The sequence below is a fragment of the Myxocyprinus asiaticus genome, chromosome 46 (genome assembly GCF_019703515.2).
Source record: "Myxocyprinus asiaticus isolate MX2 ecotype Aquarium Trade chromosome 46, UBuf_Myxa_2, whole genome shotgun sequence".
In the NCBI taxonomy this organism is placed as follows: domain Eukaryota; kingdom Metazoa; phylum Chordata; class Actinopteri; order Cypriniformes; family Catostomidae; genus Myxocyprinus; species Myxocyprinus asiaticus.
Window position 1 is genome coordinate 6981839 of NC_059389.1, and position 288358 is coordinate 7270196.

At 38.4% G+C, this 288358-nt stretch overlaps 7 protein-coding genes and 1 pseudogene across 9 annotated transcripts in view; 6 read left to right on the forward strand and 2 right to left on the reverse strand.

Moving 5' to 3' along the window:
• Positions 1-21536: 21536 nt before the first annotated feature.
• Positions 21537-39672, reverse strand: saal1 (serum amyloid A-like 1). Of its 3 annotated transcripts, none has more exons than XM_051689160.1 (5): positions 39163-39672; positions 30614-30810; positions 30058-30159; positions 25478-25639; positions 21537-21854 (listed from the first exon to the last, which is right to left on the reverse strand). In XM_051689160.1, the coding sequence occupies exons 2-5, from the start codon at positions 30737-30739 to the stop codon at positions 21765-21767; spliced, it is 480 nt and encodes a 159-aa protein (XP_051545120.1). In that variant the 5' UTR covers positions 30740-30810; positions 39163-39672; the 3' UTR covers positions 21537-21764. The 3 variants fall into 3 exon arrangements, with proteins under 3 accessions (XP_051545120.1, XP_051545121.1, XP_051545119.1); XM_051689161.1 differs by lacking the exon at positions 39163-39672 and adding an exon at positions 35910-35996; XM_051689159.1 differs by lacking the exon at positions 39163-39672 and adding an exon at positions 31385-31418.
• LOC127435678 (mucin-2-like) lies at positions 36931-94202 on the forward strand. The gene is made up of 46 exons (XM_051689315.1): positions 36931-37053; positions 40377-40626; positions 40817-40931; positions 43523-43613; positions 43787-43908; positions 44075-44288; positions 46823-46948; positions 47110-47224; positions 47608-47746; positions 47901-48014; positions 48747-48813; positions 48952-49089; positions 50969-51133; positions 51455-51549; positions 51723-51849; positions 52349-52604; positions 54843-54895; positions 55568-55668; positions 55785-55936; positions 56522-56660; positions 56813-56917; positions 57609-57788; positions 63642-63881; positions 63992-64148; positions 64285-64413; positions 64591-64738; positions 64863-64906; positions 65029-73020; positions 73163-73332; positions 73547-73721; positions 74179-74426; positions 74521-74704; positions 75132-75324; positions 75436-75611; positions 78525-78594; positions 79239-79339; positions 79512-79543; positions 82229-82406; positions 82504-82608; positions 82708-82748; positions 84192-84314; positions 84420-84518; positions 84806-84934; positions 92077-92116; positions 93510-93633; positions 93767-94202. The coding sequence occupies exons 1-46, from the start codon at positions 36978-36980 to the stop codon at positions 93984-93986; spliced, it is 14058 nt and encodes a 4685-aa protein (XP_051545275.1). The 5' UTR covers positions 36931-36977; the 3' UTR covers positions 93987-94202.
• A 3079-nt stretch (positions 94203-97281) lies between these two features.
• On the forward strand, positions 97282-136514 carry LOC127435679 (mucin-2-like). The gene is made up of 49 exons (XM_051689316.1): positions 97282-97306; positions 97415-97667; positions 98074-98188; positions 98581-98662; positions 100381-100457; positions 100711-100921; positions 101156-101281; positions 101417-101534; positions 101626-101764; positions 101859-101966; positions 102253-102319; positions 103265-103399; positions 103666-103836; positions 104961-105055; positions 105198-105327; positions 105419-105668; positions 105769-105809; positions 105924-106027; positions 106202-106353; positions 106452-106590; positions 106774-106881; positions 106980-107153; positions 107233-107472; positions 108275-108431; positions 108631-108759; positions 114027-114101; positions 116640-120125; positions 120303-120427; positions 120738-120900; positions 121581-121816; positions 122066-122249; positions 123794-123971; positions 124244-124428; positions 126096-126165; positions 126311-126441; positions 126537-126568; positions 126804-126948; positions 127319-127411; positions 130539-130579; positions 132704-132823; positions 132937-133035; positions 133130-133249; positions 133404-133502; positions 133606-133725; positions 134324-134422; positions 134527-134646; positions 135124-135163; positions 135363-135480; positions 135983-136514. The coding sequence occupies exons 1-49, from the start codon at positions 97282-97284 to the stop codon at positions 136155-136157; spliced, it is 9600 nt and encodes a 3199-aa protein (XP_051545276.1). The 3' UTR covers positions 136158-136514.
• Positions 136515-142356: 5842 nt separating this feature from the next.
• LOC127435680 (mucin-2-like) lies at positions 142357-199165 on the forward strand. The gene is made up of 47 exons (XM_051689317.1): positions 142357-142396; positions 142715-142976; positions 143345-143459; positions 144840-144927; positions 146004-146086; positions 146238-146448; positions 148111-148236; positions 148363-148480; positions 148572-148710; positions 148811-148918; positions 149754-149820; positions 150602-150736; positions 151227-151397; positions 151661-151755; positions 151869-151998; positions 152101-152350; positions 152461-152501; positions 152589-152692; positions 154070-154218; positions 154393-154531; positions 154783-154890; positions 157813-157992; positions 158094-158333; positions 162908-163064; positions 163241-163366; positions 163603-173765; positions 180706-180799; positions 180951-181186; positions 181408-181591; positions 181906-182083; positions 182810-182991; positions 183230-183299; positions 183446-183576; positions 183668-183699; positions 183939-184083; positions 186734-186826; positions 187523-187563; positions 190574-190693; positions 195486-195584; positions 195678-195797; positions 195952-196050; positions 196154-196273; positions 196879-196977; positions 197082-197201; positions 197679-197718; positions 197917-198034; positions 198541-199165. The coding sequence occupies exons 1-47, from the start codon at positions 142357-142359 to the stop codon at positions 198713-198715; spliced, it is 16041 nt and encodes a 5346-aa protein (XP_051545277.1). The 3' UTR covers positions 198716-199165.
• Positions 199166-213722: 14557 nt separating this feature from the next.
• On the forward strand, positions 213723-247180 carry LOC127435594 (mucin-2-like). The gene is made up of 47 exons (XM_051689158.1): positions 213723-213822; positions 213945-214010; positions 214305-214340; positions 214498-214762; positions 215367-215481; positions 217378-217465; positions 218119-218201; positions 218371-218581; positions 219336-219461; positions 219606-219723; positions 220004-220142; positions 220226-220333; positions 220528-220597; positions 220966-221100; positions 221402-221566; positions 221900-221994; positions 222083-222212; positions 222305-222554; positions 222649-222689; positions 224137-224240; positions 224395-224546; positions 225103-225241; positions 226004-226111; positions 226264-226446; positions 226545-226784; positions 226871-227027; positions 227403-227528; positions 227707-229554; positions 233680-233750; positions 234525-237597; positions 237764-238060; positions 238195-238430; positions 238574-238757; positions 239063-239234; positions 240885-241069; positions 241909-241978; positions 242134-242264; positions 242358-242389; positions 242909-243056; positions 243759-243854; positions 244074-244114; positions 244253-244372; positions 244521-244619; positions 244721-244840; positions 245143-245182; positions 246024-246141; positions 246697-247180. Exons 1-47 carry the CDS (start codon positions 213729-213731, stop codon positions 246857-246859), a joined length of 10788 nt encoding a protein of 3595 aa, XP_051545118.1. The 5' UTR covers positions 213723-213728; the 3' UTR covers positions 246860-247180.
• A 2149-nt stretch (positions 247181-249329) lies between these two features.
• On the forward strand, positions 249330-282889 carry LOC127435681 (mucin-2-like). The gene is made up of 47 exons (XM_051689319.1): positions 249330-249423; positions 250554-250818; positions 251467-251578; positions 253997-254084; positions 254552-254634; positions 254907-255117; positions 255374-255499; positions 255735-255852; positions 258937-259075; positions 259224-259331; positions 260015-260084; positions 260283-260417; positions 260717-260884; positions 261105-261199; positions 261299-261428; positions 261657-261903; positions 262006-262046; positions 262178-262281; positions 262704-262855; positions 263047-263185; positions 263289-263399; positions 263567-263746; positions 263835-264074; positions 264298-264454; positions 264598-264729; positions 265089-265373; positions 265695-265889; positions 266217-267684; positions 267930-268659; positions 268918-269662; positions 270234-270394; positions 270853-271354; positions 271812-272050; positions 272236-272419; positions 273153-274326; positions 274551-275023; positions 275301-277016; positions 277221-277369; positions 277591-277765; positions 278128-278220; positions 278402-278442; positions 279009-279125; positions 279313-279411; positions 279510-279629; positions 280180-280219; positions 280757-280877; positions 282487-282889. Exons 1-47 carry the CDS (start codon positions 249330-249332, stop codon positions 282671-282673), a joined length of 12459 nt encoding a protein of 4152 aa, XP_051545279.1. The 3' UTR covers positions 282674-282889.
• LOC127435682 (Fanconi anemia group I protein-like) overlaps positions 282784-288358 on the forward strand; it is a 5576-nt pseudogene continuing 1 nt past the window's right edge.
• polg (polymerase (DNA directed), gamma) overlaps positions 288218-288358 on the reverse strand; it is a 13197-nt gene continuing 13056 nt past the window's right edge. Inside the window, exon 23 of the mRNA XM_051690073.1 lies at positions 288218-288358. This exon is cut by the window's right edge and continues 166 nt beyond it. The gene's annotated coding sequence lies outside the window, so the exon portion shown is untranslated.

The window sequence follows — 288358 nt, forward strand, 5'->3', positions numbered from 1 at the left end:
GTGTTTGTCTGGAGTCATTACACCGACACATACACCACAAACACACACAACAGTGCTTCCGTAATAAAATGATGAAGAAAGGAGCTCTTAACGCTATTTGATGTACAAAACAAGCCCAGATGGGACTTGTAATAGAAATCAAGTATGTTTCAGCCTAAGTTAGGCCCATTTTAATTACCACAGAAGCACACCAACTATCACCATGCAGAATGAGATGTTTTTGTATGCAAGAGCTTTTCATGTGGTTCAAAGTGGCGCTGTTAATAAAGCATTATATTGTTACTTATTGCTTTGTTTTCTTACCTAAGTTGAAAAAAATTAATTTTGACAGAAAAATAAGTATATATAGTGTCAGATTTCATCACTTTTAAAATCTGCGATTAATCGCGATTAACTAAAAAAAATTATGCGATTAATCGCAATTAAAAATGTTATCAACTGACAGAACTAATTTTTACATTTATAAAATTACATCAACCTTCATGTTGATAATCAACCTACCATGTCCTTACATCTACATACTGTAAGGTCGCATGGTTGTCAATGTTTGAGATGTGTGCACAGTGTGTAAACTAAGGAACGCTTGGAAAACCCACCTGGCAGAAGGTAAACAAACTCCTATCAACAGGACAGGCCTATGGAAGGGGCGGGGAGGGGGCCGAGGGCTGGCAGATCAAAGCCAGGCATTGAGAGGGGACAGTGATAATGTACAGTAACTGAGCTGATTAGAACACCACAGCCCCATGTACCTTTGAACAATCTTTTGGTCTTTGACATGTGAGCCATGAGGACTAAGGAACTGTTAGATTCAAAGAGGGAATGTTACATAAAAGGGAATTGGGTAATTTGCTTAACATTTTTTTATGCATGATGTTTATGTTTTATTTAAGAAAAAAAATGCATTTTGTTAAACTGCATTGCAGTCATTTTGCAAATGTTCTGGATCTAAAGTTATATCTAACCAAAATCTAGTTTTAAAAATAATTTAAGGGTTGGGAACCGAAAACTGGTTCTAGTAGGAACCGGAATCATTAAGAAGAACTGGAATCGAAATGGGAATATTTAAATTTTTTACAATTCCCATACCTAATAATAATACACAGAAATTAAATTATAACACTTTACAAATAGATATACAGTTGTGCTCAAAAGTTTGCATACCCTGGCAGAAATTGTGAAATTTTGGCATTGTGTTTATGAAAAGTCTTTTATTTAAGGATAGTGATCATATGAAGCCATTTATTATCACATAGTTGTTTGGCTCCTCTTTAAATCATAATGATAACAGAAATCACCAAAATGGCCCTGATCAAAAGTTTACATACCCTTGAATGTTTGGCCTTGTTACAGACACACAAGGTGACACACACAGGTTTAAATGTCAATTAAATGTTAATATCCCACACCTGTGGCTTTTTAAATTGCAATTAGTGTCTGTGTGTAAACAGTCAATGAGTTTGTTAGCTCTCATGTGGATGCACTGAGCAGGCTAGATACTGAGCCATGGGAGCAGAAAAGAACTCTCAAAAGACCTGCGTAACAAGGTAATGGTACTTTATAAAGATGGAAAAGGATATAAAAAGATATCCAAAGCCTTGAAAATGCCAGTCAGTACTGTTCAATCACTTATTAAGAAGTGGAAAATTCAGGGATCTCTTGATACCAAGCCAAGGTCAGGTAGACCAAGAAAGATTTCAGCCACAACTGCCAGAATAATTGTTTGGGATACAAAGAAAAACCCACAGGTAACCTCAGGAGAAATACAGGCTGCTCTGGAAAAAGACAGTGTGGTTGTTTCAAGGAGCACAATACGACGATACTTGAACAAAAATGAGCTGCATGGTCGAGTTGCCAGAAAGAAGCCTTTACTGCACCAATGCCACAAAAAAGCCCGGTTACAATATGCCAGACACCTTGACACGCCTCACAGCTTCTGGCATACTGTAATTTGGAGTGACGAGACCAAAATAGAGCTTTATGGTCACAACCATACATGCTATGTTTGGAGAGGGATCAACAAGGCCTATAGTGAAAAGAATACCATCCCCACTGTGAAGCATGGTGGTGGCTCACTGATGTTTTGGGGGTGTGTGAGCTCTAAAGTCACGGGGAATCTTGTGAAAATTGATGGCAAGATGAATGCAGCATGTTATCAGAAAATACTGGCAGACAATTTGCATTCTTCTGCGCGAAAGCTGCACATGGGATGCTCTTGGACTTTCCAACATGACAATGACCCTAAGCACAAGGCCAAGTTGACCCTCCAGTGGGTACAGCAGAAAAAGTTGAAGGTTCTGGAGTGGCCATCACAGTCTCTTGACCTTAATATCGTCAAGCCACTCTGGGGATATCTCAAACGTGCGGTTCATGTAAGATGACCAAAGACTTTGCATGACCTGGAGGCATTTTGCCAAGACGAATGGGCAGCTATACCACCTGCAAGAATTTGGGGCCTCATAGACAACTATTACAAAAGACTGCATGTTGTCAATGATGCTAAAGAGGGTAATACACAGTATTAAGAACTAAGGGTATGCAGACTTTTGAACAGGGGTCATTTCGTTTTTTTCTTTGTTGCTATGTTTTGTTTTATGCTTGTGCCATTCTGTTATAACCTACAGTTGAATATGAAGCCCATAAGAAATTAAAGAAATGTGTTTTGCCTGTTCACTCATGTTTTCTTTAAAAATGGTACATATATTACCAATTCTCCAAGGGTATGCAAACTTTTGAGCACAACTGTATATAATAATACGAATTATATTGTAACAAATTTCTTGGTTTTTGCGGAAAAGGAGAAAGCGGGAGACGGCAAATCTTTTAAGCCATCCGCAAGCTCCAAGAAGACCTCCAGATTGTCTAGGGGTCCCATTATGACTAGCGGAACCTGGGGCAGAGCGGTCACGGGGTCCGGGGTCACGGTGGCTGCACCCTCCTGCTGCAGCAAGCTCCGGAACATCTGCCGGTCCTCCGCTTGGGGCTGGAGGAGCACAATGATTTTCGTCACAGATAGCATTTATTAACATTATTTTCTACATATAGCCTGCTAATATATTTTTAACATTAAAAGTTTGTGACAAGGTCTCTGACTTTCTTGTGAAGGAGGATAACAATCCACGTTAGCTTTTATTTTCAAACTTTCCAGCTTTGCACCACAGTTTGCTTTTCAGCACAACATGAATGTATGCACACACAATCACTCTGCTGCATGCATCTCTCTCTCTCACTGGGTGTTTGACCACTTCCACTTCCATCCACTCAAACAGCTCGATGTAAGCTTCAGGGTAATCTTGCAGTCCCATCTTAGCGAGTGTGGCCGTAGTCGCGGTGGAAGACCCCTTCTGGGGTACTAAGCTCCGTAACAACTGCTGGTCCTCTGCTTGAGCCTGGACCAGCGCCTGGAACTGCTGCTCCTGTTCCATTCATAGCTCAAGCAGGGCGTATGTTGAGCCTGGTGGATGCTGGCGAGTGTCTTAATCAGCTCGGCGAAGGGTAAGGGGTCCATGATGGTGTAAACTTCCTCCAAAATCCTGGGTATCGGCACCACTGTGACAAGGTCTCTGACTTTCTTGTGAAGGAGGAAGTGGGAGCCGGATAACAATCCACATAAGCTTTTATATTCACACATTCCAGCTTTGCACCACAGTTTGTTTTTCAGCACAGCTTGAATGTTTGCACACACAATCACTCTGCTGTGTGCATCTCTCTCTCTCCTCTCTGGTGGTCTGGACACCCTTTTTATCCTTCTCCAGTTCACACTGTAACACAGAGCAGCTGTTTGAGATAATTTCCCACAGGTGTCAATCCTTACCATTCTTCCTCTCCCGGCCTCGCTCTCCACAGACGTCGCTTGGTCATGCCCACATCACCACAAAGTTGTACGTTAACATTAGTAAAGGCATCATCATGAACAAATAATGAACAAACGTAAATCAATACATTTATTATTAATCAAAATTAATATGCTTAATGCTGTAAAAATGATAGTTCATTGATAATTCATGAAACCTAATGCTAAAATCAACTAATGTTAACACATAAAACCATATTGTGAAAACATTGAAGGCAGTCATCCATATACATTAACACCTGCTCATGTTTGATTTATGTCCATTGACCAAATATTGATTACTAGGGTTAATAATTTGAGTATGTGTGTTTGAATGCCAGTGTATTGAGCTTCAGAATAATGCTTTCCTTATAGCCATCTCTGACTTTAATTAGGGCAAGGTGACAATGTTTGTGACTGAAACATATAAGCCATATGAAGAGCTGGTCAGGTGAGGTGAAACAGGTGCGTATTTGTGCAGAACTGGCCGAGAGTTTTAGTGGTCCATGCTGAAGATGCCTGAATCTTATATTTTTGGGTAGATTGGTTAGATTTTGTGAATTTATGTAAGAATCGATATTTAAACATTAGGATGAGTCAGTCTCTCTCTCTCTCTCTCTCTCTCTCTCTCTCTCTCTCTCTCTCTCTCTCTCTCTCTCTCTCTCCCCTCCCTTGCCTGCTCACACACAAAGATAGCTCAGTGTTAATTAAAGGCAGGGTTGGCTTACATTATGCAGGCTCTGGTTCTTTTGTGCTGTTTGTTCTGAAGAGGCTCTTAGCGGGAATGAAGAGTAAATGTAAAATGGTACACACTCATCTTATTACAGACCACAATTGCAAGAGGTCTAGAAACACAATGAGAACAAAATATTGTGATATTACTTATAGTGCAGTCACATTACAGGATGCTATGCACATTCAAACAAGCTAGAAGTAGTTGTTTGTAAATAAATGATGCAGATTAAGAACAGATTTGTGGGAAAAGGTTTGGAATTCAATGAAGGACAGATCATCACAATCTGGCTTAGAGAACATGCCCATCCTAGATAGACCCCTTACTCATAACCCGTCCCTGTTCTGCTCATTTCAATTAGAGGATTTACACATGCACGCACGTTTACACACTATCTATATAGGTACATACCAAATTCTACTGTTTTTATATAAAGCTAACTATAATTACTATAAACTTACCCTAATCTACACCGTAAACCTAACAGAAAACTTTTTATATTTATTATAATGTTGAAAATCATTATTTATGTATGGATTGTTTTTCCAAATGAGGAATTTCCAAAACATCCACAACAGCAGGTTTTGTCCGATTTATCTCACTTCTGGGTACAAACTTACCACAAACCCCAAACTATAGCTAAGTACACACACACAGAGTGAGAAATGAGCTAGAAGATCCCCTAAATCTCAGTGATGATACCAGTCCCACATGAGGACACATAATAAACCACTTACACACATACACAGATGCATTACTGAAGTGTTACAAACAGTATTGCATTACATTTCCTATGAATTTCAGTTTCATAACAAATTTCCATTAAATTAAACTGTTATCTTTAATAAAACTAAATTAATAAAACGTAAAATTTCAAAGGTTTTTAAATAACCTTTTCTTAAAGATTACTTAATTCAATTGGATGAAAATTTGAATATGTAAAATGTAAAAATAAATAAATAAATAAATAAATAAATAAAATAAAATTCATAGTATCTACACTGAAATGTTTTTTTTTTTAAGGTGGGGAGAATAGGGCACAAACTAACACTTTTTGTTTTTTTCAAGTTTTATGAATCCCAAGTAAATGCACTTGGGATTCAAAGTATTTATTTATTTATTTATTTATATTTTTTTCAAATTAATACAACACTTGTCTGCAAATATGTGGTCTGGTTTCATGAATACAGTGTATACTTTTTTTTCATTATCTAGCTAGAAAGAAGTGAAGTGAAATGTTACAATGTGCCCCATAGGTAGGGGACATTGTAACATGACAGCTTAAAATCCCCCTCTAACAACTGTAACTGATCTAATTAAAATTCATAAAAGATAAACCAAATGTTATGTCAATAAAACCCACTTATAAAAACTGCCATATAAAATATGGCTTAATTTGGACACTTAACAGTAAACACACAATAAATCCAGAGAATAGGCCAAAAATAAGCAAGCAAATAGATGAATACAACACACACACACACACACACACACACACACACACACACACACACACACACACACACACACACACACACATAAAGGGGACTTAGGAGTTACATAGTTGACTGCATGGAATCGCAAATAGTTTGTTCTAATAGGGGCACGTTGTAACAGTGTTACCGCCTGCACAACTGGGATTTAAAACTGAGTCACTTATGTTGGCTAGCTATGCATTAAATGATTATTCAAGATGCTAGATAACAGACTAGATATTAAAATAAAACCAAGTTTGCTTCGTTTTAAATAAGCACTAAAAACAGAGATGGAAATTAACTTTCATGTCAAATTGTACTTTTGCTACATGGCGATATCTTCATTTCACTTCACTTCACTTTTATTGTCACACAACCATATAAACAAGTGCAATAGTGGGTGAAATTCTTGGGTGCAGTTCCGAGCAACATAGCAGTCATGACAGTGATGAGACATAGATGAGACATATACCAATTTACAATAAAAAGATTTACACATCACAATTTACATATCTAATATACACATAATTACACACAACACAATATACAAATAATAATATACAGTATACAGTATACAATACACACAATATAGAAGACACATTATACAATAGAAATAGTATATATAGTATATAAAATATACAGTAGGTTGTATTGTACTGTATTGACATTCAGGCTGTCGGTGGATAGTCAGTTGCCAGTGTGTTGTTAAGAGAGAATATAATTTAAGACAGTCCAGTGTGAGATAATAAGATTAATAAAGTGCAGTGCTGATCTATATTGATCATGAGAGATCAAGAGTTCTTCTAAGGCTTTTCGAAATTGACAAAAAAATAAAACAATTCTCTATGCACAATTTATATAGCAAGGGTTAAACAAATGAAGTTTTGCCATACCAGTTTGTGTGGAAACTCTTAAACCATGTGTGTTACAACTAAGCCCACATTAGTTTGTCCCCCTCTCTCCCTTAAATGGTTTCATGAAATTGAAACATTTGAGAAATTGAGGTATTTTTGTATACAAGCTCAATTATATTGAGTAAATCCAACTAGATCTAATCATGTTTATTCTACTTAATTAAAATGTGCACACGAGGCTTCAAATAGTTATTCTAAAGTAAACTCTATAAGTGCAACATTATAGTATCTGCTCTTCTATACCGAAAACATTCATTAAAAGAGAGTTACTTGTTAAGATAAACAAGCGCCACTCACATACATTTTTTTTTTTTTTTGAGAATGAAAATGTAAACAACTAGTTGCTACTGCTATTGTAATTAATGATATTAGTGTGTAATATGGACACTGTATTGCTACATGTACATGAATACTTCCAGTATATGTGCAATCCAGCTGTTACTAAGTTGGCTGAACAGGTCTGCTTTGTCAATGTTGATTCTACTGAGAACTGGAAACACAGCATCTGTTCAATGCAAAAATACGCTTTGCATTATAAATAAGTTCCTCAGGCCACTGTATAGTGCGAACAATAGCAAAATAAGGTCTGGATTATAAAACAGGAATATTCAGAATATAAAAAATTTGTTTAAGCATAAACAATTTATGGATCTGCAAGTACAGTGAGGGCAGTCATAGATGCAGTACACTTTACCAGTCAAAAGTTTGGACACACTTGACTGTATTTATGTTTCTCATGATCATACATTTTTTTTTATCTAAAGGCTTATGCTTAAATGCTTGAAATAAGTTTTGTGCACAAATCTAAACTATATCTGCATTACAATATACAATACTGTTTAAAAAAAACAAAAAACATCCCAGTTGGATATCTCAAGAAGTTAGACAAATGAACCTACATCTTATATATGAAGAACATGAAATATAAGATTGTTTCGCTTTGTTTCACATTTTTGGTTACTAAATTATATGTTATTTCATAGTTTTAACTTTAATATTATTAATTGTGGAAAATTGTCCAAACTCTTGACTGAGTGCACTTCACCTTTCAAACATTCACACATGCACAGTCATTCATACGCAAGCAAATGAAATGTGTTTTCCTTGTTAAGCTGATTATTTAATGAGCATCGAGTCATTTGAGGTGCAAGTCATTCATATGGTATGCACACAAAATGGTCATTTTAAGGTCTCTACTTCTCACAGAGCAAACACAAAACATATGCTATCAGCTGACATGGACTACAGCATACATACAATCATATAAATGCCTGTACTACATACACAGACACACCCGCAAACAACCCCTAGCTATATAAGCGCAGTAAATTTAGTCTATGTACACCAATCAGCCACAACATTAAAACCACCTGCCTAATATTGTGCAGGCAAAACAGCGCCAAACCGCATCTCAGAATTGCATTCTCATGAGATGACTTTGTCAGTTTGAACCAGTCTGGCCATTCTCTGCTTACCTCTCCCATCAACAAGGCATCTCTGTCCACAGAACTGCTGCTCACTAGATGTTTTTTGATTTTCGCACCATTCTGGGTAAATTCTAGAGACTGTTGTTTAACTGTTGTAAAAATTCCAGGAGATCAGCAGTTACAGAAATACTCAGACCAGCCCATCTGGCACCAACAATCATGCCACTGTCCAAATCACTGAGATCACATTTTCCCCATTCTGATGGTTGATATGAACATTAATTGAAGCTCCTGACCCATATCTGCATGATTTTATGCACTACAGCCACACGATTGGCTGATTAGATAATCGCATGGATGATTGTTGGTGCCAGACGGGCTGGTTTGAGTATTTCTGAAACTGCTGATCTCCTGGAATATTCACACACAACAGTCACACACAACCATTTTTAAATCTGAACGTGAACAGAAATGAGATTTCAGAACTTCTGCGAAGGGCGCAATTATCAGTGAATAAAATTTTTTTTTTTTCCTGTTCCTTACACATATTGATCATATGGCTTCAGAAGACCTGGAATACTTTTAATTAGGGCTGTCAATATCATTAAAATGCATTACATTATTGTGGCAGACGAGTAAAGCTTTGATAAGACAATAAAAAAACTGGCTTTAGAAGGCAATAAATATATTGTTCACGTCCATGTTATTGGACATAAGCCTATCATTGGCATACAGTTCAAGACCATTTTTTCATCTTGTGTTGTTGCTAGTGTCAAGCAAACCTGAGTGTGGTTTGTTCCCTGCACTGCTCCGCATTGCCTACAGCTGGAGTTTCGCTTACTGCCCCCTACTGAAAACAGGTGGTACTTCAAGCTTGAATTACTCAGATGGTAGGAATATTCCATATTACCATCCGGGGACATGATCGAGTAATTTTTTAAAGGCTACTCCATTAAATCAACAGCTCTACTTTTAATTGTGTTTTGTTAGTTTTTTTTTTTTTTTTTTTTTTTGTCCTTATTTGGGCTCGTCAAATGTGGTCTCTTCTAACTGTCCATTTGTGAAACACATCTGGCACAATTAATTAACATTTCTTCTTTATGTTTTATGGCATAAATAACAGCATCCAAGTTTGATATGAAATGAGGATGAGTTTAGTTTTTGGGTGGCCTTCGAAATCATCAAATATGAGATGGCATCACAGGGAAATTCTAAGAAAACAAGAAGAGGAAAGTTTCATTGTTCCGCTGTTGACAGGAGAGATAAACAAGCTAAAGAAGGCTCTGATGAGAGGCGGCTATAAGGACCTCAGTGAGCTTTGACTGCACAAGCAGCTGGAAGAACAAGTGAAAAGCGAGACGCACGTGCCAGAGAGCACAATACCGACATGTGGTAACGTGTGTCATGTGACTGCCGACCACTCCAAAGTCCCTCTTCATGTTAAATGACATGTGCATTCCTACCTGATTCAATTGTCTATGCCGCATATGGATTTGTGGGGTAATCAATTAAGAAGATGTCACTGAATTTATACGAACTCTGAGTTCGATGGTACCACTCAATAACCACACGGTTCTGAATGGGTTCTTTTGGTCTAGAGATGCTTATGGAATCTATTAGTAATGATCATCAGTGATGCATGCATTTATGCTAGACATACCATGACCCCAAAAAGTATTTGGACACTGGAACGAAAGTGAATATTCAAGCCTGATCTCTTGAAAATTATGCGAATGTTGTGACATTTTTGCTAAATTATATTACATGGTTCATTACATGTATCGAGGCAGTTCTGAGATGGAATGTCCACTGTGTGGCACTAAAAGTGTGTTACATTTTTCATAAACAGATTTAAATAAACAAAACCTACCTCCCTACCCTAAACCTTAAACCAACCCTAACAGACAGAGTCATAAAAAGCAAATGTGAGATAATGAATGCAATTGCTGAAGCAACCACATCAATTTGAGGTGCTTCTATGACACTTTTGGCTCACTTTTCGACTCGCATGCTCTTCAGGACTCGTGCCCCGGTCCTTCATCACAAGTGCAACACTATCAGTTGAGCTATTGTGCAATTTGTTTGCTTCAAATAAGCTTGTAAATGTAGTCGGTTATGTAATGCAAATGTTAAAATACAAGTCATGCGCTATAGTAAAAGTGTTTTGATCTCAACAAGCACTGTGTGAGGAATAGGGCAAAATTTCATACTTTAAAAAAAACCGATGACATTGAGAAACTGAAAACTTAGGCCATGTCCACACTAATACATTTTCATTTGAAAACTAAATTTCTCTACGTTTTGCCTTTCCGTCCACACTGAAATGTTTTTGACAGTGAAAATTTAGCTTTTCAAATGCTTTTCCAAGGGGATACATTTGAAAATGCCGTCTTCTCTTTGTAGTGTGGACAGGGAAACTTGATATATTTGAAAACGTTGACATATTAGTTGTCATGTCATCAAATCAAATCACTTTTATTGTCACACAACCATATACACAAGTCCAATAGTGTGTGAAATTCTTGGGTGCAGTTCCGAGCAACATAGTAGTCGTGACAGTGATGATACATATACCAGTTTACAATAAACATCAGATTTACACAACACAATTTAAAATCTAATATACACATAATTACACACAACACAATATACAAATAATAACATACACTGTACAGTATACAATACACACAATACAATAAAAAAGTATATATAGTATATATAGAATGTACAGTAGGTTGTATTGTACTGTATTGACATTCAGGCTGTCAGTTGATAGTAAGTTGTTAAGAGAGAATATAATATAATAATAATATAATTCATGACAGTCCGGTGTGAGATATAAGAGTAAGAGTAATAAAGTGCAGTGCTGATGTATTTGATCGTGAGAGATCAAGAGTTCAAAAGTCTGATTGCTTGGGGGAAGAAACTGTCATGAAGTTGGCTGGTGCGGGTCCTGATGCTGCGATACCGCCTGCCTGATGGTAGCAGTGAGAACAGCCCATGGCTCGGGTGGCTGGAGTCTCTGATGATCCTCCGAGCTTTTTTCACACACCGCCTGGTATATATGTCCTGGAGGGAGGGAAGCTCACCTCCGATGATGTGTCTGTCAGTTCGCACCACCCTTTGCAGTGCTTTACGGTTGTGGGTGGTGCTATTGCTGTACCAGGCGGAGATACAGCCAGTCAGGATGCTCTCTACAGTGCAGGTGTAGAACCGTGTGAGGATGTTCATTCCAAACTTCCTCAGCTGTCTCAGGAAGAAGAGGCGCTGATGAGCCTTCTTCACAACGGCTTCAGTGTGGATGGACCACGTGAGTTCCTCAGTGATGTGGACACCCAGGAACTTGAAGCTGCTGACTCTCTCCACTGGTGCTCCATTGATGGTGATGGGACTGTGTTCTCTGTCTTTTCTTCTGAAGTCCACCACAAGCTCCTTTGTCTTACTGACGTTGAGGGAGAGGTTGTGCTCCTGACACCAGTGTGTCAGAGTGTGCACCTCCTCTCTGTAGGCTGTTTCATCATTGTCAGTGATCAGACCTTCCACCGTCGTGTCATCAGCAAACTTAATGATGGCATTGGAGCTATGTGTTGCCACACAGTCATGTGTGTACAGAGAATACAAGAGTGGGCTGAGAACACAGCCCTGTAGGGCTCCAGTGTTGAGGGTCAGTGATGAGGAGATGTTGCTGCCTATTCTAACCACCTGGCATCTGCTTGACAGGAAGTCCAGGATCCAGCTGCACAGCAAGCTGTTTAAGCCCAGAGCCCGGAGTTTCTCATCAAGCTTGGAGGGCACTATGATGTTGAATGCTGAGCTGCAGTCTACAAACAGCATTCTCACATAAGTGTTCTTTTTTTCCAGGTGGGAGAGAGCAGTGTGTATTGTAGATGCAATGGCATCATCAGTTTTAGTGGTTGTTGCGGAAAGCAAACTGCAATGGGTCTAGTGAAAGAGGCAGCACAGAGCAGATGAAATCTCTGATTAGTTTCTCAAAGCATTTGCTGATGATGAGGGTCAGAGCAACAGGACGCCAGTCATTTAAGCAAGAGATTTTGGATTGCTTTGGAACAGGCACAATGGTGGATGTTTTGAAGCATGTGGGGACTACAGACAAAGAGAGGGAAAGATTGAAAATGTCCATAAAAACACCAGCCAGTTGGTTCGCGCACGCTCTGATGACGCGGCCAGGAATGCCATCTGGTCCTGCGGCTTTGTGGATATTCACCCGTCGGAAGGATCGGGTTACATCCGCTACAGAGACGGAGAGTGAACTAACCACTGTAGCTTCGGCCGCGAGAGCTCTCTCCGCGAGGGCGGTGTTATTTCCCTCAAAACGAGCATAAAAATTATTTAGCTCATCCGGGAGTGAGGCAGCGGGGTTCATGGTGGAGTTTTTATTCCCTTTAAAGTCCGTGATGATATTAATTCCCTGCCACATGCTTCTAGAGTTGGTGGTGTTAAACTGTCCTTCAATCTTGTTCCTGTACTGGCGTTTTGCTGTTCTGCTGTTCTGGCTTGTTTATGCTCCTCCGCATTCCCGGAATTAAAAGTGGAGGTCCGCACATAAAGTGCCGCGCGAACATCGCTATTGATCCATGGCTTCTGGTTCAGATAGATCCATATTGTTTTGGTCGGAACAATGTCCTCTACGCACTTTCTGATGAAACACGTTACGCTTTCAGCGTAAAGCTCGATGTCGTCATCAGGGGCAGACCGGAACATCTCCCAGTCCGTGTGATCAAAACAGTCTTGTAGTGTAGAGTCTGATTGGTCCGACCAGCACTGGAACGTTCTGAGGGCGGGTGCTTCCTGTTTCAGTTTCTGCCTGTAAGCGGGCAGAAGCAGAACGGAAGAGTGGCCCGATTTGCCAAATGGTGGGCAGGGGAGGGATTTGTAGCCATCCCGGTCCCCTCGTGTGTTGATACTAATGTGTCGGTGGTATTTTGGTGCGACTGATTTGAAACTGCCTTTGTTAAAGTCCCCGGTCACAATGAACGCAGCCTCAGGGTGCGTGGTTTCCTGTTTGCTTATAATCCCGTACAGTTCCTTGAGTGCCCGGTCTGTGTCGGCTTGTGGCGGGATGTACACAGCAGTGATAATGACCACTGTGAATTCCTTCGGTAGCCAGAATAGTCGACACAGAAGCATGAGAAATTCCAGATCAGGAGAGCAGAAAGACTTGTTAGAATGTATGTTCCTCTGATCACACCAGGATTTGTTGATCATAAAACATAGACCACCACCTCTGCTTTTACCTGAGTGGTCTTTCGCTCTGTCCGCTCGGTGCACGGAGAACCCCGCGGGTTCAATGGCTGAGTCTGGAATCTCCGCAGACATCCAAGTTTCTGTAAGGCAGATAATGCAGCAGTCCCTCATCTCTCGTTGGAAGGAGATCCGCGCTTTCAGCTTTCAGAGCTTGTTATCCAGAGACTGAACATTTGCCAGTAGAATACTGGGTAGCGGGGGTCGATTTGCGCAGCGTCTTACTCTGATGAGCACGCCGGCTCTGTTTTCCCTTTTCCTCCTGCGTTTCCGCGGCTGGGCAGCCCAGATGAAGGGTTCCGCTGCCGTGTTTGTAAACAGCGGGTCGGCATTGAGGAATTTGAAGTCCGGTTTACGGTGTGTGATTGCTGAACCAATGTCCAAAAGTGTTTGTCTGTCGTAGACAATAAGGCAGACAACATCCAAGACAAAAAACATAAGAATTGTAAACAAAACAAACAATGCACTACCATGTTGTGTCTGAGCTCACAACGCAGCAGCCATACTCTGCACCATCTTTGAGTTTGATATGCAGTCATGTGATCCAATTAACCCAAAACAATCAAGATGGCAGCCCGTGTTGTAACGGTGTTGTTGTGCCTGCTATTCACTTTGATAGAAGCACTGTTAAAGATAAATGTTATTTTGTTCAACCTTAAAATTGCATTCCTTCAGAAGTAGGAAACCTTTCTGGCGACGGAACACAAGCACAATTGCGTTTCAAACCGTACATGGAACGGTGATTTTTCGCTTGCACCATAAAGGGTTTTCTAAGAGTTTTCCTTAATTTCAGTGTGGACAAGAAACTTTTGTAAAACGAATGAAAACGAAAATGCTGTTTTCAAATGTATCTGAATTAATGTGGACATAGCCTAAGTTTTCAAACAAAAATGGATTAGTCTTAATTTTGAAAATGTTGTCTGTTTTTTCATTTAAAACTTTTTTTGTCAGCAGCCATATCACCCTGTAGCTCAAGACTGGTTGCCCACTGAATCTAAGCAGGGTTTAGCCTGGTCAGTACCTGGATGGGAAACCTCCTAAGAAAAACTACAGTTGTTTCTGGAAGAGGTATTAGGGAGGCCAGCAGGGGGTGCTCACCTGTCCGTTGGATGAGACTTTTAACCAAGGTCCTGACTCTATGTGGTCATTCAAAATCCCAGGACTCTTCTCGAAAACAGTAGGGGTGTAACACTGATGTCCTGGCCAAATTCCCCTCATTGGCCTATATCAATCATTCAATACATGAATGAATCCCCATACATGAATTGGCTCTATCACTCCACTCTCTCCTCTCCACCAATATCTGGTGTGTGGTGAGCATACTAGCGCACTATGGCTGCTGTCGCATCATCCAGGTGGGTGCTGCACACTGGTGGTGGTTGAGAAGAGTCCCCTGTTCATTGTGTAAAGCACGTTGAGTGTAGTGTCAAAAACACGCTATATAAATGTAACATTCATTCATTAATTTTTTGTGTAATGTTTTGCTTGAAGAGTGCCATCTTTCTTTAAAACAAAATGCTATGGCTTTTTCAGGATAAGAATGAGTAAAAAGTTGTTAATTTTTTTTAATTTTTTTATTTTATTTTTTATTACAGAACAAGAACACTTACAACAAAATATACATACAATGATCACAATGAACTCATTGATACAATTATAGTAGCAGCAAAAAGTAAAATTATAAAGAAAGAAAAAACAATAACAAATAATAATAATTAACCAAATAAAACCAGGGGATAACTTAAAATGAATTAACAAAAGAAAAGGTTTCAAGTATTATATACATTCGTTTTGCCTTTTTATTTCTTGTATCTTTTAGAGTCTCAATATAATGCATCAGTTCAGTTTTAAATGGTATGATGTTAGGTTTATTGTTTGCCCATTTTTGTTTGTGTATATGGTATTTTCCATATATAATTAACAGATTTATCACCAAATTTTGTTCCAAACTCTTATTCTTAAATAATAAAAATATATCTTTACCAGTTAGTCGAATCTTTAATTTTGTGTGTTTAAGTATTAAATATTCAATATCAATCCAAAAAAGTTGGGTAAACACACATTCAAAGAATAAGTGTTTTATGGATTCTTCCTCTAAGTTACAAAAAACACATGTAGTCTCCGTGTCTCTAAAAAATCTTGAGACTACTTGTCTCAATGGGTAAATTAAATGAATAATTTTATATGTGACTTCTTTAATTTTATTGGTGAGACAGTATTTACTAGGTAACTTCCAGACCTTTTCCATTCAATCTGATTATACAATGAATTCCAGTATGGTTTGCATTTAGGTAACGATGTATTTCTGCATATTGTTTTTATAAAAAAGTTGTTAAATTGTTTTATCTAAAATCTCCACACCATCTGAGTATTATATACAGAAATACACTCAGAGGATATATCACCCGATAAGAGTTGAATAAGGCCACCAGGAATGGCATCAAAAACTATTGCAAACTCTTTAGCAGTCACTGGAATCTTATAGTAATTAAGGAATTCACAATAATTAAAAAGTTGTCCATTACTCTTAAATAACTGTCTCACCAGTACAATACCGTTATCGTACCAGTTTCTAAAAAATAAAGATTTGTTTTTAAACACAATATTCTTGTTATTCCATATTACAGATTTGTGTGGAGAGAAGTTATGTTTATAAATGAGCATCCATAACAAAAAATCCTGTCTATGAAAACAAGATAGCTTTATCGGAACCTTGTTTACATCAAAATTACATCTAAAATTTTTTTTAGCAACTTTCCAAAAATCAGGTCAGGGATAATGTTCCATATTTTGTCTTTAAAGCATAAATAATTCTTTATCCATTTATTCTTAAATACACAATTAGCAGTATTAAAATCAAGTACATTCAGACCACCTTCTTCAATTGGATTGCATAGAATCGTCTTTTTTAAATAGTGCGGTCTGTTCTTCCAGATGAAATTAAACAAAACAGTATCTACTTCTTTTATAACTGATTGTGGAACGTCTAATGCAAGAGCTGTATAAACCAAGCGCGATAACCCTTCAGTTTTAGATAATAATATTCTACCTTTCAATGATAGATCTCTCATTAACCATGAATTTAATTTTTGTTTAATTTTCCCAATAATTGGTGTAAAATTCAAATTATTTCTCTCCTTCTGATCTTTACAGATCTTGATACCTAAATAATCTACCACCTCCTTCGCTGGTATACCATGTATGTTATCAAGGTTACAAGTTCTCAAAGGAAACAAAACACATTTTTTGATGTTTAAAAATAAACCAGATACAGATGATTTATTCTGTATGAAGACAATCAATAGCTTTTTATATTTCAATATCATTTAGCAAAAAAAGGGTAGTATCGTCCGCTAATTGGGAGCATTTTCTTTCTTTCTTCAAAAGTGTAATACCGCAAAATTTATCTCTTTTAATATGTATGGCCATAGTTTGTGTTACAAGTAAAAAAAGAAAGGGTGAGATTGGGCAGCCCTGTCGTTTGCCTCTATTGATTTTAAACCTTGATGTTGTTCCATATGCCAACTTAATTGAACTGTTACAGTCATTATATAATGTTCGAATAGCTCGTTTAAAGAATTCTCCAAAACCAAAAAAATTTAAGGTCTCCAACATGAAATTATGATCAATAGTATCAAATGCTTTAAAAAAATCAACAAACAAAACAAAACTATTATCTGTAATAAAATCGTTGTAATCAATTAAATCCAAAATGAGCCTTATATTATTACAAATGTGTCGACCTTTCATAAATCCCGACTGACATTCATCAATAATGGGATCAATTCAATCCTTTAGTCTTTCAGCAAATATACTTGCGAAAATTTTTGCATCATTATTAATCAATGTAATTGGGTGCCAATTTTCTAAAAGTAATACATTTTTATTGGGCTTTGGTAATAAAGTTATCAAACCTTGTCTCAGTGAACTTGGTAAATAACCGTATTGTATAGCCTCTCTAAATACAGCTAACAAAAAAGGTGACAACTCGTTTTGGAAATATTTATAAAATTCATTAATTAAACCATCATCCCCGGGTGACTTATTGTCTTTAAGTTTGTTAATACAATGAAGTACTTCATTTAGAGATATCTCTTGGTCACACATTTTCATAGAAGACTCACTTATCTTTTAGCATCCTCTTTAATAGAATCTAAGAATGACTGTGCATTACTCAATTTGTCGTCATAAGAATACAATTTCTCATAAAACTTTGCCACATATCTTGATATTTCCATAATATTTTCTGTTAACTGTCCATTAATATTCAGTTTGACCATAGATGTGAGTTCTACATTTCTTTTTTCCATATTAAAAAATTATTTTGTACTTTTTTCTCCTTCCTCTAACCATTTCTTCCTTGATCTAATAAAGGCACCCTTTGCTTTATATTCATATATTTTATCTAAATCTAATTGTAATTGTAATAATGTATTTTTCCCTTCTTGATCTAAATTGCAATTTCCAGAGAGATTTATTATTTCACATATAATTTTTTCTTCATTTTTTTTTTCTGTGTTTTGCCATTTCTTTTCCTCTCCTTATGGCTAAAGCTCTTATTTTATATTTCATTAATTCCCAATTTAAACCGAAAGAATTTGTTGAATGTGCCTCATTCCAACAGTCTATAATAATATTTTTAACATCCTCTCTGAACTGCTCATCTTTTAATATGTTTTGGTTCATATTCCAGTACGTAATTGTTTTTACATCACTGGATTTTGTTGTACCTAGTGAGAGAAAAATGCCTTTGTGATCTGTAAGAACAGACGGCTCTATAGAGACTTCTTTAACAAAATTCACTAAATACCTTGAAATTAACCAATAATCTATACGTGACTGTTGTGTAAGGTTCCTTTTACACCATGTAAATTGAATTTTATCTGGATACTTACGTATGTCTCCATATATCAATTAAGTCAAAAGTAGAACATAAATTATTCAATTCTGGAAGAACAGACCTGACATTTGGACGAGGAGGAAAACAATCCTTTTCAGAATCCCATATTGTATTAAAATCTCCTCCAATTACTAATTTTGCATTGCTAAACTTTTCTATTATTTTTTGAATCTGATCTTCGAAATGTAAAAAAAAAAAAGCTTTATTTTGCGTGGTAAAGTTTGTTGCATAGACATTTCCCAAAATAAAAATTTTAGCATTCTTTTCTATTACCAATATCACCCATCGACCTGAGTCATGCAATTTAGTTTGAATTATTTTCCCCTTAAATGTACCTTTTGAAACTGCAACACCAGCTGATCGATTATTCCTATATGACATCCATAAATCATCCCCCCACTGACTTCCAAAAATTATAATCTGACAAAGAAGCATGTGTTTCTTGAATATAATAAAAGTCACATTTAAATTTCTTGCAAAATAAAAATACTGCTTTCCTTTTCAGCAAATCACGGATTCCCCTGACATTTATAGAACAAACTGACAAAGATACCAATGTGCTGTATTAACAATACCTTATCAAAAGTGAAACAAAATATGTTCCCATCACCTCAATAATGTAACTACAACCCAGACTGACCTTAATAATACTTACCTTAAGATCTTTAAGAACTCTGATGTACAACGTATGAACATTTTGGATATATTTCAATAATATCTATAAGAGCATTTCTGTCCTCAACGTAGTCCATTCCACGTAATGACTGTACTTGTTAAAGACACATAGTCCACTAAAGTTTAACCACATGCATTTCTTATTCAAGATACTGTATTTGCACACAATTGTATTCAATATTTAGGCATATATCTCTTTTCCATCAATGAAGGCTCATACACCGATGAAGTAAGCCTTCTTTCCTACCTGCCGAGCAGCCTCCACTTTTGGCCACAGTTGTTTACGTATGGCTTTGTCCATAGTTGTTAAATCCTCTCCAAATCGTATCTCCTTTGTCTTCAGATAGGTACTCGTTTTCGCAGCTTTCCAAAGCATATCACGTGAGGATCTGGACACAAACTGGATGATGACGGTTCTCGCTTTCACGGCATTTCCTTCAAGTTTTCTTCCAAGCAGGTGTACGATATCTACATCTTGTTGAAGTTTGCTGGTAAGTTCTGGAAGAACTGCACAACAAATATCCACCACTCGTGCCTTTATGTCTTCGCCTGCCTGTTCCACTAGTCCATACATTCTCAGATTCCATCTTCTTTTGTAACGTTCTACCTCATTGAGCCTGGCTTCAATCTCCGACATTTTCTTACCATGTGCACCGCTGACCTCATGATTTATCTTCATCTCCTTCTTTACATTTTTCATGTCTTCTTTGACGTCTTTTACTTCATTGAAGAGGAATTCTGTCATTTTCTTCAGAGCTTCAGTGCTCACCGTATTTGCCCTTAAGAGTTCCTCTAATCCGTTGACTCTCTCATTTATGCATCGCACGCTGTTTTCTTGAATTTCAGACAAGGAAGGTTCATGTTTACCTTTCTTCGGATCAGGAGTGCTGGGGGTCGAATCCGGTAATGTAGAAAATGAAGTGTTATGCACCGAATATGAGTGCAATGCTTGAATGTCAGTGCCGCAAATGTGTACTTCATCATCTTTGCTTTTCATCTTTGTTAGCGGCTTTGTTAGGCTTTTTTCTTTGGTTTTACTTTCCCTCTCTTTCCGTTTTTCCACCATGGAAGCTTATTGGGTTACACATCGGCGAGTTGTAAAGTTGAATAAAAAGTTACAACACCTGATTAACTTTATGGTCAGTTATAAGACCTTACATCTAGATATCTGTGACTGGCCAATTTATTAAACAAAAAGAACAATTTAAAGTGAAGGAACAAACTTTTATCCTCAGCTTCTCAAAACAACCTCCTCACCGGTCGCCATCTTGCGCGCCTCCAAAAAAAGTTTGATCAAAAAAAAAAAAAAATAAAAAAAGTTGTTAATTTAGCATTGTAGTTGTATGTGAGCCATGTGATTGTCTTTATGCCATTTTAGGTCATGTTTTGCTTTTTGAGATCAGGAGTTCTTGGCATCAGTGAGAAGATGATTGACAGCTGACAATCATCTATTATTTACCCTTTTGCTTCTACATGAGCAGCTCTGCTTACAACTAATCCAGTCCTATGTCACCTCCCATTAGGTAAGCATTCACTCACAAATGCATTGGTTTGGATCTAACAGCCCCTACTGCTTCCTCAGCCTAGGGGTTTGTCTCTCAAATCAGCCCCAGATCAAGGCTAAACATAGACCAACATGTCCATCAAAAGTCTTTATACACCAGAGTCTCGGTAGAGAACATCAGTGAGGTTTACACTTGGCCTTTTCTGGCCATTTTATCTCAAGATTCTTGTAAAAAGAGCAACATAAGCCAGCAGCTTGAAATCACGCAAACAGGGCTAAAAGTAGTCTCCCGGCTGATTTCCATTCAGTCGCAGTCGAGATCTCCTCTCAGCCTGTGCATCTCTCAGGTCCTCCTCCTACTCGCTACATTTCCATAAGAATGTGGCATTCTCTGCATATCAATCCGAACTCTTAATTAAAAAGCTGCTATATTCCTGTTGGCGTCACGCAGAGGGAAGTGCACAGTACTCACTTTTTCCTGACGGCACAAGGCATTTGGAAAGCAAATGAGGCAGGTGATCACAGCATGGATGAGGCGCGTGTTTAAGAGTGGCGAACTTCAGTAAACACTCAAGTGTAGACAGCTGAATGTGCATTAAAAAACCGTCAGCTTACATTCGCGATCACGAGAGTGCTTTAGTGATGGAAGTTATTTAGAAAATAAGTAGAAAGGCTATAAAAGCTTTACGTGACCTTTTGGTAATTAGTGAGATGTTTTCATGTGAAGCTTAATGGAAATTTACGCCATAGGATAACGTAAATAAAGACAACTCTCTGGAAAAATGACAAAAGATGACTACATACAAAACAGGTTATTATTAATAAGAAATGTCAGCGTTTACACACACAAAGATAATACAACAATTCAATAAACAAATATTTGTCTCAGAGTATGTACAATAAAAACTACATTTTCTGTCTTTTTTTAAACAGTGGTTTTTAAAGTTCAGAAGGAGAATCTAATCTCCAAAACCTAATTGATTTAAGAGGGTGAACAGATTAATTGAGGAACAGTTCAGTTCATTGCATTCAGTTTAGTTCAGCTTCACATATTGGACGAAATGGAAATGTCCTTCTTTATAATGTCTGCCAGTTTAGGTTCCACTTCAGACAACAGGCCGACCAGGTGCTGCACCTGTAGAAAGGGTTGGGGAGTAACGGAATACATGTAATGGGATTACGTATTTAAAATACAAAATATAAGTAACTGTATTCCACTACAGTTACAGTTTAAATCATTGGTAATTAGAATACAGTTACATTAAAAAAGTATTTTGATTACTGAAGAGATTACTTTGCATTTTATTGTCATTTGTTTCATTTAATATTTAGTCCTTTCAGATGGAAAACATTTATACATATAAATGATGCGATCTATAGTGCATTTGAACAGCGGTGAAACACTTTCTTATGATGTGTTACATTCATACGAGCAGACAGAGAAGTAAGTCTGAAGTAAGTTTGGAGCAGAAGAAATAGAAATAAACCTTGTGTAAATTGTCAGCTTTACGCTAAGTTCAAACGCTATTTCTATCCATTTTACAAGCACGTTACCAGGCACGATTATTTTTTTTATCAAGAAAATTCAAGTTGGATTATAATTTCTTTTTTTCTAGAAAGACCTTTGATATTAGGGCAAAATCATATTCTTGATCATTTCTGTATTGTTTTCCTGTCAAAATCAATTTGATTTATCTTTTTTAAGAAAAAACACTGCATAAGATAAGATATTTAGGTTTTTCAGAGAATGTATTTTTAACATGTGTATTTTGTCTTACTGTTCTGGCAGAGTTTTTATAGTCAAAACAAGTGAAAAAATCTACCAGTGCTTAAGAAGTAATCCAAAGTATTTACAATATGTTACAAATTACATTTTACAGCATGTATTCTGTAATCTGTATTTGAATACATTTCAAAAGTAACCCTCCCAACCCTGCCTGTAGATGAGAAAAGAAGGTAGTTGTGATCACTCAGGGCCTGCAGAGGTTACCGCGAGAATGACAGATAAAGATATAAAGCGGAAAAGCAAGAGAAAGGAATATACTGCTGAGTTGTGCAGGTTGCTAACAGCAGAAACACAGCTCCTTTCTGTCAAATGTCCTTCCTTGACTAATGATGATAATATGTCCTGAGGATTAATGGAATATTAAACAAATGCAATTATATTTTTAAATATTTAATATACTTTTTTCTTCGAATTTTTCTTCGAATTTTTAAATGTATTAATATTGTTTATTTTTATTTAGTGATATTTTGTTAACTCGATACTGGGCAATATAGTTAAAATCTAAGTATTTTTCAACCTTTTGATGATATTTGATATATATATATATATATATAGGCTGTGGAAAAACAGACTCTTTGCATTTGATTCCTAATAATCCTAACATTAGGAAAGAGTGGCTGACGTTTAATTTGAATGAAGTCCTGGATCACATCAGTAAGACAGTGTTTGTTTTTTTTGCTTCATTTTACTGTGAATTATTTTTCAAACAAGACACATTTCTACGCAGGCTTTGCAGAGAGACTTAAAAAAAAATTCTCCCCTTTTCTCCCCAATTTGGAATACCCAATTCCCAATGCGCTCTAAGTCCTCGTGGTGATGTAGTGACTCGCCTCAATCCGGGTGGCGGAGGACGAATGTCAGTTGCCTCCGCGTTTGAGAAGTCAATCCACACATCTTATCATGTGGCTTGTTGAGCGCGTTACCACAGAGACGTAACGCGTGTGGAGGCCCACACTGTTCTCAGTGGCATCCACGCACAACTCACCACATGCCCCACCGAAAGCGAGAACCACATTATAGCGACCACGAGGAGGTTAACCCAACGTGACTCTTGGGTTAGATATGTTAGAGTATTTGAAAGTTTACACCAAATTTTCCAAGCTTAATATTAGACAGGGCTGAATTGATAGTCGACGTTATCGACAATGTCAACAATACAAAATTGTAGACAAAATTTTTTGTTCTCGAATAGTCATTTGATCACATTTAACGTAACTTGAGTTCAAATTCAACTTTAATGATGCGTGTGAGAGCAGCACTGCAGTTCGCGCCTGACTGAGGAGAGAAAGAACACACAGCTCACAGTCCAGATGCACTCTAAACTTTCACAGCTTCAGGTGATGTAGATTGCAAAGTATGAGGGGATTATAATTCAAAAATACAAAATAAGTAAATACAGAAGCTCTCGTTGTGGAATAAGTGGAGCCGGAGCTCTTTAAAGGAAACACCCCGGCGTTACATCTTAAATGCAGTTATACTGAATGCATTATAACTTTATAAAAGTTCGCGTAATATGGAAGCAGATCATGTAAATAACTACAAACTCCGAAACTGGCATTTCTCTGTGCAGTCAGAGCCTCTTCTATAAGTTGCGTGAAGTATCCCGATCTAAGGGGGAGAGACTGAAACTGCACCCGGCTGAGGCACACTGTCACTGGGACGCTCGTCTCTCGAGCCTGCACGCTTAATGCAGCTAGATTATAACGTGATGGCTCGCGACTTACTGAATCATAATATATGTGTCACTATGAATTTCTTATCGTGAAGAAAATTAGCAATATGCAGCTTTATTAATAAGAGAGAGTTTGTTTTTTTGTGAGTTAAAGATGGATTGAAGTGAACAGAAAGGTGAGAGAGGGTAGTCTTCGCCCCATTACACACCGAAACAAAATACGTTTTTAATTTGTTTTTGTTTTGGCTTATTATCCAATATAAATATCTAAAACTCCTTTAAAACAACATACATTTTCTTTAGCAGCTATACTGCAGAATATTTTCAAAACAATTCTACAAGTGTAAAGGCAGGGTGTTGACACTTATTTTATATGCAAAGATGTTACCCAATCATAGCAGTGGGTGTTTACACTTAAGTCTTAAAGGGGATACGACCCAAAAATGGAGCTTTTTAATCAGAGGGCCAAAAACAGGATAGAAAATGAACAATTATTTCTAAATTCGGAATATTTTTGATTAAAAAAATCTTACTAACATTATAAGTGGACCTCAGTGAACATAAATATATATATATATATATAAAAATAGCAATGCATGACACATTTAAAATACTCATGATAGCTTTTGACAACTCTATAACCTATAGCTAATAACACTTTGACATCAACACCATAGAAATCTATTTGGAACTGCTAGAACGGAAGTTAAGAGACAAAATTTTCAAGATGGCTGCGCGCTAGTTTCTCTGGCGCATAAGGTGAATATAATGGCTAAAAAAAAAAGGATGACATTTATCAATCAAAGGAACCATAATTTCAACCAAACAACCACTGTTGCAAAGTAGTTTAAAAATGCTTAAATATAAGAACTAAAACAGTAAAAATATTGTTAAAAATAGTGAAAGATTTGCAACAAAATTAATATTATTATTAAATTATGTATAATATATAATAATAATAATGATAATAATAATAATATTAATATTATTAAAGAATATAAATACATTTTATTTATATGCACCAATATAAATGCATAATAAAAATATTTACCCAAATATATTTTACCAAAACATTTTATAGTTCACCAGCAAAATTCTAGTGAATATATTAATACATTTTATTTGTAATGCGCTTCTTCTCATACCCAAAGCGCTACAATACAGAGTAAAAAAAAACCAACACCAGAACATAAAATATATACATGTAAAAAAATAAATAACAAAAAATAACAAAAGAGAAGTTTAGAGTTAATAATATACTGCAAATATATTTCCTGCCCAGCCCAACTTCCATTCTCACCTTAGCCAGGTCCATTATCAGAACTGAAAGGAAGTCAGCTGTGGTTTCGATTAAAGCTTTGAGCTGTACATCTGTTTCCTCCTCCTCGTCCTTCCCTTCCTCTTTGTGACTCCTTTCCGATTCCGGGTTTCCACCTGTCCTCTGACAGTACTCGACATAAAACTGCAGAATATGAAGGATGTTTACCACTTATTCTACACCTTTTAGAAACACACAGGATTCAGGATTAGATATTTTTGTAGCTTAACCTTTTCAACTCTGGGGCATTTTTGGGCTGCTGCATGCACTTTTTCACACTCAAATTTAAAAGCTCACCATTCATACATACTGTGGACGAATTGCCAAAAATTGGTGTCATTTTTTCACAACCCCAAATAATAAAAAAAGACTAATATTTTTGTCCTAACTTTGTAAGCATGTATTTCTGGTTCTGTTCACTCCATCTCCCTCCAAAAAGTATTTTATTTTATTCCACAAGATGGCAGCAAGTACTAGAATTTTTTCTCTATTACTTTCCATCACAAAATGCAGATCTGAATATGTAGGTGGCGCTCAAACGCATTTCAGCCCTCACAGATGTGCTCGTCCATAGACATTCAGTTTAATTTTCAGTTCATGCAAATCCCCCATTGTTTCATCAAATATCTCGGCCTCTGAGTGGACTAGAATATCAGTCTAGGTGTCATTAGAAAGGGGAGATCCTCCCCTTTGTGATCATTTATAACATTTTATAATCAATAGTCAATAACATATATGTCCGATGATTTGTTTACCATACTTTTATTGCTGGACCGCATATTTTGTTCTGGACATCTAAGATATAACCTTGGATTATTCATACAAGCAAGCTCACAGACAAGTAAAAAACTGAAAACTGCCTAAGGTAAGAGCAGATGTAAAGTTTTTTGGCTACTTGAGGCATACAGCAGCAATAATTGGAACATAAAACAGATGTTTGTACTTGATGTCTGACATAAATCATGTTTCACTTTGTGATTCTTTTGAAAATCTTTCAAACTGCGGTATTAGGGCAACAATAAACTGTACAGTCACATTCTTGAGAATGAAAGTTTCATTTGATATATGATTTGTCTATGTATGTGCTATTTGAAAGACATTTATGTTCAAATAAATATTTCTACCACATGACCTCTAGGTGGCGCAGATCTGCGATGCGAATATTTTCAGGCCATATTTTGTTATTTTATGGAACATAAATGCATAAGTAATTGTGGTTGTCTATGAAAAGTTCAGATTCTAAGCTTTCAAATGATACCGCATATGCCTCACTTATGAATTCAGAGACTTTATCATTTTAAACGTAAACTTTTTTCACAACATAGTGCCCCCTTTTGGGTTTGGATTAGGAGTTGAGGAGGTTAAACTGTAAAAAGTCTAAAATGATCTAACCTTTAAAATTAGTTTTGTGTGTGTAACCTATGTATTCAGGTTAATTAATATTTTTGACTTGAATCAAACCACATGAAGGCATTTTTTTGGGCACATTGTTTGTGTAGTTTCAATAGCTGGTCTTTTAGTATTCAGTTATTAGTAGTTATGAGTATTCAGTTCAGAAAGTTACAGTATGTTTACACAGAACATTTAACTTTTATTTTAAAAGCTCAAGTACATTTTGACTTCTTAAAATAATACCCCTTAACAATTTGTCAAGGTATAGTGTATATGTTCTTATGTGAACCATACAGATTTCTGACTGAAGGCTGGAGTGTAACACAGACAGCAGGGCGGGCGCTGGAGCCCAAAGAGCTTTTTGTTCATGCAGGATGAGAGGAGTGTCGTCCGACTGACATAAATCCTCACATACAGCCTTACATACAAACACCCACACTGCATGACCACATGCTCCATCTGAAACTGCAGAGACAGAGTATGAAAATAAAAACAGAAAACAATGACATCAAAATGTAAAAAATGTGCTTCTCAGAAAGAAAAGCAGAAGCAGACCTTCTAGTTGAGAGAAAAGCAAAGTATAGAAAAGAGTAGGCAAAAGTATATTTGAAGAGCAAAGGTCTCTCTCCTACTCTTCAAAAATGTAAACAGCATTTCAACAACTGGAGGAAAATGTTGACAGCCAAGGATTATGAGCATATTTAAGGGATTGTGGGTGTGTTTACATTTTGCAAGACCGACATCTGAATGAACGCAAATGAAAAGTTCAGAAGGAATATAGCTTTTATTTTTGTATCTGAGGAATATTTTCATTATGTTTAGGCCACAAAAAAATTAGATTAAACAAATCTTTTTAATATAAATCTATTATTTCTGTATATATATTTTGTTCCTAAAGCTCAACTGGTAGAGCATGGGGCTAGCAACGCCAAGGCCATGGGTTCGCTCCCCAAGGAACACATGTACAGATAAAAAGGGTCTGAATATTTCTATCTGATACAAATATCAGATGTAATCAGAATTGATATAATACAAATATATATATATATATATATATATATATATACACTACCGGTCAAAAGTTTTGAAACACTTGACTGAAATGTTTCTCATGATCTTAAAAATCTTTTGATCTGAAGGCGTATGCATAAATGTTTGAAATTAGTTTTGTAGAGAAAAATATATTTGTGCCACCATATTAATTTATTTAATTACAAAACTAAAATTTAATAAAAAATAAAAAAAGGTTTTGAAATTGATGACTTGGACCAAATAATAAAGAAAAGCAGCCAATAAGTGCCCAACATAGATGGGAACTCCAAGAGTACATGTCTGCAAATTCTAGGCAAAGGGTGACTACTTTGAAGATGCTAAAATATAACACAATTTTGATTTATTTTGGATTTTGTTTAGTCACAACATAATTCCCATAGTTCCATTTATGTTATTCCATAGTTTTGATGACTTTACTATTATTCTAAATGTAAAAAAAAAAAATAAAAAAAATAAAATAAAAAAAAATAATTATATATATATATATATATATATATATATATATATATATATATATATATATATATAAAATAAAGAATGAATAAGTTTTTCAAAACTTTTGACCGGTAGTATATATATATATATATATATATATATATATATATATATATATATATATATATATAGATATATATGTTCATCAACTCCTCATACTCATCAAAGAGCTTATCCTCCAGCTCCCCAACCTTAAACAGTAAATCCACTAGATAGATAGCCTGAGAAAACCACACAATACTGCAAGTCATACACAGAGGCATTCCGAGAATGTGTGCTGTGAGTTTTGAAACAAGGTTTTGTCAGCACTCAACTGCAGGTTTCTAAGAATGAAGGTGGATTGTTGTCCCCAAGCAACAAAAGTAATACAGCACTGAGATATGTAGAGAATATATTCAACAAATTATAATAAATGACAAAGATATGTAGTCTTCAGTTATAACTGAATAGTCCTTTTAAAGGAATAGTTTCCCAAAAATGAATATTCTCACTTTCATGCCATCCCAGATGTGTATGACTTTCTTTCTCCTGCTGAACACAAAGATTTTTAGAAGAATATCTCAGCTCTGTAGGTCCTTACAATGCAAGTCAACAGGTTCCAAAACTTTGAAGCTTAAAAAGCACATAAAAGCAGCATAAAAGTAATCCATATGACTCCAGTGGTTTAATCCATATCTTCAGAAGCGATATGACAGGTGTGGGTGAGAAAGAGATCAATATTGAAGTCTTTTTTTTTTTTTACTATAAATTCTCCTCCCCGCCCAGTAGGTGGCGATATGCAAAAAGCATGCGAATCACCAAAAAACAAGTAGAATCTGAGAGTGATAGTGGATATTTATAGTAAGTAAAAGACTTAAATATTGATCTGTTTCTCACCCACACCTATCATATCTCTTCTGAAGATATAGATTAAAGCACTGGAGTCGTATGGATTACTTTAATGCTGTTTTTATGTGCTTTTTTGAGCTTCAAAATTTTGGAACCTGCTGACTTGCATTGTATGGACCTACAGAGCTGAAATATTCTTCTGAAAATCTTTGTGTCCAGCAGAAGAAAGACATACACATCTGGGATGGCATGAGGGTGAGTAAACGTAAATGTGAGTAAAATAAAAATAAAAAACACACCCATTTCAATAGAATTGTATGAATATTATTTCATAATTCAAGCTTTACAGGGTTAATCAACAATGAGAGAGAGAGGGAGAAAGATGTTCTGTATGTGTTTGTATCAAACCCTAGGTCAGAGTTCTGGCTGAGAGATGCACACGTGGCACAGAAACAAACCATATTACCCAGAATTCCAACACAAATTTACTGAAACAGAAGCTCTGACTAATTACATGATGACATTATGAAAGCCAAGAGAGATCTAAGATATAAAAATGGACACATCCTAGACACAAAATGCACGAAGATGTCAAAAACCAAAGAATTAAATATAATTATAAGCACGAGCATTTAAACGTTCAGTACAAAACCATCCATTTTCCAACCACAATGCAGTTACAATGACTTAAATTCTCAAGTGTATTGCTTAATGGGGAAGTGGCAGGTGTTTCTACACTCATTATGATGTAATCTAGGAGCAGGGGTTTGAATCTATGCAGTGTTTCAGTTTACCTTATCCATAGCCATGTCCCATACTTTATACAGGTCCTCTTCCAGCTCATCCAACAACTCAACTAAAGCATCACTATGTCCGAATTCTTGATCTGTCATCATCTAAAAGACAAAGAATACATTTATCAGACTGAAGCTGAAATGTATGTAAGACTATTAGGAAATTTTATCTGCTAGTGGGGTGTAGAAATTTCAAATAATTATTTACATATTATTTATTACATTTAATATGAAATAATATTACTTACAGAGTTAAAGATTTAAAATAATTTACAGTAAAATACTCTATAAAAATATATTAAATTGAATATATATTATATTTTAATTGTATTCAATTTATTAACACAATACTACATATTTTAACTAACATCATATGAAAAATATTATGTATCAAAAATTAACATTTTTTATTTGATCTTAAAATATCTTGTATTATTTTTAATACATAATACAAAAAAAAAAAAGAAGGTTTGTATAAATCATGTATTTATGCGACAACAAGAAATTAAAAACTTCAGACATTCTAAATAAGATGGACACTGTGGTTATGGTACACCTGAATAAGGAGGGTCAGGGTGTTGAAGAGCCAGTGTTTGCTGTACATCGTCTCCCCGATGGCATCTGCCTCTTCACCAGCCTCAGCTTCTACTTCCTCAGGTGGAGGATACGGGTTCTGGTCCATCTCTGGTGAGCCTGTGGCAAAGGATCCACAACTGTCTCTATCCACCTCCTTGGAGCAACTGTCTTTTCTCTCTGATAAACAAATAATTATTGAAATCATGACATGAATGCATGCACAAACCATTAATGCATGGTCATGGTTTTTGCATGCTTTTATGTTACGCATTGGTGATTTGTGCATACAAAAACCTCTACGACATGACATTCATGCATGCATGCATGCATATACATCTAATACATGCCAGAGGTTTTTGCATGCGTTCATTATTGTCATGTCTTTGAGGGTTTTGAATGCATTTAAGGTAACCCATAAATGCATGCAAAAACTTCTAATGTGTGCAATAAATGCAGCCATTAACCTTTAAGTAATATATAAATGCATGCTAAACCTCTTATTCATTAAGTAAATGCATGCACTTTTGCTGTAAATAACACATGTAATGTTTTTTGTGTTTTTGAATGTGAGCTTATTAAAACAGTCAATACCAAAAAATATCAGTGGGTGTATGATTAAAGCTCGACAGGTTTTTCCAGTTGATATTATGTACATAAATAGACTGTTTCAAATATGGCAAATATGTTGTTTTGTAATAAGATAAACATAAACCACAGAATCAGAGGAGCACGTTGGCATAACCTGACTTACCCATTATTAACGACCTTCAGCAAGCAGTCTAAACAATGCTAAAGTGTTCTGAAGTATTAAGCCAGTGAGGGGTTCCCACACTTCCGCTCCCTGTAGTACAAAGCATGATTGGCAAATATAGAATAATAATATAGGTGAAATTCCAATTGAAAGTGATAATGTACCTTCACTAATAGTCTTGTAAAAGGGCTCTTCGTGAAAAAAATAAAAATAAATGTTTTCTTGTTTTCAAAACTGCCATTTGGAAAATGTCTTATATGGTTAAATGGGTGTTGCTGGTGGCCCGAAAGTTTTCACTACTTTTTCGCCTATTTTGATTTTCCATTGTGTATTTTCAATTAAATGGAAATTCAATTAGCTATTGCTGAGGCATAACATTGCACGTGGTACTTTTTGTTTTACTTTTCTCAGCGCTGGTTGCAATGGACCAATCAAAGTTCTTTGTGATTAATGGATAAGTATCTTTGTGAATATTGTATAGAGATTGCGGCACGGATTTGTATTTGTATGTCAGATATCAAATCTTGAAATAATTAGATTTAAAATATTATATTTTTAGTGTACAAACGTCTTCACTGAAAAAAAAAAAAAAATTCTAAGATTTGAATGCGGCTCCATGGAGGATTCGGTATTTTGAGCCTCCATGCGCCCCCTGGAGGAAGCCTATTGTAGTGTCACACCTGTCTCTTCTCTCTACCTGAGTCTAGTGACCGCTGCTGATCATACACACACAAATTTCAATGCGGATATAATCTTTAACATGTATTGTTTAGATATTTATTATATTGATTTAAAATTATTCAATATTTACCACGCTGTTTAACCAGTATAATTATATAGGCTACGCTACACAGATAAACTGGAAACACCTGTCGAGCTTTACACAAGTAATCCTGTCGAACATAAGCTAAAATGTTTTTGGATCGAGTGTAATGACCACTGTTTTTCATAAGCGTAAAAATTGTCAGAACATTAAAATATCCATAAAGTCACAGCAAACGAAGAGTGTTTTTAGAGATTGCACTAAAAAAATAGACAGGAGTTCCAAACAATGAACCATGTCATGAATAAATTATGCAAATTCGGGATTATTTTACTGTTTAATCTTTTACTGTTTGCTGCTTCTATTTATGCTGCTGTTTTGTTTTTCGATTATACGTTCATTTATTTGTCGTAGAGATTATTTAAAGCTAATCTTTACTTGTTTGTTTGATTATTTGTCAACATTAATGTGGATTGTGTAAAATATCGAGATCTATGTGCGATTGTAAGCTGTTTTTTGTTTTGTTTTGTTTTTTTGCGTGCGTGCGTGCAGCACATTGTGACCCCGCATTCAAATAAAAGTTAAAGAATAGTTCTCTTTTGTCATCTCGTGTTCAAGATCCACCTATGGGAAGGGCATACACACCTGACTGGCTTGACAGAGAGGAGTGCATGTCCAGTGCCGCTGTAAGGCCCCACCCTGACCTGAGGGCATGAAAGGACCTGTACGCGCTACTTTCCTCAGTTGACATTCGCTTCTCGCGACCTCTATGTGGAATACTCACAGCTCGAATGGTTTTCACATTTGGCTCAACAGTCTATAGAAGGACACATCTTTGGATTAGCCTTCGCCAGGCATGACTGCCAAAGGAGTTCTGGTTGGTCTGCTGTTTTATTCAGCCTGCAAGCCACCCATGCTTGCTGTCCTTCATGTTTCTTTACAGCTGCCCGCCTTTCCTCGTTGCCATTTTCCCTGCATCTCGGTCTAACCGCATGTTATTTGGTGGATTATTACTCAAGAGTTTTTCTGTAACATGGCTCATCCCAAACCCTCATCAAATGCTTGCGCCGGTAACCAGCAGTTGCGAGCATGCCCTGCTGTCTGCGGAGCGCTTATCGCAGCAAGACATTCCTATCCTTTCTGCGTTGTGTGCATGGGATTCAAACATGCGGAGGAGGCTCTCTCCTTCCCTGAAAATTGTAGCCATTTTATGTCCTTGCCAAGGAAACTCCTGCACCATAGGCTCAAAGAAGCTGCTACCCAAGGCAGCAAACTTGAGCATGACGACTCGGACAGGGAAATGGTGATGACTTTGCAACTCTGGGGCCCCCCCAGACTTTGCCTTCTCTCAGATGGGCTGACCAAACTGAGGCTTCTTTACCTGAAGAATCTTCTTTACCTGAAGGATGATGATAACTCTGTGCTGGAGGACGAGGAGGTCATCCTGTCGGATGACAGTCACCGCATGTGTTACCGCATGCCATCCTCCTCGAGGTGTGTGAGCTAGCGGCCGCTTGGCTCAAAATCGATTGGCCGGCCCTTCAAAATTCCACCGATTAGAAGAGGGATGTTTATGAGAGAAAACAGTTGGGGTCACTGCCCGGCCCTAGAAAACAGCTCCTGCGTCCTTCCTGCATGCACTAAGCACTACTGGAGTGACCTGCTTGACCTTAAGCACAGTCTCTCGTGTTTGGAGGTGAAGGATATGGCCGCGCTCAGTATGGGTGACCACCCCCCCCCACCATCGAACTGTCAATAGCCAGACACCTTAACCCCTCACAAGAGGTTTGCTTGCCCCCCTAAGCCCAGCCTTCCTAACAAGACGGACCGCTTCTCTGCCTCCATTTTTCAAGGCTTGTACAGAGTCTCGGCTCTCGCCGCTTGAGCTCTGAATATTCCCTCCCTTCTTTCAGCCTTTATCTTCTCATGGAAGATATGGGTAAACATTTAGAGAAGGGCTCTCCTTCCCTTACTTTGCTGCTGCCGTGTCTAAGAAAACCCCCAACCCAACCCTGTCTGACTCCAAAAGAAAGTGGCCTGTCTGATGTACAAGTTCGGGAAGTTTTGAGTCCAGGTTCCTGGGTTACCAGCCCCATGGACGCGAGTTTGGATTTCCTCACCACTTGAACTGGCATAGCAGCAGTTCAAGTGCGTCCCTGTGCGAGTCATATCTCCCAGCGCTTGGTTCAAGGAGTGTTCATGCTGGAAAAAGACTCAGTGTCAAGCACACAAGCAGAGTCACCACACAGTTTGCAAAACACCATTCCCACACTCCCATAAAGGCTTCGGCCAATGTGTGTGTGAAAATAAAGATTCAAAAGAATCGAGAAAATCAGCTGAGTGAAAAATTCGCAGCAGCCCCACATGCCACCCCTGGAACATGAGAGGCTGAATGCTTTATGTCCTGTGCATGCACTCCACATGTATTTGCGTAGGACTGAAAATATCAGAAAGATCGACCAGCTCTTTGTCTCATGGGCTCCCCCCCCCCCACACGGGTAAACCTATATCAAAACAATGCCTTTCCATTGGCTTGTGGAAGCAATATCTATAGCATATATCTCTAAGGGGCTCCAGCCCACCTTAGGCCTTAGGGCCCACTCCACGAGAGACATTGCTCCTTCCTTGGCCCTGTTTCAGGGAGTCTCTCTGCAAGATATTTTTTCATCTGCATGTTGGGCTTCCCGCACACCTTTTTTAGGTACTGCCGATTTGAATGTCACCAGAACCTCAGTAGCACATGCGGTTTTGGGTGTGGGATCTTCATAATGGGTTCATCAATAACCCTTTCCCCCTCTCACTGTGTTCGTGTCACCCCATAAGTTTCACATCAAGCACTCTGCACGGCCTCTTCTCCCTTCTTTGTAATTCATTTGGGTTATAGAGCCTGCTAATATTAAATAGGATGTGTCAGGCACCACCTTTAATTAGGAGACCATCCTTTTTGGCTGACAGCATCTCCCTTTGAGTGTGTAGGGCAATCGGGGAGTTGTCCATATCTTCCCATAGGTGGATCTTGAACACAAGATGATGAATGATAGGTTACCTGTTCTGTAACCCCAGTTCTCGGAAACATAGAGTAGAGAGATCCAACAAGCTTGACCCACTTGCTTCATGAGAAACGAATATGCTCACTGAGGAAAGTAGCATGTACAGGTCCTTTTATTCCCTCAGGTAAGGGCTGGGCCTTACAGCGGCATTGGACACACGCTCCTGTCTGTCAAGCCAGACTTGGTGCAATTGGATGTTTCTTCAGAGGTCAGGTGCATATGCCCTTCCCATAGGTGGATCTTTCCACTTGATGTTTCAGAGAACTGGGGTTACAGAATAGGTAACCTATCGTTTTGTTGCGTTGTGAAACTTTCATTCAGTGCAAGTTGAACGAAAAACTCAGGCGCATAGGAGTTATGGCCTATTAATTGGTTTTGGACCTCAAGTGGATAAGAAGCATCGAAGTTATGAATGCTGCTCATGACAATCCCCATTTCGAGATTGAAGTTCAACCCATTAAATATGGTAACCCTGATGTTCTTTCTCTTTCTCAGGTTGGGTACAACAGGGCTAAAGGCACTCCTTAAGGAAAATTTGCTTTTTTCTGGTCAAAATGTTTTATCAAGATGGAAACATTTTATTTTTATTAATTAATGATGATGCAACATCATTTAATATTGATCAATCATTATTATTTTAAAAGAAATAATAACAGAAGGTTATTTTCATTAAAATTATTTAACCCTTATGCACTGTTCTGCCATTTCTTACCAAAATCAATTTTGTTTCTTCAATAAAAGTGGTTTCCTTTATCTGACGGGTAAGAGACTTGGTGACTTTTCGTCCATTTGATATCTGAACACAAACAAAGAAATTGGAGTTGATTCGATCAGTCTAAATGGTAGGAATAAAAGTGACACTTGTACTGTTCCTGGTCAAAAGTGACTGCCATAGGAAATGAATTGAATTTTTTTTTTTCATTATTTATTATATACAATCTAAAAAACAGCCACAATGCAGAAAAACCACACACAGACATGAAGGGGTGAGACTACCAAACATCAAGAGTGCAAAACACAAACACACACACACACACACACACACAACCTCAAACTAAATTGTAAACTTTGACAAAGGTAGTCTTTGATAATGTTTAAATATATATCTAAATGCATAACTTGTGACAAAATCTAGAAATCATCTTCTCTTCAACCAGGGATGAATAAGTAGCTCTCTGCATCTAGTGTTCATACTTGTAATTTCATCTGGTTTGTATTTTTTTTAAATGGACATCACATTTTCATTCCTGAGACTTTAAGCTTTCAAACGGTATATATTTTATGAGGATTTGTTCAGTATTTTGAGAAAATATTCATAAGAAAATTAAAAAAGTCAATTTTCAAGCTCAAGGTCATTTTCAAGCTCAAGACCACCTTTTGAACAGGAACCGCTGGAATGTGATTTAATGATGAACAATGCATAAGGGGTAAAAAATAATTTAAAAAACCTAGGAAACAATTTCCACACAGAAATTGCAAGTAAACAGACCATATGTTCTTTCAAGTAAAGGCTACACACAATTCTTGGTGTCTTTAATTATACATTTTTAAGTAAAGTTTACTTTACAATACTGTGTTTCAAGTACATTTTATTCACTTTTGTTTGTACATTTTACTTAAGCAATGTATCACTGAATTAAGCCATGTTTCTGAAAGTGTACCAACTTTTCAATGAGTCATGTAGGGTGGGGAAAGAAGTGAATGAGCAAATTTAAAAGGGCATATAAACAAAATCAAGCATTACTGGAGCTCTAACTGTAGAATTCTCTCTCCTCCCAACATGGAGTGGAGGACATCTGCAGTTTGTATACTACTGCTTGCTCTTATATGTGACATCCAGGTTAATGCAAAGAGGGGTAAGTGTTATCTTTCACCTAACCACCTCGTTGAATTTAAATGACTGTTGAAGAGGGTAACTATATCCTGTATTTGTTTAAAAATAAAAAAATAAAAAAAATAAAAATAATAAAACATTTATTAGCACCTGATCAAATCTGTGCAAATATTCTCTGTATCTATATAGTTATTACTTTACGCATTAGATAAAGTTAACAATGAGAAATGACTTAAAAGGGAAAGTTCACCTGAAATTGAACATTTTGTCATTTATTCACTCTTGTGTTGTTACAAATCTAAATGACTTTTCTTCCAGATTAACACAGGGAGATGCTTTGCAGAATGTTAACCTCAGACACCATTCACTTTCATTGTAAGGGAACTAGATGCATTGAAAGTGGACAGTGACTGATACACATTCTGCCTAACATCTCCTTTCGTGTTCCATGGTAGAAAGAATATCATATGGGTTTGGAACGACATGAGGGTGAGTAAGTGATGATGTAATTTTTTATCTCTTTGAAGACACTGAATCTATATGTAATAATTAAATTGTTTTATTTTCATTAGGTTTCCCCTTTTTATTTTTTACATTATGGTAATTGAGAGATCTTGACAAAAAATATACCTATTGATAGCTTTTAAAAATATTTAAGATTCCATTACATAAGATTCTATATTTCAAAACGGTTTAAAATTCAAAATGTTATAGCAATAGTTTTATTCCAGATTTTGGGTATTAAATGATCATGCCTTTCCCCAAAAAGGATGTCAGTTAAGTAAAATAAGTAAAATTTTCTTCATAAAAATGATCAATTTAAACCTGAATATATCTTGTCACTTGGCATGATGTTGGAAAATTATACATCGGATGGACAAAGAGAACTTTATTATTATTAGCAGCAGCAGTAATATTAGTAGTAGTATAAGCATCTGTAGAGTCTGTAGATTAAACGGGAACTAGCTGACTGTTACTGACAGTTGTGCAGATCATAGTTTCAACACCGATTAACCTGATATTATCTACATCACTGATGGCTTGCTTTTAGAGGTTACTAAACAGTTTGTGGAAGTTGTGAAAAGTGAAAAAAAAAAAAAAAAAAAAAAGGCAGTTTATTTCCTTTCATGGTTTCACTGGAATTTAGCTTGATAACATTTTCTATAACTCATCATGGCTCATCTTTCTGGTCAGTGCCTGCCACGGTAAGCAGCCTGTAGGTGCTTCATATGCAATGATGCCCTAATGAACTCATAAAAATTCTGTTTTGTGTTGGTTTATTAGATTAGGATAGGATTAGGATACAAAGTCAGTGGTATGTCTTCCAAATTTTGTTAGGACAAATGTAAATTTAAGCAAATGTGATGGCCATGTCTTGTTATTAAAAAGCATAAACATATTCTTTACATATGATGGAGCAAATATAGCAACTCTAGATACAGTGACCCCAAAAAGTATTTGGACACTTTAGCCACAGTTAAAAATGTATGAATGTCTTTGAATTAAATAATTAAATATCAAACAAAGTTGCAAATTATATTTTATTTTCTAATGCAATGAAATGTATACATTTTAATTGTGACTTAAATGTCAAAATTAGGGCTGTCAGTGGGTAAAAAATGTACATGGCATGCCGATTAATGAATTGAATGAATAGCAATGAATCACATATATAATGTTTTGCTGAGAAAGGCCCCCAAATAAAGATAATTAAGTATAAATTATACATAATAATTGAAATAATTATACATATAATATTTATGGCCTATAATAAATATAATAGTGCTCTCAGTCAATTAAAATTTTTAATCGCAATTAATCGCATACATTTTTGTAGTTAATCGCAATTAAACGCAGATTTTGATAATGCTGAGATTTGACACTATATATACTTTTTCTGTCAAAATTAATTTATTTCCATCTTAAGAAAGAAAACAATATATGTAGCAATATAATACTTTATTAACCTTTTCCAAACAAAGCTTTCCAAAGTATAAAGATAGAAATGCACTAAAATAGCACTAATTCAAGTAACATTAAATGTTTCCCAAAGTGCGAGTTTAATTGAAAGAACTAGTCTTCCCATAGGTTGCAAATTCATTGCAATGGTCATAAAATTTCTTAAACTCACATCCTCCACAATATTAATCTGCCGGTAGGTATCCTGTGGCTATCTGCTTTCCTACAGCAATCGTGAAGTCGTGTTCATGATTCGCATCAGAACATCAACACCAGGTCAAGCTTTGCTTTGAACTCCACATTAAAGCGCTTGCAGACAAAAACATCTCATTCTGAATTTTAGTGATAGTAAAGACTTGGTTTGCTTCTGTGGCAATTAAAATGTGCCTTACTAAGGCTAAAAAATACAAGTCTGTTACATACTTGCTTTTTTGTACATCAAATGGTGCTAAAAATTCCTTTCTCCATCATTTTATCACTGAGAGGGAAGCACTGTGGTGTGTGATTGTGGTGTGTCCATCAGTGTAATGACATCGGGCGGACACATTACAAAGGTTCTGCCCTCCCAACCAGTATTTATGCTGTATTAACGGTGCATTAAATGTGTTAATCGTGATTAAGAATAATTATAAATTGATAATTCTGACAGCTCTAAAATATAATAATTCAGATATTCAGACTGAAATATATTGCACAGTTGTAAAGAGTAGACAATACAAAAAGTGGCTTTAGAAGTCAATAGATTGTTTGTTTTATTCCCATATAACTGAACATAATCCTACAGCTGAAATCAAACCATTTTGCACTGAGTTCGTCAATCTGGCCTACTCTCACAGGACATGTTCTTGCGTTCCGTCTGTGTTAGACATTTTGGAGCATCTCACTGGTTTTCAGCATCATAAATGTTGCGTTTCAGGACGCTGTGTCAAGTTAAAAGTAGTTGAAACTTTGAAAATCGTGTTTCAAGATCCCTGCAACACAGCTGTCAAGAATGCATCCTGTATGACCAGCTCTCATTCTGTGGCGGTGCTGCTTTTGAGGTTTTTGAGGCACTTAACTGCCCCCTACTGAAACGCTCGTAAAAACACATTTGCTTCAAGCTTGAATTGCTTCAATGGTATGAAAATGCATACTTATATTACAAAATGTACATTTAGGTCAAGGGGCATGATTATTTGCATACATTTTTTTAATAATTAATTGCATAAAATTAATGCGTTAAATCATCAACCATAGTCCAAATATGTTCTGAGACCACTATATGTGTTAGGACAACCTAAAACCTTAAGCAAAGCTGTAAATAGCATACTTCATACTTATATTGGTGTACATTTGCAAAGTATTATTTTATTTTTTTTAGCTTTGTATTTTCTGTTTTCCTACTAGCTAGTAACCATGTAAGCAACATCTGCAGCATGTGGGGCAACTTTCACTTCAGCACGTTTGATGGGGACTCTTACCAGTTCCAAGGCATGTGCGAGTATAACCTGGTGTCTGACTGCCAAATTCACCAGTTCTCAGTTCACGTGAAGAGAAAAGAACAGACCAGCGACCCAAATATCAGCAGAGTGGTGGTTACCATCAATGACATTTCTGTCGAAATGACTGCAAACCAGGTCATGATCAACGAACAAATGTAAGATTCTGGTGAAGATTTTGATAATTGTAGTCTAATTAATTTGATTGCTTGAATAACTTGACCTCAAGGCAGCAGTGAACCACCTTTTTTGGTACTTAAAAAAATCTGCTGGGATGTAACAAAAGAAAATGTTCTGCAAATTGTTGTTCAATCTTTAATTTAATTTTGTTTTTATTTTCTCATTCAGTGTAACATTACCCATCCATGTATCTGGGATCCTTGTGGAAGAGAATGCAATTTACACCAAACTCTATTCCAAACAGGGCATCAGTGTCATATGGAACAGAGAGGATGCAATCATGGTGAGGTTATAGAGCCCAATCCAGTCTATTTCCGGTTCAAGTGAAAATACCATTCATATATTCATAGAGGATTTGATAATTAAAAATATCTTATAAACCTTTAAAGACAGACCGACTGTGAGCTCTTTTTGTCTGATTTGCAAATACTTTTTTGTTTCAAATCAATGTTTTTGTAATGTTGTGATTCCCTTGGAGCTGGTTGGTTTGGTTCATGGCTTAGAATCTAGATACTTTATGAAATCCCTATGAAAGAAATGAATGGGAAAAATACTTTCGGAAACCAAGGTGCCAGAAATGTGGGCGGACACTGTTGCGCTTTCTTGTTTGGCTCATTATAGGATGTCTGTAAAACCTTGAAGACCCATGAAATGACTCTTAATATTTTCCTGATAAACAGGAAGTAGGGGCGTGGTATATCGAAGGACTCATCCTTTTTTAATAGCCAATAGGCTTTAGTTAATTCACAGCCATGAACTTTGATTTGCTACTTGTTATTGCTAGTCAGTTGAAGGTGGTATTTGTGGGAGAGACATTCCCATTCTAGAGAGCATTTTATTGGACACAAATGTGTAGAGTGCAAAATGAGTCATCGATATTTTTGGTACATTTTCCCAGAAGAGAAAGACTGAAATGTAATCTTGTCAACTTTTAGGAGTACAACATCAAATTGCCTCAAAGCTAACAGACATGGATTAAAAAGCAGAAACCCACATTTTCTTCATGACTTACCTACACTAGACCATACATTTTCCTTAGCACTACAGCCCTCTATATTGTGAGTAAATCACTCGTAAATGCATTTAAATTACATGCTATGCAACTAAAATATGTGTTATTAGCCACTGGCTAGTAAATATTCAGATTTCACCCGCCAGTGACTGAGCTGTCTAGTGGCGTAGCACCGAGATCCTTTTACTGAATAAATAGCTGGATTCATCCTAGTGTATTACTGCGTGTTGTCTCGTGAGTGTGCATTCTGAAGGAAAATTACCTTATCTGGCTGCAGTGGGTTATGGATCGCGGTGTCACCATCGTTTTAGTTGAGTGTAAAATGCCATAACTACATACACATTGCATTAAACATCGTCAACTCTGGTTTTGGTTAAACTTTTTCACAGACTGTTTTCACAACATGCTCCGTTTTACAGCATTGATACAGACCAGTAACGTGTCTGTTGGTGGTCTGTTAGAAGGCAAAAGTGTTGCAAAACTCCAGAGCTTGTAGGTTTGAATTTGAGAACTTGTAAAAATGTCCTGGTTACTTTCGTAACCTCCATTCCCTGATGGAGGGAACGAGACATTGTGTCGATGTAGTGACACTACGGTTCAGCCTTGGGAGCCCCAAACACCTCTGATCTTTGAGAAAAGGCCAATAGGAATTGGGGAGTGGAATTTGCATGCCACTCTCCTGGACATACGGGTATAAAAGGAGCTGGCTTGCAACCACTCATTCAGGTTTTGTGCTGAGGAGCCGAGACAAGGTCCCAACCATTTCAGCGGGTAGTTCAGTGTTGTGGCAGGAGGGACATAACGTCTCATTCCCTCCATCAGGGAACGGAGGTTACGAAAGTAACCAGGATGGGCAGACCATTGTGTGCCTCGTAGCCAGCGCACCCGGCCATCATGTAACCTCCCCCAATGCTCTTGCGAGCATCGTATGGTCCCCTGCACCTCGGGGACAAGTCGACTGCCCAAAAAATGGGGACCGGCTGCCCCAGCCATGGCCTCTTCTCTTTCTTCTCCCCAAAAGGAAAAATCATTCAGCTGGGGGCCACATAGCATCCGCATCGGGGGGGGGTGTCACTCCCAAGGGGAAGACACCAAGGAGACCGCACCCTTCCCGAGGGGGAGGAAATGATGTGGAAATATGTCACATGGTCTCACCGAGTCTTGTCGGCAGTGTCTCATGTGGGGAAGTCCCCGTGGTAGGCCCTACACAGGGGTAGAGGAGCTCTATAAACAAATTCTAATGAAGTAATTCAGTGGAATAAAATGTCGTTTTATTATATACATTATACATTGTATATAATTTATACAGTGTACGTATATATTCCATAAATACCATATACCATAAATACTCTGCAGTATGATTCGTTTGAAGGAGGTAGCTTATGACAGAGGAATGTGTGCCAACCATTTCAAAATTATGAAAAAACTTGCATCACTAACTTACAAAGGTTGTAGATAAAGAGTGAATGATTTAGCATATTGTGCAAGCCACTTAAACTTGTCAAGTGTATATTGCTATATAAGGCTATTCTGTGTAACACTCTGAAATTCTGCATTTGTATTATTATTATAAAACACTGCGCATTCCTAACCCCTGTTGAATTTAGGTTTGCAGTGATATTCACCATTGTATGCTAACAAAAATTCCATGGTATTACCATGTTTTTTTTTACTTTTTTTTTTTTTTTTTTAAGTACAATGTGTAAGTACCATTGTATATGAATATGGTATTAATTCTGTACCTGTTCACATTCACAATAATATTGATTCAGTATGCAAATTTCATATCAAGCCAAATGATAAAAGTTTTTTTGAAGATTTAAAAAAATAAAACAACAACAACATTGTGATGTTTATTTTAGGTGGAGCTAGATGCCAAATATTCAAATCGTACTTGTGGACTGTGTGGTGATTTCAATAGTATTCCAGTTTATAATGAGTTTATTCAATCAGGTGAGTTGCTTTCACAGCCATTTCACAGATTTCTATCTATACCATTTTATTTAGAATAATTCCTCAGTTACAGACAATATAAGCGATTGTTCCTTGTTTTCCTGGATCTCCAATAAAATCTCCATCAAGTATCTTGATCAGAGAAATAATCATCTATATCTTATTTAATACAGAAAGAAAAGTTGGTCATATTGAATTTGGGAATATGCACAGAGTTCCCAATCCAAAGCATGTTTGTGAAAACCCTTTTGAAAAAAATGATGAGAAAAATGTGCTGGACCAATGCAAAAAACATGTAAGTCACAGAAACTATCCTTATGGATTTAAAAGTGAATTGTGACATTTTTTACATTAAAATCAAATTGAAAATCACTCCCATTAATCAGCATCTCAGAATTCCAATGTTATTACTTAATGTGGACTTCTGAGGTTAAAGATACACCATATCTGTGTCACGACAGCGGGAATCTTGTGCAGAACATTTGAAGAATGAAGACTGGTCTTCTTGTAATAAGGTTTTGAGTCCTGAGCTGTATGTCAAGGCCTGTATGAATGATTTGTGCTTTCGTGAAACTGGAGACAATAAGTCACTCTGTGCGACTTTTTCTGAATACTCACGCCAGTGCTCTCATGCGGGAGGGACTCCGCCCACTTGGAGAACAGAAAAATTCTGCGGTAAGAAATGCAAGCTGTAGATGTAGAAGTCACAGTAGATGCTTTTATCTTGCTTTTTTCTTCCCCTAAATTGCTTAATAGCTAATCACGTTTATTTGTTGTTGTTAAAGGAATAGTTTATACAAAAATGAAATTTCTGTCATTATTTACTCACCTCATGTTGTTACAAACTTATATTAATTTTCTTTCTTCTAATAAACACCTTATAAAAAGTTCACGGTTATAAAGTATTTGTAAATCATTAGTTAATAGTCAATTGATAATTTATAAATAATTTTTCCTACATTATTATAAGCTATGTACAAATAGTTTGTTATTAATTTATATTCACTGTAGCAAATTATTTATTATTGTATTATTGTAAGTTCATTTATGGGCAGTTTGATAATGTTTTTTTATCCTTAGTAAACAACTTACTAATTTCCTTAGTATTGTCATGCAGACTGATGCTGAAGAGAACAAGTGACGTTGTCACGCCACCAGATGGAACAATCACAGTTATTTGTGGTTACTGAATAGGGCATTTATTGAATAATTTCCAGATATTGCAGGGGCGGATTTGTATCTCAAGTACCAATCCTTGAGGTAAAAAGATTCAAGCACAGTATTTAATGTACAAATGTCTGCAGTATGACAAAAATGTCCTAAGATTTGAATGCTGGCAGCTAAGAATTCAGCTTTCACAATTCAGACCAAGAAGGGCCCCCTTCATGAAGACAACAATTTTTAGCTAAATCATCACTTTGGGAACAAGTTTCAATTAGCTAAATTCGATATTCAATACATAAAAACTTTTATTACTTCAAAGAAAATGCAAATGTTTACGTTTGCAAGGAAAATATAGGATTTTTTCCTAATTTTAATAATAATAATAATAATAATAATATTAAAATAAATATTGCATTTTTACTATGCAGTAGTAATATATTTCAGTCATAAATTCTTCAATTTCACACGCCATTTAAACCAAGCTTTTATTTTGATGGATCACTGTGTCCGTTTATCTTTCTGGATAATGTGTGATTATTACAACGTAACAGGCTGCAATTTAATTAAATAAATAGTCTGGAATGTGCTGTGCGCTTCACATTAAATGAGCATTTTGCTTTCTGTAATCTAACAGAGCGCGCCTAGTCATAATGTAGTGTTTTAGCGGGTCATAAGCTTCACACATAACTTTGAAGTGTGAAGCACAAGATAACTGGATCTTCTTTAATGAAATCACAGGCTGTTATGATTTAATAATCATACTAGGACACATGTACAACACATGGTGACAACGTAGTACTAGCCCGAATGGTCGAAACTCTCACACAGGCCCTGGGCCAGCTGGCTATACTTACCGTTAAACCATGTTAATAAATGTTTAATTAGGCATATATAGCTCTCACTTTAAATTAGGTCATGGAGAATGCTTAGCTAGCAATTAGTCAGTGTTTTATTACAACCTTTATTAAGCGTTTATTGATTTAATATTAAGTGTTCCTAAAATATTATTAAACACGTTAAGCAGGAATATGTATCTAATTTATTACATATTTGGGTGACACTTAAAGTCTACTGAATGTTTGTTGAAACACTGTTTACTAGCTATAGCAAGTCAGTTGCTTAGCTCTTATTTTGCTGTTATACAGTCTATTTAAAGTCTACTGAATATTTGTTGAAACACTGTTTACTAGCTGCAGCAAGTCAGTTGATAAGTCACTTATAGTCAATTGAGTATCTGTAGGGGGACCATCAAAATATCCATATTTGATATCTTTATAAACTATGAATTTATGCTTTCTTAATGTTCTCAGTAATACTTCTTTACCACTGGTTTGCATTAACTAAAATATATAAGTTAGGTATGATTAACAAGTTGTTTACTAAGGATAAAAAAACATTATCAAACAGCCTATAGTATATATTAACTTATTAAACAATTATAAATCATTTTCTACAGTGAATATAAACAAATAACATACTATTTATATGTAGCTTATTAATGTATTAATAATGCATGAACACTGATTTACAAATGATCAATAAACTGTAAACTAATGCTTTACAAATACTTTATAACCATGTACTTATTATAAAGTTTTACCAAAATGTTTTTCAAATATTTTTTCACCACATAATAAGGAAATTTAATTTGTGCCATTAATGTCAGTACAAGTTTCTGAAGAAGTGTAAAAATGTATAGTTTAGATTGTTACAGTATAGTTAATATATATTTGTAATGTAACATTATTATTTGATTATGAATATCTTTTTTATTTAAGAAAAAGTAAAATGAAAAATTGAAATGTATTCTTCTGATGTAACAATATATTGCTAAAATAGCACATTATTTATTTATTTATTAAAATAAAATCAAAATCATATTATTGAGCCCTAATAGAAAACTCTAAATAACTGCAATAATGTAAATGATTATTAGTGAATAATTTAAATGATAAAAGTTGCTCAACTGAATTCATTATTTTAATCAGCTTGTTAACAATTCTGTTCCAAATTGTAAAGAGTCTGTGTGACTTATTTCTTTACAGCTGTGAAATGCCCTTTCAGTATGGTACATTCTGAAAGTGGCTCCCCCTGTATGGACACATGCTCAAGCAAAGTATCTAACACACTGTGTGAGGAACACAACATCGACGGCTGCTTCTGCCCACAAGGTCAGTACCAAATTCATACCATTATTGAATCCTAGTCCCACATATACAGCATTTATTAATGTATGTATTTGATTTTAAATAAAGAACTACACAAAGTAATATGTGGATTAATGCACTGTGTATGTATGTGTGTGTATTTGGATGAATATTATCTGTTGTAGGAACTGTGTTCGATGACATCTCAAACAAGGGCTGCATCCCAGCAGAACAGTGCCTGTGCAAACATGACAAAAACTACAAATCAGGAGACGTCCTCCTTAAGGATGACATGGAATGGTAACACAATACATTTCACTCTTTTCACTCATATTTTCATAATATCTTTTAGAATAGTTTAATTTATGTCGATTCCAACATCTGTCTACCTTTTTTTTTTATTTATTTTTTTTATAGTAGGCTACCCCACCACATTCTTTGAATTCAGACTATTGAGATTTCTGATGCATTCAACACATAGAAGAAAGAAATATAAATTAGATTTTAATTGTGTCTCAAAGACATAAATGAGGCTAAATGGGGGTTCTTACAAGTTAAGATCAACCAACAGACATCATTCATATTACATAGAGTAGCAGAAAAGTACAGTATTTTATTACATTGTGCCTGTAGTCCTGAAGGTGTTTGTTTACTGTGTCTGTTTGTATTTGTATGTAAATCAGCGTATGTGAGGAGGGAGACTGGAATTGTACGATTCTACCCAGCCCTGGCCTGTGTGCTGTAGAGGAAGGATCTCACTTCACCACCTACGACGGGAAAGAATACACTTTCCATGGAGACTGCAACTATGTTCTCTCCAAAGTAGGCAAATGTTAATTACTAATTAAACTCTGTAACTTCTAAAGCATCTGCATTTGAACTTAAGATTTTTTTTGTTTGTATTCATGCTGTTGTTTTACATTGCTCATTATGGAGATCGCCAGCTGCACCTAAACATATTCCACTATTTTTCCAGGACTGTGAAGACTCAAAGTTTATCATATTAGGTCAGATTGTTCCTTGTTTTACTCATGAAACTGACACCTGCTTGAAATCTATAGTGGTGATGCTTGACAACGATAAGAAAAATGTATGTATATGCCAATACATCCACAACAGCAACACGATAATCAGCTAATTATATACAGTACTGTGCAAAAGTTTTAGGCACTTAAGATGTTTCACAAACCATTTGTCTTAAGATGGTCTATTATATCTTCAGCTTTACTGTGTCAATACTAAAGTGTGTTTGCAAATAGAAAAGATTAGAATAGAAGAACAGGGTGCTCTGCAAGAGATGGCATTGCCCCCACAGAGCCTCCCACTGAACATCGTGTCAGTCTGAGATTACATAAAGAGACAGAAGCAATTGAGACAGCCTAAATAGATAGAAGAACTGTGGCGAATTCTCCAAGAAACTTGGAACATCCTATCTGCCAACAACCAAGAAAAACTGTGTCCAGGTGTACCTAGGAGAATTGGTGCTGTTTTAAAGGCAAAGGTGGCCACACCAAATATTGATTTAGTTTTTATGTTTACTGGACTTTGTATGACATTAAGTGATAAATGAAAACTATTTATGTCATTATTTTTGAAGACATCCTCACTATGCAACATTTTTCACAAGTGCCTAAAACTTTTGCACAGTACTTATATATATATATATATATATATATATATATATATATATATATATATATATATATATATATATATATATATATATATATATCAAACAGTGTGCTTGTGAAAAGATTTCGTGCTAAAATGTTCAACAAACTTCTCGACCCACATATAATGCTTCTGTAACTTTCTTCGTCAGCCTCTGCTCATCAAACATGATGGCACGGTACAACACAATGCTGAAATGCAACTTCCTTACAGCACAGGTAGAAGAGAGAGAAAAGAGATTTTCTTTACTCATGCTTAAAAGCCAATGTCCTAAAATTTAATAAATGATTGTTTGTGAAGACCTTGACATTTGTTGTGAAGGGTTTTGCAAAATGCTTTGATTTTTTGTCTCCTAGCTGACTTCAAGGTGTTCATGCCCTCATCATTTCACATCATGCTCCAGACCACATTGGGGCTGCAGGTGCAGGTACAGCTGGTGCCCATTATGCAAGTGTACATCACTATGGATCAAAGCTTCCAGGGCAAGACTTGTGGTGAGAACTCTGTCCTAACCAATCAAGAAACAATATATAAAATAAAGCATTTGGGTTACGTAGCAGGATTCAATGAATCCATCCCCTACTGTAAAATACAGCCTAATCCAGCCTAAGGTGGTTTGCTTTAGTGCCCAAACCCCTCTAAAACCATCAAAACAGAACAGTTTAACCTCCTGAGACCCGAGCAATACTGCTGTGTGCATTTTCCATTTCCCTTTTTGATTTGTAACTAGTAGCAGCTAATAAATAAGCAAAAACAAACAAACAAACAAAAAAATTCTAGAGCAAAAAGTTTTCCTTAAAATTCATGTCCACATATGTGGACAGAGGGACTAAGTTGTGAAATTATAAATAATACCAAGCTATATAAATATCAAATTGTTTATTATTTTTCAGTGAGTGTTGGTAATTAATGCTTTTGAGACATTACAGGCATTACTTCAGAAATCAGCATAATTAATTCTGATTCAAAAAATGGCTAGCATCATCTAATCACTGCCAACCATGATAAAATAAAATATACTGAATCTATGTACAGATTACCATTGTCCCAAGTCTGCCAAGCATTTTGAGTAGTTCAAACATCATCTGCAGCCTGAAACTGAACTTTTGATTGGAGGTTTGTATTGAATGCATTTAGCTGCATAGAGAGCTATAGGATGATCCCTTGCTCCCTATTTAGTGAATGGACTTAACCTCCAGTGTGGTGTCTGTCTGCACTGGTCTCAGAACAGCGTGAAATGCACATTATTTTCATCCTAACTCCATATAAAGCCTCTGAAAGCAACATTTATCAGCATTTGGATGAACCCTTTGATTCTCAATGTGAAAATCAATAGTGAATACAGAAATGCATTTACTAATGTTAATGAATAGAACCATATTGTACAGTGATCAAATATATTATGCAAAATGATCCACAGATGTGTTAATGTTGAAATGCATTCAAAATAACGAATCTGTTTTTTCAACTTTAAAGGGAATACTGTCCCAAAATCCACATATGTGGACATCATGTTTATCGGCACGCTGATGCGTGAAAAATTAATGAATTTTGAAAAAGGCGGCATATCAAATGAAACAAGAGATGCTACTCTTTACACCCAAACAGGTTTCAATTAAAAAACTTAGAGGGGTTTCTTACCATGGGGCCTGGGTAGCTCAGTGGCAAAGACGCTGACTACCACCCCTGGAGTTCGTGAGTTCGAATCCCAGGGCGTGCTCAGTGACTCCAGCCAGGTCTCCTAAGCAACCAAATTGGCCTGGTTGCTAGGGAGGGTAGAGTCAAATGGGGTAACCTCCTCATGGTCGCTATAATGTGGTTCGCTCTTGGTTAGGCGCTTGGTGAGTTGTTCATGGATGCCACGATGGATTGCATGAAGCCTTCACACGTGCTATGTCTCCGCGGCAATGCGCTTAACGAGCCACATGATAAGATGCGTGGGTTGACGGTCTCAGAACAGAGGCAACTGAGATTCATCCTCCGCCACCCGGATTGAGGCGAGTCACTACGCCACCACGAGGGCTTAGTGTGCATTGGGAATTGAGCATTCCAAATTGGGGAGAAAAAAAAATAAAAATGGGGGTGGGGGATTTCTTACCAGAGGCACTTTTGTTGGCTCTGTGCCTGTAGAAGCACTTCACAGAAATCAGCGTCATGCTGTTGTGTCATGTGACTTGGTGCACCAGAAGTTTAACCCTTAAATGACAGTCTAGAGTCTTGTGAGCAGTATTTAGTCAGTTTAAATTCATTTAAATAATGTATTTCATATAGTAAAGCCAATATACAAAATCCACGCATGTGGATGCGTGGTCGCACAAGGTTAAGATGCTTTTTCAAGAGGATCATGATGGCCTAGTTCATGTACTTTTGCAGGTCTTTGTGGAAATTTTAACAAAGTGCTGTCTGATGACCTGAAGACCCCTCAGGGTCTGGTGGAGGGTATAGCGGTTTCCTTTGCAAATGCCTGGAAGGCCCAATCTAACTGCCCTGACCGTACTGAGAGAATGGACGATCCCTGTTCCTACAGCATTGACAGCGGTGAGAAAGATTTAATTCTCAAAGGAAAAAATGGCTGAACAAAGAAAGCAGACCCTTTACAGTATCTAATTTTTGTATTGGTTTATACATACTGTATACAAAAGGTATAATGGTGCACAAATTATTTTTTATTATTATTAAATACAAAAAGGGGTCTGTATAAAGTCCAAGACTGCTGTCGTATCAGCCACAACACACAAACACTAAATTACTTGATGCAACATTAAGTTTCAGTCTATTTTATTTTCATTTGATCAATTCACTTTTGAGTTTATTATCTGATGCTTTTGCTTGTAACACCATATTTTATGATGTCTTTAGAGAACTTTGCTGAGCATTGGTGTTCCAAGATGAAGGACAAGAAGAGCCCCTTTGCCAAATGTCATGCCACTGTCAGTCCGGAAAGCTACTACAAAGTATGGTCTGAAACTAAATCAAATGTAGCATTTTCTTAAATTGTAAGCAGCCTTTCCAAATAAAGAAAAAGGCAATCAATTAAAACTTCAGATATCCCAAATCCAATGCAGTTTACCCCTACACAGACAATGGACATAACTTGAAAAGGTTTACAGCATGTCTGTGCTTTCAGAGATGCAAATACTCTAGCTGTAGCTGTGAGAAGAGTGAAGACTGTATGTGTGCCGTATTTTCCTCATACGCCCGGGACTGTGCGGCTAAAGCAATATTTCTCCAAGGCTGGCGGCAAGCAGTGTGCGGTAAGATGGCTGCAAATGTTTGTTTTGGTAGAAATATCATTGATACTTTAAATTACATTATTTCGCAAGGCACATCATCTAAGCTAGAAGACTTAGGTGCTCTATGTATGCTGCTTACATGATTTACACAAGTAGGAAATGTTCTTAGATCTAACATCTTTTGCTGGTCCTGGAATATTATTAATTTTAACCAATAATTTGCCTCAAATTTTAGCAGTAGGGTCCATCTAAGTGGGGTGTGGATTCATATCAGATTTATGCTTGGGTAAATGTTGTTTTGCTACATGCACTTTTAAAGGGTATCCAAGTCCCAAAATGGCAAAAAACAAAAATAAAAAACAACAGCAGAAAAGTACCATAAAACTAGTCCATACGACTTGTGCGCTGTATTCGAAGTCTTACGAAATTTCCTGAAGATATACAAAATTTTAAAACGTTAATTTAGCATATTTTTGTTAACTATTCCTATAAAACATCTCTTTCTATCTGATACCCATAGAGAAGTACTCAGAGAACTGCCCAGCAACACAGAACTACTACTATCAGCTGCAGAGCTGCCAGCGTACCTGTCTTTCTCTCAGCTCTGAGCGTAAAGGCTGCAACGTTGACTTTGTACCTGTGGATGGATGTGCATGTCCAGATGGACTCTACCAGGATGAGGAAGGACAGTGTGTACCTATGAAAAAATGTCCTTGTTTTCACAATGGGCAGAAAATCCATCCCGGCAGGTCTATTAGCCATAAGGATGAACACTGGTAAGTGGATAATAATGTTAGTGTTTTTCAGTAGTTATAAGAATTTAAAGACCTCATGAAATGGCTTGACTAGTGCAGTTTTGTTTCCTGTGTTGACATACACTCTATGAGCACTTTATTAGGAAGATCTGCACACCTAATTATTCATGCAATATTTAATCATCCAATCGTGTGGCAGCAGTGCAATGCATAAAATTATGCAGATATGGGTCAGAAGCTTCAGTTAATGCTCACATCCACCATCAGATTGTGGAAAAAATGTGACCTCAGCGATTTCGACCGTGGCATGATTGTTGGTGCCAGATGGGCTGATTTGAGTATTTCTGTAACTGCTGATCTCTGGGGATTTTCATGCACAACAGTCTGAAGAGTTGACTCAGAATGGTGCCAAAAGCAAAAAACATCCAGTGAACGGCAGGTCTGTGGACAGTAATGCCTTAATGATTGTAGAGGTAAGCGGAGAATAGCCAGGCTGGTTCGAGCTGATAGAAAGGCTACGGTAACTCAGATAACCACTCTGTACAATTGTAGTGAGCAGAATAGCATCTCAGAATGCACAACACGTCAAACCTTGAGGCGGGTGGGCTACAACAGCAGAAGACCATGTCAAGTACCACTTCTGTCAGCCAAGAACAGAAAGCTGAGGCTGTATGAATCCATGGACCCAACCTTCCTTGTGTCAACAGTCCAGGCTGGTGGTGGTGTAATGGTGTTGGGAATGTTTTCTTGGCACACTTTTAGCCTGTTAATACCAATCAATCATCGCTTAAATGCCACAGCCTGCGTGAATTGTTGCCGACCATGCGCATCCAATCATGGCCACAATTTACCCATCTTCTAATGGCTACTTCCAGCATGATAATGCACCATGTCACAAAGCAAGAGTCATCTCAAACTGGTTTCATGAACATGACAGTGAGTTCACTGTCCTTTTGTGGCCTTCCCAATCAACGGATCGGAATCCAATAGAACACTTTTAGGATGTGGCAGAATGGAAAATTCACAGCTTGAATGTGCAGCTGGCAAATCTGCAGAAATTGCGTGATGCAATAATGTTAACATTGACCAGAATCTCCAAGGAACGTATCCAACATCTTGTAGAATCTATGCCATGAAGAATTGAGGCTGTTTTGAGAGCAAAGGGAGGCCCTACACAGTAATAGTATAGTGTTCCTAATAAAGTGCTCAGTGAGTGTATTTCCTATTGAAACAGGAAGTTTGGGCTGGACATGTCGAAGGGCTTATTTGTATTTTTATACTGTAGAACCAGTAGGCTTTAGTTACATCACAGCCATGAATGATGATTTTTTACTTGCTAGTTGATTGCAGATGGTAGGCTATTAGAGGGAGGGAAATTCTCATTCTAGAGAATTTCTAGAGAATCAAACAAATATTAATATTTGTTTGATTGAAATAATATCGGTGTAGTGCTACAATATTAATATTTGTGGTCCATTTTCCCAGGAGAGACTTTAAATTTGGTTGAGAATATATTTTAAAAGTATATTTTGGCAACTTTTTAGAAGTACACTAGCATATAGATGGTTTCAAAACTCAAATTTTGATTTTCATTGGGTCTTGAAAAGTTAAGCATACCTGCCAACACTCCCAATTTTACCGGGTTTCTCCCGTTTTTCCACCCCTCCTCCTGCTGTACACCCGATTTACAATTTCTCCCGATAAACTCATGATTTTCCACATCCACACTTTACTCATGACAATGTATTAGACCTCCAGGTAGGGTTGCCACCCATCCAGTAAAATAGGCTATGGGATCATCTCTTATTTAAATATGAAATGATGCGTCCAATTTTGAATCAGTAAGGGACGCGGTTTGTCCCATAAGCTGGTCAGATGGCGTCTCGGCGAAATTGTTCCAGAATTTAATTCCGTTAATTTAACATTGATATAAGCTGAACATTTTTTATACGATGGGTAAGAACCGTCTGAAAAGTCCACACATTGTGCTAAAACTGTGGATTTTTTTATTTATTTATTTTTTTAAACAGAAGGTTCAATATAAATGTTCAATGAGATGTAAAAATTACACAGATCCAACAATGTATGAATACATAAAGTCATAAAGACATGAAGTACAGGTGAAAGAAAAATAATAATAAAATAATTAAAAAAATTACTATTTTTCACAATCCGATGTTGGCAGGCATGGTTAAGTTCTGTGCATTTAACAAACTAGGAATTTAAAACCTAAGAATCTGATCTTGTTTCTCTCTCCAGTGTTTGCATAAATGGAAAGTTGAACTGTCGGTCATCGAAAGCTCATCATCTGGGTATGAAAAATTATTTTAGGCTTATTTGGGCATTATTTATTTACCATTGAATGAGGTTAGTGTTGCTATGCATGGGCTACCATGACCAATGCTGGACACAGATCTTACAAGATATCCATAAACAAGCTTACACAGAATGGAGTTATTTTGTCAGAGGTGATGTTTACACAATAAAACTAACCAAGGCTTTTTGATACTTCGTGATCAACAGAGCTATTCTGTTTATAGTCCTTTAAAAGAAAATCTGGTAATTTTGCCACTTTTTATCGATTGATGCATTCAAAGATAGACAGGAAATGAAGGGGTCAGAGAGGTGGGACAAGAATGGGAACATAACCTGACTCAAACCGAGGTCTCACGTTAGCATGACGGCTCAATATGTAGGAGCACTCACACTGACTACAAGGCCACTGCTTCAACAGTTTATTGTCATAAAATTCTGATGAAAATTAGCATTTTTGAGCCATTGGGGTTTTTTTTTCTGGAATATTTATGTTTTTTATTCAAGGGTAAAATAAGTTCTCTTGAAGGGACATTACTGTTTTGTTCTACAACATTACACACAGTCATACATCAAAAGTGAGTTTCGATTCCTGTGGTTATTCAACTATTCTATTTCTAGTGAATGGAAACATGTTTTGAGAGCAGCATCTGTGATGATATCTTTTGCAGGATGTTCCCATCCAAAGGTTTTCTTCAACTGCAGTACAGCAGGCCCAGATGAACATGGACTGGAGTGTGCAGGCACTTGTCTGCAACAGGAAGTTGATTGTGTACGTCCGTAGTTTCTCTATTCCTTTGTCCTGCTGGTGATATTTTTTAATTTTTTGTAAGTGTAAGAGCATTTTGCTTGTATTTGTTAATAATGCTCTTTCTCACCCTCTTCCAGTTCTCGCTGGACTGTGAATCTGGGTGCCAGTGTCCTACTGGTCTACTGGATGATGGCAAAGGTCACTGTGTTAAATCGCATGAATGCCCGTGTCCACACAATGGACAGTTTTATGCAGTAGGGAGTGAAATAACCATGGATTGCAATAAATGGTGTGTACCAATCAAATTCATTGCTAATAATATCTTACGTTAAAGTTACATTACCATATAACCGCTGAGAAGTAAAGAAGTAATTTGCTTTTTATGATCTATTATACTGTGGGTTATTATAGTTTAAAATTTTGTATAGTTTTTATTTCTATTTTTTATTCTTTAAATTTATTTTTATGTTTGTTAGTTTTAGTTTTTCCAGTATATTTAGTGCATATTTTGTTATACATTTCCATGTAAATATGTTTAACAACATTACATTTCTCCAGTCTAATGTTATCACTGCTGTTTTCTATGTGGCATTTTCATGTTCAATAAAGGCAGGTTGTAAAGTTTTACAATTTTAAAATACACTGTGTATTAAAAACTAAAACAAACTAGAATTCATGACTACAATTGATTTTAGAGTCATGGAAAATGTATTTTAGTTCAATTTCAGTTTTTTTTTAACTGTTCATTTTTATTTCATTTAAAGAAAATGCTTTCATTTAGTGTTTGTTTTAACTAACCTTATTAATAATAACACTGGTGTTAAAATCACACACTAGAGTTAAGTCTACTTGCTATATTACTCCATGTTAACAGCACTTGCCAAAAGGGAACATGGTCATGTACAGAGAATAAGTGTCCAGGCATCTGCACTTTATATGGTAGTGGACATTATCAAACTTTTGATCAGCGAAGATTCAGCTTCAGGGGAGACTGCAGTTATTTAGCCATTCAGGTATGTACTTTAAGAGGACCCATTCAACATAACACAACAGCATTTGGTTAGAGACATTTAAATTAAAATAAACCACTTTATTCAGGAGGATGAAATAGTGTATGCTTTTATTGCTGTTGCTGTTTCTAAAGCAACGCTCTCTTGTTTTTCAGGACAAGTGTGGAAATAAAACAGGCAATTTTCACGTGTTCACTGAGAATGTGCCTTGTGGAACAACAGGAACCACATGTTCAAAGGCTGTTGGGATACTTTTGGGGGTAAGGCAGAGTGTTAACATGATTTTACTGTGATAAAATAGCTTACTAACCTTTTCTGTGTAAATTTATATCCAATTTTACAACTTTGTTGCCATGACAACATAAAACAATAAACCCAGTAAAAACAACGATTTATACAACTTTACAGATTAAATAAATCACAAGTTTTAAAAGAAGAGTTAATGTAAGTTCTGCCTTTTAAACCCTCCAAAAATGGTCCCCATTTACTTTTATTGTAAGTGCCTCACTGTAACCTTGATTTTTGCTTTATTTTAAAGAAAAGGAGGGGCAAGTTAAAATTATTTTTGTGGTAATCAACATTATGCCACAAAGGCTGTCGATTGAGCTGAACTTGTTTTGACCCCTGAATATTCCTTTAATGTACGGCAATGTTAATATAAGTGTTGCACATAATGCAGTACAATGACAACACACATAAATGTTTTTTTTTAAGTGTCATTTTTGCACCCCCAGTGTCACAAAACGGAAGTGCAAAATAATTACTGTTTTCAAACAGGTCTCCACATGTTTTTATTAATTTATTTAGTATTATTAGTTTTTGCATTTTTCAAATTTTTGGAAAAAACTGACCTGTGCTGAAAGAGGGGTTTCATGACAATAATATCTATCATGCAATATGTTGGGGTTAGATAAGTTAGTTTTTTCTCTCTAACTTTTATCCCACACACAGAGAACTAGGCTGAAGCTTTCTGAAGGCACTGTAACAGCATCTGATACTGGAAGTGGTCCACAGATCAAGTACAAACAAAGAAAAGTTGGTATGTACCTTGTCATTGATGCTGACATAGGACTGACTGTTTTGTGGGACCGCAAAACCACTGTCCACATCATTCTGCAGCCTCAGTACATGGTGAGTTGAGTTGAGGCATAAGCCACAATTGTTTCCACTGTTGCTTGTACTGTAAACAACCAGTTTTAGCATTCTTTTTGTGAACAAACTTTAAGTCCACACTGACAACTCAACTTGTCTGAAGGTGTTGTTGCAGCATAAGTGTCCTTACAAATCAACAGTAAATTCTCTAGTTCCCTATCTGTCACTCACTCGACGTTGTTTCGATGTAGTGACACAAGGGGTCACTCTTGGGAGCCCGAGACACCTCTGGTCTTTGATAAAATGCCAATGAAAATTGCAGAGTGGTATTTGCATACCACTCCCCCGGACATACGGGTATAAAAGGAGCTGGTATGCAACCACTCATTCAGATTTTCTCTTTGGAGCTGAACGGTTGATGCTCACTTAGTTGAATTCCCACAACTGTTCATTCACCTCTGCTGGATCTGACGGCGCATTTCAGCGGCTTCTCCCCCCTCTGCACTGGTGCACTGCAGAGAACGCCCATGGGCGCTTCGGCAGAAATAAAAGAGTATATTTCTCTAAAAGAGCGGCACACATGGAATGTCTTTTTAAAGCTGCGTCTTTTTAAAGATGCCTTTCCGTTTGTGTGTTATTCCTGGTTGCGCTCATTATCTCTCGCCCTCTGACAGCCACGTTCACTGTCTTTCGTGTCTGGGCGCTGCTCACATGGAGACAGCGTTCATGGATGGGTCATGTACTCATTGCGAGAACATGTCCATGGCAACGATGCGGTTGCGGCTTACCTTCATAAGATAGCAAGCCACCCCAGAGGCTCCCCGCCTCGGTCCTTCTACCCACGAGTATGAGGCCAGCATGGCTAGCACTGGGGGGCGATTTGGGGACCCCAATGGGAACACCTCCGCCGGGTATCCCCCCATGGACCTCCCATTCCCCAGCACGCTCGTCTGCCCCAATCAGGCTTCCAGATGTGTCCGCCGGCTCGTCTCACGGCGAGTTCGACCTCGTATTCGGAGCCCGCAAAGGTGATGAGCTCTCGAGCGCAGCATCGGAGAGCGGGCTCATCCAGTCAGACACGGAAGCATCAGCTGGGCTCCTCCCTTTGGGTGCGGTCGCCCAGTCACAGGCTGACGAGGAGATGACGACATGCTTTCCCGGGCAGCCGCAAGCATTGGGCTACAGTGGAACCCTCCACTCTCCCCTGAACCCTCACGGCTCGATGATTGGCTCCTGGGCTCGTGCCGTCGTTCACAGCTATGCCCTGCCCCCATTCCTTTCTTCCCGGAAGTGCATGAGGAGCTGAACATGTCACCTTTTACTGCCCGGTCCCGATCTTTCAGCTCCCCTGCCCTCACTACCGTCGATGGTGGGGCGGCCAAGGGCTATTCGGTAATCCCCCCAGTGTATAAGGCGCTCGCGGTGCACCTATGCCTGCAGAGCACCGCCACCTGGTGCGGGCACCCAAAGCTCCCCTCCAAGGCCTGTAGGTTTACATCATCCCTGACAGCCAAAGCCTATGGTGCCGCTAGACAAGCCGCCTCCGCCCTGCACGCCATGGCTCTCCTGCAAGTCCACCAATCCAAGGCACTAAAGGAACTGCACGAGGGTAGTTCCGCCCCAGTATTGATGCAGGAGCTGCGCTTGGCTACCGACCTCGCTCTCTGGGTGACGAAGGTCATGGTGCGGTCTCTCGGGCGGGCGATGTCCACCATGGTGATCCAGGAGCACCACCTTTGGCTCAACCTGGGCATGGAGCCCACCGCAGGAAGCAGATGCCGCCCTTCTCATGGCAGCCATGAACCCGCGAAAGGCTTCGAAGCACCCTTGAGACAGGTGACCCAGGGATGATGAAACCCATTGCTCTGGAGCTGGTAAGCAGACCACTCCATCCCCCGGTGGAGGGCTGGGAGGAGAATCTTTTGTTACCTTTGGATTTAATTGCATCGCATGCCCAAGAGGCTGCGGTACCCAAGAGTTCAGCAAGAGTGGTTTCCTTGTTCCCTGGATCACATACCTGGTGTGCACGGCCGTCATCATGACCACCGTCCACCACTCCATTTTGGCAGGTTTGGCGCTCCAGCGGCGGTCTCCCCGCCCCTGAACGCCCAGCTGTGGCACAAATCTGACACTGATGTGACAGTCTCCACAGGACATGAGGACAGGCCTCTTCCTCCCCCGTCCCAGGCTGTTCCAGGGGTGGTCACAAGGAGCCAGGTAAGTACTTCGATGTACCTGAACTCAGCACGGCCATGACACGGTGTGGCACCTCAGGCTCCGTCCCACTGCGAGGCCCACCCGCCAGTACATCCGTCGAGATTTTCCCCTTGGTCCCCCTCGCCCGGAGCTTGGATGCGTGGTTTGCACTTTCCAATCCATCGCGATGGTTGGTCCGGACCGTCTGACTTGGCTATGCGATTCACTTCGCCAGGCATCCGTCCAGGTTCAGTGGCATCCACTTCACCTCGGTGAAGGGCGAGAACGCTGCTACCTTGCGCGCGGAGATCGTTACCCTCCTACGGAAGGACGTGATAGAGCCTGTCCCTCTGGCCGAGATGAAGAATGGGTTTTACAGCCCCTACTTCATTGTAGGGGCTGTAAAATCTTGGACCTACGAGTACTGAACCGGCATTTACACAGACTCCCGTTCAAGATGCTGATGCAAAGACGCATTCTAGCAAGCGTCCGGCATCAAGATTGGTTCACGGCAGTAGACCTGAAGGACGCATACTTCCACGTTTAGATTCTTGACACAGACCCTTCCTGCGGTTTGCATTCGAGGGTCGGGCGTATCAGTACAAGGTCCTCCCTTTCAGTCTTTCCTTGTCTCCTCGTGTCTTCACAAAGGTCGCAGAGGCAGCCCTTGCCCCGCTATGGGAAGTGGGCATTCAAATCCTCAACTATCTTGACGATTGGCTAATCCTAGGGACCTGGTGCTCTCGTACCTCAGCCGATTAGGGCTTCGGGTCAACTGGGAAAAGAGCAGGCTCCTCCCGGTTCAGAGCATCTCTTTTCTCGGCTTGGAGTTGGACTCCAACTGGCCACTCCGCTCAGGTTGATTCATATGAGACCGCTTCAGCACTGGCTTCAGACTCGAGTCCCGAGATGGACATGGCGCCGCGGGACACATCGCGTGGCCATCATGCCAATCTGTCACCACCTCTTCAGCCCTTGGACCGACCTCACGTTTCTACGGGCAGGCATTCCCCTAGAGCAGGTCTCCAGGTGCATCGTGGTTACGACAGATGCCTCCAAAATGGGCAGGGGCACTGTATGCAAAGGGCATGCAGCCACCGGCTCATGGACGGGCCTGTGGCTGCGTTGGCACATCAACTGCCTCGAGTTGCTGGCAATTCTGCTCGCCCTGTGGAAGTTTTGGCCGTTGATCCAGGGCAAATATGTGTTAGTTTGGACAGACAATAGGGCAACGGTAGCATATGTCAACTGTCAAGGTGGTCTGCGCTCCCGTTGTATGTCACAACTCGCCCGCCGTCTCCTCCTCTGTAGTCAGCAGCACCTCAAGTTGCTGCGAGCCACTCACATTCCGGGCGACCTGAACACTGCAGTGGACGCACTGTCACGGCAGGTTACCCTCAGGGGAGAGTGGAGACTCCACCCTCAGGTGGTCCAGCTGATTTGGAGTCAATTCGGGCAGACAAAGGTAGACCTGTTCGCCTCCCAAGAATCCTCCCACTGCCTGATCTGGTATGCCCTGACCGAGGCATCTCTCGGTATAGGTACGCTGGCACACAGTGTGCCTACTTGCACAGACCCTGTGCATGGTCAGGGAGGACGAGGAGCAGGTCATCCTGGTAGCACCCTTCTGACCCATCCAGACGTGGTTGTCAGACCTCATGCTCCTCACGACAGCCCCCCTTGGCGAATTCCCCTGAGGAAGGACCTTCTTTCTCAGGGATGGTGCACTATCTGGCACCCGTGACCAGACCTCTGGAATCTCCATGTCTGGCCCCTGGGTGGGACGTGGAAGACTTAAGCGGCCTACCACCCTCTACGAGGTGCCTGTATGCCTTTAAGTGGCGTCTTTTCGCTAAGTGGTGTTCTTCCCGACGCGAAAACCCCCAGAGATGCGCAGTCAGATTGGTGCTTTCCTTCCTGCAGGAGAGGTTGGAAGGGCGGCTGTCCCCCTCTACCTTAAAGGTGTATGTAGCCGCTATAGCAGCACACCACAACACAGTGGACGGTAAGTCCTTAGGGAAGCAGGACCTCCTGAGAGGCACCAGTAGGTTGAATCCCTTCCGACCACGCCTCGTTCCCTCATGGGACCTCTCTGTAGTTCTTCAGGGTCCCCTTTTGAGCCCTTGCAGTCAGCTGAGCTTAAGGCACTCTCTTTGAAGACCGCCCTCCTGACTGCGCTCACTTCCATCAAGAGGGCAGGAGACCTGCAAGCATTCTCTGTCAGCGAAATGTGCCTGAGTTCGGTCCAGGCTACTCTCACGTGATCCTGAGACCCCGACCATGCTATGTGCCCAAGGTTCCCACAACCCCTTTTAGGGACCAGGTGGTGAACCTGCAAGCGCTGCCCCAGGAGGAGGCAGACCCAGCCCTGACGTTGCTGTGTCTGGTAACACCCAACACCTTGCGAGGTCCTACAATCTCCGGGTGGAACCGGTTTCGTCCCGTGTAGTGGCACACACAAGCAGGTAAGTCCGGGACAGCCGGCCGGGTGTATCACTTGTGCATAGCACCTTTCACCTCCCCTGAGCTGAAGATGTGCACCGTTGACTCCCAGTAGTGTTCACAAACTGTGTTCCCTGGATGATTTCCTCCAAGCTCAGTACACGTGCTAACTAAGCCCTAAACTGGGGTAGGTGCTCCACATGTGGTGGTTCCCTGTAGGTAACCTCATGCGACATATATCTTCCGCTAATTCATTTCTCTGTTGGTAAACTGCGTCTTCCTTGGGCAGAGGCCCCTCTGCCCCAGCCACCATGCTTGTAGAAACTCCTTCCCCACAGGGTAGGACCTACCGTGGGACTTCTCCACATGACATACTTCCGACAAAGCTCGGGCAAGACCATGTGACCTATTTCCACTCAAAATCCCCCCCCCCTTTGGGCGGGGTGTGGTCTCCACGGTGCCTTCCCCTTGGGAGGGATACCCCCCCCGACATAGACCTGGTAGCCCCAGTCAGTTAATTCCTTTTTTTGGGGGGGAGAGGAAAAAAAAATAGGATAAGAGGCCACGACTTGGCTAGCCTGTCTCTATCTTTTGGACAGTCGACTTGTCCCTGAAGGGCCGTTCAACACTCATAACAGCGTTGGGTGAGGTTACGTGTCGGACTGGTGCGCTGGCTACGAGGCACACAGTGGTCTGCCCGTCACACACTGCCAGTTCATGTAACACAGTTGCGGCGTTTCATATAGGGACCCCTAGTGTCACTACATCGACACAACGTCGAGTGAGTGACAGCATAGGGAACTTCCTGGTTATTGTGTAAACTCCGTTCCCTGATGGAGGGAACGAGACGTTGTGTCCCTCCTGCCATAATGCTGAACTACCTGCTGAAATGGCCAGGACCTTGTCTCGGCTCCTCAGCACAAAACCTGAATGAGTGGTTGCATACCAGCTCCTTTTATACCCGTATGTCTGGGGGAGTGGTATGCAAATACCACTCGCCAATTTTCATTGGCCTTTTAGCAAAGACCAGAGGTGTCTTGGGCTCCCAAGAGTGACCCCTAGTGTCACTACATCGACACAACATCTTGTTCCCTCTATCAGGGAACAGAGGTTACGCAAGTAACCAGGACGTTATCCTACTTGTTATCCAACAAGGTCATGTATAGTTTACAGTTATTATAACAGAGAAAGCATTTCATTTGGGGATTCTGAATTTTTCATTTGCTTGAACTAATATGCCTTGTGTTTTCACAGGGAGAGGTTTGTGGCCTTTGTGGAGATTTCAATGGAAATGGAAAAGATGACTTTACTACTCAAGGCAAGTTGCAAACCACAAATAAAATGGAGTTCGTGGACAGCTGGAAATTGTTCAGCACTTGCCCTGATGCAGAACCAGACTTTGACCCATGCCTTGAGACCCCAAATCGAGTTACATGGGCGAAAATACAATGTAGCATCATAAAGGGAGATACTTTCAAAGACTGCCACAACAGGGTACAGTTGGAAGGCCTTTTGATTCTATAACTGAAGTTAAAACCCTGTATAATGTAATATACAAAAGTGCCCCATTATATTTTTAAGAATGGAAATGCATGTTCACACAGGTGGATCCAAACCCATTCTACGAGAACTGTGTGAAGGACACATGTGCATGTGACTCAGGTGGAGATTGTGAGTGCTTCTGCACAGCTGTGGCAGCTTATGCTCAAGCATGCAATGAGGGAGGGGTATGTGTGGACTGGAGAACACCTATGACCTGTCGTAAGCATCTTCTATTCCAGTGCACAGCTGTCAATCTTCCTGTAATCCCTTGTAATGTGATATGGTGAATTCTGTGATGTCATCTTGTTTATTTTGCATGTACATGTTCATACTTATGTCAGTTTTTCCACATCAGCTGTGTACTGTGACTACTACAATGGTCCAGGTGAATGCACATGGCATTATAAACCTTGTCATACACCTTGCTACAAAACCTGTCTCAACCCTGAGGGTATCTGCTATAACACTTTACCTTACCTGGAGGGTGAGTTATCATCCAGTACAGACTGGTTTACATGATCAAATATTGAGTATACTTAGAGGATGTAGATATTTTGTTTCTGGGCCTGTTTTTGCATGGTTGTCAAGTTTGGGTTAATAGTTTTAGGACCACTTAGAAAAATGTAGTAACATACAAATTATATGTGCAATGTTTGTGCAGGATGCTATCCACAATGTCCAAAGGACAAGCCTATTTTTGATGAGAGAAATCATATCTGTGTGGAGGCATGTAATCTTACATGCAATGTTGGTGGAGTCCAGTACAGTCCTGGAGAGGAGATACCAGCTGACAAGCCCTGTCATAAATGGTATGTATCCCTGACATAGTACTAAATCTGTGGGTGGTTATCCCACCCCCCGTAAATAACTGAAAAAGAACTATTATTATTCAGATGATATAATAATATATATAAAAAAACATTCCTTTGACAGCATCTGTGATGAAAATGTCAAACAACACTGTTCTCAAAGACCCGGTAACCAAAAAAGAAAAAACAGGATTTGTTTTTACAACAATTTAAAAGATGTAAATAATCTTTTCCCTATATATTTTAAGGGACTTGATTAACTAAAGTTTATGTTGTTTTGTGTCTAATAGGGTGCTGTTTCTACAATGGAACAGAATATGGTCAAAATTACATCATTTACAATTTTACAGATGACATGGGAATGTGTTACTATGCAATCTGCATAAACAACACTGTAATAAAAACTCAGCAACCCTGCTTAACCTCAACTCCACAGACACCATCCAATTATACAGTATCAACTCAATACACAACTACAGTTAAAACTACAACAAAAACCCCAGTCATTACCACAACAAAATTTGAAACAACAACAGCTTTAACAGAATTTACTATGTCGCCAACAACTAAATTTACTGAATCAACAACAGTGGTAGAATCTACTACACAAACACCCAAACCACCCATCAGTTCCACATCTTTAACTACACTAATTAGTGGTAGTCCAACAACTTCATCAGCGGTTTCTGAGACTACGTCACCATGTGTTATATGTCACTGGTCTGAATGGTTTAATGTGTATAATCCTGCTACAGGAGGAGGGAATGACATTGAGACATATGAACAGATAACAAGAAATGGGAAAGAGATCTGTAAACATCCAGAAGATATTGACTGTAGGGCTGTGGGCAACCCTGACATGAGCTTTGAAGATTTTATCAATAAAACAAAACAAGTTGCCCACTGCAATATTTCATATGGCTTGGTATGTGAGAATAGAAAACAGGTTAACCGTCCCTATAAATGTTTTGACTATAAAATACGGGTTCTCTGCTGTTTTCCTTGTTCTACACCATCAGGAAGTACTTCAACTAAATTTACTGAATCAACAACAGTGGTAGAAGCCACCACCTCAGCACAAACACCCACCAGTACCACGCCTTCAACTACAACAACTAAAATTACTGCAACAACTGGAAAACCTCCTTTTACATCTACACAAACTGGCAGTACTCCAACAATTCCAACAACTAAATTTACTGAATCAACAACAGTGACAGAATCTACAAAATCAACACGAACACCCAAACCACCTACCAGTTCCACACCTTCAACTACAGCAACTAAAATTACAGCAACAACATTAACAACAGGAAAACCTCCTATTTCAACTACACCAACTGGAAGTACTCCAACAATTCCAACAACTAAAATATCTAAATCAACAACAGCAGTAGAATCTACAAAATCAGCACAAACACCCGAACCACCCACCAGTTCTGCATCTTCACCTACCCCAACAGCAATCAATACAACTACTGGAAGGACTACAAATGTTCCAATAAGTATTTTTACTGAAAGTGAAACAACAAAATCTTATAAAACAGATAGCCAAATTGTAGTAACAACTACCTGGAAACCTGGCACTACAACACATTTTGAGGTGACTGAATCAACAACAGTGGTAGAATCTACCACCTCAGCACAAACACCCAAACCACCCACTGGTTCCACGCCTTCACCTACAGCAACTAAAATTACAACAACATTAACAACAGGAAAACCTCCTATTTCAACTACACCAACTGGAAGTACTCCAACTAAATTTACTGAATCAACAACAGTGGTAGAATCCACCACCTCAGCACAAACACCCAAACCACCCATCAGTTCCACACCTTCACCTACACCAACTAAAATTACAACAACAACATTAACAACAGGAAAACCTCCTATTTCAACTACACCAACTGGAAGTACTCCAACAATTCCAACAACTAAAATAACTAAATCAACAACAGCGGTAGAATCCACCACATCAGCACAAACACCCAAACCACCCACCAGTTCCACACCTTCACCTACACCGACAGCAATTACTACAACAACAGGAAAACCTCCTATTTCACCTACACAAACTGGAAGTACTCCAACTAAATTTATTGAATCAACAACAGTGGTAGAATCCACCACCTCAGCACAAACTCCCAAACCACCCATCAGTTCCACACCTTCACCTACACCAACTAAATTTACAACAACAACATTAACAACAGGAAAACCTCCTATTTCAACTACACCAACTGGAAGTACTCCAACAATTCCAACAACTAAAATAACTAAATCAACAACAGCTGTAGAATCTACCACATCAGCACAAACACCCAAACCACCCACCAGTTCCACACCTTCACCTACACCAACAGCAATTACTACAACAACAGGAAAACCTCCTATTTCACCTACACAAACTGGAAGTACTCCAACTAAATTTATTGAATCAACAACAGTGGTAGAATCCACCACCTCAGCACAAACTCCCAAACCACCCATCAGTTCCACACCTTCACCTACACCAACTAAATTTACAACAACAACATTAACAACAGGAAAACCTCCTATTTCATCTACACCAACTGGAAGTACTCCAACAATTCCAACAACTAAAATAACTAAATCAACAACAGCGGTAGAATCCACCACATCAGCACAAACACCCAAACCACCCACCAGTTCCACACCTTCACCTACACCAACAACAATTACTACAACAACAGGAAAACCTCCTATTTCACCTACACAAACTGGAAGTACTCCAACTAAATTTATTGAATCAACAACAGTGGTAGAATCCACCACCTCAGCACAAACTCCCAAACCACCCATCAGTTCCACACCTTCACCTACACCAACTAAAATTACAACAACAACATTAACAACAGGAAAACCTCCTATTTCAACTACACCAACTGGAAGTACTCCAACAATTCCAACAACTAAAATAACTAAATCAACAACAGCGGTAGAATCTACCACATCAGCACAAACACCCAAACCACCCACCAGTTCCACACCTTCACCTACACCAACAGCAATTACTACAACAACAGGAAAACCTCCTATTTCACCTACACAAACTGGAAGTACTCCAACTAAATTTATTGAATCAACAACAGTGGTAGAATCCACCACCTCAGCACAAACTCCCAAACCACCCATCAGTTCCACACCTTCACCTACACCAACTAAATTTACAACAACAACATTAACAACAGGAAAACCTCCTATTTCAACTACACCAACTGGAAGTACTCCAACAATTCCAACAACTAAAATAACTAAATCAACAACAGCTGTAGAATCTACCACATCAGCACAAACACCCAAACCACCCACCAGTTCCACACCTTCACCTACACCAACAGCAATTACTACAACAACAGGAAAACCTCCTATTTCACCTACACAAACTGGAAGTACTCCAACTAAATTTATTGAATCAACAACAGTGGTAGAATCCACCACCTCAGCACAAACTCCCAAACCACCCATCAGTTCCACACCTTCACCTACACCAACTAAAATTACAACAACAACATTAACAACAGGAAAACCTCCTATTTCAACTACACCAACTGGAAGTACTCCAACAATTCCAACAACTAAAATAACTAAATCAACAACAGCGGTAGAATCTACCACATCAGCACAAACACCCAAACCACCCACCAGTTCCACACCTTCACCTACACCAACAGCAATTACTACAACAACAGGAAAACCTCCTATTTCACCTACACAAACTGGAAGTACTCCAACTAAATTTATTGAATCAACAACAGTGGTAGAATCCACCACCTCAGCACAAACTCCCAAACCACCCATCAGTTCCACACCTTCACCTACACCAACTAAATTTACAACAACAACATTAACAACAGGAAAACCTCCTATTTCATCTACACCAACTGGAAGTACTCCAACAATTCCAACAACTAAAATAACTAAATCAACAACAGCGGTAGAATCTACCACATCAGCACAAACACCCAAACCACCCACCAGTTCCACACCTTCACCTACACCAACAGCAATTACTACAACAACAGGAAAACCTCCTATTTCACCTACACAAACTGGAAGTACTCCAACTAAATTTATTGAATCAACAACAGTGGTAGAATCCACCACCTCAGCACAAACTCCCAAACCACCCATCAGTTCCACACCTTCACCTACACCAACTAAATTTACAACAACAACATTAACAACAGGAAAACCTCCTATTTCAACTACACCAACTGGAAGTACTCCAACAATTCCAACAACTAAAATAACTAAATCAACAACAGCGGTAGAATCTACCACATCAGCACAAACACCCAAACCACCCACCAGTTCCACACCTTCACCTACACCAACAGCAATTACTACAACAACAGGAAAACCTCCTATTTCACCTACACAAACTGGAAGTACTCCAACTAAATTTATTGAATCAACAACAGTGGTAGAATCCACCACCTCAGCACAAACTCCCAAACCACCCATCAGTTCCACACCTTCACCTACACCAACTAAATTTACAACAACAACATTAACAACAGGAAAACCTCCTATTTCAACTACACCAACTGGAAGTACTCCAACAATTCCAACAACTAAAATAACTAAATCAACAACAGCTGTAGAATCTACCACATCAGCACAAACACCCAAACCACCCACCAGTTCCACACCTTCACCTACACCAACAGCAATTACTACAACAACAGGAAAACCTCCTATTTCACCTACACAAACTGGAAGTACTCCAACTAAATTTATTGAATCAACAACAGTGGTAGAATCCACCACCTCAGCACAAACTCCCAAACCACCCATCAGTTCCACACCTTCACCTACACCAACTAAATTTACAACAACAACATTAACAACAGGAAAACCTCCTATTTCATCTACACCAACTGGAAGTACTCCAACAATTCCAACAACTAAAATAACTAAATCAACAACAGCTGTAGAATCTACCACATCAGCACAAACACCCAAACCACCCACCAGTTCCACACCTTCACCTACACCAACAGCAATTACTACAACAACAGGAAAACCTCCTATTTCACCTACACAAACTGGAAGTACTCCAACTAAATTTATTGAATCAACAACAGTGGTAGAATCCACCACCTCAGCACAAACTCCCAAACCACCCATCAGTTCCACACCTTCACCTACACCAACTAAATTTACAACAACAACATTAACAACAGGAAAACCTCCTATTTCATCTACACCAACTGGAAGTACTCCAACAATTCCAACAACTAAAATAACTAAATCAACAACAGCTGTAGAATCTACCACATCAGCACAAACACCCAAACCACCCACCAGTTCCACACCTTCACCTACACCAACAGCAATTACTACAACAACAGGAAAACCTCCTATTTCACCTACACAAACTGGAAGTACTCCAACTAAATTTATTGAATCAACAACAGTGGTAGAATCCACCACCTCAGCACAAACTCCCAAACCACCCATCAGTTCCACACCTTCACCTACACCAACTAAAATTACAACAACAGCATTAACAACAGAAAAACCTCCTATTTCAACTACACCAACTGGAAGTACTCCAACAATTCCAACAACTAAAATAACTAAATCAACAACAGCGGTAGAATCTACCACATCAGCACAAACACCCAAACCACCCACCAGTTCCACACCTTCACCTACACCAACAGCAATTACTACAACAACAGGAAAACCTCCTATTTCACCTACACAAACTGGAAGTACTCCAACTAAATTTATTGAATCAACAACAGTGGTAGAATCCACCACCTCAGCACAAACTCCCAAACCACCCATCAGTTCCACACCTTCACCTACACCAACTAAAATTACAACAACAACATTAACAACAGAAAAACCTCCTATTTCAACTACACCAACTGGAAGTACTCCAACAATTCCAACAACTAAAATAACTAAATCAACAACAGCGGTAGAATCTACCACATCAGCACAAACACCCAAACCACCCACCAGTTCCACACCTTCACCTACACCAACAGCAATTACTACAACAACAGGAAAACCTCCTATTTCACCTACACAAACTGGAAGTACTCCAACTAAATTTATTGAATCAACAACAGTGGTAGAATCCACCACCTCAGCACAAACTCCCAAACCACCCATCAGTTCCACATCTTCACCTACACCAACTAAATTTACAACAACAACATTAACAACAGGAAAACCTCCTATTTCATCTACACCAACTGGAAGTACTCCAACAATTCCAACAACTAAAATAACTAAATCAACAACAGCGGTAGAATCTACAAAATCAGCACAAACAGCCGAATCACCCACCAGTTCCGCACCTTCACCAACACCAACAGCAATCAATACAACAACTGGAAGGGCTACAAATGTTCCAATAAGTATTTTTACTGAAAGTGAAACAACAAAATCTTATAAAACAGATAGCCAAATTGTAGTAACAACTACCTGGAAACCTGGCACTACAACACATTTTGAGGTGACTGAATCAACAACAGTGGTAGAATCTACCACCTCAGCACAAACAACCAAAACACCCACTGGTTCCATGCCTTCACCTACAACAACTAAAATTACTGCAACAACTGGAAAACCTCCTATTTCATCTACACCAACTGGAAGTACTCCAACTAAATTTATTGAATCAACAACAGTGGTAGAATCCACCACCTCAGCACAAACTCCCAAACCACCCATCAGTTCCACACCTTCACCTACACCAACTAAATTTACAACAACAACATTAACAACAGGAAAACCTCCTATTTCATCTACACCAACTGGAAGTACTCCAACAATTCCAACAACTAAAATAACTAAATCAACAACAGCTGTAGAATCTACCACATCAGCACAAACACCCAAACCACCCACCAGTTCCACACCTTCACCTACACCAACAGCAATTACTACAACAACAGGAAAACCTCCTATTTCACCTACACAAACTGGAAGTACTCCAACTAAATTTATTGAATCAACAACAGTGGTAGAATCCACCACCTCAGCACAAACTCCCAAACCACCCATCAGTTCCACACCTTCACCTACACCAACTAAATTTACAACAACAACATTAACAACAGGAAAACCTCCTATTTCATCTACACCAACTGGAAGTACTCCAACAATTCCAACAACTAAAATAACTAAATCAACAACAGCTGTAGAATCTACCACATCAGCACAAACACCCAAACCACCCACCAGTTCCACACCTTCACCTACACCAACAGCAATTACTACAACAACAGGAAAACCTCCTATTTCACCTACACAAACTGGAAGTACTCCAACTAAATTTATTGAATCAACAACAGTGGTAGAATCCACCACCTCAGCACAAACTCCCAAACCACCCATCAGTTCCACACCTTCACCTACACCAACTAAATTTACAACAACAACATTAACAACAGGAAAACCTCCTATTTCATCTACACCAACTGGAAGTACTCCAACAATTCCAACAACTAAAATAACTAAATCAACAACAGCTGTAGAATCTACCACATCAGCACAAACACCCAAACCACCCACCAGTTCCACACCTTCACCTACACCAACAGCAATTACTACAACAACAGGAAAACCTCCTATTTCACCTACACAAACTGGAAGTACTCCAACTAAATTTACTGAATCAACAACAATGGTAGAATCCACCACCTCAGCACAAACACCCAAACCACCCATCAGTTCCACACCTTCACCTACACCAACTAAAATTACTACAACAACATTAACAACAGGAAAACCTCCTATTTCAACTACAACAACTGGAAGTACTCCAACAATTCTAACAACTAAAATAACTAAATCAACAACAGCTGTAGAATCTACCACATCAGCACAAACACCCAAACTACCCACAAGTTCCACACCTTCCCCTACACCAACAGCAATTACTACAACAACAGGAAAACCTCCTATTTCATCTACACCAACTGGAAGTACTCCAACTAAATTTACTGAATCAACAACAGCGGTAGAATCTACCACATCAGCAAGGACAACTAAACCACCCACTAGTTCAACAATTTCACCTACACAGACTAAAATGACAACAACAACAACAAGAAAACCACATATTTCATCTACACTAACTGGAAGAACTCCAACAACTTTAACTACTGAGTACCCAACAATAACTGGCAAGACAACCTCTTCCACATCAACATCGGAATTTACCTCTACACCTATGCATTCAACAAATACACCTTGTTTTTGTGTTTTTAATGGAATGCAGTATAAGCCTGGTTAGTACACTTGAATGATATCTCTATCTATTTGCAAGGACAGGTTGTTTCTACAACAATTCTTTTTCATGTCATTTATTTATTTATTTATTTATTATTATTTATATTCATTTGATTTACCTTTTTTTTTTTTTTTTTGTAGGAGAGAAAATATTTGATAAGGTTCACATTGGCTCTGGGATCTGTCTGACCATGATCTGCTCAGAAATCTGTGCAATTCAGAACAGCACAGAGCTATGTCCACCATCAACAACTCCTACACCTACACTTACACCTACTCCACCCTACAACTGCCCGCAATGGGGAAAAAATGTACATCTTAACATACTTTTTTTTTTTTTTTTTTGACTAAATAAAAATGGTATAGTAACATGTTAAAAGTGTATTTCATCTAAAAATGATAAATCCATTAATTTACAATCACACTGTCCCGAGCCCGTATCACTTTTATTTTAAACAGCACTGAATATGACACAAATTTGCATGAACTAGTCTTTAAATTTAGCACTTTCTCCCTTATTACCAGACAAACGAGATGTTCTTCTTGTGTAACTGTACCATGGCGAAGTGCATAAAGGACAATATCATTGAGATTATCCCATATGAATGTCCTCCACTGCAGAACATCACATGTGCTAATGGAAAGAACCCTGTGCTGGTTTATGATAAGCATTCATGCTGCCAGTATTATGCCTGTGACTGTGAGTAAACTGGTCCTCCACCTCCATATTTGATACCAAAATCAATTATATTAATGACATCCTTCTTAGCTAAATGTGCACGATGTAGCATTGTGCTTATGTGCTTGTTTTTACACCATGCCTTAAATAATGTATTTCCTTAATTTCCACCCCTTGAGCATTCAAGCCAATGTCCAAATTTACATAAAATCCTGCTCTCTGCCCCTCATGCCTTCAAATGTCAAATGGTGATATATGTGTACCTAGTATACCTAGCATTGTAGCTTCTGCCAAATTCAAATAGAATAGAATAGAAAAATAGAAATAGAATTCTGCCAAATTTTCTATTCGTATATATGTATATATATATATATATATATATATATATATATATATATATATATATATATATATATATATATATATATATATTCTCATTCTCTCTTTAGGATATATTCTCATTCTCTCCTAATTTTAGGTTTTTGTGAAGGCTGGGGTGATCCACATTACATCACATTTGATGGACTCTTCTACAGTTACCAAGGAAACTGCACTTATATATTAATGGAGGAAATCAAACCTCAATTCCACTTGAAGATCTACATCGATAATGTCTACTGTGACCCTATTGAGCTTGTATCTTGTCCCAGATCCATTATTGTGTCTTATAACAATGAAGTCATTACACTTAAAAATCACAATTTCATAGGAGGTGCAGTCCTAGAGGTGAGACGTTCTGGGCTTGCAAAAAGTTTTTGAATATGATTAATATGTGTTTAGTCAGTAATGTAGTGTATAATGTGTGGTCATCTCCTAAAAGGCTTTGAAGAACAATGTTAAGCTAAGGCTGCCTTTTGCCATTAATGGTATGAGGGTTATAAGTTCAGACCTAGACTTGATCCTGGAGATTCCACAGCTGAATGTTACTGTAACATTTGGAGCCACTGGATTCAGCATCAATCTGCCATTCCAGCATTTTGGAAACAACACACAAGGGCAGTGTGGTAAGTTTACAGTGAGCTCAAATTGTGCGTTCAGAATTGTCTAAAAGGTTTAAGAGATCATTCTAGGTTTTTTTTTTTTTTTTTTTTTTTTTTTTTTTAAAGAGCAGTAGAAAGATTCTAAATTAGACAATTTGGCAGGATCGAGGACCCAGTCAACACTGCACATGGGCGAGATGCAAAGAAGTCACTTGGAGTGAAAATATGAGCAATTACTTTGTAGCCTTTTTGCAAAGCAAGGAATAAACATTTATACATAGTTCAGAACAGTATGGTTGTTTTTTAATGCTTTCTCTTAAGAAGAAAGAAACAAATATCACAGTGCAGTGGTTTTATGTAACATTTTTTTTTACACCATTCTTGCCTGTTCTGTTGAAGGGGTTTGTGCAGGCATTATTCATCCAAATTATTCCAAATAATTCTCTCTAAGGAACATGCAACAACAACAAGGCTGATGACTGTATGCTTCCTGGAGGGATCTTGGTGGACGACTGTGTGACCATGGCTGATTACTGGTTGGCCAAGGGTGTGAACAGTGAAATTTGCACTCCACAAACTGTTGGGCCTGTCCTCAAACAAAAGTCATGTCAAGCCCACCCTGACTGCAAGCTCCTCGAGAGCGAGTGAGTTGATTCTGTGATGTGTATTTACAATAGTTCAGCATAATTTTTGTGGTTAAATGCTTACAAAACTATATACGTCTATCATCTGTTCTTCATTTTCATCTTCCCCAGGTTGTTCCAAGAGTGTCATCCCCATAAGTCCCCAGAACATTTCTTTTTAGGCTGTCAATATGATAGCTGTCATATGAGAAACCCTACTGTAGTGTGTACCAGCCTGCAGAGCTATGCAAGGGCTTGCTCTCAGTTTGGCATCTGCATACACTGGAGAAACTACACTAAACTCTGCAGTAAGTCATTAAAACACATTCTTTCTTTCCAAAGACAAATTTTTATTTATTGTTTCGTGATGAGGAGGAGGGCATGGCCAGACCATGAGAGTGCACGGCCGACACTGTCAACTAATCAGCAGGAGAGAGAGATAAATGGGAGCCAGAGACACCAGTTAGATAGAGAGAGAGAGACACACGAGGCCGCTGTGTGTGCGTGTGCGCGCCTATGTGTATTATGTTATTTTAAGTTAAGTTAATGTCATTAAAGTTTACGTTGACTGTTCTATCGGTTCCTGTCTCCTCCTTGCCCATCCCTTACCCTTTACATTTTTACTAATCATAGGCTTTTTTTTCTCCCAATTTGGAATGCCCACTTTCCACTACTTAGTAAGTCCTCGTGGTGGCGCGGTTACTAACGTCAATCCGGGTGGCGGAGGACAAGTCTCGGATGCCTCTGCTTCTGAGACAGTTAATCCACGCATCTCATCATGTGGCTCGCTATGCATGACACCGCGGAGACTTACAGCATGGGAGGCTCGTGCTACTCTCCGTGATCCACGCACAACTTACCATGTTCCCCAATGAGAGCCAGAACCCCTAGTCAGCTGAGATGCGAGAGCACCAGGTCCCTGTGTGCACACAACACATCCTGAGAGTGAACTAGGATTAGCCAATCGTCGAGATAGTTAAGGATAGTTGCCTACATCTCTTAACGGGGCAAGGGTTGCCTCTGTGACCTTCATGAAGACGCAAGGGGACAAGGACAGGCCAAAAGGGAGGACCTTGTACTGATACGCCTGACCCTCGAATGCAAACCACAGGAAGGGTCTGTGTCGCGGTAGAATCGAGACGTGGAAGTACGCGTCCTTCAGGTCTACCGCCGCGAACCAATCTTGATGCTGGACGCTCGCCAGAATGCGTTTTTGTGTCAGCATCTTGAATGGGAGTCTGTGTAAAGCCCAGTTCAGTACTCGCAGGTCCAAGATTGGCCGCAACCCACCGCCTTGTTTCGGTAAAATGAAGTAGGGGCTGTAAAACTCCTTCTTTATCTCGGCCGGAGGGACAGGGTCTATTGCATCCTTCCTTAGGAGGGTAGCGATCTCCACGCGCAAGGTAGCAGCTTTCTCGCCCTTCACCGAGGTGAAGTGGATGCCGCTGAACCTGGGCGGACGCCTGGCGAAGTGAATCGCGTAGCCGAGTCGGGTGGTCCGGATCAGCCATCGCAACGGATTGGAAAGCGCAAGCCACGCATCCAAGCTCTGGGCGAGGGGGACCAAGGGGACAATCTCGTCGGACGTAACAGCAGGTGGGGCCTCACGGCGGGGCGGAGCCCGAGGTGCCACGCCATGTTGTGGCCGTGCTGAGTTCAGGGACATCGAAGCACTTATCTGGCTCCTCGTGACCACCCCTGGAACAGCCTGGGATGGGGGAGGAAGAGGCCTGTCCTCGTGACCCGTGGAGACTGTCACATCGGGGGCGGATTTGTGCCACAGCTGGGCGCGCAGGGGTGGGGAGACCGCCGCTGGAGCACCAAACCTACAAAGATGAAATGGTGGACGGTGGTCATGATGACGGCCGTGCAGAGCGGGTATGTGACCCAGGGAACAAGGAAACCGCTCTTTTGCTGAACTGTTGGGTACCGCAGCCACTTGGGCATGCGGCGAAATTAAATGAAAAGGCAACAAAAGATTCTCCTCCTGGCCCTCCACCGGGGATAGAGTGGTCTGCTTACCAGCTCCAAGGCAGTGGGTTTCTTCGTCCCTGGGTCGCCTGTCTCAGGGGCGCTTCAAAGCCTTTCGTGGGTTCTTGAAAGTTGGCCGTGAGACGGGTGGCGTCCACGCCGGGGCCGGGCTGAAGGGGCGGGCTGCGGCGGAGCCGGTGCAGTCACCGCAGGGGGACGCCCTTGGCGACGAGCATTCGGGGTGCGGGATCTTGAACCGCTCCGGGGTAGGATGTGCCGGATAGCCTCCGTCTGCTGCTTCACCATCGAGAACTGCTGGGCAAAGTCTTGATGCTGTGCTCGAGAGCTCATCAGCTTCGTGGGCTCCAAACAAGAGGTCGAACTCGCCGTGAGACGAGCCTGCGGACTCATCCAGAAACCTGATCGGGGCAGATGTGCATGCTGGGGAATGGGAGGTCCGTGGGGGATACCCGGCGGAGGTGGTCGCATTGGGATCCCCAAATTGCCCCCAGTGCTAGCCGCGCTAGCTTTTCTTTTCTTTCTTACGAAAGCAAGCCGTGACCGCAATGTTGTCACGGTCATGTTCTCACAATGAGTATAATGCTGTCTCCACGTGGGTCATGCCCAGACATGAAAGACAGCGATCGTGACCATCAGAAGTTGAGAGATAATGACCGCAACCAGGAATAACACACAAACGGAAAGGCATCTTTAAAAAGATGCATCTCTAAAAAGATGTTCCGCGTGTGCCGCTCTTTTAGAGAAATATACTCTTTTAGAAAAATATACTCTCTTATTTCTGCCGTAGTGCCCAGGGGCATTCTCTGCAGTGCACCAGTGCAGAGGAGGGAAAGCCGCTGAAATGCGCCATCAGATCCAGCAGAGGTGAATGAACAGTCAGTTCAGTAAACATTGACCGTTCGGCTCCAAAGAGAAAATCTGAATGAGTGGTTACATAGCAGCTCCTTTTATACCCGGATGTCCGGGGGAGTGATATGCAAATACCACTCGCAAATTTTCATTGGCCTTTTATCAAAGACCAGAGGTGTCTCGGGCTCCCAAGGGTGACCCCTAGTGTCACTATATCGACACAACGGCGAGTGAGTGACAGATAGGGAGCTCACGTTAGCCTACAAATTGACGTCCTGACTGAACATCTCTGTTTCTAGTATGGGTCATGTTTCAAGCTGAATCATATTCCTATAAGATATAGACATTTTTCAAGTGCTACATTTCACTTTCATTTTCAGATATTGAATGTCCAGATGAAAAAGTCTTCAATCCTTGTGGTCCAGCTGAACCACCAACCTGCAACAATGAGTATGTCTTTTAGTCTGCATTAAATCATTTTCAAATAATTTAGAGAATTATACAAAAGATACAGTTTAGTGCTTGTTCAGTGGTGTAAATTGTACAGGGGGTTTACAGTAGTTCCGATGACACCAGAAGTTCAGGTAGGACATATCAAGGAGCTCATCCATTTATTTTAAAATAGCCAATAGGATTTGTTTACATCACAGCCACGAACCTGCTTGCTAGTCAGTTGCATGTGGTATTTGATTGGACAAAAATCTGTGTAGTGCAAGATGAGTCATCAGTATTTTGTTCATTTTCCAAGAAGATAATTACTGTAAATTGTACATTTGTATATCTGCTAAAAGATAATTTTGTCAAAGTTTAAGAGTACGCTAGCACACCCCTGCCAGGTCTCCTAAGCATCCAAATTGGCCCAGTTGCTAATTCCAACCCCAGATTTGTGTCAAATGTTTATTGGAATTAATCTTACATAATATGTTAAAGGAATATTACACTTTAAATACAATATAAGCTTATCCCACTGATATGAATCTGGAATATTCCTTTAATTTCACTTTGAGAATATACATATTTGTAATAAACTGTAAAAAAAAAACAAAAACAAAAAAAAAAACATTAAATTAAATTAAGTAATCTTTGCATTGCAGTCCTGCAGGTATGACCAACATAGTGTCCACCGAGGGCTGCTTTTGCCCTGAAGGGACAATTCTCTTCAGCAAGCAGTCTGGAGTGTGTGTGGACAAATGCGGTGAGAAGCCACTCAGTCAAGTTTGTGTGTGTGTGTGTGTGTGTGTGTTGTGTGTGAGCATTTGTGTGTAGCTCTAAATACTCCGTCTTCCATCTGTCTGTGCAAGACTCATCAGGATTTAAGCCTTAACTGTTTTTGAGAGTGTTTGTCTGATTTTGTTTTTCCCTTGTAGGATGCCTGGACTCCTCAGGGACACCACGTGAGGTGTGGTAGTGTTTAAAACAATTATTTCAACCATTCACTCAATGTTTTTATTAAATTTTATCAAGTACTTCTTTCTTGTGTTATTGATCTTTCCTTCTTTTTACTGGATGATGAAATAAACTTCTAGACTCTGTTCCAAAACCTAGTCAGTTTTTTAAGGCATTATAGGCACGCTCCCAATGCAAAGACTGTTCTAAAAGGTAGGGTATCGGGTAGACCTGCTTTTGGCTTAATTTTAAGGCAGCATCGCATGAATCCTTCACAGAAAAGGCAATCCCAGACTGCATTGCGACGAGCTCAATGGAAAATTCAAGATGGCGGACAAAGCAAGAGAAATGTCAATTATTAAAATACTTCCAGTTCAATTAATACTGAAAAATGTTGATTAAAAAAAATCAGAATGTACTGTTTTACACAATATTTGTGTGTCCTAAATATTTTTATGCTTATTAGAGTATCGCAGTGTTAGCTTAGCAACATGCTAGTACCAAACTTAGAGCACAATTTGTACGACTCCCATCAGTTGCTGCCTATGAAGAGCATTCCAAATCAGTCACTTACGAGGTTCCATTTCAGTAAGAATGTTGCCTTAAAGGGATAGTTCACACAAAAATGAAAATTCAGTCATTGTTTACTCACTCCTGTGTTGTTATAACCCCAAAACTCTCTTTTTCTTAACACAAAGGGAGAAATTGTGAAAAAAAATGTATTCTCAGTGATATCATACAATGGTGACCACCTCTTCAAGCTTCAAAAGGACACAAAAGTATAATTCAGAAGTCTAATAAATTATTCCATGAGACTCATGATTGTTATGAAGGCATACAATAAGGATTGGTGTGAAACAAACCAAAATCAAATGTATTATTTGGAAAAAATTTTCACTGACCGTTATTCTCCTGTGCACGTTCTTGATAGAGCACGAGAGCAACAGTAGTTACATAGCATGCGCGAGATAAGGAGTTCAAGCAAAAACTTGTTTTGTTTTGCTTCAACAGGACCAACAGCAAGATTAACAACAGAAAACACAACATAGCTGCACACAAACCAGAGAACAGAACTTACAAACATGTCTGAAGAGTTTGTAGTGAAAGAATAGATGCATTTTAATGTCCTGCATCTACTGATGCTCTCAAAGAGCTCTAAAGCTTGCATGCAGACTCATGAACATGCACAGGAGAATAACGCTCAGTGAACATTTTTATTCAATAATAAATTTGATTTCGGTTTGTTTCACACCAAACCTTATCATATATTTTCATAGCAATCATTAGTTTTATGGAATTATTAGACTTCTGAATTATACTTTTGTGTCCTTTTGAAGCTTGAAGAGGTGGTCACCATAAACTGCCAGTGTATGACATCACTGAGCACAATTTTTTTACAATTAATCCCTTTGCATTAAGAAAAATAAAGTCATAATGGTTATAAATACACAGGGGTGAGTAAACAATGGCTGAATTTTCATTTTTAGGTGAACTAATCCTTTAAGGCACGGTCACACATACAACCAAATTTCGTGGGCGGAGGTTAAGCGTGTAAAACCAGCAAAAATATCATTGTCAAGCAGCCTCTTTTTAATGCTGCACTTTATACTCTGTGAGACTTAAGTTAAAAAGAAACTCACCACTAAATTGATATCCTTTGTATATTTGTAATATTTAGTGTAACTGTGTACAAAGCACAGTTAAGAAGTCAATGCCAAACCAACCAACTTCCTATTGGTCAACGCTGTGAATTTTGCCTGTCAAAGTTCACCAAACTTGAACTCCATGCGAAGTCCGCAAAGGGAAATTCTTCACTACCAGAAGTCCATCGCATGAAATTCACAATCACGTGGATTCCCATTGAAATGACTGTATTTTACCAGTGGAATTTCGCAGTGCGAAGGTATGTGTGACCAAGCATTTAGGGGTCGTTTACATCGAATCCTTGCACTAAAAAACCTTGGCACAGCGCATAAATTTATCAGGTGTCTCAAAGCACGTTTTTAACGTTTGAACTTCTTTTTAACTTGACACTGCATCTAAATAACATGGTGTGGAGGTGAGGGCGTGGTCAAGCACCCATCTGGGAAGAAAGAAAGTGGTAAGCACATCGACCTGAGATGAACTGTGACTAATTACTGTTTCAGTGTTCACAGTGAGAGTCGGGGGAGATAAAATACGGCCCAGTCCAGAGAGAGAGGGAGAAATACAAACCAGAGACTACGTGTCTGTTACAAGAGTGTTTATGTAGAGTGTTGTGCTGAAAAGCAGATCTGTCTCATCTTTTATGCTGCAAAGCAGTCTTTTGGTTGAGTGTGAAGCTGCAAAGCAATTTTCTATAGTTTTGTTCATAAAACTCGGACTCACGTGGATTGTGAAAACCGGCTCCTGCTTCCTCTTTTGATTCAAATACAAACACACGGCACTCTTACTGACACTGAAAAAACAGCTAGACATGGCGCAACGGTCCATCTAGTGCACCTTGTAAGAAAACAATTGACATACATCATAAAATGCATTTGGTGTGAATGGCCACTTAGAAGGCAGCTGCCTATTTAGGCAGTACACAGTTAGGCAGCCCATTAGGTTTTGACACAGAGCCCATGTATCGTAAATACATTTACACCTAAAGATTTACTAAGGTGAATATTGACCAAACAAGGCTTTCAACTGAGTCTTCTTGACTTTTTTGTGGCAGTTCGATGAGGTTTTCGAGTACAACTGTGAGAAGTGTGTCTGTGAAAGGGCCAGAAAATCTGTGATCTGTAAGCAAAAGCAGTGTCCTGATCCTAACCCTCAGAGCTGTACTGAGCCTGGCTTCATGCTAATCAACACCACCAATCCCTCAGACCCATGCTGCAACAAACAAGTTTGCAGTAAGATTAATTTGTTTACTTTCTTTTTAAAGGGACTTGCATTAGGTTTGTAGCGTCCTTCTCTTAAGTCCCCTCTCTCTGTGTTTTTATGATATAGATTGTGATATCAATATGTGCCCACCTATGGATAAAAAGTGTAACATTGGATATTCTCCAGAGATGAAGTTGTCGGAGGGAAAATGCTGTCCAGAAATCGAATGCGGTATCACTATTTGTCTTCCACACTTGGATCCATTCTTACATATTCTCCAGAATATAATTTCATATTGTTGTTTTTCATATGTCTGTGTTGCATCCGCAGTGCCAAAAAGAGTGTGTGTCCACAAAAAACAAGAATATGAGGTAACTTAAATGGCTCTAAATGTACTATATTATACTAAATGTAGAATTTTCTCACCCCTTACTCTATTAAAAATTGTAATTAAAAAATTTGAAAGTATTTAAAATCAATTTGAATGTAATAATGTTTGTTAAAGTCCCCATGAAATAACTCAACGAGCACAGTTTTCTTACCTGTGATGTATTTCCTGATAAAATAGGAAGTTGAAGTTGGGTTGGGGTGGGACATGTAAAAAATTAGCCAGTAGCCTTTGGTTTATGTCATAGCCATGAACCATGAACCATGGTTTGCTATTGCTAGTCAGACGCAGCTGGTTTAGGGGGAGGGGATGTTCTCATTCTAAAACGCATGTTATTGGACGAGAAACCAGAGCAGCCTATGAGTGCAAGATGAGTCATCAATATTTTTGGTCCATATTTCTGTTAGAGAAAGACTGTAAGGGAACACTTTTTGATAAAGTTGTGTTCATTAGCATTAGTTAACTACATTAATTAATATGAACTAACAATTAACAATTCTTTTACACCACTTATTAATCTTGATTAATGTTGATTTAAAAATATACTAATAGAGTTTAAGAGTTTACTAATGCAAATTAAAAGATGTTAACATAATGCATTATGAACTACTGTAAAATGAACTAAGAATATATCCAAGATTTATAAATGCTGTAAAATATATTCATTATTAGTTTCAAGAAAAAAAAAAGTGTATTTTGAACTTGTTTATTTTAAGTTATTCATCTTTAAAATCTTAATTTTACACATTTTGAAGCAAAATAAGCTTAATTTAGCTAAATTTGATTGCTTAATAAACTAAATGTGTCTAATTTGAGATAGCTGTTAGTATTTATAGTGGCCAAATTGCAAACTGATGCTGTTTTACATGAGATTATGATTGATTTAGGTTTTTTCTTTTTCACATATAAACTTACCTTAAATTTATCTTGGAAAAGTATTTTATTTTAATAGGATATCAAAACCTGAAAGATTTAATTAAAATATTGTATTCACTAATTTATATTTCTGTACTTCTAATAAATTTAATGTGTTTTGTCTTTAGATTAATGATTACAGTATTAGATTTTGATACATAGAAATGACATTATTTTGTTTCTTGAGTGTTTTCAGCTTGTAATGTCAAAAGATAATAAATGGCAGACCAAACTTTATTGTAAAGTGTAACTGATTGTAAATTTTAAATATTTTATACGCGAAAAAGTTAACTTTTAGGATTACACTAGAATGTAGATGACCTCAAAGCTAACAGACAGGGACTAAAAGCCACAAAACTACAATTTTGATTTCTTGGGATCTTGGATGACTTATTAATGAAGTTATTACAATTAAGCTATTATCATTAAGTTCTTCAGACTTTAAATTTAAATAGCACACTCTCAGAGACCCTTCAGCTATTTATGCATCTCTTTCCCCTCATGCCCATAGCTTGGTACCATCATCCCTGATGTTGACTGTCAAGAGTGTACCTGTACATGGGACATGGATCCTATCACACAGTTGTTCAAGACCCGCTGTCGACTTGTGCAGTGCAACAAGAATTGTGATCCTGTGAGCTGTATCTCTTAGCTGAGCTACTGTTTGGTTTGTCTCAGCCCAGTTTCTGTTTGACTTGTAGTTGTAATTATATTGTCTGTCTTTGTTCATCTTTCTCAGGGTTATGAATATATTAAGTCAAACAATAATGATTGCTGTGGGAAGTGTGTTCAATTTCAATGTATCGTCAATGTCAATGGAACCACTCATATACTGCAGGTAAAAACAAAACAAAATCACAATAAAAGTTATATATGACTTGTGTGCTATATCCCAAGTCTCCAAAAGCCATACAATAGCTTTAAGTCATAATTCACTGAAAATCATAGCCCTTTCAGCACATTCTTGATATCATGAAAAGTTTTTAAATTGATCTTGATTGTGATTTGTGTGATGAAACACTCAGATCAAGATATAGTTCATAGGTCTTGACCTATTCCTCATAACAAACCTAATGTTCTGCAATATTTATTTTTAATACAACCTTGTTTTCTTTTTGATTGTAGGAGGGAGCGGTTTTGCCCACCACAAACCAGGGCTGTGACAGAATCACCTGCACTAAAAGTAAAGGACAATTCATCACCAATAACTACAGAATCCAGTGCCCTCCTTTCAACATTTCCAACTGCCAACCTGTCAGTACTTCATACACACACTCACACATGTACACATTTCAGTGTTATACTGTGGAGGGAATTTGCTGAAAATTGTGCCTGCTGATAATGTTGTTTTAGCATCTGATTTACTGAAGGAATTATGCAAATCATGTAACGGTGACAACACACTTAAAAATGGGCATCGAACACAATTTGCACGACAAAATTCTCTATATACAGTAGATGAAGTTACTGTTTACCAATACATAATAGGTGGATCAGGATAAATTCAGGGTTTGACATAAATTATGATATTTCACAGAACACCGTCACTTTTATTGCATCTGCTCTATTAAAACCCATTTTCAATGCAACTGCTGTTGATAGATTTGAACTTTTCATGAAGGAATCGCACAAACCCCAGCAAATGGCTGTTTTTAATGTCCAAAGTGCAATCACTGTGAAATAAGGCAGAATATGATGATCTTATACCACCACATAAGATCTAATGGGACAAACCGGGTGAAAGGATATGCTAATAAAAATAATGGAATACTTATAAATTAGGTCTTTGCTCATATTTTGTATGCAGTAAGCTACTTGTTCAATTGAAACCATCTTTTATTAAGGAATTTGATGATATTAACATCAAATATAATGATTTAATGTACTGTATGTGGACCAATAATTAAAACAGTAAAGAGGCATATTGCACATCTGATAGCACACGCACATCTCCGAGATGTCTGTTTTAGATCTTTTCATCTGGAAAGCATTCTAATTAACATCTGCTAAAGATCTTGAATGATCAGATTTAAAATCATATTCTAAATCATAAATGTCTCAAAAACATCAGCTGAATGTCTTATTGACATATGAGAGAAAACGTCTTCTAGACATATTGCAGATGAGCAAACAACTTAAAAAATACATCTTCCTGATGTAAATACAGTAACACAAACACATCAAATAGATGTCTGGGTAATGTATGTGTGCTATCAGGGTAGTTTTCATTTTTATATGCCATATTTCAAAGGCTTTAGAAGTGTGTTATGCGTGTGAGGATGTACTGTACATTCATCAATCTGTTATGTACGACTAAATCATTCAGGCCTATTGAATCAAGTTAAAACTGGTTTAATCAATCAACAACAACAAAAAATATACATTTGATGGTAATTTCATCTATTGCAGGCTGGTTGTGAGTGCTAGGTTGTAGAGCAGACTACCACGATCTGGCATACTTTATTGGGGCACCACTTCACTGCAGTCCAGGCACCTGAACTGACTCTTAAAAATGCTTAAAGTACGCTCAACTCAAATCGGGAGTTACGTGACACGATGCGAGGATCGGACGTGTGAACGGCGAGCTCTGCGCACTTTGCTAGTTTTAATACTTTTAATGACATAAACCGGTGAGATTCGATACACTCTGTTCCATAGCTGTTCTAGGAGGACAATATGTCAAAGAATTCAAAATCCTTGGGATCTGGAGACTACGGAATAACGTCCGTATCTTCGGAATCCCTGAGGGAGCAGAGGGACAGAATACGGTGAAATTCCTGTATGGGCTCTTTCCAAATCTGCTCGACATAGCAGGCCATAAGCTGGAAATCGAGCAAGTTCACAGGGTTCCTGCTTGGCGATCTGCAGAGGGAGACAGGTCCCGATCAATTCTGGCCAAATTTCTGAGATCATTCGATAAAGATCTTGTGTTACGTGAGGCGAGGAGTAAATATTCTTGTTCCCAGAATTCGACAAGAGAGAAACGTGATCAATTCAAGGAATGCAAGAAACTTTTACATCAACAGAAGGTCACTTTTGCACTGACATTCCTGGCCAAATTGAGAATAGATGCTAAGGATGGCCATAAAACATTCACATGCCCGCAGCAAGCGATGTCCTTCATAAAGTCAGTGGAGTGAGTAATTCATCTTGTTGTACTCACAAGTGGACCGTCTCACTGAACATTTGCTTGACTGTTTGAGGATTCTAAGCGCTTTTTTTGTGCTGGTTCCACCTATTGGCTGGAGTTTATTTTGTAGAGTAGCACACATTCAGGACAGTTTTATGGATGAATTTACATGCTCTTGGTGCTTATTCCTCCATTTGGCTGGAGTTTGTTTTGTGGAATATTTTTTGCAAAGTCAATGGTGTAAGTCATCTTGTTATACTCACGTTGCAGCCGAGTGGATGGCTCACTGAACATTTGCTTGACTGTTGGTGATTCTGCCCACTCTTTTTGTGCTGGTTCCGCCTAGCGGCTGGAGTTTATTTTGTAGAGTATCACACCTTCAGGACAGTTTTATGAATGAATCTACATGCTCTTTGTGCTTATTCCGCCTATTGGCTGGAGTTTATTTTATAGATTATCTTTTGCTGTGTAATTCTGTCTCACATTATTTGTATAGAAACACCGGACTTGAGCAATCCGATGGCAAAGTTGTCACAGGCTTTCTTGTAGGTGTGCATGGACTGTTTGAGTTTGGAGGGACGGACGCCAGTTGCCGCTGTCATGCGGGGGTTTAATGCACATGTTTTTCTTTTTTCTGTTTATTCTAGGGGATGTTTGGGTTTTGATTGTTGCACTAATGTTGGAATGTGGTTTTTATAATCTTGTTTTTGAAACACAATTAATTTTTCTTATATGTCAAAATGTCAAATGTTAATATGAGTGGATTGTCTCTCTCCACGTGGAATGTAAATGGGCTGGGGCACCCTATAAAAAGAAGGAAGGTTATTTCTCTTCTTAAGCGTAAGAAATATGATATAGTGTTTCTTCAAGAAATGCATCTCTCTCTAAATTTGGGAGGATACGGGGTGGGCATGTTTTCTTTAGTGCTGGCTTGAGTAAGAGCAGGGGAGTCATTATGCTGATAAGTACACACATATAATTTAAATGTCTCAAAAAGAATAAAGATAAATTAGGAAGAGTCATTATTGTTTTACCTGAAATTCAGTATTAAAGTCTTTTTTTGCCCAATAATTATGCACCTAAATTTGACCATCAGGGCTTTTTTATAGATCTTGAAGGGATGTTACAAGCCGCTGGCACCCCTCATGATATAATACTGGAAGGAGACTTTAATCTTTTGATGACTCAGTCCTTGATCATAGTGAAGCAAAAGAGCAACATCGATGCTTCACAGGATGTATAAAAATCTTGGTCTTACAGATATTTTTGAACCCATCTGGGAGGGACTATAAATTTTTTCATCTGTCCATAAGATTTACCTAGATTTATTTTGTATCTTAGTCCCTCATTTCATCTGTTATTGATTGCTCAATCGGAAACATTTTAGTCTCAGATCACGCATTGTTGTGTTTAGAGGTGTTACCAAATATGGAGAAAAGGAAATCATATAGTTGCCGCTTTAATGTATCCCTTTTGCAAAATCCTGAATTCCAACAAATGTTAAAGGCTGAAATCAATGTTTATATGGAGACCAACTGGTCTTCAGTATCCTCTGTGGGCATGGCTTGGGAGGCACTTAAGGTGGTTCTTAGGAACCGGATCATACAGTATGCCACATTCACCCAAAAATCCAAGCACAAGAACTCGTGGAATTGGAAGGGATTATTAAAAGTTTGAGGCAGAGCTGAAACACCGAATGTCATCTAATGTCCTCAGAGAATTGACCCGATTGAAATACAGATATAATACTATTTTGTCGTGGAAGGTGGAGTTTTGGCTATTCAGGGCAAGACAGTCATACTTTGAGTCGGGGGATAAGGCAGGGAAACCTCTGGCTACATATATAAAACAGAGAGAGTCCATTCCCTCAGTGAAATCTGCTGGTGGTGAAATATTTACCTCAGCCATTGATATTAATAATGCTTTTAAAGAATTCTATCTTGATCTTTATAGTTCCACATCTTTGTCTACTGAAGAGGATATTAGACATTTTGTGGAACCATTAGAACTTCCTAAACTGTCAGCTGAGTAAAAAAATTCTCTTGATTCTGAGATAACCTTGGAGGAGCTTGGTGAGGTAATTAAGGCCTTGCCTACAGGCAAGGCTCCGGGGCCAGACAGCTTTGCCTCTGAATTTTTTAGATCCTATGCTACAGAACTTGCTCCACTTTTGCTAGAAGTTTATACGGAATCATTAAAGAATGGAAAGCTTCCGCCAACCATGACACAAGCACGGATCAGTCTGATTCTTAAAAAGGACATAGATCCAAGTGAGTGTAAGAGTTACCGTCCAATTTCCCTGATCCAGCTAGATGTTAAAATATTGTCAAAAATTTTGGCTAACCGATTAAGTAAAGTTATGACATCTCTTATACGTATTGATCAGGTGGGGTTTATTCGGGCCGTAATGCTTCTGATAACAATAGGCATTTCAATTAATGTCATGTGGGCATCTCACTTGATGCCAAAAAAGCATTTGATATGGTAGAATGGGATTATCTTTTTAAGATTTTGGAAATGTATTGTTCGGGAATACTTTTATTTGGTGGATTAAGTTACTTTATAGACACCCGGTAGCAGTGGTTCAAACGAATTGATTAATTTCAGATTATTTTACCCTGGATAGTGTCACCCAGCAGAGTTGCCCTCTTTCACCCTTATTGTTCTGTATTGCCCTGGAACCATTAGCAGCAACCAAATTCAACTACCTGCTACAATCTTTCCCTATAGATGTCCCCCTCTCTTATTTCAAGCAATTTGATAGCATAGCAAAGTCCTTCATTTGGAATGGTAAACGTCCCAGATTATACTTCAGTAAATTACATAGGCTGACTGACAAAGGTGGGCTAGGCCAACCCAAGATTTTGTTTTATTATTATACATTAGATCTCAGACATTTGACTTATTGTTCGCCACCACCTGAGAGAGCCCCTCCCTGGTTTTGTATTGAACAGGAAGTTCTTGCCCCTATTTCACCATTGAAAAGCCTTTCTATCAAACTAACCAGAGAAGTTAAGTTACACCCCGTTATTTCGCATTTGCATGCGGTATGGACAAAAGTGTCCAGAATGTTTAATTCAGACATTTATTTAAATGTTGCTTTGAGCAAATGGCTGAACCCAAAATTATGTATTGAAAAGTCCCCTTTCTGCTGGACAGAGCAGATTGTGAGGGAGATTAATATGCTCGGTGACCCATATGAGAGTGGAGTGTTGAGATCCTATAAAATATGGTTCAACATTATGGGATTCCCAGGTCTCAATTCTTTAGGTATTTACAACTGCGCCACCTGCTCTCTACTATTTTTGGAAGTAGCATACACCCCCCAAAAGCGGCAGATACTCTGGGAGTGGTGATTACTGCTTTTGGAAAAGGTCATGAGGCATCAGTGTATTACTCCTTGCTAATTCAGAGTCTGGGGGATGGAGCTTCAACTTCTCTCAAGAGATTATGGGAGAAAGATTTAAACTTGGTATTGGAGGAGGGAGTGTGGGCTAGGATTCTAAAAAACATCAAGTCTGCATAAGGTGCACCCTAGAGATGCAAGGGAGATGCAAGGGTGCACCTTATGCAATTTAAGATTTTACATTGATTCTATTGGACCCCCTCTAGATTGTATAGGCTTGGTCTTAAAGACACACCCACCTGCTGGTGATGCCAATCAGAAGATGGGGACGCAACCCATGTTTTTTGGTGTTAAGTTCCACAAATTTTGGTTGAGAGTTCAGAGTTTTATTTGGGACGTAATGGGCACGCAAATATCATTTTGCCCCAGACTCCTTATTTTAAGCGATGGGGAGGTCATTAATATAGGGGATAAATGCATAAGAAATTGGGTCCTAGCCAGTGTTATGATCGGTAGACAGAGCATTCTTAGGGGATGGAGTTCGGCTTGATCGCCCTCATTTCAGGAGTGGTGCACAGAGATGTGCAGGGTGGCAGCATTTGAAGAAATGTCAGATAGAAGGCTAGGCAACCTGGAGGTATTTAATAGGAAGTGGGGCAGCTATTTGACCTTTTTGGAAGGCTCTCCAGGAGGGGCAGTGGAGAGGGACTTGTAGTTTTAAATGTGTGTGATTATTATTTATCTATCTATCTATCTATCTATCTATTGATCTATCGATCTATCTATCTATCTATATTTAGTTTTTTTTGTGTTTACATTGGCTTTGACCACAGGGATGTTTGCTGGAGGTCAGGGTGGGGTTGGGGATTGGGAGGGCGAAAGGGAATAATGGGGGTTAAAAGTTGATTCTGTGCATATTTTTTTCTTGCTTTTCTGTGTCATTTGTTGGAATCAATAAAAAGTGCTAATCAAAAGAAAAAAGAAGTACCCTCAACTGCACTGCGCGTCTGGGTACAAATCTGGTCCTAACGCTCTTCTCCGTCATTTGATGTATTTTTGCTGTTATGATGCCAAAAGAATGTGCACAAATGAGTCTTTTAAGCTAATTTCATTATACCGCCTGCCAAGGGCTATAGATTTGGCTTGAACATTACCCATGTTTCTGTTGATCATGGTACAAATAATGGGGGGTTGTACCTGCTTGTTTTGATTATAGACCTTATATACAGCAACACCATCTTTTATTTTTGATGGGAATGACAACAACGTTGTGAGGGATAGATGTACATTCTCATCAATGTGCTGTACTGCAGTTAAAAGTGTTTTTGGATCATTCGAAACAATGAAAATATATATTTCCAAGAACATTCAGTATACAAAAAACTACAGACAACATGAGTATTGGAAAATCAGATAGGGTCTAAAAGCTTTATACCGTTCATGCCATTGAAGAGATGGTAAGTCTATCCCTCACAGCCTTGTTTCCATTCCCATTACAAATTAAAAATGGCACTACTCAACCCCCCATCCCCCCAGAATCTACGGCCCTGCCACCTGCTTTTCCTGGACAGTAACAGCAAACTGATAAAGGAATAGTTTAACCAAAAATAAGAATTCTGTCATTACTCGCAGTCATGTTGTTCCAACACAAAAGAAGATGTAAGGCAGAAGGACAGCCTCAGTCATCACCATTCACATTCATTGTAGGGAAAAAAGATAAAAGGAGGCGTGTTTGCGTTTAAAAGAATGGCATGGTGCAGTGCTATACCAGTGCACATAGCTCCTGGTTAAACTGGATTATGGGTGGTTCGTGAATAAGATTTCTCTCCTGAAATGCTGCGAGAAAAATTGTTTAGTGAATATGCCCCAACGTGGTGCTTTGATCAGAGATGACATTGTGCTTTTTTATTCACTCTGCAGGGCACGATCCAGATGTCAGCTGATGGCTGCTGCCCTGTTTGTGAGTATTTTAATTAGAAAACGTATGCGGCCACTTCAGAGTTTCCTCAAAGTTTTACTTAAGTATCGAGGTTTATTTGGAGGTTACAAGGAAGTACTATCTGTGGAAGAAAAAAAAGAGCCTAAACCAGGCTAAGCTGGTTTGCTGCTCTCCCTGTCTGCTCTGTTGGCTGGTTTTCAGTTGTATTTCTTTTCTTTTTTTTTTTTTACTGGTAGACCAGCTTGAATAGGCTAACACCAGAAAGCCAGTTTTGGCTGATTTAAAGGAATAGTTCACCCAAAAATAAAAATTTGCTGATAATTTACTCACCCTCAGGCCATCCAAGATGTATCTGAGTTTTTTTCTTTATCAAAACAGAATTTAAGACTTTTAGGATTTCATTTCAGGCCTCCTCCTCTAAACAATGCAAGTGAATGTCCTCCATTTTTTGACGGTCCAAAATGCATATTTAGGGTCATCAAAATAATCCATACGACTCCAGTTGACAAATAAAGTTCTTCTGAATGCAAACGATTGATTATTTTTAGAAACAAAACAATACTTATATACTTTTTAACTACAAATGTTTGCTGCGGTACATCTCTGTGACCTGCGTTCATGAGAGGGATGATGTAAGCTCGTTGGTAAGGTCACGCGTCATGTGGAGGAGTCAGGAAGCGCGTCTTTGTTTACATATTTTTTTTTATGATTATTTGTAAATAATTTTTTATTTTATTTTATATTGTTTTGAAATTTTTTTGGTTTGTGAACAGCACAAGTTTCTCTTGTAAACAATGACGCACTTCCTGCCTCCTCCTCCATGTGACGTGTGACCTTACCAACGAGCTTACATCATCCCTCTCATGAGCGCACGTTACAGAGATGTACAGAAGTGAACATTTGTAGTTAAAAAGTATATAAGTATCGTTTTGTTTCTAAAAATAATCAATCGTTTGCATTCAGAAGAACTTTATTTGTCGACTGGAGTTGTGTGGATTATTATGATGCACCCTAAATATGGATTTTGGACCGTCAAAAAATGGAGGACATTCACTTGCATTGTTTAGAGGGGGCCTGAAATGAAATCCTAAAAGTCTTAAATTCTGTTTTGATGAAGAAAGAAACTCAGATACATCTTGGATGGCTGAGGGTGAGTAAATTATCAGCAAATTTTCATTTTTGGGTGAACTATTCCTTTAAGCTGTTTTTCATCAGGGATATTTCTAAAAAATAAAAGAAACCATGTGAAATGTGTTGTTGCTAATAAACAGATGTGCTGCAGCAACTTAGAAGACCAAGAATTTCACCCTCGGTTCTGTTCTTTAATCTTTAAATGCAAGGCTAGATTTCTTGTTTATTTGGGTTGAACATCTGATTAATGTGCTTGTTTGTACTCTGTTGTCTGTGTTTGTAGGTGTGGACAAGAATAGAGGATGTCAAGTAAAGACTGTTCGTAAAACCATACTTAACAACAACTGCGAGTCAGAGAGGAAAATAGACTTGACTTTTTGTGGGGGAGAATGTACCAGTCATAGCAGGTGAGTACACACATAGGCCCTGTTCCAAAACCTTTTGTGTTTTTATGTTTGGGTGAACTATTCCTTTTGATCATGATGCAACAAAGGTTTTTGATTATATTAATATCTGTCTTTCCCTCTTTCACACGTGTAGGTACTCTGAGCCTGGAACGCCCACTTGTGGCTGTTGCAGGGCAACTCGCACAAGTAATCGCACAGTATCTCTTGGTTGTATAAATGGAGACATAGTAACCCACACATACATCCATGTTGAGCAGTGTGCCTGTAGCGAAACTAACTGTCAAGGTAGTGGGGTGAGCAAGCACATACTTGTAGAAAATGCCTGGAGGAAACGCAGCCTCAGACTGCCGTGAGCACCAGTGATTCCAGAGGTCAACAACCCTAACATTCTGAAAAATCTCGAGTATCTGTTTAACTTGAAATGAATTTGAATAGTATATGTTTTACATTTCTAAACTTTAAACTAAGAGCTTTTAATTTTTCTTAAATTGATTCTTTGATAAATACAGTATGTATCCTTCTGCTTGTTTAAAATTAAAAACAATTAAAAAGGCAACCTGAAATTCAAACTTAAATGTATGTGTGTTGACTTCAACTTGCATTGCCCCAGAACGTATACCTTACTACCAGTGGTGGGTATAATCTTATTACAAAGTACTTAGTTACTGTAATCTAATCACTTTTTAGTCCAAAAAGTTGTGTAACACATTATATTTTAGATTCGTGTATTAAAATTATTTACTGGCTTTCAATTTAGTTAACTACTTTTAAGTGCATTACATTGGTTACACATATTTCTAAGATAATATTGTTTGTGTGTAATGCATTTAAAATGCGAATTCATAAATGTACGTTTGTTTGTGATTCTATGACAGCTGAAGGGTGTGTGACAATTAATTGTTTTTGTAATTTGATGAACAGAAAAAGAAAAATTTCTGTGAAAAGTGTTTTAGAAAGTGACTTTTAGAAAGTGATTACTTTTTCAATAGAGTAATCATTAAAGTAATCAATTTACAGTTTTAAAGAACCAATTAGTTTCTTGCAGTCATGTTGTTCCAACACAAAAGGAGATGTTAGGCAGAAGGACAGCCTCAGTCATCAGCATTCACTTTTATTGTAAGGTAAAAAAGATAAAAGGAAGTGTGTTTTCGCTTAAAAGAATGGCATGGTGCAGCACTATACCAGTGCACATAGCTCCTGGTTAAACTGGATTATGGGTGGTTTGTGAATAAGATTTCTCTCCTGAAATGCTGCGAGCAAAAGTGTTTAGTGAATATGCCCCATCGTGGTGTTTTGATCAGAGATGACATTGTGCTTTTTTTTTTCACTCTGCAGGGCACAATCCAGCTGTCAGTTGATGGTTGCTGCCCTGTTTTTAAGGATTTTAATTAGAAAATATATGCAACCACTTCAGAGTTTCCTCAATGTTTTACATAAGTATCGAGGTTTCTTTGGAGGTTACAAGGAAGTACTATCTGTGGAAAAAAAAAGAGCCTAAACCAGGCTAAGCTGGTTTGCTGCTCTCCCAGTCTGGTCTATTGGCTGGTTTTCAGTTGTATTTTCTTTTTTTTTATTATTTTATTTTTAGTCATCTGTAGTGGTTAGTAACTTACCCAACACTTCTAACCACAAAAAGTAACTGTCCAAATGATGTAGTCTGTTGTTGAAATAACTTTTCACTGGCTGCATAATTTATTAATAAATGTAAATTGCTTTAAAATGTTAAGAAACTCTAACATCAAATGGACTGAAAGCAACCTGAAGTATGAACGATTTCTGTGCGCACAAAAAGAAAAACAAGGAACATTAAGGGTCAAACAGGATATAGGTCATGTTACAATGTTTTCTGTCAGAAACATCTTGTACATCTTCAGCTGAATATTGACTTTCTGTAGAAGCTCATCAAATGTTAAGATCTCTAACAATCATTGGGTGATTAGGTAGCACAGTGGGACAAACAAGGCCAGGGTGTCATTTACAAAACATAGTTATGATCACATTTGATTAGAGATTCAATGGGTTTTATCCTGTGTAAAAAAGAAAAAGAAAAAAGTGAACAACACGGGATGTATAAAGGCATAAAATGCTAACTTTGATTGCCTTCTCCGTTGACATATTGAAAATGCCAACACTCAGTTGTATGTATGGCAACCAATTGTGATTATAAACTTCATCTGCAATACTAAAACGAAAAGTCTATAATAATCAGCTATAGTACAGCTAAAATAATCAAACCAAATTAAATTCTATAGGTATGTCAAATGGTTATTGATTAACCATTAATTATTTGGATTCAATTATGGTAAAACGTATTCAAATGAATTAAAAGAGAAGCAAATGAGAATTTTTAAGAGAATTGTACTGTGAAAGGCAATAACTTTAAGGTATAGTAAGGTATTTCTAACTGAAACACAGACTGCACTCTGCATCACTGGAGGTAACAGTTTAAAAAGTAACTTTGTAATTTTACAAGTCAATTGAAAATGTTAAAACATTTTTTTGGGGGGAAACAGCCATTTTGAAGATCTATTTGGAATAATTAAGAGTTTATTTTTTATTATTTATTTAATGGTATTTTTTATATCTTTCTTGTGAAAATGGTAACAAAGCAATGAAAAACTAAAACGGCAGCATAGCTAGTATGTATTTGTATTTTAATAGGAATCCCTTCTTTTTCCAGCAGACAGCTTTCTAAATTGCCGGCTTGCCACACATTCAAATTTTGTCCTGGGCCCTGTGAATTTTAGTGATTTCGAAATGACTGTGCAATTTCTCTACAAATTGTTGAATTCCCACTGTCAGGACTCACATCCTTGTTTAGTTTGAAATTATAACAGAGATTATTGCACTGTTGTGAGTATTGAAAGGTGTGTCTTATCAGCAAGGTTTACAAAATTTTGTTTTTATCTCAAAAATGGCTGAAACATTAAATGTTTATTTTAAGGTTCAAAGATAATTTTCCATGGTAATGCTTTATCCTGGGTTACACCTTCTGAACAAAGATTTTACATTTCCAAAGAAAAATTAAAATTCACTATAAAAAGACAAGCACTGACAGATAGGATACATTAGCTCCAGCAGAAGATGAATGCTTTTTCCATGGGGACCATGAAGATGTCCCGAATGTGGATGGTGAGATGGGCCATACTACTAATGGGGTTACAGTCAGCACAAGCAGGTTAGTAGATTAAAAGAAAATGTTAATGTGTTTTCTTCTCATTTTAAAAGCTCCACTTAACTTTTTGCATTATTATTTTAAATATGCATCTCTGTCCTTCTCTGATTATGCGGATGGTTTGACAGATCCTACAGACTTTATGTGGCCAAAAGTAACTGGTAAGTTTTCCATTGTACTACATGTACATTACATGTACTAATTGCATTGTGATAAAATAATCAATTCCTTAACAGATGCCAAACTACATCCTCGAACTGTAACACCAGCGCCTTTACCAATGTCTGAATTAATTGAAACACTGTCTTGTGCAATAAATATCCTCAGCTATGAAATAATGATGTGATAATAAGAATAAATGAATCTTAAAAACTTAATTCATATGTTCAATAATTTCAAAATGCCCAATGACGCATTTTCTACCATTTTACAATGATGTTCCTTATGGTCTTCTTTTTTTAGTATTCCCTATCATGAAAAATGTGATGGTAACTACAGGTACAGTATGAAGTTCTTCATAGATTTTTAAATAGTTGAAACTGGTTCAGTGTTCAGTTTAGAACACAACAGATGACATATTTATAACCCCTTTTTTTCCTGTTTTAGCTGAACTGAATCCTGATCATCAGTCCACGATCTGTAGCACATGGGGAAATTTCCACTTCAAGACCTTTGATGGTTATTTTTTTCAACTGCCAGACACATGTAACTACATTCTGGCAAGGATAGTTCAAGATTTTAACATCCAAATGCAAAGAAAGATTGTAAATGATTCAATAATTTTCAGCACAATCATTATAGAGTTGGAGGGGACAGTCATCAAACTCAGTAATGGCAACATCATTATGGATGACCAAGTGTGAGTTTATTTTTACTATAGCTTAAGACTGCAACCAAAATATTTCAATATTAATAGTATTTTTTTTTTTTTTTTTTTTTTTGTTTAATTCATCAATGTTGTTGTAATGCATTTGGATACATTACAATTTTAAAGCTTAAAGTTATAGATATAACTAAAATATATACTAATATAGTTTAGACTAAGATTACATTAAACACTTTCTCATCAATTCACATGAGTGGTTTGTTATAAAAGATTTATAAATAAATATTTCATAAATGTATTAACTTTATATAGTAAAGACAGTAAAACCATATATACTGGTTAACTTTTAGTAATTAAGTTAACATTTCAAACACATAAAATCTCCTTAAAATAAATTCTGATGTTGAATGTTGACATTTTCTGCAACTTGTTTTGACAGGGTGTCTAAGGCAACCTATAAGAATGGAATTACAATCGAGCTACGCACATCAAGTGTTAAGATCTCTAACAAACATGGATTGACTGTCTTTTGGGAGAAGCAAAATTCTATATTGGTATGCTAGTTCTCTGTTCAAATATATACACATTTGAACAAATAAGGCTTGATTTCAGTCCTCTTATAATCAAAGACCTCATTCAAATATGCGCTTTTTGCACACAACAGAGACAAGAAACATTAAATATAAAAATAATGAAATTGGATATTATTGCCCACAAAAACATGAGCGATCTTACAATATCTTGGATGTCTTTGAATATCTACTTTGAGTATACTATATATATACAATATTATAATATAATAACATATATATATATATATATATATATATATATATATATATATATATATATATATATATATATATACATACATACATTTCAACTTAAAATGTAGAGAATGTGTTATTTTATCTCTGACAATATTTTATTATACGATGTTCACCAGATTGAACTTCCCACAAAGTACCAAGGCCAGACCTCTGGACTCTGTGGAAACTTCAACGGCAACAAGACTGATGATGAAAATGGTAAACCTCACATTTTGATGAAATCACCTGTTAACTCCTTCTTAATAGGATGACAATGCATCATATGTCTGATACTTTTTAAACGTCTTTCAGCAAATCAGCTTGCAATATCCTATCTGTTTGCTTTAACAATAGACCTTATGCACAGTAGCACCATCTTTGATTTTCAACATAATGAAAACAAAGCTGTGAGGGATACACTTAACGTCACTTCAATGACATCCACTGTATAAAGCTATCAAAAAGCTGTAAGATCACTTCTTATTTTCCACAACACATGTTGTCTGGAGTTTTTTTGTCTGCTGAAATTTCTTGGAAAGATATTTTTTCAATTTTTCATCAGCGAAACGATCCAAAAACACTTTAAACAACTGTACAACCCATTGAAGAGACTGGACGTCTATCCCTCACAGCCTTGTTGTCATTCCCGTCAAAAATCAAAGATGCTGCTGCTGTGAATGGTCTATAAGGGACTTCGGCAAAGGTCTAGGCACTATAACAGCTTCAACTGGCCAAGAACCGCTCGTTTAGACAGGAAAAGTCATCTAACTGACATTTTAAGTGACCAGTCACAGTCAGAATTGTCATTATGGGGTGTTTAGGGGCTGGGTTATCGGAGATGTATCATACCATAATAAAAGACCGACATGCTGGAAAAAAATTGTTTATATAATAGCGGGCGAGACTCTGTGAGCGATTGCACAGAAAACACAAGGGAAAATAGCAGAGTGTATAGAGTCTAAGTACAGCACAGAAAACCTCATTATAGGAAATTTCACAGACATAATGAAGTAAACAAATCAGAATATGAGGCTCTGCTCGTGCATTACTGCTTTACTTTCTGCTCCATGCCTCAAATGAAACTCTGAATAAACTCTGAAATCTAAAAAAGATTTGATGTCACTAACCTGGCAAACTTGGGCAATTATCTGTGATTATTTCATCCTCAAAAGTACTTATTCTATCTACGCAGAACTTTGTGAACGTAACTCTGATAAAACATCCTGTGTCTGTCTACTTGCGGAAGTTCCATCGAACCAGCCAATCAGACTTGCGCTGAGTTGATCGAGAAAGCGTTTTCCAGTTGAGTGTGCTATATTCATCAGCTGATTAGAGAACAGACTGAGGGTGGTCAGTGGTGGTGCTGTCTGAGGCTGAGAGTAGCTTTCACATAACTTGCATCGGGGCGTCAATGCACCACACAGCGCCAGCATCAAGCGCCACTCTAAACTACACATGATGAGAAGCGTTGCAAATAACATCATGGAAGGGCGATTTTAAGCGGGAGTTGTGCACAGTAAACATTCAAAACGTATTTGGAATTAGAAGAAAAAAGTAATTGTAATTACTTAATTGTAATAAGAGGTCTTGTTTATGTTAAGGTCTTTTTTAAGGTCAAATTTAAATCAGAAATTAGGTCTCTGGATGCTCTGATTATGAGACATGCAGTATCTCTTCACCAAGTTTGACCATTTTAAAATGCCTTTTTGCTTTGTGCTCATTAATAAGCAAATACTTGTGTGAAAATGACTTTGGCGTTGTTGTGCTGAAATCTGACTCCCAGATTCTTACTCCCCGCTACCTGATTGGTCCTTATCCCTAAAGCCCACCCCTAAACATAAGGATACTAGGGAGTGAAAAATTGTCATGACAGCCCAACTAAATTCCATGTCAACTTTATCTATATTATCATGTGTTAACATCTGAATAATTCTCAGGTGCGGCGACATGGAAAGAGTCTACTGAATCCTGTGAGGAAATTATACTTCACTCCAATGATCAATGCGAAAACCAGGTATAATGAGTTAAAATCAATGTTTTTGTAACGATTTAATTTATTTATTTTTTTTATTGCCTTCACATTTCTTAAAATGAAGAGGATCTAATTTTCTGATCAAAACATCTGTACTTTTTGTTTGTATTTATTTTATATGTAGAAAAAAATCCAATTAAATTTTTTTATTTTATTTTTTTATTTACCTTAATTGAGTGGCCCCTGACCTAACCTCACCAATGGATGCAGCAGAGTCTTTTTTTCTACCTCCTAGACAAGTATTTGTCAGCAGTATCTCAGTAGTTCGGGGTTTGATGATTGTCACCGTGTGTTGGACATGAGTTCATTTGAAAAGGCCTGCGTAAACGACCTGTGTCAATGTTATGGCAGCCACGACTGTCTCTGCAACACACTCACAGAGATTTCACGACAGTGCACACATGCAGGTGGCAGACCGGGAACATGGAGAACAGACCAGCTCTGTCGTGAGTATGATTTTTGGAAGATGATTGTAAAGAATTCAGTCATTGGAATAGTATGACAGTCTCACTTGAGGGTGACATCAGTTACTCATCAGATAGATAGATAGATAGATAGATAGACAGACAGATTGACAGATAGATAGATAGATAGATAGATAGATAGATAGATAGATAGATAGATAGATAGATGAAGCAATTATGTTGTTTTTTTGTGATACTATGTGTTCTGTCGAGCAGCAAAGAAATGCCCACTAAACATGGAATACTTGGAATGTGGCAGTCCATGCAGAGACACCTGCACTGACACAGACGGAAGCATGTTGTGTAAAGAACACTGTGTGGATGGCTGTTTCTGCCCTGATGGTGAGACTTGATTTACAATATCAGTAGAGACGGTTTCTTGCACCTTGACAAAAAAGAATTTTCCTCACCATTTGCGAATCAGACATATTTGGTTCTTCTTTGGTTTTCATCGCGATTTGCCTTCTCTTTGTAAAGGTACTGTGGAAGATGATATCGGTCATAGCGGTTGTATATCTGTGAACAAGTGCCCATGTGTGCATGATGGCACAATATACCAATCGGGAAAATCATACACACAAGCGTGTAAAACATGGTGAGTCAGTTGTGATATAAATCACACATGCACCAGCCACTTCAATTTGACAGAATTGATTCACAATAACACAGCTGTCATATTGCACCAGTGCGTGTATTGCTGGATTTTGGAATTGCACGGATCTGGAATGTCCTGGAATCTGCTCTGTTGTTGGAGGGTCTCACATCACCACTTATGATGGAAAAAGCTTCACCTTCAGCGGCAACTGTGATTACATTCTCACTAAGGTCTGTGATTCTCAATACAACAATTGCTACTTATAATTAATTATAGTCACTGAAATGACAAATGATCTGTTTATTATTATTTGTATTATTTCAGCACTCTAATGACAATGATATTGCTGTTCTGGGCAATCTGGCAAAGTGTGATTCAAGCTCAACAGACACATGCCTTAAATCTATAAGCCTTGTCATCTCAGGGACCACTGTAAGCACTGTGTAATTTCTTTTTTATCTTTAATAATTTACAATATACCTGATGTCTTCATTAAAATCTTTATTATATCTCAAATTCTAAAATACACTATACTAACAAGTAATGTAAACTGAATGTAAATGAGTTACTTTTTTATATTCTGAAAAAAAATAATATATATATATATATAAAATACATGTGACATCATGCCCTGAAAATACATCAGTCTTTAAAATACATAATTTTGTAAAATACATAAATACATCTATTTGTTGTTGTTCTTTTCCTTATAAAACAGATTAGTTTTTCCTCCATTGGGGCTATCACACTGAATGGAAAGAGTACATATAGCCTTCCTGTCAAAGGTAGGTTGTCAAATCAGAATAGGTTTTTATTGGCCAGGATTGCCCTTTCAAGGAATTCGACCTGGTGGTTGCCAGTCTGGTCACATGTTGAGTTTGTCAGGAGACTACATTGTAGATGCTTTTTTCTGTCATTGGATGGACATTAAATAACAAAATTAAGACAGAAAATGTTTATATTTTTTTTACCATTGTTACGGGTGGGTCCTACCCAAAGGGCAAAAGGACAGTGAAGGGACTTATCCAGGTCATATTCCATCACTGGAATAAAAGATTTAAAAAAAAAAAAAAAAAGACTGCTGTGAAAACAAGGAATTAAGTGACAAGATGATTAAAGATAGAATATCACATCTGATCATGCGCATGCGGATTTTATTAGGGGAAACCGTGGAGTGCTTTAACACAGTTTGCATCAACATCTGTAATGTTGTGTTATTTATTTTATTTTATTTTATTTTATTTTATTATTTATTTATTTATTTATTTGTAGTTATAAAATGTACTTATTCAAAATAATTAAGCCATCCCCTATAACATTTTATAAACATATAGGAAACAATGTGATTAAAATGTATTAACACAATATCAAAAAATGTACAAATACAATTGGAAACAAATATAGAAATACATACAAACATAGGCTAACAGTGTAGGTGTGTGTGATGGTGTTAAAACTCACTCTGTTACAATCCCTAGTCTCCCCTAAAGTATATAAACAGTAGGCCAGAAGAGAGCACACAGCCCCGTGGATGATAGCATTACATACCCCTGTGATACTTTTTTAAAACTATAAGATCAAATTTCCTTCTCTGAAAACAGCACAGATCTATTACAAATCAATATATTGTGTACTTCATTGTTATTAGCATATAAAAAGCACAGTTGTGAGTCATGAATCTTAAGTGGCTTGTTTTCTTCATTACCCACCCATTCATCTCTTTGTCACAGATGGTGTGGTCATCTTCCAGCCCTCATCCTCCTTCATTATTGCTGATTTGAAGAGTCTTCGTCTAGAGATCCAGCTGGCTCCAGTCATGCAGTTGTATATTGTAGCCGGCCCTAAAGAGAAAGGGAAACTCAGTGGTGAGCTTAAGCAAAAAGTTATCATTTTGTCATTTGTATATCAAAATCAGCTTCAATACATCACAATCACAGTTTTTTTTTTTTTGAGTAATGGCCTCACCTTCTGCACCCATGATTCAGAAAAAAATTGTTAAAAGATGAATCACCTACTGTAGACAGTCTGTGTAGTAACAGGATTACTGTACTGTGGAGTACAGGATTTTATTTAATGTTGCATTGTTAATATTGTGTCTCTCTAGTTAACTCCTTATACATGTTTTTCTCAGGTCTTTGTGGAAACTATAACGATGTCCAAATAGATGACTTTAAAACCGAATCAGATATTATAGAGGGGACACCAACAACCTTTATCAATTTTTGGAAGCACATGAACAGCTGTCCAGATCTTGACAACACATTTATTTTAGAAAGCCCCTGTAGCGTGAGTGTACAAAAAGGTACTTTTAACTTTCTAAACTTTACAGTGGAAAAATATGTTATATTTCAATGTGACCACGCACCCTTTGCCTAGATTACAGCTCTGCACACTCTGGCCAGTCACTCAAACAACATCACAAGCTATCCACCTGGCCTGCTTTTTAAACAGTATTAAAAGAGTTCCCATGTATGCTGGGCAAAAACTGGCAACTTTTTTTTTTTTTTCACAATTCACTGTATATACAGTGTATATATATATATATATATATATATATATATATATATATATATATATATATATATATATATATACACACATACACTACTGGTCAAAAGTTTTGAAACACTTGACTGAAATGTTTCTCATGATCTTAAAAATCGTTTGATCTGAAGGCATATGCTTAAATGTTTGAAATTATTTTTGTAGACAAAAATATATTTGTGCCACCAAATTAATTTATTTAATTATAAAACCAAAATATAATGAAAAAAAGTTTTTGAATATGGTTACTTGGCCCAAATAATAAAGAAAAGCAGCCAATAAGTGCCCGACATAGATGGGAACTCCTTCAATACTGTTTAAAAATCATCCCAGGGTGATACCTCAAGAAGTTGGTTGAGAAAATGTCAAGAGTACATGTCTGCAAATTCTAGGCAAAGGGTGACTACTTTGAAGATGCTAAAATATAACACAGTTTTGATTTACTTTGGATTTTGTTTAGTCACAACATAATTCCCATAGTTCCATTTATGTTATTCCATAGTTTTGATGACTTTACTATTATTCTAAAATGTGAAAAAAAGAAAAAAGAAAAATTATAATAAAGAATGAGTAAGTGTTTCAAAACTTTTGACCGGAAGTGTATACATATATATACTGAAATGTTTGTTTTGTACAGATGTACCAATGCATCTCATTTATATTTGTCCAGGCATTTAAACATACACCTTTAGATAATTTTTTTCTTTAAATCATGAGAAAAATGTAGAAAAGTGTGTCCAAACATTTGACTGCTAATGTATGTTGCATTTGGACATTTCTGAAGCACCTTTCTTGACATACTTGACCTAATTTTGTTGGGATTAAAATATAGCTGTGCTAAACAGGGGGTGAGCAAAACATATTTTTTTCCTTTTTATTTAGATAAAATGGCTAAAGAATGGTGCATCCAGCTTACAAACCCAAATGGAACATTTGCCCCATGCCATTCAGTAATATGTCCTGAGATTTATTATCAAGTGAGTCCTTTTGCACACACACACACACACACACACACACAAACCTGTCTCTTCTCATTTTAATATATGGTACATGAAATATAGTATATACAAGTTTAAAAAGTCACCTTCATGTGTGCAATTTGGCTTTCATCCTTTGCAGAGGTGCGTCTATGACACCTGCAAGTGTGCAGATATTAAGAAGTGTATGTGTGCAGCCCTGTCTACCTATGCCCACGCCTGTGCTGCCAGAGGTGTCATTATTCAGGGATGGATGGATTCCTACCCCTGCGGTGAGAACTTTGTGTACTTTTGTTTCTTTGTATGTATAGTTTCTCAAGCCTGCTCTTTTAAAAGACTGCCTGTCTGTCTCTGACTATACAGACACAATTTCGAAGTGTTCAAACAACATGAAGTACTCCTACAGTGTGACCAGCTGTGGCAGCACCTGCCGTTCTCTCAGTCAGCAGGATTATACCTGTACAGTGTCCACACCTGTAGATGGATGTGTCTGTCCTGAGAACACCTACCTCAATGATGCAGGCAGCTGTGTGCATGCTGACCAATGTCCTTGTTACTCTGGAAGCCAGGTCATAGAGCCATCAGGGATAATTTACAAGGATGGTGAAAAATGGTACACCCAATTTATTGTCAGTATAAACCCTGGTAAAGGAAACTCTTGATGACCATATACTGTAGTAACTCTTCATTTTCAATATTTTGTCATATTACAGCACCTGCAATCGTGGCTCTTTAAAGTGCTCCAGCCTAGAAGGTAAACTACAATACTACTAGCCAAATTCAAACTTGAGGCATCTGAGATAATGTGACACTTGTGTGACTTGGACAAGTTTAACACTCTTTATCAACGTGCCTGTTCTGTTTTTAGACTGTGTGGCTCCTGTGGTCTTTTTCAACTGCTCAAAGTACGAACCAGGACAAAAAGGAAAAGAATGTGAGAGGACATGTCAGAACAAAGACACAAACAATTGTGTGAGTTAGGATGGATGGGTGAAAGGATAAAAGCATAATCGATTTTTTATTAGTTTTTATATGTTAGTTTTGTTATTGTATATAGTTACTGTTACATGAAAGTAGGGAACAAGATGGTTGATGTTGTCCCTCTTGTTTTTTTATTTTTGTTTTTTGTTTTTTTTTTGGCTATAGGTGAGCACAGGGTGTAAATCAGGATGTATGTGCCCAGATGATCTTCTGGCTGATGGTAAAGGTGGGTGTGTGCAAAAAGAAAACTGTCCCTGTGTCCTTAATGAAGTCACATATTCACCTGGGAAGCAGGTTCAACAGGACTGTAACACCTGGTAAGCCAATCACCCATGTTATAACACTGTTATATGTATTTATCAGTCCTTGCATGTAATGCTTTATTATTAATCTCTGTTTATGTTCCTTATTTCAGCACATGTAAAGATGGCAAGTGGACTTGTACAAATAAAGATTGTTATGGCACATGCACCGTCTATGGCGAAGGTCATTTTAAGACATTTGACGGAGCGAGATATTCTTTCCACAAAGACTGTGAATACATCTTAGCTCATGTATGTGTCCCTCTAGCTATAAAGAACCTTTTCTAAAGAGTCTTAAAAATATTAAATTACAAATATTTCCCCTTGTTGTCTTAGGAAAAGATAAACAAACAGTTTCAAAATTCTTTAGAAACCCTCTGTGTGGCTGTTTCAGCAAGTCCAATTATTCACTGCCTGACACCTTATTCACTATAGGATTATTGCAATGAGAACCACAGTCCCTCTTTCCGCCTCATCACAGAGAACATGCCCTGTGGCACCACCAATACTATTTGCTCCAAGTCCATCAGTCTCTTCATTGGGGTGAGGTATTTTCATAGCTCAGTCAGTGGATTTTGTTTTGTAATTGTGATCATAAATTATATATTTTGTTAATGCAACTAACTATTCAAATCCAGCAGACAGACAAAATTATTTTATCCGAAGAGAAAGGAGTCATTGTTGAAAGCAACAAGACTGATCAATATAAAATCCGTTCTGCTGGGATCTACATTATAATCGAGGTCAGAAATCTTTTAAACTTAATCTGGGACAATAAAACAAGTCTGATGCTCCAACTCCATACCAATTTAAAGGTACGCACTATTCATACCTTAATTACCCTTACCCTTTGTTTACCCACTTACCTGACCATCCACATGATCTCTATTGCAGGAAAAGGTGTGTGGACTGTGTGGAAACTTTGATGGTAAAGCAAATAATGACTTTGTAAAGCATGATGGAGGAGAGGTGACAGATGCAGAGGAATTTGGCAATAGCTGGAAAGTTAATCCCAGCTGCCCAGATGTAACAAACCCGATGGACATTTGTGAAAAAAATCTTCATCGGAGTGCCTGGGTTGAAAAACAATGCGGCATCATCACAAGTGATGTTTTTAAGGACTGCATTTCTCTTGTAAGTAACAGTACAACGTTTTTTTGTTTTGTTAAAGGTGATACGTTTTCTATAGGTTAATATGTAGAGACAACTACTGTATAAGAAAGTAATTCATAGGTTGAGTCCCCTGAAAAGTGTAAACACTGCAGCTCTGTGGCATGAATTTGGGGCCAGATTTTAAGTTGGCCCAGGGGTGCACAGCACAACAAAATTAGCAAAGCAAATAAAAGCTGAAAACACAATGGAAATAAACCACAGCACAACAAAGGTAAGTTATGGCCCACAACACAACGGAAAAGCCACAAGACAACCAAATTAAACCACAACACAACGAAATTAAGCCACAACAAAATTTGGCCACAACATAACAGAAAAGCCACAGCACAATGAAATTAAGCAACAACACAATGGAAAGGCCATAGACAAATGGAAATCATCTTCAACACAATGAAATTAAGCCACAACATAACAGAAAAGCAACAGTACAATGAAATTAAACCACAGCGCAACGAAATGAAGGCACAACACGATGAAAAAAAAAAAAGGAGCCAGAGATTAGGCCACAGCACAACAAAATGAAGCCTTTTCTTTTCTGACAATTATGTTGAGTTATGGCTTAATTTCATTGTGTTTTCAGCTTTTATTTGCTTTGCTAATTTTGTTTTCTTGTGCACTCTTGGGCCACCTTAGGATCTTTTTGTCCAACCAATAGAAACCAATTGTTGTGTGAAAAAATCATTATTTTTGCAATTAATTTAGTAAAATCACTTATGGTATTACATGATGGAAGCTTTGAAATATTCTGTGCCTTTGTCTCTAGGTGGACCCTTTACCATACTATGATGCCTGTAAAAAGGACACCTGTGCATGTATTACTGGGGGTGATTGCGATTGTTTCTGCACTGTGGTGGCAGCCTATGCTGCTGAATGCCGTAAAATGGGAGCTTGTGTGGCATGGCGGAGCCCAAATATTTGCCGTAAGTCCCAATATTTCAAAAAGCTCTAAATGTTTTTTTTTATTAATTTTTTTTAACTTTTGGCTATAAATATAAACACACACTATAAGATAGAAGTTACTATCTATCAGTATTCTGCAGGTTTAAATAAATGTGAACTATGATTTCATGTCTGCTATTATGTTGTCACAGTGCTAACTGAAAGTGATTGTTCTTGCAGCTTTGTTCTGTGATTACTACAACCCTTTGGGAGAATGTGAGTGGCACTATAAACCCTGTGGATCGCCCTGTATAAAAACCTGCAGAAACCCGTCAGGGACCTGTTCTGATCAAATTCCTCTTGTTGAAGGTTAGATTTTAACAATGGGTTGGACATTAAGGAACTGCTCGTGTGTGTTGTTTTTACATTTACTGTTTTCCTTAATGGGATGGTTCACCCAAATGGTCATCATTTACTCACCCTTATGGTGTTCCAAAACCATATGACTTTGGTTTTATCCGTGGAACACAAAAGAAGATGTTAGGCAGTAGTGATGTCAAAAGTATGTCAAAAGATGTCAGAAAATACTTTGGTACCAAGTGGACACTAAAATTAAAAAGATGTAATGATACCAGTGTTCCTGCAGTACTGGTAATACCAATAACCAACTCAATTCAGTCCCCTCTGACTGACAGATGGCTGCTTACAAATGCTCGCTTGCTTATTTGAGCGCATGTTCTGTGACTCCATTTACACTGAAATGTAAATTAATGGATGCGATTTAGTTAAATATAAAGTCTGCATATACTGTGCACTGCAAAGTGAATGTATGAAGCTGCTCATACAGTATGCTGAAAACACATTTTATGAGAATCACGCACTGTGCTTCTTGTAGTAGATGACAGAAGAGAGCACTCATTCACTGTGAAGCGCGCAGCGCATGCAGACAATATATTTATATATTTAAATCACTGCATTTTGCGCTTCAAAACCCATACTGGCTCATGAAACCAAAGTCTTATCCGTAAGTGTGAATCTACATCAAAAACACAGAACCGGAAAAGCCTTCACATCAAAATAGCAGTTCGGTTGAAAACAAATGCAAGTGTAATTTAAGAAACTGCGACAGAAATATATAATGAGTGTTTAGTAAAATGCATTTTAATATTATTATTGGCAGCACTTTTTTTGTTTTTGTTTTTTTTTTTTTTGACAAAAATAAGACCAGTGCTGTGTATTAGATTATGCTGTAAATTTCTTTACTAAAGCACTTCATTTATGATAAAATGTAATGGTATGTTTAAAAGTAATTGTTCTTTATAAAAAGTAATTTTCATTTGATTAAAGTTTGGATTAATTTGATTAGACAACATTTTGATGATGAAATTGAACTTTAAAACATGGAATTTAGAAAACAAATGAGAAAATGTGGAATTTGAAAAATAAAATAGAATAAAAAAAAATGAATCTGATTTCATAGGGTCCTACTTAAAAACTTGAAGAAATGTTTACTTAACTGAGAAATAGTCGAAGGAAACATGCTATTGTTTTTATTGATTATTTACACGGAAATTTAACATTTTAATAGGCTAAAGGAGTGTTAAATAGTATATTACCTATTTTTCTGTGGTTACGAAACTGGTATAGAGAATCGTGAAATTTTACTGGTATTATAACAACTACTGAAATTTTGTTATATTGACAAGACTATTGGGCAGAATGTTCAGTCTCAGTCACCATGAATTCTATTGAAAAATATACAATGAAAGGGAATGGTGACAATGTCAGTCAGTACCTTAAATTAGTCACTTTCAAGGCAAGTCCACCTGGTGGCCATCTTGGGAGAGCTCTCAGGCAGCCATTTTCTAAAGATACAAGCATCATAAAAGTACAGCTCCTATCTCCTGGAATGGGGAAAGACCAAAGCCTCCAAAACCATTGGACTTTTTTCAGGCTGGTCCAGCAAATGCGCATGTGCTTTCTCGAGTTAACTGACAGATGATATCTGTATCTAAAAGGTGATTGGCTCTTTTACCTGTAAAGCGGGACTTCCTTTTCTACACCCCACATATTGGGTGTTTTAATTTCTCCCATTCATTTTTATACAAGTGCTCTGTCTTGGGCTAAACAGTCTCTGACTATACCTAAAGCCCCATTCACACTGTCAGCAACTCGCAGTCACAAACCAACAGGAGACCATTTATTTTCAATGAGAGCTGGCGACTTCCGACTTCAACATGTGCGACAGCAACCGTTGGCGACAGGATGTGGGCATGTGAAGAGATGATGCAAAGCTGGGAAAAGTTTAACTTTATTCAAAAGCAGAACGATATCGCACAACGACAATCAATAGGAGTGATGACAGTGAAGATCACGTCATCCATCCCCTGTGAGAGACTGGAGTCGAGTGCAGGCAAGATGGAGGTTGTTAATGTTGTCATAGATTTCAGTGTTCTATATAATTTGTCTGTAACCACATACATCCATTTAATAAAAAATGGTGAGTGGAAAACTGTCGGTGCATCTCTATCAGCTATCTAGTTCAGTAGTCAAGGCATTGATCAGGGAGTCAGACATTTTTAGGTCTGTCTCAATTGCGAAATTGTTCCACTGCACTGAAAATTTTGCTCCCTAAAAACTCCCAGAATGCACCGTAAAAACCAGGGAGCATTGTTGCTCACTATGTTCCCTTACCGGAAATGGCTCAAGTCATCTGAAGTTTCTCAATTTGTTAGAGGACGAGCGCAAGTGTAAATATATTATGTCAAAGCCTTATTTTCTCTTTAAAAGATAATTATATTTCATTCATAATGTTCATAATGGAAAAACAATGAAAGAGTTAAAGAGTAGAAAAAGAGTAGAGCAGAAATAGAATTAGAGTTGAAAAAGATTACAATTACACTACTTTGTTTATTTCTTTTTCATTTGTCATTTATCTTTAATAATAAAACTGTATGTTTCAATATCTACAACGAAATCGTACGTATCATTTATGCAGCGATGTTGCTGATTAATACCAACAGTGTTTCAGTGCACAAGATCATTATCATGTCGCAGGTGGAGTCATTAGTGTCCCAATGCCCAGTGGATGAACACCATTGCCAGTGCCCAAATTCGTGTTTTGTACTGCACTGTATATCGTGTTCATGATATACTGATTCACAACATAGGGAGCTGATTGAGACACATGACGTGTCAGAAATGGTCGATTTATAAATTGATAGACTGTTTGTCTTGTTCATGATATGATGCATTGAGCACTGCTGCAGTTTATATAAAAACTCCCCTGCAGAATTTTCATTTTTTAGTGGTAAAACAAATGATTCCTTGTGAAATAAGAATGATATCTTATTGCCAGTTGTAAAGCCAACTGATAACGTTACAGCAGAAGGAACGCCCACTAGTGAAACAGAGTACAGAGACTAGTGACATCCAGCGACAAAGTCGCTGACAGTGTGAACATATTTGTTTTTGTTCCATGGAAAAAAGAAAGTCATACAGGTTTGAAACAAAAAGAGGGTGAGTAAATGATGACAGAATTGTCAGTTTTGGGGAAACATGTTTTTTTACATCTGCTGCTGCTAAGAAAATTTTAGAAAAAGATTTTTAGAAGATCTCAGCTCTGTAGGTCCATACAATACAAGTGAATGGTGGCCAGAACTTTGAAGGTCCAAAAAGCATGAAAGCCAGCATAAAATTTTAATCCAGATAATCGGATTGAATCAGATAAATATTTAAGTCCTTTTTTTAACTATAAATTTCCACTTTCATTTTCATTTTCACATTCTTCTTTTGTTTTTGGTGATTCACATTCTTTTTGCATATCGCCACCTACTGGGCAGGGAGGGTAATTTATAGTAAAATTTCTATTACATAGATTAGTTAACATTAATGTAATGGAACCAAATGCTACAATTTACTTAACAAAAATATTTTGTGATTTCTCATACCTGATTAACTAAATATATAACCTCCATCCCTCCACCACTATTTCTTTGCCTGCTTGAGGCTGTGGCATATGGGGGCATGGTCATGTGTCTGTCTACGGGAGAGGGAAAGCGGTAAGGTTCGTCACCTGGGCTGTACTCTCCCACAGACAGACACATGACCATGGCCCCCCATGCCACAGAGGCCTTTTAGAAAGATAAAAGCATAAGTGAGATGGGCTGATGGGCAGAGAAGTATAGTACAGGAAGCGATAGTGTTACTCACTTGTACAGTTGATTTTGAATAAGAGCAAACAGTCATGAAATTTAGCACGGGTGCATGACACCGAACTGATTCAGAGTGATAGAAGCCGGGTGTGTCCCTCTGTGCATATTGATAGTCAGGGGTGGATTTTGTGATTTGGGGACTCTAGGCAAAGCGCAGAAATGGAGCCCTCTTCAATGACACACATTTACATTGCTTTTCTCTTAAAGGTGCTGTAAGCTTTATTTTATTATTATTATAATTATTATTTATTAATATTATTTTATGGAATGGTATGGACAAAATATTACTACATCCTGAAAGATATCACTGAAATAAAATAAGTGTCCTGAGATACCTCATCGGTCTCTGTGACTGCACTAGACTGCTCAAAAAGCAAACAAAAATGTGTCCGTGGTTGCGTCTTTCTCCCTGTTTGTGCCATATTTCTAAAAATGAGTGAATAATAATGTCTGACAACACATAATACAAAAAACACAATCTGGCTACTATGAACTACAATACATAACATTACAATACCTTTTTTCTTTCTCACTCTCCCTCTTTCTTAACTCACTTTTCATCCATCAACTTGACCTTGAATTAACTATATCCAAATTAATACACAAAAAGTTGACTTGGCATGTTTCCAGAAGGCTTTGATCAAATTTGAAAACATAACGTTCTCTAGATTTACGCTGCTATATAAGGCGAAAACAAGTCAACAGTCTGAGAAAAAACTTTTTTTTATTTACGAGGGTCAACATCTAGATCATAATCATCATCAACACTGTGTATTGTTGACTATAGTGAGTGCTGGGCTCATGGAAGCAGCAGCAGCTGGCAGTGCAGGCTGTGCAGCAATCTGATCCGTTTACCTAGTGTTACCTTGATTCTGTTGAATTTTTTTCTCCACAAAAACTCAAACCAATCTGAACTAGCAACAATGTAGCTTAGCTTGTAACTTGCAACAGAGTATACGATGAAATCACACGAAACTGTCCGAGCAGTTTGGTTCACTTTCACCTGTTTATGAACTTGTTTAGGTGCATAAAACCCTAGAATTTTCCATTACAGCCTGATCTGAGGGGGAAGCAGTGCTTGCATTGATGGTACTGAATATGACAGCGATATCAATCATATCGGTGTTGTAACAGTGATATTTAAAATTTCAGCATACATTATTTAGCATTAATGATAATAAAAAAGCATAGAGGCCTTTGGCTTCTGGGGTCCCTAGGCTGATCATAATAATTGTAATAAACATAAGACATCAGTGTTGCTAATTTCTGTTTTTGCCATTCAGCTCAGCCCTTCTCATCCCTTAAAAAAAAAATAAACAAAATTATACATGAACCGTTGCAGCCCTAGTCAATACAAATGTATGTTGTCATTTATCTATTCAATACCCATGTGTTTTTGTCTTTTTCTAATTATTTACCCAGGATGTTTTCTTGAGTGCCCTTCGGAGCGGCCATATCTTTTGGAACAGGACATGACATGTGTTCCAATATGTGACTGTACGTACAATAAAAAGGAATACAGTGCTGATTCAATTGTGTACCACACCTCAGATGTGAATGGTACATGTTTCAAGGCTGAATGTAAAGCAAATGGGGAAATACTAAGATTCATTACTGATTGCTACAGCACCACAACAACTGTTAAACCAACATCCCAATCAAAAGAAACATCTCCTTCTACTACTACCACTTCAACTATACAGAGACAACCACAACTCCCACAAATAGAACCACTCCAGAGCCCACACCTTCATCAACACCTATTATTACTATTACCACTACTACGACCACTCCCACAACTACTGTAACAACCACTATCACACCAACATCTACATCAACAGAAACATCTACTTCTACAACTAATACAGTGACAACCACAACTCCAACAATTACAACCACTCCTATACCCACACCTACATCAACATCTATAATTACTGCTACCACTACTACGACCACTCCCACAATTACTGTAACACCAACACTAGGGTGGCCCAAAACATTTTTTTTTTCTCTTTTCTCCAGATTAGAACCCCGCAGTTTCATCTACCTATGGATGTAATGTTTACATAAAAATTTCAACTGAATCAAACAATATTTAGAGGTTGCACAATGCATGCAAAAATTACTCGTTTCATCGTTTATTTAGCAGCGTGCTACAGTATGCAAAACTGCAAGCTAAGCATGTTTAATGCCAAATGCAACAAACTATAACTTACATAAGCACAGTATATATTTTCAAATTGTTTCTGCTATTTAATGTAACATTTGGGAACATTGGTACATAATGTCAGTCACCATCTCCACTAATAAATGCCCTATATAAATTATAAGTGTTCACAGCCATCAACTGATGTCTCTTAGTCATTGCAGTCATCCAATGACAACTTATAATGTTGCATAACAACAGCTCAAATTGTCAATATTACATAAAATTTAGAATGACATGCTAAATTCGTTGGAAATGTTTAGTCTCTGTCATTGTCATCAGGTACTGAGATGACCTGTATTACTTGTATGTCGTATCGAAACACAGACCTTTTACCTTTTTGGAAAGATTCCAGTCATTCAGACAGGCTACAACAGCATCAGCTTGGGCATGACCTGTTCCAGATGCGAGTTTTGGCACACCGAGCAAGCGATCAGCATCACTTCCTGTCACAATCACAGGTAATCGGTCGACTTTCTCGCGTCCAGTTAGGTCAGGAAGCAATTTTCCATCCCAGTGAACAGTCAACGGTGCTTGGGGACTAAATAAAGTTTTCGCATCAGCTGCTGTTTTTGCTCTGTTTGTGGATCGTGCACATTGAACTGAGCTACGACTTGTGCATGAGCTGTAGCAGCTAGCAAGTGCACAGCCTGACGATCTGTGACTTTTGACCTATCTAATACTGCTGTTACATCGTTCGAGAGTATTGACTTTCTTTCAGTGCTGCTGACAAATCTTTTCCTTTTTGGTGACTGATCCATTCCCATTTCTGAGTCTGTGCATTGTTCAGCTACATCTTCACTTGAGCTGCTATCAGATGAAAAATTGAATGCACTGCTGCAACTTGAATTTAACACCTCTTGTTCCTGCTTTGATTTCTGCCTAAACCTTTCAAGTGATACTTTCCTTCTGGCTTTCTGCACTTGTCTCTCTGTCCATGCTTTATCTACACCTGTCATATATCCTTTCAGACCTTCTCTCTGGCTGGATAGAAACTCCAGGTCTTCTGTAAGTTCTGTTTGTTTCTCAGCATCTTGATGAGCTATGTCAAATATCTTATCAAGCTTTGAACTGAACTGTGCTTCATTAGAAATTTGTTTCAGAGTACGATGGTTTATGGCCTTCTTCAAACAATGCTATTCTGCATGTACTTTCAGAAGCTGCTTTTCTATATCATAACTGAGAGCAGTTGGTATTCCAGCCTTCTGTCAAAAACCAAGGACTTCTGAAACAGTTATGCATGCACTTTCTTTGAGAGTCTTTTCTGTTCTGTATGGTGATGGAAAAACACTGATAATGTTTCACGAAGTGATGGAAGTTTGCTCTGTTGGACGATTCTCTCATTCACAGGACCAATTAACAAAACATGAGATTCTGATCTTGTCTTCGGCTTATCTGCTGTTTGACTGCTGTAATTACTGCTACATTCCATACCTGAACTGAGTGAACACGGACTTTCAGTACTAAACTTATTTTACAATCATTAACAGACAAAAACAAACCAACTCTATATAATATATATAAACCTGTCAGCAAAGACTATTTACACTTACTGATGACTGCAAATAAATAAGTAACAGAATTGCAACTAATAACAAGCCACTGGCAAATAATATCAAAATATTGACTTAGACTACACAAGTAGGCAATTTTTTGAAAATTCAAGCACATTGTGCAACCTCTAATTCATCTCAGAATTGCCTCAAATTTCACTTGTGTTACTATTTCATTATGTGGTTTTTGATTGCAGGGTTCTAATCAATTAAATTTCCATTTTCATTTTTTGATATGTTCTGATGGGCCTCCTTAAACACCACCTCCCGTGGCAGTGACTACTACTACTACAACGGCTACAACAACACCTACCTCAACCAAACCTCCATCTACAACTACAACAACCACTGTCACCCCAACATCTACATCAACAGAAACATTTACTACTACAACTAATACAGTGACAACCACAACTCCAAAAATTACAACCACTCCTATACCCACACCTACATCAACATCTATAATTACTGCTACCACTACTACGACCACTCCCACAACTACTGTAACACCAACACCTACCGAGACAGAAACAGTGACTTCTACTACAACGGCTACAACAACAACTACTTCAACTGAAAGTCAATCTACAACTACAACAACCACTGTCACATCAACATCTACATCAACAGAAACATTTACTACTACAACTAATACGGTGACAACCACAACTCCAACAATTACAACCACTCCTATACCCACACCTACATCAACACCTGTAAGTACTTCTACCACTACTATGACCCCTGAAATCTGCATTTGTGATTGGTCAGGTTGGTTCGACAACCAAAAACCCAGCAGAGACAAGAAAGGAATTGAAATTGAATCCATCAATGAATTGTGGGAAAAGAAAAAAATAACCTGTCAGAGACCATATGATATTGAATGTAAGGCAGTAGATTATGAAGATAAAGACTTGGCAACATTGGGACAAAGAGTCTCTTGCAATACATCTTTTGGTCTGTTATGTTCAAACAAAGATAATTTAAAAAATGTGCCACCATTATGCCATAATCATAAAATACGTGTACTGTGTTGCCCACATCATTGTTCATCCACATCTACATCAACAACTATAATTACTGCTACCACTACTACGACCACTCCCACAACTACTGTAACACCAACACCTACCGAGACAGAAACAGTGACTTCTACTACAACGGCTACAACAACAACTACTTCAACTGAAACTCAATCTACAACTACAACAACCACTGTCACACCAACATCTACACCAACAGAAACATTTACTACTACAACTAATACAGTGACAACCACAACTCCAACAATTACAACCACTCCTATACCCACACCTACATCAACACCTGTAAGTACTTCTACCACTACTATGACCCCTGAAATCTGCATTTGTGATTGGTCAGGTTGGTTCGACAACCAAAAACCCAGCAGAGACAAGAAAGGAATCGAAATTGAATCCATCAATGAATTGTGGGAAAAGAAAAAAATAACCTGTCAGAGACCAAATGATATTGAATGTAAGGCAGTAGATTATGAAGATAAAGACTTGGCAACATTGGGACAAAGAGTCTCTTGCAATACATCTTTTGGTCTGTTATGTTCAAACAAAGATAATTTAAAAAATGTGCCACCATTATGCCATAATCATAAAATACGTGTACTGTGTTGCCCACATCATTGTTCATCCACATCTACATCAACACCTATAATTACTACTACCACTACTACGACCATTCCCACAACTACTGTAACACCAACACCTACCGAGACAGAAACAGTGACTTCTACTTCAACCGCTACAACAACAGCTACTTCAACTGAAACTCCATCTACAACTACAACAACCACTGTCACACCAACATCTACATCAACAGAAACATTTACTACTACAACTAATACGGTGACAACCACAACTCCAACAATTACAACCACTCCTATACCCACACCTACATCAACACCTGTAAGTACTTCTACCACTACTATGACCCCTGAAATCTGCATTTGTGATTGGTCAGGTTGGTTCGACAACCAAAAACCCAGCAGAGACAAGAAAGGAATCGAAATTGAATCCATCAATGAATTGTGGGAAAAGAAAAAAATAACCTGTCAGAGACCATATGATATTGAATGTAAGGCAGTAGATTATGAAGATAAAGACTTGGCAACATTGGGACAAAGAGTCTCTTGCAATACATCTTTTGGTCTGTTATGTTCAAACAAAGATAATTTAAAAAATGTGCCACCATTATGCCATAATCATAAAATACGTGTACTGTGTTGCCCACATCATTGTTCATCCACATCTACATCAACAACTATAATTACTGCTACCACTACTACAACCACTCCCACAACTACTGTAACACCAACACCTACCGAGACAGAAACAGTGACTTCTACTACAACGGCTACAACAACAACTACTTCAACTGAAACTCAATCTACAACTACAACAACCACTGTCACACCAACATCTACACCAACAGAAACATTTACTACTACAACTAATACAGTGACAACCACAACTCCAAAAATTACAACCACTCCTATACCCACACCTACATCAACATCTATAATTACTACTACCACTACTACGACCACTCCCACAACTACTGTAACACCAACACCTACTGAGACAGAAACAGTGACTTCTACTACAACGGCTACAACAACAACTACTTCAACTGAAACTCAATCTACAACTACAACAACCACTGTCACATCAACATCTACATCAACAGAAACATTTACTACTACAACTAATACAGTGACAACCACAACTCCAACAATTACAACCACTCCTATACCCACACCTACATCAACACCTGTAAGTACTTCTACCACTACTATGACCCCTGAAATCTGCATTTGTGATTGGTCAGGTTGGTTCGACAACCAAAAACCCAGCAGAGACAAGAAAGGAATCGAAATTGAATCCATCAATGAATTGTGGGAAAAGAAAAAAATAACCTGTCAGAGACCATATGATATTGAATGTAAGGCAGTAGATTATGAAGATAAAGACTTGGCAACATTGGGACAAAGAGTCTCTTGCAATACATCTTTTGGTCTGTTATGTTCAAACAAAGATAATTTAAAAAATGTGCCACCATTATGCCATAATCATAAAATACGTGTACTGTGTTGCCCACATCATTGTTCATCCACATCTACATCAACAACTATAATTACTGCTACCACTACTACAACCACTCCCACAACTACTGTAACACCAACACCTACCGAGACAGAAACAGTGACTTCTACTTCAACGGCTACAACAACAACTACTTCAACTGAAACTCCATCTACAACTACATCAACTAGTGTCACACCAACATCTACATCAACAGAAACATTTACTACTACAACTAATACAGTGACAACCACAACTCCAACAATTACAACCACTCCTATTCCCACACCTACATCAACACCTATAATTACTACTACCACTACTACGACCATTCCCACAACTACTGTAACACCAACACCTACCGAGACAGAAACAGTGACTTCTACTTCAACCGCTACAACAACAGCTACTTCAACTGAACCTCCATCTACAACAACACCTACCTCAACAGAACCATCATCTACAAATAAAACAATAACACCTACAAAAACGTCAACAACTGCCACTTCTTCAACAATGTTCATTTTCCCACATTTCAACTCCACAACACCTAAACATGAGATGGAAAGTACAACACCAACTACAGTCATCACTCCCAGTTCCACCCAATGTTACTGCACCTACAAAAATACAAAATACCAAGCAGGTAAGTGCCACTTTTATGACAATTCTTCACATTTTTTTTATTTTGTCCATCCATTTAGTCCATGTAAAATTAGTCATTATACAGACTGAATTTAAGAACTGACATGATGTTAAACTTCTCTGTTATTTATTTTTTTATTGTTTTGCTTCCTTGCAAATCCTTTGATTCTAATAACAGGGTCTACAATCAAAAGTCAACCGGATAAAGAGTCCTGGTGCAATATTACTTACTGCAACTCCTCTTGTTATATTGTGGAAGAGATTCGAAAATGCTTTGAACACTGTCTCAATGGCACCCAAATGGTAACCTTTTAAGAGAAGCTAAAAACAGTCCTCATGTACTATTTTTATTTTTTGTTTTCAAAAACAGTACATAAGTACTGAATAACTGTTACATTACTTATTATTATCTGTCAACACTGTGTTATTCTAGTGTACAATCAGTGCAGCGCAACATAAAATTAAACAAATAATGTAAAAAATTATTAAATAATGGTTACATTGTACATGTGTGATTCAAAGACACCTGAAATTACTTATAATCCTGTTTTTGTTTTTGTTGTTGTTTTTTTACTTTTTGTTCATCAATTTTATTTAACTCTGCCATTTATAGCAGACAGATAAATGTACTATCAATACCTGCATAAATGGGAATGTCATATCAGAACCTGTAAAATGTGACCCAAATCCTGCTGTCATGCCTTCCTGTGTCAATGGACTTGATCCTGTGAAAGTGTATTATAACAATGGCTGTTGCTTCAAGTATGAGTGTGAATGTGAGTTTAATCCATGACTTTTAAATCATGTCAAATGAGTTGATAATTGTAATCATTTTAAAGAAATAGTTAACTTACAAATGAAAATTGTCATAATTTACTCACCTTCATATCTTTCAAAACCCATCTGACTTTTTTCTTCTGCACATCACAAAATGAGATATTTGACGAATGTAATGATTTCCATAAATTAGCAGTTGAAAGTGACTCACTTTAATGCTTAAAAAGCAACCAAAAGTGTCATAAAGTAGAACATCATAGGTTTGATGCCATTGATGTGTCAACAAATTTGATTTGGGCTCTGTATACCGGAGTTGATCTTTGACTTGATCTGTAAGTGAATAACACATTTTTGTTCTGTTCATCATTCAAAGTGATCATGCCTTCAGAAGACACATGTGTTAAATGAACTTCATTAATTTTGGGTGATTTTTTTGAACTGCTGTTGTATTAAAATAAGTGATAGCTGCATTCTTTAAAATACATTCTTTTGTGTTTTCGCAGAAGAAAGTAAGTCATACAGGTTTGGAATGATATGTAGGTGTCTAAATAACAAATGGACAGAATTTTCATTTTTGGATGAACTATTCCTTTAATTTTAATGGTGCCATCAAAAAGTATATTGTATTTGATAATGCATTATGTTTTAACCTTTGTTTAACTTGTTTCTTGGCCAACAGGTTACTGCACTGGCTGGGGTGACCCTCATTACCAAACTTTTGATGGGACATATTATACTTTCCAAGGAAACTGCACCTATGTGTTGGTCCAAGAAATCATTCCAAGATATAATATCAGCGTCCATATTAAAAACTATTATTGTGATGTTAAAAATGGCCTTGCTTGTCCTGAGTATGTGATTGTGAATTACAAATCCTATCAAATTAAGCTCACAAGTAATAGTAAAGTGGTCCAGGTAAGTGTACTTTAAACAAATTTGTTCACAAACACTCTCAGACTCTTGAAAAATATGTTAAGCATTCAAAATTTCCTAAAATCCCTGCAACACTTTCACTTAAGTACTTTACAAGATGTTATTTCAAGGCTAATATTACTTTACTCTGTAGTACTGCACTGCAGTGTTTTTCACAGGATGTTGCAATGTAAAACACAGCATAACAGTGCACAGCTTTCATAATAAATAAAAATGCCTTATTTCCCATAGGTCTACATTAATGAAGAAAACAAGAAGCCAACAATCATAAATGAATTCTTCACCATCACCAGTGTTGACATGGCAGTGCTTGTGAACATCACTGAAATCAAAGCTGAGATTAAAGTCAATAACCTTGGCTTTAATATCAAACTCCCATTCTCCTACTTCCATGGTAATACAGAAGGACAATGTGGTAAGTACAGAGCCAGGGCTCATAGGTGAAATGTCAATCAAGCAACTTAAATGCTTCATTACGGTGTGTGTTTAACTGCATTATGTTTTGTTTAGGGTTGTCTATCGATTCAGATTATATCAGTATTTGCTGAATAATGCCTCCACAAAAGATAATTCAATATATACATAATAATAATCAAAATAATTATAAACATTATATAATAAAATAAATTCTGATGATTCAAAGGCATTACAATTACTGTGGCAGACGAGAAGAGCATTGATTATACAAATTAAAAAGTTGCTTTAGAAGTCAGTCTATTGTTTGTTGTTTTACATACACTTTTTACTGGCCTACAGTCCACAGCTCAGTGCTCAGCTGGAGCTGCACTGACTCTCCCCCTGCTAAATGGGACTTGCAAAAGCATGAAGTTGATACTTCAATCTTGAATCAAGCATTCATTTCTCAGTTAATAGGACAATTACTGGTAACGGCATTTATGTACAGTGAGAGGCATGATTAGTTCTGTAATTCATTACACTGAATTAACACGTTAAGTTAACAGCCTCAGTTTTATTATATTTATACTATATCATAAATATATTAGTAATAGTTACATTATACTATTACACTATATGGGCAAAAATATGTGGACACCCCCTTCTAATTAAACAGTTTGGTTACTCCGTTAATACCAGTGAAGATAAATCATAATTCTACTCCAAACAATGGCATTCTAGGTCATTCGGTGCTTCCAAATTTATGGCAACAGTTTGGGGAGAGCCCTTTTCTATTCTAGCATGAAAATGTCCCTGTGCACAAAGCAAAGTCCATAAAGAAATGGTTTACTGTGTCTGATGTGGAAGAAATTGACTGGCCTGCACAAAGCCCAGATCTGAACCCCACTGAACACCTTTGGGGTTAATTGGAACGCCAACTGAAAGCCAGGCCCCATTGCCCAACATCAGTGCCAGACCTCAGTGATGCACTTGTGTCTGAATGGTAGCAAATCCCTGCAGCCATGTCACAACATACAGTATAGTGGAAAGCCTTCCCAGAAGAGTGGAAGTTGTTATTGCACCAAAGGGGGAAACTGATGCCTATGGTTTTGAAATTGAAGGTTCATCAAGCACATATGGTGTCCAAAAACTTTTGGCCATATAGTGTATATTAATTTTTTTGTGGGGCTGATTAACCCCTACCCATAAGCCTAAACACTTCTAAACAATATAAAACAGGCAGAGTCATGGCAATCCCAGTTAGACCTTCATTATCAGTAAAAAATAGAGAAAGTCCTAATGAAAAAATAGTTATTTGTTATTTATTTGTTAACCCAGGCTTCTTAATTTAATAATCATTAAATTAATATGATTAATTCCTTATCTGAGAACTCTGCCTGAATATTAACAGGTTAGTTTAAATTGGTCACATTCTGAATTTATTGTAACTGAAATTAAAATGTAACTTTCTCCTTAACTGGAACATGGAGACATGTTCAAGGGAATGCCTTGTATTTCTGTTCATTAATAATATATATATATAATTCTGTTGACATTTTGTAGGCTTTTGTGACAACAAAACTGAAAATGACTGCAGACTTCCTTATGGAAGAGTTGACCAATCATGTGAGCACATAGCACAATTTTGGATGGTCCCCCCAGGGTGCAAAACCCCTCCACCTCCTCCTCCACCTCCACCTCCACCTACACCCCCAACTATCTGTAATTTCATCAAGGGCAAGTAAGGCAAAGCCAACAGTTTAAGCACACACACACATCAATGATGTGAACTGAACATTATAATTTATCATAAGGACATGTGACAAACAGATTGTCATGTTTTGTAGTTTGTTTGTAACACTGACTAGTACTACTAAAAGCATGATTAAACCATGATATAACAATTACAAATATACAATTTACATACATCATTTAAAAGTTTTATTCATGTATTTATTTTTTCTCTATTAAGATCAATGTCCTTCAAATTTAAAGTTTTCGGTTTGTTTACAGATTGTTTAAGGGCTGCCATAAGGTTGTTCCTCAGCAAAGCTATTATGAGGCATGTATATACGATGTGACCAGAATGAAAAATGACTCTTTTGCCTGCTCCACTCTGGAGGCCTACGCCCAACTATGTGGCCAGAAGTCTGTCTGTGTGGACTGGAGAAACTCACCTGAGCTCAAAGGGCTATGTGGTAATAATACTGTAATACAATCTAATAAGCCCCCATCGACTGTAGCAGTGCATAATGCTGATATATGTACAGTGGCAAGAAAAAGTTTATGAACCCTTTGGAATTGCCTGCATTTATGTATTAATTTGTCTTAAAATATGGTTTGATCTTTATGTTACAATAATGAACAAACACAATCTGTTTTAACTAATAATGCACAAATTATTGTTTTGTTCTTGTACATATTGAATAGATCATTCAAACATTCACATTGTGGGTTGGAAAAAGTTTGTGAACCCCTAGGCTAATGAGGTCAACAAAAAATAATTAGAGTCAGGAGTTTGCAAACCTGGCATCCAATTAATGAAATGAGATTGAAGGTGTGGGTTAGAGCTACTATGACTTATAAAAAGCACTCAAACATTTCGAGTTTGCTATTCACAAGAAGCATCTGCCCACGTGGACCATGCCTTGCACAAAAGGAGATCTCAGGAGATCAAGAATGTTTGCTTTGCATAAAGCTGGAAAGGGTTACAAAGTTATCTCAAAGAGCTTTGATATTCATATGTCCACAGTTAGGCCAATTATCTATAAATGGAGATGATTTAGTTCTGTGGCTACTCTCCCTAGAAGTGGCCATCTAGACAAGATGCCTCAAAGGGCACACTGCAAAATGCTCAGTGAGGTAAAAAAGAACCCTACTGTGACAGCTAAAGACAGGAGTTGTGTCCATGGCAGGACACCATGAAGAAAGCCACTGATTTCCAACAATAACATTGCTGCACGCTCAAAGTTTACCAAAAGATCACCTTGGCATTCCACAACGCTACTGGGAAAACGTTGTGTGGACTGATAAAACTAAGGTTGAATTGTTTGGGAAGAACACGAGGCACTACACATGGCATAAAAAGGGCGCCGCTTACTAGCATGAAAACATCATCCCAATTGTGAAATATGGTGGATGGACCATCATGATTTGGGGCTGCTTTGCTGCTTCGGGCCTGGACCGCTTACCATCATCAAGGGAAAAATTAATTCCCAAGTTTATCAAGATATTTTACAGGATAATGTCAGGGTGGCTGTGCACCTGCTGACGCTAAGTAGAAGTTGGGTAATGCAGCAGGACAATGACCCTAAACATTAAAGTAAATCCACTACAGAATGGCTTCAAAAAAAGGAAATCCAACTTTTGGAGTGGTCCAGTCAGAGCTCAGACCTTAAGCCAATAGTTATGCTGTGGAATGACCTCAAGAGAGGCACAGACATTCACAGACATCCTAAAAATATGTCTGAGCTGAAGCAGTTCTGTAAGGAGGAATGATCCAAAATTCCTTCTTAACATTCTGAAGGACTAATCCGCAGCTACCGGAAATGCTTGGTTGAGGTTATTGCTGCCAAAGGAGGATCGACCAGTTATTAAATCCAAGGGTTCACTTACTTTTTCCACAGCACTGTGAATGTTTAATGGGATGTGTTCAATAAAGAAATGAAAGATTACATTTTGTTTTTGTTTATCTATACTTGTGACTTTGATGAAGATGAGATCAGATTTTATTACCAATTAATGCAGGAAAAACAGCTAATTCCAAAGGCTTCACATACTTTTTCGTGCCACTATATAACATATTGTTGCATATATTATCTGAGAGGACCCTGAATCTCTTGTTTGTCTTTCATTTTCACAACAGAATATAAGTGCCCCATGCAAAAGGTCTACAAGGCATGTGGGCCTAAAGTGGAAAAAACCTGCAGTACAAGGTAGTACTGTAATCTCTATCTATAACAGTTTATATCCATACTTAACAGTCCTCAAAAAGTGGTGGAAATGAAACACTGCAAACTCCAAATATTTCTGTATTTAGCCTTCTTTTTGATGTGCTTGTCTTTTTGTATTTACAACCAGTTCCAATTTTCTGGTTTTGGGGGCAGAATGTCAAGGAAAATATTGTAAGCAAACAGTGACAGAAGGTTGTTACTGTCCTGATAACACATTTCTGGTTAATCTAACATCAGATATATGTACAGCTTACTGCGGTAAGGAATCTTACTTAATTTACTCAATATACTTGTTATATTAATGCACCCTGATGTCATGTTTTGTTGATTTTGCTTTCATTTCCTACATGTAGATTGCATTGGCCCTGATCAAACACCTAAAATGGTATGCCACTTTAAGTACTCTGTCTTGAACAAGGAGACAATGATAGAGCAGCATTATGGTCTTAGTAACTTTTTAACTCTAGTACTAGTATAGGATTAAACCTGCAGTCTTGTGTTAACAGCAGAGGGACTCTTGCTTACCAGTAGCTTACCAAACTGGTTAAACTTATTTAAGACTTCACTACCTGACTCAATTACCATAACTAATTATCTTCAACTTACCACTTCTCCTGTAGCCTGGCGATACATGGGCCAATAACTGTGTCACATATAGGTGCACTAAACTGGGCACTCTTGTGAAAGAGCCTTTCATGTGTCCAACTAAAAAGCCCTGTGACATCGGATACAAAAACATCACTGAAAATTGCTGCCCAACCTGTGGTGAGTCAACCCTCCAAGGTTTCCACTTGATTGAAAATGTTGAATCTTATGTTGGCAGACCAACAAATACACATTTTAATTTCTGCACAGAAGATTCTCTCATGTTGAGTAGTAAACATGAATACAGTAAAAATTTTTAGCAAGTACTGCTGTGACATGGTGCATCATAGCAAGCAAAATAATCAGTTCGAAACACACAAACATAAGAAGTTCAGACTGTTGCTACAGTAGCTAGAGGCTGCTAGAGTCCACTGAGATCAGCTGAGCATGTAACCACTTAGAATTTGTGCCAGCTTTGACCTATACAGTCACAAACGCTTCAACAATAATCATTTAATCAAAAGAATCCCTGCCCCCTCTCCCCATTCAGTGTGTGATTTCGAGCAGTGTCTTAACAGCAGATGTGAGGTGGGATATGAGTTTGCAAAAAATAAAACTAAGGGAAGTTGCTGTCCACCCTGTGGTAAGTCTGAAATTTCATACTGTTTCATTCATCTACAAACTTTATCTACAATTTTTAATCCACAGTCTGAGTAATTGTTCACATACTGTATCATTGCTGTTCTACAAACACCTTTTGTATTTCTAACTTTCAAGGAAATTAAGCGAATTTATTTTTGTGCCCCACAAAACTGACATGTGGTGAATTGTGTAAATCTTATTAATTTAATATAAGAAATAGTTCACCCCAAACTGAAAATTCTGTCATCATTTACTTACCCTCCTGAGGTTCAAATCCCATATTACTTTCTTTCTTCCATGGAATACAAAAAATGTTTTTGAACGGTCAGCCTTTTCTATTCAGTTACAATTTCTATTTAGCTTCAAAAAGGACACAAAAGAACCATGAAAGTATCATAAAAGTGTTCCATACGACTTGTGTGCTAAGTCTTCTAAAGTCATACACTAGCTTTGTGTGAGGAACAAATCGAACAAATTTAAGTAGTTATTCACTGAAAATCTTGACATCAACCCTAGCTTTATTTGGGGCATTCATGAGAAAAGTGGTGATGTTAAATTCATAAAGGAATTGTTCTTTTGATTTGTTGGATCTTTTTAAGGAATCAGTTTTTCTGGTTATCAAAATCATACTAACCGATTTGTTCACTAATCAGATTAATCCAGTTTAACTCAATGATTCAATGATCCAGTTGCAGTGGTTCTTTAGTTAACCGCTCACTAGTCTTGTGTAATCAGACCTTTGAGTAAACAATAGGAATGTCATAAAATATCGATATATCGATTATTAATAGGCATGTTATTGTCTCGATACATTTTTAAGTCATCAACATATTAACATTAGCTGACATTTCAAATAGAAGCCTAATTTTTGCGCTTTCCTATTCACAGTCAGTTAGCCTTCCGTTTAATGTAGTCTGGTGCAATAGCTTTGGGAGACCACAAGGGGGTGATATAAAATGTACTATATTTAATATTTAGATATCCTTAGCTTTGTCACCTCTACATTTATGCAGCTGGTGTTTTGCATAGTGTTTTGTTGTGGGTAATGTTATGGCGGATAAACAAATTGGAGAGTTTTGGGGAAAGGGCAAAAGAAGCAATATAATGGTGAATGGCAGGTATGTGCAGTGAAAGACAACAAACAGGTAAAACCTATCTGTAACCTATTGTGGAAACATTTAACCCTAGGAAAAAATTATCAACTGATTCGCCACAGGTCAAGCAGCTAACAAATTGTGTAGGTACGTTTATAGTCATTGATATGCAGATGTTTAATGAAAAGTAATCATGTTTAAAGTAATCATGGCTCACTGTGAGTACTACATTTCTACAATGGCATCTGAAACTGAAAACTACTGAATTTAAATGATGCTGCATCCAAGCCGCTAGGTGTAAGTGTAAGTCCAAGATAACACAAAGACAAAAGTAACTGAGTGCACGTTTTAAGGGGCATTCAGTAGTTCTCTAGCTAGTGTTAACATTGCTCTTCTTCGTGTACTTTAAGTACTGATGTTACAGTGGTGTTAGACTCTGTACTGCCATCTTTCAATGTGGATCAACTTGACCGTCTCTGCTGCTCCCATCAGCTTTGGAATATCATTTGCATCTGGAAAATGTCGGAGTTTGAGGTCATTTCTAAAGTTATTTATTCCTCTAATAATATAAGTGCTTTGCCTAAAAACAAACATCAGAAATCAAGTGAACACGCTTCTACTGTTAAGGATAGATTATTATTGTCTCTCATATAAATAATCTTTGGAGACTGTCTATGTTTCACATTATTTCTAAAGACAGTTATTACCTTATTATTAGAGAACTGCTTAGCGTAAAAAATAAACCTCAATTATCTAGTGATACAGAATGTTATGGTAAAAGAAAGATTAGAATTGTTTTTGATGATCAAATTTAGCATGTCCATATATACTGTATTTGAAGAACTCATTTTATTTCCAAGCAACCAACATTATGGTTTACACAAAATCCACAAAAATGGCTGTGCCAATCTAATTTGCACTAAATGAATGAAGACGTAGATGCCTCACCGTTACCGATGTTTACTCTAGTTTTTTTGCTTATGCCGGTCTTTCTGTCTGCTTGCTTGAAGCAAGTTGCTTCAGACCTTTTTTTTTTTTTGCTTCTTTGGCTGTACAGCTGCTGGATCTCCCGTTGTCTCCGCTGCTAAAGCATGATAAATAAGCATGTTCCATTGTGTTCTGTCACCATGACAAATTATTTGTGTGGGTAAGCATACTTGGCAATAAAGCTCATTATGATTCTTTTCGCTCTTCAAGTCACCAAACAACACTGTTCTAATGCTGCCTTCATGTGCTATCGGAGTTATCCTACTTCCCACTTCTGAAGTGGTAATTATGAGTACGTCGTTTTCACGTGCTTTGTTGTTGGAAAGAATGGGAAACATGGACGACGCCAGGTTCATTCATACATATTTCTGAGGAACTTTTATTTTGACACCATAATACATATTACTCAGTTAACTTGCTGAAGATAATGGAATTTTTGTCAAATACAAGCTATTTTTATGGTGTAGAAATGTACAACATGCATCAAATGGTTGCTGATATACATAAATGAGTATGACCAAAACGGCAAGCGCTAACACTTAACTGTATTTAGAAAAATAAGCAAAACCTGTCATTCACTACAGAAACTGTACTCTCCTCCGCCATGTTGAAAGTGTAGGACTTACCCTGGTAATTACGACTTGAGGTGTCATTCTTGTGCAACTTCCGAGTGGGAAACTCATATTTACGATAATTCCGATAGCACATGAAGGCAGCATAAACATAGCCAAGAGTATCTACACAGGCGGCATCCAATTAGCGCAAGGATTCTCTTCTTCAACGTTTAGTGAAACACCGCGGGTCATGTGATTTCAACATGGCAAAACACATTGAAGGGGGTGAACTGCACCACGTAGAATAAAACACTTTTTATAGAAAACTGTGAGTACAGTCTTCATCTCATGTGAGTTTACATCATTCGGATCAAACTTAAAAAAAACACAATTTATTTGTTAATGTGTAAAACTTTTAAATTGGCTCCAAACTACTGAATGCACCTTTAACTATTCCTTTAAGCAATTTCTACTGCTTTTTTTCCCTGACCAGTGCCCAAAGATGTCTGTGTGTACGAAAATACTGAGTACAAGGTGAGATACTGCAGATTTCATTAATTAAGTATGGTTGGTAAAACAGGAATTTTTAAACTAAGCAAGGGGCAAACAACACTATTAAATGTTAATTTTATAAAATGCTTTCCTGTCATAGTTTTCCTCACTGTTTTGTTATTTAGAAGAGTTTCTGTTATGTTGGAGTTTTGGAGTGTACCATTATGGTGAAGAGTGAAGTTTAGCTAAGGTTTAGGACAGATTCAAATTAAAAATGGTCTTTATTGCTTTACTCATTGAACAATTGCTATGCTAATTAATGCATGGTGTTACCAATTAGCATGCATTCAGCATGCTAGCATGCACTGTACTAGCTAGGTTCCCTATCGATTCAGTTCACTCAACATTGCTGTGAAACACTTTGAGGAATTCCTTTTCCATGGCCTAGTTGAAGCCCTTGTATCATAATGGCAATTTTATGATTGGCAATGGTGTTTGAGCCCCGCCTCTTTGGGCGTGCATTTGCCCTATATAAGCGGGCGCTCAATCACCATTTCTTCAGAATTTTCTTCCTTCAAGACCGACATCATCTCATCTTGACTAAGACAATCTTTTCTTAGTCAAAAAATTTCTCCGCCTCGCCTCCAGCATTGGGTTCTTCGTGTAACGTGTAGGTGCTGGACAGAATGACCCAGGAGCAGAGGTAACAGTTCCAAAAGATTTATTCACAAAGTCAGTAATGCGCCATCGTGCAGAGTAGAGAGTAGTGTGTTCGTCAGTGGAGTGTGTGTATCGTGGAAGTCAGGAGAAACTTGGCAGAATCCTCCGTAGAAGCTAGGCGATGAGAGAGATGTCCAGCAGACAATGCGAGCAACAGCAGAAGTGTAGATCCCCAGCACACGGGCATAGACCAGAATTCCTTTGTGGATTACAAGGCTGAACTCAGTGAAGACTGTAAGGCAAACCACAACCCAAACAACGCAGGCAACCAACAGAGTGACAAGACAGGACCAGCTAAACAAGGAGAGCGAGGTTAGTACTCAACTTAGTATAACAATCTGGCAAAGAAACAGAGAAACATGAGGTCATATATAGGGAGTGAAATCAGGCTGGAACAGATGTTGCTCGACAAGCTAATCATTGGCAGCCCTGAGAACAATGAACGTTTCCATGGAAACACCAATCATGCCAGTTGAGCACGCCTGTGAAAAACGAGGGAGAGAAAATGACAAAACAAACCTGTGGGCTTACCAGAACCGTTACAGTAACCGTGCGTAATCTGCAACCTGTCGATCGTTGAGATAGTCCAGACAAAATTCTCGCCGCCTCCCGACCTTGAGCCGAGCTCGGTCTCGAGTGGTCCCCTCCAGAGGAGCCGATAAAATCTTGCCTGGATGAGTGGTTCCAGCAGGCTGTGGCCCGGAAAATGGCACCATTCTTCCCGGAAGTCCATGACAAGCTCACAAAGACCTGGCGCCAAAATGGCCCAACCAGGCACCTCATATACTTATTCTAATATGTAAATAAATGTTCATACCCTGGTGCATCTTAGGGTATGACATTATGTGGTGCGGCGCGATTGGACTCAATTCCCCAAAGAATTTCATAGCAATGTTGAGTGAACTAAATCAATAGGGAACGTCTCCGGTTACACATGTAATCTCAGTTCCCTGAGATGAAGGGAGCGAGACATTGCTAAACTTAGCCGCACTACTACTTCAGAGTTTTGAGGTACGAGCAATGCGTTCTTGTCCGTCAGTCAGAAAATTCTGAAGAAATGGTGATTGAGCGCCTGCTTATATAGGGCAAATGCGCAACTAAAGGAGCGGGGCTCAAACACCATTGCCAATCATAAGATTGGCCTTATGATACAATGGCTTCAACTAGGTCGTGGAAAAGGAATTCCCCAAAGCATTTCACAGCCATGTCTTGTTCCATTCATCTCAGGGAACTGAGGTTACATGTGTAACCAGAGACATTTTCTTAAATTGTAGTGTAAAAAACTGACATTACATGTTAATTATAAGTTCAGCCGAAGAGTTAAAGTGCCAAAGAGTTAAAGTGCATAATTTATAAGTTAAGAGCAAATAACATTTTTATGTGAAATCCATATGACCATGTTTTCTGAATTTGTAATGTTAGTTCACTTTCCTCACTATTCTTTAGCCTGGCGTTACATTCCCCTCAGACCCTTGTCTGGAATGTAACTGTACAATGAATATAGACCAACAGACTAAACTACATGTTGTGACTTGTGCCAAGAAAGACTGCAACAATTGCTCTGAGGTAATGATGACAGGCAAAACTTTTAAAGTTTCTCATTTGAAAATAAAGTACAGCTGCCACTGTTCTATTAAAGATATAAACTTGTTTTTTTTTTTTTTTTTTTGTAATCTAAGGGTTTTGAATATGTGAAACAAGAAGGAGAGTGCTGTGGAACATGTAAGCAGATAAAATGTATTTATCAAATGCCAGACAACACCAGCCGTATTCTCGAGGTACAAAAAACACTTAAAACTGTTCTTCGTCCTTTTATATTAACAGACAAAGAATCTTTGTTTTTCAATCCTCATGTTGCTTGTCTTTTTTTAGGTTGGAGAAATGCAAAATTACACATGTCAAACCATTTCGTGCCGCAAAGTTGATGGCTTAATTGTTACAGAGAGCACCAAAATGAACTGCCCTGTCTCAGCTTCCACTGATTGTAAGCCTGTAAGTAGAATATGTGTAGCTTGAGCTCCACACTTGTTCTGTTTGCTCTTTTCTCAAAACTTTTAAAGGTAGATCTTAAAAAGACTTTGATTTGAAAATGTTATAAAGCTACCATTGGACTATAAAAACGGTAGACTTGTTTTTGCATTCCAAGGGGTATGAATATGTTAAACAAGAAGGAGACTGCTGTGGAACATGTATACCCATAGGCTGTGTTTATAAAGCACCAGATGACACCAGCCTTGTTCTCAAGGTACCTTGTAAAACAATTGTACACTTTTCTCCACAGTTTCATATCAACAAAGAATCTTCTCTGTTCTTCCATCCTCATGTAGCCTATCTTTACTTTTGTTTAGGTTGGAGATGAGTACGAGCACAAATGTGAGAGAGCTACCTGCCATAAAATTAATGGCTTAGTTGAAATATTTGTGACCAAAAAAGTCTGCCCTTACTTTAATCAAGATGACTGTAAGCCTGTAAGTAGAATATGTGTAGTTTAATCTCCACGCATGACACACTTGGTCTGTTTGTACTGTATTTTGTACGGCTGCTGTTTTCTGATATATTGCAGTTTATCTTTGCTAAATTTACACATTTCTTCAAACTAATGTCAATTCCTTAAAAACAATTTACACAGTCATAGAAACAGATACTTAATTTCTGAATGTTTATTTAGAAGTACTGTGCTGAAATCAGAAAGTTAAAAAATGCAACATTGCATGCTCAGATTGTGATGTTCCCTTCTTGTAGACTAGCAACATTGTGGCTCATTAACCAATGACATCCCTCTCGCTTCTTTTTGTTGAAGTTGAGTCTCTATCCTCAGTGCATCCTCTTTTAACGAGAGTCCATGATTTACACCAGTGTTAATGAAAGTGCATCTTATTTTATTTGTGTCACATCTCTCTCTAATATCATCTCCCACCATGCTGTCCCCTTCTCTTTCACCTTCTCTTACACCATCACCTCTTGCTCTTTCCTCAATACTTTTAAAGGTAGATCTCAAAAAGTCTAAGATTTGAAAATGCCCTGAAGCTGCAAATGGAATTTTAAAACTTGTTTTTGCATTCCAAGGGTTCTGAATATGTGAAACAAGAAGGAGACTGCTGTGGAACATGTAAGCCAAGAGGATGTGTTTATTATGCGAAAGACAACACCAGCCATGTTCTCAAGGTACATTTTTAAAACACTCATTTACTTTTCTTCACACTTTCATATTAACAAAGAATCTTCTCTGTTCTTCTGTCCTAATGTAGCCTGTCTATTCTTTTGTTTAGAATGGAGAAGAGTACATCGAAAATTGTACAAGTGTTACCTGCCATGAAATTAATGGCTCATTTGTGATATTTGAGACTGAAAAAGTATGCCCCTACTTTAATCAAGATGACTGTAACCCTGTAAGTAAAATCTCTGTAGCTCGAGCTCCACACATGACACACTTTGTCTGTTTGTACTGTATTTTACACGGCTGTTGCTGCTGGGGGGGTGTCAAGTTCAAGAAAGGACAAGGCAGAAATGAAAGCCATTTGCCTGAAAACTATGTTCACCCTAAACTTTCAATATATGGCAAAGACCATCTTGGACACTCTGATATAAATACTGTAACTCATTTTGTGCTCCCAAGAAAGATGAGTAAATGCTTTGAGGTTTAAATAAGTTGAGAAGTTTGTGTGCAGTGTTTGAGAAAATAAAATATGTATATTATTTTATACACATTCATAATATGTATTAAATCAATAAATAATGTACAATACATTTTGGAAAATCACATAGTGCTCAGATGGCTGTGTGAATTGTTCTGAGAGCTTTTACTTTAGTTTTTTATTTATTTTTTATTTATTGTTTTATCAGTTGCTCTGCTTGTGTCTTTACAGGAAACAGTGCGATATGACACAAATCAATGTTGCAAGATCTGTAAGATATTGCTTCCTTTCCCAAAATATACAGACACGATTAAACATTTTTTAATTATTATGTCCACCCTACCATGTTTATGCATTTAACTTATGTTAAGTCATTTAAAAAATTATAATGTAAGGCACTACAAAAAACAAAATGCATGAGACTTTGTTCATGAGAGAGAGTCAGACACAAGCTTACCTGCCTCCTTTAGGTGAGCCAAAGAACTGCGTTCGAGTGAAGAACACCACCAATGTGCATGCAAATAATTGTAAATCCATTGAGGCTGTTGAAGTGCCATTCTGCAGTGGCCACTGTGACACCCAATCAATGTAAGAGCACGTGCACAGCTATTTCATCACAAACATAAGATTTTTTTAAACATCTGATGAACTGTACAGTCTAAGAGTTGAATTACAGTATAATTATTTCACGAGTAACAGCATGCACATTTATTATTGTTCATTGTAGCAAGAGAACTACAAACTCCACTTGAATATTTATGTTAGAAGCAATATATTACAGTACTTAATGAACAAGGTGTTCCTCCACAGTTACACTTCCACTGACATAAAACAGCTTGAAACTCTACTTGGTCAAACATGTTGATGTTTGTTTGGACGATCAAGCTGTCTGTGGCATGTAAAGTGTACACACGTCCTGAAAAACAGAATGCTGATTTGTCAGTTACAGAACAGTAAACTCAGACAGATAGACCTTTTGTTTTCAGATCTCAAACTCACTAAATATCAGGATCCACAGTAAGATCACTTCCAGCTTTTTACATTCATCTGACTGGTGTTTTTTTTTTTTTTTTTTTGTAAACCTGCTCAGGTATTCTGTGCAAATGAATGCCATGATGCACAGCTGTTCTTGCTGCCGGGAGGAGAAAACCAGCCGTAAAAATGTGAAGCTGAAGTGTCCCGATGACAGTGAGATCCTTTATCACTACGACTATGTTGAAAGCTGCAGATGCACTCCTACAGAGTGTGAAAACCAGAAGACTTAAGGATGAATGATCTTGTTTCATATCCGCCTGATCTTAACTTGATTATTGCAGATTTGAGCATGACTGAATCTGTCGCTATGAGAAATATATAACAGAAAATTACAATACTGATGATTTAAACTGTGTGAGACTTTCGCAGTGCATAACTGGCAAACATTATTATGGCCATTACATTTTCTTCACTTTTTTAATTTAGGTGTATGGTTTATTCTAATGATATTCTTGTTCTTACGTATATAAAAAAAAAAAAAAAAAAAACATTTCTTCTTTCTTTCTTTATGCTGTTTGGTAATGCATAATATAATGATCCATATTTCCTTGTAATGAAATTAGTTATGATTACAATAAAGCATAATAAACAGCATCAGTTAGAGTTCACTGTCTTTTTTATTTTTTATTTATTTATTATCAGCCTGCATGCACTACAAATACAAAATACAAAAGTACAACATGTGATCTAAATTAGACTTTACATATTATACTTTTTTATTTTATTTTAAAAACTACGTAAGTTTGCTGTGGTTTGGGCTAAATTAATTCCAAATTCCAAAAATGATGATTTCATATTTACAGTGTGGTTTAAAAGTCAGTTTAAGATGTTGCTAGTCAAGTCCAAAAGGTTTTTTCCTAGGTAGATGTTTACATCATGCTTATGTGGAGTGTACATGTGAAGTGTTGTTTCTGTGAGGAAAATAGAATAAATGTGTACACACATTCTGGCAATACAGAAATACAACAAGGAATAGCTGTTATATACTCATTAAAACTAATTTTAATTTAAATTATATGTATTTAATATTATAAAGGCGCTCGTAAACGCTCGCAAAAAAACTGACGCACTACAGTCTCTTCACGAGACTATATAACGAATAATAGATTTGTATTGACAAGTAAACAATGCTGATTATAACTGGTAGATTTTTCGACTGAAGTGGTGATGTTTCTGAGGAAAAATTATTTCTATGTTGGCACACTAAGTGTTAAGTACTTACTAAGTCATGAACGTACAGTAACACAAAACTGATGCAAATTAGGTATTCTAGTAAATAAACAAGAAACAGAAGATTGTGTTACTTAACTCATATCCATCCTAGTGACTGATAATTTGTATTTGGAGCACAGCCTCTAACCGGCAACGCACAGAAATTCTCTAAAATTTGTATGGTTGACACATTTTTTACAGTCGTATAATTTTAACTGGTATATCAATTGATGAGCTTAATCCTGGAACAACGAACAAACTTAGTGACCAATAAGGGTTTGCTTGCTCACATGTGACTTTTATCGACATAGTTTTGGTCCATTTTAAAATGTTGCCTTGTGAAAGCAAACCGAACCAAGAAGAAAATGCAAAATTGTAAAAATTTAGTCCCCTTTTAGGAACAAAGCAAATTGTACCACCAGACTCCACTGTCTACGCAGCAGAGACATGACAAAAAAATCGATTAAGGATATATTTTTTATTTTTTTTAAGTACTAGTAGTGTAGGTGCTTAGCATTTGCCTCATAGACATTTAGCACATAAAAATAAAAAATAAAAAAAATAAATAAAAAAAATTCATTAATATCTACTAGATTTTTGCTAGTAAACCTCAGAATTTCACTGCTATTGGTAAATGTAATGTGAACGTATCGACTCCAGAAAACTGAGCTTTCAAAAGATAAATCTTGCTTTAAAAAATAAAGGGTGCAACCAAATTAAGGCCAAACTGAGATAATTTTAAATTAACAAGCATTAACAAAGCCACTATTTTGAACTTTACATCCATTAGAATTAAGATGAAGTTACTGTAGAAATCTTAAAGTCCATAGCATCTGTCATACATTCTGAGTCTTAAACAGAAAGAGATTTGTATGCACAATATCACTGAGATTTGTGAAAAGTTGAGCTTTTTTTAAGAAGAAAACAAAGGCCAAATAATATTATTTTTTTATTCTGCTAACCTGCTTCTGATGACTGCAGCCCCATCAGTAGTATACGGCCCATCTCAGCATCCACATCTGAGACATGATCACAGTCCCCATGAATACAAAATCCATGTTCTGCTCAAGAGCTCCTACCTGTTAGTGCTTGCCCTTTCATAGTGCCATTTAGTTTACTTAGGTAAATTATAATAGGTGATTAGAAGGTGGAACCCAAGGTCATGCATAATTGTGGTAGGGCCAGTGCTGTCTTTGACTTGAATAATCATCTAATGTCTTAGCTGTTTGAGATCAAACAAGGTTTGTGCAAACCTTTGTGGTAAGAAACACTTTCGGTCATTCATCATAATGCAATTATCTATTTTATCATCTCAAATTAAACAAGGATGTGAGTCCTGACATTGGAGATCCAACCATTTTGTGGAGAATATATAAAGTATGACACACTATCTAAAATTATCAACACCCTAAATGTCAACCTTGCTGTGTTTTTGGGCATACAAGATCAGTCACGTTGAATTTACAATGACTCCAAAAAGTATTTGGACACCTTCCATTTTTTAAATGCTTTGTGGTGAAGGTTCCTGCGAGTTCATCTTTTCTGGCATTCATCAGTTCATCAGACCTCAAATTTAGCATGACATGCCAGTTATTATTGATAACTATTGTTAGAATTTATCTCAATCTTAGATACTTAATTATTCTTTGTGAATTCTATACTTTAAATTGCACTCATTCATTCAGAATCCTGTCACTTAGAGTCTAGTGCCGGATGTGTAAACGGATCTCACGTCACAAACTCGTCAGTATTGGTCAATAGTCACAGGGAAACAAATGTACTTTTAACTAGAGTAACATTATCAATAATCAGAGTTACTGACTATTATTTTTTAGACCTTCAGCATTATAATAGTATAGTATAGTAATATAATAGTAGTTTCCTTCAATCCTTACAGTGTATATACCCCTAACTTAAGCCAAGTAGTAAGTCAGAAAGCTGTCATTATATGCTGAGCCATAGTATGTAATAACGCTAATCATAGATTTACAGTAACGTGGATTTAATGTAATAATCTAAAGCCAGTCATTTCAGAATGAGTCAGAATAGAATAAAGTTTAACAATTTATTAGACAGGTAACCATGTATCATGCGAATTAGAAATAATCAACACAAACCATCCAGTTCTCAAAGATGAATCTTAAGAGTAAAAGACGCATACCTAAAATCAGTCAGAGTGATACATAGTATTGCAAGTCAAAAAGACACAACACTATGTTCATCTGGCTACAGAATCACCCCAAGCCTTTTGCCAGGTTCCCTTAAATGTCCAGACATCAAATGGAGACAACGGACTGTTCGATTGGAATGTAGAATTGAATAGAATCCAGTGACCAAGGGGTCACACCCTCCTGTTGATAATTTACATTGAAGACCATAGGAAGACACACTTCCACAGCAGAGACTTTGTGGTAGCACTTTAATTTATTGTACTGTTTCACATTTACATACTATATAATTACAACAACTATAGTTGTAATTAATAGGTACTAACCCTAACCCATTTTAAGTACATGTAGTTACCTCATTAGTCAGTACACTGTAAGTATACTGAAAGTACACGTACTGTAACATAAAGTGCAACCGACTTGGTTTCTCTAAATTCTAATATCTTTGTCATGATTAAGTCTGCTGCTGTGGAAATGAGACCATTCTATCAATCACACCAAGACCTTTCAAATGAAATCAAACAAGTACAGTCAAATCTTTGGTTTTCATAGAATATGATATTTTGTACATATAGATCTTTTAAGGTATTAAGGTGATCTGAGCTGAGACGAAGAGGGGGAGAAGGGAACAGATGTTGAGGAACAATGAGGAGTGAATTTGCATTCCTCGCTCAGTGGGATGTGGTGTCTCAGGTGGAGATGCTTATGTTGTGAAAGAGTTCATGTGTTGATTTTTGCAAAAGTTCTTAGTTTGCTCTGGAGTCCAAACATCTTGGCACCAGCCTTACAAAAGTGTGTTTCTGTGGCTCAAAAACATTCCATTTGTTTTGACATGGCAGCGTTTGTTCCAACAATGCTTTGAGTCTGGGCCGGAACTGACGAGGAGGGTATTCTGGAAGCGATTTGAAAATAGTGATTATTTTTGCAATTAATTATTATGCCACTATAAATCCAGTTTTATGTAACTGACATCACATTGAATATGATTTGAATACAGTAAAAGCATCTGGCAAATGCATTGATGTAATGTTAAAAGAAATAAGGAACACTAATGATCAAACAGGATGTTGATTTTACTTAGAAATAATTAAACTGGAAAGCATTGCATGGACAAGCAACAGTGAAGAAACTGGTTGTTTGGGTGATTTAACATTTTATCGAATATATCTTAAGATATACAGTTGATGACAGTCAAATATTGACCTTTATGGATATTGACTGAATGAATATTGACTTTCGATGGAAGCTTAAAAAATGGCAAAAGAACTCAACACAAGTTTGTCTTGTATCATTAATATGAGTAATGATTATCTAATTAATATTTAATATGAGTATCATTAACATATGGTTTGGAATAAAAAAAAGTTATTTTAATTTTATACACGTGTAAATATAAAAAACTTTTACAAACTTGTATAAATGTAAAAAAAAAATCAAATAAATGTTAGAAACAAATGGTGTTACTGGCTTGGCTTGAACTGTGTATATGTGTAATAATAATTATAATAATTAATAAAGAATAATAATAGTAATTATGTGTGTGTGTGTGTGTGTGTGTGTGTGTGTGTGTGTGTGTGTGTGTGTGTGTATGTAAAGATATACGTTGGAAAATAGTGTACAAATTAAAGTTATAAATTAAAATAGTTATAATACACTCACTGAGCACTTTATTAGGTACACCTGTACACCTACATATTCATGCCATTATCTAATCAGCCAATCATTTGGCAGCAGTGCAGTGCATAACATCATGTGGACAAATGTCAGGAGCTTCCGTTAAAGTTCACATCAACCATCAGAATGGCGGAAAGATGTGATCTCAGTGATTCAGACTGTGGCATGATTGCTGGTGTCAGACGGGCTGGTTTGAGTATTTCTGTAACTGCTCATCTCCTGGGATTTAGATCAACTGAAAAGTTGTCTTTGCCTTAACAGATTTTAACATTCAAATGCCCCGACAGAATCAATCAGTGTAGGTCAAGAAGACAAACATTTACATGTAACACTTTTGTGAAATTAATTACGAAATTAACAGAAATCAAGTCGGTACAAACCAACCTCATTCTCTATATTTTGTAATACACTAAAGGCTTGATTAACATATTTATTTAAAATATCTACCATGATGTGTAAGACATGAATGATCATTATAAAGCACCTTTATCTGTGATGCCAATGCTACATGACAGACAGGCCTGGTCTGGTCTGGAATTAACACAGAACATTTAAGTCTGTATTCCCTGAAAATCTCACCATTCACTGCAGATCTCAAATCAAACATGGTTTAATTAAAAGCATCGTGTCATTGGCTTTCGTGTGTCTCGTGAAAAAACGTTATTGATGTCTAACCTGACGTGATTCATTTATTGTGCTTTTTATCATTTGGAGATTGATAATCCCCATTCACATTTTATTACACGTAAAAATACAACAGTTGTTCCACAAAAGAAGTCATATGACTTTGCTTCTTCTGATCCGGCTTGCGCAGAACTTCAACAACAGGGATACAGTGTGTGGGCATTAGACAGTCTTCCAGTGTATGTTCTCTATGGTTGGATCCCCAATTTTGGGACCCACATCCTTGTTTAATTTTTGATGGTAATAAAGATAATTGCAGTATTATGCGTGCAGAAAGTGTACATACATCCTGTTTAATTTCAAACACAGTGGGGACATTAAATGTTTAACTGATTCAAAGATAAGACCACTGTAATGCATTAGTTGGATTTCACCTTAGGATCAAAGTTTACCTTCTTCTAAAGGAAACTAAAATTCCCTATAAAAAGACATACTCTGACAGATAGGACACATTAGCTCAGGCAGAACATGAATGTTGTATTCATGGGGACTGTGATGATGTCCCATAAGTGGATGCTGAGATGGACCATACTACTAATTGGGCTGCAGTCAACACAAGCAGGTTAGTAGATCAAAAAAAGAAATTAAAAAAACAGTTTAATTTTCTGCTCATTCCAAAAGTTACAATATTATTATAAATATGCATCACTTTTTTCTGTTTAAAGACATTATGCTACATTATGCAGGAGGTATGACTGAGCCCATGGACTATATGTGGCCAACGGTAGCTGGTAAGTATTTAATTGTAAGTGTTTAACTGATGTCAATTTAAATCCGTGAACTGTTAGTGTACAATAAACTTCCTTAGAAATTAAATAATGAAGATAATAACAGCAAATAAATCTTAAAGGGCTAATTCAGCTGTTCACACAACGGCCGAATTACTATTAAACAATGATCTTCTATTTTTAGTGTTCCCCACCATGAAAAACATAATGGTAACTCATGGTAAGAAGTCCTTCATAGATTTTTAAATAGTTGTAAATGCTTGTATAGTGTCAGTTATTTATTACAGAAGACATATTAATAACCCATCTCTCTTGATTCAGATGAACCGTTTTCCGATCATCAGTCCACGATCTGCAGCACATGGGGAAATTTCCACTTCAAGACTTTTGATGGTTATTTCTTTCAATGGCCAGACACATGTAACTACGTTCTGGCGAGGATGTGTAGCAGTATTTCTGATTTTAACATCCAAATGCAAAGAAAGATTGTAAATGATTCAAACATTTTCAGCACAGTCACAATAAATTTGGAGGGAACATTCATCAAACTTAGTAATGATGAAATCACCATGGACGGCCAAGTGTGAGTTTATTTTTGCAAGGTTAAAAATGATGGATTATAATTGAGAAAATTAAATATATATGTATATACATTGAAATGATTTAGAGCAGGTAAAGAAAAAAAATAGCTTTTCAAGTCACCAATTCACAAAGGTAGTTTGCTATGAATGTTTTGTTCCTGAGCATTTGCTTCAGTGTAATCAAGCTGATCACAACTTGTAGGCTACCAGGTAAAGACTGTGACAACTTACATAGGCTAAATTTGATTAATTTAGTTAATCGACAATTAAAAACATGTTGTTCTTGTTGTATTTAAGGTCTTAAAACTATTACTGTCTTTAAACATCTTTCTTTTGTTGAATGAGGAAGTTTTCTGTATCTTTATGATAGGGTGTCCAACGCAACCTATAAGTATGGAATTACAATCGAGCTAAGCGCATCAAGTGTAAAGATCTCTAACAAACATGGATTGACAGTCGTTTGGGAGGAAGATCACTCTGTATTGGTACGCAATTTCTGTCTTCAAATATATATGAATACTGTAAAATTTGTGATGGACCTATGACAAGGAGCATGTGATGAGGAGGAGGGCGGGGCCGGGCCGTGACTATGCAAGCCCGCCCCCAATCGGGCAAATCAGCCGAGGAGAGGGATAAATGCAGCGGGATGCGGCAGTTCGAGAGAGAGCGAGCTACAGGCAGCTGCCCAGTATGCATTTGTGTTTTTGTTTTATCTTTATGTTTTAATGTCTCATTAAACATTATTTTGATGGTTCGTCCGGTTCCCGCCTCCTCCTTTCCCCATTTGAACCTGGTGCCGAAACCCGGGAAGGGGGAGGGATGCGCTGTCGTGGAGTCCTCGCCACTACCAGCCATCCCAGGAGCAGCCACGGCCATTCGCCTGGGGACGGAGACATCACTGCCGGCCGCCAAGGATCTGAGCCATGCTGCCGTTAACCCACCCCCCCCCATAGAAAATAATAGAGAAAAAAAGGAAAAGGGGGGGAGGAGCGTGACCGTCTGCCCGGGGCTGGAGGACCCATTACCGTTCACCGGGTGAGGAGCGAGCTGTAGTCCACCAGAGGTTGGGGAGTGGCTGAGGGCCGGACGACAGCGTATCTGGGTGCCAGCGAACCAGGTATTTCCTCTCTCTCCTCTCTCTCGCTGTCGCTCCGATTTGCCCTCCCCTCGTCCCCCTCCCCAGCCCTAGAGAGGCGGGGAAAAGCCTACTGGCAGGCGGGGGGAAAGGGCAAGATGTACATCATGCCGGGGTTCCCCGGCCTGAGGCAAAGGAGGGAGGAGTGTGACGAGGAGGAGGGTGGGGCCGGGCCTTCACTATGCACGCCCAGCCCCCAATCGGGCTAATCAGCCGAGGAGAGGGATAAATGCAGCGGGACGCGGCAGTTCGAGAGAGAGAGCTGCAGGCAGCTGCCCTGTATGCATTTGTGTTTATGTTTTGTCTTTATGTTTTAATGTCTCATTAAACATTATTTTGATGGTTCGTCTGGTTCCCACCTCCTCCTTTCCCCATTTGAACCTTGTTACAGAGCATTAAACATCAAACAGCATATGGAGTTAATGTATCATAAATTAATGACATACTGTATAAAAACATTCAACCCACTGTTCATTGTCATCAGTCATCTTTCAAAGTATCAGATACATCTTTGACAGCAGCATATTTACAGTACTTTATCTAAAGATACAGTAACAAAGTTTTCTTTTTACTCCTTTTCCCTTCCTTTTAAGTAATTTATTGTTTTTGTCATAGATTCTCAAGTATTAAATTTTTTTTATGAAACACACAGAAAATGTAGCATGTGTTTTAATATTATTATTAACACATTTTTAATTAAAAAAATATTTAATTATATGATGTTCCCCAGATTGAACTTCCCTTTAAGTACCAAGGCCAGACCTGTGGGCTGTGTGGAAACTTCAATGGTGACAACACTGACGATTTAAGTGTAGATGGTAAACCTCATATTTTGATCAATTCACCTGTTAAATTGACCTTATTTTATTTTAAGTTGAATAATTACTGATCACTTTTAAACATTCACCATATTTTTAATCCCTCTCAAGTGCAAGAATGCATTCTTGTACAATAGCCTACTTCGTCATCTATACGGATGTCAATAGTACTTCAGTACCAAGTTAATACGGTACAAAAAAAAAAAAGAAAGAAAGATATTAGTAGTTTATACAGTATTAGTGGCGCTAACAGGCACTGTTTTCAAAAGCTTGCGTGCGTTTTTGCATGTGTGCTTAGTAAAACGTTTGCATGCACTTGTTCTTTCCGAGGTATTATTAGGCTAAGGCAAGTGCAGTCAGTTTGTCTTTTCATTAATATTAATCAAACAACAGCTCTCACAAAACAGTCTCAACATGAAAGAACACGTGACATTTCATAGAAATTTTAAAGTAAATTAATGAAACCTCTTACTTGTAGGATTTAAGACAAATGTGAACTGTTTCCTAACTTTAAGATGTGATTTACGGCAGTTTTTAAGAAAAAATTTAAAGAATTTGAAAGCTTCCAAGTTTTTTCTTAAGAACAATCTTAAGAAAAAAGATAAGAACTTGTTAAGAAGTTTTTTTTGGGAATACAAAATATTCATAACTTTTTTCTTAAGTCAGAAATGAAGAAGAAAATGGTAGTTAAGAAGAATTTTCTTCTTAAGAACGTTTCGTGTATCCAGCCCTTAGTCTGTTCCAAAAATCTAAAGTATCATCATATGTTGTCTTCTCTGGGTAAACAATCCCAGAATGAACTGTGACAAGCTCGGTGGATAAATAAAATCCAAAATGAAGGAAGAAAAATTAGCGAGAAAAATTTTGATTTTAAATCAACTTATAATCCAATTCATTTTAAAATAATAGAAACTGTGAATTCAGTTGGGCGTGAAGAGCGCTATTTGATTAATGCACAGAGTTGCTGCCTAGAGCGTTCCAGATCGTCCTGTTATAAGGCTCCATTTCAGTTAGGTTTTGGAACAGACCTGGTTAGATGATTTCTAAAGTCTTGTTAACATTTGAATAATTCACAGGTCCATACACATGGAGGGTGTCTACACCAGCTGAATCCTGTGAGAAAATTAAACTTCAACCCAATGATCAGTGTGAAAAGCAGGTATAGTGAGAAAAAAAAAAAAAAACAAGATTTAACAATCTGTCAGCTTTAACTATATTAACAAATGTTTTAAATTGTTTCACCTCATTTATAAATTGAAAAATTGGTACTTTTGACCGTGTCCTCTGAAATGGTTTATTTTATCTCCCAGACAAGCATTTGCCAGCAGTTTCTCAGAAGTTCGGGGTTTGATGATTGTCACCATGTGTTGGACATGAATTCATTTGAAAAGGCCTGTGTAAACGACCTGTGTCAATGTTACGGCAACCATGACTGTCTCTGCAACACACTCACAGAGATTTCACGACAGTGCACACATGCAGGTGGCAGACCGGGAACATGGAGGACACAGCACCTCTGTCGTAAGTGTGATTTCTGGAAGATGGCATTGGTAAATTAAAACATATGCATTTGCATTTTGCTGCCAAGTTGACTAATGATAGACAGACAGACAGACAGACAGACAGACAGACAGACAGATAGATAGATAGATAGATAGATAGATAGATAGATAGATAGATAGATAGATAGAGAAAATTTTTATTGGTTTTACGTAATTCAGTTATGGACATCGGTTCCACATAAAGAAAATGTGTTTCCTTAATATGAAATGAAAATGTAGGCTCTACTTAAATGTGTTGTGTTGCATAAACCCAAAGGAATTAAGTTAATCTCACTTAAATTAGATCTGTCCAAATTACGCCACTTAATTTAACAGCTTGCTGCTAGCTAGCAACAATACACATTAGCATATTATAGATATCTTTTTGTTCAGTATAATGCTGTTTTGGTGCTGTTTTGATCCTCAATCAGTCTGTATTAGTTATGGGTCATTCATGAACGATTCATTCATTTTGAACGAATCTTTTATGTGACTCAGAAGAACGAGTAGTCTCAGAGAGTGATTCGTTCGTTTCAACAAACGCGCAACCTCCGTTCGTGTGTTATGTGAAAACCGCATAGGCGCTGTACAGAAAATTATTAGCTCACCTTTCAACTCTTTTGGTCCGAGTTGTTCGTTCTTTTGTCACATGACAGCCTGAAGTGAGGTGAACTAATCTTACTGTTTCTCATAATTTGTCCATGGCTGCATTATAATTTTTTCCTTATTGGGACTATAATCAAAGTTTGCATAAGTAGACGTGTTGGGGGATTTGGCTATTGAAAATTTTACATTTTAATTTAATTCTGCTCAGATGAATGAATGACTTGAATAAAGATTAATTCATTTTGCTGAACAAGACTCAAAGATCCAAATCAGTAAAATGATCCAATCTTCCCATCACTAGTCTGTATGCTGATCATCCTTCAGTCTTTGCTTTATGGCAAAAGCAATATACATATATTGTTCAGCAAAGTAGAATATTATAAGTCACCCATCCTCGACCTAACCATTAGCTTCACGCTTCTCCACAATGGTAACCTCCAAAAAATATCCACAATGACAGACACTTCTCTAAATCCTAACATAACAGAACATTAAACACTAACAAATCTCCTACATCTTTTATTTTGCGTAAAAATACAATAAAATAACACTTCATTTCAAAATGTACTCTCCCAATCCAGTTCCATGCAAAGCATGCTGGGAAATATAAATCCCTTGTCCCGTTTCAGAAATACTTTGATGCAACTAATCTTTTTCACATAGTCCCAACACAGTTGGATTAAGTAAATTTAGTTGGATTGTACACAGTGAAATTAAGTTGAGACCCAATACTAAAGAATTATGTTGGATTAACTCAATTTAATTTAGTAAATTGAGAAAGCAGTTTACTTGGACTTTACACAAGATAATTATGTCCTCATCTCTAAAATAAATGTATTAAGTTGATTTTAAGTGTACTGGTATAGTATATTCAATAGAGCTTCTTTCCATTTTTTTCAGTGTAGATAGATAGACGGACGGATGGACTGACTATTGATAGATAGATAGATAGATAGATAGATAGATAGATAGATAGATAGATAGAACAGCAATGATGTACTATAATATACTATGTAAGAAAATATTTTATGTGCAGCGAAGAAATGCCCACTAAACATGGAATACTTGGAATGTGGCAGACCATGCAAGAACACCTGCACTGACCCAGAAGGAAGCATGTTGTGTAAAGAACACTGCGTGGATGGCTGTTTCTGCCCTGAGGGTAAGACTCAATTCACAATAGGATAATTTAAAACATGTTTTCCTTAGGTAGATCTCAAATATCAGAGCTATTTTGTTCTTTCTGTTTTCAATAAAAATCACACCATTTTGACTACTTTTTGTAAAGGCTTTGTGGAAGATGACATCGGTTACAGCGGTTGTATATCTGTGAATGACTGCCCATGTGTGCACAATGGCATAATATACCAGTCAGGACAGTCATACACACAAGCGTGTAAAACATGGTGAGTCAGTTGTAGTACAATCTAAACATGCACAAGCTACTCGTTTTTGACAGAATATACACATAATAACATTGCTGCTATACCGCATCAGTGTGTGTGTTGCTGGATATTGGAGTTGCACAGATCTGGAATGTCCTGGAATCTGCTCTGTTGTTGGAGGGTCTCACATCACCACTTATGATGGAAAAAGCTTCACCTTTAGTGGCAACTGTGATTACATCCTCACTAAGGTCTGTGATTCTCTATGAATCAAATGCACCTTGACTTTTACTCTGTGAAATTATGAATGATCTGTTTGTTTGTTTGTTTGTTTGTTTGTTTGTTATGCAGCACTCCAATGGTAGTGATATTGCTGTTCTGGGAAATCTGGCAAAGTGTGATCAGACCCCAACAGACACATGTTTAAAGTCTGTTACCCTTGTCTTCTCAGGGAACACTGTAAGCACTGTATTGAATTTTCCTATCTTTAATAATTCCTGTCTTTGCATCTCAAATATTACGCTAACAGTTTAAGAGCACCAAGTGTATGCCATATTTAAGAGGTTTAAACATAAATATAATAGGTCGCATATAAAATAGGTTTCACTTCTATATTTATCACATCATTTTGCATATCAGTACTGTAATCCAGCCATAAGTACAAGTGCCGCAGGTAATATAAACAACAGTTCTATAAACAACAAATTAATACTGCCATTTCAGAAAAAATTTTGCCAGTTCACTTTTTCCCACCAACGAAAATAGATCTAAAAGACGCCAAAGCAGAGATTCTCAACCAGAGAAACGATCAACTGCGTTTTACAACAGTAAATGATTTTGATACCAAATGACCCAAACAAATGAATGGGTCGAGCTGTAAATTTAATCCTACCTGCCACAACATTTTTCGTGACTTCTCAGTGAAACAAAAAAAGCATCCTTAAGCATTCCACCCCCACACTCGAACTACACTTCAGGTTTTGCATTTTCCAACTTTCAAAAAACCCACTTCTCAGAGCAAATTCACAGAACTTCGTCTCCACACCACTCATGTAGTCTTGTTTGGAACATTGCAAAAACAGACAAGAGGAGTGATACAAACAGTGAAACGTCCCAGTTATGTAATACTATATTTAAGCACTCTTGGAACACCATTTGGCAAAATCAAATTAGAGGACCAGAAATAGTGATTGAATTTAGAGGAGAGACGAGACGAGGGCTAGTTGTCCCACTTTTTTCTTCAGTGAATTTTTATTAAATTTGTTTTAATTTTGTTGTTTTACTTATGAAACAGATTTGTATTTCCTCCAGTGGGACTGTGATAATGAGTGACAACCCACTTAGGCTTCCTTACCTCAAAGGTAGGTTGTCAAATCAGAATCAGAATAAGTTTTCATTAGTTCAGTAATATTGTTCTTATAACAGTCATGAAGGGGAAAACAACCCCATTACACTGAATTCACTTAATTTACCTGTAATAAAATTAGTAAAAATCTGTAATAAAATCTGCTAAATAAGGTCTGCTCCAATCATGTGCATCCTTAAAGCATACTTGGCTGATTCCAAAGGCTTTTCTTATCATCTCGTCACTGAATGGTTTGAATCCTCTTTACTCTTTTAAGAGCCTATTTCATTCATTTGGCTGACTAAAAAGCTGATTTTTTTTTTATTTTATTTTATTTATTTATTTATTTATTTTATTTGAAGTGCAAAAGGCACAACAACTTGTTGGTATGGAAACAGGTATGTTTTTCTATATAAAAATAGCTAAATATATTGGAAATGTCTTGTCATTTTCCCCACAAAAAGGTTGTCGACCCCTGTTTTAGGAGCTTCAAAGAGAGTTCCATAGAGATGCAGTTTGTGTAAAAGGAGTAAAGTAGAAGATCAGTGTACACAACACTGTGGTGCCCCTTAAGGATGGACATGTTTTCCCCTATATTATGAGACCAAACTAATGAAATGTCAATACATGTCCTAATTTTCCTACTCTGAAAACAGTATAATTACATTTATTCTTACCAATTACATATCAAGATATTCTGTGCATTATAGTTATTGTCATAAAAAAGCACTGCTGTGATTTAATTGATATGAAACATTTGTGGCTTTTTTTATTATCTATTCATTTCTTTATCACAGATGGTGTGGTCATCTTCCAGCCCTCTTCCTCCTTTATCATTGCTGATTTGAAAAGTCTTCGTCTAGAGATCCAGTTGGCTCCAGTCATGCAGTTGTATGTTGTAGCCAGCCCTGAAGAGAAAGGGAAACTGAATGGTCAGTATGAGCAGAAAGCCAATCATACTGTCATATTGTTAACTGTCAAAATATGTGCCCAAACCACTTTCAGTGCATCACAGAAAACACTACCCTTCAAAGGCAAAACACTGTAACCAGTTATAACTGAAATTGGGTCTCTTGGACAAACTATGATCTGTCCTGTGATATGAGTTTGGCTCAGCTCTGCTTAGATTAAGAGAAAATGGAGTGATTATATGATTTACAACCCTCATTTGGCAGGACGTCAGTGTTGGTGTAGTTACTGTGTTTTGGCTTTGAAGGGCAGCACAGTTTTGGTATTTATATATATATATATATATATATACCAAAACTGTGCTGCCTTTCAAAGCCAAAACACAGTAACTATATATAAACTAGAAAATGTTTCATATAGATGGAATAAATACAAATATTGTGAACTGTTTATGATGCACTATAAATATTGTGTCTTTCTAGTTAACTTGGTTATTCATCATGCTTCTCTCAGGTCTGTGTGGGAACTATAACGATGTCCAAAAAGATGACTTTAAAACCGAATCAGATATTATAGAAGGGACACCAACAACATTTGTCAACTTTTGGAAACACCAGTACAGTTGTCCAGATCTTGAAAACACATTTATTTTAGAAAGCCCCTGTAGCATGAGTATGGAAGCAGGTAAACATTAACCTGGATAAAATAAATAATACAACATGCACTGATGTACTGATGTTTTAGAGATTGTATGACTAGTTGATAGGATAAAAGAGTCTTTGTTGTAATATGCCATAATGTCACATCAATGTTGCATTTGAATATTTTGGATCACCTTTCTTGATATACTGCTAGAAGACGAGGACATTTTTATTTTTGTTGGGATAAAAATGTAGCTTTGATAATTATAGGGACACGCAAAATCATTTTTATTCTTTCTCATTCAGCTAAACTAGCTAAAGAATGGTGCTCCCGTCTCACAAACCCGGATGGAACCTTTGCCTCATGTCATTCAGAAATATGTCCTGAGATTTACTATGAAGTGAGTATTTCTGCCCAAAAGTCTCTTTTTTGTTTTGTTTTTATAGTCTCTTTTTATATTTACTGTACAATTGTGTACCTTTATGTATGCAATTTGGCTTCCATCCTCTGCAGAGATGCGTCTATGACACCTGTAAGTGTGCAGATATTAAGAAGTGTATGTGTGCGGCCTTGTCCACATATGCCCATGCCTGTGCTTCCAGAGGAGTCATTCTCCAGGGATGGATGGATTCACACCCTTGTGGTGAGAGCTACAGTACATACTGTACATTTGTATTAGTTTTTATGTATAGTTTCTATAGGCTTGCTCTGTTAAACTGCTACCTGTCTGTCTCTGTCTGTACAGACACGATTCCTAAATGTTCAAACAACATGAAGTACTCCTACAGCGTGACCAGCTGTGGCAACACATGTAGTTCTCTCAGTTGGCAGGACTACACTTGCGAAGTGTCCTACACACCTTTAGATGGCTGTGTCTGTCCTGAGGGCTCCTACCTCAACGAAGGCAGCTGTGTGCATGCTCAGCAGTGTCCTTGTTACTATGACAGCCAGGTTATAGAGCCATCAAAGACAATCAACATAAATGGTGCAAAATGGTATATGAGTTCCAAACTTTATACTAGTGCATTGTTAATAGAAACCCTATGGAAATTACTGATTACCATATACATTAATAACTCCTGATTTACACTATTTTGTTATACAGCACCTGCAATCATGGGAAATTAAACTGTCCTAAACAGGAAGGTGAGCTGCAACTACCTTCTCTACAAAACCACTAGCCTAACTTGAGATAAGTATTATACTCCTCATCCATGGGCCTTTTCTGTTTAGATTGTTTGGCTCCAATGGTCTTCTTCAACTGCTCAAATTATGAAGGAGGCCAAAAGGGAACAGAGTGCCAAAGGACATGTCAGAACCAAGACCCAAATAATTGTGTGAGTTAAGATGGATTAAAGCCAAATGAAAAGCATAACAGAATTTTCATTAGTTTTTCATATTTTATTTTTTGTTATAATAAATACATTATGCAGCATAAATGAGGACACCCCCTCTAAAACCTAACAAATTTAGCTCTTTCTCTTTACAAATAAGGTATATTTGGTGTTCATGTATGATGTAATTTTAAAGCAACTCTGGTTTATCAGATACTAATAAAACATGTAAAAACTAAACAAACAAAAAAATGACTTTATCAAAATGATAATGAGCGATTTTTGCTAAGAATCACCAAGAATGTGCCTCATAGCTGGGAAAGCTGTGGGAAGCCAAACTGGAATGACTGATTACACAATAAGATACACTCTGCAAATAAGTGGAATGCATGGTTGTCATCCACACAGGAAGCAACTGCTGAAGCCAAAGCATAAAATGCTTGTTTAGCCTTTGTCAAGGCCCATACTAATAAAGTTGCAGACCTTTGAGAATCTATAAGCCGGTTCATGAGCCCAAAGTCATTTTATTTTTAGATCTGATGACATCCAAAATGCATGACATCACACAGGGGAGGAGTACAGTGGGAAGTGCATGGTCCCCAGAATGGAGTACAGAAGTGGTACATTTCTTATATGGGGATGTATGAGTGCTGAAGGTGTGGGGGAATTGTACTTCATCAATTGCATCATGAATTTACAGATGTTCTGCAAAATCTTAAAACAGAAGGTGTGACCCTCACTCCCCACCCAGGGCTGTCGGGCACTTTTTTACCATAACAATGACCCTAAACATAATCCCAAAGCCACTGCTGCATTCCTGTGGATAAACAAGGTAGTATGTCACCCAATCTCAACCCAACCTATTTAAGCACCTGTGGGGTGCAAGTTGAGCATCACCCCCTTTCAAACATCAGAGTACTCAAGGAGGTCATCCTCCAGGAGTGGAACAGGATAGACATTAAAATACAGTATGTCATGAACTTGTACACTTGATGTCAAGAAGGGTCAGAGCAGTTTTTGAAAGTTATGGAGTACTAAAATATTGCACACTATTTGAATTTATTCAAGGGTGCACTCATTTTTGCAACCCTTTACTTAAGCAAATATTTTTACAGATACTGATAACATATCTTGCTATTTTGTTATTAAGTACAGTATATGTTTAATAAATTTCAATGTTGTTATCTTTGCATGAATTGTACTAGTAATCATTTAGAAATAAAAATACTGTATATCTTTATGTTTAGAGGGAGTTTATACTCATTTATGCTGCATACTGTAGATAGCATGATATAACAAGTCTTGTAATAGCAGGCTTGCAAGGAACAAGATGGATTACCAATGTTGCAACTAATGTTACCAGTGTTGATTTGGCTATAGGTGAGCACAGGGTGTGTATCAGGGTGTATGTGCCCACGTTACCTTCTGGCTGATGGTACAGGGTGTGTGAAGAAGCATAAATGTCCCTGTGTCCTTAATGGAGTGACCTATTCACCTGGGAAGCAGGTTAGACAGGACTGTAATACCTGGTAAGCCAATCACTCATGTTATAACCTATGACATTACAACGGCACCATTGTTCAGATTATATCGTATGACAAGGACTCATAAGCTTTATGTGGGCGGAAGGGTCTTACAGGGTGATAATAAGTCCATGCATGTAATGATTTATTATTAATCTGCATATATTTGACGTATTTCAGCACCTGCAAAGATGGCATGTGGATTTGTACAGAAAAGATATGCTACGGCACGTGTACCATCTATGGTGAAGGTCATTTCAAGACATTTGACGGAAAGAGATATTCTTTCCACAAAGACTGTGAATACATCTTAGCCCATGTATGTGTGTCCCTCAAGCTATATATATATATGTCTGAAATAAAATCACTATAGATCAAGTTTTATCTTTTCTAATTTTATGTTATTTAACAGTTGGAAATGACAAGTACTGGGAATCCCTGGTTGTCTTAGTCAAAAATAAACAAAAACATCTAAATAATGCAATCTATTTATTTAAAAACACACTGTGTAACTGTTTTAACAAGTTAATCTATTCACTGTCTGAAACTGTATGATTGTAACCACTCTAGGATAACTGCAATATGGACCACAGTCCCTCTTTACGCCTCGTCACAGAGAACATCCCCTGTGGCACCACAAACTCCATTTGCTCCAAGTCCATCAGTCTCTCTTTTGGGGTAATGTTATTTTACAGCTAAGCCAGCATCAATATAGTATTACAGTATCTTAAAATATGCAACATAGAACAAGAATATCATATATGTACTATATGAATATTATTGAAGATGGATAGCAGTGTTGGGGAGTAAGTAAAGGTCATCGTTATCGCAAAATAAACACCAACAGGGTGATTAGGACATCAGTGTGGAGTGAATGGGTCTTGCATTATCCTGAATGGGTTTATTTTGCGATGATAACCGGCTGACTTTACATTATCCCACTTAATACATGGCTACTAACTAAACAAATAAATAAATGGACATAACATTTTTATTTACGTTAAAATTATGCAATTATGTGAAAAGAAATAAATAGCTGAACAGCTCAGTTCCACCCGAGTTCTGTTGATCTTTATTTTTTCAACAATTACTCTCTTCTTCTCATTAGAATACATGCATTACTTCTCATTATCCATCTTATTACAAGACTACTTGCCAAATAAGTGAATGAATGGACATTAATCATTATTTTATAATAAGTTTACTTGTAGAGATCGCACAATGATCCGAGAATTAGGAAAGATGACTCGCAATACCCAATATCACTTTATGCCCGGCTGTGTTGTGTGTCATAAATCAGATATTGCCGACCTCTGAATGGCGCGTATGAACAATTTGAATAAATTTTTCCAGAGAGCTGTGTAATTACTTAAAGTAGCATAGCTACTAACATGGAACAGTAGCTCAGCTATTTTCACAATAATGTAGCCTTTCCAGTAACATACTACTTTCTCCAACAAGTAAAGGCGTAGTGTCACAAAACGCTACATTTTTCACAGTGTGTTGTGAACACAGCAATAAAGCTGAGGTAGTAATGAGCACTTAATGAGCACTGAGAAATCTGAATCATTTAAAGGAATATTTCACAAAAAAATGAAAATTCTTTATTCATTATTCACTTACCCCGATGCCATCCCAGATACACTATATTGCCAAAAGTATTCGCTCACCCATCCAAATAATTGAATTCAGGTGTTCCAATCACTTCCATGGCCACAGGTGTATAAAATGAAGCACCTAGGCATGCAGACTACTTCTACAAACATTTGTGAAAGAATGGGCCGCTCTCAGGAGTTCAGTGAATTCCAGCATGGTACAGTGATAGGATGCCACCTGTGCAACAAGTCCAGTCATGAAATTTCCTCGCTACTAAATATTCCACAGTCAACTGTCAGTGGTATTATAACAAAGTGGAAGCGATTGGGAATGACAGCAACTCAGCCACGAAGTGGTAGGCCACATAAAATGACAGAGAGGTGTCAGAGGATGCTGAGGCGCATAGTATGCAGAGGTCGTCAACTTTCTGCAGAGTCAGTCACTACAGTCATGTGGCTTTCAGTTTAGCTCAAGAACAGTGCGTAGAGAGCTTCATGGAATGGGTTTCCATGGCCGAGCAGCTGCATCCAAGCCATACATCACCAAGTGCAATGCAAAGCGTCAGATGCAGTGGTGTAAAGCACGCCGCCACTGGACTCTAGAGTAGTGGAGACGCGTTCTCTGGAGTGACGAATCACACTTCTCCATCTGGCAATCTGATGGATGAGTCTGGGTTTGGCGGTTGCCAGGAGAACGGTACTTGTCTGACTGCATTGTGCCAACTGTGAAGTTTGGTGGAGGGGGGATTATGGTGTGGGGTTGTTTTTCAGGAGCTGGGCTTGCCCCCTTAGTTCCAGTGAAAGGAACTCTGAATGCTTCAGCATACCAAGAGATTTTGGACAATTCCATGCTCCCAACTTTGTGGGAACAGTTTGGGGATGGCCCCTTCCTGTTCCAACATGACTGCGCACCAGTGCACAAAGCAAGGTCCATAAAGACATGGATGAGTGAGTTTGGTGTGGAAGAACCTGACTGGCCTGCACAGAGTCCTGACCTCAACCCGATAGAGCACCTTTGGGATGAATTAGAGTGAAGACTGCGAGCTAGGCCTTCTCATCCAACATCAGTGTCTGACCTCACAAATGTGCTTCTGAAAGAATGGTCAAAAATTCCCATAAACACTCTCCTAAACCTTGTGGAAAGCCTTCCCAGAAGAGTTGAAGCTGTTATAGCTGCAAAGGGTGGGCCGACGTCATATTAAACCCTATGGATTAAGAATGGGATGTCACTTAAGTTCATATGCGTCTAAAAGCAGATGAGCGAATGCTTTTGGCAATATAGTGTATGTATGACTGCCTTGCTTCAGCAGAACACAAATTAAGATTTTTAGAAGAAGTTAGAGCTCTGTTAGATCCTAATAATGGAAGTAAACTTTGACAGTCCAAAAGTTACATTTAGGCAGCATAAAAGTAATCCATGTGACGACAATCGATCAATTAATGTCTTCTGAAGTGAATCGATAGGTTTATGTAAGAAACAAGTCGATAATTAAAACGTTTTTAACTTTAAATTGGCTCTTCTATCCAGGGCTCTGACGCCGTTTGAAATGAACTCTTGCATGACGTTTATTCTTCGGTTGTAAGCATCATTTCCGAATTCTCATGTGAACTCGCTGACACGCTTACATCACGCTCCACGTCAGCTGCTGGCAAGAAGCTCTTTTTAAAAGTTAATAACGTTTTAATTATCGATTTATTTTTTACACAGTCATATTGATTTGCTAATTCGGACGGTTCATGTTAATAAACTAGTTCACATAAATGCTTCACTAATTCACTTGAGCCCCTGTGAAGCCTTTAAGGGACTTCTTTGAAAGAGTGGCTTGACTATAGTTTAACTACTTATGAGTAGCATAGTTTGGGAAGCTACAGTTTCCAAGCAGCTACCCTAACAATGATGGGTAGCAAATTTTCAAATGAAAAATCTGTTTTTATGATATTATGAAAGAGTGATATTCAGTTACATACTGTTTATATCATGCCACTAACTATTCAAATCCTGCAGAGATACAAGGTGATTTTATCTCAAGAGAAGGGTGTCAAAGTTGTTGAGAGCAATGGTACTGTTTACCCATATTATATCCATTCTGCTGGGATCTACATTGTCATAGAGGTCAGAGATCTTTTAAACTTAATCTGGGACAATAAAACAAGTCTGATGCTCCAACTCCATCCCAGTTTAAAGGTATGCATCACCCATTCAGACCCAAACACAAACTTACTCTTCTCCCTCTGTTCACCCACTTGACTGACACCTAAACGTCATCCACATGATCTATATTGCAGGGCAAGGTGTGTGGACTGTGTGGAAACTTTGATGGTAATGCAAATAATGATTTTATGAAGCATGATGGAGAAGGGGTGACATATGCAGAGATATTTGGGAACAGCTGGAAGGTGAATCCCAGCTGCCCAGATGTGACAGATCTGATGGACCCTTGTAAAAAAAATCCACATCGGCATGCCTGGGCTGAAAAACAATGCAGCATCATCAAAAGTGATGTCTTTACAGATTGTCTTTTAATTGTAAGTAACAGAATAAATTAAATAAATTGAGAGTTGAGAACAAAAACAAGTTTATGGCCTTCTGCTCTTTAGCATTTATGTTCTTGTCTATAGAGGATGCATACTTAGAAATGTTCAGCCTTCACTGGTTAGAATGTTTTTTTTTTTTTTTAACTGTGCATTTTTTTACTATTTTAAAATCAACTTATAGGAATAGTTCACCGAAAAATAAAAATTCAGTCATTATTTATTCACCCTAATGCAGTGTTTCCCCTATATGTATTCTGCAGCAGTGCACTGTGCTTTCTACACTGCGAAAGAGACCACACCAAACACACACAAATGCATATCAAAGGGAAACGGATACTGTGATTTCATGCGGTGTGACGCGATATTAGGCGGTGCGGGAGAGACATGATCAGTAGAGGGCAGTCGTTTTTCATTCTGTGAACCAACACCGATTGCTAATGGTTTAGTCAGTGAGTTTATTTCTCAAACTGGACCATCTAATACAGGCTGTCTGTGGAAAACTGAAGTAAATTGAGATGGAAATGCTGTTTGTGGGGGTAAAACGTCCTGGTTACTTGCGTAACCTCCATTTCCTGATGGAGGGAATGAAACATTGTGTCGATGTAGTGACACTAGGGGTCACTCTTGGGAGCCGGAGACACCTCTGGTCTTTGATAAAAGGCCAATGAAAATTGGCAAGTGGTATTTGCATACCACTCCCCCGGACATATGGGTATAAAAGGAGCTGGTATGCAACCACTCATTCAGGTTTTGTGCTGAGGAGCAGAGACAAGGTCTCGGCCATTTCAGCGGGTAATTCAGCGTTGTGGCAGGAGGGACACAACGTCTCGTTCCCTCCATCAGGAAACGGAGGTTACGCAAGTAACCAGGACATTCCCTATCTGTCATTCACTAGGCGTTGTGTCGATGTAGTGACACTAGGGGTTCCTACACAAAATGCCGCAACTGGCTGAACTGTGTTACGTGAACTGGCGGTGTGTGACGGGCAGACCACTGTGTGCCTCGTAGCCAGCGCACCAGATCGACACGTAACCTCCCCCAACACTGTTATGAGTGTCGAACGGCCCTTTGGGGACAAGTCGACTACCCAAAAGATAGAGATGGGCTAGCCCAGTCGTGGCCTCTTATCCCTTTTTTTTTCCCTCTCCCCCCAAAAAAAGAGAATTAACCGACTGGGGCAAGAGTTACGCTATGGGGGAAGAGTTACTACAAGCATGCTGACTGACGCAGTTTACCAACAGGGAAATTAATTAGCGGAAGATATACATCACATGGGGTTACCTACGGGGAACCACCATATGCGGAGCACCTACCCCAGTACAGGGCTTAGTTAGCATGTGTGCTGAGCCGGCAGCGAGTTTCTCCACAAACTCATCTGCCACAGGGCTTGGAGGAAATCAACCAGGGAACACAGTTTGTGAACACTACTGGGAGTCAACGGCGCACGTCTTCAGCTCAGAGGAGGTGAAAGGCGCTATGCGCAAGCGATACACCCGACCGGCTGTACTTACCTGCTTGTGCGTGCCACTACACAGGACGAAACCGGTTCCACCCAGAGATTTTAGAACCTCACAAAGGTTTTGGTTGTTGCCCAGCCCGCTGCTCTGCAAATGTCTGTTAGAGAGGCGCCACTGGTCAAGGCCCAGGAGGCCACTACACCCCTGATAGAATGGGCCCGTAGCCCTACCGGGGGCAGCACGTCCTGGGCCTGATATGCTATTGTTATGGCTTCAATGAGCCAGTGGGCGATCCTCTGCTTGGAGACAGTGCTTCCTTTCCGCTGTCCACCAAAGCAGACAAAGAGCTGCTCAGAGACTCTAAAGCTCTGTGTGCAATCCAAATAGATGCATAAAGCACGCACCGGACACAGCAACGTCAGGGCTGGGTCTGCCTCCTCCTGGGGCAGCGCTTGCAGGTTCACCACCTGGTCCCTAAAAGGGGTCGTGGGAACCTTGGGCACAAAGCCCGGTCGGAGTCTCAGGATCACGTGAGAGTAGCCTGGACCGAACTCTAGGCACGTTTTGCTGACAGAAAACGCTTGCAGGCCTCCTACCCTCTTGATGGAAGTGAGTGCAGTCAGGAGGGCAGACTTCAAAGAGAGTGCCTTAAGCTCAGCTGACTGCAAGGGCTCAAAGAGGGCTCTCTGTAGACCCTGAAGAACTACAGAGAGGTCCCATGAGGGAACGAGGTGCAGTCTGAAGGGATTCAACCTCCTGGCGCCTCTCAGGAACCTGATGATCAGGTCGTGCTTCCCTAAGGACTTACCGTCCACTGTGTCGTGGTGTGCCGCTATAGCGGCTACATACACTTTCAAGGTGGAGGGGGACAGCCGCCCTTTCAACCTCTCCTGCAGGAAGGAAAGCACTGATCCGACTGTGCATCTCTGGGGGTCTTCATGTCGGGAAGAACACCACTTAGCGAACAGATGCCACTTCAAGGCATACAGGCACCTTGTAGAGGGGGCCCTAGCCTGAGTGATCGTGTCTACTACCGCGGGTGGTAGACCACTTAAGTCTTCCACATCCCGTCACGGGTGCCAGATGGTGTCCCGTCCCTGAGAAAGAAGATCCTTCCTCAGGGGAATTTGCTGGGGGAGGGGGGAGGGCTGTCGTGAGGAGCGTGATGTCCGAGAACCACGTCTGGGTGGGCCAGTAGGGTGCTACCAGGATGACCTGCTCCTCATCCTTCCTGACCTTGCACAGTAGGCTCACTAGGGGAAACACATATTTGCAAAGTCCAGGGGACCAGCTGTGTGCCAGCGTGTCTATTCCGAGAGGTGCTTCGGTCAGGGCGTACCAGAGTGGGCAGTGGGAGGATTTTTGGGAGGCGAACAGGTCTACCTGTGCCTACCCAAATCGACTCCAAATCAGCTGGACCGCCTGAGGGTGGAGTCTCCACTCTCCCCTGAGGGTAACCTGCCATGACAGTGCGTCCACTGCAGTGTTGAGGTCGCCCGGGACATGACTGGCTCGCAGCGACTTGAGGTGCTGCTGACTCCAGAAGAGGAGACGGCGGGCGAGTTGTAACATACAACGGGATCGCAAACTGTCTTGACAGTTGACATATGCTGCCGTTGCCATGTTGTCTGTCCGAACTAACACGTGCTTGCCCTGGATCAACAGCCGAAACCTCTGCAGGGTGAGCAGAATTGCCAGCATCTCGAGGCAGTTGATGTGCCAACGCAGCCGTGGGCCCGTCCATCAGCCGCCGGCTGCATGCCCATTGCATACAGTGCCCCAGCCCGTATTGGAGACATCTGTCATAACCATGATGTGCCTGGAGACCTGCTCTAGGGGAACACATACCCGTAGAAATGTGAGGTCGGTCCAAGGGCTGAAGAGGCAGTGACAGATCGGTGTGATGGCCACACGATGTGTCCCGTGGCGCCATGCCCATCTCGGGACTCGAGTCTGAAGCCAGTGCTGAAGCGGTCTCATATACATTAACCCGAGCGGAGTGGCCACCGCTGAGGATACCATATGCCCCAGGAGCCTCTGAAAGAGTTTCAGTGGAACTGCTGTTTTCTCGTTCGTGAGGCGCGCCATCAACGAGACTGAGTCCAACTCCAAACCGAGAAAAGAGATGCTCTGAACCGGGAGGAGCTTGCTCTTTTCCCAGTTGACCCGAAGCCCTAGTTGGCTGAGGTGTGAGAGGCGTGCAGGGCAGAGGCGGCTTGTCCAGCGGCACTGTCAGAATATTAAAATTTATAAGAATTAGGTGTTTTTTTTTGTTTTTTGTTTTTTCACAGATGTTACTGTTGTTAATATCATAATTTACATCTCCATCCCAACCTCAAAATCAATGCTTTACTGTCAAATGTGCATCTCAATGCACAAAATATGCAATATTATTAGTAATTGCATGGGTGCTACCAAAGCAGGTTCTGATGCCACATTTTCATTCAGCTTTTTGAAGGCACACATACAGTAACACTGATGTGGCCCAGGCTAAAAGAGAGTTTGATACCCCTGTTTTAAGCTATTCCATCACTGACACACGTTAATACAGGACTGGCATTGTGGGCTTGTGGATGAGTGCTATATACGATAAAAGTCCTAGGGGAAACACTGCTAATGTCATCCAAAAAGAAAAATTTGAAAAATCTTTACACAGATTTAAGTCATAGAATGAAAGTAAATAGTGATAAACAAACAAAAATAAATAAATAATAATTTTTGGGGGGGGTTCTATGGCTAAAGAAGACTTGAAATATGATGCACATTGACTACTTTTATTGTAGTTTCATGGTGTTTTTTGGTCCTTTTTGAGCTGGACAGCTCAGAGTCACTATTCACTTTCATTATGTTGCAAAAAGCTGTGTTAAGGTTTTGAAAAATGTCCTTGTGTTCTGTGGAAGAAAAAAAAAAGTTCTGGTTTGGAGCAACATTAGAGTGACTAAATACATCTAAAAAAAAGTTACCATGGTTGCCCTTACAAATGGCAATTAAGAATACAAAACAAAATCAAAAGGAATAAAATCAAACCTAGTTCTTAAATATCACCATTGGCCTTCTTCAATCATTACATGATGTAAGCTGTGAAATGTTGTGTCCCTCTGTACTTAGGTGGACTCTGTCCCGTACTATGATGCCTGTGTATGGGACACCTGTGCATGTGACACAGGGGGTGACTGTGATTGTTTCTGTACTGCAGTTGCAGCCTATGCTGCTGAATGTCGTAAAAAGGGAGTTTGTGTGGCATGGCGGAGCCCAAACATTTGCCGTAAGTAAAAATTATAAAAAATAATAATAATAATATTAATAATAATCTGTCTATATACATGCACTGAGCAGTATCAGAGAACAAAAAACATTATCTAGAGATTCAAAACAAGTTATATGATTTGTCATCTGTTATAAATATTGCTGTTGTGCTTACTGAAGTGATTGTTTTTGCAGCTTTATTCTGTGACTACTACAACCATCTTGGAGAATGTAAGTGGCATTACAAACCCTGTGGATCTTGTATGAAAACTTGCAGAAACCCCTCAGGAACCTGCCCTGATCAAATTCCTCCACTTGAAGGTCAGACTTAAACTTTTTACAATATTCTAAGAACATGTTACATAAAATATGCAAAAACAGGTAGACATCAAAAAGGCTCAATAAAATGAAGTTACATGTTTTAAAATGCATGCTATTGTTTACAAGACATAACAAAATGAGTAAGAATGTTTCTTCCACAACTCAGTTTAAATGATTGTCAAGATACACTTTGTTAATCCCCATGCCATGTTTTTTTCTTTATTATTTACCTATAGGATGCTTTCCTGAGTGCCCTTTAGAAACATTTCTGAAGGAAGAAACCATGGAGTGTGTTACAGAAGAAGAGTGTACAAACACTACAACCACTACTACTATCACAACTACAACAACAACAACACAATCTACAAATAGTACAACCACTGGGACAACAACACCAACATCAACAGAAACATCTGCGACCACATCAACTACTACTACAACAACTACTTTAACATCAACACCTACATCAACAGCAACGCCATCTACAACTAGCACAACCACTGGGAAAACCATACTCACATCAGGGACTTCTACGACCACATCCACTACTACAACTACTGTAACATCAACACCTACATCAACAGCAACACCATCTACAACTAGTACAACAACTAAGACAACAACACCAACATCAGGGACATCTTCAACCACGTCCACTACTACTACAACAACTGAAACATCAACACCTACATCAAAAACAACACCATCTACAACTAGTAAAACAATTGAGACAACAACACCAACATCAGTGACATCTTCAAACACGTCCACTACTACTACAACAACAACTGTAACATCAACATTAATACATACTTCAACAGCAACACCATCTACAACTAGTACAACAACTGAGACAACAACACCAACATCAGGGACATCTTCAACCACATCCACTGCTACTACAACAACTGTAACATCAACACCTACATCAAAAGCAACACCATCTAAAACTAGTACAACAACTGAGACAACAACACCAACATCAGTGACATCTTCATCCACGTCCACTACTACTACAACAAATGTAACATCAACACCTACATCAACAGCAACACCATCTACAACTAGTACAACAACTGAGACAACAACACCAACATCAGAGACATCTTCAACCACGTCCACTACTACTACAACAACTGTAACATCAACACCTACATCAACAGCAACACCATCTACAACTAGTAGAACAACAGAGACAACAACACCAACATCAGGCACATCTTCATCCACGTCCACTACCACTATTACAACTGTAACATCAACACCGACATCAACAGCAACACCATCTACAACTAGTAGAACAACTGAGACAACAACACCAACATCAGGCACATCTTCATCCAGGTCCACTACTACTACAACAACTGTAACATCAACACCTACATCAATAGCAACACCATCTACAATTAGTACAACAACTGAGACAACAACACCAACATCAGGGACATCTTCAACCACGTCCACTACCACTATTACAACTGTAACATCAACACCTACATCAACAACAACACCATCTACAACTAGTACAACAACAGAGACAACAACACCAACATCAGGGACATCTTCTACCACGTCCACTACTACTACAACAACTGTAACATCAACAACTACATCAACAGCAACACCATCTACAACTAGTAGAACAACTGAGACAACAACACCAACATCAGGCACATCTTCATCCACGTCCACTACTACTACAAATGTAACATCAACACCTACATCAATAGCAACACCATCTACAATTAGTACAACAACTGAGACAACAACACCAACATCAGGGACATCTTCAACCAGGTCCACTACTAATACAACAACTGTAACATCAACAACTACATCAACAGCAACACCATCTACAACTAGTACAACAACTGAGACAACAACACCAACATCAGGGACATCTTCAACCACGTCCACTACTACTATTACATCTGTAACATCAACACCTACATCAACAGCAACACCATCTTCAACTAGTAAAACAACTGAGACAACAACACCAACATCAGGGACATCTTCAATCATGTCCACTACTACTACAACAACTGTAACATCAACACCTACATCAACAGCAACACCATCTAAAACAAGTACAACAACTGAGACAACAACACCAACAACAAGGACATCTTCAACCACGTCCATTACCACTATTACAACTGTAACATCAACACCTACATCAACAGCAACACCATCTACAACTAGTACAAAAACTGAGACAACAACACCAACATCAGGAACATCTCCAGCCACATCCACTACTACTACAACAACTGTAATATCAACACCTACATCAACAGCAACACCATCTACAACTAGTACAACAACAGAGACAACAAAACCAATATCAGCGACATCATCATCCACGTCCACTACTACAATAACAACTGTAACATCAACACCTACATCAACAGCAACACCATCTACAACTAGTACAACAACTGAGACAACAACACCAACATCAGGAACATCTTCAACCATGTCCAATACTACTTCAACAACTGTAACATCAACACTAACATCAACAGCAACACCATCTACAACTAGTACAACAACTGAGACAACACCAACATCAGGGACATCTTCAACCACATCCACTACTACTACAACAACTGTAACATCAACACCTACATCAACAGCAACACCATCTTCAACTAGTAGAACAACTGAGACAACAACACCAATATCAGGGACATCTTCAACCACGTCCACTACTACTACAACAACTGTAACATCAACACCAACACCATCTACAACTAGTAAAACAACTGAGACAACAACACTAACATCAGGGACATCTTCAACCACGTCCACTACTACAACAACAACTGTAACATCAACACCTACATCAACAGCAACACCATCTACAACTAGTACAGCAACTGAGACAACAACAACAACATCAGGGACATATTCAACCACGTCCAATACTACTTCAACAACTGTAATATCAACACCTACATCAACAGCAACACCATCTACAACTAGTACAACAACTGAGACAACACCAACATCAGGGACATCTTCAACAACATCCACTACTACTACAAAAACTGTAACATCAACACCTACATCAACAGCAACACCATCTTCAACTAGTACAACAACTGAGACAACAACACCAACATCAGGGACATCTTCAACCACGTCCACTACTACTACAACAACTGTAACATCAACACCTACATCAACAGCAACACCATCTACAACTAGTACAACAACTGAGACAACAACACCAACATCAGGCACATCTTCGTCCTTGTCAACCACTACTACAAATGTAACATCAACACCTACATCAATAGCAACACCATCTACAATTAGTACAACAACTGAGACAACAACACCAACATCAGGGACATCTTCATCCACGTCCACTACTACTACAACAAATGCAACATCAACACCTACATCAACAGCAACACCATCTACAACTAGTATCACAACTGAGACAACAACACCAACATCAGGCACATCTTCGTCCTTGTCAATCACTACTACAAATGTAACATCAACACCTACATCAATAGCAACACCATCTACAATTAGTACAACAACTGAGACAACAACACCAACATCAGGGACATCTTCAACCAGGTCCACTACTACTACAACAACAACTGTAACATCAACACTTACATCAACAGCAACACCATCTACAACTAGTAAAACAACTGAGACAACAACACTAACATCAGGGAAATCTTCAACCACGTCCACTACTACTACAACAACTGTAACATCAACACTTACATCAACAGCAACACCATCTTCAACTAGTACAACAACTGAGACAACAACACCAACATCAGGGACATCTTCAACCACGTCCACTACTACTACAACAACTGTAACATCAACACTTACATCAACAGCAACACCATCTACAACTAGTAAAACAACTGAGACAACAACACCAACATCAGGGACATCTTCTACCACGTCCACTACTACTACAACAACTGTAACATCAACAGCAACACCATCTACAACTAGTAAAACAACTGAAACAACAACACCAACTTCAGTGACATCTTCAACCACATCCACTGCTACTACAACAACTGTAATATCAACACCTACATCAGCAGCAACACCATCTACAACTAGTACAACAACAGAGACAACAACACCAATATCAGCGACATCATCATCCATGTCCAATACTACTTCAACAACTGTAACATCAACACCTACATCAACAGCAACACCATCTACAACTAGTACAACAACTGAGACAACACCAACATCAGGGACATCTTCAATCACATCCACTACAGCTACAACAACAGTAACATCAACACCTACATCAACAGCAACACCATCTTCAACTAGTACAACAATTGAGACAACAACACCAACATCAGGGACATCTTCAACCACGTCCACTAATACTACAACAACTGTACCATCAACACCTACATCAACAGCAACACCATCTACAACTAGTACAACAACTGAGACAACAACACCAACATCAGGGACATCTTCAACCACGTCCACTACAACTACAACAACTGTAACATCAACACTTACGTCAACAGCAAAACCATCTACAACTAGTACAACAACTGAAACAACAACACCAACATCAGGGACATCATCAAACACGTCCACTGCTACTACAACAACTGTACCATCAACAACTACATCAACAGCAACACCATCTACAACTAGTACAACAACTGAGACAACAACACCAACATCAGGGACATCTTCAACCACGTCCACTACTACTACAACAACTGTAACATCAACACTTACATCAACAGCAACACCATCTACAACTAGTACAACAACTGAGACAACAACACCAACATCAGGGACATCTTCAACCACGTCCACTACTACTACAACAACTGTAACATCAACACCTACATCAACAGCAACACCATCTTCAACTCGTACAAAAACTGAGACAACAACACCAACATCAGGGACATCTTCAACCACATCCACTACTACTATTACAACGGTAACATCAACACCTACATCAACAGCAACACCATCTTCAACTAGTACAACAACTGAGACAACAACACCAACATCAGGGACATCTTCAACCACGTCCACTACTACTACAACAACTGTAACATCAACACCTACATCAATAGCAACACCATCTACAATTAATACAACAACTGAGACAACAACACCAACATCAGGGACATCTTCAACCAGGTCCACTAATACTACTACAACAACTTTATCATCAACACCTACATCAACAGCAACACCATCTTCAACTAGTACAAAAACTGAGACAACAACACCAACATCAGGGACATCTTCATCCACGTCCACTACTATTACAACTGTAACATCAACAGCAACACCATCTTCAACTAGTAGAACAACTGAGACAACAACACCAACATCAGGCACATCTTCATCCATGTCCACTACTACTACTACAACAACTGTTACATCAACACCTACATCAACAGCAACACCATCTACTAGTACAACAAATGAGGCAACAACACCAACATCAGGGACATCTTCAACCACGTCCACTACTACTACAACAACTGAAACATCAACACCTACATCAACAGCAACACCATCTACAACTAGTACAACAACTGAGACAACAACACCAACGTCATTGACATCTTCAACCACATCCACTACTACTACAACTGTAACATCAACACCTACATCAACAGCAACACCATCTACAACACGTACAACAACTGAGACAACAACACCAACATCTGTGACATCTTCAACCACGTCCACTACTACTACAACAACTGAATCATCAACACCTACATCAACAGCAACACCATCTACAACTAGTACAACAACTGAGACAACAACAACATCATTGACATCTTCAACCACATCCACTACTACTACAACAACTGTAACATCAACACCTACATCAACAGCAACACCATCTACAACTAGTACAACAACTGAGACAACACCAACATCAGGGACATCTTCAACAACATCCACTATTACTACAACAACTGTAACATCAACACCTACATCAACAGCAACACCATCTACAGCAAGTACAACAACTGAGACAACAACACCAACATCAGGGACATCTTCAACCACATCCACTACTACTACAACAACTGAAACATCAACACTTTCATCAACAGCAACACCATCTACAACAAGTACAACAACTGAGAGAACAACACCAACATCAGGGACATCTTCAACCACGTCCACTACTACTACAACAACTGCAACATCAACATATACTTCAACAGCAACACCATCTTCAACTAGTACAACAACTGAGACAACAACACCAACATCAGGGACATATTCAACCACGTCCACTACAACTACAACAACAACTGTAACATCACCATCAACACTTACATCAACAGCAACACCATCTACAACTAGTACAACAACTGAGACAACAACACCAACATCAGGGACATCTTCAACCACGTCCACTACTACTACAACAACTGTAACATCAACATCTACATCAACAGCAACACCATCTTCAACTAGTAGAACAACTGAGACAACAACACCAACATCAGGCACATCTTCATCCACGTCCACTACTACTATAACTGTAACATCAACACCTACATCAACACCAACAGCAACACGATATACAACTAGTAGAACAACTGAGACAACAACACCAACATCAGGGACATCTTCATCCACGTCCACTACTACTACAAATGTAACATCAACACCTACATCAACAGCAACACCATCTACAACAATTACAACAACTGAGACAAAAGCACCAACATCAGGGACATCTTCATCCACGTCCACTACTACTACAACTGTAACATCAACACCTACATCAACAGCAACACCATCTACAACTAGTACAACAACTGAGACAACACCAACATCAGGGACATCTTCAATCACATCCACTACAGCTACAACAACAGTAACATCAACACCTACATCAACAGCAACACCATCCTCAACTAGTACAACAATTGAGACAACAACACCAACATCAGGGACATCTTCAACCACGTCCACTACTACTACAACAACTGTACCATCAACACCTACATCAACAGCAACACCATCTACAACTAGTACAACAACTGAGACAACAACACCAACATCAGGGACATCTTCAACCACATCCACTACAACTACAACAACTGTAACATCAACACTTACGTCAACAGCAAAACCATCTACAACTAGTACAACAACTGAAACAACAACACCAACATCAGGGACATCATCAAACACGTCCACTGCTACTACAACAACTGTACCATCAACACCTACATCAACAGCAACACCATCTACAACTAGTACAACAACTGAGACAACAACACCAACATCAGGGACATCTTCAACCACGTCCACTACTACTACAACAACTGTAACATCAACACCAACACCATCTACAACTAGTAGAACAACTGAGACAACAACACTAACATCAGGGACATCTTCAACCACGTCCACTACTACAACAACAACTGTAACATCAACACCTACATCAACAGCAACACCATCTACAACTAGTACAGCAACTGAGACAACAACACCAACATCAGGGACATCTTCAACCACGTCCACTACTACTACAACAACTGTAACATCAACACCTACATCAACAGCAACACCATCTACAACTAGTACAACAACTGAGACAACAACACCAACATCAGGGACATCTTCAACCACGTCCACTACTACTACAACAAATGTAACATCAACACCTACATCAATAGCAACACCATCCACAATTAGTACAACAACTGAGACAACAACAGCAACATCAGGGACATCTTCAACCAGGTCCACTAATACTACTACAACAACTTTAACATCAACACCTACATCAACAGCAACACCATCTTCAACTAGTACAAAAACTGAGACAACAACACCAACATCAGGGACATCTTCATCCACGTCCACTACTATTAAAACTGTAACATCAACAGCAACACCATCTTCAACTAGTAGAACAACTGAGACAACAACACCAACATCAGGCACATCTTCATCCACGTCCACTACTACTACTACAACAACTGTTACATCAACACCTACATCAACAGCAACACCATCTACTAGTACAACAAATGAGGCAACAACACCAACATCAGGGACATCTTCAACCACGTCCACTACTACTACAACAACTGAAACATCAACACCTACATCAACAGCAACACCATCTACAACTAGTACAACAACTGAGACAACAACACCAACATCATTGACATCTTCAACCACAACCACTACTACTACAACTGTAACATCAACACCTACATCAACAGCAACACCATCTACAACACGTACAACAACTGAGACAACAACACCAACATCTGTGACATCTTCAACCACGTCCACTACTACTACAACAACTGAATCATCAACACCTACATCAACAGCAACACCATCTACAACTAGTACAACAACTGAGACAACACCAACATCAGGGACATCTTCAACAACATCCACTATTACTACAACAACTGTAACATCAACACCTACATCAACAGCAACACCATCTACAGCAAGTACAACAACTGAGACAACAACACCAACATCAGGGACATCTTCAACCACATCCACTACTACTACAACAACTGAAACATCAACGCTTTCATCAACAGCAACACCATCTACAACAAGTACAACAACTGAGACAACAACACCAACATCAGGGACATCTTCAACCACGTCCACTACTACTACAACAACTGCAACATCAACATATACTTCAACAGCAACACCATCTTCAACTAGTACAACAACTGAGACAACAACACCAACATCAGGGACATATTCAACCACGTCCACTACAACTACAACAACAACTGTAACATCACCATCAACACTTACATCAACAGCAACACCATCTACAACTAGTACAACAACTGAGACAACAACACCAACATCAGGGACATCTTCAACCACGTCCACTACTACTACAACAACTGTAACATCAACATCTACATCAACAGCAACACCATCTTCAACTAGTAGAACAACTGAGACAACAACACCAACATCAGGCACATCTTCATCCACGTCCACTACTACTATAACTGTAACATCAACACCTACATCAACATCAACAGCAACACGATATACAACTAGTAGAACAACTGAGACAACAACACCAACATCAGGGACATCTTCATCCACGTCCACTACTACTACAAATGTAACATCAACACCTACATCAACAGCAACACCATCTACAACAATTACAACAACTGAGACAAAAGCACCAACATCAGGGACATCTTCATCCACGTCCACTACTACTACAACTGTAACATCAACACCTACATCAACAGCAACACCATCTACAACTAGTACAACAACTGAGACAACAACACCAACATCAGGGACATCTTCAACCACATCCACTACTACTACAATAACTGTAACATCAACACCTACATCAACAGCAACACCATCTACAACACGTACAACAATTGAGACAACAACACCAACATCAGGCACATCTTCAACCACGTCCACTACTACTGCAACTGTAACATCAACACCTACATCAACAGCAACACCATCTACAACTAGTACAACAACTGAGACAACAACACTAACATCAGGCACATTTTCATCCACATCCACTACTACTACAAATGTAACATCAACACCTACATCAACAGCAACACCATCTACAATTAGTACAACAACTGAGACTATAACACCAACATCAGGGACATCTTCAACCACATCCACTACTAATACTACAACAACTGTAACATCAACACCTACATTAACAGCAACACCATCTACAACTAGTAGAATAACTGAGACAACAACACCAACATCAGGCACATCTTTATCCACGTCCACTACTACTACAACTGTAACATCAACACCTACATCAACAGCAACACCATCTACAACTAGTACAACAACTGAGACAACAACACTAACATCAGGCACATCTTCATCCACGTCCACTGCTACTACAAATGTAACATCAATTCCTACATCAACAGCAACACCATCTACAGTTAGTACAACAACTGAGACAACAACACCAACATCAGGGACATCTTCAACCAGGTCCACTACTACTTCAACAACTGTAACATCAACACCTACATCAACAGCAACACCATCTACAACTAGTACAACAACTGAGACAACAACACCAACATCAGGCACAACTTCATCCACGTCCACTACTACTACAACTGTAACATCAGCACCTACATCAACAGCAACACCATTTACAATTAGTACAACAACTGAGACAACAACACCCACATCAACAGGGACACCTATGACCACGTCCACTACTGCTATGACAAGTACTGTAACTTTGACTTTTTCAACAACTATTACTTCTTTAACTTCTGTGTACACAGAATCACCATATACTCAGATGATCTGCATCCCACCTACACCAAGAAGCATATGTTCCCAGAAGGTAATGTAATCAGAGAAGAAACATGTACATGTACTCTTCATGCACTATAATGTGTCCAGGCACCAAAACTGTGTAGGCATCAGGATCATAAATTAATGGAGGTTTGACAAAAATGGCCCAGAAATTAAAATTATGTTGGCAAAAAATCAATCCCCCATAATGTGTTCCTGTTTTTTTTATTTTTTTTATTTTTTTTTTATTCATAACATCTGATATAGTTCTTAAAATTCTATTATAAGCTGTTATAAATACATGCATCCTCATCTTTATTTTAATATTTTGATATAGAATCTTAACATTCCAAGAACAATCATTTAATATTTGCCTGTAGCGTGCCACCATTCTTTAAGATGTTGTCGAGTAAATGGCGGATCCTCGCACCTCCAACCCACACAAATGTGCTCAGACCAGACATGTGTTCCCCTTCTATTGCGCCAAACCGGTGTCATTGTCACAAAATAATCTTGCCCTGGTGAGTAACTCTATCAGTCACAGGCCAGCTCCCTGTGTTTTACTACGCTACACATTTCCCTATCTCAATTATTCTGCAATCCGTCTGTCTGAAAATCCTCCTCACCTGCTAGAGGCCAAAAGTGAAGGAAGGAAAGATGTCATCAAGGACTGTTTAGTAAGTAATTAATTTCAGAGTAATCAGGTAATTAAAATATAATGTAGCCAAATGCTACACGATTTACTCTGAGTTAGTCTTAATTTTTATTTTATTTTATTTTTGCCTTTTTATTCAAGTGGCATCAGTGGTCGAAGTGTGTCAGTACGCACCGATACACCATGCAGCTCTGTCAGCTATTCTTGCATTTAGTATATCACTATAAATATTGCACATACTCTTGTTATGAGCCAGTGGGTGATCCTCTGCTTGGAGACAGTGCTTCCTTTCCGCTGTACACCAAAGCAGACAAAGAGCTGCTCAGAGATCCTAAAGCTCTGCATGCGATCCAAATAGATGCGTAAAGCGCATACCGGACACAGCAACGACAGGGCTGCGTCTGCCTCCTCCTGGGGCAGCGCTCACAGGTTCACCATCTGGTCCCTAAAAGGGGTCGTGGGAACCTTGGGCACATAGCTCTGTCAGGGTCTCAGGATCACGTGAGAGTAGCCCGGACCGAACTCCAGGCACATTTCGCTGACAGAGAATGCTTGCAGGTCTCCTACCCTCTTGATGGAAGTGAGTGCAGTCAGGAGGGCAGTCTTCAAAGAGAGTGCCTGAACTCAGCTGACTGCAAAGGCTCAAAGGGGGCTCTCTGTAGACCCTGAAGAACTACAGAGAGGTCCCATGAGGGAACGAGGTGCGGTCTGGAGGGATTCAGCCTCCTGGCGCCTCTCAGGAACCTGATGATCAGGTCGTGCTTCCCTAAGGACTTACCGTCCACTATGTCATGGTTTGCTGCTATAGCAGCAACGTACACCTTCAAGGTGGAAGGGGGCAGCCTCCCTTCCCACCTCTCCTGCAGGAAGGAAAGCACCGATCCGACTGCGGATCTCTGGGGTCTTCCCGTCGGGAAGAACACCACTTAGCGAACAAACGCCACTTAAAGGCATACAGGCACCTCGTAGAGGGGGCCCTAGCCTGAGTGATCGTGCCTACCACCGCAGGTGGTAGACAGCTTAGGTAGACCGCTTAGGTTCCAGAGGTCTGGTCGCGGGTGCCAGATGGTGCCCCGTCCATGAGAAAGAAGGTCTTCCTCAGGGGAATTCGCCGGGGGGGGGGGGCTGTTGCAAGGAGCATGAGGTCCGAGAACCACGTCTGGGTGTGCCATTAGGGTGCTACCAGGACGACCTGCTCCTCATCCTCCCTGACCTTGCACAGAGTCTGTGCAAGTAGGCTCACTGGGGGAAACGCATACTTGCGCAGGCTAGGGGGCCAGCTGTGTGCCAGCACGTCTATGCCGAGGAGTGCCTCGGTCAGGGCGTACCAGAGCGGGCAGTGGGAGGATTCTTGGGAGGAGAACAGATCTACCTGTGCCTGTCCGAATCGACTCCAAATCAGCTGGACCACCTGAGGGTGGAGTCTCCACTCTCCCCTGAGGGTAACCTGCCGTGATAGCGCGTCCGCTGTAGTGTTGAGGTCGCTGGGGATGTGAGTGGCTCGCAGCGACTTGAAGTGCTGCTGACTCCAGAGGAGGAGACAGCGAGCGAGTTGTGACATACAACGAGAGCACAGACCGCCTTGGCGGTTGACATATGCTACCATTGCCGTGTTGTCTGTCTGAACTAACACGTGCTTGCCCTGGATCAACAGCCGAAACCTCCACAGGGCAAGCAGAATCAAGGCAGTTGATGTGCCAATGCAGTCGCGGGCCGTCCACAAGCCGGCGGCTGCGTGTCCGTTGCACACAGCACCCCAGCCCATTTTGGAGGCGTCTGTCATGACCACAACGCACCTGTTCTAGGGGAACACCTGCCCATAGAAACGAGAGGTCGGTCCAAGGGCTGAAAAGACGGCGACAGACCGGCGTGATGACCACGCGATGTGTCCCGCGGCGCCATGCCCATCTCGGGACTCGAGTCTGAAGCCAGTACTGAAGTGGTCTCATATGCATCAACCTGAGCGGGGTGGCCACCGCTGAGGATGCCATATGCCCCAGGAGCCTCTGAAAGTGTTTCAGTGGAACCGCTGTTTTCTGTTTGAATGCCTTCAAACAGGCCAGCACCGACTGTGCACGCTCGTTCATGAGGCACTCTGTCAAAGAGACTGAGTCCAACTCCAAATCGAGAAAAGAGATGCTCTGAGCTTGCTCTATTCCCAGTTGACCCGAAGCCCTAATCGGCTGAGGTGTGAGAGCACCAAGTCCATGTGTGCACACAACATGTCCCGAGAGTGAGCTAGGATTAGCCAATCGTCAAGATAGTTGAGAATGTGAATGCCCACTTCCCTTAACGGGGCATGGGCTGCCTCTGCGACCTTCATGAAGATGCGAGGGGACAAGGACAGGCCGAAAGGGAGGACCTTGTACTGATACGCCTGACCCTCGAATGCAAACCGTGGCTGTGCTGAGTTCAGGGACATCAAAGTACTTAACTGGCTCCTTGTGACCACCCCCAGAACAGCCCGTGACGGGGGAGGAAGAGGCCTGTCCTCATGACCCGTGGAGACTGTCACATCAGGGGCGGATTTGTGCCACAGCTGGGCGCTCAGGGGCGGAAGGCGCCGTGAGTCCAGGAACCAATCATCGAGCCGCGAGGGTTCAGGGGAGAGCAGAGTTCCACTCTAGCCCGACGCTCGTGGCTGCCCGGGAAAGCATGTTGTCATCTCCACGTCAGCATGTGGCCGAGCAACCGCACCCGACTGGAGGAGCCCAGCTGAGGCTTCCGTGACCGACGGGACAAGCCCACTCTCCGATGCTGCGCTCGAGAGCTCATCACTTTCGTGGGCTCCGAATAAGAGGTCGAACTCGCCGTGAGACGAACCGGCGGACTCATCCGGAAGCCCGATCGGGGCAGACGAGTGTGCTGGGGAATGGGAGGACCGCGGGGGGATACCCGGCGGAGGTGGTCCCATTGGGGTCACCAAATTGCCCCCAGTGCTAGCCGCGCTGGCCTCATACCCATGTGTAGAAGGAGAGCCTCTGGGGTGGCTTGCTTTCTTACGAAGGTAAGCTGCGACCGCATCGTTGCCATGGACATGTTCTCGCAATGAGTACATGACCCATCCACGAACGCTGTCTCCACGTGAGCAGTGCCCAGACACGAAAGACAGTGATCGTGACCGTCAGAAGGCAAGAGATAACGAGCGCAACCAGGAATAACACACAAAGGAAATGCATCTTTAAAAAGACGCGTCTTTAAAAAGACATTCCATGTGTGCTGCTCTTTTAGAGAAATATACTCTTTTAGAGAAATATACTCCTTTTTCTGCCGAAGCGCCCAGGGTCGTTCTCTGCAGTGCACCAGTGCAGAGTGGGGAGAAGTCGCTGAAATGCGCCATCAGATCCAGCAGAGGTGAATGAACAGTCGTGGGAATTCAGCTCAGTGAGCATGATTGTTCGGCTCCAAAGAGAAAATCTGAATGAGTGGTTGCATACCAGCTCCTTTTATACCCGTATGTCTGGGGGAGTGGCATGCAAATACCACTCGCCAATTTTCATTGGCCTTTTATCAAAGACCAGAGGTGTCTCGGGCTCCCAAGAGTGACCCCTAGTATCCCTACATCGACACAACGTCGAATGAGTGACAGATAGGGAACAAGTTCATATTCATGTTTAAACAACACAATACTAATGTTTTAACTTAGTGTGGCATTCCCAAATGGAGGGAAACATGAAACAAAAATAAGTTAAATCCGACTACGCCACCCTGGGGGAGAGCCAGGGAAATACTCACAATAAGGGCACACAGGTAAGTTTTACAAATTGAAGGCAAAGAAATAAGAGAAAGTGAGACGTGAGTATCAGTACAAAAAGTATATTTTATTATAACCCTTCAGCATCATTAAAAATGTATCATATAAATATAGATTCTCTCTCCCATGAAGCACAATAAGAATTTTAAAATTAACAATTCTCCAGGGCCAGGCTTAGCGGGTACAAAGCAGGCCAGCCACAACTCGGGAGGTCATCCAAACCCACCTTAATTCACACCAAATCGTCAAACACCACACACACACACACACACCATAAGGAAGTTGTTGTGTTGGCACACTCAGCACACTGTGAAGCACACACCACCGAATGAAGGCAGCTAGCCTCCCCTGTTCCCCACCGAGACCTCACTGGCTCCTGGAGAGAAAAGCCCACAAATTAACCCGGGATTACACAGAAATAACACTAAACTATAATCAAAGAAAGAAAACAAACAAAATAAATTTTACAGACACCGTGGTGTGGTGGCTATAGCACTCAGGCCCACTGACACCACCACATGCAGCAAAGGTGGTTAAACAGTGCCTGAGTAATGCCAGAATGATTGTTGGCAGTAAATAAAATGAAAATCATAAACACTATACAATAGAAACAATATGACACAGCAACAATATACACCACATCAATAGTAAGGTGACAGTGTGGGAAAGCGAACCTGAAATAACAGGTTCGAGGCAGAGAAATGCACTGATTTAGCAAACAGCCTCTCACAGTACATGTGGTTGCAAAACAAATAATAGTAATATAATAAACCTGAAATAAATAAAAAACAAATCAACAGAAATAGCAACAAAATTAATTGACACTGTAGCAATGAAAAATAACAAAACAAAAGAAAGGAAAAGACACAGCGCAAAGTGCAAATAAAGAGAAACAAACAAAACTACACAAACAAACAAAGATATCCATCACAGCGAACGTGAAGCTCGTAAACGACAGCCCAAGCGAGCCGCAAAGCAAAACAGCAAAGACAAAGCCCGTAAGCAAAACTTAGAGAAGATTTGGATGTTCAACTCCCCATGCTTACCTTAACCAAAAGACCCGAGTGTTAAACTACACCTAGCGAGCCCCAATGTGAAAAGGGAGAGGCGTACTTACGATTGGGTCGAACAAACACCAGACACAATGTTGTATGGCTATTCACAACAGGTACCGTGGCTCAGTATACCGGCCATCATTCAACCATCTGCTAATGTTTCTGTTACTGTGAACATAATACCATGAATATCCCCACAAAATGCAACCTAGAGATTTAAGGTAAATATAAGACATACATGAAAGCGACCTCCGCCGCCAACTCGCCACAACGCACACGCCACCAGCTCCGCTCTAATCAAACTGTACATAAGCATATTAGCCTTGAGATGTTCACATCATTACACCATGAGCAAAGCCTCAACATACCTGAACGGAAACAGGAACAGAAATGGAAATGCCAGGGAGCGAGGAACCTAGAATCACCAGGACACGTATACACCCGTCAAAATAAGGGTGCTTAAATGTTATGGTAGCTCCCACCTCATTGGTCTGCCAAAGCCATACCCCAAACAGGGCTAATAGGATGGTTAATCATTTATCCTGCCTCATTTGGAAGAGTTCAGAAATAAATTTTTGGTGGAATAACCCTGATTTTCAATCACAACCTTCATGCGTCTTGGCATGCTCTCTGCCAGTCTATCACATTGCTGTTGGGTGACTTTATGCCACTCCTGGCATAAAAATTCAAGCAGCTCAGCTTTGTTTGTTTGCTTGTGGCCATCCCTCTTTCTCTTTATCACATTGCAGAGGTTTTCAATAGGTTTCAAGTCTGGAGATTGGGCTGGCCATGACAGGGTCTTGATCTGGTGGTCCTCCATCCACACCTTGATTGTGTGGCATGGAGCATTGTCCTGCTGGAAAAACCAATCCTCAGAGTTGGGGAACATTGTCAGAGCAGAAGGAAGCAAGTTTTCTTCCAGGATAACTTTGTACTTGGCTTGAGTCATGCGTCCTGCACAAAGACGAATCTGCCAAACTCCAGACTTTCTGAAGCACCCCCAGATCATCACCGAAATTTGGTGGAGGATTGTGATGATCTGGGGGTGCTTCAGAAAGGGTGGAATCATGCAGATTCGTCTTTGTGAAGGACGCATGAATCAAGCCACGTGCAAGGTCATTATTTGAGGTCTGCATCCTTTTTGTTATTTTGACCAGTTGTCATTTTCTGCAAATAAATCATCTAAATTACAGTATTTTTATTTGGAATTTGGGAGAAATGTTGTCAGTACTTTATAGAATAAAACAAAATTTTTAATTTTACTCAAACACATACCTATAAATAGTAAATCCAGAGAAACTGATAATTTTGCAGTGGTCTCTTAATCTTTTCCAGAGCTGTATATACTGTACACTGTATATAAAGTATATACTATATAGAGTATAAATATAAGAAAATAACAATCACCGCAAAAATAACTACATATAAATACTATATAACTTTATAATATTAGTTGGTATTTTGTAGGTGCATAATATTTAAAAGAAAGTCTCTATTTTTACTTTGCAACTCATCCTCTTTACAGTGTGACCTAAAGGATCCATTCATACCTAAATGTGCCAATGGACTGAAAGCTGAGGTGTATTATGACAATGGCTACTGCAAGTATGAATGTCCATGTGAGTTTAAACTGTACTCAAGTAAACTTGTATACTATTAATGTTACTCTTAAAGGTATTACTACATTCAATAATTACTGTAATATTGTCTTTAGTAATGTATTATTTTTAACTTTGGTTTCATTCTTCTTTTTTTTTTCTGAAACAACAGGTAAATGCACTGGCTGGGGTGACTCTCATTACCAAACGTTCGTTGGAGCATATTATGATTTACAAGGAAACTGCACCTATGTGTTGGTCCAAGAAATCATCCCAAAATACAATTTCAGTGTCCATGCTAAAAACTATTATTGTAACTTATCAAAACATCTTGCTTGCCCTGAGTATGTGATTGTGAATTACAAATCCTACAAAATCAAGCTGACAAGTAACACTGAAGTTATCCAAGTAAGTGTCAGGACAACTGCAAACAAATCTGTTCACAAACATTCACAGACTTCTGAAAATCATTCAAAGCATATTTCCAACCCTTAACTCTGCAACAACACAATTATCATTTAGTAATGTAATTTTTTGCTCACATGGTTTTCATGGCACATTGCAAAATAACACATGGTATTCTCAAGCAAGATTCTCATCATAACTCATAAAGGCCTTGTTTCCCACAGGTCTATGTTAATGATGTTGTGAAGAAACCCACATACATAAATGAAGCCTTCACTATCACTACTTCTGGCATAGGAGTACTTGTGTACATCTCTGAGATTAAAGCTCAGATTTTAGTCTCTTTTCACAACTTTTATATCAAACTCCCTTTCTCCTACTTCCATGATAATACAGAGGGACAGTGTGGTGAGTACAGATCAGAAATCTCTAGGCACAATAAGTATAATGGTAATTGTGTTTATAGATTTTATTTTTCTGTTTTGGGGACTTGAAAAAAGCAAGTTTTGTGTATTACTTAAATTTAGAATGTATATAAATAATTAGTTGTACAAAATTATGTACATTTTGCCTTTGAATGCTTTTGTTAATTCAAAATGTCTGGTGAATTAGTCTGCATCCTGATTTAGTTGAATTGAAATTAAAAAGTTGCATATAGTTTGACTTGTTTAAGGTCATGTTTCTATTAGTTAAAATGTTTAAAATCTGTTGACATTTTGAAGGGGTTTGTAACAATTACACCAAAGATGACTGTAGACTTCCCAATGGTACAATCGACACATCATGTGAGAACATGGCAGGGTTGTGGATGGTACCCCCAGGATGCAATGCCACACATCATTATACAAATGATACGTGTAAACTGCAAAATAACACTGCCTGTGAGGTCATCAAGAGCAAGTAAGGCAAAGCCAAAAATATACAGTAAACATAAATTCTCATTAGAACTGTGGCATTATTTGTAGTTTGATTAAAACACTGAGAAGCAATGTTATACTTCAGTTTACATGTCACAGTTTTGCAGTTTTAAAAGTACATAAAAAAACATAAAAAGTAAATCATAATTTACTCACATTCATGTCATTCTAAAAGAAGAAACTTTTGGTGAAACTTTGAAGAACGTGCTGCCCATTCTTTTCCATATAATGAAAGTGAATGAGAATGGGCACTGTCAAGTTCCAAAATGACAAAAAAGCACAATAAAAATATGATAAAATAAGTCCATACAACTCAACAGTTATACCAGGTCTTCTAAACCACACCGATAACTTTGTGTAAAAAAAAAAAAAAAAAAAAATTAATTACTGGAAATCTGGACTTCCACTCTAGCTCATTTTTTTTAATTTTATTTATTTATTTATTGTCATATTTAAGACTGAAAGCACTTTTACCAATTCACTTAATTATTCGGGAAAACAAAAATTCACTATTACATTTGTTAAAAATATCACCTTTTTTGTCACGGACAATAACAACGAGAACCAGTCATAAGGGTTTGGAATAAAATGAGGGTGAGTAAATGATGACATCATTTTCTTTTTTGTGAACTTTTCTGAAGAGTTTTATATTCCTATGTAAAGATAATGATGCTGATATTGAAAGTCAGAGTTTGTTTTTTCTCCACAGTTTGTTTAAGGAATGCCATGACTTTGTTCCTTATGAAAATTATTACAAGGCATGCAAGTTTGATGTGTGCCACATGGGAAATTATTCCACTTGTGCCAGTCTGGAGGCATATGCCCAGCTATGTCGGCAGTATTCTGTCTGTGTGGACTGGAGAAACTCAGCTGAACTCAAAGGGCTATGTGGTAAGACCGCAGAATGAGCCATCGTTGTAGTAAAATAAGTGTTTTAACTATGTATGTGTGTATATTTTATTGTATCTTACACTTGAGTAACTTCCTAAAACATTTTATAATTAAACATTTTATAAATAAAATTTAAGGTATAATGTTACTTCACACTCAACTGGTAATTCACGGTGTTGATATAATATGTTGCATCACATATTCTGAATTTCTTGATTTTTGTTGGTTTCTATGACAGCATACAATTGCACCAAAGGCAAAGTATACAAGGCATGTGGTCCTACAATGGTAAAAACCTGCAGTACAAGGTAATAGTCTCTCTCTCTCTCTCTCTCTCTCTCTCTCTCTCTAACAGTTCAAATCCGTAAAATAACAGTCCTCAATAAATGGGGGAAAATCTCTGTGTTTAACAGTCTCCATTTCTGATGTGCTTCTTTTTTGTAATTACAACAAGTTCCAATGATCTGGTTTTGGGGAAAGAATGTCAAGGAGAAGATTGTAATCAAAGGTTAATGGAAGGTTGTTACTGTCCTGATAACACATATCTGGTTAATCTAACGTCAGATAAATGTACAGCTTACTGCGGTAAGAAATGTTACTTCATTTACCCCTCTATTAGATTAATGCGCCTTGATGTCATGTTTTTGTTGATTTTGTTATAATTTCCTCCTTAAAGATTGCACTGGCCTTGATGGATCGCCTAAACAGGTGTGTCTCTTCATGGAGAATATTTTTTTATTAAAATTAATATAAAAGTCTTGTGTTAGGGTTTCAACCTTTATACTGCCACGATGAACTCAGTTTTCAGTTTACAGAAACAGCTTAGTAAGCTGTTTTGAATCCATTTTAGTCAGAGAAGTCAGACTTCACTCATTCTTACTATTATTTATGATCATAATTAACAATGATTACCATAGTGACTAACAAAGTGCAACTAACCTCTGTAGCCCGGGGATACATGGACCGATAACTGTGCTGCATACAATTGCACTGATATGGGCATGCGTGTGAAAGTGCCTTTCAAGTGTCCACCTCAAAATGTCTGTGGTGTCGGATACAAAAACACAACAGAAAACTGCTGCCCAACCTGTGGTGAGTCATCAGACAAAATGAGATGATATTTAATTTCCTTTTGATTTAAGATCAAAAGATTTGCATCTTATAGGCACAGTCAGTGCTGAAAAAGTGCTGTGTCTTGAGTATTTAAAATAAGTCTTTGTCATTCCTTTTCATGCAAACATGCCTCATTTCTATGTAAATTAGGCACATTATAGATTGTGCTTCATTTACAAAAATCTGTGCTACTGTATTTGCCTGTCGCAATAAACATTGCACTATTACTGTCTGAGAAAATCAGGTGGTAAACTGAATGAATGAATTCATTAAATAATTATGAAATGATCATTAAGGAAATTGTTATAACCTGGCATATACAATGCCTAATGAGAATCATCATACCCCGTTGGAATAGTCACTTTTTTTGTCTTACAGCTTGAAATCAAAACACATTAAAAATATATTTTTTCCAGCTTTATATAATTTTGCCTTACAACATTCAAGTAAAGAAAAAAAAGGCAACAGATCCAAAAATGTATAAAAGATGAAAAACTAGAATAACTGGGTTTGAAAAGTGATCATACCCCATATTTAATACTTTGTAGAGCTACCTTTTGCTTTAATGACAACCATCAGTCTGTTTGGATGTCTCCACTAGCTTCGTGCACATAGATTGGGGAATATTTGCCCATTATCCCTTGCAGAATTGTTTGAGTTCAGTCAAATTGTGGAGGTATTGGACCATTCTCTTCAAGTCCATCCACAGGTTTTCTATTGGATTTAGGTCAGGGCTCTGACTTAGCCACTCAAGGACTTTGACCTTCCGATCTTTAAGCCACTGCGTTGTTTTTTTGTTTGTGTGTTTTGGGTCATTGCCTTTCCTAAAGGGGAATGCTGAAGAGAAACACCCCACAATATAATGTTGCCACCACCATGATTCACAGTAGGTTTGGCATGTTCTGGGTGCTGTGCTGTGTTTGGTTTTCTCTAGTCTCAGCCTCAGATGGCATGCCCACGGACCACCCACTGTCTGTGCTCTATGTCTGAAGCGCATAGCACAAAAACTGGAAAATGCTTTCTTGATCAACTCAGCGCAAATCTGATTGGATGGTTTGATGGGACATCTGTGAGTAGAAGCACACAGGACATTTAATCAGTCCACCTGGAAGCCGAGTTGTGTTTACAAGTTTCAGCGTTGATAGAATGAGTGCTTTTGAGAATAATAATTACTGAATTTGCTCAAGTTTTCCAGGTTCCCAGCTGAAAAGACCAGCATAGCCAGCATGCATTTCCCCAGCTGGTCTAGGCTGGTTCATGCTGGTTAGTATTGGTTCTATGTTGATGTAGTGGTGAACCAGCATAGCCATGCTTTTCACCAGCAAAACCTTCATTCACTCCTTGCTGACATAGTGCACTCACTGGCATACACTATATTGAAAACAGTGAATGAGAGAACGAGTGGGCAATTTCAGACACAGCATTAGTCTGGCATTTTTTCAGAAGAGACTTCTTTCCTGCCATGCTGGCCAGTTTTGTGAAAAGTTTGGGAGATTGTTTTCACATGCACAGACCGATCAATCTCAGTCATAAGGGCTTGTAAATCCTTTAAAGTTGCCTTTGGCCTCTTGATAGCTTCCCTGATCAATATCCTCCGGGCACAGTCATCCAGTTTGGAGGGACTGCCCGATCGAGGCAAGGTTTGGTGGTGCCATGCACTCTCCACTTCTTAAAAATGCTCTGAACAGTACTCAAGGGAAGGTTAAAGCCTTAGAAATCTTTCTGTGCCCTTCTCCTAACCTGTGCCTTTCCACAGTTTTATCCTACGGCCCTTTTGTTAGCACCTTCCCAATCAACCACTACGAGTAATGGAATCCTCATGGAACAGCCGGTTTTATTTTGAAGTAATCAAAACCACTACAGCTTATGTCAGGTGGGGACCAATTAGTCAGGTATGTGATCTGAAAGGTGATTGGTTGCACCTGAGCAAGTCTGTAATGGTTACCCTTAGAGGGCTGATCACTTATCTAAAACCAGGTATTTTACTAATTCATTTTTTATAATTGTTCAGAATTTTTTTACATGTTATTTTCACTTTGGTGTTGAAGGTTATAGTGTGTAAATACAGCTGGAAAAGGTTAGATCAAATTTATTTAAATTTCAAGGGTGTAATGTGACAAATGATAAGGATTTTGACAAGGTATGATGACTTTCTATAGGCACTGTACTGTATCCAGATGCGTGGTGTAGTCAAGCGCACTTTCAGCATTTTAAAGAGATGATTCAATGGTCTGGATCACAGTTGTGGAGTGATACTGTACAGTCCCAGCAGAGTGTCAGTGTTTGTTGCATCCTCAGCTAATATAGTGCTCAGAACCGGTATACAAGATTGGAATTGTACATGCAAATTGCATTCAGAACAAATTTTGTGGGTCTGTTGCCTTTAGTGATTTGGGTTCTAAACCAACGCAGAAAGTACATGCAAATAAACACTGCTTTTACCATTAATTCTTAGTGAATTCTCCCCTCAGACTGTCTCTAAATTGAGGTTGCTGGTGCTGCCATAGAAAGTGACTGAGCATGTAGCAACTTAGAATTTGTTCCAGCTTTAAAGTAACAAGTCATAAACGTATCAAAATTAAAAAATAATAATAATCATTTAACAAGAACCCCCCCCCCCCCCATTCAGCATGTGATTTCGAGCAGTGTCTTAAGAAAAGATGTGATGTGGGATATGAGTTTGCGGATCATACACCTACGAACAGTTGTTGTCCACCCTGTGGTAAGTCTGAAATTTCATTGATCTACAAACTTAATATATAATCTTTAAACCTGCAGTCTAAGTAACTGTTCACATATCATTGTAGTTCTACAAAAAAAAAAAAAAAAAAAAAAAAAACAACATTTTATGTAAATGAAAGGTGCTGAAAGCGATTTTTTTCATGGAAAGGTACGAAAAAATGTTCCTACTCCCTGAGAGATATTACTGAAATAAGTGTTGTAAGGTATCTCACCAGTCTCTGTGATAGCTCTAGACACTGTAAACAGCAAACAAAAATGTGTCCGTAGACCATGGACAATTTCTTTCTACCTTCAGAAAGGACACAATAGTCTTCTGATTTTTTTTAACCTTTCAATGTATGTACTGATCTAGTTAACAAAACTGTAGTGACTGAATTGTTTACAAACTGGACTGATCCTGTTTTACTCACTGGAATCAATGATCTGGTTGTGTTTGTTCTTCAGGTAACAGCTCACTACTCTTGTGTAGCCAGACCTTTGACTTAACATGAGGTCATTGTAATTGTATGGAAAAGACTGATCAGTACATTTTTTTTTTAATTTCTCCTTTTATGTTCCACGGAAAAATAAAAAATAAAATGTGTTTGGAACAGCATGAGGTTGATAAATAATGGATGTAAATAATTACAGAACCATTCCTTTAAGCAATTTCTAACATTTTTATTTTTATTACCAGTGCCCAAAGATGTCTGTGTGTACAATAACACTGAGTACATGGTGAGCTTACTGCAGGGTTCATTACTTTTGATTTATATATATACATATATATATATATATACAATTGCAGTCAGAAGTTTACATACACTTAGGTTGAAGTCATTAAAACTATTTTTTTAACCACTCCACAGATTTAATATTAGCAAACTATAGTTTTGGCAAGTCGTTGTTTAAGTCGTTGCTAGACGTTGACAGATTTTTAAATTACACTCTAACCCTAACTCACTTTTAATTGACTATATCACAATTCCAGTGGGTCAGAGGTTTACATACACTAAGTTAACTGTGCCTTTAAGCAGCTTGGAAAATTCCAGAAAATAATGTCAAGCCTTTAGACAATTTGCCTATTAGCTTCTGATAGGAGGTGTACCTGTGGGTGTATTTAAAGGCCTACCTTCAAACTCAGTGCCTCTTTGCTTGACATCATGGGAAAATCACAAGAAGTCAGCCAAGACCTCAGAAAAAAAAAAGTGGACCTCCACAAGTCTGGTTCATCCTTGTGAGCCATTTCCAAATGCCTGAAGGTGCCACGTTCATCTGTACAAACAATAGTACGCAAGTATAAACACCATGGGACCACACAGCCATCATACCACTCAGGAAGGAGATGCATTCTGTAGTATTGTGCAAAAAGTGCTAATCAATCCCAGAACAACAGCAAAGGACCTCGTGAAGATGCTGGAGGAAACAGGTAGACATGCATCTATATCCACAGTAAAACGAGTCCTATATCGACATAACCTGAAAGGCTGCTCAGCAAGGAAGAAGCCACTGCTCCAAAACTGCCATAAAAAAGCCAGACTACAGAGATCTGGAGAAATGACCTCTGGTCTAATGAAACAAAAATTGAACTGTTTGACCATAATAACCATCGTTATGTTTGGAGGAAAAAGGGTGAGTCTTGCGAGCTGAAGAACACCATCCTAACCGTGAAGCATGGGGGTGGCAGCATCATGTTGTGGGGGTGCTTTGCTGCAGGAGGGACTGGTGCACTTCACAAAATAGATGACATCATGAGGAAGGAAAATTATGTGGATATATTGAAGCAAAATCTCAAGATATCAGCCAGGAAGTTAAAGCTCGGTGGCAATTGGGTCTTTCAAATGGACAATGACTCCAAGCATACCTCCAAAGTTGTGGCAAAATTGCTTAAGGACAACAAAGTCAAGGTATTGGAGTGGCCATCACAAAGCCCTGACCTCAATTAGATAGAAAATTTGTGGGCAGAACTGAAAAACCGTGTGCGAGCAAGGAGGCCTACAAACCTGACTCAGTTACACCAGTTCGGTCTGGAGGAATGGGACAAAATTCCAGCAACTTATTGTGAGAAGCTTGTGGAAGGCTACCCAAAACGTTTGACCCAAGTTAAACAATTTACAAGAAATGCTACCAAATACTAGCAAAGTCTATGTAAACATCTCATCTGACCCACTGGGAATGTGATGAAATAAATAAAAGCTGAAATAAATCATTCTCTCTACTATTATTCTGACATTTCACACTCTTAAAATAATGTAGTGATCCTAACTGACCTAAGAAGGGGATGTTTTATATGATTAAATGTCAGGAATTGTGAAAAACTTAGTTTAAATGTATTTGGCTAAGGTGTATGTAAATATCTGACTTCAACTGCAGATTTATATATATATATATATATATATATACAGTACTGTGCAAAAGTTTTAGGCACTTGTGAAAAATGTTGCATAGTGAGGATGTTTTAAAAAATAATGCCATAAATAGTTTTCATTTATCAGTTAACATCATACAAAGTCCAGTAAATATATAAAAGCTAAATCAATATTCGGTGTGACCACATTTGCCTTCAAAATAGCCCCAAATCTCCTAGGTACACCTGGACACAGTTTTTCTTGGTTGTTGGCAGATATGATGTTCAAAGCTTCTTGGAGAATTCACAACAGTTCTTCTATCTGTCTCAATTGCTTCTGTCTCTTTATGTAATCTCAGACTGACTCGATGTTCAGTGGGGGGCTTTGTGGGGGCCATGACATCTGTTGCAGAGCTCCCTGTTCTTCTATTCTATTCTATTCTATTTGCAAAAGTAATGTTTGGGAGTCTAACATTTATATTTCATATTGACACACTAAAGCTGAAGATATAAATAACCATCTTAAGACAATTTCTTTTGTGAAACATCTTATGTGCCTAAAACTTTTGCACAGTATTGTGTATATATATACACTACCGGTCAAAAGTTTGGGGTCACTTGCCTGAAATGTTTCTCATGATCTTAAAAATCTTTTGATCTGAAGGCGTATGCTTAAATGTTTGAAATTAGTTTTGTAGACAAAAATATAATTGTGCCAACATATTAATTTAATTAATTATAAAACTAAAATTGTATTTAAAAAGAAACGTTTTTGAAATGGATGACTTGGGCCGAATAATTAAGAAAAGCAGCCAATAAGTGCCCAACATAGATGGGAACTCATTCAATACTGTTTAAAAATCATCCCAGGGTGATACCTCAAGAAGTTGGCTGAGAAAATGCCAAGAGTATATTTCTGCAAATTCTAGGCAAAGTGTGGCCACTTTGAAGATGCTAAAATATAACACAGTTTTGATTTATTTTGGATTTTTTTAGTCACAACTTAATTCCCATAGTTCCATTTCTATTATTCCATAGTTTTGATGACTTCACTATTATTCTAAAATGTGAAAAAAAAAAAAAAATAATAATAAAAAATGAGTAAGTGACCCTAAACTTTTGAACGGTAGTATGTGTGTATATATATATATATATATATATATATATATATATATATATATATATAAAATGTTTATAACATGCTTTTCTGTGATTATTTTCTTTACTGTTTTGGGATTTTCACAGGTTTAATCTGGTCCTAAACTATGTAGCATTTTAACATTAAAAAAAGATAAATGTAACCACAACAAGGCATTGCTTTTATGTAGCACACAAATCCATATCTCCATCTTTTCTGAATTTGTGATGTTGGTTCACTTTCCTCCCTTTGTTCTTCTTTAGCCTGGCGTTACAATCCCCTCAGACCCTTGTGTGGAATGTAACTGTACAATGAAAATAGACCCGCTGACTAAACTACATGTTATGACTTGTGTCAATAAAGTCTGCAAAAGTTGCTCTGAGGTAATGATGACAGGCAAAACATCATGGTTACTTGTGTAACCTCCGTTCCCTGATGGAGGGAACGAGACTTTGTGTCGATGTAGTGACACTAGGGGTCACTCTTTGGAGCCTGAGACACCTCTGGTCTTTGATAAAAGGCCAATGAAAATTGGCGAGTGGTATTTGCATGCCACTCACCCGGACATACGTGTATAAAAGGAGCTGGTATGCAACCACTCATTCAGGTTTTATGCTGAGGAGCCGAGACAAGGTCCGGCCATTTCAGCGGGTAGTTCAGCGTTGTGGCAGGAGGGACACAACGTCTCGTTCCCTCCAGCAGGGAAAGGAGGTTACACAAGTAACCATGACGTTCCCTATCTGTCACTCACTCGAAGTTGTGTCAATGTAGTGACACTAGGGGTCCCTATACGAAATGCCACAACTGGCTGAACTGTGTAATGTGAACTGGCGGTGTGTGGTGGGCAGACTACTGTGTGTCTCATAGCCAGCACACCAGGTCAACACGTAACCTCCCCCAACATAGTTATGAGTGTCGAACGGCCCTTTGGGGACAAGTCGACTACCCAAAAGATAGAGACAGGCTAACCCAGTCATGGCCTCTTAACCCCTTCTCTTTTTCCACTCCCTAAAAAAGAAGGGGGATTATCCGACTGGGCCACCAGGTCTAGTCAGGGGGTGTCCCTCCCAAGGGGAAGACACCGTGGAGACCACACCTCGCCCAAAGGGAGGGGGGATATTTAAGTGGAAGAATACGTCACATGGTCTTTCCGACCATGTGGAGAGTCTCCAAGGTAGATCCTACCCAATGGGGGAGGAGTTACTATAAACATGGAGACTGGGGCAGAGGGGCTCTGCCCAAGGAAGACGCAGTTTGCCAACAGGGAAACGAATTAGCAGAAGATATATACCGCATGGGGTTAGCCTTACAGGGAACCGCCACATGCAGAGCACCTACCCCAGAACAGGACTCTTAGTTAGCACATGTACTGGGCCGGCAGCGAGTCTCTCCAAAAACTCGACTGCCACAGGGCTCGGAGGAAGTCAACCAGGGAACAAAGCTTGTGAACGCTACTGGGAATCAATGGCACACGTCTTCAGCTCAAAAGGAGGTGGAAGGTGCTATGTGCAAGCGATACTCCCGGCCGGCTATCCCGGGCTTATCCGCTTGAATTGCGTTCCACTACCTGGGACAAAACCAGTTCCACCCGGAGGTTGTAGAACCTTGCAAAGGTGTTGGTTGTTGCCCAGCCTGATGCTCTGCAAATGTCTGTTAGAGAGGCACCCCTGGCCAGGGCCCAGGAAGCCACTACACCCCTGGTAGAATGGGCTCGTAGCCCTACCGGTGGCGGCATGTCCTGGGCGTGATATACCATAGTTATGGCGTCAATGAGCCAGTGGGCGATCCTCTGCTTGGAAACAGCGCTTCCTTTCTGCTGTGCACCAAAGCAGACAAAGAGCTGCTCAGAGATCCTAAAGCTCTGCATGCGATCCAAATAGATGCGTAAAGTGTGCACCGGACACAGCAATGACAGGGCTGGGTCTGCCTCCTCCTGGGGCAGTGCTTGCAGGTTCACCATGTGGTCCCTAAAAGGGGTTGTGGGAACCTTGGGCACATAGCCCGGCCGGGGTCTCAGGATCACGTGAGAGTAGCCCGGACCGAACTCCAGGCACATTTCGCTGACAGAGAACGCTTGCAGGTCTCCTACCCTCTTGACGGAAGTGAGCGCGGTCAGGAGGGCAGTCTTCAAGGAGAGTGCCTTAAGCTCAGCTGACTGCAGAGGCTCAAATGGGGCTCTCTGTAGACCCTGAAGAACTACAGAGAGGTCCCATGAAGGAACGAGGTGCGGTCTGGAGGGATTCAGCCTCCTGGTGCCTCTAAGGAACCTGATGATCAGGTTGTGCTTCCCTAAGGACTTACCGTCGACTGCGTTATGGTGTGCTGCTATGGCGGCTACGTACACCTTCAAGGTGGAAGGGGACAGCCTCCCTTCCAACCTCTCCTGCAGGAAGGAAAGCACTGATCCAACTGCGCATCTCTGGGGGTCTTCTTGTCGGGAAGAACACCACTTAGTGAACAGACACCACTTAAAGGCATACAGGTGCCTCGTAGAGGGGGCCCTAGCCTGAGTGATCATGTCTACCACCGCAGGTCCCGTCCAGGGGCCAGACATGGAGATTCCAGAGGTCTGGTCGCTGGTGCCAGATGGTGCACCGTCCCTGAGAAAGAAGGTCCTTCCTCAGGGGAATTTGCCGGGGGGGACTGTTGCGAGGAGCGTGAGGTCCGAGAACCACGTCTGGGTGGGCCAGTAGGGTGCTACCAGGACAACCTGCTCCTCGTCCTCCCTGACCTTGCACAGGGTCTGTGCAAGTAGGCTCACTGGGGGAAATGCATATTTGCACAGGCCAGGGGGCCAGCTGTGTGCCAGCACATCTATGCCGAGGGGGGCCTCGGTGAGGGTGTACCAGAGTGGGCAGTGGGAGGATTCTTGGGAGGCGAACAGGTCCACCTGTGCCCATCCGAATCGACTCCAAATCAGCTGGACCACCTGAGGGTGGAGTCTCCACTCTCCCCTGAGGGTAACCTGCCGTGACAGCGCGTCCGCTGTAGTGTTGAGGTTGCCCGGGATGTGAGTGGCTCGCAGCGACTTGAAGTGCTGCTGACTCCAGAGGAGGAGACAGTGGGCAAGTTGTGACATACAACAAGAGCGCAGACCGCCTTGGCGGTTGACATATGCTACCATTGCCGTGTTGTCTGTCCGAACTAACACGTGCTTTCCCTGGATCAATGGCCGAAACCTCCACAGGGCGAGCAGAATTGCCAACAACTCGAGGCAATTGATGTGCCAATGCAGATGCGGGCCCGTCCACAGGCCACGACATGCCTGGAGACCAGTTCTAGGGGAACACCTGCCCGTAGAAAGGAGAGGTCGGTCCAAGGGCTGAAAAGACAGTGACAGACCGGCGTGATGACCACGCGATGTGTCCCATGGCACCATACCTATCTCAGGACTCGAGTCTGAAGCCAGTGCTGAAGTGGTCTCATATGCATCAACCGCTGAGGATGCCATATGCCCCAGGAGCCTCTGAAAAAGTTTCAGTGGAACCACTGTTTTCTGTTTGAACGCCTTCAAACAGGCCAGCACCGACTGGGTGCGCTCGTTCGTAAGGCACATTGTCAAAGAGACTGAGTCCAGCTCCAAACCGAGAAAAGAGATGCTCTGAACTGGGAGGAGCTTGCTCTTTTCCCAGTTGAGCCGAAGCCCTAGTCGGCTGAGGTGTGAGAGCACCAAGTCCCTGTGTGCGCACAACATGTCCCGAGAGTGAGCTAGGATTAGCCAGTCGTCGAGATAGTTGAGAATGCGAATGCCCACCTCCCTTAACAGGGCAAGGGCTGCCTCTGCAACCTTCGTGAAGACGCGAGAAGACAAGGACAGGCCGAAAGGGAGGACTTTGTACTGATACACCTGACCCTCGAATGCAAACCGCAGGAAGGGTCTGTGTCGAGGAGGATCGAGACGTGGAAGTACGTGTCTTTCAGGTCTACCACCGCGAACCAATCTTGATGCCGGACGCTTGCCAGAATGCGTTTTTCCGTCAGCATCTTGAACGGGAGTCTGTGTAAGACCCGGTTCAGTACTCGCAGGTCCAAGATTGGCTGCAACCCACCACCTTTCTTCGGTACGATGAAGTAGGGGCTGTAAAACCCCTTCTTCATCTCGGCTGGAGGGACTGGTTCTATCGCGCCCTTCCGTAGGAGGGTAGCGATCTCCACGCACAAGGTAACAGTGTTTTAGTCCTTGACCAAGGTGAAGTGGATACCGCTGAACCTAGGCGGGCGCCTGTGAACTGAATCACGTAGCCGAGTCAGACGGTCCGGATCAGCCATCACAATGGATTGGAAAGCGCAAGCCACGCATCCAAGTTCTGCGCAAGGGGGACCAAGGGGACAACGTTGTCGGACGTACCGGCAGGTGGGGCCTTGTGGCAGGGCGGAGCTTGAGGTGCCACACCATGGCGTGGCCGTGCTTAGTCTAGGGACATCGAAGCACTTACCTGGCTCCTTGTGACCACCCCCGGAAACCACCCCCACCCCCTTTCTTACGAAAGCAAGCCGCGACCGCAACGTTGCCACGGTCATGTTCTCGCAATGAGAACATGAACCATCCACAAACGCTGCCTCCATATGGGTCGCACCCAGACACGAAAGACAGTGATCATGACCATCCGAAGTTGAGAGATACTGACCGCAACCAGGAATAACAATCGGAAAGGCATCTTTAAAAAGACGCGTCTTTAAAAAGACGTTCCATGTGTGCTGCTCTTTTAGAGAAATATACTCTTTTAGAGGAAAAGGCTCTATCAGAAAGTATACTCTCTTTTTTTTCTGCCGAAGTGCCCAGGGGCATTCTCTGCAGTGCACCAGTGCAGAGGAGGGAGAAGCCGCTGAAATGCGCCGTCAGATCCAGCAGAGGTGAATGTACAGTAGAATTCAGCTCAGTGAGCATGACCGTTCGGCTCCGAAGAGAAAATCTGAATGAGTGGTTGCATACCAGCTCCTTTTATACCCGTATATCCAGGGGAGTGGCATGCAAATACCACTCGCCAATTTTCATTAGTCTTTTATTAAAGACCAGAGGTGTCTCGGGCTCCCAAGAGTGACCCCTAGTGTCACTACATTGACACAACGTCGAGTGAGTGACAGATAGGGAACTTTTAAAGTTTCTTATTTGAAAATAAAGTACAGCTGCCACTGTTCTATTAAAGATATAAACTTGTTTTTTTGTAATCTAAGGGTTTTGAAAATGTGAAACAAGAAGGAGAGTGCTGTGGAACATGTAAGCAGATAAGCTGTATTTATCAAATGCCAGACAACACCAGCCATATTCTCAAGGTACATTTAAGAACACTTAAAACTGTTCTTCATCCTTTTATATTAACAGACAAAGAATCTTTGTTTTTCAATCCTCATGTTGCTTTTTTTTAGGTTGGAGAAATGAAAAATTACAAATGTCAAATCATTTCCTGCCGCAAATTTAATGGCTTAATTGTTACAGAGAGCACCAAAATGAACTGCCCTGTCTCAGCTTCCACTGATTGTAAGCCTGTAAGTAGAATATGTGTAGCTCGAGCTCCACGCTTGTTCTATTTGCTCTTTTCTCAAAATTTTTAAAGGTAGATCTTAAAAAGACTTTGATTTGAAAATGTTATAAAGCTACCATTGGACTATAAAAACTGTAGACTTGTTTTTGCATTCCAAGGGGTATGAATATGTTAAACAAGAAGGAGACTGCTGTGGAACATGTATACCCATACATTGTGTTTATAAAGCACCAGATGACACCAGCCTTGTTCTCAAGGTACCTTGTAAAACAATTGTACACTTTTCTCCACAGTTTCATATCAACAAAGGATCTTCTCTGTTCCTCCATCCTCATGTAGCCTATCTTTACTTTTGTTTAGGTTGGAGATGAGTACAAGAACAAATGTGAGAGAGCTACCTGCCATAAAATTAATGGCTCAGTTGAATTATTTGTGACCAAAAAAAACTGCCCTTACTTTAATCAAGATGACTGTAAGCCTGTAAGTAGAATATGTGTAGTTTAATCTCCACACATGACACACTTGGTCTGTTTGTACTGTATTTTGTACGGCTGCTGATTTCTGATGTATTGCAGTTTTTCTTTGCTAAATTTACACATTTCTTCAAACTAATATCAATTCTTAAAAACAATTTACACAGTCATAGAAACAGATACTTAATTTCTGAATGTTTATTTAGAAGTACTGTGCTGTTGTAACCAATCAGAAAGTTAAAAAAATGCAACATTGCATGCTCAGATTGTGATGTTCCCTTCTTGTAGACTAGCAACATTGTGGCTCATTAACCAATGACATCCCTCTCGCTTCTTTTTGTTGAAGTTGAGTCTCTATCCTCAGTGCATCCTCTTTTAACGAGAGTCCATGATTTACACCAGTGTTAATGAAAGTGCATCTTATTTTATTTGTGTCACATCTCTCTCTAATATCATCTCCCACCATGCTGTCCCCTTCTCTTTCACCTTCTCTTACACCATCACCTCTTGCTCTTTCCTCAATACTTTTAAAGGTAGATCTCAAAAAGTCTAAGATTTGAAAATGCCCTGAAGCTGCAAATGGAATTTTAAAACTTGTTTTTGCATTCCAAGGGTTCTGAATATGTGAAACAAGAAGGAGACTGCTGTGGAACATGTAAGCCAAGAATATGTGTTTATTATGCGAAAGACAACACCAGCCATGTTCTCAAGGTACATTTTTAAAACACTCATTTACTTTTCTTCACACTTTCATATTAACAAAGAATCTTCTCTGTTCTTCTGTCCTAATGTAGCCTGTCTATTCTTTTGTTTAGAATGGAGAAGAGTACATCGAAAATTGTACAAGTGTTACCTGCCATGAAATTAATGGCTCATTTGTGATATTTGAGACTGAAAAAGTATGCCCCTACTTTAATCAAGATGACTGTAAGCCTGTAAGTAAAATCTCTGTAGCTCGAGCTCCACACATGACACACTTTGTCTGTTTGTACTGTATTTTACACGGCTGTTGCTGCTGGGGGGGTGTCAAGTTCAAGAAAGGACAAGGCAGAAATTAAAGCCATTTGCCTGAAAACTATGTTCACCCTAAACTTTCAATATATGGCAAAGACCATCTTGGACACTCTGATATAAATACTGTAACTCATTTTGTGCTCCCAAGAAAGATGAGTAAATGCTTTGAGGTTTAAATAAGTTGAGAAGTTTGTGTGCAGTGTTTGAGAAAATAAAATATGTATATTATTTTATACACATTCATAATATGTATTAAATCAATAAATAATGTACAATACATTTTGGAAAATCACATAGTGCTCAGATGGCTGTGTGAATTGTTCTGAGAGCTTTTACTTTAGTTTTTTATTTATTTTTTATTTATGGTTTTATCAGTTGCTCTGCTTGTGTCTTTACAGGAAACAGTGCGATATGACACAAATCAATGTTGCAAGATCTGTAAGATATTGCTTCTTTTCCCAAAATATACAGACACGATTAAACATTTTTTAATTATTATGTCCACCCTACCATGTTTATGCATTTAACTTATGTTAAGTCATTTAAAAATTATAATGTAAGGCACTACAAAAAACAAAATGCATGAGACTTTGTTCATGAGAGAGAGTCAGACACAAGCTTACCTGCCTCCTTTAGGTGAGCCAAAGAACTGCGTTCGAGTGAAGAACACCACCAATGTGCATGCAAATAACTGTAAATCCATTGAGGCTGTTGAAGTGCCATTCTGCAGTGGCCACTGTGACACCCAATCAATGTAAGAGCACGTGCACAGCTATTTCATCACAAACATTAGATTTTTTTAAACATCTGATGAACTGTACAGTCTAAGAGTTGAATTACAGTATAATTATTTCACGAGTAACAGCATGCACATTTATTATTGTTCATTGTAGCAAGAGAACTACAAACTCCACTTGAATATTTATGTTAGAAGCAATATATTACAGTACTTAATGAACAAGGTGTTCCTCCACAGTTACACTTCCACTGACATAAAACAGCTTGAAACTCTACTTGGACAAACATGTTGATGTTTGTTTGGACGATCAAGCTGTCTGTGGCATGTAAAGTGTACACACGTCCTGAAAAACAAAATGCTGATTTGTCAGTTACAGAACAGTAAACTTAGACAGATAGACCTTTTGTTTTCAGATCTCAAACTCACTAAATATCAGGATCCACAGTAAGATCACTTCCAGCTTTTTACATTCATCTGACTGGTGTTTTTTTTTTTTATTTTTTTTTTGTAAACCTGCTCAGGTATTCTGTGCAAATGAATGCCATGATGCACAGCTGTTCTTGCTGCCGGGAGGAGAAAACCAGCCGTAAAAATGTGAAGCTGAAGTGTCCCGATGACAGTGAGATCCTTTATCACTACGACTATGTTGAAAGCTGCAGATGCACTCCTACAGAGTGTGAAAACCAGAAGACTTAAGGATGAATGATCATGTTTCTTAACTTGATTATTGCAGATTTGAGCATGACTGAATCTGTCACGCTGAGTAAGACAACAGTGATTTAAAAAATATTTAACAAAAAATTACAAAACTGATGATTTAAACTGTGTGAGACTTTTAAATGGCAACCATTATTATGGCCATTACATTTTATTCACTTTCTTTTAATTTAGGTGTACGGTTTACTCTAATTATAATCTTTTTCTTACGTAAAAATAAAAGAAAAAATATGGAGACCGGGGTCATTTTGAGATTTAATTTCTTCTTTCTTTCTTTATGCTCTTTGGTAATGCTAAATAAATGGTACATATTTTCTTGTAATGAAATTGATTATGATTACAATAAAGCATAATAAACCGCATCAGTTACAGTTCACTGTATATATTTTTTTTAATTATCAGTCTGCATGCACTAAAATAAATCTGGAAAAAGAAACACACTTGCACCAACACTTACTGTACCAAAAAAAAAAAAAAAAACATCTACTTGTTTTTACTGCTTTTCCAATTTAAATTTTCTAAAACATAAAGTAAGTCTGTTGCGGTTTGGGCTACTTTTATGCCAAACATTATATTCTGAATGGTATGTAATCTCCAGTATATGATTTCATATTTACAGTGTGGTTTAAAAGACATTTTGAGACATTCAGAGACTAGTAAATTCCAAAATGTTTATTCCCAGGTGGATGTTTACATCTTGCATATGTGGAGTGTATACGTGAAGTGTTGTTTCTGTGAGGAAAATAGAAATAAAATAAACAGATGTTCACATAATCATAGAACAACCTGGAAATACAATAATACAACAAGGAATATACAGTATGTTGTATTGCTCATTATACCACAGCGCTGTTGAAAGCTTGATTCTGATTGGTTGATGTACATTCTAGGGTGTGCAGTTATTTTTCAGTAAACACACACTATTAAGTAGTTCCAGGTCTTGACTGCATAACAGTTCAATATCACCTCGCCAAATTATTTCATTTATTTCATAGGGCCATACAGGCTGCCACAGCAAAATAACCATATAAAACAAACACATTGTTTAAGTAAATCTGATAAGAATGACAAACAATATCTGTAATATCTTATATTTATTTCAATTTCTGTTAAAAACACTATTGCTTTAGTGCTATATTGCTATAGTGTGCATTATTGTTCAATAATTAAATGGTCCATCGTCTATCATTCCTAATGTAAAACACAAGTTAACAAGGATTACAATTCAACTCAGTCAGTTAAGTTATCATAAAGTGACAGAGTGGCGCTGACGATAATCACTCTACTATGGAAAACAGGAATAAACACTTAGCCTAGGCCTAAATGTGATAAAATAAATGATAAAATGTCTCTTTACATGAATATAATGAATAATAGATTTGTAATGATAAGTAAACAATATTGATAATAGCTGGTAGATTTGTCAAGTGGATGATTACTTGGCTATTTCAGCTGTGTTGTCTCAGAGGTAAAATAATTTATAGCACATTATAAACATATGCAAGTGAAAAATATAAGTACTTACTAAGTCATGAACATACAGTACAGGAACACCACATTGAAGCACATGAGATTTTCAAGTAAATATACATGAAGCCAGAAGACTGTGAAACTGTGAAAACGTACAAACTGGAAATTTAGCGCATATGCCAAAAGGCCGCTTCACTCTGTATGTGTCAGAGGCGGGAACACTTGCCTGTGAGTACACTTGCGAAAAATACTTATGTTTTTGCACAAAAAAAGAAGAATGTTTCACATAGTTTTTATGACTAATTATATTATTAGATTAACAATTTGAGTGAAAAGTTCAACATTTCCTAGTAATTTGGTATGCGCTTGTTTTGGTGACATAGTATGCACTCGACTTCAGTTGTTGCTAAATCTGATAATCCAAGTTATCCCAGCATGACCTGGATGAAAATAGTCCAGAAAAATGAAATATGATCTTTGTACAACTGAGTTAACATGGTAAATGTCCCCTCTGACCACTTCAGCACCTCAATCTCACCACCAAACTTCATTTTCAATGCAGGAGAGAGACTACAAAACGACTGTGGTGTATGTTTTCTGCACTTGCCATACAGATGTATATGCAAATGTCTACAAACAGAATTTCACTACTATCTATTATTTCGCTAATAAACATCACAAGTTCGCTACTATCTGTAAATGGTATGTAAAGCAATGTGAATGTAGACTCTGAAAACTCAGAGTCAGAGGAGAAAAAGATGGATTTTTATAGGAGTGAACGTGGTCATATTAAACAACAGTGAGTTTTCAAGATAGTCTTGCTTTAAAGAACAAATCATGCAACCAAATTAAGGCCCTGCTGAGTTCATTTTAAATTAACTAGCAGTAACGATGCCACTATTGTGAATGTTACATCTGTTAATTTACAATTAAAATGAATTCCATTAAGTGTCATATATTCTGTGTGGTAATCAGCCATGAAGTCTTAAAACAGAAAGATGTTTGTATTCACAATAACATTGTGAAAAGTGGAGCTTTTATTTAAATAAGAAGAAAACAAAGGCAAAATAATATTTTTTATTCTGCTAACCTGCTTTTGATGACTTCAGCCCCATTAGTAGTATATGGCCCATCTCAGCATCCACATCTGAGACATGATCACAGTCCCCATGAATGCAACATCCATGTTCTGCTCATGAGCACCTACCTGTTAGTGCTTGCCCTTTTATAGTGCCATTTAATTTACTTGGGTAAACTGTAATCTGTGATCACAAGGTGGAACCCAGGGTTACACATATTTGTGGTAGGCTGTCTTTTACTCGAATACACATTTAATATCTTAGCTGTGTTTGAGCTTAAACAAGTTTTGTGCAAACATTTGTGGTAAGAAACACTTGTGGTCATTCACAATACTGCAATTATCTCGGTCCTCACCTCAAATTAAACAAGGATGTGAGTGAGATCCAGTTATTTTGAAGGCAAGATACACAGTATGACACACTAAAATGTATTGACACCCTAAATGTCTATATTGTTGTTTGTTTTGGGCTAGCAGGATCTGTCATGCTAAAAAAGATTTTGTGATTTTGAAAGATTTACTAATTTCATCATACCAAACCAAGTGGCGTCTGCAAACAAATGCAAGACATTTTCTTAGAAATATCGTTACTTATTTTCAAACTTATTTAACATCTTAAACTGTAAATGTTGTAAGGTGTAGATCTTTTCACTTGTTCTTGTTGTTAATATGACTACAAAACAGGTTTGCACACCTGTCCAACTTGATGATGGATAGATTGTACTACTGCTGACCAATTATGGAAGCCCAGGAGTGCCATTTACAAAAGAATGAAGGAATAAATTATCAATCTATTAATTTGAAAATAAAAATGTGAATAAACCAGTTTATAAATGGACAAATAAATAGACACATTTAAATGTGAATAAATAAAGCAACTTATAAATGGACAAATAAAAAGACATATTTAAATGTGTTTATTTAATTCATGTTTTAAAATGTACTTATATTTAGCAATAAAACAGCACATTAATACGTCATTTTTAAATTCACCTTTAAATTGCGATTTAAAAAGCATTTGGCAATCGCTTTTCTTCATCCATTTGCCAATTGCTTTATTGTTTGACTTTTCCTTTTCTTTTACCATTTGACAAATCAATACCTGATGAAGCCCCGGAGTGGCAATTAAAAAAGAATGAAGGAATAATTATCAATCTATTAATTTGAAAATAAATCAATTGAATAAAAAAGTCAATTTATAAATGGACAAATAAAAAGACATATTTAAATGTGTTTATTTAATTCATGTTTAAAATTTCATTATATTTAACAATAAAATTGTGCATTAATAAATCATATTAATTTCATGTTTAAAATGTCATTAAATGTAGCAATAAATCAGTACATTAATGAGTCTTTTAAATGCACTTTAAAAAGGTATTTGGCAATTGCTTTTCTTAAGTCATTTGCCAATTGCTTTTCCTCATCCTTGATTGCTTTTCGTTTTCATTTTGCTTTTCCTTTTCTTTTTCCTTTTTCTTTTAATTTTCTTTCTCCAATTGAGAATCGAATTAAAAAATGCCATTGGACTGTTGACTCAGAGCAACCAATTAACTTTCAGCTCAGTTATAAGAAACACCCCCTCTCCCACGTGCCACTCGAAGAGGATGTAAGACGGCCTGTCATTGAACAACAGTACGAGCAGTTTACGTGATATTATTGGATCTGCGAATCCCGCACGTAAGAAACGGATGCGAAGCATATCAGAAGTTAATGGTGGCTCGTTCACTGTTGCTGTGAAATGCTGAATGCGGCACTACCTGAGCATGCACAGTGATATGTGTGAAAGCCCATATACTGTACCTTCTGTGCACTGTGAGATCATTGATCATAAGCATTGGGACATGATGAAACTTTGCTAAACTGTTTCTGTTTATAAAGCTTAATAAAGTGTTATCTTTCGTTTACACAACCAGAAGGTCTTTTTTTTTTTTCCAGTAAAAGTTATGTTAAGTGACTGTTTCATTTTACTCAATTCTAGCAGTGAAGGGGTAAAACACTTGTTGGTTATTGCTTTTTTTTTTTTTCTTCTTTTTTTTTTTGTCTGGCCTAAATCTTGGACATTTCACCTCAATCATGTTAATTGCCATTATCTGTGTCAATTAAATTTTGCCTATGACATAATCAATTCAGGTACAATTCATTCAAAATTCAAATTCTGAATGTTAAATCAGTAAGACCCAGACTACAATTGTAAAAGAGGAATATGATAAAAGAATGTGTACATTGTGTGTTTACTGTGTGTATAACTACTGTCAGTCAATAAACATCTTCATGAAGATGAGCACAACAAAAGGTTAAGCACAAACTTTATTTGCGATAATATAAATGGATATACACGGCAGGTTGGTGTGGGAAATATATATATATATATATATATATATATTCATTTTCATTTGAAAGAGACACTTTCGTAATACACATAAGCAGGTTTGGGGAGTAACGAAATACATGTAACAGGAATACGCATTTAAAATACAAAATATAAGTAACTGTATTCCTCTACAGTTACAATTTAAATCATTGGTATTTAGAATATAGCTACATTCAAAAAGTATTTTGATTAATCAAGAGATTACTTACATACATTTTATTGTCATTTGTTTCATTTAATATTTAGTCCTTTCAGATGGAAAAATGTATACATATAAATGATGCAATCCAAAATGCATTTGAACAGCGGTGAAACACTTTCTTATGATGTGTTACATTCATACGAGCAGATAGAGAAGTACGTTTGAAGTAAGTATGGAGCACAAGAAACAGAAATAAACCTTGTGTAAGTTGTCAGCTTTATGCTAAGCTAAAATGCTATTTCTAGCCATTTTACATGCACATGTTACCAGACACAATCATATTTTTTTATCAAGAAAATTCATGTTGGATCATAATTTCTTTTTCTAGTAAGACCTTTGATATTAGGGCAAAAATCATATTCTTCATAATAATTTTTGTTTTGTTTTCCTGTAAAAATATCTAAAAATCCAGATCAATTAGATTGATCTTGTTTTAGAAACAACACCGCATAAGATATTTAGGTTTTTCAGAGAATGTATTTTAAACGTGTATTTTGTCTTACTGTACTGGCAGAGTTTTTATAGTCAAAACAAGTGAGAAAATCAACCAGTGCTGAAGAAGTAATCCAAAGTATCTAGAATACGTTTCTGACCTTGAGTAATCTAACAAAATATGTTACAAATTACATTTTATTGGGCCTGGGTAGCTCAGTGGTAAAATACGCTGGCTACCACCCCTGGAGTTCACTAGCTCGCTAGTTCAAATCCCAGGACATGCTAAGTGACTCCAGCCAGGTCTCCTAAGCAACCAAATTGTCCCAGTTGCTAGGGAGGGTAGAGTCACGTGGGGTAAACTCCTCGTGGTTGCTATAATGTGGTTCGTTCTCAGTGGGGCACGTGGTGAGTTGAGCGTGGTTGCCGCGGTGGATGGCGTGAAGCCTCCACACGTGGCAATGCACTCAACAAGCACGGGTTGATGGTCTCAGACACGGAGGCAACTGGGATTCGTCCTCTGCTACCCGGACTGAGGCGAATCACTACACAACCACGAGGACTTAAAAGCACATTGGGAATTGGGCATTCTAAATTGGGGGAAAAAGGGGAAAAATCCCCCCCCCCAAAAATAAAAATAAAACAAATGACATTTTACAGCGATAGTGGAATACATTTCAAAGGTAACCCTCCCAACCCTGCACATAAGTAATACACAACATTAGTTTAAACACTACCATTTGTTCCACAAAAGTGTGCTCGCTTGCCTTTTCTGTCTTCTGACCGTCATTCCCAAGAGTCTGCCTTTTCTCGATCATACACAGGCAATTAGATTAATAAAAATGAAATATTTAAAGATGATCATGCATTTTTTTTAAATGAATGTTATATAACTGAATGGGGATGTGCATTTTCTTCAGTATAAGTTCTGGAAAGTCCATCGGCTTTCCCCAGCAACTCGAGCCGTTGCCCTTGCTCACCTCCGTTGCGTGTTTCAGTTCGGGGTGTGGGTCGGGAGGCTGGTTCTGTTGACAGCATCACGATTACCAGCACCAACCTGGACACAGTGCAACAGTGAACGAGCCACCATTAACTTCTGGTATGCTTTGCATCCATTTCTTATGCGCGGGATTCGCAGATCCAATAATATCACATAAACTGCTCATACCGTCGTCCAATGACAGGCCGTCTTACATTCTCTTCGAGTGGCACGTGGGAGAGGGGTGTGTCTGAGTCGAAAGTTAATTGGTTGCTCCCACGAGTCAACAGTCCAATGGCATTTATTCACATTTTTATTTCCAAATTAATAGAGTGATAATTTATTCCTTCATTCTTTTGTAAATGGCACTCCTGGGCTTCCATAAGCAATAAGGAATAATACTGTATAATAAAATAATTAGTCTATATAATATTTTAATTATATTGTATTATTATAGTTTACAAAATAATCCAAAAACATAAGGCCTACAGTATATAAGAACATTACTGGATCCACTAGCATTTCAGCAAGTTATTTGTTTATGTAAAACTTCATCTCTGCCTGTTTAATATGTTTGAGAGCTAATCTTTGAAACCCAACAGCTGACCCGTCATTGAGGATCCTTCTGGGTGCAACAGTAAACAAAGATTGTCAAATGTTGGAATGTTTTTTTCTTCCTTTTCCCACTTACTGCACATGCATTTCCTGGTCTTACTCAAAGATATATTTGATGTATGATTGGATTTACTGTAGATGATGCAATTATTAAACAAAATTAGCTTTTCCTGAAAGAAATAGCAGTGCTTTGAAATCATAAAAAGAAAGAAAAATGTAAAGAAAGAAGAACCTTGTTAAAGTCAGTGGGAGATTTTCAGACATATATGTTAAATGTCTTAATAAGTATCAAGTTGATAGACCAAAAATAGATAGCTGACCTGTGACTGAAATTATCCACAAAATGTTTGTTTTGTCATTAAAAACGTTGTATAAATGTTTGAATGGCATATGTTAAATTCTTCCAGCTGAATTAATTGCAGATGTGGAGAACACAAGAATAATATTATAGAATGTTTGAGCAATATTAATATAGTGCTGCCTTGTAAGTACTGTAATTAGGTAAAACACTTTTTCTTTCTTTTTTTTAAATTAAAAATCTATTTTTATTTTACTTTCATTTTCCCAGGTACGCATTTGAGTGGAAATATATAGAATATATATAAAATATAAATGATAACAAAATGTATTCTGCAAATCAAAGAAAGAACTTTTCACTGGCAGCATAATCCTATTATCTAAATCTAATCATAATATCATAATGTGAGCATGATGTACACACAGAGTAAACAGGGTAATATTTAAATGCTTGACAATGTTTGCTGTTGCATCCTAGAAGGATCCTTCTTAGAATAAGCCATTAAACATGTCAAACAGGCTGAAACTAAGCCTTAAGTATACAATTACTGCAACTCAGCTAAAATACCATAGTATCAAGAAATGTGTATATACTGTATTTTGTGCTGATATTTGGTCAGCAATTTGTACACCATCACATTTTGACAAGTTTTGTAAACAACAAGACATTATGAAATATTTACACTCATATTTTAAAATGTTGTTCTTTCAATAAACCATGAAACTCTTTAGCAATTGACTTCTTATTGAATACGATTCATTGACATGCCAACTTTGTTTTTCTCAAATTAAAACAGCAAAGACGTAAAAAATGGTGCAGCTCAGCAGATATTCATTCAGTGTGCACTTAATTAGGAACACTTGTACATCTACTTATTCATGTGATTATCTAATCAGCTAATCGTGTGGCAGCAGTACAATACATAAAATCACCATGGTTACTTGTGTAACCTCCGTTCCCTGATGGAGGGAACAAGACGTTGTGTCGATGTAGTGACACTAGGGGTCACTCTTGGGAGCCCGAGACACCTCTGGTCTTTGATAAAAGGCCAATGAAAATTGGCGAGTGGTATTTGCATGCCACTCCCCCGGACATACGGGTTTAAAAGGAGCTGGTATGCAACCACTCATTCACGTTTTATGCTGAGGAGCCGATATAAGGTCCGGCCCCTATACGAAACGCCACAACTGGCTGAACTGTAATACGTGAACTGGCGGTGTGTGGTGGGCAGACTGCTGTGTGCCTCATAGCCAGCACACCAGGTCGACACGTAACCTCCCCCAACATAGTTATGAGTGTCGAACGGCCCTTTTTGGGGACAAGTCGTCTACCCAAAAGATAGAGACAGGCTTAACCCAGTCGTGGCCTCTTTTCCCCTTCTTTTTTTCCACTCCCTAAAAAAGAAGGGGGATTATCATATTATTTATTATTTAGATTATTATAGAACAGGACTCTTAATTAGCACGTGTACTGGGCCGGCAGCGAGTCTCTCCGAAAACTTGACTGCCACAGGGCTCAGAGGAAGTCAACCAGGGAACAAAGTTTGTGAACACTACTGGGAATTAATGGCGCACGTCTTCAGCTCCAAGGGAGATGGAAGGCGCTATGTGCAAGCGATACACCCAGCCGGCTATCCCAGGCTTATCTGCTTGTGTTGTGTGCCACTACCTGGGATGAAACCGGTTCCACCCGGAGGTTGTAGAACCTTGCAAAGGTGTTGGTTGTTGCCCAGCCTGCTGCTCTGCAAAGGCTCAAAGGGGGCTCTCTGTAGACCCTGAAGAACTATGGAGAGATCCCATGAGGGAACGAGGTGCGGTCTGGAGGGATTCAGCCTCCTGGCGCCTCTTAGGAACCTGATCAGGTCGTGCTTCCCAAAGGACTTACCGTCGACTGCGTCATTGTGTGCTGCTATGGCGGCAACATACACCTTCAAGGTGGAAGGGGACAGCCTCCCTTCCAACCTCTCCTGCAGGAAGGAAAGCACTGATCCAACTGCGCATCTCTGGGGGTCTTCGTGTCGGGAAGAACACCACTTAGTGAACAGACACCACTTAAAGGCATACAGGCGCCTCGTAGAGGGGGCCCTAGCCTGAGTGATTGTGTCTACCACCCATCCAGGGGCCAGACATGGAGATTCCAGAGGTCTGGGCATGGGTGCCAGAGGGTGCCCCGTCCCTGAGAAAGAAGGTCCTTCCTCAGGGGAATTCGCCGGGGGGGGCTGTCGCGAGGAGCGTGAGGTCCAAGAACCACGACTGGGTGGGCCAGTAGGGTGCTACCAGGACAACCTGCTCCTCGTCCTCCCTGACCTTGCACAGGGTCTGTGCAAGTAGGCTCACTGAGGGAAATGTATATTTGCGTAGGCCAGGGGGCCAGCTGTGTGCCAGCGCATCTATGCCAAGGGGAGCCTCGGTGAGGGTGTACCAGAGCGGGCAGTGGGAGGATTCTTGGGAGGCGAACAGGTCCACCTGTGCCCATCCGAATCGACTCCAAATCAGCTGGACCACCTGAGGGTGGAGCCTCCACTCTCCCCTGAGGGTAACCTGCCGTGACAGTGCATCTGCTGTAGTGTTGAGGTTGCCCGGGATGTGAGTGGCTCGCAGCGACTTGAAGTGCTGCTGACTCCAGAGGAGGAGACGGAGGGCAAGTTGTGACATACAACGAGAGCACAGACCGTCTTGGCGGTTGACATATGCTACCGTTGCCGTGCTGTCTGTCCGAACTAACACATGCATGCCCTGGATCAACAGCCGGAACCTCTGCAGGGCGAGCAGAATTGCCAACAACTCGAGGCAGTTGATGTGCCAATCCAGTTGCGGGCCCATCCAGAGGCCGGCGGCTGTGTGCTCGTTGCAAACAGTGCCCCAGCCCATTCTGGAGGCGTCTGTCATGACCATGATGCACCTGGAGACCAGTTCTAGAGGAACACCTTCTCGTAGAAACGAGAGGTCGGTCCAAGGGCTGAAAAGACGGTGACAGACCCATGGTGCCATGCCCATCTCGGGACTTGAGTCTGGATCCAGTGCTGAAGCGGCCTCATATGCATCAACCCAAGCGGGGTGGCCACCACCGAGGACGCCATATGCCCCAAGAGCCTCTGAAAATGTTTCAGTGGAACCGCTGTTCCCTGTTTGAACGCCTTCAAACAGGCCAGCACCGACTGGGTACGCTCGTTCGTAGGCGCGCCGTCAAGGAGACTGAGTCCAACTCCAATCCGAGATAAGAGATGCTCTGAACAGGGAGGAGCTTGCTCTTTTCCCAGGTGACCCGAAGCCCTAGTCGGCTGAGGTGTGAGAGCACCAGGTCCCTGTGTGTGCACAACATGTCTCAAGAGTGAGCTAGGATTAGCCAGTCGTCGAGATAGTTGAGAATGCGAATACCCACCTCCCTTAATGGAGACAAGGACAGGCCGAAAGGGAGGACTTTGTACTGATACGCCTGACCCTCGAACGTGAACCGCAGGAAGGGTCTGTGTCAAGGAAGGATCGAGATGTGGAAGTACGCATCCTTCAGGTCTACCGCCGCGAGCCAATCTTGATTCCGGACGCTCGCCAGAATGCGTTTTTGCGTCAGCATCTTGAACGGGAGTCTGTGTAAAGCCTGGTTCAGTACTTGCAAGTCCAAGATTGGCCGCAACCCACCACCTTTTTTCGGTACGATGAAGTAGGGGCTGTAAAACTCATCTCGGCTGGAGGGACAGGTTCTATCGTGTCCTTCCGTAGAAGGGTAGCGATCTCCGCGCGCAGAGTGGCGGCGTTTTCGCCCTTGACCAAAGTGAAGTGAATACCGCTGAACCTGGGCGGGCGCCTGGAGAACTGAATCACGTAGCCAAGTCGGACGGTCCGGATCAGCCATCGCGATGGATTGGATAGCGCAAGCCACGCGTCAAAATTCCGCTTGAGGGGGACCAAGGGGACAACGTTGTCGGACGTACCGGCAGGTGGGGCCTCGCGGCGGGGTGGAACGCGAGGTGCCACACAATGTTGTGGCCGTGCTGAGTCTAGGGACATCGAAGCACTTACCTGGCTCCTTGTGACCACCCCCGGAACCGCCTGGGACAGGGGAGGAAGAGGCCTGTCCTCATAACCTGTTGAGACTGCCACATCGGGGGCAGCTGTGTGCCACAGCTGGGCGCTCAGGGGCGGAAAGGGCACCACTGGAGCACCAATCCTGCAAGAAAAAGCCTGTGGACGGTAGTCATGGTGACGACCGTACGCACCGGGTATGTGACCCAGGGAGGAAGGAAGCCGCTCTTTTGCTGAACTGTTGGGTACCGCAGCCACGTGGGCGTGCGGCGAAATCAAACAAAAAGGCAACAAAAGATTTTCCACTCTAACCCGACGCTCGCAGCCACCCGGGAAAGCATGTCCGTCATTTCGGCATCAGCCTGTGACTGGGCGATCATCCCCGAAGGGGGAAGCCCAGCTGAGGCTTCTGCGTCTGACTGGACAGGCCCGCTCTCCGATGCTACGCTCGAGAGCTCATCATCTTCGCGGGCTCCGAACAAGAAGCCAGACTCGCCGTGAGACGAGCCAGCGAACTCATCCGGAAGTCCGATTGGGGCAGACGAGCATGCTGGGGAATGGGAGGTCCGCGGAGGGATACCCGATAGAGACGATCCCATTGGGGTCCCCAAATCACCCCCAGTGATAGCCACGCTGGCCTCATACCCGTAGGCAGAAGGACCAAGGCAAGGAGCCGCTGGGGTGGCTTGCTTTCTTACTTGCTTTCTTGCTTTCTTACGGCTTGCTTTCTTACGAAAGCAAGCCGTGACCGCAACGTTGCCATGGTCATGTTCTCGCAGTGAGAACATGAACCATTCACAAATGCTGCCTCCGTGTGGGTCGTACCCAGACACGAAAGACAGCGATCATGACCATCTGTGATTGACACAATCGGAAGGGCATCTTTGAAAAGATGCATCTTTAAAAAGACGTTCCATGTGTGCGCTCTTTTAGAGAAATATATACTCTTTTAGAGGGGAAAAAGGCTCTTTCAGAAAAAATGCTCTCTAGTTTTTCTGCCAAAGTGCCCAGGGGCGTTCTCTGCAGTGCACCAGTGCAGAGGAGGGAGAAGCCGCTGAAATGCGCCGTCAGATCCAGCAGAGGTGAATGAACAGTAATATTCAGCTCAATGAGCATGACCGTTCGGTTCCGAAGAGAAAATCTGAATGAGTGGTTGCATACCATCTCCTTTTATACCCGTATGTCCGGGGGAGTGGCATGCAAATACCACACGCCAATTTTCATTGGCCTTTTATCAAAGACCAGAGGTGTCTCGAGCTCCCAAGAGTGACCCCTAGTGTCACTACATCGACACAACCTCGAGTGAGTGACAGATAGGGAACATCAGATATGGGTCAGGAGCCTCAGTTAATGTTCTCGGTGATTTCGACTGTGGCATGATTGTTGGTGCCAGATGGGCTGGCTTGAGTATTTCTGTAACTGCTGATCTCCTGGGATTTTCATGCACAACAGTCTCCAGAATTTACTCAGAATGGTGCCGAAATAAAAAACATCCAGTGAGCGACAGTTCTGCGGACAGAAACACCTTGTTGATGAGAGAGGACAACAGAGAATGGCCAGACTGGTTTGAACTGACAAAGTCTACTGTAACTCAGATAACCACTCTGTACAATTGTAGTGAGCAGAACAGCATCTCAGAATGCACAACTCATCGAACCTTGAGGCAGATGCACTTCAACAGCAGAAGACCGTGTCAGGAACTTTATTAGGACCATAGTGTTCCTAATAGCGTGCTCAGTTAGTGTGGATCTGAAATATTTTCATATACCATCTTTGCTACGTTCCCTCCACTGGTTCCTTATTCTTGTTCTGATCAAGTTCAAAAGACTTGGCATACAAGGTAGTCATGTCTTGCCCCTTCAACAGAATACAAGGCTTAGCACTTTGCTATCCTTACAACCGAATGATGGAAACTTCCTCTACATGTGAGAACAACAGAATCCTTCACAATGTTCAGGTGTAGACTCAAGACCTCTCTCAAAAAAATTGGGATTAATCATGGAAAAATCTTTTATCACTCAGGAGACTTCTCTTTCTATCAAATTTGTCTCAGACATTTCTCCTAAAAGTCATTTGGATGAATACAAATATAAATAAATGAGACAATTCTTGACATACAGTAAGAGTATGTAAAATTAATTTGGAAAACAAAGCTCGATAATTCACTCTTGGAAGAGGTTGATGAGAAATGTTAAAGGAATATTCCGGCTTCAATACACGTTATGTTCAAATGACAGCATTTGTGACAATGTTGATTACCACAAAATTCCATTTCAACTTGTTCTTCCTTTTCTTAAAAAAAAAGCAAAAATCTGGGTTACAGTGAGGCACTTACAATGAAAGTAAATGGGGCCAATCCATAAACATTAAAATACTCACTGTTTCAGAAGTATAGCCACAAGATGTAAACAATAAGTGTGTTAACATGATTTTAGCATGATACAGTTGCTTACTAACCTTTTCTGTCTAAAGTTATATCCAAGTTTACTACTTCGTTGCCATGACGATGTAACGCCATAAACCCAAAAGTGATCATTTAAACAACATTACAGATCAAATAATATACAAGTTTCAACAGAAGAATTAATGTATGTGCTTTTGTAAAATTAAACGCCTCACATTTCTGCCTTTAAACCCTCCAAAAATTGGCCCCATTCACTTCCATTGTAAGTACATTGAGCTTAACTTGTATTGAACCCTGAATATTCCTTTTAAGTTAATATTGTAATCTCTTACTTTTTATTACAGACTTTGACAACTTGGTAAATGTGAGCACAATGAGAAACATTGCTGAGATCTCTTCTGAAACTTGAGACACAAGATTATTGCTAGCTTTTTTCTCAGGAGAAACATCTTAGAAGTAGGAGATGTAAACAGAAGTCTCAATTAGCTGTCTATTTAATCTTGTGGTTATTTAGGCAAAGCATTTGTGATTTTTATTTCCTATGGGTCTGTTTTAATTAGTATGAAGTATCTGTATTTTTTTTTTTTTTTCAGCAGATAATTTTCTGAATTGTAGGTTTGCAACCTTTTGACCATGGCAGTCTCATATGTGAAGATAAAGCACTTTCTTTAAATCTTCCTGGATAATAGGGTCTCATAATTGTCTTAAAAGTAAATGCAGAAAGACAGATCTTGCAGATCCAGAACTACCAACAGCAAGGTAGACATTCAGGGCATTAGTAACTTTTACAATGCGTCATGCTCTGTAACTTCTCAACAAAATGATTTGATCATCAAGTTAGAACTCACATCCTTATTTATTTTGAGATGATAACATAGATAAATGCAGTGTTTTAGTGACAGAGTGAATCTTGACATAAAGGTGTGCATTAACCTTGATTAATCTCAAATAGAGCTAAGATATTAAATGTTTATTTAATTGAAAGATATCATACCGCAATAATGCATAAGCCTGGGTCCCACCTTCTGATCACAAATTACATTGTCCCAAAGCAAACTAAACACCATTATAAAAAGACAAGCCCTGACAGATAGGGCACATTATCTGTTGAGCAGAACATGGATGTTGTATCCTTGGGGACTGTGATGATGTCCCAAATATGGATGCTGAGATGGGCCATCCTACTAATTGGACTGCCGTCAACACAAGCAGGTTAGCACACTACAACTTAGTTATTTCGAATTTCAATAAAAGTTCAACTTTGACAATTCCCAATTTTATTTTGATTTTTATTATTATTATTATTATTTATCTCTGTCTTTCTATGTTTAAAGACTTTATGCCAGATTATGCAGATGGTACAGCAGATCCCATGGACCATTTCTGGCCAACAATGAAAGGTTAATATTCCATTATGTGTTATGTAGAATATGAAATCATGTAATTAATTAATTAACACCAGTGCTTTATGTACATTCAGTTGGCTCAGCAGCTAAATAATGATGATAATGATAGCTTAACTCAACAATTCACACTACTTAAATTGCCATATTTAATCATACTTCCATTTAGAATTATGTTTTTGATGTATTTATTAGGTGTACTAAAGAATGACTTTTTGTAATAAAATGTGTAAGTCTCTGCCCTGAAATGGCAAGAAATGACAACAAGATTCTTTTTGTCTTATGTTTTAGTGTTCCCCACCACAACAAATGTGATCATAACTACAAGTAGGTTCTTCACAAATATACTGTAACTTTGAAACTGACAGTTAAGTATCACGTTTGTATCATGATTCACACTTCAGAAAACTAAGTTGTGTATTTTTGCTCACTTAAAGTACTTACCAAAGATCACATATTGTATAACCTCTCTCTCATGTTACAGCTGAACCGAATCCTGATCATCAGTCCACGGTCTGCAGCACATGGGGAAATTTCCACTTCAAGACTTTTGATGGTTATTTCTTTCAACAGCCAGACACGTGTAACTATGTTCTGGCAGTAATGTGCGACATCACAGCTTCTGATTTCAACATCCAAATGCAAAGAAAGACCGAAAATGACTTAATCGCTTTCAGCACAGTCTCAATAAAGTTGGAGGGGACAGTCATCAAACTCAGTAATGGCAACATCACCATGGATGAAGAAGTGTGAGTTTAAATACACTTGAGCCCTACAGCGTAGTAATTATAGTTGGGACCAAAAGTCTGACCACTAGTGAAAATGCTTCTGTTTTGCATTATTTTAAAATGTTCATATTTTTTTTTTATACAAATTGTATTACCAGCATAACATGTTGAGTGTAAAATTGAAGTTAATTTTTTTTACATACATTTTTTTATGTCTTAGTATTTAGTATGTCACACTTTTTTAATGACAGCATGTACTAGAGCTGGCATGGACTCCACAAGGTTGTTCAAAACCTGATGATCCATGTTAATGTTGCAAATGTTCCTAAGAGCATCTCAAAAGAGCATCAAGGACATCTGACTTACTAAGGAGATAACATGGTCAATGTCACAAAATTGCTAATATTGTATTAGTGACCTTGAACTGTAAATATTTCTTTATTTTACGTCAGAACTTTTGTTTTACATTTTTTCAAAATCCTGAAACTTTCTCTTTTAAATGTGGTCCCAGACTTTTGGACATGTGATGTCTTTTTAAATATCTCAAGAGGGTCTTTATTTCAGATCTAAAAACTAAGACTCTCAATTTTTTGGAAATAATGCTTTCTGAAACTTCCTCTTACAGGGTGTCTATTCCAACCTATAAGAATGGAATTAAAATTGAGGGAAGCCCATCAAGTCTCAAAATCGCTAACAAACATGGAGTGACTGTCTATTGGGAGGAAGACCAGTCTGTATTGGTATGATTTAATAATATCTCTCTGTTTAAGTATTCCTTCTTGGGATTGTTAACCAAAGATAATTTACTCACCCTCATATTGTTCCAAGCCCGTATGACTTTCTTTATTCCGTGGAACACAAATGAGATGTTTGGTAGTATGACAGCCTTTGACAACATTTACTTTCATAGTATGGAAAACATATGCAATGAAAAAGAATGGTAACTAAGTCTGTTAGTTTCTTAACATTCTGCATAAGATTCTTTGTGTTTCCTGGAATAAATTCATACAGGTTTGGAACAACATAAGGTGGGTAAATTACAACAGAAATGTCATTTTTATGTGAACTATTCCTTTAACTCTTACCCTGATCTTGGGCTTCTTATAAAAGCAGTGTGTGATTATGTTATCAGTTTGAACAAAATTAAGCAATCAAATAAGGATTGCCTAAATAAGCAACAGTGAATCAACAAGCTGAGCAAATATGCTTTGACATTTTTTTATTGCAGATTTCTGTTTTCCTTTGTTGGTATTTCTTATGTTCATAAATAAACATAATGACCAGCTGATAGCGTAGTTTATTTGTTCACGCTGTCTGCATTGTTTTAGCACCCAATTATGTAAATGCATTATGCAAATGAGGTAATGGTGTAGACACGCCCAAAAATATGTGGTGAACGCAATTTGCAAGGCCCATTTCCCAGTCTCATAAGCTGGTTCTGAGTAATAGCTTGTGGGCAGGGTTGGGAGGGTTACTTTTGAAATGTATTCCACTACAGATTACAGAATACATGCTGTAAAATATCATTTGTAATGTATTCCAGTAAATTACTCAAGGTCAGTAACATATTCTAAATACTTTGGATTACTTCTTCAGCACTGGTAGATTTTTTCACTTGTTTTGACTATAAAAACTCTGCCAGTACAGTAAGACAAAATACACATGTTAAAAATACATTCTCTGAAAAACCTAAATATCTTATGCAGTGTTGTTTCTAAAACAAGATAAATCAAATTGATCTTGTTTTAAGAATTTTTGTATATTTTTACAGGAAAACAAAACAAAAATTATTATCAAGAATACGATTTTTGCCCTAATATCAAAGGTCTTACTAGAAAAAAAGAAATTATGATCCAACATGAATTTTCTTGATAAAAAAAATAATCGTGTCCAGTAACGTGCATGTAAAATGACTAGAAATAGAATTTGAGCTTAGCGTAAAGCTGACAATTTACACAAGGTTTATTCCTATTTCTTGTGCTCCAAACTTACTTCAAACTTACTTCTCTGTCTGCTCGTATGAATGTAACACATCATAAGAAAGTGTTTCACCGCTGTTCAAATGCACTTTGGATCGCATAATTTATATGGATAAATGTTTTCCATCTGAAAGGACTAAATATTAAATGAAACAAATGACAATAAAATGCAAAGTAATCTCTTCAGTAATCAAAATACTTTTATAATGTAACTGTATTCTAATTACCAATGATTTAAATTGTAACTGTAGTGGAATACGGTTACTTATATTTTGTATTTTAAATACGTATTCCTGTTACATGTATTTCGTTACTCCACAACTCTGCTTGTGGGGGATGCAGCAGACTACCACAACTGGGCATACTTTATTTGGCCTGTACAGCATCACACCACACCTGCACCATGCACCTGAATCTGTTCTTTAAAATGTTGAAAGTCATTGATTATCATTTCATAAATTACTGCTACCATGATGAAAAGAGAATGTACTAAAACATCTCTTTTTAATAAATACTAAAATTGTCAAGTTGTTACAGGTGGTCAGTGGATAACACAGGTTTTTACATTGAAATACAGTGCGCTAAACAAATGCGGGTGTTTAGTGAATTCGCCATGTTGTATTTTGTCTCCGACATTATTTTGTTATTGTTCCCTAGATTGAACTTCCTGAAAAGTACCAAGGCCAGACCTGTGGACTCTGTGGAAACTTTAACGGCAACAGAACTGACGATTTCAGTGACACTGGTAAACATGATGGTTTAAATAAATCACCTGCTACTTTCAGTCAGCTTTTTTTTTCTCCATTTAGTTTAGAGTGATCACTTTTGAACATCAACTTTAATAGTCTGCAATAGATTTGTTAAAAAACAAAAAACAAAAAAAACAAACATATTTTCAGTCTCTTTGGAATGCAACTTAAACTTCAGACTAGGGTTATTCTAGTTTTAAATGTTTTATTAATCTTTTAATCTTTTATTTTAATGTCCATTCAATTTATTTTTGCTTTTATTTGTCACTGTATTATTTTTTTTAATTTGTATTTTTCTGTTATCGAATGTACGTTTTTCAGTATATTTAGTTGTTTAACATCGTTAATTTACAGCTAATAAACACATTTACCTAATTTGACATTGAAATGGTTGCATTCTGTTTGGTAAAAAAATAATTTGTGGTCAGTTTGTGTTTTATTTTAGTTAGTTTTGGAGCAATGAACGTATTTTATTTTAGTTTCGGTTTTCCCAATAATTTCTTTTTTTTTTTTTTACAGTTTTACAGAAATGTTTACATTTAGTTTGTGTTTTAGTTTACAATAATAACAGTACTTCACATATATTGTTTGATCACTAACCATGTGATAAAGATGTGATTTAGCATAACCGATTCTGAATTCTTCTCAGGCCTGGCCGCATGGAAGTTGTCTTCACCAACTGAATCCTGTGAGGACATTACACTTGACCCTACTGATCACTGTAAAAACCAGGTATAGTTAAATAAAATCAGGATTGTTGTAACTATTTCAACAGATATTGGGACATTTCTTGAAATTATAAAATAGAATGTGAACCTTTGGCCTGTTTCATCTTATTTACCAACTGAAACATTGGTACCTTTGACCGTGTCCTCTGAAATAGTTTATTTTTATCTCCCAGACAAGCATTTGTCAGCAGGTTCTCAGCAGTTCGGGGTTTGATGATTGTCACCGTGTGTTGGACTTGACTTCATTTGAAAAGGCCTGCGTAAACGACCTGTGTCAATGTTACAGCAAACACGACTGTCTCTGCAACACACTCACAGAGATTTCACGACAGTGCACACATGCAGGTGGCAGACCGGGAACATGGAGAACAGACCAGCTCTGTCGTGAGTATAGTCATCTACAGAAATCATAAAGTTAGAATAAGACACACACATATTTATGGGTATAAATAAAGACAGTTTATCATAATTATCTTTTCTGTGTTACCTTTTTAAAAGGACCACTTTAAGTCATCCAGTAAATCATTGATTCTTGATAACTGAGACAAAACTCCTACTTCTTGCCTAAGAATCAATATTGGTCAGAAACAACAACGTGTAGTAACTTGTTAAATATCTATTATAAATATTTTCAAATCTAGCATTAAACTGCAATTAAGAATGAACTGATACAGTATGATTTCCAATTGAGGTCCATCTATTGAATCGACACCACCGTAAGACAGAATATCTGACATGGTTCACAGCTTATGGTGTTGATAAAATAACCATATTTTGCATGTCACACATATATTCATTGCAGTAGCCATTTGATTTTTCTGTTGTCACTAGCTACTAATGGGATCAGAAATAGTGACAGAGCTGAAATATCATTATTGTGACGAAAATCATATAAGCACCATTATCTTAAATTAAATATATATATATATATATATATATATATATATATATATATATATATATATATATATTTATTATTATTTATTTATTTATTTATTTTATTATTTTTTTGGAACGTTTTGTCCTGTGTCTCAAGAATCAGTGAAATGCATGGAAGATCATAACAGAAGTAATACAATTATCTAGAGTAGCAACCATAATATGTATTGATATACTAATGTGTTGTTCTGTCAAGCAGCGAAGACATGCCCACTAAACATGGAGTACTTGGAGTGTGGAAGTCCATGCAGAGACACCTGCACTGACCCAGAAGGAAGCACGTTGTGTAAAGAACACTGTGTGGATGGCTGTTTCTGTCCTGAGGGTAAGACTCAAATTCAAAATGAGGATTTTCCTTCCTCACCTGTTCTGGAAGTTTTAAAAATATTTTACTAGACACATGTAGATCATTTTAAATGAGATCTTTTGTTTCTTTGTTTTTAATAAAATTGTACTACATTTTGTAAAGGCACTGTTGAAGATGACATTGGTCACAGTGGTTGTGTTCCTATCAACGAGTGCCCGTGTGAGCATGATGGCAGAATATACCAATCAGGAGAGTCATATACACAAGCATGTAAAACATGGTGAGTCAGTCATCAATATAACCCACACACACACACACACACACACACACACACACACACACACACACACACACACACACATTTTTTTCTACAATGGAGAAGACTTTGCATTGGCTTCTAATGTTTTTATAATCAGCTAATGAATTTTTTTGATCAGTTGAGATACAGGAACACTATACACACAGATATCTATACACTACTCACACACACACACACATGCACCAGCCAATCGAATTTGACAGAACTGACCCATAATAACATTGCTGCCATATTGCACCAGTGCGTGTGCTGCTGGATATTGGAGTTGCACGGATCTGGAATGTCCTGGAATCTGCTCTGTTGTTGGAGGGTCTCACATCACCACTTATGATGGAAAAAGCTTCACCTTCAGCGGCAACTGTGATTACATCCTCACTAAGGTCTGTGATTCTCAATGAAGCAAAGGTACCTTTACTTTTACCTCAGGGTACTTCCTGAAATGATGAATTCTCTTTGTTTTTAGCACTCCAGTGATAATGATATTGCTGTCCTGGGAAATCTGGCAAAGTGTGATCCAGCCCGACCAGACACTTGTCTAAATTCGGTTACCCTTGTCATCTCCGGAACCACTGTAAGCACTGTAATTGTTTATAATAATAAATTATTATTATTTTAATTCTTAGATATTTTAACTAATTATTTTGGTTAGGGTTAGGGTGATGTCAGTGATGATTGGAAGCAACATCTCCCAAACAATAAATTACACTTAACAGTTACAAAACATAATTGTGTTTTCTTTTTTTCTTTTTTTTCCTTATGAAACAGATTAGTTTTTCTTCTGGTGGAACTGTGACACTGAATGGAAACAGCCCATATGCACTTCCTGTCTTCACAGGTTGGTAGTCAAGTATGAGGGACCTCATTGTAAGACATAAATAAAAATGACTATACCTTCTGCATTATTAAAGGAATCGTTTATTCAAAAATGAAAATTCTGTCAGTATTTACTCACCTTCATGTTGTTTCAAACCTCATGTTGTTTCAAACCCGTATGCCCCTCTGGAATACATTATGCTTCCTTCCATGAAACATAAAGTTATAAGTTTGGAAGAATGTTCAAGCACTTCTTTCTCATATAACAAAATGGTATAGTGATGAGAGGCAGTCAAGCTGCAAAAATATAAAAAAAATAAAAATAAAGCCCCCAAAAATTTGCATTGCTTCAATGATTTTTTTTATTACCCATTCATCTCTTTGTCACAGATGGTGTGGTCATCTTCCAGCCTTCTTCCTCCTTCATTATTGCTGATATGAAGAGTCTTCGTCTAGAGATCCAATTGGCTCCAGTCATGCAGTTGTATATTGTAGCCAGCCCTGAAGAGAAAGAAAAAATGAGTGGTGAGTTTATGCAGAAAGTCATCTAGATGCTTGTTAAAATATACACTTGTGAATTCAATGTGCAGTAATTTAGCAAAAATCACTTTCAGCACATGACAGAATCACAGTTTTGATTTTTGGAGTAAGGACTCCACCCACTACACCCATATTTTAGGAAAATACTTGTTAAACAACAGATGCATCATGATTAATTAAAAGGAATATGAACTGAACTGCAAATGGCTTATGTTTCACTGATTACGGTGTATTTCTCTAGTGAACTACTTATCCTAATCCTACTTTTACATCATGCTTCTCTCAGGTCTGTGTGGGAACTATAACAATATCCTAAAAGATGACTTTAAAACGGAATCAGGCATTACAGAGGGGACACCAACAACCTTTGTCAACTTTTGGAAACACTCGTACAGTTGTCCTGATCTTGAAAGCTCATTTGAAAACCCCTGTAGTCTGAATGTGGATATAGGTAGAGAGAGAGAGTGTTGTTGAATGGTTGTACAGTATGTGTGTGTATATATATATATATATATATATATATATATATATATATATATATATATATATATATATATATATACAGTATGTGTCTGTGAATTAATGTAATGTATAATGTATATTTAAACCTAGATTTATAAACACATAAACATGCTGTAACTAGTTTTGCAACATCTATGTTGCATTTGGATAATTCTGTTTTCTTTAGACATATTAGAAGAAAATCACCCTAACATCTTTGTTATTTAAAATCTTGCTATGCTTCACATAGGTAATCGATGTCCTTTTGATTCTTTTCACTTAGAGAAATTCGCTAAAGACTTGTGTTCCAGCCTCACAAACCCAAATGGAACCTTTGCCTCATGTCATTCAGAAATATGTCCTGAGATTTACTATGAAGTGAGTCTTCCTGCACAAAACTCTCTTTTTATATTTACTGTACAATTGTGTACTTTAATGTATGCAATCTGGCTTTCGTCCTTTGCAGAGGTGCGTCTATGACACCTGTAAGTGTGCAGATATTAAGAAGTGTATGTGTGCAGCCCTGTCCACGTATGCCCATGCCTGTGCTGCCAGAGGAATCATTCTCCAGGGATGGATGGATTCAGAACCCTGCGGTGAGAGCTATATATGTTTTTGTTTGGTAGTATGTATAGTTTCTTAGGCTTGATTTGTTTAAAGGCATGCCTATCTGTCTCTGACTATACAGACACGATTTCGAAGTGTACAGACAACATGAAGTACTCCTACAGCGTGACCAGCTGTGCCAGCACCTGTCGTTCTCTCAGTGGGCAGGATTATACCTGCAAAGTATCCACACCTGTAGATGGATGTGTCTGCCCTGAGGGCACCTACCTCAATGATGCAGGCAGCTGTGTGCATGCTGACCAATGTCCTTGTTACTCCGGAAGCCAGGTCATAGAGCCATCTGGAATATTCTACAAGGATGGTGTTAAATGGTATAAATATAATTTTCATGCATTATTAATAGAAACTCCAAATAACACTTGATGGTAGAATTTTTATTCTGTGAACTATTTTGTCATATTACAGTACCTGTAATCTCGGCATATTACACTGCTCAAGCAAAGAAGGTAAAGTCCGGCTTTCTCTGCACAACAATACCACTATCCAAATTCAGACTTGAGATAAGGCAACACTGGTATAATGTGTACACACTGCAGAAATGTTCTCTTGTTTTCCATTAAAAATAGCTTAACATCCTTAAAACAAGATGAATTGGCTTGAGAAGCAAAATTGCATAAGTCATGAGAGGACTTGTCTTCATCTTGATTTAAAAAAATTAGTTCACCCAAAAAATGAAATGTTGTCATAATTTACTCGCCCTCATGTCATTCAAAATTCATATTACAAACCTGCAGAACACAAAATTAGATATTTTAATGAATATTGCTGACTACCTTTTCAATACGATGGCAGTTGATAGTGACCCAAGAGTGTCACCTTTGCACATTCATGAGCGCTATGAGAGAAGCTTGTTCAAAGTTGCTTGTGCTTGTGCATTGTTTAGCGCATTAGTTGCAAAAATTGTATGTTTTTGTATGAACACTTGCTACTTTTAGGTCTTTTTTTAAGGTTTAAAGTGAGGCACTATCAAATGCCATTGAAAAAACAGCTCACAATATTAATTAAAACAAAAGAAAGAGGGGCCTGGGTAGCTCAGTGGTAAAATACGCTGGCTACCACCCCTGGAGTTCGCTAGTTCGAATCCCAGGGTGTGCTGAGTGACTCCAGCCAGGTCTCCTAAGCAACCAAATTGGCCCGGTTGCTAGGGAGGGTAGAGTCACATGGGGTAACCTCCTCGTGGTCGCTATAATGTGGTTTGTTCTCGGTGGGGCGCATGGTGAATTGAGCGTGGTTGCCGCGGTGGATGGCGTGAAGCCTCCACACGCGCTATGTCTCCGTGGCAATGCGCTCAACAAGCCACGTGATAAGATGCGCGGGTTGACTGTCTCAGACGCGGAGGCAACTGGGATTCGTCCTCCACCACCTGGACTGAGGCGAATCACTATGCGACCACGAGGACTTAGAGCGCATTGGGAATTGGGCATTCCAAAATTGGGAGAAAAAGGGGAAAAAAATCCCCCCCCAAAAAAAAAAAAAAAAAAAAGAAAGAAAGAAAGTTATACTGGTTTGGAACAACACAAGGTTGAGTAAATTATGACAAAATGTTTATTTTTGGGTGTACTACCCCTTTAAATTAATTTTCCTTACCTCATTGGCAAATAGTTTTTTACTTGTTTGAAGCATAAATCTAACAAAGTATAGCAATATTCATGCTTAATACTGCTAGAATAAGGAAAAATATACATAATTCAACATATATCCTCTGAAACTTATCCTCTTATAATTGTCTAATTACTAATAACTATCTTACACAATTTTGCTGTTCCAGTAAATGTATCTTGTTTTAAGGATGTTTAGATATTTTTACTGGAAAGCAAGGCAAATATCAATTACGAAAAATATTTTTTACAGTGCAAATTTACACTCTTCATCAATGTGCCTGTCCTGTTTTAGATTGTGTGGCTCCAATGGTCTTCTTCAACTGTTCAAGTTATAAACCAGGACAAAAAGGAACAGAGTGTCAGAGGACATGTCAGAACCAAGACCCAAACAAATGCGTGAGTTAGGATGGACTGATGGATAAGCACACATGGATAAAAGGATGAAATAATCGACTCCATATTGTAGTTTCTATTTTGTATTATTTGCTATAGTAAATAGATAACACAAAATATGTCTTGTAATAGCAATTTTGGTTTGTTTTGGCTATAGGTGAGTACAGGGTGTGTATCAGGATGTATGTGCCCAAATGGCCTTCTGGCAAATGGAAAAGATTGGTGTGTAGAGAAGAGAAACTGCCCATGCACCCACAATGGAGTCACTTATTCACCTGGCGAGCAAGTTCAAGAGGACTGTAACACCTGGTGAGCCAATAACCCATGTTAAAACCCATGTTTTAACAGTGTCATCTTTGTTTTATCAATGCCCATAGTATACTGTAAAACCTACACTACCAGTCAAGAGTTTGGATGCTCTTGACTGAATTTACTGTGTCTCTCATTATCAAAAGACTTATGCTTAAATGTTTGGAATTATTTTTGTAGACAAATATAAATTGTGCTTCAGTATAAATGTTGTTACCAAACCAAAATGGACTGAATAATGAAAGGAAAGCAGACAAAAAGTGCTTAGTGTTCATGGAAACTCTTTAAAAATCATCCCAGGTGGATAGCTTGTGAAGTTTGTTGAGAGAATGCCCAAAGTTCGCAGAGCTATAATCTCAGCAAAGTGTAGCTACTCTGAAGAAGTTAAAATATAGGATAGTTCTAGATTTAGGATACTTCCACTTGTGTTATTTCATAGTTTTGAGGACTTAGCTAGTATTGAAAATGTGTAAAAAAGTAATAACAAAGAAATGAGCCGCCTGTCATGGCATGCAATGGTTTAGTATTTATTTGTGAACTGTTCTCTATATTTCAGCACATGCATAGATGGGATGTGGACTTGTACAAAAAAGGCATGCTATGGCACCTGTACCATCTATGGTGAAGGTCATTTCAAGACATTTGATGGCAAGAGATATTCCTTCCACGGAGACTGTGAATACATCTTAGCTCACGTATGTCATTCTCAGCTATGTCCTTCTAGTAATGAAGAACTTTTTTTAATGAAATTGCTATTGATCAAGTTGCTATTGATCTCTGTTAGTTTAAAAAAAAAATAGAAAATTACAAGTATTTCTAGGTAAATGAAAAATAGCACGTGAAATAAATGAAAATGTATTTTTAAAATACTTTAGAAACGCCCTGTTCTGGGTTATTTTCAATTTAATGTCAATAGACAGCATCTGTGACATGTTTTCGATTACCACAAACAATTTTTACTCGTACCTCAGTTTATACAAATTAACAGGAGTCTACAAATTTACAGTTGTAGACTTACAATGTAAGCCAAGCAAGTGGACCTCAGGGCTTTAAAGGCAATAATATTAAGCTTCTATTTTTAGAAAAAAACTTTGTTAAACCAGGTGTAAAGTTATCAAAAGAATTTTTTCGACTACTTTTTGAACTTCTGTTATGCACTACCAATGTAATGCATGTAAGTGGAGTTTGCAGAAGTCCATAAAAACAGTAACATGTACACCATATTACACCATGTTCCACGTCCCTTTCTGGCATGGATACCAAGTGAAAGTACTTTCACCTTTTTAAAATGGTTATGACAAACATTGAAAAATTGTAAATACCTTGGTTGGTTAACGATTCTGTCACACCAGACTCTTGATAAAAAAAAAATGTATGATTAAATGTTATGGTTATGCTTCTGAAAGTTTTAAGTTGTTCACTGCCTGACACTGAGTGACTGCATGTAACCACTCTAGGATTATTGCGAAATGGACCACAGTCCCTCTTTCCGCCTTGTCACAGAGAACATCCCCTGTGGCAGCACCAACTCCATTTGTTCCAAGTCCATTGATCTTTACTTTGGGGTGAGGTTATTTTCATTGCACAAAGTCAGCACAAGTGTACTATTAAAGTATCCTAAAACAAGCAATATACAACAAGAATGTAATTAATGTACAATATGTATATAACTCAGTTTATATAACTAATTATGCCACTGACTATTCAAATCCTGCAGAGATATAAGATGATGTTATCCGAGGAGAATGGAGTCAACGTTAAGGTTGAAACCAATGGCACTGATTATGAATATCAAATTTATTCTGCCGGGATTTACATTGTCATAGAGGTCAGAGAACTTTTAAACTTAATCTGGGACAATAAGACAAGTCTGATGCTCCAACTGCATCCCAGCTTAAAGGTATGCACTATCCATACATACTGTACTGTACACAAACACTCACAACCACACTTTACCCTTTGTTCATCCTCTCACCATCCACATGATCTCTATGGCAGGGCAAGGTGTGTGGACTGTGTGGGAACTTTGATGGTAATGCAAACAATGACTTTATGAAGCATAATGGAGAAGAGGTAGCAGATACAGATGCATTTGGGAATAGCTGGAAGGTGAATCCAAGCTGTCCAGATGGGACAAACATGATGAACCCTTGTGAAGAAAAGCCACATCGAAGTGCCTGGGCCATCAAACAATGCAGCATCATCAAAAGCATTGTTTTTAAAGATTGCCATTCACTTGTAAGTACCAGGATAAAACTTTTATATAATACATCTAGTGTAGTCACCATGCTAACCCACTATTTGTCTGACTGTCCTGTCCGTAGGTGGACTCTGTCCCATATTATGATGCCTGTGTAAGGGACACTTGTGCATGTGACACTGGAGGTGATTGCGATTGTTTCTGTACTGCGGTGGCAGCCTATGCTGCTGAATGCCGAAAAAAGGGAGCTTGTGTGGCATGGAGGAGCCCAAGCGTTTGTCGTAAGTCCAAATATTTATAAAATTCCTTTTTGTCTATAAATGTACTGTACACTGCACCCAATTTGATAGAAATTGGGAAGGAAGGTGTTATGGAGTTGATATGGAGTTAATCATAATGATATGATTAAAGGGATAGTTCACCCAAAAAAGAAAATTGTCATTAACTTTATTTCTGAAATACAAAAGATACAGTTATTATCCTCAGTTACCATTAACTTTCATTGTATGGAAAAAGATGCAGGGAAAGTCAGTGATGACTTAGTCTAACAATCTGGAAACACTTCTTCTTGTGTCTGGTAACTGCCCCTTTAAGACATAATGCGTCATCTGTAATACATATTGTCATTTACCTGAATGAAGTGGTTCTTCTTACAGCATTATTCTGTGACTTCTACAACCCTCCGGGAGAATGTGAGTGGCACTATAAAGCCTGTGGATCCTGCATGAAAACCTGCAAAAACCGTGCAGGAACTTGCTCCCCTCAAATTCCTCCACTTGAAGGTAAGAACTGAATCATGAAAACATACTGTAAAGAATGTCCCAAAGACTTGCATAAGATGAATTTGAAAGTATTTAAGTACTATAGGGATTTACAACAAAGTCCAGAAACAATATGTCAATGCCCATATAATGTATAATTTCCTTGTCTATCTCTACTTTCCTTTTATTATTCTGCTAGGATGTTTTCTTCAGTGTCCTTCAGAGAGGCCATATATGAGGGAGGAGACCATGAAGTGTGTTACAGAGGAAATATGTAATTACTGTTTTTATAATGGTATTGAATATCCGCCTGGATCAGTTGTTTACAACACCACAGATGGGCATGATTCTTGTTTAATAGCTGTGTGTCAAGATAATGGAGAAATAAAAAGAGTTGTTGTTCCTGACTGCATTAAAACCACAACAACAACACCTTTCACTTTCACATCTACATCCACATCAAACGAAACATCTACAACTACAAAAACATCAACTGAGACATCAACAACCATGTCCACCACTACACCAACAACTACTGTGACACAAACATTTACAGAGACAGAAACAACAGCTTCTACAACTGTTACAAGAACGCCTACATCAACAGAAACACCCTCTACAACTAGTGCATCCACTGGTACAACAACACCCACATCAACAGAGACATCTACAACCACATCCACCACCACACCAACAACTACTGTGACACAAACATTTACAGAGACAGAAACAACAGCTTCTACAACTGTTACAATAACACCTACATCAACAGCAACACCCTCTACAACTAGTTCAACTACAGTTACAACAACACCTCACGTCTGTGATTGTAAGTGGTCAAAGTGGATTGACAGCAACACACCCAGTGAAGAACCCCAAGGATTCGAAACTGAGTCGATCACTGATTTGTGGAATTTAGCAAAGATTTCTTGTCAGAGCCCCAGTGAGATTGAATGTAGGGCAGTAGAATATCCACAATACTCCTTGGAAGAAATGGGACAAATAGTATATTGCAATACATCCTTTGGTCTGACATGTTCAAACAAAGACAATGCAGGTGGCGTGATACCATTATGCCATAATTACGAAATACGTGTAAGATGTTGTGAAGCTATGTGTACTACAACCTACTCTACTGTTATGCCCTCAAGTACAACCACCAAAACACCTACGACAACTTCCATTACTACAACTGTGGTAACAACGCCATCTACATCATCAGAGACATCTACAATCACATCCACCATTATACCAACAACTACTGTGACACAAACATTTACAGAGACGGAAACAACAGCTTCTACAACTGTTACAAGAACGCCTACATCAACAGAAACACCCTCTACAACTAGTACATCCACTGGTACAACAACACCCATATCAACAGAGACATCTACAACCACATCCACCACTACACCAACAACTACTGTGACACAAACATTTACAGAGACAGAAACAACAGCTTCTACAACTGTTACAATAACGCCTACATCAACAGAAACACCCTCTACAACTAGTTCAACTACAGTTACAACAACACCTCACGTCTGTGATTGTAAGTGGTCAAAGTGGATTGACAGCAACACACCCAGTGAAGAACCCCAAGGATTCGAAACTGAGTCGATCACTGATTTGTGGAATTTAGCAAAGATTTCTTGTCAGAGCCCAAGTGAGATTGAATGTAGGGCAGTAGAATATCCACAATACTCCTTGGAAGAAATGGGACAAATAGTATATTGCAATACATCTTTTGGTCTGACATGTTCAAACAAAGACAATGCAGGTGGCGTGATACCATTATGCCATAATTACGAAATACGTGTAAGATGTTGTGAAGCTATGTGTACTACAACCTACTCCACTGTTATGCCCTCAAGTACAACCACCGAAACACCTACGAAAACTTCCATTACTACAACTGTGGTAACAACGCCACCTACATCATCAGAGACATCTACAATCACATCCACCATTACACCAACTACTACTGTGACACAAACATTTACAGAGACAGAAACAACAGCTTCTACAACTGTTACAAGAATGCCTACATCAACAGAAACACCCTCTACAACTAGTACATCCACTGGTACAACAACACCCATATCAACAGAGACATCTACAACCACATCCACCACTACACCAACAACTACTGTGACACAAACATTTACAGAGACAGAAACAACAGCTTCTACAACTGTTACAATAACGCCTACATCAACAGAAACACCCTCTACAACTAGTTCAACTACAGTTACAACAACACCTCACGTCTGTGATTGTAAGTGGTCAAAGTGGATTGACAGCAACACACCCAGTGAAGAACCCCAAGGATTCGAAACTGAGTCGATCACTGATTTGTGGAATTTAGCAAAGATTTCTTGTCAGAGCCCAAGTGAGATTGAATGTAGGGCAGTAGAATATCCACAATACTCCTTGGAAGAAATGGGACAAATAGTATATTGCAATACATCTTTTGGTCTGACATGTTCAAACAAAGACAATGCAGGTGGCGTGATACCATTATGCCATAATTACGAAATACGTGTAAGATGTTGTGAAGCTATGTGTACTACAACCTACTCCACTGTTATGCCCTCAAGTACAACCACCGAAACACCTACGACAACTTCCATTACTACAACTGTGGTAACAACGCCACCTACATCATCAGAGACATCTACAACCACATCCACCACTACACCAACAACTACTGTGACACAAACATTTACAGAGACAGAAACAACAGCTTCTACAACTGTTACAATAACGCCTACATCAACAGAAACACCCTCAACAACTAGTTCAACTACAGTTACAACAACACCTCACGTCTGTGATTGTAAGTGGTCAAAGTGGATTGACAGCAACACACCCAGTGAAGAACCCCAAGGATTCGAAACTGAGTCGATCACTGATTTGTGGAATTTAGCAAAGATTTCTTGTCAGAGCCCCAGTGAGATTGAATGTAGGGCAGTAGAATATCCACAATACTCCTTGGAAGAAATGGGACAAATAGTATATTGCAATACATCCTTTGGTCTGACATGTTCAAACAAAGACAATGCTGGTGGCGTGATACCATTATGCCATAATTACGAAATACGTGTAAGATGTTGTGAAGCTATGTGTACTACAACCTACTCTACTGTTATGCCCTCAAGTACAACCACCGAAACACCTACGACAATTTCCATTACTACAACTGTGGTAACAACGCCACCTACATCATCAGAGACATCTACAATCACATCCACCATTACACCAACAACTACTGTGACACAAACATTTACAGAGACAGAAACAACAGCTTCTACAACTGTTACAAGAACGCCTACATCAACAGAAACACCCTCTACAACTAGTACATCCACTGGTACAACAACACCCATATCAACAGAGACATCTACAACCACATCCACCACTACACCAACAACTACTGTGACACAAACATTTACAGAGACAGAAACAACAGCTTCTACAACTGTTACAATAACGCCTACATCAACAGAAACACCCTCAACAACTAGTTCAACTACAGTTACAACAACACCTCACGTCTGTGATTGTAAGTGGTCAAAGTGGATTGACAGCAACACACCCAGTGAAGAACCCCAAGGATTCGAAACTGAGTCGATCACCGATTTGTGGAATTTAGCAAAGATTTCTTGCCAGAGCCCCAGTGAGATTGAATGTAGGGCAGTAGAATATCCACAATACTCCTTGGAAGAAATGGGACAAATAGTATATTGCAATACATCCTTTGGTCTGACATGTTCAAATGAAGACAATGCAGGTGGCGTGATACCATTATGCCGTAATTACGAAATACGTGTAAGATGTTGTGAAGCTATGTGTACTACAACCTACTCTACTGTTATGCCCTCAAGTACAACCACCGAAACACCTACGACAACTTCCATTACTACAACTGTGGTAACAACGCCACCTACATCATCAGAGACATCTACAATCACATCCACCATTACACCAACAACTACTGTGACACAAACATTTACAGAGACAGAAACAACAGCTTCTACAACTGTTACAATAACGCCTACATCAACAGAAACACCCTCTACAATTAGTACATCCACTGGTACAACAACACCCATATCAACAGAGACATCTACAACCACATCCACCACTACACCAACAACTACTGTGACACAAACATTTACAGAGACAGAAACAACAGCTTCTACAACTGTTACAATAACGCCTACATCAACAGAAACACCCTCTACAACTAGTTCAACTACAGTTACAACAACACCTCACGTCTGTGATTGTAAGTGGTCAAAGTGGATTGACAGCAACACACCCAGTACAGAACCCCAAGGATTCGAAACTGAGTCGATCACTGATTTGTGGAATTTAGCAAAGATTTCTTGTCAGAGCCCCAGTGAGATTGAATGTAGGGCAGTAGAATATCCACAATACTCCTTGGAAGAAATGGGACAAATAGTATATTGCAATACATCCTTTGGTCTGACATGTTCAAATGAAGACAATGCAGGTGGCGTGATACCATTATGCCGTAATTACGAAATACGTGTAAGATGTTGTGAAGCTATGTGTACTACAACCTACTCTACTGTTATGCCCTCAAGTACAACCACCGAAACACCTACGACAACTTCCATTACTACAACTGTGGTAACAACGCCACCTACATCATCAGAGACATCTACAATCACATCCACCATTACACCAACAACTACTGTGACACAAACATTTACAGAGACAGAAACAACAGCTTCTACAACTGTTACAATAACGCCTACATCAACAGAAACACCCTCTACAATTAGTACATCCACTGGTACAACAACACCCATATCAACAGAGACATCTACAACCACATCCACCACTACACCAACAACTACTGTGACACAAACATTTACAGAGACAGAAACAACAGCTTCTACAACTGTTACAATAACGCCTACATCAACAGAAACACCCTCTACAACTAGTTCAACTACAGTTACAACAACACCTCACGTCTGTGATTGTAAGTGGTCAAAGTGGATTGACAGCAACACACCCAGTACAGAACCCCAAGGATTCGAAACTGAGTCGATCACTGATTTGTGGAATTTAGCAAAGATTTCTTGTCAGAGCCCCAGTGAGATTGAATGTAGGGCAGTAGAATATCCACAATACTCCTTGGAAGAAATGGGACAAATAGTATATTGCAATACATCCTTTGGTCTGACATGTTCAAACGAAGACAATGCAGATGGCGTGATCCCATTATGCCGTAATTACGAAATACGTGTAAGATGTTGTGAAGCTATGTGTACTACAACCTACTCTACTGTTATGCCCTCAAGTACAACCACCGAAACACCTACGACAACTTCCATTACTACAACTGTGGTAACAACGCCACCTACATCATCAGAGACATCTACAATCACATCCACCATTACACCAACAACTACTGTGACACAAACATTTACAGAGACAGAAACAACAGCTTCTACAACTGTTACAATAACGCCTACATCAACAGAAACACCCTCTACAACTAGTGCATCCACTGGTACAACAACACCCATATCAACAGAGACATCTACAACCACATCCACCACTACACCAACAACTACTGTGACACAAACATTTACAGAGACAGAAACAACAGCTCCTACAACTGTTACAATAACGCCTACATCAACAGAAACACCCTCTACAACTAGTACATCCACTGGTACAGCAACACCCATATCAACAGAGACATCTGCAACCACATCCACCACTACACCAACAACTACTGTGACACAAACATTTACAGAGACAGAAACAACAGCTCCTACAACTGTTACAATAACGCCTACATCAACAGAAACCCCATCTAAAACTAGTACATCCACTGGTACAGCAACACCCATATCAACAGAGACATCTACAACCACATCCACCACTACACCAACAACTACTGTGACACAAACATTTACAGAGACAGAAACAACAGCTCCTACAACTGTTACAATAACGCCTACATCAACAGAAACCCCATCTACAACTAGTACATCCACTGGTACAGCAACACCCATATCAACAGAGACATCTACAACCACATCCACCACTACACCAACAACTACTGTGACACAAACATTTACAGAGACAGAAACAACAGCTTCTACAACTGTTACAATAACACCTACATCAACAGAAACACCCTCTACAACTAGTGCATCCACTGGTACAACAACACCCATATCAACAGAGACATCTACAACCACATCCACCACTACACCAACAACTACTGTGACACAAACATTTACAGAGACAGAAACAACAGCTCCTACAACTGTTACAATAACGCCTACATCAACAGAAACCCCATCTACAACTAGTACATCCACTGGTACAGCAACACCCATATCAACAGAGACATCTACAACCACATCCACCACTACACCAACAACTACTGTGACACAAACATTTACAGAGACAGAAACAACAGCTCCTACAACCGTTACAATAACGCCTACATCAACAGAAACCCCATCTACAACTAGTACATCCACTGGTACAGCAACACCCATATCAACAGAGACATCTACAACCACATCCACCACTACACCAACAACTACTGTGACACAAACATTTACAGAGACAGAAACAACAGCTCCTACAACTGTTACAATAACGCCTACATCAACAGAAACCCCATCTACAACTAGTACATCCACTGGTACAGCAACACCCATATCAACAGAGACATCTACAACCACATCCACCACTACACCAACAACTACTGTGACACAAACATTTACAGAGACAGAAACAACAGCTCCTACAACTGTTACAATAACGCCTACATCAACAGAAACCCCATCTACAACTAGTACATCCACTGGTACAGCAACACCCATATCAACAGAGACATCTACAACCACATCCACCACTACACCAACAACTACTGTGACACAAACATTTACAGAGACAGAAACAACAGCTTCTACAACTGTTACAATAATGCCTACATCAACAGAAACACCCTCTACAACTAGTGCATCCACTGGTACAACAACACCCATATCAACAGAGACATCTACAACCACATCCACCACTACACCAACAACTACTGTGACACAAACATTTACAGAGACAGAAACAACAGCTCCTACAACTGTTACAATAACGCCTACATCAACAGAAACCCCATCTATAACTAGTACATCCACTGGTACAGCAACACCCATATCAACAGAGACATCTACAACCACATCCACCACTACACCAACAACTACTGTGACACAAACATTTACAGAGACAGAAACAACAGCTTCTACAACTGTTACAATAACGCCTACATCAACAGAAACACCCTCTACAATTAGTACATCCACTGGTACAACAACACCCATATCAACAGAGACATCTACAACCACATCCACCACTACACCAACAACTACTGTGACACAAACATTTACAGAGACAGAAACAACAGCTTCTACAACTGTTACAATAACGCCTACATCAACAGAAACACCCTCTACAACTAGTTCAACTACAGTTACAACAACACCTCACGTCTGTGATTGTAAGTGGTCAAAGTGGATTGACAGCAACACACCCAGTACAGAACCCCAAGGATTCGAAACTGAGTCGATCACTGATTTGTGGAATTTAGCAAAGATTTCTTGTCAGAGCCCCAGTGAGATTGAATGTAGGGCAGTAGAATATCCACAATACTCCTTGGAAGAAATGGGACAAATAGTATATTGCAATACATCCTTTGGTCTGACATGTTCAAACGAAGACAATGCAGGTGGCGTGATCCCATTATGCCATAATTACGAAATACGTGTAAGATGTTGTGAAGCTATGTGTACTACAACCTACTCTACTGTTATGCCCTCAAGTACAACCACCGAAACACCTACGACAACTTCCATTACTACAACTGTGGTAACAACGCCACCTACATCATCAGAGACATCTACAATCACATCCACCATTACACCAACAACTACTGTGACACAAACATTTACAGAGACAGAAACAACAGCTTCTACAACTGTTACAATAACGCCTACATCAACAGAAACACCCTCTACAACTAGTGCATCCACTGGTACAACAACACCCATATCAACAGAGACATCTACAACCACATCCACCACTACACCAACAACTACTGTGACACAAACATTTACAGAGACAGAAACAACAGCTCCTACAACTGTTACAATAACGCCAACATCAACAGAAACCCCATCTATAACTAGTACATCCACTGGTACAGCAACACCCATATCAACAGAGACATCTACAACCACATCCACCACTACACCAACAACTACTGTGACACAAACATTTACAGAGACAGAAACAACAGCTCCTACAACTGTTACAATAACGCCTACATCAACAGAAACCCCATCTACAACTAGTACATCCACTGGTACAGCAACACCCATATCAACAGAGACATCTACAACCACATCCACCACTACACCAACAACTACTGTGACACAAACATTTACAGAGACAGAAACAACAGCTCCTACAACTGTTACAATAACGCCTACATCAACAGAAACCCCATCTACAACTAGTACATCCACTGGTACAGCAACACCCATATCAACAGAGACATCTACAACCACATCCACCACTACACCAACAACTACTGTGACACAAACATTTACAGAGACAGAAACAACAGCTCCTACAACTGTTACAATAACGCCTACATCAACAGAAACCCCATCTACAACTAGTACATCCACTGGTACAGCAACACCCATATCAACAGAGACATCTACAACCACATCCACCACTACACCAACAACTACTGTGACACAAACATTTACAGAGACAGAAACAACAGCTCCTACAACTGTTACAATAACGCCTACATCAACAGAAACCCCATCTACAACTAGTACATCCACTGGTACAGCAACACCCATATCAACAGAGACATCTACAACCACATCCACCACTACACCAACAACTACTGTGACACAAACATTTACAGAGACAGAAACAACAGCTCCTACAACTGTTACAATAACGCCTACATCAACAGAAACCCCATCTACAACTAGTACATCCACTGGTACAGCAACACCCATATCAACAGAGACATCTACAACCACATCCACCACTACACCAACAACTACTGTGACACAAACATTTACAGAGACAGAAACAACAGCTTCTACAACTGTTACAATAATGCCTACATCAACAGAAACACCCTCTACAACTAGTGCATCCACTGGTACAACAACACCCATATCAACAGAGACATCTACAACCACATCCACCACTACACCAACAACTACTGTGACACAAACATTTACAGAGACAGAAACAACAGCTCCTACAACTGTTACAATAACGCCTACATCAACAGAAACACCCTCTACAACTAGTACATCCACTGGTACAGCAACACCCATATCAACAGAGACATCTACAACCACATCCACCACTACACCAACAACTACTGTGACACAAACATTTACAGAGACAGAAACAACAGCTTCTACAACTGTTACAATAACGCCTACATCAACAGAAACACCCTCTACAACTAGTGCATCCACTGGTACAAAAACACCCATATCAACAGAGACATCTACAACCACAACCACCACTACACCAACAACTACTGTGACACAAACATTTACAGAGACAGAAACAACAGCTCCTACAACTGTTACAATAACGCCTACATCAACAGAAACCCCATCTACAACTAGTACATCCACTGGTACAGCAACACCCATATCAACAGAGACATCTACAACCACATCCACCACTACACCAACAACTACTGTGACACAAACATTTACAGAGACAGAAACAACAGCTCCTACAACTGTTACAATAATGCCTACATCAACAGAAACCCCATCTACAACTAGTACATCCACTGGTACAGCAACACCCATATCAACCGAGTCATATACGACCCCATTCACCACTACACCAACAACTACTGTGACACCGACAAATACAAAGTTTATTGTGGAAACTGAGTCAACTTCCAAAACCACAAAATCCACACCATCACCCCAATGTAGCTGCACATATTTAAATGCTACTTTCTCAAAAGGTAAGTGCTGCTTTACTTACCATCCCTCACATATTTCTACTTTCTTAATTGTATAATTTGCTTAATCCTTATACACGTATAATTCACTTTGACTTTGTGAACTCAAATGATATTTAAATCTCTTATTTTTTTTACCTTCTATGCACATCTTGGATTCTAATTATAGGGTCTACAGTCTACAATAAAACTGACAAAGCGGGTTGGTGCTACATTGCTTACTGCAATGACTCTTGTGATATTGTGAAATGGCCTCAACCATGCCCAACCACTCCAAGTCCAACAGTTTGTCCAAAGCAATCTTGGGTTGAAGGATGCCATAACAAAACCTGCATAAATGGCAAGGTCACCTCAAGGCCTGTACAGTGTGACGAAACGGATTCTTTTGTACCTCAATGTACCAATGGACGTAAAGCTGAGAAAGTGTATTATAACAATGGCTGCTGCTCCAAGTATCAGTGTCCATGTGAGTTTAAACCATGGAAATTGTTTAAATTATAGAAATTTTTATTTATATTCATATATTAATATTAATCCTAAAACCCAAATTTTTATGTGGCAGTGCCTTATGTTTAACTTTGATAATTCTTGGTTTAACAGGTATATGCAATGGCTGGGGTGACCCTCATTACAAAACTTTCGATGGAACATATTATGCTTTCCAAGGAAACTGCACCTATGTGTTGGTCCAAGAAATCATCCCAAAATACAATATCAGTGTCCATGTTAAAAACTATTTTTGTGATTTAAAAAAATATCTAGCTTGCCCTGAATATGTAATTTTGTATTACAAATCCTATAAAATCAAGCTGACAAGCAACACTAAAACAGTCCAGGTAAGTGTCGGCCTAAGTGTTTGTTACAAACATTCACAGGCTACTGATTGTTATGCTCTAGTGGTTCCCATGCACATTGCAAAACAACACAGTATTCTAGAGCATGATTCTCGTCATAATTCATAAGACTGTGTTCCCCATAGGTCTATGTCAATGAAGATGAGAAGATACCAACATACGTAAATGAAGTCCTCACCATCACCTCTTCTGGCATTTCAGTGCTTGTGAACATCTCTGAGATTAAAGCTGAGATTTTAGTCTCTCATAACACCTATAGTGTCAAACTCCCATTCTCCTTCTTCCATAATAATACAGAGGGACACTGTGGTAAGTACAGATCAGTAATTTCCTGGCACAGTGAATATAATGATGATAAATAAATGTTTTACATCTGTCCCTGGGACTTACAAAAATATAGGTGTGTGTGAGTTTCACTTCACATTTGTTAGAAGCTTAATTCATTTGTGTATAAATATTACAGCATACAGTATACACACCATATATACACATAGAAATTTATTTTTAATAAAATTTTAAAAATATAAAATTGATTACAAGTAAACTTCCCCTTCCAGGTGAACAGTTTAAATTTCATGTCAATTAAAATTTTGAAATTCTGTTGACAATTTCAGGGGTTTGTGATGATAACCGCGCAAATGACTGCAGACTTCCTAATGGAACAATTGACGTATCATGTGAGGACATGGCACGGTTTTGGATGGTCCCCCCAGGATGCATAACCCCTCCACCCCCTCCAACGCCACCACCTTGCAACCCAAAAATCTGTGATGTCATCAAAAGCGAGTAAGGAAAAGCCAAACATTTTAATCACTTGTGTCAGTGTTGTGAACAAAAACGGCAAATTTAGTGTATAGACGTGTGACACGTTGTCATTTTTCTGACAGATTTTATAGTCTGTAATACTAATTAGTACCAAGTAGGTAATTCACTAAGAATTAATTGTGGCCGCTAATTTGCATGAGTGGTTTATGCTGTTTTAGGCCTGGTTCAATAAAGGAATTATGCAAATCAGGTAATGGCCACAAAATTAGTGTTGAACGCAGTATGTAGAGCGCAGTTCCCACTCTTGTGGGCCGCTCTCTGAGTGCTTGGTTGTGGAGAATGCAACAGACTATAGCAATCTGGCACTTTGCTAGGACTGTACAGCATTTGTTTCTCCACTGGAACCAAAATCGGCTCTTGAAAATGCAGAAAGTGCTCTATACTCTCTGGATATATGCCTGGTTGTAATTATCTCCATCATTTGATCATCATTTAGTAGGGCCCTATGATTACCGCAATGCAGAAAACATGAATGGAATCACAGAATCCAGCCATAAAAACTGAATTAAATACATAATATGTGGAATATCACAGAATTTGACATTTAGGATCAAATTAATGCATGAATGCACGATTAATTAATTTTGTGATATGTCCTATTGTGATGATTTGACCACAAAAGGTTTAGTTTATTTAAATAAATATGGTCTGCATGTGCTGCACACTTCAATGGGAATATGTCAAGCCTGCTTCTCATACACTGAAAACCTCATATGAATCACACACACACTCTGTGTATAGATGACAGAGAGCAGAGAACTCATTAACTTTGAAGCACGCAGCATACAGTATGACACTATGTATTTGTATATTAAAATCACAGTCTTTTGCAGTTTAATAAGCACATTAAGCCATATAGTAAACTGCTTATCTCTGGAGGTGAGATTGTCAAAAACATACATACTGAAAGTGCTCAATTCGGCTTACTGCCTAAATAAAACCTCAAGTTAAATAGACGTGTGAAATTAAAGAAATTGAGACCGAAATATATTACTAATGTATAGAAAAATGTTATATTTAATGTAGTAATAAATAATAATAATAAAAATCAAATTATTACATTATATTTAAGTGATCTCACAAGCAAGAGTGTTTTTCTGTTTGTTAATTAATACTGTTATGTTCTGCTGTGAAGCACTGTATTTGACAAAAAAAACAAAAAACTCTAATGTAGTGTTTTGGATTGTGCTTTGAGGATCTGTATAGAAGCACTTCATATGATAACAAATATTTTTTGAAAAGTAATTGTTGTTTTCATTTGATTAAAGTTTATGAATTCATTCGATTAGACAGTTTTTTATGATAACATTTAATTAAACTTTAAAACATGGAATTCAGAAAAATTGACACGTAAAACACAGAATTTGGGAGAAAATAATAAAACTGAATGAAAAAAGCTGATTTCATAGGGCCCTAAATGTGCTTTTTCGTGCCTAGTTAAACTGTACTGGGAATGCTTAGTGAATAAGATGCAGTGAGCTGAAATACCGCCTGCAAAAGTGGTGTAACTGTTTTGTGAATTCACCCCAAAGTGTTATACATGTTTTTTTTTCCCCCCTTTCAAAATCATGAATGCTGAAATTGAAATGTAGTTTTGTATTTTCTTCACAGTTTGTTTAAGAAATGCCATGATGTTGTTCCTTATGAAAGTTATTATGAAGCATGCAAATATGATGTGTGCCACAAGCAAAATGAATCTGGTGCTTGCTCCAGTGTGGAAATGTACGCCAAGCTATGTGGCCAGGACTCTATCTGTGTGGACTGGAGAAACTCAGCTGGCCTCAAAGGGCTATGTGGTAAGACAGCAGAATGACCCACCACTATAGAAAAATTTATGTTTGTACTGTGAGTGTTAGGGTTGCACAATTAATCATATTTTAGCCATGAGTTCGAGCATGTCAGTGTGCTCTGACCGTGTTATATTTAAAGCACTCAAGATTTACTGTAATTTTGCATAATTTGGCCATTACAAGTGTCTAAACAAATCTAAAGTAACACCATTGCACTGGTGTTTTGTGGATTTTTTTTTTTTTTTTTTTTTTTTACATTTTAGAATAATATTAAAGTCATCAAAACTATGGAATAATAGAAATGGAAATATGGGAATTATGCTGTGACTTAAGAAATCTAAAATAAATCAAAACTATGATTGGCCAAAACTAAGTGGCCACCCTTTGCCTAGAATTTGCAGAAATGTACTCTTGGCATTTTCTCAACCAAATTCTTGAGGTACCACCCTGGAATGATTTTTAAACAGTATTGAAGGAGTTCCCATCTATGTGCTGGGCACCTAGTGGCTGCTTTTCTTAATTATTCAGTCCAAGTCATCCATTTCAAAAACTTCTTTTTAAATAAAATTTTAGTTTTGTAATTAAATAAATTTATATGTTTGCACAATTATATTTTTGTCTACAAAACTAATTTCAAACATTTAAGCATACGCCTTCAGATCAAAATGTTTTTAATATCATGAGAAACATTTCAAATAAAAATGATAGAATAATCGTGATACATTTAGCATGATTATCATTTTAACCATCATCATGCAGCCCTTGTGTGTGTATATTTGATTTTAATTTACACTTGACCATTCATTTTATAATTCAATCTTGATTGTTGTCTGTTTCCAAAACAGCATTCATGTGCCCCAAACACAAAGTCTATAAGGCATGTGGGCCTAAAGTGGAAAAAACCTGCAGTACAAGGTAATGCTCTAATCTTTATTTATAACACTCCATATCCATAAATAATATTCCTCAATAAGTGGTGGAAAATTAATACTGAATGCTCAGAAATTTACTGTTTTTTACTTCAACTCTAATGTGCTTCTTCCTATACGTTTTTTTAAACTTGAAACTAGATACAATGAGAAGTTTGTGGAGAACGAATGTCAAAGCCAAGACTGTCATCAAATATTTATGGAAGGTTGTTACTGTCCTGATAACTCATATCTAGTCAGTTCAACGACAGATAACTGTACGGCTTACTGCGGTAAGAAATGTTACTTCATTTACCCTCTTTTGTTAGATTAATGCACCTTGATGTCATGTTTTTATTGATTATGATTTCACTTCATCCTTGTAGATTGCATTGGCCCTGATGGATTACCTAGACAGGTATGTCTCTTTGAGTTGTAGGTAACCATTTAAAATATTTGTTCCTTGCACAAGGAAACAATGAGTGTGTTTACATGCACACAAAAAAATACACTGATAACTATCAAAAACCAACTTTTTAAAAAATCAGACAATGCAAAAAAAATCATGTTTACATGTTTAATTTTCTGCTTTGACGTCAAAATGTTACAGGCGTACACACATGCACACACTGGATAAGCCGCCATAACAACGATAAAGGTGTTTGCATACAGTACATAGCGAAATCAGAGTAATGGCCAAAACTCTAAATGTGCTGACTGTTTTTTGCTTAAACGATTGACCTTTTTTCCAATTAAAGAACAAGATTTAAGGAATTTACATGGCCTTACACGTTGTTGGCTAATTCAGCATAATCGGTGTAAGATCGTGCATGTACACGCACTCTACCACAAACTCAAGTCCACCCATCCTTAACATTTATTAACCAAAATTATGAACTCACATCACAATAACTATGACCAACTTCTTCTCCTGTAGCCCGGAGATGCATGGACCTTGGGCTGTACCACATATACATGCTCCAATGAGAGCTTTGGTATTACCACAGAGCCTATCGGATGTCCGCATATAAACGGCTGTCCCAGTGGATACAAAATAACAACTAAAGGCTGCTGCTCAACCTGCGGTGAGTCGAGATTAAACGTGTACAACAGATTTAAAAGTTAAAGGGATAATTTACCTAAAAATGAAAATTCTGTCATTATTTACTCCCCTTCATGTTGTTCCAAACCCCAAAGACTTTCTTTCTTTCATGGAACACAAAAGGAGATGTTAGACAGTATGTTAGTTTTAGTCACCATTAACTTTCATTGCATCTTTTTTCATATAATTAAAGTGAACTTCCTTAGCAAGATTTCCTTTAAACTCTTGCTCCATGACAGTAGTTGACCTACAAGACTGCACCATAGAAGAAATAGTTTATGCTAATGTTCGCTATAGCGCCCCTTGTGGCAACACTGAAACTTGTGCTGTGTTCTGAATTGCAGTCAAACACATTTCGGAAAACAGCAATGCTTGAAATCGAGTTTGTGCAGCTACAAGAGATTGCATTTGCATTCATAGAATGTTTCTGGCTAAAGACGGCAGATTTTGTATTGAAATACAGAATGTTAAAGTGGTACAACTTTAAGTGAATTCACCCCTCAGACTGAAAAAAAAAATACTAGTTTGAAACTGTTGACAATATATATATTTTCACAGCACACATTAGCCGAACATGTACCCACTTGAAATAAGTGCTTTTTAACTAAACATCCATAAACTCATATAAATGCAACCAAACCAAGTAAATATTTATAAAGACTCTTTGCCGCCTCTTCTTTTTCAGACTGTGATAGAAACCTTAATGAAACCTGTGAAATGATAAATTGTCCATTGGGATATGAGTTAGGACCAAAAACGGAAGAGAACTGTTGTCCCTGTGGTAAGTTTCAGATGTTTCAGTTCATCTACATTTAAACCCAATTTGCAGGTTTAAAACATAATTGATGTCATACAAAAACCATTTATATCTAGAACAGCAAATAGGAAATTAAGTGTACATAATGTTTGTCCTACTAAACGTGGTAAATTATATAAAATGTTAATTATTATTGCACTGAATTATTAAATTGGTTATAATATTATTTCTTTTTCTGACCAGTGCCCAAAGGTGTCTGTGTTTACAATAAAACCGAGTACCAGGTGAGGTTATGCTTGGTTCATTTGTTCACACTAATTAATGGGATAGTTCACCCCCCAAAAAATGATTTATTCCCTTTCATGTTGTTCCAAAACCCGTATGACCGTATGACACTTTTCTGACTTTGTTCTTCTCTCTAGCCTGGAACTAAAATCCTCACAAACCCTTGTGTGGAATGCAACTGTAACAATACAAAAGCCCCACAGGATGATTTCTATAATATGACTTGTGTTAGTATAAACTGTGAACCATGCGCTGAGGTAATAATTACAATTTAATCTTGTAATTAGTAAAGTAGGTTTGCTTTGTATTATCAACTCCAAAAAAATATTAAATGTATATTAACTTTTAAAAGTGTCTTTAAAAAATGGATTATTAAAACAATACACTTGTTTTTTCACTCCTAAGGGTTTTGAACGTGTAAAACAAGAAGGAAAGTGCTGTGGTACATGTAAGCAAATAGCCTGTGTTTTTGACGCACCAGACAACACCAGACATATTCTCAAGGTACATTCTCAAACTTTTCACTCTTTCAGCTTACCAGACAAAGAATTGTTTCTATTCATAAATTCACATGTGGCCTGTCTGCTTTTTTTTTTTTTTTTTAGGTTGGAGAATTCTACAATGAAAAATGTGAGAATATTACCTGCCTTAAAATTAATGACACAATAATGACATCGAAGACTATAAAAACCTGCCCTGACTTTAAACAAGAGGACTGCGTAAATGTAAGTGAATATCTGTAACTCGAGCTCCACACATGACATGTGGTCTGTTTGTATTCTAATTGGCTGTTGTAGTTGTTCGCTAAGACTTGCTGTATTTTTTTCTATGTTAAAATACATCATCCTGTTTAAAGACACCCATTAGCAAGCCATTTGTAGGTTGACTTGCCTGAAAAGTGTTCACAATGCTCTTTTTGTAAGTGCTTTCAAAACACTGGCTGAGTGCAGAATGGCATACCACCATACTACTCTCTTACTATGTATGCCACTGTCATATTAACCAAGCTCTATTTTTTTCCTTACAGGGAACTGTGAAATATGACAAAGATGAATGTTGCATGAGCTGTAAGATATTGTTTCCTTATCCAAAATATTCAGTTAAAAACAATAATTGTAAAGGAATGGTTCACCCAGGCCATGTCCACACTGATTTGTTTTCATTTGAAAATGCATTAATTTCTCTACATTTTGGCCTTTAGTCCACACTGAGACGTTTAAGGTCATTGTCCTGAGACGTCTTCGCATTGTAGTGTGGACAGGGAAAACGGAGATATTCGAAAACGATGACATGTTACGCAGTCATGTGATCCATTAACCCAAAACAATCAAAATGGTGGCCGTAGCGGCATTGTTGTGCCTGATATCCACTTTGACGGCATTGTTGGAGATAAATGTTACTTTGTACAACCTTCACATTGCATTCCTTCAAAGGCGACAGGTAGTTTACTCGGAATTACTGTCCGGTGGTGGAATATGAGGACAATTGCTTTTCAGACCGTATATGAAAATGACACACAGCCACGCTAATTACGCATTTAGGGGATTTAAGCGTTTTCAGACATTTCAATGTTGACGAGCAGCTTTTGGAAAATGTTTGAAAACGGCAGTGGTGACAGAGTGCTTCGAAAACACAGTTTTCAAAATTATCCGGATTAATGTGGACGTAGCCCCAAACATAAAACTTTCACCATTTACTCACCCTCAAAACTTAACCAGATGGGTTTAAGTTTTCAATCAACAATTCCTCTAATAGTTAAAAAAAAATTATTGAACTGCCCACCTCACCATGTTTATGCAGATCACTTAATGGATATACTGTATAAAAGATTAAAAAACAAAACAGTGCATGAGATATTATATTGTTCATGAGAGTCTGCCACAATCTAACCTGCATCTAATATCTTAGGTGAGCCCAAGAACTGCGTTCGAGTGAAGAACACCTCCCATGTGAATGCAGATAATTGTAAATCCATCGAGGCTGTTGAACTGACATCATGCAGTGGCCACTGTGACACCCAATCAATGTGAGAGCATGTGCACACCTGTTTGATCTCAAACATAAGATTTCTTTTCATTTTTAAAATTTTCAGATAAACAATGTGTGAACTTGAGCAGAACTGACTTTAGACTTAAAAGAAATTACAAACTGAACTTCGTTCTTAGGAAACGTCTAGCATAATTTTGTTTGCCGATACCACTTGGTTTAATATTTTTCTTGTAATGCAATTACATTCAGACATTTTTTAGTGTGAACATTTTTGGGTGGAAACTGCAGTGGCATCAGTAAATAGCAATACTGTATATTACCTAATGAACAAGCTTTACCTCCACGGTCACACTCCCATTGGCGTAAAACAGCTTTAAATAGTATTTGGGAAAACATTTTGCAGATTGTTTTAATGATCATGCTGTCTGTGGCATGTAAAGTCTACACACGTCCTGACAAACAGAATGATGATTAGATGGACACACATAAACATAGGCGGCTTGAGCTTTCAGATCTCAAACTTACTCCGATATCAGGATCCACTGATGAGAACACATTCATCTGACTGTTGCTTTCTTGTAAACCTGCACAGGTATTCAATGCAAATGAACACCATGATGCGCAGCTGTTCTTGTTGCCGGGAGATGAAAACAAGCATCAGACAAGTGAAGCTGAAGTGTCCGGATGGCCGCGAGATCCTTCATGACTACGTCTACATTGATAGCTGCACATGCACTGCTACGGAGTGTGAATAACAGAAAACATCCAAATAAAAAGATCCTATTCAATTTCTGCCAAACCTTGCCTTGAATACTGCTGCTTTGAGCTCAGTGATGATTTAATAATCTGTCACACTGAGAAGGAAAACAACAGAAGAAAAAAATTTAACAACAAAGATTGCACTATTCTGCTTTTTGTTCTTTAATCTTTTTATCTCTCTAAATGGGGACTCTAGGTATTTTGAGAATTTTCTTTCTTCTGTCTTGCTTTATAGTGTCTTTGGTAATGCATAATATAACTACATACATTTACTGCCTGTAAAATTAATGATGAATGCAATAAAGCAAAATAAACTGCAACAATTACAGTCTACTGTATTTTTCCCCAAATTATCAGTAAAACGCAACCAATATGTACATTTTTTAAACATATACTAATTATTTTCATTTGAACATTTAAATGACAACCAGAACTATGCCTAACCCTACGTACAGTGTATTTGAGATAATTTTATGCTAAATATATTAAAAATGTTACATTTCAAATACCAGTACACACCCATTATAGTAAAGCATACATGATCAAAAAATGTAGTGCTTTTTTTTTTTTTTTTGGTCCCACTTTATATTAGGTGTCTTTAACTATGTACTAACATTAAAATATGTAGAATATAATGTACTTATTGTGTAACTACATGTTGTTCTGCAAACATTCTCACAAGATTCACATTTGCTGCCACTGAGGCTGAGGTACCGGTAGGTTTAGGGGTAGGGGTAGGGTTTGGGTTGGGATAAGTCGATATGTTAGGATGAGGGGTAAGGTTAACAGTGTAATAAAATGCAGGTACTTTAAATGTAAGTACAATGCAACAAGTATGTACATAATAAGTACATTGTCTCAAAGGTACATAGTAGTTAAAAGACACCTAATATAAATTGTGTGCAAACTTTTTAATAAACCTGCATAAATGTAAAAATACTATCAACTTTCTTTAATATGGTGGGATATGTCATACAGCAAATACATCTTTTAATATGTACAGGACACAAACATTGAGTAAACTGGGAAAATAGTAAAAAGGAACATGTTTAAACATTCAAATGTTTCCCCCACACATGTTTGCTGTTGTATCCAGGAAGATCCACAACTGAAATGGATTTAGAAGAATCAGCCCTCATATCAAACAGGTTGTGACGAAGCCTGAGTACACAATCAAAATGTTAGTGAATCAAAAACTGTTCATGTATTTGTTTGGATTATTTAGTAGTATTGATTAAGGTTATTGAGTCTAGTTAGGCAATACGTTTCCGAACACTTTTTGTCATGTAAATTTGGCTCAATAAACAATGATCAAGGTATTTCATTAGCTAAAGTGGCAAGAAAAAGTATGTGAACCCTTTTAGAATTACAATTGTGAACAAACAATCTGTTTAAACTAATAGCACACAAATTATTGTATTGTTCTTGTGCATATTAAAATACATAATTCAAACATTCACAGAGTGGCAAGAAAAAGTATGTGAACCCTTTTAGAATTACATAATGAACAAACAATCTATTTTAACTAACAGCGCACAAATTATTGTATTGTTCTTGTACATATTGAATACATAATTCGAACATTCACAGAGTGGCAAGAAAAAGTATGTGAACCCTTTGGAATTAGCTGGTTTTCTGCATTAACTGGTCACTAAATGTGATCTCATCTTCATCTTCAAGTATAGACAAACACAATGTGCTTAAGCCAACAACACACAAACAATTAAAATATTTCATGTCTTTACTGAACACATTCCAAAACTGTGGAAAGATGAATATCTAAGCTCTTCGATATAACTTTGTAACCCTTTCCAACTTTATGCAAAGCAACAATTCTTGATCGTAGGTCTTCTGAGATCTTTTTTTTGCAAGTCACTGTCCATGTCAGCAGATGCTTCTTGTGAATGCTTCTTGTGAAAACTCAAAATGTTTGAGTGCTTTTAATAAGTCAAAGTAGCTCTAACCCATACCTCCAATCTTGTTTTATTAATTGGATACCAGGTTTGCTAACTCCTGACTCTAATAAGCTTTTGTTGATGTCATTAGCCAAGGATTTACATACTTTTTCCAACCCACAGTGTGAATGTCTAAATGATGTATGCAATATGTACAAGACAAATACAATAATTTGTGTGTTATTAATTAAAAAAGATTGTGTCTGTTCATTATTGTAACTCAGATGAAGATATTGTGCAAGAATCAAGAGTCGCATCCTTGTTGAACCATTTCAAACAAGTGATAAATTAATCAATACTGTGTGACAGAGTGTGGTTCACATCATTTAAATAAACTGTTCTCAAACACCAACATTAAATATTTATTTGTTTCACAGTGATCTAACTGACCTAAGGCAAAATTCAAGTCAGGGATCCACCCTCTGCTAGCAAACTATATTCCTACAAAGTAAATTAAAAGCCATTATAAAAGGCAAGCAATGAAATATATTGCACATTACCTCTGTGTAACATGGATGTTGTATCCATGGGGACTGTGATGATGTCCCAGATGTGGATGCTGAGATGGGCCATACTACTGATGGGGCTGAAGTCAACACAAGCAGGTTAGCAGACTAAATTAAAAATTAGTAAAAAAAAAAAAAAAAAAAAAAGAATTCTCATTCCAACTTTCTTGAAATGAAAAACTCAAAATATCACTGTAAATATGTCTATATGTTTAAAGAATTTATGCCAGATTATGCAGATGGTATAACAGGAATATATCTCACTGTGTGTTATGCAATTAGACAAAAGAATTTAATTTATTCACAAAGATTTGTAATATAGCAAACTGATAAATCAAATTAAAACCCTTCAAATGTAACACTAGTGCTTTATACAGTGGACTCAAAAAGTCTTTGAACACTTACAGTGCTTTAAAATGTATCTTGAGTGTTTTTGCATGATATATAGTACAAACATACTTTTCAAGTTTAAATTATAAAACAGAACATATATTGTTCAAAATTAAGTATTTGGACACTTTTTGGTTGTGAAACTTTGTGTAACTGAACTATATTTGTGGTTACTCTGTTGGGACACCTGTGTGAACTTCAGAAAAACTGACTTGATCCACTAAAATTAACTTGGGGCTAATTGGTTAAAAGTTATTGCGAAAATGACAAGGAAAAGTCAAGTTAGTTAGTCAAAAAGAGTAGCACCATTTGCAAATTCCACTAGGTTTTATATTTGATATCTTATGCATTGACATTCTGACATTAAGTGTAATTTAAATGTCCAAAAGCTTCCAAATACTTTTTTAATGTGGAACTGCAAACTTGTAACTTCAACTCTTCACAAAATTCAAACCTAATTAGTATTAAAGATGTTTCCAAATATTTTGGTTTACATAAAATAATGATGTTGCATAGAAATTATATCAAGTTCCTTTTTGTCTTAGTGTTCCCAACGATGACAAATGTGAGCATAACTACGGGTAAGCTATTATCTTCGAATAAAATATTCGTATTTTATAGTTTTCTATTGGCATAGATTTAATATTAGTACTTTAGCCTACAATTTTTTTAGACCACCTAATACTGTTCAGAAAAATTTAGCATTTTTCTCAACTGATTTTTATTAGTATTTTATATATTTTATACCACCTTATACAATTCAATTATTTTCTGAATTTTTTCTCACTAAAACTATTTACTACAGATGATATATTTATAACTCTTCTCTCTTGTTTAAGCTGAACCAAATCCTGATCATCAGTCCACGGTCTGCAGCACATGGGGAAATTTCCACTTCAAGACCTTTGATGGTTATTTCTTTCAACAGCCAGACACGTGTAACTACATTCTGGCAGTAATGTGCGACATCACCGCTTCTGATTTTAACATCCAAATGCAAAGAAAGATTGTAAATGACTTCATAATTTTCAACACAGTCACAATAAAGTTGGAAGGGACAGTCATCAAACTTAGTAATGGTGACATCACCATGGACGACCAAGCGTAAGTTAATCTAGTAGAGATTTTAAAAGATGCTCAATACTCTGAAAAGGATTTATTTCACAAACCCTATATTTCCCAAATTTTCTAATTTTAATAGTTACTTATAATAATGCATTTGGTAGAATCATTACATTTTAGACTAAAGTAACATTACCAGTCCAAAGTATGTACACACCTATTCATTCCTTATTACAGCTATGTTTCTCATTTTAGAATAAAAGTAAATTCATCAAAGCAAATTGTGTTCAAAATCACAAATGAAAGTGTAAAAAAAAAAATGTAAATAAAAACTAACTTCAATATTTTAGCTTCTTTAATTGCTGTGTACTTGTCATCTGCTTTTCCTTCACCTGTCCCACTCATTCATAAAAATAAAAACAGTGATAATAATAATAATTGTATAAAGCAATGCATATGTACAAAAATAATTTCAAGCATTTCAGCATAGGCCTCAAAATGTTCTTAAAAGGTGATGAGAAATATATATTCTGTCAAATGTGTCCAAACTTTTGACTGGTAGTAAATATTTAGTGTATATATGATTTCATATATGATTTAATTTCTTGTAGTAAACAGTCTAAAGACCCTCTGTAAACACAAATCTTTCTTCTTGTTAATGTTGATATTTTTAAACACTTCCTTTGACAGGGTGTCTATTCCGACCAATCAAAATGGAGTTAAAATGGAGGGAAGCCCATCAAGTCTTAAAATCTCCAAGCATGGAGTGACTGTCTTCTGGGAGAAAGACCACTCTGTATCGGTATGGTTTAATACTCTCTTTTTCTGTCCAAATGTGATTACTGTAATATTTGAGATGGTCATTTGACACAATAGGCCAAATAACAGTCCACATAAAATGAGTATCTCTCTCTCTCTCTCTCTCTCTCTCTCTCTCTCCAAAGAGTGTGATGATATTCCTATATGGCCATAAATAAACATAATGACAGATTATCAAGTAATTTTATAATATACTGTACATTACTATATATATATATACACACACAGTGCTGGTTTGTAACAGATTACATGTAATCTGGATTGTCATCAGATTACAAAAATCAAGTACTTTAAATTGGATTACATTACATTTTAAAACACTCATAATCAGACTATAGTTACTTTTTTATAGATTACATGATTACATATTAACAAGGCAACAGCAGTAAATTGTTAATAATTTATTGATCATTTTCATAACAATATCATCATATTCTTACCCCGAAGCGCAATAGTCTCACAGATGAACATTTTGAGCACGTGCTCCTTTTACGTTACAACAGTAAAGCTGGCTCTACACTGTCAGAGGTATGACATACTTGCCGATTAAAAATCGTGGAGTGGTGACACACACAGTGACTCACGGCAACTATCTCTCTCTGACAAAATAACAACATGAGTAAAATTGCATTTGCAATAGAGTGATTTGGGGTGTTTTCAGACCTGTAGCTTGCTTGATTGTTCCGAAACAGGGACAAAAATAGTTACAGTGTTGCATTTTCTACATGTTTCGGTTGGCTTTCAAAAGGTTATATTTTAAAATACATATTTTTAAGTGTAGATCCAGCTTAAGTTATGCACCTCAGCTAAGGAATTGGTGATGGACTTACTAAGTAGTAAGGGTTAAAAGTAAGTGTGAAAGAGAATTGAGCTGTTAGCTCTGGCCTAGCAATGTCATTGCTTTTGATTTCAGGTTTATTACTGTTTGTTCGTGTAATGTTTCTATTGGTTTATGAACTTAAATCGAACTAGATGTTTAAAAAAAAAAATAATATTTTTATATAAATAAATATATATATATATATATATATATCAGATTAACAGTCTGATATATATCAGCGCAGCGTTGGTCTGGTTTCACACTCACTTGATTCTATAGAACCCCGATCCATTTGCGTTCATTTTACCTCATCACAAACACGCATGGTGAACACAACGCGACTCATCATAATTTTTTTTTTTTTTTTTTTTTTTGGTGCCATTATGGACAGCAGAGCGAACGACAACTGCGTTTGTGCGGTTCATGGCTTGCTGCTGCGCGTTTTTTGAGGAGACAGCTGATTGAAGAAATTCATTTGCATCTTTGTTTACACTGCACGCTTAACGCCACTGTCATCTCCTATTATACCCTATATTTATAACCTATAATAGTATTTATATATAGTATTTATAAGATAGATAGATAGACAGACAGACAGTATTTATAGTGTTGATTGTACTTGTATGTCATTGTGGTTTCATACATTTTTTGGGACTTTCAGGAATGAAAAACGCATGCGCAGGTTACTTTACTTCCTGAACGTGTGCGCACCCGAGTCCGAGTTGCTCTCACATTCACGCGAATCGTGCTCCAGTTCCATTGCAACCGAACTCAGACCACCTCCTACAGGTGTTCTCTGGTTAGGTACCGCGGTGCGCTCCCCGGTCCACATGACAGCTTTCACATTACCAATTTTTCATGCGAATTGTGCTGTGTTTCGAACTAAACTGCTAAGTGTGAAAGCACCCTAAGGGTCCTGCCTGCATAGTTCAAACTTAAGAATGGAATAAATGTTCTTCCTCTTTGTACTTTTATGTTAAAATGATCCTACTCAGATGCAAGTGACATAAAATAAAATAGAATTAAGTTAAAAGTAATCCTAAAATAATCCAAAAGTAATCGTATTAGATTACCCCAAAATGTAATCTATGAGATTGCGTTACTGATTGCATTATTTTGCCATGTAATTTGTAATCAATACCTGATTACAATTCACAAGTAATCAGCCGAGCATTGTATATATATATATATATATATATATATATATATATACACACACACACACACACACACATACACACACATACATATATATGTGTGTTTCTTCAACTTTAGCCACTTTTAGCACTGTGGACTTCCAGAAAGTAAAGTATGTACATGAACCACAGAAGTTTAATGATATTTTTGTCATTTATTTTTCTGGAAGTCATGAAAATTCCCATCACAGTGTAATTTTCTCCACATCTCAAATTCTGTATTGTGTTATAGAATTCCCTGGTAGATATGACGCTGATGGAAATTTTTAAATATAATAAAAGTCTATATATATATATATATATATATATATATATATATATATATATATACTGTATATATATATATATACTGTATGTAATCATTTTGTTATATGATCTTAACTAGATTGAACTGTCTGAGAAGTACCAAGGCCAGACCTGTGGACTCTGTGGAAACTTCAATGGCAACAAGACTGATGATATCGCTGACAAAGGTAAACCTGATTAGGGCTTGATTATGGCACGGGTCGGCGCATTCAGAGTGAGCTGATCACTAGGGTCCCCAGCTACTGTTTGTAGGCATCTAATGTTAGCCTGCCAAAATGCATGTTTTTAATTGTATTAGGCAAATTGCCCTTGTCGTTTAAAGTAGGATAAGGGGTCTGCCACTAGGGGTAGTAGGAGGTTGGGGAAGGTCTCCAAAGACATGTGCACAGGCTTTTTGGGGATCCATGATCCAGCCTTGAACCTGATGTTTTGCTAAAATCACCAAGCAAAGAGAATCATGTTTGTTTTCATTGAGGGCTAAGCGATCACGTCTTTTACAATCTCTCTGAAATGCAAGACACAGAACAGCAATTTTCATACATCAACTATACAACTATAAACATCTGAACACTTGATCATGATAACATGTAAAGAGGGCTTTACTATGTTCTGTGTCACTCTGAATTTTTCTCAGATCTGCCCACATGGAAAGTGTTTGCATTTGCTGAATCCTGTGAGGAAATTACACTTCAGCCCAATGATCAGTGTGAAAACCAGGTATAATGATACAAAATCAAACTTGCTGTAATTAAATAAATAAAAGTGTTTACTGATTAGAACATTGATGCATTATCTGATGTGTATACTCAATGTATAAGATGTAGAACGTTAGTTGAAATTAACTGCCTGCAGTTCTCATCTATTATTTCCAAACAAAAAATCTTAAATAAAAAAATAGCTAACATTTGTTTTTGATCCTATATTGTCCTAGTTGAAGGGCCTTTAAAATAGAGTTAGAGTTCTCTCAAATGGTTTATTTCATCTCCCAGATAATCATTTGCCAGCAGTTTCTCAGTAGTTCGGGGTTTGATGATTGTCACCGTGTGTTGGACATGAGTTCATTTGAAAAGGCCTGCGTAAACGACCTGTGTCAATGTTATGGCAGCCACGACTGTCTCTGCAACACGCTCACAGAGATTTCACGACAGTGCACACATGCAGGTGGCAGACCGGGAACATGGAGAACACAGCACCTCTGTCGTAAGTATGATTTCTGGAAGATGATTATAACGGAATCGGTGGGAATAATATGACAGTATCACATTATGGTGAACCACCACTTACAGCTTAGCATTAAGAGCAGTTGGCTAACCATGGGGACCAGGGTTCGAATACACCTTGGGTCATGTCCCAATCCCACTGAAGAACTGCCTTGCTGAAGTGCATTAGAATATCTAGAGCAGCAGTGATGGTACACTGTGTGTGGTGATATACTTTGTGTTGTTCTATGGCGCAGCGAAGACATGCCCACTAAAAATGGAATACTTGGAGTGTGGTGGTCCATGCAAGAACACCTGCTCAGACCCAACTGGAAGCCTGCTGTGTAAAGAACACTGTGTGGAGGGCTGTTTCTGCCCTGAGGGTAAGACTCAATCTGAAGTGTGTAATTTTTTATGTTAAAATACTTTCTCCTATCCCAGTTTAATATGCAGACTGTAAGTAACCCATTGGTAAGTTCAATCCACTATTCCATTTGGTGGCAATAGTGGTGTAGAAATTACACACTTCACTTCTAAATTAAACTTTAACATAAAGGTGTGTTTTACAATGAGGTTTCAATAACTGGGATCACACCATTTTGCTTTCTCTTTGTAAAGGCACTGTGGAAGATGACATTGGTAACAGTGGTTGTGTTCCTATCAGTGAGTGCCCATGTGAGCATGATGGCACAATATACCAATCAGGAGAGTCATATACACAAGCATGTAAAAAATGGTAAAGAATTTAGAATTGAAATTTTTAAAGGGGTCATAGCATAAGGAATCAAAGACTCTGTTCACACTTCAGATATGTTAGACTGACTGTTCAAAATGCAAGTTGCATGTGGACAGATCAGATTTTTTTCTTTTCAGACTGCAGTCGCTTTTGCTAGCACATCTACATAATATGTCAAAGTAATGATGCAAACTTGCATATGTTTACCATGTTTGAGTGTTTAGCAATGAATGTTTAGCCATTGATAATGTTTTATAATGGAGGCAGTAACCAAATTTTAACACATTCGTCACAGACAACAGCTTAAAAAAATGGGAAATGTGGCATATGCAATGTTTGTTGCTGCTAGGGTTTATAACTGTCCCGTTTTAGGCCAAAAAAATCCGATTTTTTCTGCTTGTGTAAACATAGCCACATAGACTTTGATCTTTTTTTAAAATAATGTTCAATGTTCTATGAAAACATACTGTAACCTCCAGAACTCCAGAAGTCCAAAAATTCCATTTATTGAAACTATGCTAAAAATCAAATCTGTATTGGAGCTGACAGCTGTAAATGCCACAAGTTACTGTCTTATTTCACATATGAAGAGGACATTTATATAAAAGTGATAAAGTCATGTCAGCAAGAGTGACCTATTTCATTCAAAGGGTCAGAGAGAGGGTGAAAAATGGTTAATAAAAACTAAACTGTAATGCATCTTAAAGGAATAGTTCACCCAAAAATGAAAATTTGCTGATAATTTACTCACCCTCAGGCCATCCAAGATGTATCTGAGTTTCTTTCTTCATCAAAACAGAATTTAAGATTTTTAGGATTCCATTTCAGGCCTCCTCCTCTAAACAATGCAAGTGAATGTCCTCCATTTTTTGACAGTTTAAAACGTCTCGGTTACTGTCGTAACCTCCGTTCCCTGATGGAGGGAACATGAAGTTGTGTCGATGTAGTGACACTAGGGGTCGCACTTGAGAGCCCCGAACACCTCAGATCTTTGAGAAAAGGCCAATGAGAATTGGCGAGTGGAATTTGCATGCCACTCCCCCGGACATACGGGTATAAAAGGAGCTGGCTCGCAACCACTCATTCAAGTTTTGTGCTGAGGAGCCGAGACAGGGTCCCGGCCATTTCAGCGGGTAGTACAGCGTTGTGGCAGGGGGGACACAACGTCTCGTTCCCTCCATCAGGGAACGGAGGTTACGACAGTAGCCGAGACATTCCCCTTCTGTCACTCACTCAACGTTGTGTCGATGTAGTGACAAAAGGGGTCCCTATACGAAACACCACAACTAGCTGAACCGTGTTACGTGGACTGCCTGTGCCGGTGCAAGCAAGCTACTGCGTGCGTAGTAGCAGGTGCACCGGTCTGCACATAGCCTCCCCCAATGCCCCAAAAAACATCGTATAGTTCCCCACATCCCTGGGGGGGAAGAGACATATCTAGTATGGAAGCAGGCTGCACCAGCCGCAGCCTTTTCTCTCTGTGTTTTCTCTCCACAGAGTATTCAGTTATTCGGCTGGAGCCATTTTAACACTCAATATATGCGCCGGGGAAGGTGTTCTTTTCCTCTCCTAATCTTTCAGGGTGAAAAGACCACATCCTGCCCGGAGGGGAGGTAACATGTGGCAAGCACGTCATGTGGGCTCAGAGCCGCACATGGAAGAGGCGTGGTGGTAGGTCTACAAACACGGCAACCGGGACAGAGAGGGCTCTGTCGAGGGGAGACGCAGGTCTGCCGACAGGGAGACCGTACTCCGGAAAATACATCACAGGGGGTTACCGGAGTAACCGGCACCTGTGGAGCACCTACCTCAGTAAGGGCACATTAGCACATGTACTGGTTCTGGCTGTGAATTCCTCCGCTGAATTTGCGAGCCACAGGGCTAGGGAGGAAGGACATCCAGGGTTCACGGGTTCATGAACTCGCATGAGAAAAGAAGCGCACATATTCGCCTCTCTGGAGGGGAAAGGTGCTATACGCAAGCGATACACCCGGCCAGCTGTCCGTATTCTCGAACTTACCTGTTCGTACCTGACAGAACATGGGACGAAACCGGCTCAACCCGGAGATTGTAAAATCTCACGAAGGTATTGGGTGGCAGAGGCGGCCTGACCAGCGGCACTGTAGGCTTTGGCCATCAGAGACGATGTCGTCCTACAGGCCTTGAAAAGGAGTGCCAGGCGATCCCGCCAGCTGGCTGCGCTTTGCGGGCACAGGTGCACCGCAACCGCCTTATCCACCTGAGGGACTTCCGTATACCCGTGGGCCACCCTGCCATCAAGGGTAGTGAGAGCGGACAAGCTGGGAGGTTGGTTTTGGGCAGAAAAATGTGCCCTCCACGACCTCACCAGCTCATCGTGCAATTCCGGGAAGAAACTCCAGTCGACAAATAAAGTTCTTCTGAATGCATCTGTACATCTCTGTGACTTGCGCTCATGAGAGGGATGATGTAAGCTCGTTGGTAAGGTCACGCGTCAAGTGGAGGAGGAGTCAGGAAGCACGTCATTGTTTACAAGAGAAACTTGTGCTGTTCACAAACCAAAACAGTCCAAAACAATTTAAAAACAATATATAAGAAATAAAAAAAAAATCATTTCCAAATTATAATTAAATAACAATGTAAACAATGATGCGATTCCTGACTCCTCCTCCACCTGACGCATGACCTTACCAACGAGCTTACATCATCCCTCTCATGAACGCAGGTCACAGAGATGTACCAAAGCAAACATTTGTAGTTAAAAAGTATATAAGTATTGTTTTGTTTCTAAAAATAATCAACCGTTTGGGTTCAGAAGACCTTTATTTGTCGACTGGAGTCTTAAAAGACTAAAAGTCTTAAATTCTGTTTTGATGAAGAAAGAAACTCAGATACATCTTGTATGGCCTGAGGGTGAGTAAATTATCAGCAAATTTTCATTTTTGGGTGAACTATTCCTTTAAGTGGACCCCAGGGAAATAAAGTAAATAAAAATGTAATATAAAAAGTTTATGAAATGACCCCTTCAAAGTCACACACATATGGACAAGTCACTAGAATTAGACAAAACTGACTAATAATAACATGGCTGTCATATTGCACCAGTGCGTGTGCTGCTGGATATTGGAGTTGCGTGGATTTGGAATGTCCTGGAATCTGCTCTGTTGTGGGAGGGTCTCACATCACCACTTATGATGGAAAAAGCTTCACCTTCAGCGGCAACTGTGATTACATCCTCACTAAGGTCTGTGACATTTATTGCAACAAATGCTCCGGTCTTGGCTAAATTAATGAATGCCTTCAGTTGTTTTCATTTGCATGATTGATATAACACAACACTATGTCATTTGGAGGTACTTTCAGACATAACATATGTTTTTATTTTATTTCAGCACTCTAATGACAGTGATATTGCTGTTCTTGGAAATTTGGTAAAGTGTGATGAGGCCCGAACAGACACATGTTTAAAGTCTGTTACACTTATCATCCCGGGGACCATTGTAAGCACTTTGAGTGTTTAATTTACCCATTTTCAATAATTCTTGCACATTTTCGTAATTAATTTCCATATGTCACATTATAAAATAACTTTGCTAACAGCGCTTTTTGATATTTTGTGACTACAAAATGTTCTATATTGCATGCTAAATTACATTATTTTGTGCATGTGAAACAATATGAAACAATAAATGATTGAAAAAAATAGTATGCTAATCTGTTGTCACATGACCTCATTATGTTGCATGTTTCAGCAAGTGGCATCCAGTCGGCAACACAAGACACAAAAAAAATTATTTTGTATATTTAAATTAAGTTTATTTCAAATGTTTTAACTCTTAACATTCTGATCAAATTATGTGTCGAGAAAAACTGGTGGACAATATTACAAATGGATCATTCATCATAGTGGAAATGGCACGATTTGCCAAACACAATGCATTGTGGGATACAGTATTCTGCACAGTGTGCACTGCTGTTGACAGCATCCCATGCATACAGAAAATGTGTATACTGTCTTTAGCATACATACTGCAGAAAGAATGTTATTCCGAACATAGCCTGTGTCTCAATGATACTATTAAAACTATTATGTCTCTGCCTCTTGGTTTTTATCTGATAATTAGATGTGACCCAAGTAAGAATCACAAAACATCATTTTCTTTTTCTCGCCCTTATGAAACAGATTAGTGTTTCAAACAGTGGAACTGTGACACTGAATGGAAATAGTCCATTTAGGCTTCCTATCTTCACAGGTGGGTTACCAAATATGAGGGACCGCTCATCGTATAACCAAAAAGATAATAATGCATTTTCTTCTCTGAATTTATTGTCTTCTCTGTATTTCTAAGTAAACACAATTATTGATATTCAGTATATTATTAATATAATTATCAGCACTAACATCAGCAAGTTCAATTTTTATTTCTTACCCATTCATTTCTTCATCACAGGTGGTGTGGCCATCTTCCAGCCCTCATCCTCCTTCATTATTGCTGATATGAAGAGTCTTCTTCTAGAGATCCAGTTGGCTCCAATCATGCAGTTGTATATTGTAGCCAGCCCTAAAGAGAAAGAAAAATTGAGTGGTGAGTTTTGTCATGCGGATGGTTCTCAAAATAGTGTATGTGCATGAGACCAATCAATACATTTTTATTTTTATTTTATTTTTGGTGTAATGACCATAGGGTACCCTCACCCATATTTTAAAGGAATAGTTCCTTTACTATAGTTCCTTTAGGGCAATATTTTTTGGGTGAACTATTCCTTTAAGAAAGGACCTGTTAAACAACAGATCATCTTGAAAGAAGTATATGGGACTGTCAATGAATTAAAAACATTGTGTCTTCCTGTTAACATTTTTAATTGCATATCATGCTTCTCACAGGTCTGTGTGGGAACTATAATGATGTTCAAAGAGATGACTTTAAAACTGAATCAGGCATTACAGAAGGGACACCAACAACCTTTGTCAACTTTTGGAAAATAAACCCATACAGTTGTCCAGATCTTGGCAACACATTTGCAAACCCTTGTAGCCTGAGCATGAACACAGGTAGTCAAGAACATTACAAACATTACATATGTTAAAAAAAATACACACACAACTTAAAACAGTACAATATGCATGAAAAGAATTTATGAGAGAATACTGCTGAATTGAATACTTGCATTTGTACTAAAGGAAAATTAACTTTTCATATATGTTGGTGTTAAGAGTCTTGCAGTGTTAAACTTTGAGGAAAACATGTTAAATTTGTATTCACTTCATTTAGAGAAAATTGCAAAAGAGTGGTGTTCCCGTCTCACAAACCCAAATGGAACCTTTGCCTCATGTCATTCAGAAATATGTCCTGAGATTTATTATGAAGTGAGTCTTCATGCACAAACATACAGTAATCATCTCTTTTTATATGAACTGTACAGTTGTGTACCTTCATGTATAAATTCTGGCTTTCATCCTCTGTAGCGGTGTGTCTATGACACCTGTAAGTGTGCAGATATTAAGAAGTGTATGTGTGCATCCCTGTCCACCTATGCCCACACCTGTGCTGCCAGAGGAATCATTCTCCAGGACTGGATGGATTCAGACCTCTGCAGTGAGCGCTATATATGTTTTTGTTTGTTTGTTTGTTTGTACTGTATAAAGTACTGTATATAGTTTTATATCAAGTTGTGTGGTTTTAGTCCATATCTATTAGCTTTGAGGCATATATATTCCACTGTACTCACTATATTGTTGACAAAATATACTTTTAGCAGATTTACCATTTTTACAGTATTTACTGAGCATTGCATAAAAAAATGAAACATCTCTGTTTGCACAGTAACTGATTGTTCAAACAACATGAAGTACTCCTACAATGTGACCAGTTGTGCCAGCACCTGCCGTTCTCTCAGCAGACAGGACTACACCTGCCAAGTGTCCTTCACACCCGTAGATGGCTGTGTCTGTCCTGAGGGCACCTACCTCAATGATGTGGGCAAATGTGTGCCCGCTGACCAGTGTCCTTGTTACTATGACAGCCAGGTCTTAGAGCCATCAAGGACAATTTACATTAATGGTGCAAAATGGTATATCAGTTCCACATATTACACACAATGCATAGTTGAAACCCTATGGAAACTCTTGATGACCATATAGTAACACCTGATTTGCACTATTTTGTTGTACAGTATCTGCAATCTTGGAAAATTAGACTGCTCCAGACAGGAAGGTGAGCTGAAACTACCTCCTCTACAATACCACTAGCCAAATTTAAACTTGAGGCAACACTGAGATTAGGCAAAACTGGTATGATGTGTATAAGTTTTACACTCCTCATCCATGGGTCTGTTCTGTTTGTAGACTGTGTGGCTCCAAAAGTCTTCATCAACTGCTCAAATTATGAACTTGAAAAAAAAGGGACAGAGTGTCAGAGGACATGTCAGAACCAAGACCCAAACAATTGTGTGAGTTAAGATGGATGGATGGATGAATGGATAAAAAGGTGGCCTGGTGGATGGATGGATGGATGGATGGATGGATGATGGATGGATGGATAAAAAGGTGGTCGGGTAAATGGATTGTGTGAGTTAAGATGGATGGATAAAAAGGTGGCCTGGTGGATGGATGGATGGATGGATGATGGATAGATGGATAAAAAGATGGTCTGGTAAATGGATGGATGGATGGATGGATGAAAAGGTTGCTGGATGGATGGATGGATGAAAAATGTGACCTCATGGATGGATGATGGATGAAAAGGTGGCCTCATTGATGGATAGATGGATGGTTGGATGGGAAAAAGAAAGCAAAATTAACTTCTCAGCAGCATTAAGGAAAAAAGAAGAGTTTAACGAAGTTGGCCCTTCTCGGTTTGTTTTGGCTACAGGTGAGCACAGGCTGTGTATCAGGGTGTATGTGCCCAGATGACCTTCTGGCCAGTGGTATAAGCAGGTGTGTGCGAAAGGAAAACTGTCCGTGTGTCCACAATGGATTAACCTATGCACCTGGGGACCAAGTTCAAGAGGATTGCAACAACTGGTGATTTATTCATCCAAAGAATATAAATATCCATACTGTATTTTAAACATGCCACATAACAAGAAAAGGACACTTATCAAACTACATTTGATGTCATATTTTCCAGAAACCTATGTACTTGCCAATAATTGGCATGCTTTCATGTCATGTAATGTTCACTATTAATCTGTCAAATGTTCTCTCTATTTCAGCACATGCATAAATGGGATGTGGACTTGTACAGATAAGGAGTGTTATGGCACCTGTACCATCTACGGTGAAGGTCATTTCAAGACTTTTGATGGCAAAACATATTCATTTCATGGAAACTGTGAACACATCTTAGCGCATGTATGCATGTCATCAAATTTTTTTTTGGACTCGTTTTACTAGGCAAAAGTACATTTAAAATTCATGTCACCAGTCACATAATCAATCTATGCATCCACTTTAGGATTACTGCAATATGGACCAGAGTCCATATTCTTTCCGCCTTGTTACAGAGAACATCCCCTGTGGCACCACCAACACAATTTGCTCCAAATCCATCAATCTCTCCTTTGGGGTGAGGATTTTTACAGTTCAAAGTCATCTTGAAATTACAATGTGTCAAAATATGCAATATCACTAATGATACCATTTAATTGCCTATATTATTAGGAGAACGTTATATTCAATTACATATGTTGATTATTGATCATTTTCTGCCACTTAACTATTCAATTCCTGCAGAGATACAAGGTGATTTTATCTGAGGAGGATGGGGTCAAAGTTGTTCAAAGCAACGGCACTGATTACCAATATCAAATCCATTCTGGGGGGATCTACATTGTCATAGAGATCAGACACCTTTTAAACTTGATCTGGGACAATAAAACAAGTCTAATGCTCCAACTCCATCCCAGCTTACAGGTGTGTATTATCCATACATGCACAAAAACTCACAACCATCCTTTACACTTTGTTCATCCACTCACCATCCACATGATCTCAATGGCAGGGCAAGGTGTGTGGACTTTGTGGGAACTTTGATGGTAATGCAAATAATGACTTTATAAAGCATGATGGAGAAGAGGTGACAGATACATATGTATTTGGGAGTAGCTGGAAGGTGAACCCCAGCTGTCCAGATGTGGACAGCTTGATTAATCCTTGTGAAAGAAATCCACATCGGAGCGCTTGGGCTATCAAACAATGCAGCATCATCACAGGCGATTTCTTTCTAGATTGCCATCCACATGTATGTAAAATTCTACAACTTTTTGCAACAATTTGGAAACAAAGTCAAGTTTTTACCCTCTGGTCTTTATATATGGATTATTTTAAATGTTCAGACTTTAGCCTAGCGTATGCTATGTTTCTTCATCTGCTGTTACATCTCAACTCACAGTTGAGTGTTCTAGCTTTTTATCTTGAAAGTTTAGATCTTGAAAGTACTCCTTGTCTGATTTTCCTGTCTGTAGGTGGACCCTTTCCCATATTACGATGCCTGTGTAAGGGACACCTGTGCATGTGATACAGGGGGTGACTGCGAGTGTTTCTGTACTGCTGTGGCAGCTTATGCTGCTGAATGCCGTAAAAAAGGATTTTGCATAGCATGGCGGAGTCCTAGCATTTGCCGTAAGTAGCCAGACTGATATATGCTTGTTTAGAAATTATTTTCCTAACTGCAGTCGGCATTCCCCATATGTAAATAACAATCTATGATTGGTCATATAATAAAAATATTGTCAGAGTGCTGACTCAAGTGGTTGTTCTTGCAGCTATGTTCTGTGACTACTGTAACAACCCTGAAGAAGACTGTACCTGGCACTATAAAACCTGTGGATCACCCTGCATGAAATCCTGCAGAAACCCATCAGGGAACTGTTCCAGTCAAATTCCTCTCCTCGAGGGTATGACTTAATTTTTAAACCTCTGAGAACATGCTTCCTTAGAGCTTTCCCATAGCATGTAGACTTATGAGCCAACATAAATATAAATGAGTTGATGTGGTTTGTATTCTACTTTTATTTAGTTGTTCAACTGAAAAAAAGGCACTACAGAGTAAAAAAAAGTCAAAATCTGCAGTTTGAGTGATATCAGTTAATAAGTATACTTTTATTAAACTGAATACATGAGCAGTGGATTAAAACATAATCCCAAAATAGGATTGCTTTATTACCTTATTAATACCCTAGAGTCAAATACATTTGTCAATGCCAGTGTTTGACTCCTGCCTTTTTTTCCTTCTGGCCTTTTGTTATTCACATAGGGTGTTTTCCTCAGTGCCCTCCAGAGAGGCCATTATTGACAGAGGACACCAGGGAATGTGTAACAGAGGCAGAGTGTGTTCCTGAAGACATATGTTTCTATGATGGGAAAAAATTTCATATTGGAGAATTAGTGTACTACACCACAGATGGGGATGGCACATGTTTTACTGCTGTGTGTGGGTCAAATTCTGAAATAATTAGAGAGATTGCTAAATGCATCACAACAGTTACACCTTTCACTTTCACAACTCCAACTGAAACTACCAAAGAAAGAACCACTATCACTAAATCTTCAACTGCCACATTTAAACATAATACTGTACTACTAAAATCATCAACAGTAACTTCCACATCCGCTGCTTCAACACCATTTACAATAACACCAACACATACTGTGACAGAAAAAACTTCAACAACTACTATTATTATTCCACCAACACTGGCAGAAACAGAAACAACATCAATGTCTACTGGAACACCAAGTCCTTCATTAACCATAACTTCTGCTACCACTGCTACAACACCATTTTCAACAACACCAATAGTGAAAGAAACATCTTCAACAACTACTATTATTGTTCCACCAATACCTGGAACAGAAATGCCATCAACAGAAATACCATCAATTACTACTGAAACACCAATTCCTTCATCAACCGTAACTTCTACTAGCACTGCTACAACACCATTTACAACAACACCAACACTTAATATAACAGAAACATCTTCAACAACTACTATTATTGTTCCACCAACACCGCCAGGAACAAAAACACCATCAACAGAAAAACCATCAACAAATACTATGACTACAGGAACACCAATTCCATCATCAACATTAACTTCTACTAGCACTGTTACAACACCATTTATAATAACATCACCACCTACAGTGACAGAAACATATTCAACAACTACTATTATTGTTCCACCAACACCTCCTGGAACAGAAATGCCATCAACAGAAATACCATTAATTACTACTGGAACACCAATTCCTTCATCAACTGTAACTTCTACTACCACTGTTACAACACCATTTATAATAACATCACCACCTACAGTGACAGAAACATATTCAACAACTACTATTATTGTTCCACCTACACCGCCAGGAACAGAAACACCATCAACAGAAACACCATCAACAAATACTATGACTACTGGGACACCAATTCAATCATCAACCGTAACTTCTAATAGCACTGCTACAACACCGTTTACAACAACACAAATACCTACTATAACAGGAACATCTTCAACAACTACTATTATTGTTCTACCAACACCACCAGGAACAGAAACACCATCAACAGAAACACCATCAACAAATACTATGACTAATGGAACACCAATTCTATCATCAAGAGTAACGTCTTTTACCACTGCTTCAACGGCATTTACAATAAAGCCAACACCTACTGTAACAGAATCATCAACAATTACTGTTATTGTTCCACCAACACGTCCTGGAACAGAAATGCCATCAACAGAAATACCATCAATTACTATTGGAACACCAATTCCTTCATCAACCGTAACTTCTACTGGCACTGCTACAACACCATTTACAACAACACCAACACCTACTATGACAGAAACATCTTCAACAACTACTATTATTGTTCCACCAACACCGCCAGGAACAGAAACACCATCAACAGAAACACCATCAATAAATACTATGACTACTGGAACACCAATTCCGTCCTCAACATTAACTTCTACTACCACTGTTACAACACCATTTATAATAACACCAACACCTACAGTGACAGAAACATCTTCAACAACTACTATTATTGTTCCACCAACACTGCCAGGAACAGAAACACCATCAACAGAAACACCATCAATAAATACTATGACTACTGGAACACCAATTCCATCATCAACATTAACTTCTACTACCACTGTTACAACACCATTTATAATAACACCAACACCTACAGTGACAGAAACATCTTCAACAACTACTATTATTGTTCCACCAACACTGCCAGGAACAGAAACACCATCAACAGAAACACCATCAACAAATACTATGACTAATGGAACACCAATTCCATCATCAACATTAACTTCTACTACCACTGTTACAACACCATTTATAATAACACCAACACCTACTATAACAGAAACATCTTCAACAACTACTATTATTGTTCCACCAACACCGCCAGGAACAGAAACACCATCAACAGAAACACCATCAACAAATACTATGACTACTGGAACACCAATTCCTTCATCAAGAGTAACGTCTTTTACCACTGCTTCAACGGCATTTACAATAAAGCCAACACCTATTGTGACAGAATCATCAACAATTACTGTTATTGTTCCACCAACACGTCCTGGAACAGAAATGCCATCAACAGAAATACCATCAATTACTATTGGAACACCAATTCCTTCATCAACCGTAACTTCTACTGGCACTGCTACAACACCATTTACAACAACACCAACACCTACTATGACAGAAACATCTTCAACAACTACTATTATTGTTCCACCAACACCGCCAGGAACAGAAACACCATCAACAAAAACACCATCAATAAATACTATGACTACTGGAACACCAATTCCGTCCTCAACATTAACTTCTACTACCACTGTTACAACACCATTTATAATAACACCAACACCTAGAGTGACAGAAACATCTTCAACAACTACTATTATTGTTCCACCAACACTGCCAGGAACAGAAACACCATCAACAGAAACACCATCAACAAATACTATGACTAATGGAACACCAATTCCATCATCAACATTAACTTCTACTACCACTGTTACAACACCATTTATAATAACACCAACACCTACAGTGACAGAAACATCTTCAACAACTACTATTATTGTTCCACCAACACTGCCAGGAACAGAAACACCATCAACAGAAACACCATCAACAAATACTATGATTACTGGAACACCAATTCCTTCATCAAGAGTAACGTCTTTTACCACTGCTTCAACGGCATTTACAATAAAGCCAACACCTATTGTGACAGAATCATCAACAATTACTGTTATTGTTCCACCAACACCGCCAGGAACAGAAACACCATCAACAAATACTATGACTACTGGAACACCAATTCCGTCCTCAACATTAACTTCTACTACCACTGTTACAACACCATTTATAATAACACCAACACCTACAGTGACAGAAACATCTTCAACAACTACTATTATTGTTCCACCAACACTGCCAGGAACAGAAACACCATCAACAGAAACACCATCAATAAATACTATGACTACTGGAACACCAATTCCATCATCAACATTAACTTCTACTACCACTGTTACAACACCATTTATAATAACACCAACACCTACAGTGACAGAAACATCTTCAACAACTACTATTATTGTTCCACCAACACTGCCAGGAACAGAAACACCATCAACAAATACTATGACTATTGGAACACCAATTCCGTCCTCAACATTAACTTCTACTACCACTGTTACAACACCATTTATAATAACACCAACACCTACAGTGACAGAAACATCTTCAACTACTATTATTGTTCCACCAACACTGCCAGGAACAGAAACGCCATCAACAGAAACACCATCAACAAATACTATGACTAATGGAACACCAATTCCATCATCAACATTAACTTCTACTACCACTGTTACAACACCATTTATAATAACACCAACACCTACTATAACAGAAACATCTTCAACAACTACTATTATTGTTCCACTAACACCGCCAGGAACAGAAACATCATCAACAGAAACACCATCAACAAATACTATGACTACTGGAACACCAATTCCTTCATCAAGAGTAACGTCTTTTACCACTGCTTCAACGGCATTTACAATAAAGCCGACACCTATTGTGACAGAATCATCAACAATTACTGTTATTGTTCCGCCAACACCGCCAGGAACAGAAACACCATCAACAAATACTATGACTACTGGAACACCAATTACGTCCTCAACATTAACTTCTACTACCACTGTTACAACACCATTTATAATAACACCAACACCTACTATAACAGAAACATCTTCAACAACTACTATTATTGTTCCAAAAACACTGCCAGGAACAGAAACACCATCAACAGAAACACCATCAACAAATACTATGACTACTGGAACACCAATTCCTTCATCAAGAGTAACGTCTTTTACCACTGCTTCAACGGCATTTACAATAAAGCCAACACCTATTGTGACAGAATCATCAACAATTACTGTTATTGTTCCACCAACACGTCCTGGAACAGAAATGCCATCAACAGAAATACCATCAATTACTATTGGAACACCAATTCCTTCATCAACCGTAACTTCTACTGGCACTGCTACAACACCATTTACAACAACACCAACACCTACTATGACAGAAACATCTTCAACAACTACTATTATTGTTCCACCAACACCGCCAGGAACAGAAACACCATCAACAGAAACACCATCAACAAATACTATGACTACTGGAACACCAATTCCGTCCTCAACATTAACTTCTACTACCACTGTTACAACACCATTTATAATAACACCAACACCTACAGTGACAGAAACATCTTCAACTACTATTATTGTTCCACCAACACTGCCAGGAACAGAAACGCCATCAACAGAAACACCATCAACAAATACTATGACTAATGGAACACCAATTCCATCATCAACATTAACTTCTACTACCACTGTTACAACACCATTTACAATAACACCAACACCTACTATAACAGAAACATCTTCAACAACTACTATTATTGTTCCACCAACACCGCCAGGAACAGAAACATCATCAACAGAAACACCATCAACAAATACTATGACTACTGGAACACCAATTCCTTCATCAAGAGTAACGTCTTTTACCACTGCTTCAACGGCATTTACAATAAAGCCAACACCTATTGTGACAGAATCATCAACAATTACTGTTATTGTTCCACCAACACGTCCTGGAACAGAAATGCCATCAACAAATACTATGACTACTGGAACACCAATTATGTCCTCAACATTAACTTCTACTACCACTGTTACAACACCATTTATAATAACACCAACACCTGCTATAACAGAAACATCTTCAACAACTACTATTATTGTTCCACCAACACTTCCAGGAACAGAAACACCATCAACAGAAACACCATCAACAAATACTATGACTACTGGAACACCAATTCCATCATCAACATTAACTTCTACTACCACTGTTACAACACCATTTATAATAACACCAACACCTACTATAACAGAAACATCTTCAACAACTACTATTATTGTTCCACCAACACTGCCAGGAACAGAAACACCATCAACAGAAACACCATCAACAAATACTATGACTACTGGAACACCAATTCCATCATCAACATTAACTTCTACTACCACTGTTACAACACCATTTATAATAACATCACCACCTACAGTGACAGAAACATCTTCAACAACTACTATTATTGTTCCACCAACACCTCCTGGAACAGAAATGCCATCAACAGAAATACCATTAATTACTACTGGAACACCAATTCCTTCATCAACCGTAACTTCTACTAGCACTGCTACAACACCGTTTACAACAACACCAACAACCAATATAACAGAAACATCTTCAACAACTACTATTATTGTTCCACCAACACCGTCAGGAACAGAAACACCATCAACAGAAACACCATCAACAAATACTATGACTACTGGGACACAAATTCCATCATCAACCGTAACTTCTAATAGCACTGCTACAACACCGTTTATAATAACACCAACACCAACTATAACAGGAACATCTTCAACAACTACTATTATTGTTCCACCAACACCACCAGGAACAGAAACACCATCAACAGAAACATCATCAACAAATACTATGACTACTGGAACACCAATCCCATCATCAAGAGTAACGTCTTTTACCAATGCTTCAACGGCATTTACAATAAAGCCAACACCTATTGTGACAGAATCATCAACAATTACTGTTATTGTTCCACCAACACGTCCTGGAACAGAAATGTCATCAACAGAAATACCATCAATTACTATTGGAACACCAATTCCTTCATCAACCGTAACTTCTACTGGCACTGCTACAACACCATTTACAACAACACCAACACCTACTATGACAGAAACATCTTCAACAGCTACTATTATTGTTCCACCAACACCTGGAACAGAAATGCCATCAACAGAAATACCATCAATTACTACTGGAACACCAATTCCTTCATCAACCGTAACTTCTACTAGCACTGCTACAACACCATTTATAATAACACCAACACCTACTGTGACAGAAACATCTTCAACAACTACTATTATTGTTCCACCAACACCGCCAGGAACAGAAACACCATCAACAGAAACACCATCAACAAATACTATGACTACTGGAACACCAATTCCATCATCAACATTAACTTCTACTACCACTGTTACAACACCATTTATAATAACATCACCACCTACAGTGACAGAAACATCTTCAACAACTACTATTATTGTTCCACCAACACCTCCTGGAACAGAAATGCCATCAACAGAAATACCATTAATTACTACTGGAACACCAATTCCTTCATCAACCGTAACTTCTACTAGCACTGCTACAACACAGTTTACAACAACACCAACACCTACTGTGACAGAAACATCTTCAACAACTACTATTATTGTTCCACCAACACCGCCAGGAACAGAAACACAATCAACAGAAACACCATCAACAAATACTTTGACTACTGGAACACCAGTTCCATCATCAACATTAACTTCTACTACCACTGTTACAACACCATTTTTAATAACACCAACACCTACTATAACAGAAACATCTTCAACAACTTCTATTATTGTTCCACCAACACCGCCAGGAACAGAAACACCATCAACAAATACCATGACTACTGGGACACCAATTCCATCATCAACCGTAACTTCTACTAGCACTTTTACAACACCATTTATTATGGCACCAACACCTACAGTCACAGAAACATCTTCAACAACTACTATTATTGTTCCACCAACAGCTCCAGGAACAGAAATGCCATCAACAGAAATACCATTAATTACTACCGGAACACCAATTCCTTCATCAACTGTAACTTCTACTAGCACTGCTACAACACCGTTTACAACAACACCAACACCTACTGTGACAGAAACATCTTCAACAACTACTATTATTGTTCCACCTACACCGCCAGGAACAGAAACACCATCAACAGAAACACCATCAACAAATACTATGACTACTGGGACACCAATTCCATCATCAACATTAACTTCTACTACCACTGTTACAACACCATTTACAATAACACCAACACCTAAAGTGACAGAAACATCTTCAACTACTATTATTATTCCACCAACACCTCCTGGAACAGAAATGCCATCAACAGAAATACCATTAATTACTACTGAAACACCAATTCCTTCATCAACTGTAACTTCTACTAGCACTGCTACAACACCGTTTACAACAACACCAACACCTACTGTGACAGAAACATCTTCAACAACTACTATTATTGTTCCACCAACACCGCCAGGAACAGAAACACCATCAACAGAAACACCATCAACAAATACTATGACTACTGGGACACCAATTCCATCATCAACATTAACTTCTACTACCACTGTTACAACACCATTTATAATAACACCAACACCTAAAGTGACAGAAACATCTTCAACTACTATTATTATTCCACCAACACCTCCTGGAACAGAAATGCCATCAACAGAAATACCATTAATTACTACTGGAACACCAATTACTTCATCAACTGTAACTTCTACTAGCACTGCTACAACACCGTTTACAACAACACCAACACTTACTGTGACAGAAACATCTTCAACAACTACTATTATTGTTCCACCAACACCGCCAGGAACAGAAACACCATCAACAGAAACACCATCAACAAATACTATGACTACTGGAACACCAGTTCCATCATCAACATTAACTTCTACTACCACTGTTACAACACCATTTATAATAACACCAACACCTACAGTGACAGAAACATCTTCAACAACTACTATTATTGTTCCACCAACACCTGGAACAGAAATGCCATCAACAGAAATACCATCAATTACTACTGGAACACCAATTACTTCATCAACCGTAACTTCTACTAGCACTGCTACAACACCATTTACAACAACACCAACACCTAATATAACAGAAACATCTTCAACAACTACTATTATTGTTCCACCAACACCGCCAGGAACAGAAACACCATCAACAGAAACACCATCAACAAATACTATGACTACTGGAACACCAATTCCGTCCTCAACATTAACTTCTACTACCACTGTTACAACACCATTTATAATAACACCAACACCTACTATAACAGAAACATCTTCAACAACTACTATTATTGTTCCACCAATACTGCCAGGAACAGAAACACCATCAACAGAAACACCATCAACAAATACTATGACTACTGGAACACCAATTCCATCATCAACATTAACTTCTACTACCACTGTTACAACACCATTTATAATAACATCACCACCTACAGTGACAGAAACATCTTCAACAACTACTATTATTGTTCAACCAACACCTCCTGGAACAGAAATGCCATCAACAGAAATACCATTAATTACTACTGGAACACCAATTCCTTCATCAACCGTAACTTCTACTAGCACTGTTACAACACCATTTTTAATAACACCAACACCTACTATAACAGAAACATCTTCAACAACTACTATTATTGTTCCACCAACACTGCCAGGAACAGAAACACCATCAACAGAAACACCATCAACAAATACTATGACTACTGGAACACCAATTCCATCATCAACATTAACTTCTACTACCACTGTTACAACAACATTTATAATAACACCAACACCTACTATAACAGAAACATCTTTAACAACTACTATTATTGTTCCACCAACACTGCCAGGAACAGAAATGCCATCAACAAATACTATGACTACTGGAACACCAATTCCATCATCAACATTAACTTCTACTACAACTGTTACAACACCATTTATAATAACACCAACACCTACAGTGACAGAAACATCTTCAACAACTACTATTATTGTTCCACCAACACCAGTGGGAACAAAAACACCACCAACAGAAACATCATCAACAAATACTATGACTACTGGAACACCAATTCCTTCATCAAGAGTAACGTCTTTTACCACTGCTTCAACGGCATTTACAATAAATCCAACACCTATTGTGACAGAATCATCAACAATTACTGTTATTGTTCCACCAACACGTCCTGGAACAGAAATGCCATCAACAGAAATACCATCAATTACTATTGGAACACCATTACCTTCATCAACCGTAACTTCTACTGGCACTGCTACAACACCATTTACAACAACACCAACACCTAATATAACAGAAACATCTTCAACAACTACTATTATTGTTCCACCAACACTGCCAGGAACAGAAACGCCATCAACAGAAACACCATCAACAAATACTATGACTACTGGAACACCAATTCCATCATCAGCATTAACTTCTACTTCAACTGTTACAACACCATTTATAATAACACCAACACCAACACCTACTGTGACAGAAACATCTTCAACAACTACTATTATTGTTCCACCAACACCAGTGGGAACAAAAACACCACCAACAGAAACATCATCAACAAATACTATGACTACTGGAACACCAATTACTTCATCAAGAGTAACGTCTTTTACCACTGCTTCAACGGCATTTACAATAAATCCAACACCTATTGTGACAGAATCATCAACAATTACTGTTATTGTTCCACCAACACGTCCTGGAACAGAAATGCCATCAACAGAAATACCATCAATTACTATTGGAACACCAATTCCTTCATCAACCGTAACTTCTACTGGCACTGCTACAACACCATTTACAACAACACCAACACCTAATATAACAGAAACATCTTCAACAACTACTATTATTGTTCCACCAATACCTCCTGGAACAGAAATGCCATCAACAGAAATACCATTAATTACTACTGAAACACCAATTCCTTCATCAACTGTAACTTCTACTAGCACTGCTACAACACCGTTTACAACAACACCAACACCTACTGTGACAGAAACATCTTCAACAACTACTAATATTGTTCCACCAACACCGCCAGGAACAGAAACACCATCAACAGAATCACCATCAACAAATACTTTGACTACTGGAACACCAGTTCCATCATCAATATTAACTTCTACTACCACTGTTACAACACCATTTATAATAGCACCAACACCTACTATAACAGAAATATCTTCAACAACTACTATTATTGTTCCACCAACACCGCCAGGAACAGAAACACCATCAACAAATACTATGACTACTGGGACACCAATTCCATCATCAACCGTAACTTCTACTAGCACTTTTACAACACCATTTATTATGGCACCAACACCTACAGTCACAGAAACATCTTCAACAACTACTATTATTGTTCCACCAACACCTCCAGGAACAGAAATGCCATCAACAGAAATACCATTAATTACTACCGGAACACCAATTCCTTCATCAACTGTAACTTCTACTAGCACTGCTACAACACCGTTTACAACAACACCAACACCTACTGTGACAGAAACATCTTCAACAACTACTATTATTGTTCCACCTACACCGCCAGGAACAGAAACACCATCAACAGAAACACCATCAACAAATACTATGACTACTGGAACACCAATTCCGTCCTCAACATTAACTTCTACTACCACTGTTACAACACCATTTATAATAACACCAACACCTACTATAACAGAAACATCTTCAACAACTACTATTATTATTGTTCCACCAACACTGCCAGGAACAGAAACACCATCAACAGAAACACCATCAACAAATACTATGACTACTGGAACACCAATTCCATCATCAAAATTAACTTCTACTACCACTGCTTCAACACCATTTACAATAACACCAACACCTATATTGACAGAAACATCTTCAACAACTACTATTATTGTTCCACCAACACCCCCTGGAACAGAAATGCCATCAACAGAAATACCATTAATTACTACTGAAACACCAATTCCTTCATCAACTGTAACTTCTACTAGCACTGCTACAACACCGTTTACAACAACACCAACACCTACTGTGACAGAAACATCTTCAACAACTACTATTATTGTTCCACCAACACCGCCAGGAACAGAAACACCATCAACAGAAACACCATCAACAAATACTATGACTACTGGGACACCAATTCCATCATCAACATTAACTTCTACTACCACTGTTACAACACCATTTATAATAACACCAACACCTAAAGTGACAGAAACATCTTCAACTACTATTATTATTCCACCAACACCTCCTGGAACAGAAATGCCATCAACAGAAATACCATTAATTACTACTGGAACACCAATTCCTTCATCAACCGTAACTTCTTCTAGCACTGCTACAACACCGTTTACAATAACACCAACACCTACTATGACAGAATCATCTTCAACAACTACTATTATTGTTCCACCAACACCTCCTGGAACAGAAATGCCATCAACAGAAACACCATCATTTACTACTGGAACTCCAATTCCTTCATCAACCGTAACTTCTACTAGCACTGCTACAACACCGTTTACAACAACACCAACACCTACTGTGACAGAATCATCAACAACTACTGTTATTGTTCCACCAACACCAGCAGGAACAGAACCCCCTTTAACAACATCTTCAACTCCTCCTTTGTCTTCTACAAAATTCTCAGTTTTTACAGAATTAAGTACTGCAAGATCACATAAGCCATCACCTCAAGAAAACTGTTCATGCACATTTGCAAATCAAACATTCTCACCAGGTCAGTACTACATTTCAATACATGGTTTCAAAAAATTTAAAAATAAAAAAAAAACAAAAAAAAAAACACATTTTTATTTTTTGACAGTTTGTAAAGTCCATGAACCATGCTCAGTATATTAACTTTCACTCGCTGCACTTGCCTAATTTGCCTAATTTGTGCCTAAACTATTTGTGTTAATTTTTGCTGTTGTTCTTATCATAGGGTCTATTATCTATAACCAAACTGATAAGGCAGATTGGTGCTACTTTGCTTACTGCACCTCCACTTGTTTTATTGAAATAACAAAGAAACCATGTACTGAAACAACACCATCTACAGTTTCAAAGGATTGTACCAATGTCAACCAAAAGGTATTGTGATAAGAAAAACAGAATAACACTTATTGTGTGAAAATTCCATTTTATATTGAAAAAAAAAAAAAAAATATATCACAGCCTAAATTTAACCATTTAAAATTATTAGTTACATTGTAGCTCTAATACTGACAGTCAAGTAAGAATACCTGAAATAAACAACAACCCAGCTGCATTTCTCTCAATCATTATTAATTGATTGTGTTATTTTAAAACAGAATGGAGACTTGTGGACTGAAGGATGCCGCACCAAAAAGTGCATAAATGGGCAAGTCACCTCAAGCCCTGTACAGTGTGACACAAACGATGCTTTCATACCTAAATGTGTCAACGGACTTAAACCTGAGAAGGTTTCTTATAATAATGGCTGCTGCACAAAGTATGAGTGTACAAGTGAGTTGAAACATTTATGTGGACATTTATGTTTTAAAAGCTTATTCTGTTTGACAGACATATTCATTAACATTGAAATTGCTTCTCAAAAGATTATCTCATGTTATGGAGTTACCATGAAGTTTTTGTGACATGGTGCATGAAAAGAAAGATAATGGGTCTCATTCACATCCATTTGTGCATAAATTTATGCAAACATATATTACACAGAAATCATAATTCATTGTTGGCCATAGAGATTATTCAGAGCACAAAATAGCTGGTGGCAACACTTTGAATTAGTGCCACCTTTGAACTAAACATCACAATGCAAAAAACATTCAAATCAATTAAACAATACTCCCTGCCCCTTCTTATTCAAGTGTGCAATATCGAGTTGTGTCTTAAGAACAGATGTGATGTGGGATATGAGTTTGCAGCAAATAAAACTGAAGACAGTTGCTGCCCACCATGTGGTAAGTGTAAGATTTCAATCTAATTCCTGGTATATTTAACCTACATTATTGAATTAAACAGCAACTTTTAAAATGTTGGAAATTAAGCAGACATTATACTATATAAAATATAACTTGCTTAAAAAATCATATTTTTGTTGTTGAAATATTACATCATTTCTAACAACATTTTTCTGATCAGTGCCCAAAGACGTCTGTGTTTACAATAACATTGAGTACAAGGTGAGCTACATGCTGGGTTCATTTCTTCTCACTAATTAGGTAGGAAATGAAAAACACTGCTATTGTAAAACGAAGGAAACATCAAGTTTCTTTAAAGTTAGCCATGCTTTGCCTTGATTACAACTCTGTATACTCTTGGCATTCTCTCCACAAACTTTATGGGGTGCCATCTGGGAAGCTTTTAAACAATATTAAAGGAGTTCCCATGTATATGCTGTGCTTTTGTTGACTGTTTTTCTCCACTCAAATATAATTCCAAGCATTTCAGAAAGGTTTTGAAAATTATTATCCACCAAATCATAAATCCAGTTGTGTTTCCAAACTTGACCATATTTATTTATATACTGTATAATGATAAGATATTGATAAGACCCTGTTATTCATGTGTTGCATTGTCATTCCTTAATCTCATGTTTAAATTTTAAGCCTGGTCCAGAACTGTAAAGCTTTTCACAAATAAGGGTATAGTTAGTTAATACAGAACAGTGCATGCATCCAATCTATATATTTATTGTTTCGGTCTTTGTAACGTTGGTTCACTTTCCTTTCTCTGCTCTTTTCTCCAGCCTGGGATTATCCCCACAGAGCCTTGTGTGAAATGTAACTGTGAAATGGATATAGACCCACAGACTAAACTACATGTTGTGAAATGTGTTAGTAAAGTCTGCGACCCCTGCCCTGAGGTAATGATTATGATTTATGCTTGATCAATGCAGCAAAGCCTACATGTAATAAAACACCATCATTTTATCAAATCATTGTGCCAGTTCTCTTACAATGACAGTAAATGAGCTTTAAAAGTCTCTTATTTAGAAATAGCATAAAAGTGTCACTGTTCTATTAAAACAAACTTGTTTTTTGCACTCCAAGGGTTTTGAAAATGTGAAACAAGAAGGAGAGTGCTGTGGAACATGTAAGCCAATAGCCTGTGTTTATGAATCATCAGACAAATCCAGACATATACTTGAGGTACATTTTAAAACACAATTCTCTTCAGGGTTCTTTGTCACCAATCAAAGATACTTCCCTGTTCTTCCGTGCTCATGTAACCTGTCTGTGTTTTTTAGGTTGGAGAAGTGCACAAGGACAAATGTGAAAATATTACCTGCCATGAAATTAATGGCTGGTTTACGATAGAGAAGACCATAACAAAGTGCCCTGACTTTAATCAAGATGACTGTGTACCTGTAAGTAGAATCAAAGTCCCTTAAAGTCACGTCATATCACTTGGTGGCCATCTTGGTAACAACCCCAGGCAGCAAATTTCCTAAACTTAGGATGGCAGATGAAGAGTCATTTATATTCATGAGGAAACCAACACCTGATTGGATGATTCAAGCTTATGTTTCAAAAACATATTTCAAATCGGCAGTAAAAAAAAATGGACAACAATGGTATAATAAATGCTGGTTCTTTGGCTCAAATCATGCTAAAAAAATTACATTTTCAAGCTAGTCCACCTAATGGCCATGTGCATCCTAGAGTAAACAAACAATTCTTATCAATAAGGGGATTGGCTCTTTTGACTTAGAGGCAGATCTTCCATTCCTATGGCATTACAATTTATCCCCATTTATTACTATACGAGTGGTCCGTCTCCTCCCCTTTATACTGTCTCTGCCACAATACCTGTAGGCCAAACATGACACATTTGTTTAATGTATATCTTGGTATGTTCATTTCATTAATGCTTAAGGAGCAATAGTTGTGATCTATTAAGAATTTGTTTTCATACAGGGGACTGAGCAATATGATGAAGATGGATGTTGCAAGATCTGTAAGATACTGTTTCCTTACCATCAATTTATTTGGTCAAAATCTATTTTTTGAGTAGTGTTTAACATATAACAGATGTTAAAGGAATAATTCACTCAAAAACACAAAAAGAGAATTTTTGAAGAATGTACTTGTTGTTTTATTCCATGCAATTACATAGAATGGAACTGGAGCTTTCAAGTCCAGAAAGGACACAAAAGCACCATAAAAGTATCTTAAAGCAACCCATATAAGTCTTCTAAACGATGAGTAAATGATGACAGAATTTTCTGTTCACTGTTGCTTTAAGGAATTGAAAAAAATAACTTTTCATTGTTGGAGCCACAGGGATCAAGTCTGTCCTATGTCATGTCCTGATCCCATTCCCCATTCCTTTCTCTCTCCTTTTTCTTTTCTCTCTCTCACCTGTCACAATGTCCAAAAATTAAAATAAAAAAAACATCTTACATGCTATGCATAACACATAAAACACAATGCATCAGATAAATTGTTCATGAGATATAGCCAATCATAAGCTTACCTCTCTCTAATATCTTAGGTAAGCCAAAGGATTCCTGCATTCGTGTGAACTACACCACCCATGTACATGCAAACAACTGCACATCCATCACCCCTATAGAGGTGACGTCCTGCAGTGGCCACTGTGACACCCAATCGATGTGAGATCATGAACACACCTATTTGACCACAAACAACGACATACACACATATTGGTGCTCACTAAAAGCAAAACACATCACTTTTATGTTAATTTCTGGTTAAAGTCAATATGAAATCATAATTGACAAAATGTACTTTTTTAATGCACATTCCTGATCTTATTGTGCATGAGTGCATGTTATTTCCAAGAAACAAAATGGTAATCTTTTATCAAAAAGTAATAATTTGCTCTGCCTCTGAAATGGCTTTTTTTAACTTACTGGAAAATAAACTTACTGAGCACTTTATTAGGTACACCTAATCATGCAATTGTTTAATAAGCTAATCATGTGGCAGAAGTGCAATGCATTAAAATCATGCAGATACAAGTCAGGAGCTTCAGTTAATGTTCACATCAACCATCAGAATGGGGAAAAATGTGATCTCAGTGATTTGGACCATGGCATGATTGCTGTTGCCAGACAGGCTGGTTTGAGTATTTCTGTAACTGCTGATCTCCTGGGATTTTCACACACAACAGTCTCTAGAGTTTACTCAGAATGGTGCCAGAAACAAAAAACATCCAATGAGCAGCAGTTCTGCAGATGGAAACGCCTTGTTGATGAGAGAGGTCAATGGAGAATGGCCAGGCTGGTTCGAGCTGACAGAAAGGCTACCGTAACTCAGATAACCACTCTGTACAATTGTAGTGAGCAGAATAGCATCTCAGAATGCACAACACAGCGAACTTTGAGGCAGATGGGCTACAACAGCAGAAGACCACGTCGGGCACTTTATTAGGACCATAGTGTTCCTAATAAATGTTGACTTTAACATCAGTTTTGCAGCATCATATTTCCTGATGCAAACATCTGAGACTCCAGAAAAAGCACACATTGAATATCTTGGATTACAGCTAATTAAACCAAGATTTTTCATTAAATTTAGCACATCAGTTAAACCATAAATACTGATCTCTTCCTGCCTCCATTCTCATAATACAGCTTAGAAAAGAATTTGCCCAAACCTTTTGCTGTTTGCTTGAATAACCAAGCTGCCTGAATGTATAGTGTGCACACTTTTCTGAAAATAAGAATGATCTGGCAACAGATTTGATTATTACCAAAATCCTATTAAGGCAAGTCAAGTCACTTTTCCACCCAACTCGTGAAAGCTGATTCAATTGATTCAAGTACTGCTTTGCCTACAAGAAACATATTTCAATTCAGCAATCAAATTTAAAAACAATGGTCGCAAAAATTGTGTTTGTTTACCTCAAATCATGCAAAAATCCAGCTAAGGCTCATATCAATGCAAAGACGTAAAAAAGTAAGAGTAGTATGGTACTATGCCATTACAAACTCGGCCAGTCTCTGTCAAACAGGTGCTTGTAACTGTAGCAGGACTTCCAATCCTACAGCTGCCATTTAGCATTTGGATTGTCCCATTCATAAGAATACGAGTGACCCTTCTCATTCTAAGATGTCTCCGTTATCCAGACCAGTAGCTTATCCCTGCATACTGAGCATATACACACACAGCTGCACTTTCAGATAATAACTCACAATGATATCAGAATCCACTAAGAGCACATTCAGCTAACTGGTGTTTTCTTGTAAACCTGCACAGATATTCAATGGAAAATAACCACATGATGCACAGCTGTTCTTGCTGCCGCGAGATGAAAACCATCTCTATGCAGGTCAAGCTGAGGTGTCCCAATGACAGCGAGATTCTTCATAAATATGACTACATTGAGAGCTGCAAATGTACACCTACAGTTTGTGAAGAACAACACAGCCTGAGGACCGGATAAAAGATGCTGACATTTGAAGATTCAAAGTCTGCCAAACCTTGCTTCTATTATTGCTGATTTAAGCATGATTCAACTATGTATCACATTTAGGAACAACATTATTTGGATGAATGAACTCAGCAATTGCAAATAAGGTTGAGTGTAGGATGGTTTTGGAGAAAGAAAATAAATAATTCATGTTTTTATTCTAGGGGTATGGTTTTCACTTTTACTAATTTTGCCTTTTATTTTATAATGAAAGAAATTTTAAAATTCTTTCAAAGCTTTTTGCTCTTTTAATGAAATTAATGATGAACACAATAAAGCAATCAGTCAGCAACAATTTATGTCCACTGGATTTTTTTATTTAAAAAACCTGTGAATGATATAAATGGGTTATGGCAGGTTTTTTATTTTTATTTTAATATGCTCCTTGAGGTTCACTTATAATATTAGTAAAGTTTTTGCACACACACACACACACAAAGAAAAGAAAAGTCATGTTTTACAAAAAAAAATTATCATTTTCCACCCTCTGAAATGCTCTGTTTTGACGCTGCTTGTCCTTTAAAGAGATAGTTCACCTAAAAATGAAAGTTCTCTCATTTACTCATTTACCCTCATGCCATCCCAGATGTGTATGACTTTCTTTCTTCTGCAGAACACAAACGAAGATTTTAAGTAGAATATTTCAGCTCTGTATGTCCATACAATGCAAGTGAATGGTGGCCAGAACTTTGAAGGTCCAAAAAGCACATAAAGAGAGCATAAAAGTAATCCTTATGGCTCCAGTGGTTGAATCCATATCTTCAGAAGCCATTCTGGATTTATATTAAAGGATTTAAATATTGATCTGTTTCTTACCCAAAGCAATGATCAGAATCGAATTTAAAAATTGGTAAATGCGTTAATCGCAATTTAAGAAACATTAACGCATTAAACATTTTATTAATCGCATGTGTTAATGTTAATTTCGACAGCTCTACTAAAACAATTTTGGTTATTAAAGGGGCTAGTTATATCAGAAAAACGTAAACTTGAAGACTTCACATTTGATCTTAGGACATTAGAATAACCATCTCTGTCTTTGAGCAGGACGTAGAGGTGGAGAAACAGTCCCACTTTGCTATCGTCAGCTCGAAGACAGTTGCTTCCACTACCGTAAGAGTACACATTTAATCTCCACTCTGTACAGACTCACATTTTGCACAAGAAGTCACAATAACTAGTTTAGAATCCTCTAATCCTCTGCTGTTTGCATCTCTTCCTGTTCAGCTTTTAGTCTTGTGTCAGGTTGGAAAGGTGTTGGATGAAGTTTACTGGCTGATTGCCAAGAAGAAAGGCCAGATAAGCTCAGACAGAACAACCTCAGGTAACACACGTGTACACGCACTCTCACACACACACACACACATACACGCCCCAAAACAATGGGTCATGCTTTATTCTCTTAGACAACACTGTGAGAACTTACTGTGTGTACATTTATTAGGAAGTACCCAACAGACACTTGGTCAGCAGGACCCAATTGAGAAGGCCATCATGATTCAGTTGGGGACATTGTTAACAGCTTTACATGAGTTCAGACCTCCCTGCCCACAGGACCCTGCTCAGACACACTGATGAGAGAACTCAGCTGAAACTACAGCATCCTCAGAACACTTACCAAATATGTAAGTACTGTACTAAATGCACACAAACACATCTGGACCTTACTTCAGTAATATTTTTGAATTATAGTCTTTTTAAATCTTCAAGTTCATTTTTCTTTTCTTAGTATATCCAGTTGTGTGCAACCCAGCCTGGCCAACTCCCTGCACGACTGGAGAAACTGGTGAGCAGTTTTTATTACATTTACTTATTTAGGCTGCTGATATGAATCACTCCAATATTATTTATATAAAGTTAACCGTTAGACATTTTGTTTTTGCACCCTGGTAACTAGGACTGGGTAAAATAATGATTTTCAGATGCATCACAATCTTCATTAGAACGATCTCGATCTAGATTCTTAAATCTCAAGATCGATATTTTGCTATTTGTGCAACTCTGTACTATGCAAGTAAATCTCTTGTATTTGAGAACAAATTTCACACTATGCGACTAAAAATGTCTGTGATTAAGTGCTGGCTGGTAAATGTTCAGATTTCACTGGCCAGTGATTGAGTAATATGTTGGCTAAGAAGTTTAGCAGTAAGATTCTTTCACTGCATTTTGAGAGTAAAAGTTTGATTTGACTCTTTCCTTGAAAAATGTGTCCAAAGATGAGATCCACACAATCCATTTGTCACTGAATAATGTCTCTTAATATCCTTTCTGTTCTTTAGTCAATTGTTGATCAAAAACAAAACATAAACATTTAATTCTAATCAAGAATAGCATGGATTAGGTAAACAAGCCATTCGAGTCCTCTCTTGTTACTATGCACTCATTTAAATGTGCACTTAGTAATGTATACCTCATTAAAAAAGTTTAACTCCTAAAGACAAGAACTGTAATTTTGCAATATATGTAGGAAATCATGAGCACTCTCATTAAAATGAAGACTCTAGTCATATCAGTAACCTTATAAAAGCTGTTTTATTCTACATGGAGAGGGTCCACACATGGGGGCTGCCATGTTAGAATCACATGACCAGCCAAATACTACTCGCTTAATCTCAGTAACCATCCTGTTATTTGACACTTTCACTCACTGATTAAAGTAATCATGGCTGACTGTGAATACTACATTTTGACAATGGCATCTGAAACTGAAAACTATTGATTTTAAATTATGCTGCATCCAAGCCGCTAGGTGTCAGTGTAAGTCCAAGATGACACAATGACAAAAGTTACTGAGTGCACCTTTAAAGATGCTCTTTACAGAACTGCCAGTTTTCCTAGAGACAGTGCTGATTTTGGTAACACATTACAATGTTTCATTCGTTAACATTAGTTAATGCATTAGGTAACATGAACTAACAATTAAAAATATTTGTTTTACATAATTTATTAATCTTTGTTAAAGGTGCTATATGTAATATTTTTACTGTACTAAATCATAAAATGACCATAATATGTCATTAGAGAATTAGGAAACATACTAAGTTGAAATACTGGCTTCTCTGAAAACAATGCTACAGCCAGTATATTCTGCATTGGAGTTTCCATTCCTGGCCGGAATTTCGGTTTATGTTTTGTTATGTGTGATCCCGTCCACTCACCAATAGTATTTCAACACTGCCAGGTTGCCAGATTTGACCAAGTTTGCAGGCAAACAACACTGCGTGCTGCCACCATGGAAGCCAGCAAACAAACTGGATCAGAGATTACAGATTCCACCCGACCTAAAAATCCTCACCATCCCTCTAAAAACCACCATGACCAGAGGCATAGTAAAACAAGGATAAATATTGGAGATGCCTTTGGAAGATGGAGACAGCTTAAAGCCCAGAAATCCTTTAAAACAAATGCTGAGTTGGCTAATTTGCATGTCAACATTCTGGCAACTCGCATGAGCTTAGAGTCTGGGGTGGGGCAGACAACTCAACAATATTTTGAATTTGGACTGCAGTACCCATTTCAAACGCTTGTTGTCAGTCTTACATATAGCACCTTTAATGTTAGTTCATTAAAATACTGTTGTTCATTGTTAGTTCATAGTGCATTAACTGTTAACATACAACTTTTGATTTTCAAAATGTATTACTATATGTTGAAATTAACATTAAATTAATAAATGCTTAAGAATTGTTTATTGTTAGTTCATGTTAACAAATGGAACCTTGTTGTAAAGCATTACTCTGATTTTTAGCACATGTTCTACAAATCAATGTTAATAGTATAAATTATGCAACGTGTAACAAAATTTTATATATGCAATATAATTTCATATTTATTGGAGTACATGGGTTTGTAAATTTTTTAAAAGCTAAAGCATGACCAAAAATATATATAATTTATAAAAATTAATATTTTGTAATGTACCTATTCAGAAGGTCCCCTGTATAATTAACAGCATTAGCTGGAAGAGAATAACTTATATATGTAATCAAATGGATATTATAACTGAAATATACCCATATGAATCGATATCGAATCGGAATCAAATCAGGAAAACTATCAATACCCAACCCTACTGGTAGAGATGTTTCATATTAAGATTATAAACAGTTAAAAATAAACATGTTTTTCAGATTCAGTCTGAGTGGACAATAAGCCTTCAAATTTTAAAGTCAAGAAAAATGGTGAAACAATATTGTAGATAATGATATATAGTATCCATATAGATCCTCAATCTGAATTTGTATGCATTGATCACACGAACACTAGCTTCAAGGATCAAGATTCTAAAGTAATTAATGAAAATTTCAGGTTTGGGGTTTATTCAACTTGTGGAATGCACCAAATATTTCTTCCCTGCCTGAGATTTTAATTCTATTTAAATTACCTTTTGTAAACATCTCATGTTTTTAACCAAAAAAGCTGTCCGGGTCTCCCTTGACTCCTCAGTGTTACTGTTCCATCACGTATGTACAGATATGTGTTTACTGTCTATGCACTGTATGCCATTTTCAAACTTCTGGCACTGAGGCTAATGCAGTGTTAAATGGTCCTCTTTTACAGAGTGGAGAGCTGACGGCAGGAGACCCAGAAAAGACGAAAAGAAGAAAAAAAGATGATGCTGTCGCAGCTGCATCAGTAAGAACCATTTTCACTTGTAATAATGCTTTGTCATGCAATGCAATTAAGAATGTTTCAAGAGTAATGTGGGTAGCTCAGTGGTAAAAGACGCTGGCTACCACCCCGGGAGTTCACTAGCTCGCTAGTTCGAATCCCAGGGTGTGCCGAGTGACTCCAGCCAGGTCTCCTAAGCAACCAAATTGGCCCGGTAGGGAGGGTAGAGTTACATGGGGTAACCTCCTCGTGGTCACCATAATGTGGTCCGTTCTCGGTGGGGCGCGTGGCGAGTTGAGCGCGGATGCCACGGTGGATGGCGTAAAGCCTCCACACGCGCTATGTCTCCGTGGCAACACGCTCAACAAGCCAAGTGATAAGATGTGCGGAGGCAACTGGGATTCATCCTCCACCACCCGGATTGAGGCGAATCACTACGCGACCACGAGGACTTAAAAAAGCACATTGGGAATTGGGCATTCCAAATTGGGGAGGAAAGGGGAAAAATGCTCTTAGTGCAACGTGTTGAACTTACATCAGCTTTGATTTTTATTTTCCAAGGCTAAAGTTCTCAGAGAGGCTGAAGCCATCCCGAACCCCATTTTCAACATTGAACAGTATGAAAAGTTTCTCACTCTCCATGAAATCAAAGGTAAAGTCCTTGTAGGGGAATTTTTTTGACCCTGGCTATATTCCCAGCCTATGCAGCAGCAGCAAACATGGAGGCACGTCTGTGAATATATATATATATATATATATATATATATATATATATATATATATACACATGTGGTGCCCTCTGCAGGTCAATCTGATGCAGTACATGAAACTGAGCACTTCAAGAGACTTCAGAATCAATGCTGTAACTCTGGAAGCTGCACTGCAGGAACACGAACAACAGCAGGATGAAAGCCAGCAGGTGTGGCTGTTTAAACTGTCAGTTCTGTGAGACAGCTGTTGGCTTGGTTTTCCTCAATGATGCGAGACTGAAAATTCTCAGCCTTCAGAGGAAAATCAGGCACCCAGGAAAAAGAGGAGGAAGCAGTG

Excerpts from the sequence above, each read along its gene's own strand:
- LOC127435594 (XM_051689158.1), top strand. The coding sequence starts at position 213,729 with ATGGATGTTGTATCCTTGGGGACTGTGATGATGTCCCAAATATGGATG. Across the intron at positions 220,334-220,527 it reads TTGTCATCTCCGGAACCACT|ATTAGTTTTTCTTCTGGTGG; the intron begins GTAAGCACTGTA and ends CTTATGAAACAG. Across the intron at positions 222,555-222,648 it reads TACAAGGATGGTGTTAAATG|TACCTGTAATCTCGGCATAT; the intron begins GTATAAATATAA and ends GTCATATTACAG.
- saal1 (XM_051689159.1), bottom strand. Across the intron at positions 30,160-30,613 it reads CCCTGACCCTCCTTATTCAG|ATGATGACAGATCAAGAATT; the intron begins GTGTACCATAAC and ends TTTGTCTTTTAG. Across the intron at positions 25,640-30,057 it reads GGGACATGGCTATGGATAAG|TTTTATGTCGAGTACTGTCA; the intron begins GTAAACTGAAAC and ends CATATTCTGCAG.
- LOC127435679 (XM_051689316.1), top strand. The coding sequence starts at position 97,282 with ATGAAAAATGTGATGGTAACTACAG. Across the intron at positions 103,837-104,960 it reads TAGCGTGAGTGTACAAAAAG|ATAAAATGGCTAAAGAATGG; the intron begins GTACTTTTAACT and ends CTTTTTATTTAG. Across the intron at positions 132,824-132,936 it reads ACTGCAACAATTGCTCTGAG|GGTTTTGAATATGTGAAACA; the intron begins GTAATGATGACA and ends TTGTAATCTAAG.
- LOC127435678 (XM_051689315.1), top strand. The coding sequence starts at position 36,978 with ATGGAGTGGAGGACATCTGCAGTTTGTATACTACTGCTTGCTCTTATA. Across the intron at positions 44,289-46,822 it reads GAGAACAGAAAAATTCTGCG|CTGTGAAATGCCCTTTCAGT; the intron begins GTAAGAAATGCA and ends ATTTCTTTACAG. Across the intron at positions 84,935-92,076 it reads ACATTTCCAACTGCCAACCT|GGCACGATCCAGATGTCAGC; the intron begins GTCAGTACTTCA and ends TTCACTCTGCAG.
- LOC127435680 (XM_051689317.1), top strand. The coding sequence starts at position 142,357 with ATGACTGAGCCCATGGACTATATGTGGCCAACGGTAGCTG. Across the intron at positions 152,693-154,069 it reads ACCAAGACCCAAATAATTGT|GTGAGCACAGGGTGTGTATC; the intron begins GTGAGTTAAGAT and ends ATTTGGCTATAG. Across the intron at positions 195,585-195,677 it reads ACACCAGCCATATTCTCAAG|GTTGGAGAAATGAAAAATTA; the intron begins GTACATTTAAGA and ends GCTTTTTTTTAG.
- LOC127435681 (XM_051689319.1), top strand. The coding sequence starts at position 249,330 with ATGGATGTTGTATCCATGGGGACTGTGATGATGTCCCAGATGTGGATG. Across the intron at positions 249,424-250,553 it reads GCTGAAGTCAACACAAGCAG|CTGAACCAAATCCTGATCAT; the intron begins GTTAGCAGACTA and ends CTCTTGTTTAAG. Across the intron at positions 255,853-258,936 it reads ACACAAGCATGTAAAAAATG|TGCGTGTGCTGCTGGATATT; the intron begins GTAAAGAATTTA and ends ATATTGCACCAG.